The 257,809-nt window shown below is 36.3% G+C and overlaps 10 protein-coding genes and 1 pseudogene across 14 annotated transcripts; 7 read left to right on the forward strand and 4 right to left on the reverse strand.

Moving 5' to 3' along the window:
- Positions 1-10,997: 10,997 nt before the first annotated feature.
- LOC139974550 (microfibril-associated glycoprotein 4-like) lies at positions 10,998-17,532 on the reverse strand. The gene is made up of 6 exons (XM_071981766.1): positions 17,237-17,532; positions 15,678-15,743; positions 14,271-14,485; positions 13,835-14,146; positions 13,207-13,471; positions 10,998-11,885 (listed from the first exon to the last, which is right to left on the reverse strand). The coding sequence occupies exons 1-6, from the start codon at positions 17,304-17,306 to the stop codon at positions 11,578-11,580; spliced, it is 1,236 nt and encodes a 411-aa protein (XP_071837867.1). The 5' UTR covers positions 17,307-17,532; the 3' UTR covers positions 10,998-11,577.
- Positions 17,533-34,341: 16,809 nt separating this feature from the next.
- Positions 34,342-41,594, forward strand: LOC139974553 (fibrinogen-like protein A). Its single transcript, XM_071981769.1, has 5 exons — positions 34,342-34,655; positions 37,709-37,757; positions 38,132-38,307; positions 38,866-39,136; positions 40,103-41,594. Exons 1-5 carry the CDS (start codon positions 34,653-34,655, stop codon positions 40,360-40,362), a joined length of 759 nt encoding a protein of 252 aa, XP_071837870.1. The 5' UTR covers positions 34,342-34,652; the 3' UTR covers positions 40,363-41,594.
- Positions 41,595-51,183: 9,589 nt separating this feature from the next.
- On the forward strand, positions 51,184-66,839 carry LOC139974543 (uncharacterized). The gene is made up of 6 exons (XM_071981754.1): positions 51,184-51,321; positions 52,051-52,116; positions 59,709-60,502; positions 63,126-63,428; positions 64,850-65,126; positions 65,900-66,839. The coding sequence occupies exons 1-6, from the start codon at positions 51,240-51,242 to the stop codon at positions 66,175-66,177; spliced, it is 1,800 nt and encodes a 599-aa protein (XP_071837855.1). The 5' UTR covers positions 51,184-51,239; the 3' UTR covers positions 66,178-66,839.
- Positions 66,840-79,981: 13,142 nt separating this feature from the next.
- LOC139974153 (fibrinogen-like protein A) lies at positions 79,982-95,886 on the reverse strand. Its single transcript, XM_071981097.1, has 5 exons — positions 95,637-95,886; positions 88,894-88,942; positions 88,293-88,469; positions 85,283-85,553; positions 79,982-84,998 (listed from the first exon to the last, which is right to left on the reverse strand). Exons 3-5 carry the CDS (start codon positions 88,353-88,355, stop codon positions 84,739-84,741), a joined length of 594 nt encoding a protein of 197 aa, XP_071837198.1. The 5' UTR covers positions 88,356-88,469; positions 88,894-88,942; positions 95,637-95,886; the 3' UTR covers positions 79,982-84,738.
- Positions 95,887-99,771: 3,885 nt separating this feature from the next.
- LOC139974086 (uncharacterized) lies at positions 99,772-110,595 on the reverse strand. The gene is made up of 8 exons (XM_071981008.1): positions 110,453-110,595; positions 105,212-105,257; positions 104,479-104,648; positions 103,955-104,219; positions 103,023-103,234; positions 102,398-102,616; positions 101,353-101,617; positions 99,772-100,382 (listed from the first exon to the last, which is right to left on the reverse strand). Exons 1-7 carry the CDS (start codon positions 110,528-110,530, stop codon positions 101,483-101,485), a joined length of 1,125 nt encoding a protein of 374 aa, XP_071837109.1. The 5' UTR covers positions 110,531-110,595; the 3' UTR covers positions 99,772-100,382; positions 101,353-101,482.
- LOC139973871 (fibrinogen-like protein A) lies at positions 100,120-101,464 on the reverse strand. The gene is made up of 2 exons (XM_071980754.1): positions 101,353-101,464; positions 100,120-100,382 (listed from the first exon to the last, which is right to left on the reverse strand). The coding sequence occupies exons 1-2, from the start codon at positions 101,462-101,464 to the stop codon at positions 100,120-100,122; spliced, it is 375 nt and encodes a 124-aa protein (XP_071836855.1).
- A 13,150-nt stretch (positions 110,596-123,745) lies between the features above and the next one.
- On the forward strand, positions 123,746-128,810 carry LOC139973872 (fibrinogen C domain-containing protein 1 pseudogene; annotated as a pseudogene).
- Positions 128,811-135,598: 6,788 nt separating this feature from the next.
- Positions 135,599-144,063, forward strand: LOC139974400 (fibrinogen-like protein A). Its single transcript, XM_071981525.1, has 5 exons — positions 135,599-135,790; positions 140,154-140,202; positions 140,590-140,765; positions 141,324-141,594; positions 141,978-144,063. Exons 1-5 carry the CDS (start codon positions 135,707-135,709, stop codon positions 142,235-142,237), a joined length of 840 nt encoding a protein of 279 aa, XP_071837626.1. The 5' UTR covers positions 135,599-135,706; the 3' UTR covers positions 142,238-144,063.
- A 2,675-nt stretch (positions 144,064-146,738) lies between these two features.
- Positions 146,739-153,250, forward strand: LOC139974551 (microfibril-associated glycoprotein 4-like). Its single transcript, XM_071981767.1, has 6 exons — positions 146,739-147,180; positions 148,001-148,066; positions 148,624-148,894; positions 149,235-149,540; positions 150,631-150,913; positions 151,609-153,250. Exons 3-6 carry the CDS (start codon positions 148,832-148,834, stop codon positions 151,884-151,886), a joined length of 930 nt encoding a protein of 309 aa, XP_071837868.1. The 5' UTR covers positions 146,739-147,180; positions 148,001-148,066; positions 148,624-148,831; the 3' UTR covers positions 151,887-153,250.
- A 6,247-nt stretch (positions 153,251-159,497) lies between these two features.
- LOC139974549 (fibrinogen-like protein 1) lies at positions 159,498-200,025 on the forward strand. Of its 4 annotated transcripts, XM_071981762.1 has the most exons (7): positions 159,498-159,648; positions 161,749-162,029; positions 184,168-184,233; positions 193,279-193,604; positions 196,220-196,522; positions 197,925-198,207; positions 198,933-200,025. In XM_071981762.1, exons 2-7 carry the CDS (start codon positions 161,960-161,962, stop codon positions 199,211-199,213), a joined length of 1,329 nt encoding a protein of 442 aa, XP_071837863.1. In that variant the 5' UTR covers positions 159,498-159,648; positions 161,749-161,959; the 3' UTR covers positions 199,214-200,025. The 4 variants fall into 4 exon arrangements, with proteins under 4 accessions (XP_071837863.1, XP_071837865.1, XP_071837862.1 ...); XM_071981764.1 differs by lacking the exon at positions 184,168-184,233; XM_071981761.1 differs by lacking the exons at positions 159,498-159,648; positions 161,749-162,029 and adding an exon at positions 183,295-183,419.
- A 25,578-nt stretch (positions 200,026-225,603) lies between these two features.
- Positions 225,604-241,199, forward strand: LOC139974544 (uncharacterized). 2 transcript variants are annotated; one of them, XM_071981755.1, is made up of 6 exons: positions 225,604-225,726; positions 226,476-226,541; positions 235,949-236,508; positions 236,834-237,139; positions 238,557-238,839; positions 239,564-241,199. In XM_071981755.1, the coding sequence occupies exons 1-6, from the start codon at positions 225,645-225,647 to the stop codon at positions 239,839-239,841; spliced, it is 1,575 nt and encodes a 524-aa protein (XP_071837856.1). In that variant the 5' UTR covers positions 225,604-225,644; the 3' UTR covers positions 239,842-241,199. The 2 variants fall into 2 exon arrangements, with proteins under 2 accessions (XP_071837856.1, XP_071837857.1); XM_071981756.1 differs by lacking the exon at positions 225,604-225,726 and adding an exon at positions 225,944-226,066.
- The last annotated feature ends 16,610 nt before the right edge of the window (positions 241,200-257,809 follow it).

Below are 257,809 nucleotides of genomic sequence, written 5' to 3' on the forward strand. Positions count from 1 at the left end.
TTTCCAGTAATTTCTATCAGTGGGGAACCCTTGCCAGTAGACCCCCAAAAAGCCCATCCCCTCATTGACCTAGGTCAGCTCATAAGGTAACCAGTTGATACCTACTGGAAAATGATACGTATCACTTCATATGTAAGGGATGGGAATTTCCAGAAATTTCTATTAGTGGGGTACCCCTGCCAGAAGACCCCCAAAATTACAATCCCCTCATTGACCTAAGTGAGCTCATGATGTAACCAGTTGAAACCCACTGAAAAATGATAGGTATCACTCATATGTAAGGTTTGGGCATTTCCAGAAATTTCTATTAGTGGAGCACACGTGCCAGTAGACCCCCAAAAAGCCCATCCCCTCATTGACCTAGGTCAGTTCATGAAGTATCCAGCTCAAAACTACCGGAAAATGATAGGTATCACTCATATGTAAGGTTTGGACGTTTCCAAAATTTTCTATTAGTGGGGTACACGTGCCAGTAGACCCCCAAAAAGCCCATCCCCTCATTGACCTAGGTCAGCTCATGAAGTATCCAGTTAAAAACTGCCGAAAAATAATTGGCAGGACTCTATATGTAAAGGATGGGCATTTCCAGAAATTTCTAATAGTGGGGTACACGTGCCAGTAGACCCCCAAAAAGCCCATCCCCTCATTGACCTAGGTCAGCTCATGAAGTATCCAGTTAAAAACTGCCGGAAAATAATTGGCAGGACTCTATATGTTAGGGATGAGCAATTTCAGTAATTCCTATTGGTGGGGTACCCCTGCCATTAGACCCCCAAAAAGCCCATCCCCTCATTGACCTAGGTCAGCTCATGATGTAACCAGTTGAAACCTACTGGAAAATGATAGGTATCACTCATATGTAAGGTTTGGGCATTTCCAGAAATTTCTTTTAGTGGGGTACACGTGCCAGTAGACCCCAAAAAAGCCCATCCCCTCATTGACCTAGGACAGCTCATGAAGTATCCAGCTAAAGATTACCGGAAAATGATAGGTATTACTTCATATGTAAGGTTTGTGCATTTCCAGAAATTTCTATTAGTGGGATACACTTGCCAGTAGACCGCCAAAAAGCCCATCCCCTCATTGACCTAGGTCAGCTCATGAAGTATCCCCTCACTGGCCTAGGTCAGTTCATGAAGTAACCAGTTGAAAACTACTGGAAAATGATGAGCAGGACTCTATATGTGAGGGATGGGCATTACCAGTAATTTCTATCAGTGGGGAACCCTTGCCAGTGGACCCCCAAAAAGCCCATCCCCTCATTGACCTAGGTCAGCTCATAAGGTAACCAGTTGATACCTACTGGAAAATGATAGGTATCACTTCATATGTAAGGGATGGGAATTTCCAGAAATTTCTATTAGTGGGGTACCCCTGCCAGAAGACCCCCAAAATTACAATCCCCTCATTGACCTAAGTGAGCTCATGATGTAACCAGTTGAAACCCACTGAAAAATGATAGGTATCACTCATATGTAAGGTTTGGGCATTTCCAGAAATTTCTATTAGTGGAGCACACGTGCCAGTAGACCCCCAAAAAGCCCATCCCATTATCGACCTAGGTCAGCTCATGAAGTATCCAGTTAAAAACTGCCGAAAAGTAATTGGCAGGACTCTATATGTTAGGGATAAGCAATTTCAGTAATTTATATTAGTGGGGTACCCCTGCCAGTAGACCTCCAAAGTGTTAATCCCCTCATTGACCTAGGTCAGCTCATGAAGTAACCAGTTGAAAACTACTGGAAAATGATAGGTATCACTTCATATGTAAGGGATGGGCATTTCCAGAAATTTCTATTAGTTGGGTACCCCTGCTAGTAGACCCCCAAAATGCCAATCCTCCTCATTGACCTAGGTGAGCTCATGATGTAACCAGTTAAAACCTACTGGAAAATGATAGGTATCACTCATATGTAAGGTTTGGGCATTTCCAAAAATTTCTATTAGTGGGATACACTTGCCAGTAGACCGCCAAAAAGCCCATCCCCTCATTGACCTAGGTCAGCTCATGAAGTATCCCCTCACTGGCCTAGGTCAGTTCATGAAGAAACCAGTTGAAAACTACTGGAAAATGATGAGCAGGACTCTATATGTGAGGGATGGGCATTACCAGTAATTTCTATCAGTGGGGAACCCTTGCCAGTAGACCCCCAAAAAGCCCATCCCCTCATTGACCTAGGTCAGCTCATAAGGTAACCAGTTGATACCTACTGGAAAATGATAGGTATCACTTCATATGTAAGGGATGGGAATTTCCAGAAATTTCTATTAGTGGGGTACCCCTGCCAGAAGACCCCCAAAATTACAATCCCCTCATTGACCTAAGTGAGCTCATGATGTAACCAGTTGAAACCCACTGAAAAATGATAGGTATCACTCATATGTAAGGTTTGGGCATTTCCAGAAATTTCTATTAGTGGAGCACACGTGCCAGTAGACCCCAAAAAGCCCATCCCATTATCGACCTAGGTCAGCTCATGAAGTATCCAGTTAAAAACTGCCGAAAAGTAATTGGCAGGACTCTATATGTTAGGGATGAGCAATTTCAGTAATTTATATTAGTGGGGTACCCCTGCCAGTAGACCTCCAAAGTGTTAATCCCCTCATTGACCTAGGTCAGCTCATGAAGTAACCAGTTGAAAACTACTGGAAAATGATAGGTATCACTTCATATGTAAGGGATGGGCATTTCCAGAAATTTCTATTAGTTGGGTACCCCTGCTAGTAGACCCCCAAAATGCCCATCCTCCTCATTGACCTAGGTGAGTTCATGATGTAACCAGTTAAAACCTACTGGAAAATGATAGGTATCACTCATATGTAAGGTTTGGGCATTTCCAGAAATTTCTATTAGTGGGCTACACGTGCCAGTAGACCCCTAAAAAGCCCATCCCCTCATTGACCTAGGTCAGCTCATGAAGTATCCAGTTAAAAACTGCCGGAAAATAATTGGCAGGACTCTATATGTTATGGATTTGCAATTTCAGTAATTTCTATTAGTGGGGTACCCCTGCCAGTAGACCCCCAAAATGATAATCCCCTCATTGAACTAGGTCAGCTCATGAAGTAACCAGTTGAAAACTACTGGAAAATGATAGGTATCACTTCATATGTAAGGGATGGGCATTTCCAGAAATTTCTATTAGTTGGGTACCCCTGCTAGTAGACCCCCAAAATGCCAATCCTCCTCATTGACCTAGGTGAGCTCATGATGTAACCAGTTAAAACCTACTGGAAAATGATAGGTATCACTCATATGTAAGGTTTGGGCATTTCCAGAAATTTCTATTAGTGGGATACACTTGCCAGTAGACCGCCAAAAAGCCCATCCCCTCATTGACCTAGGTCAGCTCATGAAGTATCCCCTCACTGGCCTAGGTCAGTTCATGAAGAAACCAGTTGAAAACTACTGGAAAATGATGAGCAGGACTCTATATGTGAGGGATGGGCATTACCAGTAATTTCTATCAGTGGGGAACCCTTGCCAGTAGACCCCCAAAAAGCCCATCCCCTCATTGACCTAGGTCAGCTCATAAGGTAACCAGTTGATACCTACTGGAAAATGATAGGTATCACTTCATATGTAAGGGATGGGAATTTCCAGAAATTTCTATTAGTGGGGTACCCCTGCCAGAAGACCCCCAAAATTACAATCCCCTCATTGACCTAAGTGAGCTCATGATGTAACCAGTTGAAACCCACTGAAAAATGATAGGTATCACTCATATGTAAGGTTTGGGCATTTCCAGAAATTTCTATTAGTGGAGCACACGTGCCAGTAGACCCCCAAAAAGCCCATCCCATTATCGACCTAGGTCAGCTCATGAAGTATCCAGTTAAAAACTGCCGAAAAGTAATTGGCAGGACTCTATATGTTAGGGATAAGCAATTTCAGTAATTTATATTAGTGGGGTACCCCTGCCAGTAGACCTCCAAAGTGTTAATCCCCTCATTGAACTAGGTCAGCTCATGAAGTAACCAGTTGAAAACTACTGGAAAATGATAGGTATCACTTCATATGTAAGGGATGGGCATTTCCAGAAATTTCTATTAGTTGGGTACCCCTGCTAGTAGACCCCCAAAATGCCAATCCTCCTCATTGACCTAGGTGAGCTCATGATGTAACCAGTTAAAACCTACTGGAAAATGATAGGTATCACTCATATGTAAGGTTTGGGCATTTCCAGAAATTTCTATTAGTGGGCTACACGTGCCAGTAGACCGCCAAAAAGCCCATCCCCTCATTGACCTAGGTCAGCTCATGAAGTATCCCCTCACTGGCCTAGGTCAGTTCATGAAGAAACCAGTTGAAAACTACTGGAAAATGATGAGCAGGACTCTATATGTGAGGGATGGGCATTACCAGTAATTTCTATTAGTGGGGAACCCTTGCCAGTAGACCCCCAAAAAGCCCATCCCCTCATTGACCTAGGTCAGCTCATAAGGTAACCAGTTGATACCTACTGGAAAATGATAGGTATCACTTCATATGTAAGGGATGGGAATTTCCAGAAATTTCTATTAGTGGGGTACCCCTGCCAGAAGACCCCCAAAATTACAATCCCCTCATTGACCTAAGTGAGCTCATGATGTAACCAGTTGAAACCCACTGAAAAATGATAGGTATCACTCATATGTAAGGTTTGGGCATTTCCAGAAATTTTTATTAGTGGAGCACACGTGCCAGTAGACCCCAAAAAGCCCATCCCATTATCGACCTAGGTCAGCTCATGAAGTATCCAGTTAAAAACTGCCGAAAAGTAATTGGCAGGACTCTATATGTTAGGGATAAGCAATTTCAGTAATTTATATTAGTGGGGTACCCCTGCCAGTAGACCCCCAAAATGATAATCCCCTCATTGAACTAGGTCAGCTCATGAAGTAACCAGTTCAAACCTACTGGAAAATGATAGGTATCACTCATATGTAAGGTTTGGGCATTTCCAGAAATTTCTATTAGTGGGCTACACGTGCCAGTAGACCCCCAAATAGCCCATCCCCTCATTGACCTAGGTCAGCTCATGAAGTATCCAGTTAAAAACTGCCGGAAAATAATTGGCAGGACTCTATATGTTATGGATTTGCAATTTCAGTAATTTCTATTAGTGGGGTACCCCTGCCAGTAGACCCCCAAAATGATAATCCCCTCATTGAACTAGGTCAGCTCATGAAGTAACCAGTTGAAAACTACTGGAAAATGATAGGTATCACTCATATGTAAGGTTTGGGCATTTCCAGAAATTTCTATTAGTGGAGCACACGTGCCAGTAGACCCCCAAAAAGCCCATCCCATTATCGACCTAGGTCAGCTCATGAAGTATCCAGTTAAAAACTGCCGAAAAGTAATTGGCAGGACTCTATATGTTAGGGATAAGCAATTTCAGTAATTTATATTAGTGGGGTACCCCTGCCAGTAGACCTCCAAAGTGTTAATCCCCTCATTGACCTAGGTCAGCTCATGAAGTAACCAGTTGAAAACTACTGGAAAATGATAGGTATCACTTCATATGTAAGGGATGGGCATTTCCAGAAATTTCTATTAGTTGGGTACCCCTGCTAGTAGACCCCCAAAATGCCAATCCTCCTCATTGACCTAGGTGAGCTCATGATGTAACCAGTTAAAACCTACTGGAAAATGATAGGTATCACTCATATGTAAGGTTTGGGCATTTCCAAAAATTTCTATTAGTGGGATACACTTGCCAGTAGACCGCCAAAAAGCCCATCCCCTCATTGACCTAGGTCAGCTCATGAAGTATCCCCTCACTGGCCTAGGTCAGTTCATGAAGAAACCAGTTGAAAACTACTGGAAAATGATGAGCAGGACTCTATATGTGAGGGATGGGCATTACCAGTAATTTCTATCAGTGGGGAACCCTTGCCAGTAGACCCCCAAAAAGCCCATCCCCTCATTGACCTAGGTCAGCTCATAAGGTAACCAGTTGATACCTACTGGAAAATGATAGGTATCACTTCATATGTAAGGGATGGGAATTTCCAGAAATTTCTATTAGTGGGGTACCCCTGCCAGAAGACCCCCAAAATTACAATCCCCTCATTGACCTAAGTGAGCTCATGATGTAACCAGTTGAAAACTACTGGAAAATGATAGGTATCACTCATATGTAAGGTTTGGGCATTTCCAGAAATTTCTATTAGTGGAGCACACGTGCCAGTAGACCCCCAAAAAGCCCATCCCATTATCGACCTAGGTCAGCTCATGAAGTATCCAGTTAAAAACTGCCGAAAAGTAATTGGCAGGACTCTATATGTTAGGGATAAGCAATTTCAGTAATTTATATTAGTGGGGTACCCCTGCCAGTAGACCTCCAAAGTGTTAATCCCCTCATTGACCTAGGTCAGCTCATGAAGTAACCAGTTGAAAACTACTGGAAAATGATAGGTATCACTTCATATGTAAGGGATGGGCATTTCCAGAAATTTCTATTAGTTGGGTACCCCTGCTAGTAGACCCCCAAAATGCCAATCCTCCTCATTGACCTAGGTGAGCTCATGATGTAACCAGTTAAAACCTACTGGAAAATGATAGGTATCACTCATATGTAAGGTTTGGGCATTTCCAAAAATTTCTATTAGTGGGATACACTTGCCAGTAGACCGCCAAAAAGCCCATCCCCTCATTGACCTAGGTCAGCTCATGAAGTATCCCCTCACTGGCCTAGGTCAGTTCATGAAGAAACCAGTTGAAAACTACTGGAAAATGATGAGCAGGACTCTATATGTGAGGGATGGGCATTACCAGTAATTTCTATCAGTGGGGAACCCTTGCCAGTAGACCCCCAAAAAGCCCATCCCCTCATTGACCTAGGTCAGCTCATAAGGTAACCAGTTGATACCTACTGGAAAATGATAGGTATCACTTCATATGTAAGGGATGGGAATTTCCAGAAATTTCTATTAGTGGGGTACCCCTGCCAGAAGACCCCCAAAATTACAATCCCCTCATTGACCTAAGTGAGCTCATGATGTAACCAGTTGAAACCCACTGAAAAATGATAGGTATCACTCATATGTAAGGTTTGGGCATTTCCAGAAATTTCTATTAGTGGAGCACACGTGCCAGTAGACCCCAAAAAGCCCATCCCATTATCGACCTAGGTCAGCTCATGAAGTATCCAGTTAAAAACTGCCGAAAAGTAATTGGCAGGACTCTATATGTTAGGGATGAGCAATTTCAGTAATTTATATTAGTGGGGTACCCCTGCCAGTAGACCTCCAAAGTGTTAATCCCCTCATTGACCTAGGTCAGCTCATGAAGTAACCAGTTGAAAACTACTGGAAAATGATAGGTATCACTTCATATGTAAGGGATGGGCATTTCCAGAAATTTCTATTAGTTGGGTACCCCTGCTAGTAGACCCCCAAAATGCCCATCCTCCTCATTGACCTAGGTGAGTTCATGATGTAACCAGTTAAAACCTACTGGAAAATGATAGGTATCACTCATATGTAAGGTTTGGGCATTTCCAGAAATTTCTATTAGTGGGCTACACGTGCCAGTAGACCCCTAAAAAGCCCATCCCCTCATTGACCTAGGTCAGCTCATGAAGTATCCAGTTAAAAACTGCCGGAAAATAATTGGCAGGACTCTATATGTTATGGATTTGCAATTTCAGTAATTTCTATTAGTGGGGTACCCCTGCCAGTAAACCCCCAAAATGATAATCCCCTCATTGAACTAGGTCAGCTCATGAAGTAACCAGTTGAAAACTACTGGAAAATGATAGGTATCACTTCATATGTAAGGGATGGGCATTTCCAGAAATTTCTATTAGTTGGGTACCCCTGCTAGTAGACCCCCAAAATGCCAATCCTCCTCATTGACCTAGGTGAGCTCATGATGTAACCAGTTAAAACCTACTGGAAAATGATAGGTATCACTCATATGTAAGGTTTGGGCATTTCCAGAAATTTCTATTAGTGGGATACACTTGCCAGTAGACCGTCAAAAAGCCCATCCCCTCATTGACCTAGGTCAGCTCATGAAGTATCCCCTCACTGGCCTAGGTCAGTTCATGAAGAAACCAGTTGAAAACTACTGGAAAATGATGAGCAGGACTCTATATGTGAGGGATGGGCATTACCAGTAATTTCTATCAGTGGGGAACCCTTGCCAGTAGACCCCCAAAAAGCCCATCCCCTCATTGACCTAGGTCAGCTCATAAGGTAACCAGTTGATACCTACTGGAAAATGATAGGTATCACTTCATATGTAAGGGATGGGAATTTCCAGAAATTTCTATTAGTGGGGTACCCCTGCCAGAAGACCCCCAAAATTACAATCCCCTCATTGACCTAAGTGAGCTCATGATGTAACCAGTTGAAACCCACTGAAAAATGATAGGTATCACTCATATGTAAGGTTTGGGCATTTCCAGAAATTTCTATTAGTGGAGCACACGTGCCAGTAGACCCCCAAAAAGCCCATCCCATTATCGACCTAGGTCAGCTCATGAAGTATCCAGTTAAAAACTGCCGAAAAGTAATTGGCAGGACTCTATATGTTAGGGATAAGCAATTTCAGTAATTTATATTAGTGGGGTACCCCTGCCAGTAGACCTCCAAAGTGTTAATCCCCTCATTGAACTAGGTCAGCTCATGAAGTAACCAGTTGAAAACTACTGGAAAATGATAGGTATCACTTCATATGTAAGGGATGGGCATTTCCAGAAATTTCTATTAGTTGGGTACCCCTGCTAGTAGACCCCCAAAATGCCAATCCTCCTCATTGACCTAGGTGAGCTCATGATGTAACCAGTTAAAACCTACTGGAAAATGATAGGTATCACTCATATGTAAGGTTTGGGCATTTCCAGAAATTTCTATTAGTGGGCTACACGTGCCAGTAGACCGCCAAAAAGCCCATCCCCTCATTGACCTAGGTCAGCTCATGAAGTATCCCCTCACTGGCCTAGGTCAGTTCATGAAGAAACCAGTTGAAAACTACTGGAAAATGATGAGCAGGACTCTATATGTGAGGGATGGGCATTACCAGTAATTTCTATCAGTGGGGAACCCTTGCCAGTAGACCCCCAAAAAGCCCATCCCCTCATTGACCTAGGTCAGCTCATAAGGTAACCAGTTGATACCTACTGGAAAATGATAGGTATCACTTCATATGTAAGGGATGGGAATTTCCAGAAATTTCTATTAGTGGGGTACCCCTGCCAGAAGACCCCCAAAATTACAATCCCCTCATTGACCTAAGTGAGCTCATGATGTAACCAGTTGAAACCCACTGAAAAATGATAGGTATCACTCATATGTAAGGTTTGGGCATTTCCAGAAATTTTTATTAGTGGAGCACACGTGCCAGTAGACCCCAAAAAGCCCATCCCATTATCGACCTAGGTCAGCTCATGAAGTATCCAGTTAAAAACTGCCGAAAAGTAATTGGCAGGACTCTATATGTTATGGATTTGCAATTTCAGTAATTTCTATTAGTGGGGTACCCCTGCCAGTAGACCCCCAAAATGATAATCCCCTCATTGAACTAGGTCAGCTCATGAAGTAACCAGTTCAAACCTACTGGAAAATGATAGGTATCACTCATATGTAAGGTTTGGGCATTTCCAGAAATTTCTATTAGTGGGCTACACGTGCCAGTAGACCCCCAAATAGCCCATCCCCTCATTGACCTAGGTCAGCTCATGAAGTATCCAGTTAAAAACTGCCGGAAAATAATTGGCAGGACTCTATATGTTATGGATTTGCAATTTCAGTAATTTCTATTAGTGGGGTACCCCTGCCAGTAGACCCCCAAAATGATAATCCCCTCATTGAACTAGGTCAGCTCATGAAGTAACCAGTTGAAAACTACTGGAAAATGATAGGTATCACTTCATATGTAAGGGATGGGCATTTCCAGAAATTTCTATTATTGGGGTACCCCTGCCAGTAGACCCCCTAAATGCCAATCCCCCTCATTGACCTAGGTCAGCTCATGATGTAACCAGTTGAAACCTACTGGCAAATGATAGGTATCACTCATATGTAAGGTTTGGGCATTTCCAGAAATTTCTATTAGTTGGGTACACGTGCCAGTAGACCCCCAAAAAGCCCATCCCCTCATTGACCTAGGTCAGCTCATGAAGTATCCAGTTAAAAAACTGCCGGAAAATAATTGGCAGGACTCTATATGTTAGGGATGAGCAATTTCAGTAATTTATATTAGTGGGGTACCCCTGCCAGTAAACCCCCAAAATGATAATCCCCTCATTGACCTAGGTCAGCTCATGAAGTAACCAGTTGAAAACTACTGGAAAATGATAGGTATCACTTCATATGTAAGGGATGGGCATTTCCAGAAATTTCTATTATTGGGGTACCCCTGCCAGTAGACCCCCAAAATGCCAATCCCCCTCATTGACCTAGGTCAGCTCATGATGTAACCAGTTAAAACCTACTGGAAAATGATAGGTATCACTCATATGTAAGGTTTGTGCATTTCCAGAAACTTATATTGGTTGGATACACGTGCCAGTAGACCCCCAAAAAGCCCATCCCCTCATTGACCTAGGTCAGCTCATGAAGTAACCAGTTGAAAACTACTAGAAAATGATTAGCAGGACTCTATATGTGAGGGACAGGCATTTCCAGTTATTTCTATTAGTGGGGAACCCCTGCCAGTAGACCCCCAAAAAGCCCATCCCCTCATTGACCTAGGTCGGCTCATAAGGTAACCAGTTGATACCTACTGGAAAATGATAGGTATCACTTCTTATGTAAGGGATGGGAATTTCCAGAAATTTCTATTAGTGGGGTACCCCTGCCAGAAGAACATTCTCTGCTATTGTTTTCCAGGCGTGCAAACAAGCTTACCTAGGGTCAGTTTAACTCAATATAAGTACATAGGCCTACTACGTGGATCTCGTAAAACAGACATGTGTATTTGATAAACTGTATTTCGAATGATATAGAAAACACATCAGTATACCAATTATGTCAGTTCATACACTTTCGCCTTTATTCTGACGTTGTTAAGCAATGTTTCAAATTTTAACATAAATTGTTATTTCATTTAATCATGTATAGGGGTGGGGGTGTCTGGTGTATCAAATATACGAGAAAAAGGTGAGTTCTGTGACACATTTAGACTACACATTATGTCAATAGTATAAGGTCTACACGCAATGTTATGCTAATAACTATTTATGAATTTCGATGTGGGTGGTGTGTACGACTAGTGTCTTTGGTTCCCTCTTTACATACTTTTACAATTTAATTATAAACGCGAAACGTTTTTTTTTATTTTTTGCTTTATTTATTCTGTTTTTTAAGTATTGTTGATGTCTCGTAATTATTTTTGTAGTGATGAATGACTCACCAGTATAGAGCAATGTATGTTATATTTGTCTTTGCTCCGGTTTTGCAAGTTGTCATTCCATTTCGAACAATAAACTTGTTAGTGAATGTTTCAATTTGAAGGTTTAATGTTTTCTTATGTTCTTATCCATAAAGTATATTCCAACCAGACTCCAGACTTAATTAACTTCTGAATGATTACGTAAAATGTTTCGTAAAATGCTCAGTTTCACAGTCATATTGTTCATCAAATCAAGAGGTTGGTCGAATTTTCATCTCAACAGATTGGACGTTGCAGTAAGTTCCACCATTAGTGTAAATCATTTCCCCGTTGCCTCCATTGTAGACACCGTTGAGGTTTTCAAAAGTACAAAATGACTTGCAGCTGCTTCTGTATTGGAAGTAATAGCACTTGCTATCACTATTACAAGTAGCGCACCGAGAATTCGAGTGCCACCAGCCGCTTCTGTGCTTCTCTGCGCAGTTGAAGTTACCACATGCGTCATTGTCTCGGTCATGCGTGCTGAAATTTTTTCCTCTATTATGATAGATAAAATTACCTGTAAAAGAAAACAGCAAGAACCATCAGTGGTTAATACTTGGTCATTAAACAATAGCGTATAAGTATCCTGTTATATTGAACACTTTTGTTGGGACATCAAATAAATTTACAGTATACTGGAATTAGAAGGGGGGGGGGGAGGTTGATAAACATTGAGAGAGATTCAGAATTCATTTTTAATGTGATAGTTCCGTAATCATTATTTATTTTATGTGCTGATTTATTCTTTATAGTTCTTTATTTTAATTAGGTTTCCTCACTAATGGAGGTGATCTGTTTTAAAATTAACTGATGTATATAACATACAAATTAAGCTTGTCTACAAGACGATATTGTATAATGATATTAAATTTTATGATTAAATTAGTAAATATTGTGTTTGATTCAACATGAGAACTAAATCCTATATTTCCATTAACTAGTTTTTGGTTATTATTCTCACATTTGTAATTTGATCTATGTCTCGGGTTGTCTTTGTCTTCAAGCACGGTGTGTGACGCTTCTTGTGTTTATAGTTCCGCATGCACATGTAGGAAACAATATTTTGTTAGTAGTATGTGTTTACTGGAAACCCTCAATATTTATTCTCTTTTAATGGATCTGTGACGATATATAGTCGTATTTCTCTTCCATGATATTTCCTGTTCTTAAACTAATGTTTGCTCATTCAGCATACATGATCTTTCATCGGCTAGTCAGACTACTTCAATATTTTGTCAATGATACCAATGTTGTCCAACTGATACGGTAAATATCAAACAATATCATGTTTCTTCAAAGTAACGGGTCCAGATAGGACGAGATGTTTTGCAACTGTTCAGATCACTGGCGCAAATCCCTCTCGGGACAAAACCTTCTTTCCTCTTCCAATAGTACAACACCAGAACTGGCGAATGTAAGGATGGTTCTTTACATCATCTGCCACTAATTAATATGGTTGAATATTCGTGATATTATTTCTTCACCTTTTTTTCTGTTTCTATCTGTGTTTTGTGCTAATTAATGCATGACACTTATCATACATATCCCCAGAAATGGATGATAAACTTGATCATTATCTCGTCTATACAGCCGTAGAAAGTGTGTGCGTGAATTGTGAAATGAGGTTTGAGGGGGGGGGGGGGGGGATGTTACACCAAACCCTCGTTGTAAGGATTTCTGATCCAGCGTACTGAGAGCATATTTGGAAGGTATCATAATAACATTAAGATCTGCTGAACCGTGAAGACTATATATCACGAATTTTCTTGTGAAAAGGCTAGTAACTTTAACTTGACATATTATCCAAGGCAAGGCGCAATAACAAACATGCAACAAACCTGTGTTTCCACTTTTACGATCAGCGAGTTTATTCATTCTGTAGTTGTTGCTTTCAGACTCTATTTGAAACTCTGGATATTCAGCATATTTAGCAGATCCACTAGAAGTAGTGATGTCAAAGCGAAGCTTGTAGTTTCTCTGATTTGTCAAGTAATGAAGCTTTTCATTTCCTAGCCATAAGTTTCTGCTGTCACCAAACCCGTCTTTGTACGCAGCCCAGTTTTGATAAAAACTCGTAGAGCCATCGGTACGACGTTGAAACACCTGAAAAAGATAGCAAGTAAATGTATAATGAAAGAGAGATAATGATGAGAGTCGTGAAGCATGCTAACAGACAAACTTAATTTAAGAAACACTGCACGAATATATATTTATGGAATACTATTTCAGTAAGACAAATGTAGGACTTTTCTTTGTTTTCTTTAGGGGGTGGGCAATTTTTCGTGCTGTCACACTTTTCTTCCACTAAAGTATTTTTGATACACTCAATACCTGGTAAGGTATTATAAAAGTGCAACCAAACCGAAAACAGAAACTGAGACTTGCATTACCGTCTACAATAGACTTAATCAACAAAACTCACAGAAACATACTTGAAATATTCATATTGTTTCAATCAAGACTTACGGTCCATCCTCCACCGTTTTCCATTTTGCAAGATACGTTGAATGGTAAACCAGGCCATCCAGAAGGCATGATTGTATAAACGCCATCTTGTCTATGTCCAGCGTCATAAACATCCTGGCAGTCTCTATACGTCAAGGATACACAAGTTTCACCGTCACCTTCGTATCCCTCATTACAATAACACTGTCGTACTTCATTCTCGACATCACACACAGCATTGGTACTACAGCTGTACTCATCTTCACAGATCAGTCGGTTATTGCTACAGGAACACTTCTTGGTGCAGTTATCGTTAACGTATGTTTTTCCATTCTAAAACAGATCAAATGTAAACTTATAAGTTGCAAGAACAAAACTTGTTGTCAGATACAATTCTGTGATCAAATATCCATTAGAAATGTCATCTGACATTTAAATAGATGTCACAAAAACTCACCGATATAACCAAGTTGGCCTCTGTAACGAAACAGCTGCATCTACTCGCACTGATACAGTCACTTCCATTCAGCATTAATCCAGCTTTGCAGATACAACCCGTGCTACCTAAACAGGTACTATAACAAGCAGACTCTCCTTTGGGATCTTCACACGTTGCTTCACAAGTGCAGTTTCCATAGATCATGTTCGGAGGACACGTATATATCGAAGAACCTGCATGGAGATAAGAGCAGTTTAGCTTTGGAATATCATGATTATTATGTTTTGTTTCATATTTCCATGTAGTGACATCCTGATCTGAACTTAACGGTGGAAAGAATATTGCGACTTTAAAGAAAGCATTTAAATTAAATCATTGAGCACATTAATGCATAATTAATGTGATTTCTTCTATTATCACATGATATCAGTAGTGCGCTTGATATGCTACGGGACTTACCTAGAGTCGTACCTTGCGCTTGATATGCTACGGGACTTACCTAGAGTCGTGCCTTGCGGTTCAGTGGTGATTGCAGTAGATGGTTCCTTTGTTTCTTACATTGTCTTACTTTAAAAAGTATAGGAAGGATGTTTATAGACAATTTTGTATTAATAGTAATACTGTAAAGTGGTTTGAATTAAATGGAAATAGAATTATCTTAAATGAAGTCCTCTTTCTGTTTATTTTGCACTACAGTTTAGACTATAGACATATCTTGTTTCGTAAGAAAGTGGCATAAGATGGTGTAATATAAGAATATCATTAACAACACAAATAAAGTAACAATTAAATAGATAACGTATTCCCCTTTAACCAGATAAAAATATGTCCGTGTATCATAATTTACAAATCTAGTGGTCTTCGTTTCGTCATGATGTTATCTTTACAGACCAAAATGAAGATAAGCGGATGTTTAAAATGGCTGTCCTTATAGACAGAATGCTGCTAATAATGCGAAAATTGTAACACCTTACTAGCAAGTTTAATGGGGGCGATATCTCATAGACCTATTATTTATATTTGCAAATCCACCCCCCCCCCTTCCCCAAGAAGAAAATAATACTAATTGAATGAATATTTTCAAATTGAAGTGAGAAGGATGAAATGTATTTAGTGACAGAAATTTGTGATATAAAGTTTAACTAGTGAAGTCATGCACTCAGATCATAAAGAGATAATACTGTCAATTCCTATAACGAACCAATACATACCGATATTAAATGCTGTCTCTCAAACAATGGTATTTTGTATAATTATTTTTGGTTTGAATGAAAAAATTAAACGAGCTAGAGAGACGTCAAGTTTGAAAACACATACACCACAGGTACATGAAAAACATCAATTTTGTGGCATGTTTTAATCTTCTTACAAGACATAAAAATAATAGTTTGACAACATTCTGTGTTCTGTTTACTTGTTTCTTACTTGTACAAGGTGAAGGTAAACAATGGCTTCCTTTACATGGAAATTTCGCAGCAAAATCACACAGTTCTATGAATAAGAAAAAAGAAGAAACAAACATCAGAAACAACTACATGTATACAAGCGTTCAAAAATACTCAGCAACAAAAATAAATTATGATAAAAACAAGATAAGACAAGAGAAAAAGAAATAAAAGAAACGCAAAAAAAGCAGAACAGAACGGAACAAAACAAATGCATAAGATTTATTAAATTGGTTTAGTGGAAAGTAATGGTTATAAATATGGAATTATTTATAAAAGAGGTAAATAAGTACAATTTAAATAAAAACGGATGGTAAATATAACCAATACTGAAATCGTCAAAACATAAATTAAGTTACTGGTAGCAGTTCTCGAACTGCAAATCCCAGTCTATACATGTGTTTGTACATGTTGAATTAACTGTACTGAGCTTGACGAAAATTGTCTCTGTACATATGATGGCCACTTATGTGGTATAACTTTAGACAACCAATCCATTTGGCAGTTTTGTGACATTGATTTCCTGATAAAACTATCTAGAACTAGACATAAGTTCCGACGAAACGTCAGTCGGTCAGTCCAATACTAATTATGTATTTGTGAAACGACTGCGCAAATTAAACCAAGACACAAGTTTAGGAATATATGAAGTCTTCAAACATTTGAAAATAGCAAAAGGTTGATTTTTTTTGGGAATATAGATGAATCGATTTGTTAGATAGCCTGTCTCACTTGTTACGCGATAACAGTTAGCCTAACGTTAGCATTAGCCTTGAGTTTGAACTAAAATTTCGAATAAGTCTACGATTAAAATAAATCAACTTTTAACTTTAACACACCGAATATCGTACGCGGCCTGCGGTAAACTATATATTATGTATTATATTTCTTACAAGTCGAATGGTGATGAAACGCTCAGAAGTCGGCCATTAAGTAAAATAGGATTGTCATATATCAATAGCCCTAGGAACTATAAACAGCATATTCCTAGATACAAACTAAACTGGTGTGACGATAATATCACGAAAATTCCAAGTAGACATGCAGATGTTAGTAAAAAATAGGTCAGCCCGCCAACAGTTGATATTTTCCAATCAATTTTCTGTTATCTAGACGTAGATATATGTAGGTATAATGGAGGGCTAATTATGTTAATTTTCGAACAGCTCGAGTACCCATAAAAGTAAATTAATCTTGAAGAACCCTTACTCGAAATTTACTGAATTTGCTGAAAGTTGCCTTGCTCACGTTGCTCTTAATTCACAAGGTTGCAAAAATAAGCCATTATAAAAAACTTCAAACCTGCAGCAGTATGTCTAAGAATGATGTCATATAGAAAAGTGGAAGTCTGCATAGGGAACCGAACAGAAACAAACTTTTAAACAGAATAGGATGTACTTTATGTATCCCCAAACCCCTCAACCAAGACAGCCTGACAACCCCATTGGGGACATTAAATGACTCAACATATTGTTATTGATAATTATAGAGAGAAAATGGAATCCATAACTCTTATTATCATGTAAAATATATACTTACTTCCGGCATCCGTCATATCGATGAGGATTAGTGCCAAATGGAAAAGCTGAAAAAATTTCTTTCTCTTCATTTTGTTCTAAGTTGACCGCTCTAATTGTCATTGATGTTCTCCGTTAAGTTTTGAAGTTAAGAATGATCCCGTTGGATGATGTGATGTCTTTAATATAGACTAAATAACTAAGTTTTAACAATTAACTTAAAGCTGATTTGACAAATCGAATCAGTATCAATATCAGAGCACGAATTGTACAACGATACTGTGATTACGTCGTTGCCGGAAGATCAGTCTGTGTCACTTATGTTTACACTTAGTTATCTTCATTAGAAGTAGACAATAAATCAATATGCCAGCAATATGTAACGTATACTTATACAGGAAAAAAATTTGACGTATAGCGACTCACGGTCTATTCAGTAGATATATTTTCAACGGTTTGTATTTGTTTCAAGTTTCATTTATTCCCAGCTAAAGCAGACGCGCCTTTGTTACTAGAAAGGCTCTTTATGCATTCGAAAATTATTAAACTAGAGACGCAAAGTTTACAAAATATCACTGAAAACGCATATGCTCGTTATATGAAGTAATGAATGGAGTTGAAGTGTAAGCATTGTCATGACTCTGAATAGAGATACTGGTTAATTACCTATCTTACAGCAGATATATTAATGATAAAATGGATTGAAGCAAATCATTAAAAAGAGAACTGACCTAGAGGTTTAATGATAATTTTTCAATGAGCATCCATTTTTTTCTTTGCACAATCACATTCTTTCATAAACAAATATCAGTATACCAATATAATGTAGATAAAAATTGGTCCAAAAAGTAAGAATAAGCTTTGAAAATGCATATATGTGAAATGACATGTAGTAATAAAGAAGTGCAATGAGTGTTTCACCTAACACAGTAACTGTGGATATATATCTCTATCTATAGTTTTTTCTATAGTTTCAGTCTTCATAAATTTAATTTATAATGCTAAAATTTGTGCTATGTGCATTATATTATGCCTACTGTTTTAGACTGTTGAGTATATTGTGGGGTATCTTGCTATGAGTAACTTTTAGTTAATTGGTTATAATAATCGAGATATGATTAACCTTTCATATAGGAATGATGGTTAGCAAAACTACCTTCTTTGACGTCCAAGTTACGTTTTCAGAAATTTGTTTATTAAAATATCTTTACAGAAATTAACCAAATTTCCAAAGAAAAACAACCATTTATGAAAATAACCTATATATATATATATATATATATATATATATATATATATATATATATATATTCACCCAAGCATGGATGCAACTGCAGAATGCGAGAGACCTGCCCCCTCGGAGGAGAGTGCTTGACCCCCTCCATAGTATACAAAGCTGAAGTGACTGCTGGGGATTCTAAGTCTACTTATATTGGTATGTGCGGAGGGCAGTTCAAAACAAGGTTTAATAACCACAAAAAGTCGTTCAACTTGAAGAAATATCACGGAGAAACTAAGCTAAGTCTCTGAAAGAAAGTAATAGAGCCTTCCAAATCTCCTGGTCCATTGTCAGGAGATCAAACACATTGATCAACAGCTCAGGTTCTTGTAATTTATGCCAGGCCGAGAAACTAGCAATAATAGATCATTCTAGCCCTAATCTCTTGAACAAAAAATCAGAAATCCTCGCAAGCTGCAGACACCAACCAAAACACCCCCAAAATAAAGTCAAAACTAAGATGAAAGAGAGATAGCTTTTTAGTACACCACCTGACGATTGCTAGTAAGTATGAAAGTATGAAACTCTGAGTAGAGGTTTGGTTGCAAAAATTAAAATTTATATATATATATATATATATATATATATATATATATATATATATATAGTAAGTATGAAACTCTGAGTAGAGGTTTGGTTGCAAAAATTAAAATTTATATATATATATATATATATATATATATATATATATATATATATATATATATATATATATATATATATATATATATATATATATATATATAACATAGGGAGGTGCCAAAGTTTGAGAGATCTTATTATGATTAGATCGCCGCATTAGTTAGTAACATTTTGTAGACCTCAGATATACAGCGAGAAAAATACACTTAACTTGGTGCTTTTTAACTAATACAACAATGTAATAATCTCATCCTAATTAATAACCTACTGTCAAAAACAATGTGCTGTACCAGTAACTAGCCTCATTTGGCATATAAGGTACATATATCGACTGAATAACAGAAAGTTACGCCCTACAAGACATGTTGCGAGTTCTGGTGCTAACACTGTCGATTAGGAATATCATTTAGTGTCTGGAAAGAATCACGTTGAAAATGTTCAGCAGATAAAATGATTACCGACATTATACCTGCCCAAAGTACTAAAGACATTCAGAGTGAGCTGGTACACTGATTTGATATTTACTGTGATAGCTGTGGCTATACTGAGACGAAAATGTCTACCCACGGCAAGGCACTTCATTTATTCATCATTCATAAATGCCTAAACCAACTTTCTGTATACTGGACCAGTCTCGAATGCGATTCGAGACTGGTCGAGTGTATAGAGAGGAGAATTGCTTCAGGATTGAAATGTTAGACAAACACTAGTTTGTTGCCGTGGCAATCATGAAGTCATAATTAAAAGAAATGAAGCCATGAGTATAAGCAAATATGTTTATGGGCAAAGAAATGTTCCATATTGCAAAAGAATACTTTACAGTATATGTAGCCTACTTGCAATTAGTTACAGCAGTAGTATATATATGTTTTCACACACACCGAGTCTCAATACACACTGTGCGTACTTCTTAAATCATCCAGTTAAATACATGAATGACTTAGGGATTAATTTTGAGCTTAATTTTGAGCTAGAGTCACTAGGCCCTAGATGAAGATAGTCCTACTTCTAGACAGCACAGAAAAGGTCAATGTCAGCAACCTTATCGAGGTGCTTCAACGAAGAACCGAAGCGTAAAGCGTCCAATGTTGACACTAACAGTAACAGAAATACTCCTACGATGATGGTGTGTTCATTCATACTTAGTAAAGATTCCTAAATCCTATTGGTTCATTCAGGTCAGCTGACCGTGGTTAATCCTGTGAGTAACGCACGGTAAAATTACGGGGCATCACTTTAATAAATCTTTGGTTATATGTAACCAAAAATGTTTTGTTTTATGATTTTTCCCCCACACAAATGGTAGTGTATGAATGAACGGGGTCAATCAACGGTCTAGCGTGCGTTACTCACATGATTAATGCACTCCGGGTGTTAATGCTATCGCTGGATGCACTCGGGCTCCGCCCTCGTGCATCGCTTGCATTATCCCCCGATCGTGCATTAGTCCTGTGAGTAACGCACGCTAGACCGTTGACTAACCCCTTATAAATATATTTATTACATTCTGCAAAATTATTGATGATCGAAATTTTTCAAAATAATGTAATTGTGTTTTCGTTTACTTGTTTATAAGATTCATAGTTTGAATTTACTTCTCAAACTTTTTAACATTAATGCATAAATCAAATAGATTAATACGACAATCGTTTTAGTAAGCTAGTTTAAGCAACTGGCACAAATTTAACTCTGGTTAAAAACAATTCCCGTCCAGCTACAGCTTAGTCAGTTACCAGTGGATCGCAAACATAAGCTGAATATACAGAGTTTCAAATAGAGTCTTTACAAGCACAAACTGCAGAATGAAAACAATACGCAAGAGGAGCAGGTGAAACATAGATATATATCTAAATATAAATAAATATATATATATATATATATATATATATATCTTGATCGATATAGATCGATAAAACATGCCCATAAAATGTTTGCCTATACTGTGTTCCTGCCATACCATTAATGCAAATAATGATTGGCACAATCTTTTGCTGTTGATTAATAACACTGGCAGTTTCAACTTTTAGATCGATAAAAATGCCCGAAAAATGTTTGCCTGTACTGTGTTCCTGCCATACAATTAATGCAAATAATGATTGGCACAATCTTTTGCTGTTGATTAATAACACTGGCAGTTTCAACTCTTTTTCGTTAAATCGACGTGATAAAAGATGTAATGACCCTTTTTGAACGGAAATTTAAATTTACATATTAATACAAGCTGCATATTGAGTATAATAAATATACAAAAAGAACACGAAGACATGGCATATGTTTTCCCTTCGTTTACAGATAAGGCTTAACTTAAAAGGTTGCATGCACGCTGCGTTGACTTTACCACGAGCTGTGATTTGACTAGTTTTGTATTCCATCCACGAATATATATTATATATATATACATATATATATATATATATATATATATATATATATATATATATATATATTGATCGTTATAGATCGATAAAACATGCCAATAAAATGTTTGCATACTGTGTTCCTGCCATACAATTAATGCATATAATGATTGGCACAACCATTTATTTTAAGTTCTTTGAATCTAGTACCGATATATCGTTAGGAAAAATCCATTAACATTGCTCGGTTTTTATAAATCCCTTCCAAAGGCAAAGGGAATATATAAGATGGGGATGGCGTGTGTGTGGTTAGATAGGACGCGTTATCTAGCCCACCAAATTATCTCGTGATGTGCATTTCATACTGGTAAACGTCAAACATGGTCAATATGTGCGTAAATGCGTTTCGCAAACTATTCCTTACCAATTACGTATTAAGTTAAAACGTCAGGCGTCTGAGGTCAAGAGTCATATAACCAAAACAGCACTCATCAAAGTGACAAATATTGCCAGTTACCTCAAAATCGCGTAGATTATCAAATTCTGCAGGTCTCGTACCACAATAAATTGCCTTAGTATAACGTGCACCCTAAATTCGCCACTTTCCAAGACCGCAAAAGCAAAGATAAACGTTTTCAACTCAGGGATGTAGCCAGGGGGGAGCAGTGGGAGCAACTGCTACTTCCCTCCAGTGTCGAAAAATTTTTCAAAACTGTTGCTTTTATGCAAGGTATTTTGTCAGTGCTCTTTTGATCTTGAGTACTCGTCAGCTCCGTTAACTCGATCATAATCGTAGTAATATTCAGGCCCACTGATTCAGCTACTTAGTTTGGCAGATTCAATTAGCTAAATTTAGCCTATAGCATTTTACAAGCCTACAGTTGGCCACTGCGTAATAAAATACAAATAGCCTACTCAACCGCACCCGATGGAGTGTCACGAACCGTATGCTACGTCGACAACGTGCGTTCTCATCCTTTCTATGATTCGCACAAACAGCATGTTATGAAGCTAAAGCAAGCAATCGTACGTGATACGCGCTTCCTATAAATAATTATGTCACTGCTAATACACTGCGATAACGATATTTGTTTTCAGGCCACTGCACATCTGGCTGTCTTACAAAATATGAAAGTTTGTATTGTCCATCAGGTAAGTTCTTGAAATGTATTTGAGTCCAGACATTGGACAATAAACAAGGATCTTCTTACTGGAAAAATTGTAAAAGAGCACTATGTTTGTCTTTCTGATATAATATGTAAACGAACATGTAAAAGAATTCAAACAGGAAACAAAATCTGCTGTTAACATAATATCATATGATAATGATGAAATTTGGAAAACTTTGCACTAGATAGCATCTAAGGACCTTCAACTGTTCAAAACTTTCTCAAAGGAGAGGGGGACACCCATATGAATCGCAGCATGAACTCTCCCCACCCCTTCCCACTCACAAATTCCTGGCTAAGTCGCTGTTTCAACTGACATGCTCTACCCATCATATGATTATAATGTCTTGAGCTGTCTAAGCACAATAAATATTTTGTCGATGTGACCGCTTACATTTTGAGATATTACTTTAGAATAGTGCACCACTAAACTCAGCAATCCTCTCGACGTTTTACCCATCGGTAGTTTATTTCAGTCTGTTCCATATCGAAGCATCGAAAAGAAATATATACGGCTGAAAACATGCCACAAAAGTAACTTCAGTAGGTGGTCCATTTAGAACTGTTTGACGACGGTTAACTTTCCAGGCGGATCGACATATTATTGTAGTATGATAGCTACAGTGCATTAATGATTGTAAAATGTACAAGAGTTACAGGGTAAAAGGAGATCAAATGACAAATTGATCAATATGCTGCGAAAAAGCGTTCAGCAACCAAATGTATTCTGGGTATTAGGGTATTTTTGTAATTATAATACAGTGGGCTATATGTACCTGGGCAAAGGTTGTACCTGCGTGGCCTAAGACGTCATAGGGTCAGAGGTAAATCGTAGAAAAGAAACTTAAACAGCTCTGTAGCGCATATTAAATGACAAACTGACCAAACTCGTATCGATATTTAAGTACTCGAAGAATGCACATTGAATGATATGTTCGTTTGTGGTAATGATGTCCCATAAGCTGTGTGTATAATATCTTACGGGAAAGATTAAAGTGGGGAGGTGGGGGGGGGGGGGTGCGCCACACTTCCATAATCAGTCGGAGGGTTTTCGCAAACTTGAAAGGTATTTCTTTGAACAACATTACTTTAATAACTTATTAAAGACCAAATGTATACATTAAATGTTCCTCAGAATACACTATTTGATCTCTTAACTTTTTTTTAATTTTCTTCTTGGGTAAAATTAGCCAACATGGAAAACAAATCCAGACCACACAAACATCCCCTCATTCGTAAAAATAAGTGGATCCGTCGGTCTACGCCTTGTCCATAACTTACCAGGCCTCTACCTATGTCGGTGAGGGATAATTTGGAATGTGCCTTCTTCCTCCCCCCCCCCCCCCCCAACCACACTGTACACCTCACTGATATTAGATGTGTAAGAACATTGCTCAACTTGTGACCCCTCACTGTCTATTCAGTAGATATACTTTCAACCGTTTCTTATTTGTTTTACGTGATAATATGTTATTAATTCTCAGCTAAAGCAGACGCGCTATTGTTACTATAGACATGCTCTTAATGAATTCGAAAAGTAATAAAAAAGAGGTTGAATGTTTACAAAACATCACTGAAAACGCATATGCTTGTTATTTGAAGCAATGAATGGAGTCGAAGTGTAAGCATTGATATGACTCTGAATAGAGATACTGATTAATAACCTACACTACAGCAGCTATATTAAGATTGAAGCAAATCATTAATAAGAGAACTGATCTTAGAGGTTTAATGAACATTTTTCAAGGAGCATCCATTTTTTCTTCTTTGCACAATGACCTTCGTTCTTCAACGACATATCAATATACCAATATAATGTAGATAAAACAAAATGGTCCAAAAAGTGGTTATAAGCTTTGAAAATGCATATATGTAAAATTACATATAGTAATGGAGATTAAAACTAGTTTTTCCTAAAGTAATCGGTCCTCGGGCAAAGCGTTTTCATTAAAGGAAAATTCATTGGCGAAAATATTAGATTTGTTTTAGATCTGCTAAATTATACTTTTGAGAAAATGTACCAGGTTTTCTTTTTTTGGTTGACTTTGAGAAAGTCTTTGACAGAGTGGAGTAGAACTTGATTCCACTTCACTCTCACTTTTGTCTATTTCGGCAATAGCTTTAAAAAGTGGTTTCATGTTCTCTATAACAACAGTATTGTTTGTATTTGCAACAATGGTTATACTACAGGCTTCTTTTCAATTAATTGAGCTGTTAGGCAAGGCTGCTCCTTATGCCCTTACATTTTTATTCTGTGTGTAGAAATTCTAGCTTTAAAAAGTAATTGTAAAAACATTCTAATGGGAATTTATATTGCTGGAAATGACACAGGGTTGCTTCAATACGCAGATTACACTGTCTTTTACATTGATCATAACAGACATTCTCTTAAGAAAATTCTTCGTGTTCTTAATAACTTCAAGCCCTCGTCTGATCGTGCTGTGAATTTGAGCAAGTCTTATTTGTTTCCGTTGGGTCCTTTTCTTCACCGTAGTCCAGTGTTCATTTATGATGTCGGTATTAAACTTACTCAAGGTCCAGTAAATTTCTTAGGCATTGTCTTTACTAATAACGGCGACGATCTATTTCGATTGAATCTCATTCCTAAAAATGGTTAATGTATTTGGTCTACTAGAAGTTTAACCCCAGTGGGAAGGAATTCAATTGTTCAAAATCTCGCGCTTTCTCAGCTAGTATGCCTATATTTGTTTCTGATTTCCAAATCTGCCATAAAGCTTCATTAAAGAGGGTGGATCACATCATCTTTGATTTTGTTTGGCATGTCAATCCAGACAAAGTAAAACGTTCATCGATAATAAATTGATTAGGAGAGAGGGGTTTAAAGGTACCTCACATTGAGAGTTTTGTTAAAAGTCTGGAGTGCACCGGGTCCGCCGTTATATCGATATGGTTGGACCGTCGAGAGTTTTCTTTGATATCTACTTACTATCTTTTGGTAAAAACACTGTTTTTTTAAGTGCAATTGTAAGAAATCTGATGCAGGCGCGTAGCGAGGAATTTGCCATGGGAGGGGCGAACCTGTAGGCAAATTATCAGAGCCGTAGATTCGGCATTGAAAACTATCAAAGCGTAGCGTCACCATAAGTTGGCGAAAAACGTACAAGAAAATTTTGGCCGAAAATGCCTCCCTGATCGCTGGAAATGGCACAACCCAGGCCTTGCAAGTCTGCATCTAAGCATTTTCTATTTGAAATTACTAACAATATCATAAAAACGTACAAAAAAATATGCTCAAGGGTGTGGGGTGAAGTGGTCGCCCCTTCGCTCACCCCTTGGCTACGCGCCTGATCTGATGTCAAGAACATTTCGAAAGGCTTTATTAAACAAATATGTGAGGCGTGGTGTGACATCACTTATATGCCACCCACATACTCTTTCGGAGATGAATATATGTGAAATAACTCTCACTTACGCATGAATGTTAATGTAGTTTTTAACGATAATTTGTATAAAGAAGGGATTTTATTTGTGGGCGATCTCTTCGACGAGAACGGAGCTCCTCTGTCTTGTAAAGCTTTTGCAAATAAATACCATGCAGCTGCGTGCTTTCCCGATTACAACCTATTGGGGCTTAATTAATGTCATTCCAATTGAATGGAGGACGCCTGGTTGTAGTATTGTTAACTTTTCAATTCCATCTTCTGAATTGTTTGAAAGGTGTATTCGTTCTTATTCAGCCTCTTAATTCTGCTACCCATTCTATTTTAAAATAATCTCTAGGCCGCCTACCGCCATTCACAAGTGGCAATATAGTTTTGTTTGACATTACCGAGCAGGACTGCCGTCGCATTTTTATATTCCTTGGAGCACTCTTTCTGAATCCAAACACTTTTTTTTTTAGTTCAGATTTCTACACAGGATTTTAGGTACCGATATACTCTTGTTTTTAAAGGGGAGGTCAGAATCTCCATTGTGTTCCTTTTGCAAAATTGACGAGGAGTCAACCGAGCAACTTTTTTGGGACTGCTACGTAACTGCAAATTTCTTCCTTGATGTCGATATGCGTTTCTTAAATAAGCAATTCTTTTTCTCTAAACAAGATATCTTTGCCATTGATTGCAAGTATTTTAATACGCGTTTCTAATATGAAGTCGTATCTAGTGGGTTTATGCTATATGTAGGCCTATGAATAAACCCGAACATGGCCTTTCTTCGTTCTCGGCAAAAAGAATTGGCGTAATTTAAATAAAGGTGTATACTGGAATCAAGCGGTACCGTACCTCCTTTACTTCAAACACATAACTAGTACAATAACTATACTGGTGCCACCTGTAACACATGTTACTACTGGTCGTGTCCCACAACCGTACATCAGTAATTACTGTTTTGTGTTCGTAACACGGTAACATGTGTTACATGTGGCACCAGTAGTTACTGTACTAGCTATGAGCATCGGCTGATGGCACATGAACTATTGATGTTCTAATTGTGATTCTGATAGCTATTACTATCGGTTCCAGTAGAGCAGGAACTTTCAGTCTCTATGTAACACTGACTGTCTAAATGGAAACTTACAATGGAGAAGGTCTAGAGAGCATTTTCAGCTTGTCTAGTATGTGGTGTATTTTCAGATTCGATGAGGTGAAGGTTCGTCCATCATTATCTTGAAAAGTGTTAGTGATATACAAGAGGGCCATCAGCCTATTAAATCAGAGAGTTAACGCTTAGACATCAATAGTATATTATTTTATGCACCACTTTTCATCTGATAATTGTGAGAATTAAATTACAAAGCAGATCGATTCCATAATTCATATGATTATTCATCAACTAATGCACAGTGGATAGCCTAACAATGTTTTTGGTAGCTAATGCTCCGAAAAAAAATATATAATAATAATGTTGATCACTTACTGGTCATTAACGAAATTATGTAAACACCACCTGTGCTCTCCTAACGAGAAAAAGTAAGGGCGCTATACAGCCAGATAACCGCTTTTTCTTCAAACCCCAGAACAAAGACTATACAACAACTGTATTTGTATACAAACACTTGTACACAAACTACACTTGTATACAAATTACACAAACTACACAAACATACACTTGTATACAAACACATGGTAGTTCGTGGTGAAGACCAACATTATTTAGTTGTTCATATTCAATGGAAGGGTCTTTGTTGCTGCAACCCCCTTTGAAGTTTTTGGTCCCTTAACGTAGACCAAAGCTAGGCTATACTGTGTTATATTTATAAACAATCCTTTCGCTCTCATGTGTCTGCAATATAGAGTATTAAATGATGACTAAAACTATCAGAACCAATCTCCCAATCACGAGTCACGCCTGTTACGGACGTGTATGGCAAGCCATGTGGGACAAACACTGCATAATATATCAGCGTATTAATTGGAATTTATACGCGTATTAATTGGAATATATATGTGTTGTACATGTGTAAAGTTTCGCTTTATGAAGCGATCTCGCGAGCCCGCCAAAACATTTGTCGTTGGTATATGCACACAGCAAGATCGTAAATGTGTGTTCGTGTATATTCTATTTAATCCGTGCATACATTGGATTTAATCCCCATATGTGGTCTATTTAATACGTGTATATATTCGAATTAATACGTGTATATATATTCGAATAAATACGTGTATATATTCGAATTAATACACGTATATATTCGAATATATACGCGGATATATTTGGGCCATATGATTGGCTAATAATATATATGCGTATATACATTCCAATTAAAACGCGTATAAATTACGATTAATACGCTGATATATTATGCAGTGTTTGTCCCACATGGCTTGCCATAGACGTGACAGAAAATACACAGTCCTGATTGGTCAATTGAACAACATGTTACGGGGAGTCCTGATTGGTCAATTGAACAACATGTTAACGTTACTGTATCCTCGCCTAGTTAGCGAAATTTTACGAACATACAGTGATTTGCACCGAAGGCGTAATGGATGATTAATCTAACAAATACATGTAGGCCTATAGCCTATCATTGCAAATGTTACTCCATCTATAATATTTGCCATACACGGCCATAGTAGATACTCATGCCATGCCACAATAATAACGTTACAAGTGCCTATAGTACACATAACGCCGAGTCGTTGCGGATAAATATGATTAACTTTTCATGCTTGCAACTTTTTTGCAGGATGTTGTTAACTCAAATGCGTTCAAATGTTTCGTGTATTGTTCAATTCGAGAATAACAGCCCAAAGTAGAGAAATGTACGTATTGTTTTGAAGAAGAATGCTACTCAAGGAGATTTATTGTATTTACGGGTGCATAATAAAATGTTCGCCGCCACAATTCTTTGCAAATCTGAGTCTGGATTGTTTTCCTGCGTAGCCAACCATTGCTTTTGAGATTGCTATGAGTGTATGTTCAGCTGGTATTCACCAGACAGCCATGTAGATGATGGAGCGGGCTAATAATTCCAATACTGTAGCGCGCATGCGCACTACAGTAATAAACCGTGTCGAGATTCTGAACCTTTGCCAGCAGTTTAATACAAGTGTTCGTGCTGAAGAAAGTCAAAACACAAGCACATTTGGTTGAATGAGTGAGTTGACGGTAAAAATAAAAGAAAAAGATGAAAAACTATGTCTAAATAACAAAGTGAGATAATATACATGTTATGAAAACAAGCAAAAGGTAACATATTCCACAAGAAGATGACATTCCTGGCAACATATTAACTGTGCTGCAAAAGGCTGTGAAAGCTAACATAGATAAGGTAAATAAGTACTGACTGTCATTCTTGGGTTATCCGAAACTGTCCACATCAATGTCAACGTAGGGAACACATAACATGTAACTGTATAAAATTGAGTAAACAAAGGTCCAACCTAAACCCCATTCAACCAAAATATGACCTATATACACATATACCCTGTACGCGCATCATGCACATATAACAATGTTTACATATCACGCAATTAGAAGCCAAAGGTAAAGAAACATACTGAATGAGTTGTGATGGTAAATAGAATTCCTAAGCATAGATATGAAGTACGCGTTCATTAATAAAGATACCAAGAACTACCACAATAAACAACCTTGTACGATTAAAGCAAAACCCTAACAACCAGGTAACGTGTAAGCCTAGATCTAGATCCACTCTCAGCCTGTACCATTACATCGAGACTAACCGTATGATCAACCAAACAACTAGATCCACTCTCAGCCTGTCCTCTTACATCGAGACTAACCGTATGATCAACAAAACAACTTGATCCACTCTCAACCTATCCTCTTTCATCGAGACTAACCGTATGATCAACCAAACAAGTAGATCCACTCACAGCCTGCCCCCTTATATCGAGAATAACCGTATGATCAACCAAACACCTTGATCCACTCTCAACCTGTCCCCTCACATCGAGACTAACCGTATGATCAACCAAACAACTTGATCCACTCTCAACCTGTCCTCTTACATCGAGAATAATCGTATGATCAGCCAAACAACTTGATCCATTCTCAACCCGTCCCACTTACATTGAGACTAACCGTATGATCAACCAAACAACTTGATCCACTCCCATCCTTTCCCCTTACATCGAGACAAACCGTATGATCAACCAAGCAACTTGATCCACTCTCAACCTGTCCCATTACATCGGGACTAACCGTATGATCAACCAAACAACTTGATCCACTCTCAATATGTCCCCTTACATCGAGACTAACCGTATGATCAACCAAACAACTAGATCCACTCTCAACCTGTCCCCTTACATCGAGACTAACCGTATGATCAACCAACCAATTTGATCCACTCTCAGCCTGTCCCATTTCATCTAGACTAACAGTATGATCAACCAAACAACTTGATCCACTCTCAACCTGTCCCCTTACATCGAGACTAACCGTATGATCAACCAAACAACTAGATCCACTCTCAACCTGTCCCCTTTCATCGAGACTAACCGTGAGCAACCAAACAACTTGATCCACTCTCAGCCTTTCCCCTTACACCGAAACTAACAGTATGATCAACCAAACAACTTGATCCACTCTCAACATGTCCCCTTACATCTAGACTAACCGTATGATCAACCAAACAACTTTATCCACTCTCAACCTGTCCCCTTACGTCGAGACTAACCGTATACGATCAAGTGAGGATGTCACAGATGCCCTTGGAAGGGAACATATAATACAGACATACTGGTATTAATATAATAAGTTCATTTGGTACTCACTGTCGGAAAAGGGTACATGACATGTATGGCTATAATAAAAAGCGCCATCTTAAATCTCGGCTCTGGCAGAAGTTTCACATAAAGTAATTTACCTCTCAGATGGCCTTGAACCCCTCCGCAACCCATCATGACATTATTGGTTCCATACACCCAAACTGGTGGCGCCCTTTGTTTGGAATGTATGTTTACCACGTGACATATACCGTAAACCTAGCTGATAATGCATTTGTGATCATTTAAGAGGAGACCACTATTTTCTATGAATAATCATAAAAAAATACATGCTGCATGTTAACAATACGCCTTATTATTACATTTGTATACCAGCAGTTGAAGTACAGAATATTTAATTGTCGTGGTAAAGTTTGTACGAGATCATTCCGGTGGACTTCGGGCAAGGGTATACAAGCCGGATATTATTATGTTCATATTGAACATTGAGACCTTTACCTCCGTATATTTATGTGGGTCTCACTATAGAAGGTCTGGGGGTCAATTTGGCCAAACAAACAAAAATGAATAAAAAAGTTACACAAAATCTTGAAAAAATCGTGTACAGGGCACTTTACCAGCTTCAGCCTCAATTGCACATTAAAAATGACGTGAGATTTTAATTTTTGTCTTTTCCCACCAACCAACGTTTTGATATCTTTAAAGGCATTGAAGACTCGCCTCAAACCGCGTGCCGCCCTCTGAAAAAAAATGGAACTTTCCGTTGCTTGCAAGTGAAGTTTTCTTCTTGTCACTCCAAAATGCAGACAGTAAAGAAAGTGCTACCTTGTTATATGTCCATCGCTGCTATGTACACTGTGTTGTGGGTATTGACCGTAGCTGCATGTATTGACTGTACACTAGTGTCTAATTACCGACGGTAGCAAGCTTTGGGTGGATTTCCTGGGATCCAGGGTGGTGTCTAACACTTCTGTTACACCTCATTCGAAACTGTAGGTCAGATTACCGGCATCAGACGTTTTGTTTGTGCGCGAGTCTCCACGGACCCTTTAAACTAAGAAACCCCTTGTCTATATATTCAATATCTTTTTCACGAAGTAATGAGTCCCTTTGTAGTGAATGTCATGATAACAAATCATAGTATAGCTGAGCATGTCTAGATTTATCGATAAAATGGTATAAGAATAAAAAGCAGACTGAGAGAATAAACTAGCAACTCAGCTTATTTCAAACAACTCACACGATAATGTTATCAAAAATAGCTGTCAGAACTCTGATAGACGCCCTCTATTTGCCCATAAGACATATTGACACGAAAATTCAGAAATATTTCAGATATGTTCTCTGTTGTTTATATAAGTCGGTCTCTTTTCAATATTTAGAATTTTGATCCATTTCTTTTCGCCCAAGACTTTCACTATTCTCTATCAGTTTTTAATTGCATGAGATATATGTACACGACATTTCACTACTGGCGCCACGCGTGTGACGCATGCATAGAAATTTCTCCATTAGGTAAATGGAACCTATATATGCATGGTGATGTTTACAATTAACTTATAGTGTATACGATATTATCTTTCTGTGGTTATGAAATGCTTGACAAACAAGTTTATACACCGACTTAACAACGTATTTAGTTTGGCATTTGTACAAGCCACCCACATGCATATGAACTAACATATAATAAACGTTTGCCGTAGTGAAAAACATAGTCATTACGTTGACAAAAAAACAAAAACCTATGGAGACGAAAGTCTCTCGTTAAATAGTCGAATCAAACAAGAAATCACTGATCAAGTTATAATTCGTCTGGAAGATTTTTTTATGTGGAAGGGAAATGAAAAGAAAAGTTTGACCAAACAGTGGAGTAAATAAACAATAAACGATGCCCTTGTATTATGGAATTAAACCCCAACATGTATAGTATTTGTACCAAAGAACGAAGGGTATATAGGTTTTTTTTTTTTTTTTATAGAGGGGGTCACTAAGCTTGGCGTTTGAATATATCTAGAGAGTGGCGACTTGTTAACGACATGTGAAGGCAGACAGACTATTCAAAATATAATCATCATAGACCGGACGGTCCAAATTATATCGTGGGGGAGGGGGAGGGGGAGGGGGAGGGGGAGGGTTATATACCTATCTACGCACATACTGTGCTAAGTCAGCAAAAAACTTTTACGATGATTGCGCAGGGAATGTGACTTAACTCGATCAAGCTATGATGTTACTGAAAAAACTGCAGTGCATCGCAGTTGTGTCGCCATGCAGGATTCAACAGGCTATAGCGACCAAAAGGCATGCACAGCCCAATCCTTATCCCTCCCTCTCTCCTCCCACCCCTTGTTTTAGTAATTTAGGTACACTACATATCACTTAACTTACGCACAGCCACCCACCCACACACACGCACCCACACACACAAAAGGCGTATAAATGGTATCTTTTTAAAAACAATGAACGTAAGGAACGTTGCAGAAAATTAACTCACCACCCTCCCCCCCCCCCCCACCAGGAGCATATTGCAATTCCGTATTATACGTCTCGCAAACGGTGCCCCTAGGTCCGGAGCTAGTGGTCGCTGCAAGATGCTGGTTAAATTTCTCCGAAAAACTAATTGCGCCCCTTTTTTCCCCAAACCCCCCGTGGCGTCGGCCTGTTGGATCACTGAACTGTTAGCAAATGTCCACCCTGACCTCCCCCCTTTCCTTTTATATTTTGCCTCCTTCTTTCTCTCTCCAGCGACCTGCCCCCCCCACCCTCTCCTCACTCTACTCTCTATTCACCTCAGAGGTGCAATGTACTTAATATATAATTTACTTAATACCAAAAATTCTTTCATATGGGCCTCTACTGCTATGGCGAGAATGTTAAAGTAGCCCGTGTACTGATAATAAGCTGAAACTCACCTGGTTACACTTTTCATACCGGTAGCATAACCCCAGAAATTATATAGCGGAGCACCCCATAGTTACCACACAATGTAAGTGCCTGGGTCTTCGATAGGTGAGGTTCTCTGATATATCTGCATATATGATGTACATTATCTGGTGTACACTATGAGCTTTATGTTTACCGTTTAATTCAACTTTAACGGCCACTTGTATTTGCTTGATATTTACGATTCTGTCACAAATATTGATAGGAATCGTCGTGCAGGCCGTGCTCATAGTGAGATATTACGACTTTTCATACCTTGGTTTTTACGACTTATTAAACTAAAAATATTTTTTATCACCGAATTATTTACATCTATCGAATGGATATATATGGTAATCCCGTCAGCATATTGTCACGCAAACGTGAAATAAATACACATACATTGTTATGTCTCTTGTGTTCAAACAGTCCTTTAAAATGTTACCTCGGTGTTTTTCTTAGACTAGAACTATATGGAGTCGAAATTAAAAACGTTTGTGATTTTGTTGTGAAGGCTTTATGTGTCTGCCGCGCACAGAAAGTAAAAATCCTTTATATATCTTGTTATGACATGTTAAGCGGATATGACGTCATGAAAGGAGTCTCAAAGGGTAGCTTAGATTGAGAAGTTTACAAGGACCCCACATCAGCCCGGAGATACATTTCGCGGATGAAATCATCATTCTGCTGGCTTGAGGATTAAATTTCGCCGGATAGGTTATGTGACAAGGAACGACAGACAGACGAAAATATACACCGACAAACACGGAAGCTGAAACAATGTTTTGCTTCTTATTTGTTTATATCATATAGCTATCAACATAGATAAATATAAAATGATGTTCGTCTCGGCTTTTATGCATTACGGGGATTTTCTCAGATGTGAAGGAACCAACGACTCTTCCAGAGGAACATGGTGAGTGTTTACTAAGTAACCTTTTATTCTTGTGCCATAAGCAAAATAATTCTGCCGTTTCCAGGTGAAACTTTGCTATCAAAAGTCAAACACGGAAGCTGAAACAATGCTTTGCTTCTTGTTTGTTTATATCATATCGCTATCAACATAGATAAATATAAAATGATTGATTCTCTCTGTAATAAGTATTTTGGAAATGATACACGCTGTGTAACTAGATCAATACATATTGTTTTCAGTATAATGCAATAAAGTCGCTAAATCAATGATCTTTGGTAATTGATAATTGATATTCGATGTATGATAGCTGACATGATAGATTGCCACATGAAAGCTAATATCAACAAGACAAAACTGCAGCAGCACTGCAAATACTGTAACGAACGCCTCGTGTTACAGTATATCAATGGTCTTAGGTACTTGATTATTTATTATCGATGCATGGCGACATTTACTATAGGGATTGTAAAGTGAAAGCTAATATCAACTATAGAAACACTACAACAGCACTGCAGTTACTGCCATTATTGTATCGTGGTATACAGGGGAGTAGCCTCTTATTCAAGGTGGACAAAGTTGGACAATTTCCCCCAAGGAGAACCTAACACAGTTTACTGACTATATCTCTGGACGTAATAAGTTTAAGCAGTGACTTTTGTATCACTAAAAAATAAGATTTCAGCGGGTCATTTGATACGTCTGTCAACGTTTTGTCACCAAGTGAACAGTTTTACAGTAAGATATGGTCCAAAAAGGAAACACGTGACAAGCTTTTGTTACATTTCGAGACAATTTTGTGTGGTTATTGCCTTGTCACGTTTAAGATGATGCTCGATGCTGTAATAGATCATTTACAAGGATGTGATAATTCCCCAAAAAATGAGTTAATGAAGCTTCCTACCAAACCAGGAACCAATAACAAGTATTGCGCACACGGTAGTTCTTCGTAGTGTCAGTTAACTCTTCTACCATTAAGTACACACTTACCACAATCTTCCTGTTTTGCTACTTAATTGCTATATTATTTTACACGCGGTTTTGATATATCGAGGGAAGTTAGGTTTTGTTAGTGAAATGTGTTAAATAAAAGAAGAAGATAATTCTTCCCTCGGGCTGATATTAACACTCAGTCTATAAAAATGTTATTAATATTTTACTTTCTACTTATTCTATAGCTGATATTACCACACAAATGTTGTATGCTCAGCAAATATTTCCTTTAGTCTTTGAAGCATCATATTACAAGTTTCCTGGATAATACCCTCAGCCAAAATAAACCAAATATGATTTTTTTCTGCATGACGTATTAACACCACCTTCTGCATGGTAAAAGCCAGGAATCTTCATCTGAGAAAATATTTTTTACGTCAAGTCACATGCATTTCCTTATTGGGTTTACCAAGCTCAAGGGGTAGCCAAAACTCTCATTCAATGTTGGCAAGGTTTGGACGAGTTTCCAAAATTACAAAAAAAAATACAAATTCAACTATGGCTTTCCCATCTATTTCACGTCAATATTGTTCATTCACCGGGACGTTGCCACCCCATCCCCCCCCCCCACCTATATAAACGTGTATAGGCTAAACTCGTATTTTTCATTATTGTAAATCACTGAAGGAAGTAGATTGTCAGTGCAGCACAGAATCAGCTTTTATTTATAGGAGCATGTTATAGTTCCTGTTCTTTAGCATGAAGCATATCCATAGAAGCCAGGGTTTCGAGTTAGCTTTATCTATCGACGGTAAAAAGGTAGTAGTAGTAAGTAGTAAGTTGAGTCTTGTCTATCCGACATGCTCAGTGATAAACCTCCGCCACGTATCACGATCTTGCGCAAGTTTTATTGCTTCCTCGAAATTGTTAATATTAATGTCCTTTAATTGCGATTTTATTTTTCCAAGCAAGGTAGTCACGGTTTAGCAGTATGTCTCAGTGCTTCTCTTAAAGCCACCTTTGCCGGAGCTTCCTCCTGGAGTCTTGCTACATGACCGAAAAATCTCAATCTTCTATGTGCGACTAGATGACCAAGGTGTTTGGTGGGTTTCGTTATAGAGCTCATCATTTGATAACCAATTGTTATTAGTCCATCTAATGTTGAGAATATTTCGAAGTAGTCTCCTTTGAAAAGTGTCAATTTTGCGATCAAGATCCTTCGTTGTGCCCTACAGTAGATGACATAATTCAGGAACATTTCGGACCGTTAGAAGGTCAAGCCTTGAGTATATGCAAGTGCATTATACATTAGAGGATTTATCAATATGTTCTACCTATATAGAATTTCTGTTCTTTACTTAAGCAAATCATGCGTAGTTCATTCAATTGCGGAACACATGCAGTGTATGGCAGCTTGTTGTTCCTGTCTTTTGCCTCAACTGACCTTTTATCCTAATTTCCTGTCAATATTTAGAGTTGGACCTGGCGAATAAGTCGGACAAACGAGTAATGGCCAAGGGCCACAGCTTTGGGGCACACTAGCCAATATAGCTTTCTACTCATGTTTTTATTGGCTATGCCGCTGGTGCTTGCTGATGAATGGTGTAAGGGGCGTTTTTGTTTGGGACCATGGACAGTGTGGATCCCTCCATTTTGAACTATCAGTCAATTTGCCGCAACAAGACTATTGTAATTCGAGCCAAGACAGACAATGACTTAATTAAGAGACAATTGACTAAGAGTACAAATGGATGGAGGACTTAAATGAGAGGCTACTGTCTTTACAGGCACTAATGCAATTAAGATTAGGTTATATGAAGGTAAAAGACTTTTACAGGACTACGTCCCTGATTCAAACCAGAGGATTGCAGGGAGTGGGAAGGGTAGCATGAAGGAATCTGACAGGTTTATTTCCCTTTTATCAGATCTAATATGAAGACATTGTAATATTTATGTCGATAGTGGATTTGTCCGGCATATTAAGCTCCTTAGTGATTTAAGGGTAGAAAAATTTACATGAAACAAAATTGACATTACGAGTGTTCATCCCGAGCCATTTGTTGTACTTTCTTTCTATTCCAGCGCTTTCATTAATTTATAATCTTCCGTCTTTTCCTTCAAAGATAAACCCAATTCATCATGGCAATTCACGTGTGAGAAGAAGCACTGAGTGTAAGTTCTCTTGCTGGATTTGAAGTTGTGTTCAAGTTTAACCTTTATTTTACTCAATGAAAATCAGTAAGAAATTGAGGTTATTCAATAAAGTTACAATTTATTCAGACCAAGCAGATTTTCAGGAGCAGTTCACTGGTTAGGGATGCATGTACCACCGAGGAGTATACTTTATTAGCGGTTAACTTTGTTGGCAAACTCACAATTGTGGAAGTGAGAATACATCATGTAAAGCGCATTTTGCTGACCAAGGGTTTCATTTCCTCTCTTGATAAAGAAATACATAATTCGGGCTGGAATGACATAACAATGTGATATCTACTAGTAAGACAGCAACATCTTTGATTAAATCGTTCCTGCTATTTTGAACAAAGGTAACGCGTGTTTATACTATCAAGAAGCACAATATCCAAGAGATTGCAAAGATGTTTACAACAATCATTGCGACTTTCAAACTCAAGAATCTGGAGTTTTTATGATTCAGCCTGATGGTGCACCAGAACCTTTCAACGTGTTTTGTAATAATTCAGTTGATGGCGGTAAATGGACGGTAAGTAGGCTGTAAGGTTATAATTGCTGCGGTAGTTCATCTATGCAGTTTATCAAGATTAATTGTGCCGTTGACGTTGATGATAAATCCACCCCTTTTCACCCTCGTTACATCCTATGTTGGTCTTCGTTGGCGGGATACGTCTATCCGCCATCAGAGCTGATAGTTTGGCCTAGCATTGAAATTGCACAGATTGCCATCTGTTTTGTTTTTCGAGAAAAGGAACAGTTTTGATTTTCAACCTACTAGAACAACATAGCCACATCATTTGCTTGACATATTGAAGAAATATGCATTATTGAATGAAACAGACACAAACTTTCACCAGACTGGCTTCTAACTTTTCAACAATGACAATGAATGCTCCTTATGTTGCATTGATTTCCATATTTGTAGGTGTTTATGTTAATGTTTTTGTTTTGTTTTTGGACGACGTCACAGCATTGTGTCACAAATTTTGAGAAAAATTGTAAACACGGATCACCTTACAATATGTCTATCTTGCATGTCATGTCGCACGTGCTTAACGGTTTATTTTTGTTTTCGGATTCTGCAAAGGTATTTCAACGTCGAATGGATGGCGATGTCGACTTCTACCGTACCTGGGATGAATATCGAGAAGGCTTTGGCTTTTTACAACGTGAATTCTGGCTTGGTAACGACAAACTGGCTTACTTGACCAATCAGGGAGAATACGAGCTTCGGATCGACCTCGTTAATAAGATCGGAAACGCCTACCACGCAAAGTACAACCTCTTCCGCATTAGTGACGAATGGTCTAAGTACCGACTGGTGGACCTAGGATCGTTCTTACCTGAGAGTACAACAGGTGTGTTTACCTTTCATTGGTGGTTAAAGTACGATCCTTCATTTTGTTTAGTCGTTATGTGATTGTAAGAAAAATCATTTATCCTTTTATGAAGGGCTCAGATTGTCTTCTGTTGCTACATGCTTCATGCAACGCAGAGCAATTTTCAAACAAACTAGAACAGTTAATTTCTTTTTCAAAGATAGGTGAGCAAGCTCAAACAGGGTCGGTACTTGGTATATTTAGATTCATTCAAAATTAAAAGTATAGGAAACTACCATGGCCAAGATGAAATGATATATACTATGAAATGGATTGTGAGCCAGAACTTCTACAGGTTTTTACCTTGGCAAACGTAACCTAGAATCTTCACAGTTACAAAGTGTTAAATATCTGCAAAACCTATGATAAAAGAACACCTCCTTATTTTATTCGGCGCGTGGGGTGGGGAGGAAAAGTAAAGATGAAGGGCTGAGTGTGTGTGTGTGCACTTGATGAATGTTATCAATGATTTCTACGATAATTCCAAAGATTAACAGAGTGGTATTAGAATTTGAAGGGGAGATCTTTTATTTATCTTGTGACAGAATAATGTAATTGTCCTATAAGCATATTTATATGAACAAGGGAGCACCGGGGCCTAACTGATTGTTTCAAGGCCTATGATCAAACCGATGAAGCGAGGGCACTTAACTAAGCGATGCATTTTGCCGGCCTGGGACAAAACTAGCACCATTCGCGATCAACTTGAAGAGGTTATCAGAGCGTTCGATACCTCAACCTGAAGGTAACTTCGGTCAAGAAGTTATGCCGGTATGTCGGTAATTAGCCCTTAATGCATACGATTAGAATGTAAAAGCAGTAAAACTATAACATACTTGCTCATTCAGATTGTCAACTTGATGTTTTACTTGACTGACAAACTCTTTCTGCACTAGCCTCTTTATCATAGCAACTGTTGAAGTTGAGCACGTTCTTTTTCCACAGTTTATGACGCGCTTTCTTATCATCGAAATATGTCATTCAGCACCTATGACAATGACAATGATATTGCAGGTCATACGTATGGTCCGAACTGTGCTGTTAATTACCACGGTGCCTGGTGGTATAAAAATTGTTACATATGTAACCTCAACGGTGACTACTTTGGCTGCAACGACTGTCTGCAGAGTATTAACTGGCAACAACTTCCTGGAAGCCGACATAACATAATGTATTCGGAAATGAAAATTCGCCCTATAGCCTGAATTTGTTTTGCTAATGTATACGAGGAAAAGCATTGACTATCGCGGAAATTAAAAGCTGGTTCATGCTACCGTGGTGCTTAAGTTAATATTTAATGATTTAAAATACCGTTTTAAGTTATTAATTAGAGTCTAGCGCAGGCAAGATATATTATAGGTATTTGTTTAATTTTATTGCCTATAACATGATGTTACGATCAGCAATGAGCTGTAAGACTGCATCCAGGAACATGCTACACCTCCTGATTCACACCCATGTGAATACGCTTCGTCTTGCGCACCTTTCCTTTGTGAATGAAATTTCTTTACGATTTTCTTTTTCTTTTTATATTTTACCCCATGAGGCTGATCATTGCCACTGCGTCCACACCGCAGACTGCTTATGTGCTCAGGGGCAGCGAAAGAGGGATCAATCTTGTGGGAGGTGAAAGGTGAAGGGGAGTGGCACAAAGGCTGAGATGATCTAGGCACGTGACTTGAGGAGGAGGGATGGCGGGGCTGGGATAAAGTTGCCGTCCCACAAAATGGATCCTATGTGTAATCCGTGGCCAAGAATTCCGATCTTTGATTGCTTTTCTTTTCAGATAAACTTGTTGTTAATTTTCAACACCGGGGAGTACTTTGTAAACATAATTGTATTAATGTATTTAATTTTTAAACAAAATGTCAGTTCATTAATGTTAAAATGACTCCTTTGAGTTGCAAAATTGGAAGAAGGAAATTTGTTTTGCTAAATAAATGTTTATTAATGACAGAGTGGCATTTTTTAGGTATTCCACAAAACTGGGGGACTCTGTCTGGATCTGCGGTCTCTGCTAGCTCTTCGGCTCTACATAGGCTAAAAAAGGCTAGGTCAAAACTGTAGTTCTTTTCCATATTTGTGATTGTTTTTATGCACAATAAAAAAATGAAGAAATATGTTCGGTATGTAAGTCGACATTAGTATTGACTCTTTGTTTTCGCCTATTTTCATGTCATATTATATTTACTGCAACATTGTAAACGTTACGGTCACTATCTTTGTAGTATACGGTAAAGCTGTTTAGCGAACTACCAACCGAATAAGTGGACAACAGCGCATAGGTGTTTAAGTTATCGGTTTGTGTAAGGAATACGTATACGGACAGCAGCTATCTAGTACCAATTAATGCCTTAAGTAATAACTGGGTCATTTAATGTATATATAATGTATATATAATGTATATATATATATATATTATATATGTGTCTTCCGGCAGCAAAATAATATAATATCAGCCGTGCTTGTGAACATGATTTCTTGGCAAGCGATCAAGCAAAGTTATCCACTGTCCGTCTGTATCTGACTGCTGACAATATTACGTCATATACCGGTATTGGCCAAAGCTTTTGATAAAATGTTGAGTAGTCAGTACGAAATTCGATCATAGGAATTCTCAAAGATACCAATTGATTGAAGTCGTGGTTAGTTTAAAGGAGTATTACACTCTCATATATGGTTTGTCACTGATGAGAGCAGAGCCTTTCTACATCTGAAATCACTGTTTAATTTGGGATAAAATCACTTCGGTTAACCAACCACAAAGTAATATCCAGTTACAAAGTATAATTATTTTACCACATATATATCTACTGCCCTCGCTTGGTTACTCTGAATTTTAAATGATAAATTCAGCAAGCTGGATGAAGTATGAACACTCAAAATCTGAAACCGTCATCAAAAATACGCCGGATATATACCGGCAATGAAGAAATAAACTAAACCAATAATCCCTTGATATAATTGACCGTGATTACCATCAAGGCTTAAAAGGGGAGTCGTAAGCATTATACACTTAGGTAGGTAGAGAATTCCAGACATTATATTTATTATGATATAAAAACATAACATTGTAGGTTTCATGATCATAAAATCGTACAACATATATCCTACGTAATTATATTGTAATGTAAAATATGTAAAACACATTTACACTAGAAATATGAGTGAACATTAAATACCCTGCAGTAGACTGACATCTGCGCTATACACATTATCGAACGTACCTCGTGCTATGCAGGAAAATTCAAAGTGAAATGATTGGGGTATTTACCTCAAATTGCCTGAAGAGATGACTTAAGAGATGAGTGAAAAGGGGTTTTGTGCTATAACTCCACGTGAAAACATTGAATTGACAAGGAACGTTTGCATGCATAGTTGAAATGTCTCGTTGTAGTTGCCGTAATGTTAACTGGGTCGCAAATTGCGTCATAGAATTTCGAGTAAACGGCTGGCCCTGTTTTCCCCAAATTTTGTATGCAGCTATATGTAGTTACCGTGTTAACTAAGGTCAAGGTTAATGATCAGTACTCAAATTAGCAGAACAATAGATTATGCTTTAATTCTTACAGGCTGCATTGGATTGACTTGGAATCTTGACAGGTATCAGATGTCAGATAGTAATAAAATATGTGGTTGCTATGGTGGCAAAATTCAGCGGTCAGAGTTAAAATTTCAAAATAAGCAATAATTGAATTTTTGCTTTAATGTTAATGGGAAGCACTGAATCGACTTGCAACTTTTTGAACCATTATCGATTTAGAAAAATACAGAAATGGTATATATCAAAAAAAAAATATGACAAAGTAGAACAAAGTGAGGTGGCTGAAAGCCAACATTGTTTCTACAACTTTGAAACGCCAACAAAGAGATAACATGGCTTGATTCTGGTTTGTAAGGTCAGCACCATCGATATCTTTACGGTACTGTACCTGTACCATCATTACCAATACAAGGGTTTGAAACATGAGTATGTTGGAAGTTGTTGCCATTGTTTGAGAGCCCTGGATCAATCTACAAGGGGTAACATCTCCTTGGCGAGAGCCTGTAGGACAAAACCAACTGTAGCAGCAAAATGTATGATTTGTGCATTTGTTTATTACAGTTAACCTTCCGTCCCTTTTTAACCTCAGTTTAAGTACGTATCCGCTTCTTCGCGTGTACCTCGAAGCTGATTTACTGATACCAAGCATATTGCTCTTCTATATAAGTGTTTGTTCTCATCAAAGTACAGTTCCTCTTGACCAAATTCATAAAGCATAGCTGTGATTAAAACAATTAGTCAGTTCTTACATCCATTTATGAATATACTAACTGGTGTATTGAACACAAAAAAAAGCTTTATTAAAGGCGATATGTTTCCTTCGATTTTTTGGTTACCATGGAGTGGCATGGCTATCGAGAGACTTAGAATGGTCTTGTAAATGTATCTTTGTTGCAGTTGCCAATGAATCAATTTTTAATATGTTCAGATGAGAATCACACCTTATTAAAGACTTCGATTTTCTTCAATTTTATTGATAGTGAATAACCGAAAATATCATTTCATTTAATACGTTGTTGATATATGATTTCATGATATGTATATCATCCTTAACTGCTGTCTCTTCACAAGAGTTTGAGCGATAATTAATCAACGCCAATAATGAATATTCTGAATGGTATATTGAACACAAAAGAAGCTGTATATCAATACAATATGTTCCCTTCGATTTTAGTTATCATGGACAGGCATGGCTTCAGAATAAATAATTAAAGATCAACACACTCCAGAAAAGTTTGTACCACTAAGCGACGGTGGTATATATATATATATATATATATATATATATATATATATATATATATATATATATATATATATATATATATATATATATATATATATATGGTAGAGTGTGGGGCGTCAATATATATATATATATATATATATATATATATATATATATGTATATATTCGTTATACACAATTAACCCTAACGAAGAGGGAATTTGGGCCTGCATAAAAGAGCATTCAAAACGTGGCAAAACACGAAGGAAGAATTGGCTGAATTAATGCAACTAATCTTGACCAGCAATAATCTGGTATTTGGCAACAAACCGACTACCTCCAAATTCATGGCACCGCAATGGATACCAAAATCACACCGTCTTGTGCAAATTTTTTGATGGAAAACCTCGAGAAAGAATTTCTATCTCGACAAAACTTGAAGCCAGACACGTGGTTACGTTTCATTGACGATATCTCCATGATATGGACCCATGGCGAGGCAAATCTAAAACTCTTCATTAATGACATAAACTCGTTTCATCGCACAATCAAATTTACTGCAGATTTTTCTGGACATGACGTTCACTTCCTGGACACCACTGCGACCCTACAAAATGGTTCACTCAATATTATATATCAAAAACATATATATATATATATATATATATATATATATATATATATATAGGCTATAGGTCAATTGTTATATTGACAATTGGACACAGTCTACGAGGAGCAGGGATACGGTAGAGTGTGGGGCGTCACCTTTTGAAAATGTGATCATAAAGACCTATAAATGCAATTATTATAAAGCATACATTTTACTGATTTAACTTTGGATACTCCCTCACCCCTTCTCGCCCTCGTGCACCACCTCACCCCCTTCTCCCCCTCTTACATCACCCTCTTCCTCGAACTCGATAATCTTGTTCATTGACTTATACTTTAATTTTGAAGCCGTGGTTGCTTCTATCAAGATTGATTATTTGTACACAATGATCAGTTTAAGACACACTTGGCGATAAACTACACTGTGTTGTTCATTTTAATTGTCTTTCGTGGTGTTTAGAGATAATCGGTTTCAAACTCACGTGTGCAGCCTTTGTACTCTCAGTAAGATATATCTATTGAGACAGAAATGTTCCTTTGAATTGACCATTCAAGTGATTCAACAAGCAATATATAAACTCAACATAATACGGTATAAACGGGGGAGGTTTTCTGTATCTCTATAGATTATTACATTTTTTTAATATTATTATTATTATAATTATTATTATCACCACAAGCATGGTGAATCTACATTGAGGTAAATATATGTATTCTTATAATTTTCTTATAAAGTTTCCATATTGATATTTTTGTGGTCATATGGCTTTATTACTGCTTTGCATATAATGAGCAAGGTTCAGTCGTGTTAATTAGGGCCTATAAACGGTATAGAAAGGGAATTTTGAAGGTAAATGTAGAGAGATCTTTCAGAGACATATAATCTTTCTTGACGTCTAAATGGTTTGTATCATGAGATTAATTATTTCAGTTTTTAATGTAATATTTCCGCGTAGACGTGTATATTCCAGAAAATGGAAAAAGAAGTAGGTATTAAAATATTATTAAAAGTTATCGTGTCCTCATATACTTGTAACGAATATAATTTATATGTGCAAATAAAGATTTATTTTCAATATTGTATCCCGTCACTGAAAATTTATGTTAATTATATCGTTTTCAATGTTATCTACATAAAAACAACAGCGAATCGAATTTTATGAGATGCAGGTAAACATTTACAGATGTACAGATATAAATCGAAGGTAACAGTGCATGCGCATATAGGGAACCAACCCCCCCCCCGTTCCACCACGGACTCCCATGGGGTTTATGCGAGACCTGGATATGATTATAATAATACAAAATTAAGAAATTATAAAATAAGTAGACAGCATACTGCCGTAACGGAAAACACTTTCTTCACCTTTTCCATAGCTTATTCTTATACGCGGAGTTTTGCTCTATAATCGATGTTAAACCAATAACATTGGTTACGTATACCGTATAGTTTGAATGTTACGATGTACATATGTGAATATTGTCCTTTACTTGCGTATCTGTCTCGACGCTTGAGATTGGTCTCAGGAGGAATCGTCCTATCTTTAATGGAGACACAAACCCACAAACATTATCTTTAGCCTGTGATGCTTTCATATGACAAAAGCATGGTCTCAGGAGGAATCGTCCTATCTTTAATGGAGACACAAACCCACAAACATTATCTTTAGCCTGTGATGCTTTCATATGACAAAAGCATATGCAATGAACCACTTCTGAACCACTGGGTCCGGGCGTACCGATTTACCGCTGCACCATTAGGTCCTGGGCTTTATGTATATATATATATATATATATATATATATATATATATATATATATAGATAGATAGATAGATAGATAGATAGATAGATAGATAGATAGATAGATAGATAGATAGATAGATAGATAGATAGATAGATAGATAGATAGATAGATAGATAGATAGATAGATAGATAGATAGATAGATAGATAGATAGATAGATAGATAGATAGATAGATAGATAGATAGATAGATAGATAGATAGATAGATAGATAGATAGATAGATAGATAGATAGATAGATAGATAGATAGATAGATAGATAGATAGATAGATAGATAGATAGATAGATAGATAGATAGATAGATAGATAGATAGATAGATAGATAGATAGATAGATAGATAGATAGATAGATAGATAGATAGATAGATAGATAGATAGATAGATAGATAGATAGATAGATAGATAGATAGATAGATAGATAGATAGATAGATAGATAGATAGATAGATAGATAGATAGATAGATAGATAGATAGATAGATAGATAGATAGATAGATAGATAGATAGATAGATAGATAGATAGATAGATAGATAGATAGATAGATAGATAGATAGATAGATAGATAGATAGATAGATAGATAGATAGATAGATAGATAGATAGATAGATAGATAGATAGATAGATAGATAGATAGATAGATAGATAGATAGATAGATAGATAGATAGATAGATAGATAGATAGATAGATAGATAGATAGATAGATAGATAGATAGATAGATAGATAGATAGATAGATAGATAGATAGATAGATAGATAGATAGATAGATAGATAGATAGATAGATAGATAGATAGATAGATAGATAGATAGATAGATAGATAGATAGATAGATAGATAGATAGATAGATAGATAGATAGATAGATAGATAGATAGATAGATAGATAGATAGATAGATAGATAGATAGATAGATAGATAGATAGATAGATAGATAGATAGACAGTGATATTTTAATGTTTAGAATGGAACGTCGTACTATTTTAGACAATGTAGATTTAAACTACTCACTTAATACTCTAAAGCAATATGCAGTTTATAGTATATTAACTTAAATAGGCATCAGTCTGTTGAATATTAATTAATATTATGAACAGGTTCTTTTATGTCATTTCTCCTTTATTCACAGTATTGACAAATCCTGGTTTCTCCTAGCAACCTACGATATTTTCCTTTTCATTTATCTTCTATTTTGCGTTTCATAATGGCGTCTTGTTTGAACTTCTCTAGGAACTGTCGATGTTGTGTTTGTTTGTAATATTCATTTCAGTTTTTATCATCTCCTCCTTTTCATGGATTTATTTTATATGCATCATGTACGGCTCATATGCAAACAATGTATTAACAATGAGGGAATCAACTAATAGTTTCAATTAATACGAAACATAGATTTGTTGGCCATAAGGTTTTTTTAAATATGTACCAAAATACGACTGTACACAATCCGGATGAATAGTAGCTATCCCCAACTTTCAATGAATAAAGCAGCGCTGTCTTAAAAAAATGATTGTGATCATATCAAGTTTAATTTATAATTTATAATTTGTTCATATCAAAGTAACACAGGAAGGAACAAAGATTAAAGATATAGATTGTCAGATTAGAGAAAAGATCCATGTCTGCTTTTCTAATAGGTCTAATAGTTTGCAACACATATCTTGATGAAATTTGATGTCCCCGACTGCGTTCCCCTTCGGTCACCCCTCCCCTCTCTCCCTCTCCCTCTCCACGGAAACGAATATTACCTGACTACCTAGGCGGTTGCTCGATCACTTTGGTATATCATGAACAACGGTTTCAAATTCCCTATTAGTGACATTTTTGTCAGGATAAGGTAATGATCTACAGCCAAATATGTATTTATTCAAATCAGTTCAATTATACAATATATTGACCATTCATGGACTTGTTTTTTTCTCGAATGGTGAATTTACGATTCCGAGTCCTTCACAACCTCGTGCAAGTCAGTGAATAATGAACTCGCGATTAAAATTGACATTTAGTAATATGAATAACTAAATAAGAAAAATATCCTATAACCGACGAGAATACGGACGGATTAAACCTGGAAACAACTCAGGTAGCATGCTCCATACAAATACACTAGTTGACTCACTGTACATATTAAATCGCCGATAGCTTTCTAGGTCTCTAAGTCTTGTGATATGTCGTTTCACATGTGACGTATTATCATTGTTTGTTTAAGACACTTAGGTCACTAATTTTCCGTTTGTTGCCACTTGAGTAAATGTAAATATTAATTCTTCCAAGTCAGAGCTTTGAAAGGTAATTCAACTTTTTTGTATTTAACCACCTGATACACACAGAGGATAGAGTTACTACTGTAAATCCATTTCGATGCATTTGTTGGGATTACAGATATCCTTAGTTCTTACTATAAACCTATAGCATCACATCCTACCGATTGAACAGATTCATCGACACGATCCAGCTTTTACTGTGGTACAAAACTTTAAGATGGATAATAGTTACTATATAATCTCTGTGTGAATCCGTTGTTTTAAATTGAATTAAGTTCATGCACGTACGTTCTCAAAGAATACGTCTATACCATAAGAAGCCAGCGTGTATCTGGAGTCACTATCTCGTAGTTATAGGCAGGGACGTAGCCAGGGGAGCAGTGGGAGCAACTGCTCCTCCCTTTCAGTGTCGATAAAATGTTAAAAACTGTTGTTTTTTGCATGGTATTTTGTCAGTGCTCTTTTTATCTTGAATACTCGTTAGCTCCGTTGACTCTATTTTATTGTAATAACACTTAGACTTACTGATTCAGCTACTTAGTTTGGCAGATGCAATTAGCTAAATTTAGCCTATAGCCTTTTACAAACCTACAGTTGGCCACTGCGTAATAAAATACATATAGCCTACCTAACTGCACTCGATGGAGTGTCACGAACCGTATGCACAACGACGACGAAAACGTGCGTTTTCATCCTTTCTATGATTCGTCATAAGCTGTTGCACGAACAGCATGTTATGAAGCTTATTAAGCAATCGTACGTGATACGCGCTTCCTATAAATAATTATTACAGTGTTTCTTCTCTTAGCAAATTATCAACTTCTCTTGAAAGATCTATCTATCTATCTATCTATCTATCTATCTATCTATCTATCTATCTATCTATCTATCTATCTATCTATCTATCTATCTATCTATCTATCTATCTATCTATCTATCTATCTATCTATCTATCTATCTATCTATCTATCTATCTATCTATCTATCTATCTATCTATCTATCTATCTATCTATCTATCTATCTATCTATCTATCTATCTATCTATCTATCTATCTATCTATCTATCTATCTATCTATCTATCTATCTATCTATCTATCTATCTATCTATCTATCTATCTATATGTTTCTTCTCTTAGCAAATTATCAACTTCTCTTGAATCTACTCTAGTGTGGTTGGTACTAAGTACTTTGTAAACTTGGGTTGCCTCAAATTGTTCAGATGTTAACATTCATACATTAGTCTTCCTTAGTCAGGGAATTTCAAAGATTGTATAGCCTATAGCTCTGATCAAAGTTAAGAAATACAATATTTTGATCAATTTAATGATTGTTATACTCTAATTTAAAGGTAGTGTTTTACATCCACTGGGCGGAATATTTGAACGAGAATCATTCATTTGGCCTCGGGTGTCACACACAAGCTAACGTACTTAGCCTAAGCATACATTCTGACTCTGCATTGTTTTAAACATTACCAGATGTATTTGAATTTGCAACAGTCTATGAGTGCCTCTCCCTTTTAATATATGCCTGGTAAACCTACATGAAGGGCACTAGGTCTATGTTATGCAATGCAGGACGCATAATTATGCGTAATGAATTGATGCATTTTTACTTCTCTCTAAACATTAGAAACCGTATAATCTTATCATAATGATGTGAAATTCTGCTACAAAATATGAAAGTTTATATTTTTTCCATCGGTGAAGTTCGTCAACTGTATTAACGTCCAGACATTGGACAATAAACTAGAATCATCCTACTGGAAAATTTGTAAAAGAGCACTTTGTTTGTCTTTCTGATATAATATTGAAAAGAACAAAGAATTCAAACAGGAAACAAAATCTGCTGATAATTTGATATCATATGATAATGGTGAAACTGGCAAAACATTGCACCAGATCGCATATAAGGACCTTCAATTGTTCAAAAATGTATCAATTAGATAAATCCCAAGAAAGGTCAATATATGGTTGTTCATGAAAAACATTTTCCTAAATAGGATATGCCAGAGCTATCGAGAAACCAGCCAGCCAATCAGGTAATAGCCTTTCCGGCGAAAGCAGTCGGGGATATCAAATTTTATTAAGTTATGTGATGCAAACTATTATACCTTGGGATAGCAGACATGGCTCTTCTCAAATTTCACAATCTTTATCTTTAATCGCTCCTCCTTCCTGCGTTTCTTTGTAATTTGAGCAAAATATAAATCCCACTAGATATGGTTTTAATCGTTCCTGTCAATACAGCGCTGTTTTATTTATTGGCAGTTTGAGTAGGTAGTTATTTTACAATTACTACTCATCCTTGAGTAAAGTCGTATTTCATTACATATTTAAATAGCTTTATTGGTAAACAATCTATGTTTCATATTAAAATATCTAGCCAGCCAGCCATGTTATTGTCTCCTCCCATCTAATTAACTGATTAACATATTAGCCTCCTACGATTCGTTAAACTTCCCTACTGCGCAGAGATTAGAAAAAGAGACCCAACCTTTAGTGAATTGATGAATATGCATGAATCTCTTAAAAGCTCGACAACATATGGCAATGTAAAAACCATGATATAGTACATTAGAACATGTACCGAACATTTTGAATCAGACTCTGCTCAAATCTGAGAACAACTGAAAAACATGGCTGTTAAAGAAAATAGCATATGTTTCCAACACCTTCTTATTTTCATGGCATGTTTTGGTACATCTTTAGCAGCAGGCAGTGAGTATTCTTTATTTATATATTTTGTCCGTTCCTTATCATGCATTTGACAACTTAAATAAAGTAAATATGCATACAGTCTGTTGCTTGAACCTAGAATAAGAACCAGCAAGACCCTGATGTACTTGTAGCATAATCCACTTTTATTTTCAAATAATACAGTTTGTTCTGTCAGCAGTGATGTGACGTTCTGTATATGGTGTAATTGGGTGATTGCTATACTCTGTTTTTTTTTACTTGGTGTTTCTATGGTTACTCAAAGTTACGATATAACTTACGATTATGATTGTAATCGGAAATTTGGCACGAATATATCAAGGTATATGACAAGAGTAAGTTTGTAGACGGAAACCTATATATCAATTTATGTAATAAATAATAACGAATTAAAACGCACTTTTATGTTTAATAAAGAAGGAAGAAATCAAAGCAGCTCAGATATTTGACTACATTGGTTATGTGCAAAATAAAAATAAACATACGAAACAGATCTGGAACAACTTTGAATTCAAGAAATGAGTTAGAAACAGATGTAACTACACTTTCTACAATTTGAATTCAACATTCTGAGAAAAAAAATTATGCTGAAAGCAAATCCGATCCTCTTGAAATGGTAATTCACCCTTCCGCTCCCACCCCAATCCTCCTCAAACGCGGACATGCTCCCGTGACAAACTTGTAATCATTAGTAAAGTCCAATGTGCCTTTTGTTTTGTCATTTCGTTTTAGGATTGTGTAAATTTGCGGAGAAGTTTCCTGGTGTAGGAGGAAGTTGTTACAAAGGTTCAACAAATGGTGAGACTTTCATTTCTATAGTTCAACTAGATCTTGTCCTAAGTGATTACAACATAATATACAATTTTCCATTCATTTTCCTGCTATAGTTAAGGTTAAAGTACTAACAAGAAAACTTTATAAAAGTTTATGGAATTTTGCTGAAATGGATGCGATCATCTGTTTTCTCATATTTTTCCTTTGGGGAACATTCATAGAATCAACAGCTTGAAACATCGGTTGAAAAGATATGTTAGAGATGTAGGCTACATACATTGGAGAACCAAGGATAATAAACGCTACATACATACCAATACGAAATAAATAAATATATATATATATATATATGTATATATATATATATATATACATATATATATATATATATATATATATATATATATTTATATATAGAGTTAGTTGGTTGGCGTCTATCTTGGCGCAGAGTGCTCTATGTCCAGTGGACAGAGCGGAATATATGTTGAGACTAGTTGAGACTAGTGGAACACTAGTAGTTGTAACTCGGAGTTTCACGCGTTTTAGCGATCATCAGACAACTAGAATCAACATATATACATATATATGTATATATATATATAGTCGAAGACGTTCTTTATGCTTGCTTACGTTCATTGTTTTTTTTTTACATGATCATTTATCTAAGTGGAGATTGTACACACAAAAAAAGGTAGATTTTTTTTTACTGTTGGCACTTGTGAAATAGGCTACCAAAGCTTGAAAAAACGTTTCTTAAGATACTTAATCATTCGATTCTTTATCCCTCGATGACGTGAAGTTGTACCAAACAGGTACAGAATAGATCCCTGTGTTAAAACTTGACACGATTTATGCTAAACTAGAGACCAAATAATGCACTCTGCTCAATATATTCCATATATGACAATTTAATGTCAGGTTTTCGCTAATGCGTACCCATAATTAGTCAGTTTTTGATGTTTTCTCAACCTCTGATGCATTTATTTTAAAACTTTGTGATCTAGACGACAAGCGGCCTTCATATATTATGTTAATGTTAGCAAAACACAATTCCTTCCAAGTTTTTGGGAATGAGCAATATGTCCTTTCGATGGTTTGTTGAAAACTATATCATTAACATATTGCTGATAATTGAAAGGATGATCGACAAATGAAATCTTGTATATTTTGCATGATAATGCAGTTTCATAAGCATATTTTGTGACTGAGAGATGGTCGTTAGATTTAATTTCGTCCGTGTATAAAGCAAACAGTAGAGCAGACAATGGACCCAACTTTTATAGTCCTTTTCTAATTTAACTTGTCGTTAAACCTGTCGTTATGAAATGAGCTATAACCAATGTAATAGCCATGGATCAGTAATAATTCCAGATTAATCTTTAATTAACTTGATCGTATTGAAGAGAAATCCAGGTAAAGCACCTTTGACATAGTGTTTAGCTTGTTATTCAATTGGGACACAACTTCATGGATACGTAAAATCACATGGTACATATTTTCTGTAAGCAAATTGACGTTTATCCCCATACTGATTTAAACCTAACCATCAACTGTGGCAGAAGAAGCTTTTGCATAATGTTAAATACAATACTCGCTAAATCAATTGGTCTAAAATCATTTACATATTGGAGATTCTTCACTTGAAATTTGGAACAGGGAATGTTAATGCCGTTTTCCACAGGCTAGGGATTTCACTATTTTGCAAGCTTTCATGGAAATATGATGTGTATATTGGGACTCATTCAGAAGAGAAACATGTAAATACGCACCAAGGGATGTTGTCCTATCCACAAGTATTAACTCTTTTATCCTTTTTTAATTGACGAGTTATCAAATTAACATCCTATTTAGGACAATCGCTGTTCATTTCAGGTAAACATAATGGGATATCGTTATTTACAGAGTCACTGAAACGTCAAACTAGAATTTAATAAGCATAATGTGACAATCTTTATGTGGATATTTTATAATATGCCAGGAATTTTATATTTTGTCATGTGGTTAAGCGCCTTCTAATATTACTCAGAATGAACGTATATTTTGGTCAATTTTGGGCGGACGGGACTCTTACGCTCATAAGTTGCCCCCACCCCCCAGCCCCGCCTTCCCGTTTATTTAGTGGAACGGTCCCACAAAAATGAGTTTCCTGGTTGATGCTAATTCTATCCTGGTTAATATAATGAAATATTTCACCTCTCCTGGTCAAATTTACCACACTTTTCCTGGTTGATGCTAATACTATCCTGGTTAATGTCATGAAATATTTCACCTCTTTCCTGGTCAAATTAAACAACATTTCCTGGTTTATGTCACCATTATCCTGGTTAATATTAAACAGATTTTCCATCTCATTCCTTGTTAATACTATTTGGTATGCCACCGTATTCTCCATTTCAGTAGCAATACATTCAAATTGAGAAAAAGCAAAACATAAATTATAAAATAACATCATCAATGCTATTGAAAGCTAACTTTATTTGCATCTCCATTACTTTTAAATTTTGAGTACTAAGTGAACTTTCGCAATTTAGTTTAATTCATTCCTCAAATACTTATACAATGAATTAATAAAAGAAATGCAATACTAAAAACAACATTTTGAGGACATATTTACAGCATAACCATCGTCACATGCTGAAGCTCTGATTGTTCGACATCAACTGTGAAATGTAACAGGGATACCAAGACCTTGATCAGCACTTTTGCACAAGGATACAACTTGAAAATCACTTGAACAGTTTTCAGTGTAGAACAAGAAATCCTCTCTTGAAAAACTTGATCAAAGCCTCTCTCCCAATAACCTTTGTTACGACAAAATTCAGCCCAGTGTCAGTAGCTTCTTTTCTTTAAATGTATGCTGTATTAGCCGCAAACATGCTAGATATTCAAATGTGGTCACCTTTGGTCAGAATTCTTAAACTGTTTTTATTACAACCTTTGAGGAAATTTTCCCATTCAGCCATGCATCTTGTGTGCTCCTTAAATATGTCTGAGACTAATTGGAGAGTAAAGACCTCCAGGAAGGTACTTTTTGAAAACTTCTTGCAATTATAGCGTGCTATAATTTGGGGCCTATACTGATTACCATTAAACTAGATAGGAAGGTCTTAGAAGATCTATGTTCACATTGATGTTGATTAGGATGACCTAATACCAAATTTATTTTTTTTAGTCTAATTATTTACTTATTGGTAATTAATTCATATTTTTAATTGAATTTACAATTATATTTTACCACTTTGCACAGGCAAACCGAACATCTGCAAGACAATAATTAGGCTTCCAACAATACCATTAATGTTTTAGTCATAAGCTCATCCTTGGACCTCACATACTTGTGCAAATCATTTTAACTCCAATAGAAAGTGGTAAGTTAAAGCTTATTATGATAACAAGAAAGATTAATCTAAAAAGATTTTGAGCTAACAGTTAAGTAGTTAAAGAATAGACCAAAGTGTCCTTGAACATGAATTTTCTGAAATTCTGAATGACCATAATTATGATCACGTTTTGCAATCATCCACATGTCCGTCCGTGGACTCAGGAAGAAGCGTTTCAAAACAATTAACTAAACTGACCCCTAAGTGACCTACGACATAAAATTCCTGAGCACTTCCACATGTCTCTTCATCACAGGGCATCTCTATGCAAGTTTAATTGAAGTTGTACCAACATGTATTATCAATTGTGGACAGAGAGATGTTCAAAGAGATGATCAAATTGTTTCTCATAAAATCAGCTACAATCACATTCTTGATGTGCATCATCCAAGCCAAAGACATCCTTCTACTACTGCAAAGCTGTGTTACTTGGTAGCCTCTCTCAATTTCTCATTTTTCACCTCTTCCAGTTTGTACCAATCTAGGAAAGGAATGAAGCAATGAAAGTAATAAATGGTGTGTTAACGAACTGGAATGAAAAAGAAGATTAATCGCTTTCTACAGTCTACTAGTTTGTGCCAAACTTTTTGAAAACATTATTTTTTATCAGTTTCAGTTGTAGAAAAGGAATAAATTGCATTAGCTTATCTTTTATAGCAAGTGCAGTAACAGACTGTGTTGGCAGCCAATTAATGATTAAAGATTCTTCACGGTCATTTCCTCTGATCTTTTTCGACAAACAAGAAAATGGAGGTTTAAGTACACACAGCCTGTGTTCGTGAACTTGACATACCAATTGCATAATAGGCGAAGGTCAAATGTGTAAATGTGCATTACACGTCGCTTGGAGCAAAATGAGTCAATAGTGTTATTTACAGCACTTAGCCTATAGTCAAACCAAAGGTTGTGATACTGGTTCAACATTGTTTCTGTTGTCATTTTATGGTAGATGAAGGTAGGAGCACTGAAAGCTCTCTATCAAGCAATTTTCTCTTCGCTTTAGACAAATTTGTTTCCATGCTTTGCAAAGTCCTGTTGCTTCTTGCTGATACCTCAGTAAATAAATTGTTCAATTTCCTTAATTTCCTTACAGATCTAAACTGGTTCCACTTTACCAATAATCAGTGGGCTATCATCTAGCACAATTCCATGTAGATTAAACATAAATCTAACAAATGAAAATTACTTGTTTTACATGTATATGAATTATTGCAATGATGCACCCTTGCACCCTTCGATGTTGAAATTCCCCAAAACAACAGAGTGACAAGAGAAAATGCCAAGTTCATCTGCAACAAAAAATTTGTGAAATTGTTTAAATTTGATACAGTAAAATAACATTCACTGAAAGTTTACATTTTCTCCCAACCCCCCCCCCCCCCTTTTCCAAGATAGCCAAGATAGCTCACTGCTCTATGGCAACAATTTTAAAAAGGACTGACACTTTACTGAAGGCCATGGTCACACTCTTTGTTTATACCATGGATAAATAAAACTAGAAGTCAGAGACTTGCCATCTGCAATACAGAATGTAGGATATGCTTAGAATAGTGTACAATTAAGTGTTGTACAGTCCTGATTTGGCCTCTCTGTTTTGACATTTCTAAGATAGATGCACTTTAATTTAACTGAATTTCTCTATCACAAGAAATTCATCTAATATAAAATTGATGACTTCGCAGTGGCTTCAAGTTATGCTTCCACAATTTGCGGCGGGTAAGAGATCAATCTTGTGCAAAGATAAATCGATATCTTTTAACACTTTAATAGGAGGAAGTGTATGGAAGTATGAGATAATGGTATATTGCAATGATCGCAGTGACCTCAATTGACCTCTACATGCATAACTTATACATGGTATCAATCACCTTGCAACTCATTTTTGTGTTGGACTTTTGACTTGATGGTATGAGTTGTAATTGCTCAACTACAATATACCACCATAGGGCTAAGTAAACTGCAGCCTACAGATTTTTCATGTACTTTGCAAGTACGGTAATGGAAGGCTCAAGGTTGTGTGTTTCTTGTACTTTGTCATGGCTGTTAGCTCCTCTTGGGACAAATCTTCCATTTCTGCCAAACAAAATAACACATAACAGCAGAAAGAGTTATTTATTTCTGCACCTAACAGAAGCCGGTCACCTTTGTTAGAAATAGTTTCAAAGTAAAACAAAATCAATTACATTTACGGTCTTTATTTGAGTGTTGTACCATGTTTAAATACTTATCAGTTTGTATCCATACAAACATTCTCTCCCATGAAAACTGTATATGTGTTCCTTTTTGAATGTTCAGAAATCAATACCATAAGGAATCCTGTTATGGGCAGTTCGGTTTATTGAGATTTACACCAATTTCATGATCTGCTGTGATATATACGGAAACATAATATGCCTTACTGTAAATGTGTCCCTTTTTAATGTTCAGAAAATCAATGATATAAGGAGTCCCTGCTATGGCAGTTCAGTTTATTGAGATTTACACCAAATTCATGATCTGCTGTGCCTACCATTAAAATATAATCTGCCTCACTGACAGTGCTTCAAAACCTACTTCTGGGGAGTATAATTGTAGAATAAGAACAACATGAGATGTAATAAAACTCATTTCTGTTTTATAGCGTGAGGCTTATAACATTAGGAGTGCAAAGCTGTGACCTAGTTATGTGGTGTTTCATTTTTACATGTCTCACGTGGATAAAACGTATTTGTGACTAGGCCTAGGCTATACCTATATCATTGCATGGGTAGGCTTAGCCTAATTAATTTCAGCCAAACATTTTTTAAGTTTGACAAACAAGTACCCCCCCCCCCCCTAATTTACATTCAAGTATAGTCTAGATTGAGATTATCCATACACAAGTTTCTTGGCTTTTATAAATGAATAGTACAAAATTATCATTTTTTAAATTAAATAGTATAGCTTAACTGGTTATAGCCTAGCATGTGTAAGTTTTGCACTCAGAGGTTAATCTCTTCTTTCACTGTCGGCAATCACTAATAGCCATTTCCCGAACATGTAGACCACTAGTAGTATAACCCAGGCCTATAGTCTTTTAAAAGCGAAGGCAGGCTAGGCCTACAGGGTCTAAGACTAAAGTGTACTGACTCAAGAGCACAAAGGTCTATGCATAATATCACTATAAATGTGTGGCTTTGATTAGGTGTGCCCTCAGAAGTTACCGTACACCACAATTACTCGCATTTGGTAGAAGTAGTCACTAGAGGCGGTCGTTAATTAGGGAAGGTCTTGCTTTGAGTATGACGCACAGTAGGAATATACTTACTTAGGTCTAGACTTAGGACTAGTCCGAAAGTACTTACTATACAAATACTAGCCTATACTATCTCATAGCTAGTACAGCGTATTTACTACATCAGGGAAAGGATCTGGCCTAACCTAGCCTAACAACGTAAGAGCTAAAGTTAGGTTATACTTCAATATCACGCGTACTGACTGTATCGCAGAAATGACAAAATCGACATGATCCCGGTATTTCACCTTTACATTTAAACACTGATTTAAGGTTACTCATACCCCTTTAATCTAGCAAGAATTTGACTTCGTCATCTGCAATAATCAGATGGTTATTTGCACACTTCTTCGTTGTATTTGACTGTTTCTCCTGCTTAACCCCCTATCATATATGAATATTTAGTGCGATGAGGATGGAGCTAGCGCTGTAACCATCCTCTGTCCATCAAGGAGAAAACTACTGATGCCTTTAGGTGATACATCTTTACACCATCAGAAAGAGCACCACCTTTTTCACACCATCACTGTCTGTCAGCTTTTACTGTTTCTCTACAGAGTCACATGACTTTGCTAAGAGGCTGACAAGAATAGAAAAACACTGCTTGTCCTATAAAGACGAAGCTAAACAGTTTGAATATGTGGAATGACCAAAAGCGAAGTCAGCTAAGAAGATATTTTTTTAAATAATAATTGTTAAATATCTGTCAGGTATTTTAGTTTTTACTTTACTTGTAATCGAGCGGAACAGGAATTTATGGATATTTCTACTGTTCCATGTTCGTTTCATACTCCAGACATCCTATTTTTTTTTTTCATTAATAGAGACAAACTTAAGAGGAACTGATTAATTGAAAGGTGTGAAATACCAACAGAATTTACATCTGTTTTCTCAAGATTTTCGCATGTTGCAAACACAGAGAAAGAACGAACCTCTTTATTTACCTATAACAAATTCACCTTTAATTGTGTTCTCTATTTAAGATGATACTACCAAGCAGAGCACCAACTCCTTGCCTGACACTACGGTGTCCCCAGTTGAAACAACCACGCAGAGCAAAACCTCACCGCCGATTAGCACACTCTCCTCTTTGCCGGACACTACGGTGTCCTCGGTTGAAACAACCACGCAGAGCACCACCTTACCGCCGATTAGCACACTCTCCTCTTTGCCTGACACTGCGGTGTCCTCGGTTGAAACAACCACGCAGAGCATCACCTCACCACCGATTAACACACTCTCCTCTTTGCCTGACACTACGGTGTCCTCGGTTGAAACAACCACGCAGAGCACCACCTTACCGCCGATTAGCACACTCTCCTCTTTGCCGGACACTGCGGTGTCCTCGGTTGAAACAACCACGCAGAGCAGCACCTCACCACCGATTAACACACTCTCCTCTTTGCCTGACACTACGGTGTCCCCAGTTGAAACAACCACGCAGAGCACCACCTCACCGCCGATTAACACACTCTCCTCCTTGCCTGACACTACGGTGTCCTCAGTTGAAACAACCACGCAGAGCACCACCTCACCGCCGATTAACACACTCTCCTCCTTGCCTGACACTACGGTGTCCTCGGTTGAAACAACAGCGCAGAGCACCACCTCACCGCCAGTTGAAAGCTCCTCTCAGTCAATCGACACAACTCGTTTATCAACCCCGACTGTCTGCCTACGTGGTCAGCTGCGATGCTACAATGATGACAATGAAATGGTCTGTGCGGCACCTGAGAATTGCACATGTCAAATGACAAGTGTGAATGCAAGCATTTCGGTGAGTTTCCCAATTCTTTACTTCTGCAGCCAGATATCGATAAGTCATTTAATATAAAATAAATGACTTTCAGATGTTTAAATTCAAGTACAAATGACGGTATTCTGCCAGTTTCCCCCCTTGAATCTTCGTTAATTTTGATATACTGCTATCCATTCTTTATGCCGACAGCAAAAAAATTATCATTAAAATCGTGGTCATCGTCATCGTCATTTTAATCGTCATCGTCGTCGTCGTCATCTTCGTCACTACAGTTATCATTATCATTATTATCGTTATAGTTATTCCTATTATTGTTGTCAGTGGCTGAGAAACAGGGGGGTTGGGGGGGGTTTTAACCCCCACCCCCACTTTTTGAAGAGGGGGGTTGGCCCACACAATCAACCCCCCCTAATTTTTGCCAGTAATGTTCTGTTATAGCCTATGTTATGTGCTCCAAATGGCATTATAAATCAAATCATTAAATTTGAAATTGTTAAAGTCATTTCAAACTTTTACCTGGTAGGCTACATGAACAATTAACGACCGAAAACTGAGTTAGAATTGACCCACACATTATTTCTAGCCCCTTTCCCCCACCTTGCGCATTGGAACTTGTAGCTCATAGCGCTAACTTCACCCCACAACAGACATACACAAAATAACGTTTTGTTGCTGTTGAATAGCTTTGGAACTGTATACACTTGCCAACTTCAACGAGGTGTTTCTAAGTACATGTACGTAGGCAATATGAGTGTCGAAATCTGTCGCTAGGCTAGCGCGCTTTGGCACTATGAATGCGAGGTTGATTTCGCCGCACGTGCCTTACGTTTTACACAGCACCGTTTGGTAAAAATGTACTCTTATTGTTTTTAGGCATGAATTGATAATTACAATGGTTGTGTTGTAGGGGACTACCTTAGAAGTTAGGACTATTTTGGCAAAGTTTGGAGTATGTGATGAATGTAGATTGTTTGGAAACTTCACTTGAATCATGTGAAAACTCACCTGAACTCAAATGTAAATTAGGTTTGAGACTTTGTTCTTGTATGTAAACCTGTGATATGGTTAGTGTAGAACTATTATGCTGTAACTGACTGAGAGTATCAAGGACAGCTAATAAAACAACATACGGTACTCCAGAATATTTTGCACCCACGCGAGAAAACTGCACTGAAATGAATTGTACTGTATCCTATATGTTGCACTGGTAGAGCGCATGCGATTCAGAAAAAGTTGTTGGATACGGCCGATAGGCTATATAACCCATGGTGACCGTTTATTTACAAGTTGAGAATACAACATGAAAAAACGAAAAAATTTGCTTTTCATTATAGTAACACATCAGTGTATTGAACTTTGGCGCAGTTTGATCCAGCATTGTGCAAATGACATGCAGCAGTTCTCATTTTATTGTATTTTATCCACAGTTGTTAAATATAGGACTGAAATCGCATTTGCGGCAGTCTATATTTGTTTTCTGGGAGAGGACCCTAGACCCATCGTATATGCAAAAGTCTACTTGGATTATTTGTCCCCTGATTTTCTTTCTGCAGACGCCCATGTATTTCTCCAAACTAAATTTCTAAGCCATGAGATCTAAAACTTAAGGAGGTTTAGGAGCATCATTAGGTCTGGAAAGTGTTATTCTGGCGACCTGGGAGGTATATTTGCCAAAAAAACTTCGTACGCTACGCGCGAACCCATGGTCGCGCTCCGCTTAGATAGTGTCAGAGAACAGACACGCGTCCCCACCATTATCCAAGACTGATCAGCGCCCATGCTCAAAACTGTCGATGTGTGTATTGTTCGGTTTCGCAAATATCTAGTATATATTTATTTCCTTCAGCGAAATTTTTTAGTAGCTGTCTGAATTTTCGAAAATTCCCCGACCAACATTCTTCATCATACTTCATCATACTCGTGCAATTTTGACCCGTCTGTTAGAGTTTGAAGGAGGTTTTTCTATATCGGTTGTCCATAGATGATATTTTGTGCAACATTATGGGTATGTTTTGAAGTGAATTTATTCACGAGAATTGTTAATTTTCAAATTCTGAACAGTGGGGCTGACGGGTATTGTGGGCCGCGATGAAGAATCACCTACAAAAGCAATGATCCACAGGATACGTGATGAAGTCAAATATGATGTGTGACTGGTAACAATCTTCAAAAAGGTTATAGATGAGAAAAAAGTATTTGGAAATACTTGACTCTCAGGCAAAAGTGTACATATGGTTGGTCAGTTTCAAGCCCGAGAAGTGCCATTTCCGGTGATCTGGGGGGTACCAAAACCAGAAATTTGCTTGAACGCTGCGCGATAACCAATGGTGGCCCTCCGCTTAGATAGTACTTTGCGCCCCCTCGGGTTAGAAAATCCTGCATACGCCCCTGGTTAAATGCAGCTTTTCAAGGCCTGGGCAGTGCCATTTACTGCAATCTGGGAGGCAATACTTGCCAAAAAATTCTTGTGCACTTTGCGCCAACTTATGGTGGCGCTCCACTTAGATAGTGAGCCAGCAGTTATGACTTTTTATTTCATCAATGGCCTGCAACCCCCCCCCCCCCACTTCTGACAAGAAACCTCCGCCACTGATTGTTGTAATTTACTATCACTGTTTACAACCACGTTGCTATTGCACAGGCCGGCGGATTTTATGTCAACCCTGATTGTACAAGAAGGGCTCACTGTATCAATGGCAATGTCACGTGGGATGACGTATACAGTTGCAGCCCCAATGCACTGTGTGAGGAACAAAACAATGTTCGTCAATGTTACTGCAAGACTGGTTACCATGGTGATGGAAACGTATGTGTGCTGACTAACTGCCAAGATGTATATACTGCTGGTATTAACGAAAGTGGTATCTACACCATTAAACCAACTGGCTGGCCTGGATCACCATTTCCAGTGTATTGCAACATGGCTGACGGAGGTGGATGGACGGTAAGTCATAATAGAATCTAGATTTCTGTAGGCCTTTGGTATATAATTCACAAATAATGAATCACAGATGACATAAACTATTTACTGATGTTTAATATTAAGTAATTACTTGCGTCATTAGTTTATTTTAATTAGCATTACACAGATACAGACTGAAAGATTGTGACAAATCCGGATTGTCCTCCGTTGCATTCTATTTGTTTGTCTGTGATTGCTACGTTCAAATTTTTAACCTTAAACCATTACTTATTACAAATACAAATACAATGCTGGTTGTAACAACAGTGGTATCTACACCATTAATTAAACCAATTAACTGATCTGGCTTACCGTACTCTTTAATGATACATTGTTAAAAACGACAAACGTTTCAAGCGTTTATTTTAGAATTCTACTTTTCCCTCAAAGAGTACACGCTACCTTACACCGAAGTGAAATGTTACATTACTTAAGAAATATGTTGCCCACGACAGGGAGAAGAAAAAAACGCGATCTCATCCATCAAAAATAAGCTGCGTTGAATGTTCAACCGACTCGTCGTACACACAATCTCTTTTGCCGTGTCACATAATCAACATTCATAAAATTTGTTTTTTGAGAAATGAGTTGATATTTCCTATAGTCCGGTATACGATGACATTATGGACCAATACATATGTTATCAGGGGGAAAACGCACTTCACGTATATAAGTTACATTGATACATTGATTACTTCTTAACTTATTGATTTTGTTGAACATAGATTGTATATGGCAATGGGGGAAGGTGTTAAAAACGTATTTAAATGAATTGCAGACAATAACGTTGAATAAAAAGAAGGTACATGTCGAGTGTGCTATATTGATTACAAGGGAGTCGAAATATCACAAACCAGAGAAGATCGAATTCAAGAAGTATACTAGTATTGCATTACTCAAAACACATGTAATTAGAAAACATATAAAACTGTATGATAATGAATATTATAAAACAACTAACATAAAACATTATAAGCTGAACTTAAAATGTTGACTTATATGTTTGCATGCATGACACAATTATTTTACACATTTACACATCAACACTATTATGGTGCACGTGAATAATAACAAATAAAAATGCCCCAGTGCCCCCTTCCTCCGGCTCCTATCCCCTGAGTGTAACAGAATAGTGACAATATCGGTACTCTCTTGTAATTTTGTTTTCTTTATGTGATTGCCACTAGAAGTCAACTAGCATAAGCTCGTAAAATGCCAATCTTCTTTTTCTGATTATTATGGATTGTCTTATATTCGATTATGCTCTTAAAGTACTCGGTAACTGACTTATTTATGTTCATCCTTTGGTTCTGTCACGTAAGTCTTCATAAATATTCCCATGACTTCTGAGTTTGGTATAACTTTGTAAATCTTAGGAAGTCCTTAATTTATTTTGATTTCAGGTGTTCCAACGTCGAGTTAATGGTTCTGTTGATTTTTACCGTAACTGGACCAGCTACAAAGAAGGCTTTGGTCAGATCGTTCATGAATTTTGGTTGGGTAATGACAAGCTGTATTACATCACCAATCAAGATAACTATCAAATCCGGATTGATCTGGTCGACAGGGAATGGACTCCACACTTCGCTGAATATGACTCTTTCCGTATCAACGATGAAAATGACAAGTACCGTCTGTCCGCGGTGGGAACTTACAGCGGGACAGCTGGAACCAGTACAGGTGAGTTTAATAGATAAAACGGGTAAAGGCGGAACAGCAGAAGTACGAAATACCCTCTGTGAGTTAAATGAATAATGGGGATGTTTCCATCTTTTGCCATCTAGGTTACCAATTTCTATCTCCATTAATGTAAATAACTTCATAAATATTTTTTTATCTGAACAAATTATTAAGCACAATCATAAAATATGCTAATTTTTCCAATTAATCATAACATAATTATAATAAAGCCATTGTCACGGCTTATTCTACATATATTTGGAACTTATTTATTGTCCCTCTATAGTTGTGCCATTTACTTGTTCTAAGTTTATATTCTCCATTTGGATATCAAAACGTTTTGTAGAAAAAACACGAAATATATGGGTTATACGTTATGTATACGTTTTTGACGAATGATTAAGTATTAGCAAAATATTGAACGTATAGTTTTTTCGTAATCATGCTATAAATGCATGGGGCCTTTTTTTTTCATGATCTGTCATAGATATCACTCTACCGTATCAGCAATATAAAGAGGGGAAAGATTTTGAACTTTATTGCTAGTGTGGAGTAATATTACTTTACCGTTCAAAATTTAACAATGAGTGCCCCTCAGTATTACACTCTAATCGTGTGATATATTTTAAATCAATATTTCTAATATGAAAGAGATTGTGATTAAAAGTTTCTTAATGATATGTGATATTTTATATTATACGCACTAGGGTGGAAAAGGGTTATGCGGCTTAAACGCGAGTGTATTATGTATCTTTTCTCTTTTGTCTTAACAGACAACGCAAATGCTTTGAAATATCAGTTCAACAGTTTCTTTAGTACTTACGATCAAGATAATGATATGGATACTCGTCACTGTGCGGTAATCAGACAAGGCGCGTGGTGGCACAACAGGTGCTGTAATTCCAATCTCAATGGCAACTACTTCGCTAGTGTCATTCCTTCCACTACGGGTTGTTGTGCGGGCCATTCCTCTATCTGTTGGAACAACCTACCAGGACCTGACCATAACATCAAATACAGCGAGATGAAGATTCGACCTGTACGTGATTAAATGTAGCAAATATCTTCAATTTTCTGTATCCTTAGACAGAGTAAGCAGACGCTTCACCATAGATTAAATGAATAAGACTTATAGTGTATTCTAAGAGATATTTACGAGCCGGAAACCCCACATCGAGCCTGAAATAATATCATTCATACTTGTTAATATTTCGTCATATGAAGGTAAAATTTATTGCAATTTCAGCAGATTCATATTGCCTCAGATGTTGTCATGTTCAGATTTAATACAGTACAGTAACGTAATCTTGTATCATTCTTTTAGTCCATTATTTACATTACAACAACAAAATATTTCCCATTGATATTAAATTAATTGAGAATTTTATTTTATTTAAATTAAAAAACAATTTACACTTCGTAAATGAAAATGTTCCCTCCAAACTAAGGAAACATCAAGAATCTTTTTAGATTCCAAAATCTCGTTACTAGGTATTGCAGTATCACTGTTCAAATCAACAGTTTTCCGACAGTTTGTCCCATATTCGACATTTGAGAAGACATCATATCAACATAAGCCAATTGTAAGATAGGCTCCTGCATGGAATTTGTTAAATCTATTGTTGAATTGACATGGAGTGTGTGTTTGTTGTGGTCCTAATGTAGCATTTGTGTTTGCTCATTCATTGTGATACCATATATTATTATTAATCATGCGAGTTAACACTGTAATTAACTGGACGTGTTTCAATTGAAATAGTTTCGAAGTAGTTATTATTTTTTTTAAATAATTTGTGGAAATCATCAACTTTATTATTGTTAACAAATACTCATATAACCTTTTCCTTGTCATTGAGTGTATGGATGGATGGATGGATGGATGGATGGATGGATGGATGGATGGATGGATGGATGGATGGATGGATGGATGGATGGATGGATGGATGGATGGATGGATGGATGGATGGATGGATGGATGGATGGATGGATGGATGGATGGATGGATGGATGGATGGATGGATGGATGGATGGATGGATGGATGGATGGATGGATGGATGGATGGATGGATGGATGGATGGATGGATGGATGGATGGATGGATGGATGGATGGATGGATGGATGGATGGATGGATGGATGGATGGATGGATGGATGGATGGATGGATGGATGGATGGATGGATGGATGGATGGATGGATGGATGGATGGATGGATGGATGGATGGATGGATGGATGGATGGATGGATGGATGGATGGATCGATCTTGCAAGGACGACTATTTCCTTTGTGGGTGGTTAGGTGGTTTCTTTGAACGATTGCCATGACGACATTTGGATACAAATTCGCTACGCTTGTTGATTGAGTTGTAGCTTTTGTCGGCTCTGCTTCTTAATATGAAGAACTTTATTCCATAGAGAGATTACACTTTTAGGGTTTCCCAAGAAATGAAGTGATCGATTACACAATATATATAACAAGAACAACATCAAAATAGGCTATACCTGTATGAGGAATATGCAACATATTATAAAAGCCCGCAATAACAAGATTATATCGAAAGCAAACCAGGAGACCAGTGAAATAACTTTCATTGCAGAAAAAAATAGCGACTGCCCCCTGTCCGGGGAATGTCTCGTCAGCGATATAATGTACAAAGCAAAGGTCACTACTGGTCAAGAGACAGCCGTATACATCGGTCTGGTTAGTCGAAGCCTCAAGGCAAGCTACAACAACCATATCAAATATTTCCGCAACTTACGTTATCAAAAGAAACTGAGCTCTCAAAACATATCTGGGACTTAAAAAGAAAGAAAATCGATCACTCCGTTGTCTCCTAAGAACTTAACAGTTTTAAAAAAAAATACAATGTTTTGCTTTTGTAGGAATATTATCTACCAGTGGGAGAAACCAACCTGTTGTATTCCTATCAAGAACAAAACCACTTAAAGAGGTGAACTGATGTCGCTGCTGCTGTATTAGTCAGACACACGTACGATACTTAAGTATTTCAGAATCCGCAACTTCATGATGGCACAAGCTAAAAAGAGGCCCCTCCTATTACTTACTTTTACACAACAATATTTATCGCCGAAATGCTTCTTTGAGTTATTTATGTATATCATATTGATGTAAAATTTACTTTGTGATAAACGTTTGTGTCAATACATGTTGTTAAAAAGTCTATTGGTGTTTGATATTTTTAAAATTGATTTTGTCGTGCGGTGTGATGTTAAAAGACGCCAGTTTGTTGGCAGCTATGCATCAACTGTTACAAAGCTTATTAACTATTGACATTCTTCACGTAATCATCTACGTCCTTTTCATGTACCTGTACTGCTTTCTCTTTTACAAACTTTCTCTTTTACAAACTCAACTAACTGTTATCAAAAACACCATGTGGAATAATTGCTTGCCATGGAAATATTCTTTTACAAACTCAACTAACGGTTATCAAAAAAACATGTGGAATAATTTCCTGCCATGGAAATATTCCTATGAAGCCTAAAAAACCCGTCTGTGAGCACCTTCAGTTAGGACTGCCAGGTAGGACTATCACATATTCCAGTGAAATTGAGCAATTTCCACGCTCAACAGCCCACGCGTCTTTTACGCAACTACATTTCTTATTTGTTCGCATACACTTAAGAATGATGCTAGCTTGTGTCCGCGGGTGCAGAGGTTGATTTGACTGATCTATTGGCCGAGTTTGCAAGATAATTTCTTCAAGTTGGGTAGGAAGTGCAATCTGCTAAGGACTTATGACTTTAAAATTATGAAAGGTGAAAGGTCAATTGAAGGCTTGATAACAAGAAAGTTTCTGTAATCTAATAAGAAAAGATGGAAGATATGTCAGTCAGAAAATCAAAGTCATAAGTTAATGTTGTAAAGTTAATTAAGTAAATGTCTAAAGATAGCCCCGCCCAACCCCACTCCTTACACCCGCCCAATCCCGGCCCCCACCCCACCCTTTCAACATTAGCATCCCGACAGTTTGTAAGTCTTAAACGTTTAAGCATATGCAATGGGGGAATAGCATGCTTAAGTTCACAATTCATATTTTTTTCTGTATTACGTATATAAATGCCATCATTTATCATTGCGCTGGGACGGTTTTCAAGTGAAATAAACCTCGTATATCATATGAAAAGGAACAACAATCACGGTTGATTCAATTAACTTTAAAATTTATCAATTAACTTTTGGATTTGAAATGGAAATACATCCTAACCTTAAAATATATTACAGATATATTGCAAACCTAACTAAGTAAGTATTGTAACGTAACTCACTCTGTATTGCCTACTTATGCCGCCGGTGGCTTTTCATGCAAGCAACTCGGGAGCATGTGTAAATGTTTTGTAACTTCTCCCAGGTACGGCGGACGTTCAGAATAGATTTCCTGGCAGTATGGTTCAGCTCTGTCTGTTAAAGCTCATCACAAGAACTGTTGTTTTTATATTAGCTAAGGGCTCGCGTTATGCGCAATGTGCAACCAATCAAATTATTTGCTGTTGCAACAGAATAATAATAATATATAATAAATACCATATATTAAAGTGCTGTTATCATGAAATAAAACATGCTCAAGAGCACTGTACAAAAGAACCAATACCTTGAATATAAAATTACCAAACTTCATCATTCCTGTTACCCACACATATGTATAACGTAGGCTATGTATAACTGAAAAAGCAACTGAAGAACGCACGGTAGCTGAGGGTCTCTGGATAGTGTCTCCCAGTAAGATCAGCATCAGCATATTTTAGGTAAGTCCTTTCAAAATGTAAAATCATTGATAAACGTATTTAACGTGAATATCGTAATGTTTATCTAATATTACGAGTACTAATAAGACATTAGGTCATTCGGGGTAAAGCTCACGTGGCGTAACTGACACAACTAGGCCAGTAGTTATTAATGTTGAGACAGCAGTTTGACGGGGCTCCATTTCCTTTTAACATTAATTTATGATATAATATATTATTAAAGGAATCATCTGGCATTAATTGATCATTGTGATGAATTTACTGGAATTGTAGTTTTGACATAAAAGATGCAGTTATTCGAGAACTGTGCTAACGTAACTGTATCCACAGTCTAAGTACAGTATTGTTTTCATTGTATAACATTTCCCAGAAACAAGTTTGAATATTTTGGTAATATGCGGTCTGCATTCTGCGTAGGATAGATCAAAATAAAGTATTCTGAGTGATTGTGTACCAAACTACACTAGGTAGATTGTGCTATTAACGCAGTGCGTTCGTTTTGCGTTAGTGACGCAATACGCTCGTTTTGCCTTATTGACGTAGTGCATTCGTTGTGCGTTATTGACGCAGTGTGTTCGGTTTGCGTTATTGACGCAGTGCCTTCGTTTTGTGTTATTGACGTAGTGCATTAGTTTTGCGTTATTGACTCTGTTCTTGTATATTGCGTCTTTTATTCAGTGCCTCCAAATTGCTGGCGTCAATTATTGTACTGAACTAGGTACGTTAAGTTAAGGTTGAATATGTACACTCAGCTAACTTTCAGTGTACTAGTCTGTTGCTATAACTTAGCCATCATTACGTTTGTACGTTGATTCTGTATTGTGATTGCATTGAATTGTTGAGGCCAATCACATTGAAAATCAGATTGATAACCACACCTCATAAAAACTTCAAGACCTGTAAATCCACTGTCTTCATCTTTATCTGTGCTTCCTTGGGAAAGAGAGGAGAAAGGTTTTTACACAAGTGTAAATGACAACTATACAAAAAAATTATACAGGCGTTTGTGTTTGAGGGGGGAGTAGAGAAAAACATCATGACTATACTACCGTTTAGAAAACAACACAACTTTCAAGGGACACTGTTTGTGTCTCTAATCCACATACAACAATATGGGAACTGTCACTACTTTTGGGCGATACTTCAACCTTCCACACCACACTGTATTACACGGAATCGCCTTGCTATAGTTCGCCCTAAGAAGTACGTGAATGTAATATCGCCCCATTCCCACCTCACTTTCTCAACATTAAGAAATGAATTATGACTTAATCTGCCATACAGCCTATACATTCATCAACAAATGGTGCGTCGGTGGAATAAATTGAGTTTTCTTTTCGGGAGTCCGAAACAGTTACGTCATGACCTCAAGTGTCACTAACACTACATGCATTGAAACACATTCATTAGATGAAGTTTTCATCAAGCCGTCACATTTCCTTTCTTTAAAATGACATAAATTGATTCCACTTACAAAGGCAAAGTGGTGGGGATGTCCAGGCGCAGATCCAGGGTATGTGGGGTGAACAAGCTACACCTTTTTCTTCTAACCAAAGCCAAAATAAAAATAGTTATGTGGCCTTCCAGCTTCTCTGTTAAATATTTAAGGGAGAGCAAGAAATTAAAGATGTTGTCGTTACGCGATAATGATAAGTTTCATGTGTGTCTGGTACTTTTTCTTCAAACAAATTCATCTTATCTCTCATTTGGTCATTCAATATCAAATCACTAAATGTTGTAGAATGTTGCGGTTCGACCTCTTTTAAAAATTACCAATTTAGTGTATGCTTGGAACATCATAAATAAGCATAAATCTCTTTTGAAAAGTTCAGTTGCATTGCTTTTAAAATGGCTGATTTATCACACTTTGAAAATTCCGCAATTTGTCGCAACCATGACATTTTGGCATTTTCTTGAATTTTGAGGTCTGATTTCTCAGCAATTAAACATTTTACTACCTTTCCATTACAGACGCCAATAGACTCTATCCCATATAAAATGGAAAATAGAGATAAAAGGCTATACAAGCATGCACTGTCTTGTAGAGATAGGTCAACTTAAAAAATGCCAAAATATTCAATTTTGGAATATTTTTCACTAAATAATGTGCTATGTTTAGTGATAAATTGATCCTAAACTATTGCTTCAGGATTCTTTCGGAGGTTATTATGCCTAGTCTAAACAATACAAATGATTACAATGATTTCCTGTAATATGTTTGCAAGATCTAAAGTTGCTATGTCATGCTGCGATTCAGCATGAGGAAGGGGTTTTTATGCCATTTTATTTTTACCAACGTAACCATGTGAGAGCTATGAAGATATTTTGTTTTAATTACTTGTATAAAGTTCTTACAACTTACCAACTTTCAGGGTTCTAGCTTTTCCCAATATTAATTTGTGAGGTTGTAAAGTTGCTCTGAAGTACAAAAAGAGGTGTTTGAAAGCTAATAACTCAAAACGCGTCACATTGAAAGATCTGTTGATTTTTTTCTGGAAGAGGTATAGTACCGCCCTGTTTGTACAACAAAAAAACAGAAGAGCAGTTTGCCTTATTTTTATGAAAATTCCTCATAGTTTGAGATTTTTGCAAAGTAACGTTTTCGCCTTCTGTGCTATTCCACATGTTTCTGAGCCCGGGTAATATACTTCAACGTCATTTAATTCAATTGTGTTCATATTTCAATGTCATATAAACAAATACTATTTGCAATATAAAATTTACTATAAAATGAATGTCAATGAAGAGGGTCTATCAACATCCATCCGTGATTTGACACGAAATGTCCCTTAAATGTTACATACAGAAATTGAAGTGACGTGACCAGCTAACAAGTCTCCCGAAACCAATTGTGTACTAATCAATACCCTTGATATCTACTCAAGCACTCAACAGTACACACTAAAACTAGATTATTCATCTTAGCAAGAAAATATGATACAAATGCATACTAGTGGTTGTAGGGGTGTACAAGATCCAAAAAACAACCTCCTTAACACCTTAGTTACTCCAATAAACGTATCGATGACAAAACAGTGTTGATTTTAAAGTAATATCATGAATGTTACTAAAACTGTATTCACAGCAACTCATAAAAATAATCATAAATACCAGTTACTGTAAGTGATTCACTAATCATAACATCTACAATAATTTTATTAAAGATCAAATTGTCTGATATATCTCAGTAGATTCACAATATGTTATGTGATACACAAACGATCACTGTAAGAACCCGCCCTTTTATGATATAAACGTATAAATCGTATATAATGTTGACACGCCTGGTACTTTAAACATTTCAGCTTAAGCTATTCTGCTCTAGCGTCCTCATTTGGACGACAGGAAATTCCTACCTTGATTTACATGTAGTTTCAATGTCTTGTTAGTGTACTACTGTATAGTATGAACTTCTGATTCTAGGATTAAATACTACTGACCTAGATATGCTCAATCAACTAAGAATCATTCTTAACAACATACATATCAAGGTTACGGCTATGACTTGTTCATGTACTAAAGATAACTTGAGTTAATAATAATAATAATCCGCAGTTATTTTTACGGGGCTTAAACGACCACAAATGTGGTAAAAACCCACAAAGGCTTATAGATGACAACTTACACGTTGGATGGTTTCCAATTTAATATTTTTACTCAAATTTGGGATCTTTTCAATTTAGAAAGTCACTTCAGATGGAAAAACCGTAGATTGCTCTTGGATGAAAAAAACCCTCCTTACTTTGACCCGGCCGGGTATCGAACCCGGAACCTCCCGATTTTTAAGCCTCATTGCTTCAAATGCCAACGCCTCTATCCAATCGGCCACAGCACAGGTAAAACTCTCTTGCAAATGACATCTGTAGCGTCAAATGAAACCACGTAGCACATGCTCCACAACGCAAGTTAAACGCTGTAAGCCTATCATACCGTCCCCACGAGTAATTCGGTGTACACGTGCAGACAAACATGGCCTAGCTATGTGTCAATACCATGAGACCGATCGTATAAATGTATCGACTAATCAAAAATACGATTCCAGTCTTAGGCTGAAATTGCATCTTTTACAGGCAAGATCTATCATTAATTACACTTGGATATATAACATTAGTGAATATCAACAAACCTGTCGAATATATAAGGAGAGAAAGACATTAATTACATTTCTTGCCAAGAAACGATAATTATGAAATTCATGTTTGCCCCATAATATCTGTCAATGAACTCTCCAAATAATTATCTTCCAGATATAGCGTAAGGAAACTGCTACACCTCACTCTTGATCTAAAGTACGTTATCACAAAACTGACAATTGCCTCGGGATTCTTATTTATCATCTATAATGTCTCATGGTTGAAAGCAGGGGGTGAGAAGCTTCCAAAAAGTGGGGGAGGGGGACATAACACCAGAGGGGCACTTTCTCATCCCACAACCACCACTCGTTATGCTAAAAACCGGTACACCCCGGCCATATCACTTAAATATATGTGACGTGTTAGTATGCTATCAATACTATTTATTGAGATTGTTTATTGTTAACCGTGGTACAAAAAGATATGGGATGCCATTTTAAAAAATAGCATGTACAGACTAAAAATAAATTATTAAAATAAAATATTAAAATTAACAAAGGCTTAAGATATACAAAAGACAGCTCTTCATCAAAGGGGCACATTTTCTTTGCCAGTAAGGCACATTTGCTATTTTGGAAAAAAAGAGTGGGGGCACGTTCCCCCCGGTGCCCCCCCCGCTCCTACCCCCCCCCCCCGGTTGAATGTGAGTGACTATATTTCAAAATTATTCCTTTCAACTTGAAGTCGTTTAGTAACATTGTACCAGTCTGCATAAAAAAAGATGTTACACATTTGTAAGTTCCTTTTCGTGTCATTCTTAATGTTGCAGCTCCAAAATGTAGGAACAGACTAAATAATGGCAAAGTTTAGCACGCTTTAAATTGTTTACTGAAAACAAATCTGATTTCTAACGAACTTAAGCCTTTCACCGTCCGGTGCTTATTCGTATTAATCGCTGGATTTTCTGATGTGTGCCTACAGCCTATAGCAATAACTTATATCAACAGGAGACACAAAACCAAAGTAATTGTATCAAATTTAGTTTGTTTTTTACCGTATGACAGGGTCTTAGTAATAAACAACTCTCCCTAAATAGCTAAGAATAATCTCTCTGCGTTTGAGAAATATCCTAGTATAGTTCTGCTGGTCAGAGTCGTCTGGAGGTGCCGATCACCAAGACAAACAGCTATGGGAACAGAGCCTCTGGAATGAGCTGTCAGCTGAACTCAGAACTGTTTCTAGTCTTACGACATTAAAGTCAAAGCTGAAAACCTTCCTTTTTAGACAGCATTACTGCAATATTTAAACTGTGTATTAAATTATTTTCATGTGCAATTACTCCAACAAACTCAAACGTGCATGCTTTTTATTTTTCATACTCATTTATATTGTATTTAATTCTGCATTTTTACTACATATTTTATGTCATATATTATTTTTTTTGCTGTTACATAGCGTTTTAGAGCACTTTTGTGGATTTTACGCTTTACAAAATAAATTGTTATTATTATTATTATTATTATTATTATTATTATTATTATTATTATTATTATTATTATTATTATTATTATTATTATTATTATTATTATTATTATTATTATTATTATTATTATTATTATTATTATTATTATTATTATTATTATTATTATTATTATTATTATTATTATTATTATTATTATTATTATTATTATTACTCTGCTTGTTCAATAGTCGTCTCTCAATATCTAAAATAAAATAGGAGACCAGGCTACATTCCGAAAAAAAGGTGTTCAATAAAGCAATTTCTTAGTAGGGATAATTCTATGCAAAAATTTGAACTGAACATATTGCAAACGTGCTTCAGTAATACTCTTGTATGGCATCCTAAACAACATCGCCCACTGCTCAGATTCAAAAGAATAAACAGTGTTCCACTTTTTAAGTGAGGTGGGCAAAGAGGTTACCCCTTTTAGAAAAACCGGATAAAGTATGTGGGAAACGGAATAATTACCCATAATTTTCTCAAGTAAGAGTTCACTGACAGTAGGGTTATTATCGGTATCCTGTATGCCGATTTTCCAATGACGAGCAGTAGTGAATAAACGCAAAATTACCAATATTGTAGGTCCTAACAAAAGTAAGGAAATCAAGAGGTCTATTATTAACATCAAAAAAGTCGGCAATTTTCATAATCCCCTTTTTGAACAGAATATCATAAAAAATGGTCTTACTGTTAATTTTTACACTGGAATTATTCCAGATATACTCATTTCCAAAATTATTATTAAGTGGGGCATAAGATACTTCACACCAAGCATCCAAAACTTGGCGGAGAAATATATTCTTAATAAAACTAATATCCGTTTTTGAACAATTACACTGGAAGAAGAATTTATTTCCATATGGCTTTAAAACGGCAAGTGAAAAATATTTTCCAAGGGCTCTCATTAACAGAAAAATAACGGCGAACCCAAGTACATTTTAAGGATTTCATAAAACTATCAATGTGTGTAACCCTTAGTCCTCCTTCATCAATATTATTAATCATAGTACTCCTCTTAACCTTGTCAGGGCGCCCACACCAAATAAAATCAAAGATGATTCTTTTCCACATCTTTAACAAAACTAGAGGGAGGGTTAGGTAAGACAAGGAATAGAAACACAAGAAACAAGTTGCGAAAGGGCAAGAGACTTTACTATGGTATTCCGGCCAATTGGGGTCATATCCCTGACAGACCACGAACGTAGGCATGATTTTAGCCGGGATAACTTTGGAGTATAGTTAAGCTCAAACAAATCATTTCTATTGTTCGTAAAGAAAATGCCCAAATAGCTAGCTGGTCCACTGCTAACAGCAATACCACTGAATGAAGTAAAAGGCCAATCACGAGCAAAAGAGCCAAGAGGAAAAGAACAGACTTATTATAATTGATAACCAACCCAGAGGCTTCCTTCAAGTCACTTAAAATTTGCAAAGTTTTCTGTAATGAACCTCTAGAGGTATCTAAAACGAAACAGTATCATCAGCATACTGTAAAAGTTTGAAATGATAGTTTCCTACACAAAGGCCCCTTATTTCCTTATTATGCAAAACACTAAGTGATAAGAGTTCTGCACATAAAATAAACAAATAAGGGCTCAAGGGGCAACCGTGCCTAACTCCTCTACCAATACGGAAGTAACCTGTTAAGTAGCCGTTTTTGATTACGCAAGCCATACAATTATTGTAAAGTACAGAAACCCATTTCCTAAAAAATAAAATAATAATAATAATCGCTCATCAATTTTACACATCTGGACTGTACTTCCTCTGAAACTGATTGGCTGTATCATTTAATGCAATAGTAGAATCTTCAGATTAACATATGATATTAGGTTTTGATTAAGATTATCGCTGGTATATTTGTTTCTATTTGTATTTTGCCGCTTAAAATTTGCCACATGTGTAACTCAAGCAATGGAAAGTTAACCGTATCGGTGCATATGTCCGATTATGGCAAATTATGCAAAGATAATCGCTTTATTCATATTTGTATGTTGTAGCATTATCTCACTGCTTAATATTAACTACTGGCGTAACATTACGGAATGTGCAGTTCATCATCAACTAAAATTGCTCCATGTCATCAAAGTAACGTGTATGGCATTATAACTCTTACTTGTGTGAGAGTAAGAGTTTCACTATATATTAGTGTCCAGTGAATTCATATGATTGAAATGCGGAATTATGTTGCAAATATTACTTCCAAATATGTAAAAATCACTCCTTAAAACTGTCCAGGCTGAGCACCTTTTAGAGTATAATAAAGGTCAATCCTATCGAAGAGTGACGTCATTGATCTCTTCAAAATGCAAGCTGCTTTCACTCTTTAAGTTTGACCTAACTTGTGCAAGAATTTATTCTGATAGGAACTCTTAAATCACGCATCGGTAACGTGATCACCGTAGACACACCCAAATAGTACAAATACCCGATCTTTCAATATAAAGAGTACGTTATTTCCAGTATAACAGATGAAAATGGTTGATCAAAAGGTTAATTGAATTGAAACTAAAAGAGAAACCAACTTTTCATCCAGGTATACTTGATATAGAAGTTGACTGCCCTGCAAGAAATATCGATATATTTATCTTTTCTTCTATTTCCTTTGTGGCAGAAACCGTTTAACCTACTCACACTGTTCCACAGCTTGTCCCGACAATGACACGTACGTGTTTTGGTATTCTTCATAACTTTCGCTTTCTCTCTAATGAAATGATGGACCTGTTATAAACGACAAACAAATCATTTCTTAATATCGATTGCCCTGATGACATCCCCCGCTCATCTGTTGCACAAATGCATTTAACATAAGATCCTCAAAATTTCACCCCACCCCCCCCCAAAAAAAAAAAGATGTATAAGTGCTACGAGGATGTGGCTTAAATGTAAACGTAAAATATGCTGACACTTTCTAGCAATTTTGCTAAGCAATCAACTTTAATTTTTTCCCTATTTAATTCCAAATATCGAATGCTTTTTCTTTTTACTTATTTATTCCTAGACTGTAAAAACGGCTGGATTAGTTACAGTTTCAGTGACAGTTATTATTGTTTCATGGAAATAGTGAGGAAATGGACAGTTGCCAGCAGGGTGTGGGAAAGGATTGATGGACATCTACTTCAAGTTGATAGTAGCTATGAGAATGAATTTATTTGGACGACCATGGAAAGTATTGACGCGAAATATGTTTGGCTTGGAATCACGGATCAATTTGATGAAGGTAACCAGATCATAGACCTATAATTTTCTTTTTTTTTTCTAAATCAAGATCATGCATCATTGCAAAGCCAGCTTTATTCAACATAAACGGGTAACGTGAAACATGTGGAGATATGCTTTCCACTTCTCCTCCAATATACTAGTTTGACGCAATAAGCCTCAACTTCAAAATGTTATGATCAACATTCTATAACGGTATGTATCTATTATATGATGCCGTTGCTGAATGGATCTTGTGCCATTGCAAAAGTTAACAGGTAACCGGTTTCTGCTGAATTACGTTTATAGGCTACTTGACAAAGTCTAATGGGAAATTGCATTGAAAAGGGAATCGTTATTTCATTGGCATAACAACATTAAGCTACCTATATTTGTTGTACGCAAGGCATAAGACTTAGACACTGCAACCGTTAAACTTTTCTCCTCTGAAGGAGTCTGGGTTACCGATGACACGCAAACACCATCAGAGTATACGAACTGGGAGTCTTCGGAACCCAACAATCTCTACAACGAAGACTGCGCGGCTAATTATATGAGCTGTTATTTACTTTTTCCCCAAATTTCTAAACATACTTTTGTTAAATACCCCCCGTAAGCACTACCCACCCCCCACCCCACCTGCCTCCTAAATTTATGAATTTATTTTAATTAGTACTCACATTTTCTTCTTTTGAATATTTTAATTAATGATCCCAAACATTTTATTGTTATGCTATTTTACATTATTTTTTTATTTATTTGAAATGACTGAAACCTGACTATTCAATCTTATAAGCATATATTCAGATAATTACATGAGATATTATTATATTATATTATATTATTTATTATTATATTATTTTTATCCGATTCGATTAAATACACTCAAAAGCTGTACATAATTAAACAGTTTCATATAAAACCTCGTTTTTATAAACTAATTTTAGTCAATTTTCCTAATCAACAAATCAAAGTTGATCATGAAGAGCTTTTTCAAACTATTTTTTTTTGGGGGGGGGGGGGGAGTCCGTCGGCTCACTTCTGTCCTCTGATCCACATTGTGTTTTCATTAGAGATATTGTCCGGTGCGCAATATTCGTTTCTGAGCTTGGAATGAACAGGATCATATTGGATTTAATACTCACAGCCTCTGTTTAACAATCATGCCGCTGCCGCTAAAGATGAAACGAAAGAAAAAAACATTTTACAAGTATGGGAATTCCGAGTCCATCGAAGCTGAAATATGATGCATATTATATTACGTTTGTAACTTTATTTGTTTAAAAAAAATGCACACTAATAAATCCATCTACCGAATCATCTATAAAGTCAGAGAGTTCACTTTCTGGTGGTAGCTTTCTCTGCCACCCCTCTCTTTCCTCAAACGGGGCAGTGGTTGGTTAACGATTCCCACGCTTGTGGCTAAGCCACACCTTAGTTACATAGTCTGTTATCAGCATACTTTATAACATACAGAAAAGTAACCTAAAATAACACAGAATATGTCATATTTTAAAAGTCTAATATCAATTTTATATCCATGTTTTACAAATATTTGACACGTGATGTGACACTCACTCTATAGAGTGATGCACTTTGGCAATCCATTAGAATAAAGGATGGCCGCAGTAAATGCTCTCTGATAACAATTGTCTTTTAGTTGTATTTTCAGAATATTCGCTGTATTTTGGACACTATGGACTATTGTAGGAATAATTCGATCCCTAGATTTTACTTTTTATTGATTTTGAAAAGGCTTTTGATAGGTTGAATTGGGACTTTATTTTTCACTGCTTACATTTATTCAAGTTTCATGATAACTTTTGTCAGTGGGTTCGTACCCTCTACGCATGTTCTTGCAATAATGGTTTTGCATCTCATTATTTTGATATTACTAGAGGTGTTAGACAAGGCTGTCCCTTAAGTCCCTATATTTTTATAGTTTGTGTAGAACTGCTGGCTATGAAAATTAATGCTAATAAGAGTATTAAAGGTATTTCTGTTCTTAATGAGGAGCTTAAAATCCTTCAGTATGCAGCCGACACAGTTTTGTTTTTAGATGGTTCTTATAATTCATTAAAGGAAACTGTTTTAGTTTTGAAGCATTTTGAATTGGCCTCAGGACTTAAAATTAACTTTGACAAGTCCAATATTTTCCGCCTTGGTCCTTTCATTGGTCGTAAACCAAATTTTATTGATTTGTATTCGTTCAAGTGGACTGAAAGCCAAGTTACTGCTTTAGGAATCGTTGTGAGTAATGACCGTGACAGCCTTTTCAGGCTGAATTTTATGCCAAAATTATCTCGGCTAAAGAGTATTTTGAATTTGTGGTTATGTCGTGGTTTAACCCCAATTGGTAAAATTATTCTGGTTAAAAGCTTTGGTATTTCCCAGTTTGTGTACTTATTTCAATGCTTTCCAAATCCTCCGGATTGTTTTATCAAGCAACTGGAAACTATTTATTCAAATTCATCTGGCATGGGAAACCAGACAAGATTAAACGTAATACGTTGATTAGCCCTATCTCAGAAGGTGGGTTGAATGCAACTCATATTAAAAGTTTCATACACGGTTTAAAATGTTCATGGGTTAAGCGTTATACTAGTAATAACACTGCTTTTTGGAAGTTGTTCTTTAATTATTACCTTAAGGATTATGGGGCCCATTTGGTTTTTGATTGTAATTATAAGGCAGTTGATATACACACAAATAATGTATTTATCAATGGTATTTTACACGGTTGGACTCTCTTCACCTTAAAAGATGTCACTGAAAATTATGTTAGTCAAATGATATGGAATAATCACAACATATAGGTGAATAATCGTATTATTTTTTATAAAGCATGGTATAACAATGGAATCAAATTTGTAAGCGATCTTACTAATGAGGGTGGTAATCTTTTATCTTTTTCTGACTTTAGAGAAAAGTATCATATTAATTGTCCTCTCACTATTTACTATGGTGTAATTAGTGCTATTCCAGGTCATTGGAGAAGGTCATTGAATCACAGTAATACTAATCCTGAAACATTGAACACTCAGGCTATTTAATATCAGTCACGGTTCATTTATAAGCAGCTTATTCAAAGAGTAATCACTCGCCCTAAGTCTATTGTTAAATGGAAAGATAAGTTTGATTTTAATGAGAGTCAATGGAATGTTATCTTTCAAATTCCGTTTAAGTCTTTAAGGGAAACAAGTATACAGTATTTCCAGTATCGCTTTCTTCACCGTATTTTGGGAACAAATTATTTATTATTTCAAATGAAAATGACAGATAACCCTCGTTGTAATTTCTGCGGAGTTAATGATGAAACAATAGAACATCTTTTTTTGGGAATGTAATATTAGTGCTAGCTTTATTTTAGACGTTGAGCAAAACATTTTCAATAAACAGTTTGTTTTTTCAAAGAAAGACGTTTTCTTTGGATATCAACTGTTATCAAAACATCCATTGAACTTTCTAATTTTATATCAAATATTACATTTTTCAGAAGAAAGTTAACAATGGTTCGTTAATTGTAAACGAATTTTTGTATAAGTTCAAATTTCAACTACAAGTGAAACATCAATTACATAAGAACAAATTACGTGGGCCGTTTCCGTTCCAGACCTTAAAGGCCACTTTTAGTACGTACCCATTTTTATTTGAAGAATAGTGGTTGATGTTATGCCATTACTGTTTTGTTTATACGTATAAAGGTTTTAATCCAGAATGTTTGCGTTTATGTACTTTAAGGAAAATATGTAATGAATGTTGTTGTTGCAAAAGATGAACAATAAATGATGGCTTAAAAAAAAAAAAGTCTTTTCAGAATACAAAAAAAAATCAGAAGTTGTTTCAATGAGAACAATAAAAAACTTTTTCTGTCAATGTTATCAATTTACAATCAAATGTTGAGGTTTTGTTTGCTAAAAACAAGTTGTGCAAGTATATGAAGTCTGCCTGAGTATGGTATTAGTTCGCCAACTTTGTCATCATCATGGCAATTCAAAACATTTACATTTTCATAAAATTTTCATAATGCAACCCTAACGCAAGAAACAGTAATAAGTGCCCCACCAACGGTCACTTTTAAGTGAAAAATTAAAAATAATAATTGAACGAAATATGTTGTAGCGACTTCCAACGTCATTGTTGTCGACACGATAACAGGACTTTTGGAGAATACTGCAAGCCTTGTAAACCAATAGCACAAGAAGTACAATATACCCGTCAAAATCGAAGGAAAATACAACAAGAAAGATGCTGGTAGATAAAGGGATATAGTATCGATATATAAACATAACAATGTGGACAATATTAACATAAATCCAAATAAATGGTGACGCAATAAGTGATGGGTAGTTTGGTGTATGCATTTATAATTCTGAAGTGTAAATTGTAGCCCGATAGATAACGAGCTTGAAAGTACCAAAATTATGCCACAACGACAAACATTTGAATTATCAAGGAAAGCTTCATTTTGCCTGTCGAATATGAATGACGGTTGACTAACGTAAACGACAACAGCAAGATGAGAGATACAAATGAAAACAAATGTACAGAATTGAGACAATCGCTGTTGTAGTACTGTATTCAAAATGGCGACGGATGCTGGGAAGGTGAAATAGAGAGCTACTGCATCTCCTGGTTGTGTTGATATTATGACAGACGTAGAAAATGTTAGGGTTCCAGTAGCACCAAATAGTCCACATAGTTATATCAATGGTGCCTCTGTCAGCTCCATTTTGAATTGAACACGATTCATTAATAACAAGAAACTATAAAGAGAACAGGCTACCACGCGAAATTAAAAAAACAAACCACTAACTCGAAATTCTCCGTTTCTCTGGATTTCCAAGCAAAGTAATGTTCTGATTGTAGTCGCAACAAGGGACGTACAGGAAAGAGAACATTATCCCGTCAAATTCTGGAGAAAAATGTTGGCCATTTATTTATTTCTACTCTAATTATCTAATAGCATACTGTTTAATGTACGACACAGGCCTATAACAACTTTGATAAAGTCGTTTTTACTTAAGCTTTTACACACGGTACTCTTACCAGTTCGGACATAACCACCTCAGTTTGAGCTCATATGTCAATTTTCGTAGCATAAAGGAGTCAGATATTATGTTGTTGTTGCATATTCATGGCATAAAACAATTGGGAAACTACTACAATCTGAAGTCAAAGTTTGAAATGAAAGGCTTAACTATACAAACAGAAATGTATGCATGCCAAGTTTCAGATATTAGGTCTGCTAAAAATGCTAAATATTTTTAAATTCTCAGCTTTTTTGCCTGTTTTTTTTCTTCGAAAAGGCATTAATATGCATTTAAGCATTCTTTGACAAGTATGTGTTAGTATATATCGGGTCCAATTTTGATATCGAGGCAATGGAATGTTCATAGTACCACAAACAATGAGAAATATATTACATAAATCCTCCAAATCAGGCTCACCTACACAATTTGCTCTCTATGTATGCTTTACTGTAAAGGAGGAATTTCGAGAGTAACACCAGTTATGTATTCTTGATTGACAGAAAGCAAGAAAAGCGAGACTTTATTAAGCTAATATGTGAATTGCCCATCAAGGTGAATGTTTTAGATTGTTTTTTTTTTTATAAAATACACTTGCAGCTTGAAAAATGAATGTCACCCGTAAAAATGAAAAGGGAGATTAAGTAGCTAGCATTTGATGTACACGGGTATGTCCAACCTTGTCGTCAGGTATCTTCAATTTAAAATCTCGTTGAGTCTCGTATAGCTCGCCATCATGAACCACTCCCCTCCCATGCATGAGTGTATGCTTTAGAAAGTTTGACGATTGAAGTTATTCACACTTATTTCATAACAAAAAACAGTTATGGTTGTTACAACTGGGTTGCCGACTACATTATCTAATTAAATGAAGCAAATTATATGCGTACAAATCACATAGTTATGTAATTAGTTGAATAAAAAATCACTGTTAAAATATTTTAATAACCGACAGTGGGGATTTGCGAGGAAGTATGTTACACCTGTATCCCTCCTGTCAGGTAAGCAATGCTAAAATGGTTACTCAAGGGGAGATTGGGCGAAGCTTCATTTCGGTAAACTTGATATTGCAGCAACCTCCGGGAAGGCTTCTCCATTCGATACTCTGGTAGCATCCATCACAGCCGAAGTACAACCCATTGAGATTAGTATATTCGCAGTTGTTATACCACCAGCCACCAAAGTGAAGGTTTGCACACCCACCAACATCATTGGTACGGTCGAAGGTCGTAAAAGATAAGTTTCTGTGGTAAGCAAAATGTTCACTGCCACCAGGATTGGTACCTGAGATTTCATAAAAACAATGGTAAACAATTGCGGGAATTTTTCATCGCCTGCAGATGAATTACTAGTATTAAACGTTTCACATAGTATTAGCAAAGTTCTAACAAAAAGAAGTAATTTTTGGCCTTTAAAAGAGCAATTTAATGAAAATATATTGATGACACTTCAATTACAGTCTTGTGTTTATCTGATTGAAGTTATTACATTTTTACCAAAATGAAATGTGAAACAAGCAGGTTTGATATCATAGAGCACATAGACAAAAACAAATCTATATAACTTACTAGCTGTACTTTCAGGTTGGTACTCTCCGAGATTAACCATTCGATAATTAGTTCCCTCATCTGAAATCCTGAAAAGGTCATATTTTGCAAAGTAATCGTTTCCGTTCGTGTTAACTAAATCAATCCGGAGCTCATAATCTCCTTGGTTTGTTATGTAAGCAATGTTGTCGTTTCCGAGCCAGAATTCTCTTTGTAGGAAACCGAACCCATGCTTATACTCATTCCAATTACGATAAAAGTTCACAGCGCCATCAACCCGACGCTGAAATACCTGTGGGGAAATTATGTGCATGTAAGGGACGTAATGGAAAAGGAAATCGAAGACTTAAAGAAAACCCCATAAATCAAAGTATGTAAAAATAAAGTCCGTTTAAAGAAGCATTTCCACTTTGATGAACATCTTGCGCAATAATGGCATGCAGGAGTGACAGCACTTCAATTTTGTTTCTTCAATATTTTACTACTGATGCGATTGTATTATATATGCTTTTCAATGAAATGGGGGTGTAGGCGGTTTTACACTATCTAACGCAACGTAGTGGCCAAGAAACTGATGTATTTTTAAGGGAGGGCCCGAAGAACATGAACTTATAGCATGCTCCTCATGGTGAAAATAATTGCACCTATTAGGTGAATTGAGTGTACTTTTAATAGTAAGAAAGACTAGCGTAGGTTCTTATGACCAACTAGACCGGTTTCTGCTCTCAACTTTTGTAGGAGGAGCTTCATTAGTAGTAAGCCTTTGAATATTTTATATTCGGCATGAGCGTCTCGTTCTCAAAATGCATCTATTTTCTGTGCACGAGTTTTTATGGACTCATAGTGCATCTATAAGAGCATCTAAAAGAGCTTCGTGTGAACCTTGAGAGTCAGCTGAATCTTCGTTAGTACGAAACCTTGAGTTAACAAGTAAATCTTTGAGATTTGGGGCCCTTTTATAGGCAAGAATCGGTTCTTTTGGAAACAGTTTGGATAATTCCGCGTGTTGCGAAATTAAGTGCCAATGCTTCAAAAGTGCTTTTTTTCAAATGCGTGGTTCTGATGTGGGGTGTATAGGTAAGCTTGAACACCAGTGGTGGTTCCTTTTGTTTAGGATTGGTTGTGAGGTATTGCCTACGGGTTTCAAATTTTATGCCTTTAGCGGCTGTGGCAATTTCCTCTTTCTTATAGTTACGGAGTAACAGTTTCTCTGTGAACGCATTCTTTTTCTCTAGAAGTCAGTCTCGTTGTTACAGAGACGTGCGTATCGTAATATTTCCCCTTTAATGAAGCCTTTAAAAGTGGCAAGTGGGTGTGCAGAGTTTCTGTCGAGGTATTGAAAGGTTTCCGTGGGTTTGGTGTGGACTTTAGTGTCTAATAACCCATTGGTTTCGAGCCTTGTACCTTTGAAGATTTTCAAATCTAGGTATGTTACCTCGGTGTTTGATATTTCTACCGTAAACTTTAAGAAGCGGTGAATTTCATTCAACTTTTTTACTAGGTGTTCAAGTTCCTGATGTGTACCGTCGTAGAGCAATAGAATGTCATCTCTATAGCGGAGCCATTTTAAGAGTTTATTATCTGTCGGTAAAATCTGGTTTTCAAGTCTATGCATGACGATATCGCAGATTTCCGGAGAGGCTTGGCTACCCATGGCGCAACCGATCTTTTGTAGATAGAATTGGTTATAGAACTCGAAACAGTTTCTTGTTAAGATGAGTTCAATTAGTTTGCGCATGGATATGGAAGATATTTTATTTATTCCATATTCGCTTTGTTCCGTCTTTTCATAGACTTCTTGACATATATCTAATGCCTCCTCTTGGGGAGTATTGGTATACATGGCGACGACATCGAGTGTAGCGAGTACTACCGTTTTTGGTAACGGGGTGGCTTCCAAAATTTGCAGAATGTGATTTGTGTCTTTCACATAAGTGCTTTGTTTTATTACAATAGGAAGCAAGAAATAGTTCACAAATTCCGATATTTTTTCGGTCGGTGATCCGTTTCCACTTATTATCGGTCTACCGGCAAATTTTGAGTTAGCCGGGGGTGCTTTATGAATTTTTGGTAGAACATATATGACCGGTGTGCGGATCTTGTGGCTATATGGTGACAAGTACTCGAAGGTGCTTTTATCGATCTCTTTTGCAGAGAACATATCAATTAGTGTTTCCTGGACTAAACTTTTAGTTTGAAACGTCATATCACTTGTTAACTTTTCGTAGTGGTGACTAGCTAATTGCCTTTCAATTTCGGCTTGATAGTCTGAGTGATTCAATATAGCAATGCCTCTACCTTTATCTAACGAAGAATCTTGGCCACTACGTTGCGTTAGATAGTGTAAAACCGCCTACACCCCCATTTCATTTCATAAAAATAAAGTCCGTTTAAAGCAGCATTTCCACTTTGATGAACATCTTGCGCAATAATGGCATGCAGGAGTGACAGCACTTCAAGTTTGTTTCTTCAATATTTTACTACTGATGCGATTGTATTATATATGTTTTTCAATATCAAACTCCTGTATCCTTTTATAACTATTTTACTAAATTTGATATATATATATATATATATATATATATATATATATATATATATATATATATATATATATATATATATATGTTGAGACTAGTTGAGACAAGTGGAACACTAGTAGTTGTAAATCAGAGTTTCACGCGTTGAGCGATCATCAGACAACTCTGTTGTCTGAGTCTGATGATCGCTCAACGCGTGAAACTCTGAGTTACAACTATTAGTGTTCCACTAGTCTCAACATATATTCCGCTCTGTCCCCCGGACATAGAGCACTCTGCGCCAAGATAGACGCCAACCAACCTACTCTATATATATATATATATATATATATATATATATATATATATATATATACACACACACGCACGCACATACATACATACATACAGAAGACGTTGGGTAACAGATTAAGAGTCAATGGAACAATTAATCTTCAAGTTGATAGTCTGCAGAGATGAATTGAGTCATTATAACCTTACAGCCTACTCACCGTCCATTTACCGCCATCAACTGAATTATTACAAAACACGTTGAAAGGTTCTGGTGCCACCATCAGGCTGGATCATATAAACTCCAGATTCTTGAGTTTGAAATTCGCAACGATTGTTGTAAACATCTTTGCAATCTCTTGGATATTGTGGTTCTTGATAGTAGAAATACGCGTTACCTAAAACATTATTAAAAATAGCAGAAACGATTAGATCAAAGATGTTGCTGATTGCCCTCTTAAAATGTGTTGTCAGTAGGTATCATATTGTTAAATTATCTAAGCCCGATTTATGTATTTCTTTATCAAGAGAGGAAATGGAAACCTTGGTCAGCAAAATGCGCTTTACATAGTGTATTCTCACTTCAACAATTCTGAGTTTGCCAACAAATTCGACCGCTAATAAAGTATACTTCTCGGTGGTACATGTATCTATAACCAGTGAACTGCTCCTGCTTAGTTTCCTTCTACAAATTTTCAATGGTGTGAATAATAATGTAACTTCATTGAAATATACTGAATATCCTTAATGTCTTACTGTTTTTCAATGAGTAAAATAATTGTCACACTTCAACAAAACTTTAATTCCAGCAAGAGAACTTACCATCAGTGCTTCTTTTCACACGTGAATTGTCATCATGAATTGGGTTTACCTTTGAAGGAAAACACGGAAGCTTATAAATTAATGAAAGCCGTGGAATAAAACGAAAGAAAAACAAGTGGCACGGGATGAACACTTTTAGTGTCAATTTAGTTTCATGTCAATTTTACTTAAACCACTAAAGTGCTTGATATGCCGGACACCTCCACTATGGACATAAATATTGTCTTCATATTAGATATGATAAAAGGGACATAAACCAGTGTGATTACTCCATGCTACCCATCCCACTCTCTGCAATCCACTGGCTTGAATCCGGGACATAGTCCTGTAAACTCATTTACGTGCATATGATCTAATGTTGATTGTTTTAGTGGTTGGTAAAAGAGTAATATGTTTTTTTTAGTAGGAAAGGCGAGTGAAGACTTGTCAATCGCATTTAATTTACTAAAAACATACAATTATTTTCAGGAAGTGTCTCTCATTTTAATCCTCCATCCATTTGTACTCTTAGTCAAATCTCTCTCAATTAAGCCATTGCCTGTCTTGGTTCGAATTCCAATCGTCAAATCGAATCGTACTTCAAACTGGAGGGATCAACACTACCCATGGTCTAACGAATGCCTATGTAACTAGGTATGCACAAAAGGTTGCCACTAACGCCCCGAAAATCGTAAGGTCAATGGACATCCAAACATAAAATTTGAGAGTGCGTCCGGGTATGTATGTTATGCATGGCATCAGTCATTTATGACGTCATGCATCAATGTTAAAGCTCAAATGTTCAAACGTTTACCGTTTCGTCCTACCAAAATGACAAAATGACCGATACCTTTGTCGAATGTAATAAATAAATGCCATATATTAAAGTGCTGTTATTATGAAATAAAACATGCTCACGAGCACTGTACAAAAGAACCAATACCTGGAATATAAAGTTACCAAACTTAAGAAAATCTAATAGTAATAACAACAGCAGTAAAAGTAAAAAAATGATATAAGACAGGGTTATAAAACACAATTAAGCACATTAAAATATAAATATACATAAAACTGGGCACAGTAATGTGAATAAAACAATGTAATGTAAATAAGATTAATGCCCATACTAAAGCCTAAAAAGATTAGTTTTCAAATGCTTCTTTAAAGTGTCAATAGATGTGACATTTCTCAAGTGATGAGGAAGAGAATTCCAGAGTTTAGGACCTGCTGCACTAAAAGAACAATCTCCATATGTGACTTTGTTAGTACGAGGAATGACTAGAGAACGATGACTTTGGGACCGTAATGCTCTAGCTGGCGTGTAGCGTTTCACCAAATCAGTCATATAACTCGGAGACTGATCATGAAGAATACGAGAAACGTGCAGAATGAGCTTTTGATTTATCCTGCGATGAATTGGCAACCAACGCAGGTCTCGGAGTACAGGAGTGATGTGTTCGTAACAAGGGCTGCTGGTGATAATGCTGGCAGCCGTATTTTGGACCCTCTGTAGTTTTTTGATAGAGGAGCATGACGTTCCAATCAGGAGAGTATTACAGTAATCGTGACGAGATGTAACCAGCGAATAGACGAGAGAATTAGTTACCTCCTCGTTAAGGGATGGACGAATTCTCCCGATGATGCGTAATTGGTTGTAACAAGAGCGACTAATTAAATTTATATGGTTTTCCATAGAAAAATAGAGTCGAACAACACAACGAGATTCCGTACTGATGTCGAGGGTGGAATAACATCATTTCCCATTCTCAATGAAGGAAGGTGGATCGTTCGTTTGCTATGCTTTGAATGGAAAAATATCAAGTCTGTCTTGTCATCGTTAAGCTTAAGTATGTTATCAGCCATCCATTTTCTGACATCGCCAAGACATGTCTCCAATATATGTAAAGGATTAATTGCATCAGGAAAATCAAGTGGCTTAAACGAAAGGTAAATTTGGATGTCGTCAGCATACATATGGTAATCAAGGCCATGCTGCCAAGGCTCGCCCAGTGGTTTAGTATACATGGTGTATAACTTTGGTCCTAGTACTGATTCCCGAGGAACACCATATTCAAGTAACAAAGGTGCAGATTTTATGTTATCAATGACGACGGACTGGCGTCTATTTTGAAGATAAGAAGTCATCCATTTTAAGGCGTTTCCGGTTATCCCATACATATTACGAACCCGATTTAGCAAAATTGAGTGATCGATGGTGTCAAATGCAGCAGATAAGTCCAGTAAAACTAATGCTACTGCCTTTCCGTCGTCTATGTTATGCATGATGTCGGACTGTACCTTGATTAGGGCTGTTTCGGTCGAATGTAACTTGGTATAGGCACTTTGATATTTTCCTTGAAGTTCGTTGTCGTCCATGTACTGATCAGGGCGCCGAGCGACAACTCTCTTACCTTTGACGAGGGCGGTAGTTTTGAAGGATATTCTGATCTAGGCTTGCCTTCTTCAAAAGAGGTCGAATGTGCGCAGACTTGAAGTTATCAGTTACTTCACCATTCCGAAGAAATATGTTTATCAGTGATGTAATAATCGGTAGTAGAGGCTCCAGGCAATCTTTGAGTAACCAGGTAGGTATAGGGTCCATTTCGCAAGATGTGTTACCGGATCTGTTTTTAGTGTTTCCAATCTGTAATATATCAACTCAAATTTTGCAGCACACAAACATAAAACGCCAAAGCTGAAGTGGTCAATTGAAGTCAACGAAGGTCAAACTTGGCCAAATATTTATGAAATTGTCTGTTATTAGCAGGGGTGGACTAATCGTGATCTGGATCCAGAGCAAAAAAACACCCATTACACCATTCATCAGCGAGCACCAGCGGCATACCCAGCAATAAAAACATGATTAGAAGGCTATATTGGCTAGTGTGCCCCAAAGCTGTGGCCCTTGGCCATTACTCGTTTGTCCGACTTATTAGCCAGGTCATGCTCTAAATATTGACAGCAAGTAGGATAAAACGTCAGTTGAGGCAGAAATTCAAGGGGACACAGAAACAACAAGTTGCCAGTCACTCCACGTATTCAACAATCGAATGTACTACGCATGATATGCTTTAGTAAAGGATAGAAATTCTATATAGATAAATATATTCTTAAATCCTCGTATGCATTATTCACGTGTATATACTCTTCCCTGTTCTTCTTCAAACCTGACATCCCGTAATTCGTTTACAATGAATTAAGGCTTGACCTTACGGTCCTAAATCTTCCTGAATTATGGCATATATGTTTTTACCGTCTATAAATGTCTATATAAAGGTGACTCGACACCCTGGCTTTTATTGATATACTTCATGATACAGAACAGAAACAATAACATACTATTATAAATGTATGTTGATACTGTGCTGCACTGTCAATCTATTTCCTTCCGTGAAGTACAATACTGAAAAATACGTAGTATGTTTGTTACACTGTAAAAGAAAACAGATCTCGTCGGTTGGCTATAATAATGCTGGTACAAATGATCGCTTCTGCAATAGTCTAATGGAAAAGAAATTTAAAAAAAGTTGTTTAAATACTATGATGAATTACCAATGGCAGCGCATAAGCGGATGTGGCAGTGATTATAAAACTAAAAAAATAGTTATTTTACGTCCCAAAACTTTTCAAAAAGCAAGGTTGTAATAACGAGTGCAGTTTGTGTTCTTTTGTTTTTTTTACATAATCAAAGTATATAAGATGATAGAACTAAAATATATGGTTCAATAAACCGTTCTAAAAGGGAGATTTTATACACTAACTCAAATGAGGGTTAGAGTGTTTTATACCTCATATCTCGATATAAGTTAACTTTCAGAGTAACCCCTCTTTCTTAAATGTATTTAGTCCCTAAAAATCAATATGAGAGAACATTTTTGCATCTTCCGGGACTTTCTTGTATCCTCCTCAGCGCTCTTAATAAGTGTAGTATCTTCTAAATGCATTGATATGCATACTGATAATTAATTGAAGCCCTGTGACAACCGACATCAATTAAATCGGGTAACCAAGAGCAACAGTTCGTGATAGATAAGTGATAGAAAATCGTAAAGATATATGTCGGCTTAAAGATGCAAGACTCTTCTTAGTTAAGCAGAACCTGTCGTTCAGGGTCACAATGATTTCGTCGATAGTGATCGGGAATTACATACTTCCAATTCCTGCTTTGGAAAATCGTCACAAGATGGTAACTTTCTTGAAATCAAAACTGTTGGTCTAGTACGACGTTTTCTTTGCAAAACATCTAGCAACAGCTCCAAAGAATGTAACCTATTTAAGTATTCAAATTCAGAATGAATTCATCAATTCCATAACAGAGGTACTAAAAATCGTTTAGTTGATAAGGTAAAGAAGGCACATTAGTTTGGTGTAATTATAATTCAACAGTTGATATATCACACGTGGTCCAACTCTTTTACTGTATCAGATATGTTGAAGAAAATTTCATAGTTCAAGAACGGTTTCTATTTTTTTCAGACATAAAACAATCAAATGCCAATTCCGTATTTGACCAATTAAAGATTTAGGGCTAGAAGAATTCAATCATATAGCTAAATGTTTGGCCTAAAGACACATGTAACAGAAGAAAACAATTTTGCACTCTGTGAACACTGTTGCGCTCATAACTTAAATCTGGTGTTGTGAGACGCATGTACTGAATGCACAGACCCGGTAACTTGTTTGGGATTTTGTAGAAATCAAAGAATATACAACTTTTTTCACAAACAGCCAACCAATGCTCTCGAAAATGCACCAAAAGAGATGTGACTCCCTGCCAAAAGGCTGCAAAAAAAATAAAGGGATACTAGGTGGTATTGTGCGCAAGAAGCAGTTAGGTCAATCCAAGAAACATATTCTGCTTTGTGGTTAGCACTTGAGAAACATGGTAAAACAGAACGAAATGCAGACAGTGCAGTTGAAAATGAAGGGTTGCTTGGGATCATTAGCAGAGATTGAATTCCTTCTTATTATGGAAATATGGATGGATATATTAATTGATATCAAAACGTTATCAAAATACCTCCAGAAGGAATCAATTGATCTTTTCATTGCAAGTAACACTGTCAAATCCACCCTTAAAACATTGAGTGAAATCAAACTGACATGCACTTCCATCAGTTGCTTAGAAAGGTCAATACTAATGCTGAAAAGGAAAACATTGCAGGGTAATTTGCAGCACCCACAATTCGTAGACCGAAAGTCATTACAGGTAAACATGTACGCGATAACCCGGCCATCGATCCAGTAGTTCGATTTAGAATCAATATTTTTTTATCGTATGTATAACACCCTAAGCATTAAATTGGAATCCAGATTTGAGGACCACCACTCTAGATTGAAAACAATTTCATGTTTGATGCCACCATTCATTGGAGATATGGAAGGCATTCAGTAGCTTGCATCAATTTATGAAAGGGATGTGGATCAGAACTGGGTTGTGTCTGAATATTAGCAGTTTACTCAATTCTTTAAAGAAAGCCGAGTATTTCCTCATTCGACCTAAGTCAGTGACAGACATGCTCACGGCTATCAAGGAATATAATGTTAATCCGAATTTGACGATTTTGTAGGTGATTATTGACACAGTTATAAAATCATCTGGCACTTCAGAAGGGTCCTTCAGGTGATTGACACTGATTAAATCATACTTAAGATCAAAAATGTCTGAAGAAAGACTTAGCTCCTTGGCATTAATAAGCGTTGAATTTAATATTGCTGACACAATTGACTTTGATTCAGTTTTAGATACGTTTAGTATATTGAACCGTATTGCAAGGCGTATTAATCTTTGCTGATAAACAAAAAAATCAAGACTGAGAGATATGATCTTATTTAAAGTATTATTGAGAGATTCCATGAGAGTGTCAAATATGAATTATCACTTCTTTTGACTGAACGAATACTCAGAAACCCTTTCAAGCAGTAACTTAACAGAATTTATAAAGATGAAAATGAAAGTAATTGTGTGAACGGTTACTATAATTGACATTGTATTACGAATAAAGGGTTGGATTCAACGTGTTAGAAACACACATTTCTTCCTGCAGAGGATTGAATTGCTTTAGGCTAAAGCATTTCAGGCCGCGTTTAGTATGTGAATATCTTAACAAGCATTACATATGAGAAAAAAAGGAAAAATCCCCCGTTTCATAGACTGAGTGTTAATATCAGCCTGAAGGAAAAGTTATTTTGATTGTATGTTTGACACAATGCACGGCCGAAAGCTAACTTTAACATGCATCGTGTCACCATATAGAACTGTTTATGGAAACTTGGATACCTGGAAACACGTATCTGTTCATTTTGCTTACCAAATTTGAATTTGGACCACGGTTAAACCATCAATATATTGCAAATGAAAATTAAGCAGTTCATTCATTTTGAAAGTCACAACATTCTCTCGTGGTGACCACATAGAGCGGGGTGTCAGGATGCGGGAGGGGGTTAAAGGGAGTCTATGTTTGTGTCCTGCAAGACATGTTTGCTGATTATTATGGTCAGCTCGTGGACACTGTTTACATGAGAACAAAATCACAGTTCCACCAATCCCCAGATTATTAGTTAACACGTTAACACGTATGGTATGACACGTTAAACAGATAGACATTTCTTTACACGTTATGTCAAGCGTCGCTTTTACATATTGAATTTTGAATATTGGCTTTTAAGTTATCATGTTCATATCAAAGGTCGGAGAGGCATTGAATTCAGTGTTTATAGTCAAGATAAATACTTGGTGATGAATCGTTAGATAAAGTACTTACCATATGTCCATCGCAAATCATTAGGAAGTCATCAGCCAGTATCGAAAAAATAATGACGGTAATAGCTATCACGTGATACATCATTTTTGACGTTCTGTTCTGCCACACGAGTAATGCGTCCACAACCAAATAACGTCTGATTAAATATGAACACGTTCACTACTCTTTCTTCGGAATTGAAACTACAAGGCACTGGAAAATTTATTATGTATCATATCTGCATCAATGTGGTATTAACTGAGATTGAACGCGGAAGGAAATGTAGGAAAAATAAGGAAGGTTGTTGGTGTCGCGTAATCGAATCCATTGCAATATCTGGTATGAATGACTACATGTACAAAGGATCAAAGAAACACGCGAACGAAGGTACGGAGAACTTAATGAAACATAAACATTACATTTTACATAGAAAAGCGAGACCGCGCGAGGTTTTTTGTTGTTCCTGTATTCGACGTTTCTTTAATTCAACCATCGGAACGATTACTCCATCGACTGTTTTGGTATCAATTGCTCCTGCTGAAACCGTGATCGTTAAAGTTAGCATATTATGGAATATGAAGCATAAATATACCACCAGCGGGCCTCAAAAAAGCACAATTAAGACAGGCAGTTGAAAGCATCGCTCACATCGTCTTAAGACTGTATTGAAGGACTTTATTTTTGTGACGTCAACGCTATAAACTAATCAACGCTATAAACTAATCAACGCTATGAACTAAAGTACAATCTACTCGAGATTATTTACGTGTTAACGTCTCTACAATTACTGTGGCTACAAATCTCCTATTTCCTTCACGTGTAAAATCTATAAGTTACACATCTCAGAATCGTAATACTTCACTAGTCAAACTACCAAGTACACATATACCTGTCAAACTCTACCAGTCTGGCTGTAGTACCGAAGAGAATATGAAGGTGAAAACAACACAACTTTCAAGACAGTTTCTTGTGCCACAGATCCACAGACAACAATATGGGAACTGTCACTGCATTTGGGGGATACTTCAACCTTCCACACTTCATAACACGGATTCATCTTGACACAGTTCGCCCTATACGTGGTAATTTCGCCCCATTCAACCTCATTTTCTCAACACAAAGATATGAATTATTCAACCAACCTCCAGCCCAAGCTTCCCTTTCCACCACCCTTTCCACTTCCTTCAGCCCTCCTCATGTGCACCTTGAGACACATCGTGTCCATAATCCACATTCACATGTTTCTTCTACCTAAACCTCATTTATTTTCAATACGTTTCACCTTGAGATTAGTACATTCGCAGTTGTCATACCACCAGCCACAAAAGTGAAGGTTTGCACATCCACCAATATCATTGGTACGGTGGAAGGTCATAAAAGATATGTTTCTGTTTGTAGACAAAATGTTCATTGCCACCAGGTTTGGTACATGAAATTTCACACAAACAATAGTAAACTTATTAGGCCCTTACTTCAGAGAATGTATAGGCTACATTTTCATCTCACCTATGAAATTGTCAAATTTGTCAGGATCATATCATGACATAAAGATTGTATTTGACTTGCATCAATATTTAACTTTTTTTTTCTACACAAGTAAGAGTATATCCGAGTAATTGCAGGAATGTTTGATCTACTGCCGAGGAGTGATTATTATTGAACGTTTATGCGCTCTATGATTAATTTGCGTTGAGTTCCTAAATGCATTCAAAAGTTACGTGAAATGATTCGAATATCAATCAATTATAAGAAAAGTTCTAACAACGAGAAATCATTTTTTAGTTCTTAAAGAGGAATTTAATGTTAAGAAATTGATGACACTTCCAAACAATTTTTACTAACCGTTTTGCAAATAGCTGATTGAAGTTGTCACATGTTTACCAAACTGAAACGTGAAACAAGCAAGTGTGATATCATAGAGCACGTTGAACAAAAAAAGTTCCGTTTTTTTCGTCTTTATTTGTCACTCTATTGAGTTAACCCTTGATTGCGTACATCACTTGACTGCGAGAGAAGGCACAGTGGCTATGGCAGAAGGTAATTCTCTATATGATATTAATTTGATATAAACCTAACAATCTTTGTTATTTTATTCAATTCTATATTAACTTGCTAGCTGTACTTTCAGGTTGGTACTCTCCGAGATTGACCAATCGATAATTACTTTCCTCATCTGAAATCCTGAAATGTCATACTTTGCAAAGTAATCGTTTTCGTTCCTGTTTACTAAATCAATCCGGAGCTCATAATCTCCTTGGTTTGTTATGTAAGCAGAGTTGTCGTTTCCGAGCCAGAATTCTCTTTGTAAGAAACCGAACCCATGCTTATACTCATTCCAATTGCGGTAAAAGTTCACAGCGCCATCAACCCGACTCTGAAATACCTGTGTGGATATTATGTGCAAGAGACATAATGGAAAAGGAAATCGAAGACTTAAAGAAAACCCCATAAAACAAAGTATGTAAAAATTAATTTATTGTCCTCATGTTGGGAGCCTGTTCCGTTGCTTAAGTATTCAAACAACCCAAGTCCGATTAAGGGAATAATATGTAATGAAACTATACCAGATGGGTTTAGATAAAACGTCTTGCCAAGGATTCTTCATGTTTTCTCTGGTTCACCAATTCTCATGTGCATGGACGCTGTCTCGTCTATTTCTTTCGCTGTTATTGGTCACCATCAATGAACCCTTTGATGAGCAATACGTTTGTTACCTTGCCTGCCTTCATTGACGTAAACGTCATAACATTGGAATGTATCCTGACAACATCTGTAACCGATGGTAACGTAACTGTTAGGAAAGCCCTTGCCCAAATCCTTGCTGACGTCATTATAACCTTCCCTTGGGAGACTTACACATTGAATGACAAAATCATCTTTTTCAAAGAGTCGATGTTGAATTGCAACACGAAGCTTACTGGGATACATAATTAAATGTCATTGAGAAAAAGTGATGTCTATCATTTTCGCAAGTTACAAGCTCTAAACTGAGTTATTATTCTTGTTGATGCCCCGTTATCATTGCCTTGGGTGGTTCAACCCTCCCATCCCTCTTCGTTTCTGTCTCTCCCCCTACCTCATCCCCTACTTTCCTTCTTCTCATTCCTTCGTTTTTAAAGAGGAGAGATTTAAACAATTAAGTTTAAAACATGTTTGTCCTTAATTAGGCATAAACGGTACTCGGAAACGAATTTTCTTGGATTTCCTTCATAGGCCAGTAAGTAATCACATCTTTATTTGGGTCGCAAAATGAGTACACCACGGCCGGACGCATATCTAGGGCACGTGTCACAATGGTCAATGTTAACGTTACCAGCAGGTCTAATGGAATGTTCAGAGAGAATCGATTCATTCTCGTTTTAGCTGTGTGAGATTCGGACGGTAATTTGATGTAAATATATTGAAAGAAGTAGACGTTGTGTATTGTAACGCACATACAGTTTCCTTATGGGGAAAACAGCTTATTTTTCTGTTTAAGATTGGCATAATATTGGGAAAATAAATAAGATTGGGAAAATAAACAAAATTTGAATTGTTTACCATCTGATGCAAACTTAATAAATTATTACGTTGCAAAAGTTTCAATTGACTAGGCTCATGAAATTAAATTAATCAATGATTTTCCTGCAGATTGCTGAAATGGTTACTAAATTGATACCATTTGATAAATAATTAATTTGCACCACAATGTTGATTTTTTTCATTGAAAACTGTTAATACAATTAACCATAGTGTTGAAATTGCAATGCAACAGAATATTAACAAAGAGTTCTTAATATTAAAACGACACTTCTACGGTTCCGTATTTTCTGAAACCAACGATTTAAACGTTCCAAGATGACACAAGGAGAGTAACAATTTCTACTGTCAGTATTTAGTCCATTGTCACGTAACAAATTGTGTTATTACAAATGCTACACAAAATGTTATGAAATAAAATTGCCACACGATGTTTCGAAGAACACAATATTTAAATCAAGTTGTTGAGTGGCAGTGTCGGTGTGTGAGGGGGTGGGTTGGGTGGTTTGGGTGGGTGCTAAAACCATACGGATACTCTGCTCGTTTCTGTCATTTTCAGGTCACACCGGGCTTTATCCATCATCCAGTGTAATTAGGAATTGAAATAAATAAATTGGTAAATATGAGAAAAGAAGTGTTTATTTTTCTGAAGGTTGTAATTTCAATTTATTGTTTAGAATATTCAACGTTATATTTCTTTTAAATGAGCAAACATTGATAATAGAACAAGAAACATGTCCATTACTACGGTGTATTGCGTTGATATATCTTGATATACATTAACGTCATCACTGGAGTATATTCATTGTTTTCCTGTACTTTATTGTGACGTCGATGTACTTTTCTTCAATATCAGTCACGTGACTTTTCTATCCATATTTCAAGTAAGATGATTTCTATATACTTATTGAAGAAAAGGAAACAACTTCGATCTGCTCAAATATTTGTATACGCATTTTTGTCTAGAAATCCCTCGTGCTCTCTGCTAAAAGGGACGAATCTTCATTTCTGTATATTTGATGTTGTAATAGCTGCCGGGTAAGTAATACCAATAAGGACTGGTATAACTACCTTGGCTTGCATGGTAGTTTCCATTGAGGTTGGAATAATCACAATTCTTGTACCACCAGGCACCGTGATAAAGAACAGCACAGTTGGAACCATAGACATCGCTGTCACTGTCCTTGGTAGTGAACTGGTAGTTGAGGTGATATCGAAGAGCATAACCATCAGGGTTGCTGCGAGAGTCTGCAAAGAAGAACAAAGTTCAGATATATTAACATTCCATGTAATGGTCACTAAAAATCAGACATATTGATGTTGCTTGACATGAGAGATTTACTTATTAAGAGTTTCATTAATGAATTAACTTCCTTTTATCAGTCATTATGCCACTAATGCAAATTAAATATTATCGTATATTATTCTTAGTTTCTTTCTATTAGTTTTTTATTTTTATTTATACCAAAACTATATTTCGGTACTGTGAAATTCCATATTATGCTGTAATATCTAATGACTAAGAAAAAGAAAATGAAATAAAATACATAAAAAAGCAAGATGAAGTAATTAATCCCATTTATAGAATTGACGTATAATAAGGTGTATCATAAAGTTCATACTGTTTTCAATGGACTAAACCGTAGTGAAGTAGTGTTAACTGGTACGGCATCTTTGGTGTTAGCAAAGTACACAAAATCAAACATTTTGTCCTGAATCTTCGGTTTGCCCTTCTGATATATTTTGTATTTTGTATATTCGAAGTAAGTATTGTATATATGGTGCATGATTGCTGCTTGGACGTGTGTGCATAGGTCAGTGCATAGCAGAGGTGTCTATGTGTAGGTCTGAAATTGGACAAGAACATGTTATGATAATGATTTACTTTGATGTTGATATTTAATGGGGTTGGTAATCTTATTGTGTCTTTGTTTTAGTGATTTATGAAAGGAAAGATACAAATCTCAAGAAGAGAAATATGGATAAATCAATCCATCCACTCGTCATCATGTTAATATATGACTGCATTATCACTGCAAATCATTTACCTATTAAAGTCTTCGGTCAAATATATGTAGGAAACCTTATAATATGATATTCCAAAGATAAAAAATGATAAAGAACAATTAACTACGTACAGACCGTAGAAGCATTTATAGTTGTAGAAGTGTGCAGATATCTAAAGGATGTGTATGTTACCAAATAAATTGTAACAAACCCGCTGTTCCACTGTAGGTTCCAAGTTGAGATAACCGATATTTATCGCTTTCGTCATTAATCCGGAAGTTGTCAAACTTGGCATAATATGGAGTACCATCTCTGTTCACCATATCAATCCTAATTTCATATCATTTTTGATTGGTCAAGATAGAAAGCTTATCATTTCCAAGCCAAAACTCGTGGTCTAAATCTCCAAAACCTTCTTTGTAGCTACTCCATCCGAGGTAGAAATCCACGGTTCCATCCACACGACGTTGAAAAACCTTTGTTTAAAAGTGTGAATAAAAGGAATACTTTTGTCATGATCAAATATAGCAAACTATTAACTAAATTGTCACATTTTAAGAAACATAAGAGTTGAAAATCGTTGACTTAAACGAATTTCAAGGAACTGATAAAGAAAAACCTCTTTAAAACATTTTTCATTAAAGCAATTTCCATTACGTAGATCGTTCATTCTACTGCAGATATTAGCCTGTAATGAGAGTATGACAAAATCACAAAACGTTTGAAAGGGATCTTTAAATCGTGAGAAAGCAGATACATAGTAATGGCTTCAGTGTGGATCTGAAGGAAAATACAGTTCAGTATTTGTTCACTATAAGAATATATTATATTTGCATATTTTACTGATCGTTTAATATTCTATATAGAATGGAACAGGGTAATTTTGATATATGGTAACTGTGGTTTAAAGTGAATCCATTAAGAACGAATATCCATTTTTATTTATAGCCTTGTATCAATAACGGTCACTACACTGGTATGTGATTTACACTTGTTTGTCAAGATACCTATTCTACTACAATCGACCAGAAGGTATATTCTATCACTGTTGTACTTTTGTGTACAATAGTGCTTTGTAGTGCAATGTAATGCATTGTATTTTCTTACGTGCAGCTAGGGTATTGATAATGTTTGTTACAGTACAATGTAGTGTAGTCTTGTGTGTTCATTGTGGTACAATATCTAAAGTGTAGTTTAATACAGTGTATTACCTAATAAGTGTGATCAATGCGGTTATGATCAATGGAATGACTTACCGTCCATCCTCCTCCGTCAGTCATGTTGCAGTAAACCTCAAAGGCCTCGCCGGTCCACCCGGTTGGTTTGATTCTGTATATATCGTTATCCTCGGATCCATCCTCGTAAATTACCTGACAATCTTTAGGATGGCATGCATATTCTTCATCCCATGTGATCTGCCCGTTGGTACAAACACCTTTTCTTGTACATGCAGGGTTCACGTAAGAGCCACCTTCCTGAAACACAAAATTATTCTCCACTTTAGTGTTTACAGATTATATTTAACCCTGATGTTGTTTTTCTTATCATCCATGGTAAATACTGTTCTGTATCGTAATGTCCCTTTGTAAGCACTAAAATTCCCTACGCGGAGTAAACTATAATTTGACAGGTATTCCTATAACCGTATAGTTAAATGGACTCAAAAATTAATTTATTTATTGGAGTTTGATTGAACTTATATTGCATTCATTATAAAAGATAGTATTTTCAGTGACTGACTGGTTATATGGAGAAATCTTCAACAATGCTGTTGTTTGTAGAATAGTTGTTGAAAACTGTCATAGTGAATATTCTTTGACATATAGCTCCAGATTTGACTGCCTAAAAGTTTACAAATCAAATGAAAAACAAACAACTTACTGGAATAACTGTTTGTCCCTCTGATTCGTAACATCCACACTGTTCTTGAGGTACACAGTCTGATCCCTTCATGAAGTATCCATCGGAACAAACACAGGCTTCGGCTTCATTACAGACCCCATCCTGACACACTTCTGGAGCACCACAAGTCCGCTGACAGGAGTTACTGCAGTTTCTATAGACCATGTTGTAGGGACATAGTGTTATAACGTCTGCGGGAATAAATATGTCGGTAAAATTGAAACATATTGATGGTGTAAACTTCGTTGTGTATTTTAACTGCAATGAACACGCTGTGAAACTTGTATCAAATGCCTATATTACAACATACTCCATCAGAAAAACAAACACATGGCCAGGTGTAAATGATCTCTAGCGATATCATCATATATTGTTATTGTTCTCAGATAAGCTCTTAACATACGTGGCAACTGTTTACCTGACAAAACTGAACCCATTAGTTGTCAGCCTAAAAATGAAGCAGTAATTTCCTTAAGTTACTGTTTCACATAATAGTAATACAAATAGCAAATGGAAGGTACAAGTTACACTGGTGATTGGGTAAACATTGGCAGATCCACGAAGTAAACAGTAAGGCAGTGTGGCACATGGGTCGTTAAAGCTGATTACCATGTAAGGGAATCTGCGGTTGCTCTCCCAGAAAAAAAGTTTCGACTTTAGATTGCAGATTTAGGCTATAAAATATGTCTAATATAAGGCTTTTACTTAAGAATGTGCCAATAACTACATTTGTTTGTGTTGCGTTGAAGGGGAGGGGGTGGGGGTCATCACAGGTTTCTGGATCCGCGCCTGATACGGCTATATGAAGTCCAAGCTGCCAATTGTGGTGAACTAAAGGTCATCTGACCTGATAACTGGGCTAAGGGGAACAAATATTAAGGATATTAAGCAGAAATGTTGATATAACTTACCTGTTCTTCCAGAAAAATTTCCGAGACTGAACAACTTGAAGTTGTTGAATTCATCACTAATGCGGAAGTTATCGTAAGAAGCACGGATTAAGGAACCATGTGATGACGTCATCTCAATCACCAATTGATACTTCTTTTGATTGGTCAAGTGAGAAATCTTCTCATTACCGAGCCAGAATTCCTGAGATAAAAAGCCGAAGCCAGACTTGTAGCTGTTCCAGTCACGACTGAAGTCGATGGAACCGTCAATGCGACGTTGTATTACCTAACAGGGTAAATGATTTAGGAAATGATATCAAAGTCATTAATGTGTGTATTGTGAAAAAAACGTCATTAGAAACCATTATTTTGCCAAAGATAGTCTATAATGCTTTATATCAGGATATGCATACTGTGCATTATGTATGCGCATCTACCTATTGTGGTATCACCCGGAAAAATTGGTAAATAAAAAGGGGGAGGGAAAGAAAAACAGAATAAGAGAGAAAGAAACATGTAAAAGTAAACAGACTGTAGAGACCTACCGTCCATCCACCAGAACTGTCTGCGTTATCACAGTAAACCTCAAACGGTTCTAGATAACCATCTGGTTTGATCATGAAGACACCAGTAGAGTTATGAGATGAACATTGCTCCTGGACTTCTCTGCAATCTCTCGGGTAATTCGATTGTTGGTAGAAGAAAAACGACGAACCTAGTACGTCCAAGAAAGTAAATTGGTTTGCTTTTGAGAGTTGGTTAACAGTGAAGTTTAAATAAAATGTTATTGTCATGTCTAACTAGCATGCGATGAATCTAAATATTAACGTATTTTAATATTAATGTATTTAGCACGCTGTATTGTCTGTTCTAGCTGATATCCAACTTATCATTTGAAGGACACAAATCTTTCGAAATCGAAAGAAAACGAAAAGTATATTTGTATAAAACATTCACAAGAAATGATCACTGAATGTTAATAACGATTGCTAAGGAAGTAACATCACAAATATAACATAAACCTATGTATTCAAGAAATTCTAATGATATTTAATCATGACGTCTTACCTGAAGACTTCATTTACATAACATTAAAGGACTGCAAAGTTAACTTACTTAAACTATTATCACTGACCGTTTAATAACCACTGATTAGGAAATAGCATCATAATTATAACGTTAATCCACATATTCGTATAATTTTTATGTTACTTAATCATGACGTCATATTTTGATGACTCATTTACATAAGATTAGAGGCCTGCCCAGTTCACTTACCCACACTAGTATCACCAGTGTTGTCATTGATTGTCTGTAGAGCATCCTGTCAAATGGAAATTAATACAAAATATAACAGCGCAGTTATTTGGCAAATTTACGTATTCAGGTGTAACTAAGGTGATGTATACTTTACTCAGTATTTTAAATGACTGATATGCTGCAATGCAGGGTGTGGTAAATGTGTGTGTGTATTGGGAGGGGTGCATGGGGCTGGCTTGGTGACAATACCGTCCTGCCTAACTCGCCACTTATTGCTACATGCGAAAAAATCTGGGAGGTGAGTAGGTTGATGGAACGAGTTGGAACTTTCTAGTTCGCAGTGCAACAATGCAATTAATCAGGCTATGTTTCGAATTGTAAATTCGTTTAACAAATGCTTATCCATTTAACCTCCAATTATGAAGCTTGTTTGTTGATATCAAATACACAAACTTAACGGAGAGTATATCATTTGGAACGAGTGACTATATAACGACACTACTATCACCCTAATATACCTAGATATAAGTTACGTTTTGTAAAATAAACAAATGAATTCACAACTTCGCATATTTATGTTGAAAGCGTTACAGAGCCATTAGACGTACAAGTTTAGGAAAAGGCAATTTCTCTAACCTAGATATTCTATCTAGTACTTTGATATATATCTATGCCTCTTAAACATAAACGAAGTATCATTTAGCAATAATTTCCTGGTTGGCACAAATATATCAAACATATTGCGCTTCGAAAATCACTCTGGGGAAGTTGTGACAACAAAATCACAATACTTGTATTGGCAGAAATGATAAAGTCACGAAAAACAATATTTTTAATTTAAAGGAAGAATAGTCAATGACAAGATTTCCCTGTTTTTTTAAGAGACAAAGATTTCTCAAAAATCGTGTTTTTTGAAGTAGCAGTCACAATTAGATAAAGAAATCCACAAAAGCTATAAAGCTGTGAGCAACTAAATATTACTGTGTCTTGGAGCATTTGTAATTAGAGCTCTTTGAAGTAACATTCTTCACCAGAAGCGAACCAGGCGGCTGCGTAGAGTACGTTTAAGATAACATCAATATTACAACGAGAACCCTAAATTAGCAAACAGGTCGCGAAAGGGGTAGACAATTTTGTATATAATATTCGATGCATGAGGCACCTGCCTCCGTGCTCTCATCACTTTACTTACAAAACTACAACTACTTAGAAAAATATTTTAGCTTCAAATCACCAAGGCCTACAGACACAAGTTAGTTACCTAACCACCACTGCCTAGAGACAGACTTTAGTTACAAAACCTCCATGGCCTAGAGACACAATTTAGTCACAAAACCATCATGGTCTAGAAACACAATCTCATTTGTATCCCAATAAATATTCAGCTGTATTTATTTAAAATAAAATTTTGTTAACAATTTGAAGATACACAGTCATCATCATTTCCGCGGTAGAAATGTTTTTCAAGAATGATTAAAAGAAGTATTATTTTCTGGGCGACGGGGAGATACCTACGTCCTGTCATTAACTGTTTTTTATTTGTATCTGAGAATTACACTAACAAGGATGTCACCATGACAAAGAAGTTTAGAATTTGTTCCCTTTTTGTTGATGATTCAAACGCTGTTAACTAACCAAACGGGAAAATCTAATTCTTGAACAAATAATTATTATACCTTCCTGGTAAACACTGATTGGATGGGAATATCCTGATTTTGCTCCAAACTAGTGAGTTTTGTCATTCTATAAGATCTTAGTTTGCAAAAATTTACAGTGAGGAAATATTGAAATAAATTGGAACAGATGCTTTTAAGATATTTTCCACACGTTTCAAGCAGACTTTATCAGCAATGGTGTAAATTTAACATTAACCAAACATATACGCTATGCCCGAAAGTAAAGAAGACTTTATTTTATGAAAACAAAATTTATTTATTGTTTTTAAAATAAGTACCATGGAATTAATACCAAAGTACGGTACTACAATTTTATTTAAAAAATAACAAAACATACACAGCTATCAGCTGGATTTCCCGATGCAGATTTTTGTAACAGAGACTTTTCAAAAATTGGGTGATAATTTTCTGTGTTACGAGGTGTAAAATACATTGCAAACAAAATCTCTGCTTTCATGGTGGGTGGGGGGTGGGACTTTAATATTGAGTTATAATTTACTATTATAATATCCCGATTCTGTTCCAGACTTGTGAATGATTTCACTCTGTAAAAGATCGATTAAAAGAAATACTCGCACCTCGGAAAATGACTGTTCGAAATTCTACCAGATATTTATACGGTTCCAGCAGACATTTCCAACAATAGCATAAAGGAAAAAAATGATGTGTTCTAATATGTGTTCCATGAAATGAGCATCGAACGATTTCCTGCAGTGCGAAAACTGAATGATTTGAATTTATGTCATGATTAAAAAAAAAAGCATACACAAATATGGAAAAGGGTTATTACTAATATAGTGTCAAATATTTTCGTCCTTGAAGCTAGCTTCACAATTTCTAGCATCGGAATGCTCCTTGTAGTTATATTTCAGCAAATTCCTTACGACCGTACAGCAAAATCTCAATAAATTTGAATTTAAATGAAACTTATGGATACTGGTACAACAGCAACTACAGGGTCAGCTCCTAGGCAAGAAAACAGGAGATGGTAAACAAAATTTGCTTGTGTAGTATTTCGACCGATTGAAAGGTTTAAATAAACTTATATTTTATAACACGTTACCATGCCCTTCTAACGATACAGAGCAAATACAGTTCTGAATGCGTTTATTTCCTGATTTTAATCGATAAATCCTGTTGTTAGCACAAGAATATATTTTGGTCGGAAAGAAATGCGTCATTTGAAGTTCTAATTTAATAATGATTAAAATAATAAAAGTTTAAGACAAATTAAAAGTTATATACTGGAGACGGTGTATGTCATATGACTAAAGGCAAACCGCATTTGTCTATTTTTTTTTTACTACTGAAAAAACGCTTACGTCTTATAAAATAGCAATGAAGAGAACATGCTGATGGTTTTCTCAATGTATCATTTAACGTTACATGTGTCCATAACATTGTTATCATTTACGAATCATATCTTTACAGAGCGATACTGTTCATTATTCATGATTGTGAAACATCAGTGAGTAGACGTCGAATAAGCAAACGAACAAAAAAAATGAATTCAAATTAACGAAACACGTCTTTTTTATAGATGTGTATTAAAAATTATGACTTGCAATTTGTCAACATTTACGACAGATAACAGCTGAAAATGATCAGACAAAACCCCATTAGAATATTTGTCACTACTTTGGCAATGCACGAATATGATAGATGCTGTTTATTTTCAAAATACTTTTCTAGTCCTTACAAAATGTTGTTTGCGACTTGATTGTTTCTTCCTTTAACCATTAAAAAATACTTTTACCTAAACTATTGATCCCAGCAAATAGAGATTATATTCACATTTTTATAACAAAATGAAACATGTTCTGTATGAATCATATCCTCCCAAATCCCAAATCCAGGTTTCCAGAATGGATATCAAAATTGGATTGCTTAACTTTTTTTTTTAAAACAAGAAACTGCTTTCAATTAAATTTAGATTAAAGAAACAGAGATCAAATAAACTTTTTATTCTGATATAGAAATTTCAGAGCCTGACACAGGTATATCTTACGTAAACTTGCAGGTCTATGTATAACGTCACTAATTTGATTTGGCTCTAAAGGTTCCATTGTTTCGTAAATTTTGAAAGTGAAGAAATAGGTAAGAAAGACAATATTTAGGTCATGATATGTGATAGCTTTTGATTATTGGCATATTATTTAGAACTTGAAGTTGTTACTAAAATTAAAAGGCTTAAAGCGTATACGAATTAAATTTATGTAGAAAAGAGATTACAGTTTGAGCCAGTGATATAATTAACATATGATTATTTTGCTAAGTTCCACGATCGTAAATGATATTAAATTAAACATTTAAACAAGTTTGTGTAAATACCACTAATATATCGGGAGATGCAATAGCTTGATTTGTTAGAAGATTTCCTATAAACCTTTTATTCTCTTTTAAATATGCTTGAAATGAATTTTCAGTTAGCGCTAAACATGAAGGCAAAATTACTTTCGAATAGTATGTTTTAGAGTTTGAAGATAAAACACGATTTATTGAAAGTCAGTTGTGTAAACTTGAAAACAACTTGAATAAAAACGCCACACATATTATATTTGGTAACAAGGAAAATATATGCTTTGGTAAATTCTAACAAAAAATACTTGAAAATGCAAAAATACGTTGATCTCGTTTGAATTTTCCGACTTTTTTTTCTAATGTTAGCTTAAAAGGCAGAATATACCATAAAAGAAAGTTTTGTCTTATCAGCGTATCTCAAATTTAAATGAATCGATTAATATTTTCATTAATACTACTTCATGGGAGCTTATCCTTTTATTCGTAATTTTGAGGCATTTAAACTGGCACAATTAGGATCAATTGTCACTTTAAATAGATTTTTACTTTCATTTTCATAAATTTTGAAAACTACTATATATCAATTGTAAAATCAAGTTCTTGTTTGACTAGCTGTCAATGAAACACTTGTTTGGAGTTGTTAAAATATACTACTTAATTCAAGGCAAGGCTTTAATGATATTTTGGAATTTTCACTCGGAAGGAAAATTAGTTTTGCTGTGTTCAGTTATGCGAAAAAACCAACATTAATGTTCCAATTTTTGAAACTCACTATCTTTAACATTTGATATTGATTCTTAGACAAGGTTGTGGAGAATATTCACAATTTATTTCTATAAAATAAAAGTGTTTGACTTTGGTATAAAGGAGTCAATGAAATATAAATCTAATATGAATGACATATTTGCCTTAAAATGATGATAAACTGTTGACAAATTTAATTAATTACTTGTATTTTTTTCTAGTTTACATGCTTTTCCAAGAACTTAAGGTAATATTGCATTTAAAATAAAAAGTATGGGCCAGAATAAGTTTGCTCAAATTATTTTCCAGTGAAAAGATTAATAATGATAACTTTTAATACCTAAGAAGTTTTAATTAGAAACACAACAACTTTTTTTTTACTGCTGGGAAGGGAAACGTTACCTACATAAATTGGTATACTCTATCATGGTGACTGAACCTTAATATTACCTGCAGCTAAATAACACGTCAAGCTAATTGAATTAATTAATGGGAGCGTTAATAACAAAGTATCAAGATATCAAAATCTAACACTCACCACTCGTTGTGAAAAGAGACAGCCTGTTGTCCAAAAGAAAAGAAAAACTCCAAAAACTTTGCACAATTTGCTGATCATCTTGATAATGGAGAGAATTGTAGTGTTCGGTGACCTGCTCTCTTCTGATGTAAGCGGTGATAATGATTTCCTCTAAGGTGAAGCTACAAAATACTAAGCCACATAAATTAACCTGTAGCCTACAGTAGAGGAGACTGGCCATGCAGCTGGACATAAGCAGTGTTGCCCATCGTGTTAATTGTCATATTAAACTGATAAAATAACCTTCAACACTATGACTTTGGTGAAAAACGTCACTTATCCACATCGGTAGATTTTTCAACACGGATATACGTATGATTATATTATGCGGTGTGTATTAATAGGCTTTTATTGGCAAAGGTTCATGGGGTTACATAAACGTCGGTCGTAGGGGAAATATTCATAGTATAAATATTAAATTAATAAAGCAGGTGGAAACAGTCAATTTGTAATAATTGTCTTCTAAAATATATTTTAATCTATTTTGTGCAAGTAGAGTAATTAATGTGAAAATAATAACACATGGACATATAATAGCTATATTGCTTCATTTGCTTCTGGTGAATTGAACACGATAAATGTACAAATCAGAGAGTTTTCTGTTTGGCTGTATTTTACAAACTATTGAAGAAGGAAACGTGTTAAATCAATGTATTCTTTATCGTTGTAGTTACCATGACAGTTCTGGGCAAATAAATTCAATATCTTGAACATTTTCGATTTATTATATTTGTCATCTGAATTTCTATTGTATATATGTCGAATTTTTAGTTGTATTTGCCTTCTTAGGGCCAATTAAAATTTAAACTATATGTTTTACAAAGAACCAGTTCAACCAATTAAGTGAATTTAGATCACAAGAAGAACTTAAAACCTTCCGTATATAATACTTATTTCTTCTTCAAGTGTGAACGATGCGTACACTCTTAACCGACTCTGAACCGGTAGGGCAATATATACAGGTACTTTCTTTGAAACCTTACCTTTTGTGTGTATAAATAATAATACATTCCCCTGAGGTGTAAAAAGAAGTATGGAGCGGGATATATGTTCTCTCTCACTTTGAACATGATCAAACCAAGTACTGGAGATGATCGTCTGCTAAACTCTATGACTCACACCGTTGCAGATTATGATGGCATACACAGGTTGGACCGATTAACTAGTCACACGACCACATGATGCATATGCAGTGTAACTTTTGAATACTCTAGTTCTTTGGTGAAATGAAGTGGTTTAGAATAATTGACCCAATCTTCGGGCTTCCTTGACTAAGAATCTGCAAGTTTTATAATCATTTATAATAATAGTGCTATGAATGGCGAACGTGTACGTAATCCTCTAAGTCAGGGCAACCTATGGCCTGCGGGCCACATGCGGCCCGCCAATGATTACTTTGCGGCCCGTGAGATGTCTCAAGAAAAAGAAAAAAAAAGTCAATATATTTTGCATCATCACAAAAAACGAGCTAGTTGCTTAAGTTTATCGGCACTAATGAATGCCTATTATCCCCATTCATTATCAACTGTACTGTATTGATATCATATTTTTTTTTGGAATACAGATTTAGTACACACACCTATGGCTTGAAAGTCCTCGGAATGAAATATTTGAAATCAACAGCAGGTCGTTGGTTAGGTGCGGCCCAGTTAATTTTTTACTTCTTATATCTGGCCCATTTATTCAAAAAGGTTCCCCACCCCTGCTCTAAGTGATCAAGTGTACCCCCCCCCCAAAAAAAAAAAAACCTACAACGCGACAAAATCCGCATTCAATAAACGAAGTGTTGTTGAAATTAGGACATTGTGAGGAAATGCTTCCTGGATGGCTTCCAAGTCCGATATGACAATATATAATCAAAGCAAAAAGAATATATCTCTTGTAAAGTTTAATAACCTTGTGAAGTTCGTTTAGATCATCTTCGAATTTGAGAAGGTATACTGGACCTTACAAAATGGTTGCTCTTTTTAATATTTAAAAACACTACGCTATCGGTCGTGGTTTTACTTGGGTATATATGTTCAAAGTTACTTAATGCGTGTGTGATAGAATCAGCTGTCGCTTTTACAAATATCTACTTTTTTAAAAGATTGTCATATGACATATTTTTAAAGAGAGACAAAAGCTGTGGTGATATAAAGATGGTAGAAAACAAATGAATATCTCGTTCGCAGCTTTATCAGTGGTATTTTGTTACTCTCTTCTGCAGGAGTGTCTTGGCAATACCTCTTATTAACCAAGTTTACCTTTGCACTGAAAAGTGAAATCAAACGTGAACATCACATGTTCACGTTTTAAGCACATAGCATTGTAAGCACATATCACATTGGATGATGATATACTTCAGTAGCAGAATAACACTTATCCACGTCGGTAGAAATACACACAGATCTGTCTTTTCGTACTTCCATCAAGTGAATTTTGAAGATTAGATGTTTGATAGCCTTGCAGGATAAGAATTTTGTCTGTATCAATTAATTGAATGACTGAGATATAACTTATAACATAGATCGATGTTATTACATCCAGTGGTAATAATAATTAATCTAATTATAAAAGGTATTCAGTAATAAGCGCCACAGTTTTAGGTTGTTGGCAATCTTATCTTATACGGATCCGCCAGTGTTGATGTGAAATGCACACCACGAGAACAAACAGAAAGTCTTCATACGAGTTAAATTACAGTATCCTATTTCAATGTCAAAATCTTATATATATGTTGATTGGTAATTCAGGACAGATGGAACGCACACTTGGTTTTTCGTGTTGGTGGGTCTGGGTTGCGCTTAGATTTAAATATAAATGGAAAATATCTCTTAAACCTGAAGAGCAACAACAATCGAGGGTATGGGGGTGAAAATGAGGGTAAAACAAAAACATAAAAAATTATATAAAAAATAAGTAAAAAAAAACAATCGAGGGTATGGCCCATAGAAGACACATTAGACAAGTAATATGAATTGATGATGGTAAACGATAAGCGCTAGGGTTAGGGGTATGTTTAGGGTAAGAGAATAGGGTGTTTAATGTTACAGGGCTATGGGTTGGGTTTAGTAATGAGGTAAATGGTTGAAGAGAGAGGGGTAGATTGTCGTAGGTAGAGGTACGTGATGATTATGTTACACCCAAATCATGTTCACAATACTGGTCTCCCTATCCATTAGGTCAAAATTCATATAACGTAGCATGTATCAGTTACCAGTAACATACAAACCTGCCACACATATCACAGTCGGCATCGAATATAGAGGTAGGTATAAAATGTACAGGGGAACTGTTACAGAATAGTAGGGCTAGTAGATCATTGCAAGAAGGGAGTTATATCGTATTGCGTGAAAAGCCAAACAGCGGAATATGAAATGGGAACTGTCATACCGACACAACATGGATTATTTTAAGAAATAAGGCAGATATGAGGTAGTAAGGATCCTTTATGCCATTCCCCGGCCACTTACCCAGACTATTTTATTAAAATATAAGTTTAATCAGGGTGCATAGCGGTTAAATCCATATTAACTGGAAAACTGGAGATGAGTATTGATTTCTTGCGGCATTGTAAAAAAAAATTACCAGAGTATGTCCATAATTCCCCTTTCTGATATGGAGTTTTGAGAACGAAACACATATGAAATTGGTGCACTGCCCCTTGACCAAGCACTTCCCCTCATTCGGCACCTTGCCTCTAGCGATGAGGCATAGACACTTTGGCAATCATTCAAATATTCATGAGGAAATAATAGTACCAGTTGTGATTCGTTGATTCAACATGGAAGAGCAAACCCTTAACGTTGAGATTAAATTGTCAATGGCAGCTAATAATATCTTCTGTTTTAGAACCCATTCAGCAAATTCAGAAACAACCTGCTTACAAGTGCATTCCAATTATCCTTGCGTTAAACACCTAATTTTGCCTCATTTTCAAACAAGAGAATGAAAACTTCACTGGGATGTCTTTAAAACCGATATACTTGTACTATAAAAGCTCAGCCTTTTATACCACGTAAAGTGTACAAATGGTAGTTATATAGGCTAAACAGGAAACAATTCGCCATTTGTGAGTGAGATGTCATTGTCAGAAAAAAAGTTACGAAGAGACAAGAACAAGTAAACAAATTTCAGAGACATAAATATTGATAACTGTAAGGCTTGAATAACATGTAGTTTCCGGTAATATCCTGTTTGGTGTTATAGGTGTATCAAATGGTAACTTTAATAACTTAAAGACGGAAGACTGAAAATCACTTCAGACCTTCATATTTCAACATAACATAACTGTGGAGGTTTGAGTGTGTGGAATAGGTAAGAAGTAAATGTAGACGTGTGTGTGTGTGAGTTCGCGCGAGAGAGTGTATGGAGTATGCGAGTGGTAAGTGGGTGTGTGTGTGTTGGGGGGGGGGGGGGTAGTTGGAGACAAATGTAAACGATATAGATAGAATAAACCCAAAATGTTACGTTAAATGTTCAACTTGTTCAATGTTCAAATGCACAAACTTGTTATAGTTCCTTACAGAGCATATGTCACTGGAAACAAATTCTGCTATTTAAGTTCAGACCAAAAACAGAACTTTAGTTTTTATTTCGTTATTGATGTGATTTCATATTTAAGCAATTCGGCGTTCTGGTTTCGATCAGACATACGCAACAAAGAAGAGACAACGTAAAATGCAAAGACTTGAAGTAGATAAAAATTGTAGAGGTAAGTTTAGAGTAAATCTTGAAGCCTTGAAATCACGCTGATATGAATAGAAAATACCAAACAAATATGAGAAACAAAACAAAGTAAAACCGAAAGTTCATTAGTACTGTTTACTCTACAAAACTGACCGGTTACACCTCGCACCTCACACAAGAAAAATTGAGAAGAACAGGCAAAAAACTTACCTAAAATACTTTCTCAGATGTAAAGGTGTTTAACAATTCGACCAATAAAGCCGAACCCAGGTATATATTATTACCTTAATAAATTTTGAAATAGCATTTCGACTCGTCAGTCACGTCATACTTTCATAACGTTCAAATCGGTTACGCATTTAGCAAGACTTGCTCATTAATGTTCCAACGTTTAAAAAAATCTCCATTAGTATACACATCCCCGCTGGCAACTATCTTTCTAAAGCATACATCAATTAATGTATGCCTAACTGTGATAATAAGATGCAAATCACTCATTACATATACATTTGGTAAGCTTTTATCATACTGACCATGCGCATAAGCTGTAGCTTCAAGTACACATTTCCTGCCGCAGTTTGGCAAGTCTAGTCATCGTTGTCGTAAGTGGGAAGAGGGTAAGCTGAAGACAAATACTGTTTACTGATAAATCGCTCAACATGGAAAGAAGCAATCGCGACTCATTTGCCTCTTCCTGCTGTTCGATGTATCGTTTGAATCTCTGAGCTAGTAGTCAGTTTAAAAACCCTACAACTACTTAAATTGATAGTTAAGTTTATGGTACAGCAAAACCTGGCCTAAATGTAAGGCAATGGTAATTTAAAATGCAAAAAACTCTTTATCTGTATCACTTACAGAGTAATAATTTCCATACTATGCAACAAATAACCTTGCCAGGTAGTTTCTTTCAAAGTATTCAAAGTCATCCGTATCGGGCCCCAAAGTTTAGCATGCTACAAAGCTTTCAAAAGGACTCTGTTAGGGTTACTCTGATCCTCCAAATAAGTCCATGTCATTGTGGATTATAAAATAGACAATTTAATATCTCAGTGTGAATATGAACTTTTAGAGTGACAAAAAAATGATTATTGAAATTTTACTAATGAAGGACCACTTGCTTACATTCTTGCATATTTGTTAGTATTTCCGATAACCTTCAAGTGGAAATTTACAGTGGGTTTTCACAGACATACCAGGTAATATCCAAAGTGAAACGGCCCCCTAAATGATCAAAGCACACGCGGGATGTCTACTACGAATATTGTAACAATTTCCCTACTTCCCTACCAGAATCATTACTGAGATGGGTTTTTTCATGAGGTGGTGTTGTAGCGGGGTGAGGATGGTTGTGGAGGAGGAATACAGCTATGATATAGTTGAGTGAGTGAGTATGACTTCATGTATTTTTTTTCAATTTATCTTACAATTAGACTAACAATTCCATCTGACTTCTCCACCTCTCCCTCATCTTCAACCCGAATATCGATTCGAAAACATGTTCAGGTGCAACCGTTAACTTCAAACTCATTTGATGAAGGAGACAGTTGCCATTCAGCACAGCACAGCTTACTGACATGTATTTTTTTTCCCTCGCCGAAAGGGCAAGAACTATCTGAAATGCTGCAGCTCCCAGGGATTCGTCCCACCCCTGTCTCACAGCCGATGACAATGTACACAGTCGGATATACCTGCTGTGAGTCTGCATTAAACGATATAACAGAAATTGACGCTTTTGTTGGCGTCCTTTTCGAAACATTGCTAGAATAGTCAACGAGTGTCTCAATAAACCTAGTTGGTTTTGAAATCAATCAACACCTTCAGAAAGTGTTGTATGTACGTACAATCATAATCTGTCCTGCGAGATTATCGGGGCTAAGTAGGATTGCTACCATCATGGCTTCATCATAATTTGGATAGCAATCGCAGCAAAATGTTCAAAAAGGACTCAAGAAACCCTTATATGCCCAACACCCAACATCGTCTATACTATAGGATGTCTTATTTAATTTAACGTCCATCCTCCTCCGTCAGTCATATTATACTTATGTAAGTTATCGTCTATACTATAAAGTTGTCTTGCTAGATTTATCGTCCGTTCTCCTTCTTCGTCGGCCATACTTCATAAATATACAATACATTGTCTATACTATAGGATGCAATACTAGACTTACCGTCCATCATCCTCCGTCAGTCATATTATACATATACAATGTATCGTATATGTAACAGGATGTCATACTAGACTTACCGTCCATCATCCTCCGTCAGTCATATTGTCCATATACAATATATCGTAATGTAATAGGATGTCATACTAGACTCATTCATTTACATCTTCATTTACTTCCTCCTTTAAAATTACATCAGCCGCTTGCAGATTTGCGCATTAGAACGCTGTCACACCCAACTATGTCACTCCGAGACATTTCGTAGCTTCTATTTACATACATCCTAACGGAAGACTAGAAGGGACTTGTCAAGATGGGATGGTTTACTAGTTGCAAACGTCATGTAATACGATAACAACCTTTCAAAGTTTCAACAAGCGTCTTCGGTACTTATTTTTCGAGAATTTACGCAGTTGAGGTGAAACGGCGAAGATAATTCCTGAAGATAATCTCAGTTATCATTCGCAAAGCACAGGGCTCGCAAGATGGAGTACCAAAGAAGGGAACTTTTCTGCGTCAACTTTTTCACATTGTTGATGGGATGGAATGTCCTTGCATTAATAACGGTAAGTTTCTCAAAAAGGTTTTGATGTGGTTGGGTGAGATATCTTTAGGCTGTGGACTGCAGACAAAGATTAAACAACTCCGTTATTTTTTCACATCAAATATCATTTTTGGTGTTCTTTCAAAATTGAAGATGAAACATTTATGATCACTGCAATGTTTGTAACACCAAGTTGTATTTACCATAACTGGTACCGAAATACAGTTTACAATTTTCGGGAAGGTATTCTATTCGATTTTCGAATATTTCACATCTCAGCTGTTCAATTATCAAGAGATAAAAATTAGAAATAGTAAAGTTGTCTTAATAGGTGATGTAGGTTAACTATCAGTTAAGTGAAATAGTTATCTTACGAAACACTTAGATGGAGGCTTCACTTCTATTTTCTTTCACCGAGTTAATAAAATCAACTGTTCTTTTAAATCTATTATACATGTAATTTTAATACGTCAACACAACCACAATTTTTATATATATATATATATATATATATATATATATATATATATATATATATATATATATATATATATATATATATATATATATATCTATGGACTATAGCTGAATGTAATGTTTCGTGCTCTAAATTCTTTACTAGACCTGTCCTAAAAAAAATTTAAATTTAAAAAAATAACGGGAAATCAACTTTAAACGACAAATGTATTTTATAGGACTTACTTCTTATTTACAAGTGTTATATCTTTACAAGTCCGACTTAGTTTGATATATTTCTTGTCTAACAAGATATCACAGATATTACTTTGTATAACATTCATTTTTCAATATTTTTCATTATAAGAAATGTAGCGTGCTTAGCAGACGTGATCTTAAAAGTTTGAACCTAAACTTGATCTATACAGTGCACTAAATAATGATATTCATCATCAAAAGTTTGCCCACACTGTCGAATGATGATTTCCTTTGGCGGGGAAGAATTTTTCAGCTAGGATAATCCCCGCTTGTCGGTGTGAAATATACTTAAATGATTAAGACTCAAATTATTCAGTTTAAAAATGTCGTTATGAGGAACTAAATTGAAGCCTTTTTTTGTATCCATATAGTTGATTTTTTTGGGGTCATTCCTATCGGTAAGACTATAGGTGTTAAGGCCATGTATTTGAATCCCTGGTTAAGGATTATCTTGGATAATTTTTCTGTTCATGCAGTTAATCTTTGCAAACAATCTCTGATAACGATGAAGATATAGTACTTTATTATATTTCTGCGTTACTTCGAATTTGCCCCTCATTAAATAAACTAAATCTCAGCTCTGCTTAGTTTTTTTCGTCTTAAGCAATGACGAACGGATTAATTTTTATTTCGTCATAAACATTTACGTACGAAACAAAAAGTCAATGTTTCCTCATCGGTTAGAACTTACACAAAGTGTCAAAGAATGTAATAGAAAATTAAAAGCCCACAATTTAGAACATTTTATTTTGTTTCACTGACAGAATGTGTTGTAAAGATGCATATTTATAGTATTATATTTAACCAGAACTTTTAATCCAAAGCAGCTCTTTTTCTGAATCACTTTACTATTTCTGGATATCTAAACTTAACAACCAAAAAATAAGGATTCACAAGACGTTCAAAGTGTCAAATAATACATCAGTTTGAAGTTTTTCAAGTTGGTAGGCTATCTCTTGAATATTCTGTAGACTAAACATATTTTATGTAATGAAAAATACGAAATGCTAAAGAATCCTTGAGAAAATTGTACTCTTTATCAATACATACCAAAGAAACTTTTTCCATCTATATAAGACGCCATATTAAAAAACATATAGATATCTTATTTTCAGTTCTAATACACTATATTGACAAAAACAAAATATCATCCTACTTACTTGAGCAATTTACGTTGCGAGACGTACAACATGAAACGGTTTTGAATCACAAAGTGTTACTTGAACATTCGACCACTTTGTATAGGAAACTAAAGCTAAAACTATATAACAGCGTTCCTATTTAATATCATGTGAATTGTCTACTTATTTGTGTACTTTAAAATTTAATTCTTAAAGCTGATTTTGACAGCGTTAACTGTTTTGAATTTTTCTTCCTCCGATAAACGAAAGTATTGTCTAAATGAAGAAACAGGCTAATTATATATATATATTTTTTTTTGAAATATTGGCAAGCTTGGACGGAAGCATTATTGCTCCGAAAGTGATTGGTTTTTGACCTGAAAATGTGCAATGTTTATTTCATATTTACGGTGAGAAAGATCAAACTTGACACGATGATAACGTCCCTGTTTTTGTGAGGGCCTATTTCTACGACATTTATTCAATTGTCTTCTCCAGTGTATGCGGCATGTATGCGGCATCTACATTTGAAAGAGATGCCGCATTACGAAGTTCAATATTTATAAAAAAAACGTTTTCACAAATGATAGTCCGTTTTTATCATTTGCACCCAAAGTATCATTCCTACGTACTCATTTCATATTCTTCTGGGTTTTATCCATGATATCTTCATGGTTTTTAATCACTGTAGGTTGTCTATTGGCAGCCTCGAACTTTTTCGTAGGGTATGAATGAACTTACACTTAAAGACTTTCTTAAGGAGTCTAAGTATAGTTTTTAACTTGGATAGATCTCAAGAAAATATAGGTTAGAAGTGAAGCACAAGAACCGCTTTTGATTTCATTTAACAGTAACTGTATTAGTTGGTTTCACAAATTTAGTTACTAGAGGATGTACTCTAGTTCTGCTTCTGGTTTCGCCTTACTAAGTAGAAGTGAATATTTAGGGTTAATATGCTCTTTATGAACGGATTTCTATTTTTAACACGTTTTTTGAACAATAAAATATGTGTTAAATAACAAAAATTGAACATGAGTTTATATCAGTGAAGGAAAGTATTAGGCAGCATTATAGTTTTGGTTTCAGTGTGTTTTTGAAGCAGCATGATATGAAAGAAACCTTAGTCGCAAAACTATAGACGGGATCTAAAATAAGAAAAGGCAACAGCCCATATTAAAGTTATAGGCTTACTGCTTTGATTAAACCGATTCCATATTTTTAGATTCAAAACCAAAATGTGTAGAATTGTATGAATAACGGTAAGATCAACATTTTTACAAATATATTGATAAATTAAGCCATCATTTTATCAAAATTAACAACGATAATTCCTTTGGGTATCCAAGCGAGTTATCTTCAGTGTAACATTGTTTGAACATTTTGCGTTATAAGAAAGATATGATAATACCATATCCTAACACTATAAACTTCGTGTAGGTTATGAGTCAAGAAACTCATTCTTTAAAATATTACTGATAACGCTGATGACGCTTTAAACTATTTTATGATAAAGCTAGAAATCCAATGCAGATGAAGGAAACTGTCGAATTAATGCATTAAACACCTAGTTCATCCGTTTTATAATTTTAGTATTAATCAGACACAAGACCAAACTAATTATAATTTAAGAACGAATCGTTTTTCTGGTTAATCAAAATAATACATCTGACAATATGCAAAGATTCGCAGGCTTTCAGTTATGCTACGACAAAATCTGTGGTTAAAATACCAAATATCAGCGTTATCCTTTACCTCCGCCTTGTTTTGGTTACCAATTCACTTACACATCCTTGTGTTAAACCCAAATGGATCTCCGTAATCGCTCTTACAGAAATGGCTCGTATGGTCACAGAACAATTGCCTAACAGTTTTGGTAGGCGTATGTATGTAGGTTACCGTGCACATCAAATGAATGTTGAAAAAAAATATCATAACATTGTGTTCTAAGAACATGTGAAACGTTAACTAGTTGTACACGTGATGGTAAAATTTAGGGTCTTATCTTCCAGTTTATGTTTATTGTTGATTTATACAGCTTTCTTTTTTTTTTATTAATATAGCAGATTTTTAACTTTAAGTAAAGCTACACATCAGGGGTCACTGAGTCGAGTTGTGTTCTAAGAACTTTACAAATACACGGTAAACGCATAAGTTGATGATAATGTGATGATTACATTTTGGGGTTAACTCGCTTGCAATTTATGTATATTTTAATAATTAACCGCTCTGTTCTGGACATACCAATCAGATTTGTAATGTTATATAAAGCTACACATCAGTAGCTAATGAGTTAACATTATCGGTATAACTTCATTTCATGCTCGCAGAAAATATCGCAATTTGGTGAATAATGAAAAGATTGAGACATTAGATTTAACAAATAAATAACCAATGTGCACTTATACTTGCCAGAGCGATATTTCTCTCTGCAAAGGACTTGTCCAAGCGGCTAAGCGTTGATTCCGTTCATACGAAACAGTATTTCCATGTTATATCCAGATACCAGACAAAGGTACTGAGTTAAATTCATGCGATCTAATGAAATTCATCATTATTTTTTCCAGAACATAGGGATTGAGCATTTGTTTTTAATTCCTACAATGTCTTTGTTCACTGCGATAGGATCTCGTGCCAAGAATGTCTATTTAAATTTATTACGTTTTCCTGTCGAACGTTATTGACACTTTGCCTTATTTTGTTGGGAGACTGTAGTGAGAAACTGATCTGGCAACTTCCAAACAGAATGAAAATGTTGCTTGCGAAAACGATGAAATGATAACAAAAATAAGTGAGAGGAAACATAAACTATATAGCGGTAATAGTCATCTCGCATCATATATTTCGTGTAAGCTCTGCTTTCGTACATCATCAAATTGAAACGAAAAGAAAAACATTTGCATAATCAACCTTTTTTTGAGAGAGAAAGAAAAGCAATCGTTGAATGTGTTGCTCAAAAATATCAAATATCAAATGTTTCCTAAAAAAGGAAAAATCATATACCGAGAAGGGATTAGACAAAGAAAATATGTGTTTGACAGCTGTTGTTATTCTGAAGATATCTGAATCTGATAACGTGAATATGATTTTTAAGACGACCGAACACTTTGTCTAAGATGCTTCTTTAAAGAAAAAAAAACGGTCCTTTGTCCAGAAAATACTTTTGATCCCGAACTGCTATACTTTAGTTGTTGCCGTAAATACTATTGTTTTGTTTAGACTATGTATTTAGAATTTGCGATCATTTCAATAGTAATGACAATTTTACGCACTTCATCACTTCGTCACAGAATTAATGCTTTAATATTTAATAAAGTAAAAGGAAACATAAACACATGATTATGGTAAAATGGAACGTATCTTACTCGAACAATTCATTGATATTTACGGGCATTGAGATATAAAGATCAGTATATACGTTCATTGTCTTATATGCAGGCTTCTCCTGACGTCACAGATCAATCATCGAGTAAGTTACCATTTGATATTGACTATAAGTATAGTTCCTTACGATTTAGCTTAAAAAGATTCAAAAGACCCTTTACGATTCCAGGTGATAGTATTCGTATTTGAAATCATCTGCACGTTTGTTCATTAATGTAGATCTTTCCGTCAGGATAAATTTACTATAAGAAATTAGAATCAAAATTGTTATAACATTTTATACAAATTGTTGAGGGAGGTAGAATTGTAATTCATTAACAGACACTAGCTTTCTCGATTGTTTTAAATGTTGTTAAGATGATTTGATTGGCTCTGAGTAATCGGCGTGTCAACTAACTGTGTAATTGTATTGATGAAGAGAAAGACCTACATGAAAAAAAGGACCCTATACAAAATTAAATAAAACAATTAGACGACTCTTCCTTAGCAGCAATGCTGGTAGACATTATTGCAATTAAACATCTACATGTTTATAATCGAATAGCTAACCTATACGTCCATATATACTGATGGCTGCAGTTCTCGGAAGAAAAAGATAAAGTTAATGTTGCTTTCATCCATTTGTTCTGTTATAGGTTTATCTTACTTTATATATCAATCAACCGAGAACCTTAAAGATTGCCAAGAAATCCTCAATACATGTTCCAATACCCAAAATGCATCTGGTGTCTACAAAATCAAACCTGCTGGTTTCCCAGAGGTGTTCGAAGTGTACTGTGATAACGACTTAGGCAATGATGGATGGACGGTAAGTTGAAAACGTTAGCTAAGCTTATAAATAGTTTCAAAACTTTAAAATAATGCAGCACTAGTCAATAAAATAGACCAACGGATACCTAAAACAACCAGGAACTTTATTACTGACATTTTTTGCGTTGCTCTTCGAACAACAGGAGACCCAATTTTGATTTTACTTCATTAAGCAGCATTAAAATTTCATACCAACGTAGTAAACGAAGTTGATGCCATTCAAAAGCTTTAATTATGTTATTAAAATTCTCTTGTTGATTTATTCTTGAAACCTGATAAATTTAGAATGTTAACTTAGTTAAGAAATGTTCTCCGTACTAAGAATTTTCATCAAAATATATCTTTGTTGTAGAAATATTATTTTGTTCTGTGGATAATTATTTCTGCTGTTGCCAGATGGATTTGCAAATATCATGGAAACTGAAATTATCAAGTCTTTGCGTTGGAAACATCCTATGAGGATATGGTTTTTGGCAAAAATACTCAGAAAATTTTAAGCAATTTTGCCAAACAATCAGTTCCAACCGTCAAAAGAAAACAAAATTCTCTCCATTGTGGAAAATATAAACATAGACCTACGTTCATTTTTATAACGACAGGTAATACAGCGACGGACGAATGGATTCATCAACTTTAATCGGAATTGGGAAGATTACAAGCACGGTTTTGGATTTTTGGGAAGTGAATTTTGGTTAGGAAATGAAAAAATCGCTCACCTAACAAATCAAAAGAAGTATCAACTTAGGCTGGACTTTACGAATGCTGCAGGGCACTTGTATCACGTGACCTATGACGAATTTCGTATCGTTGGTGAATGGAGCCAATATTCTATTCAAAGTCTTGGAGACGAAGGTGGCAATGCAGGTAAATGTCCTGTATTTACATGTAGGTTTTATCTCAACGAAGATCGATTTTCAATCTTATTTCATGTTTTTGTAAGAACTATGTTAAAAGAAGACAATGTGGGTACGTGCCACGTTTCTCTTGAATTGTTCAAGGTCTCCTTTAGAGTTTCTAGTAGAATTATTGAAAGATATATTTATCACCCAAGAAGAGAAAAACTCAGAGCACCAAAATTTGAATAGAACTATTAACCTTAATGTAATAATAGAATACAACAATGTCCTTGTTGTTGTCAAGAAGTGTTGCTTACCATAACTATAATACGGGTTAATCTTTTCACCCCCCCCCACTGTCTGTACTGTAGGTGACAAAGGGTTTATCGGCAGCGATTACGACATTATTTCTGGACCATTTAATAATTTCAATGCGTCAAACCTTCAAGTCAATTTTAAGATTATTTTTTCTTTAACCTTCACCCAGGTCCATTTATTGAGTGGTGTCCATCGAATACGAGGTTTTCTAATAATACATGCGAGAGACGTTGTACCGAACCCAATACGTGTATCACTTCAGCATCTATGGAATCAGGAAGATGCATCTGTCCAGACGGTTATATGATACAAGGAGAATACTGCATACCTGAAAGTCAGTGTGGATGTTTTGTACAAGAAATGGGAAGTGTGCTTAATGTAAGTCAATTGATCAGTGAGAAGTTTGTTTTTTCTCATTGAAGCTGTTCCAAAAATATATGCTGATTTTGTATACTTCTTCCATAAGCTAATAATGGTATGGAAGATTTTGCAGCACTAGTCAATTCCTCATTTCCACATGCTTTATTACTTATATTTACGATGTTCCTTCTTTGCTAAATCTCTCCGGTTACTGTTTACATAGATTATTCTATGAAATAATAATGAGCATTGCTTGAAAACAACACTGGTTATGGCAATTTGACTTAAATTATTTAGCAGCAAATGGGTTTTTGATAAACTGAAATTGTTAAAGTCTATTTTCCACGACAGGACGGTGAATCATTTGTCAATTCTGACTGTACTTCCCGTGTAAACTGCAGCGATAATCGGCTGATTTATGAAGACAACTACCGGTGTAGTAATGATGCAACGTGCTAGGAGAGAGACGGTATGCGAAGATGTATTTGCAACGATAGATTTGAAGGAGATGGGATAACATGTATTCGGAAAGAACCCCTGAAGGATTGCTACGAGATATACAATACAGGGATCCATACCGACGGGGTTTATACCATCTATCCTACTGGCTGGGAGGACTCTGGCTTCCAGGTCTACTGTGAGATGTCAACAGACGGAGGAGGATGGACGGTAAGTCTTCACATTTCACAAGAGAGTGATAACTTCTAACCGTCTTGATCGAGTCATGGAGCTATAAACAGATCGAGTTGAACGCAGGCCCACGGGCAGTATAGGTCTAAATATTAAAAAAAGGCACTACGAAGCTTCTTCTCGATTAAGCAGGACAATTTTGTCGATATATCAATTCGAATGTGCATCACCATGTCTGACGTTGAATATCTATTGAACTTCACACTCACCGGAAAGATGATTTCACATAACAAACTGAGTGTTTTGTTTTGCTGAGTGTGTTTATTGAGCGAGATAAGTCCAATGCACTTACGATGTTTTATCGCTACTAGCTCTCAGTAGCGTAAGCCTTGTGTCGTCTTACAGGAAACAGCTTCTAGACACAAATATCAGTATCTAAACATAACGGTACTGGCTGGCCTAGCTTTCTTCGCGAGAGAAACATTATCAATGGTCTGAGACAATTTTAAGAGCAACACTCTGTGGCAGAAATTGTTTGCTGGCGATAAACTTATGCATAAATTTACCTTTTTATTTTCTTTTGTACAGTATTATACGATTTCCTTATCGTTACTACGTATTTACAACACATGTGTTACGTTTAAAACGGGTTGCGAACCAAATTCCTTGAAATGTGTGAGTGCGTTGCCATCCATCGGGTTTTGAAAAAAAAATCTGCTGGGCACTAGGAAGATATAATAAATGATATATCAGATAAAAATGTACGAGGAACAATGACGAAAACAGCATTGGAACGATATTTAACTTTATATCATGTTTATACCTTTACATATTTCTAGGTTCTCCAGCGAAGGAGGTCTGGTTCAGTTAACTTCTATCGTGTTTGGAATACGTACAGGAACGGGTTTGGAAGTCTAAGCGGTGATCACTGGCTTGGTAACGACAAGATTTACGACCTTACAACTCAGAAGACATACCAACTTAAGGTGGATCTGACAGATTCAGCTGGTTCACAGTACTATGCCCTCTACTCCAGATTCAGCATTGGAGATGAGGATGACAAATATACGCTCACTTTAGGCACGTTCTCTGGAAATGCAGGTTGGTGTATTTTGCAACATTTACTTTATAAAGCTTTGGTTTGATAACTTTCGTTCTTGGTTTGGTTTACATTGCACAACACACTCCACGGGATTCACAGAAAAATGCTCGAAAAAAAGAAAGTTGCTAAGTGAAACAAAAAATATAAACATATAATATATAACCCCTTACACTTCTTGTTACTCGTAATCTACTACATCAGTATTGTCTTAAATAGTGATTTTAATAAACCTCCAAGACATCGTGGCTAAACTTTGTGAAGGGAATGGGAAACAAAATGCAATCAAGTTTAATATAATTTGACCAGCCACACGTTTGGCATTACTCACTCATTGGAAGATGCAGTTATTAAATATATCATAATTAAAACAAAAACTGAGCCTAATGCTATTCAATCCACTTGCTGATCGAAAAGATACGAACAATGATGACCTTAACTGTTCGAATCTAAAAACGGGAATTTCAGAACACTTTAAACGTTTTAAACTTGACACAACAACTGAATCTGCTGTAATAGATGTGGGCAATATCACTATTAACCAAAAATCGCTTGTAGTGTTACTGTGATACGCGATAGAGTTGCGTGGTTTGGCGGGATCACGACCACTACACCAGTCTATATTGGTTTTCAATTCATCTTTTTTGTTATATTGAGAAGATTTCAATGTCCACGGTATTCATATCATGTCCTCATTAATCACTTTACTATGATATCATTAATCTGAACAAATACAATGATGTACATAATTTAATCGAATGTGACTCATGCACACCACACATATGTCAGTGATGATATTGACACCATATATGATGTGATGTTAAATTGGTGAATGTGTCTCTCAAAGGCGAAAACAAGTTTTGAACTAATACACAATTGGGTAGTTATAATCTCGTTGACCAAAATACTTCCTGAATGATGCATTTTATTCCTTTAGATTTGCCCTGAAACAAATTCATCTAATCGCACATTTCGTTCACTTCCGATGAATTGAGTATATTGGAAAACCTTAATGTACGAACCTGGCTAACAGAAAGAATGAAAGCGTATAGTTTTCAAACCGAAGTGGCGATAAATTATATCCATTTATCCCCACCCACCACCCCCCCCCCCCCTCCTCTCACTATAAATAACCATACTTCCTTTTGCCCTTAAACAAAATCATAATAATATTCACATACAAGCATGTATTGTATACTTGCAAGCATGTTTACATAAAAATTAAAGGTTAAATACGGTAATTAAATAAATTCTAGAAGCTGTTTAACTGACAAGAAAATTCCTACCATGTTATGGTTTGAGTTTTTCAGTTACCTTTGTATGCGATGCTGATTAAATACCTCCTCATTTCCATCCTTTCAGGTTATAACTCTATGGGCTTGAACTCCGGAGATCCGTTCAGCACGCGTGATAGGGACAACGATGGCACGGATGATTGCAACTGTGCACAGTGGCATCAAGGTGCCTGGTGGTACCCTCATCGTTATTATAATGATAACAATAATTGCTTTAAATGGTATGGATGGTGGTATTACAGCCATTGCACTTATGCTAACCTCAACGGAGACTACCAGTACAGCGACTACCGCGGAATCTTCTGGTATAAACTTTCTGGGAACGATTGCGGTATCGCGGGCACAAAAATGAGGATACGACCAGTTGGATAAAAAAAAAGCAATATCTCTCATATACATATAGATTGTGAAGTTTCGTAAAATATGGATCCTGAAATATCGTTAGCAATTATGCAAATACAGTTTCATCTGCTTTTCAGAATTTACTCGTCAGCCTTGCATACAAACAAATCATCTGACTATATCATTTGTTCTCTCTGTTTCAGAGAACTATTGAGTATTACAACAACAATAAGGAGGACACATTCAAAAGCATAGGACTCTCAGTCCACTGAGACAGTTATGTGTAGAAAAATTGAAGTGGAAGAAAGATCTAGGAAAGTTCACATAGGAAATATACATCTGTTGCATCCATTTTGTTTATCATTTTAAAGTAAAACACGAACTTCTGTGTACGCTAACCAAAACGCAAAATAAAAATATAAACAAATAAAAGAGTCTCGATCTGTCTTCATTTGAGAGTACCAACACGACATGATGTATTCAAGTCTTCAGTTGTGTCTGCCTTGTATATGGATGACATTTGGCAGAAATTGTTTGCTGACGATACAGATCTCTATACCTTTCTCAGAGGAAAGATATATGGGCTTTACTTGTATCTTAGGCTATATTATATAAATACATTTCCATTCCCAAATTACATTTGCACCATTTCAGATCTTTGGCTTACCTTTTGTTTTCTTCCGTACAGTATTGTAAGAATTCCTTAGCGTTACTAAGTATTAAAAACACACACGTGTTTACCGGTAAAACGAGTTGTGAACCAACTTACATGAAATGTGTCTCTTTCCCATCAACGACAGTAACAAGTGCCGTCGAATTCAATGCAAAACTGGAAATAATTATCGGTTTCTTGCGGCATTGTAAATGAATGTAGCAGGGTGGGTCCATAATTCCCATTTCTGATATGGATGTTTGTGCTTTAAAAGCTCTACGAGAGAACGAAAAACCTATGAAATTTCTGCACTGCCCCTCAATCCAGCTGTTCCCTTTATTCGGCACATTGTCTCTAGCTATCAGGCATAGACACTTTGGTAATCATTCAAATATTCATAAAGGAACATGAATACCAGTTGTGATTCGTTAATTTTATATGGAAGAGCAAACCTTGGGGAGCCTCTGGACTGTTGGGCCTTGGTTCAATTAATGAATCGCTTGAACCGCATATTTCTACGCCTCTTCATTTCACAACTGATGACTGGTGACGCAATCAATATTATTTGAAGAGTTGTTCGGTAAAATTTGAAATATTGAAATAGAACAAAGGACGTTAAGATTGAATTGTCAATGACAGCTAATAGTATCTTCTGTTTAGGCACCCATTCAGCAAATTCAGAAACAACCTGCTAACAAGTGCATTCCTACTATCCTTGCGTTTATTTATAACACAGCAAAATTTGCCTCATTCTCAAACAAGAGAATGAAAACTTCACTGGGATATTTTTAAAACCAATATACTTGTACTATAAAAGCTCAACCTTTTGTGCCACGTTAAGACTACAGATCGTCGTTATATAGGTTAAACAGAAACAATTCGCCGTTTGTGAGTGAGATGTCATTGACATAAAAAATGGTACGAAGAGACAAAAACAATTAAACAGATTTCAGAGACATAAATATTGATGACTCTAAGCCTTGAATAACATGTAGTTTCCCGTAATATCCTGTTCAATGTAATAGGAGTATCAAATGGTAAATTTTTATAACCTAAACACGGAAGACTGAGGTCACATCAGACCTTCAAACAAAACTATGGTTAAATATCTTCAGTTGTAGTTTTGTACTTTGTATATGGTTTGTTAAGCGCATTGAACCCTGGGATTTTCGCTGTATAAGCACTGGTGTAATAATAATAATAATATATATATTTATATATATCGTTTATATACTACCATTGTTCGATACATGTGACAGGTGCCTACACTGGCATTACGACATTAACGGTTTCGAACCTCTGGACATACAATCAGCGTCCATAGCCTAGTGGTTAGGGTGTCCGCATATAAAGCGGGAGGCCCGGGTTCGAATCCCAGTGGAGGCTGGAAGTTTTTTTCACTGTTCTGTATTTTCAACTCACTACAATCTCAATTATATATATTCATTTACCTTTGTTGTTATTACCATTTCATTTAACAGTCTGTTCAAAGTATCTCTTTCGAGTTCGGCTTTAGGAATCACAAATGATTTCGAGTTGGTTGGCATCATGTTTGATCTCTTGAGTAAGGCAAAGCATGTCACCAAAACAGCACTAGCAATGTTTGATACAGGTGACAAAATGCCTGCAGTGAAATTATGACCTTCCTTCTCACGATAGGTACGTTTACGCCAATTTAGATCATATACGCTGAGTTTATTTTTTTAACGAATAGGTAATAGGGGGTGGAGGGGTACTCAATAACACATACTGACATTGACTTTCGGGCAAATCTCACAAACAGGAGTTATTTAATGGAGTCGTATTATTTAAATGTTATTTACGATACTTCTAAGTTTTCTGTAGAACTGCACCAAATTTACATATTGGGAACTTGACAAAGAAGCTATATGGTTTGTATTCAATAAAGTTGACACAAATTTTAATATGGACTTTGAAGGAAAGAAACATCATTGTAATGATGTTTTAAAATTTTCTTAAAAAAAAATATGAGCTCATAAAGGTTGCAAAAGGAAAATCGTTGTGTTTGAAAAGACGGAAATTTTACAAAATCGTTAAGTCGTAAGAAAAGGATTCCAACCGAACACGTTCAATACTTCCCATTCATGCTTTGGGAAATCGTCACCAGATGGTAACTTCTTGAACTTATTAAACTGTTGGCCAAGTACGACGCTTCCTTCGCAAAACATCTTGCAACAGCTCCTAGGAATGTAAGCTATTTAAGTCCTCAAATTTAGAATCAATTCATCAATTCCATGGCAGAGGTAATAAAAAATCGCATAATTGATGAGGTTAAGAAGGCACATTAGTTTGGTGTAGTTCTGAATTCAACAGTTCATATATCACACGTGTTTCAACTCTTTTACTGTATCAGATATAGTTTGATGAAAATTTCATAGTTCAAGACAGTTTCTCCTTTTTACAGACAAAAATAATCAGATGCCTATACCTTATTTGTCCAATTTAAGGAACGTTGACAGATTTAGGGCTAGAATCAACCTCATAAGAATCCAATCATATGATGGTGCTGCAACATGAGCTGGAAAATTTCAGGCCTGAAGACACGTGTAAAAGAAGAAAACAATATTGCTCTGTGTGTACTGTTGTGCCCATAACTTAAACCTGGTGTTGTGTGACGCCTGTAGTGCATGCACAGATTCGGTATAATATGTTTTGAAATTTCCTTGGAATTCAAAACTTATACAACCACAGCAAAATACTTTCGAAGATGCCCAAAAAGAGCTGGGACTACCTACCAAAAGGCTGCAAAATCAGAGCGATATTAGGTTGTATTTTGCCCAAGAAGCAGTGAATTCCATAAAAGAAACATGTCCTGCTTTGTCGAGAAACTTGATGAAATGGAACGAAATGCGTCACAGTAGAATTTAAGTTGAAGGGGTTGCTTGGGATAACAGGCAACACTGAATTCATTCTTATGATGGACATATGGATGGATATATTGACATATATCAAAAAGTACGGAGAGCCAAACGTTCCATAAATGTCGAAAAAGAAAGTGAAGTGTCCAAGTTAATATATATATGTCCAAATCGATATCAACATGTTACAATTCGATATCAGCATGTTACAATTCCATATGAACATGTCGAAACAAAATACAATATGCCATTGCGTCTATCAACATGTCAAATTCAACATCAGCATGTCGAAAACTTGTAACAGCATGCCATTACTACATTGGTCATGTCAACATGCTATATTTACGTCGTGCTATAATTTTGGCACTTCGGCGCGCGCCAACGTTTCGTATATGTCGAGATTTATTTCAGTATGTCCAAAACTTGTGTCAGCATGGTGAGCGAAGAGTAGTGAAGTATTGCCATGACAACGTTGCACATGGTTCGTGTCGTTCACACGGTACTATGGTTGAATATACTGTAGCGGAAAGCTACGACTTTTCCTTAGTGAGATACGTTTCGTTCCCTCAGGGGTTACATCTGTTGCGCTCCGCGGAGGTAACGAGAGATGTTTATCCGAAACAGGAACAGGAACTGATTACGTAATTTTGCTATATCGATGTATTCCCGTGACTGGCATAGGCAGGCACGGCGGTGGGTGTGTGAGTCGATCCCATTGTTCGCAACTCATCTAAAAAACTGTGACCTTCACCTGCAACAGACATACAGTTTAAGTACTGTAAAAATATTAAAGCATTCTGAGTACTCTTAACTTTCATGTAACGTTTTTTAAGGGCAAATGGCACATAACCTGCTAATTATCTTAGAATTTGTTCCTCATGTTTTTCAACAATTAATGTATCTTCCAAATTTATGTCGTCTGGAACATCCATCCTCTCAAACTCTTCAATCATCAGCTTCACCATAAATTCAACTATATCCTGTAGCATGAACATTTCTAATGTCCTCGGCGGATGCAAAGTTTTTTGGCAGCCATGTTTCGTGTTAAATTAATTTTGTTAATTTTATAACACTAGGTTCCCAATGCAATAACAAACAGCACTAACGTTATTTGCCTAACGAACGAAGAAAAGTTTTATTTCATTTATTTTATTTTTCCATTTCCTCACAATGTTTATATAATAATAGGACTGTGAAGACAATACCATGCAAAGAAAATAATAAGTAATAAATCATATAAAAGAAAAATAATGGAAATTTCGGAGAGAAAATGGTGGAAGGGCTTGGAAGCCGTAGCTTGTACAAGAAGCCCACCAAAAATAAAGATAACAAGTATAAGGTATATGGGCAAGATAGTAAAGCCCCTTACACTTGACTAAAAGTACCTATTTCGCCATTACTTGTTCATATATTGCGATGAAATATATGCTGAGATAAACAATTAATTATTAAATACGAATCTTCGCATGATTCGGTGAGAAATGAAAGATATATTCCGATCGAAATTCTCACAGGTATGCGTAACGTAACATATATGAGTACTGTGTATACTATTTCAATTACATATACGTTAGGATCGGAGTGTCTGTTGTTATGTTGTGAGGGACGCTATATACGAAATGACCTTTGTACCAGGATTACGTAATAGCTGATGATGGCTTTACCCGTGTTTGTGCCCTGAGGCATGTTTACTTATGGCGATCAAATTTTGTCGGTTACAATGATACTTCAAAGTGGGTTTTCTCCTTCTGTTTATAGCTCCATGATTCAACCATAGTACCGTGTGAACGACACGAACCATGTGCAACGTTGTCATGGCAATACTTCACTACTCTTCGCTCACCATGCTGACACAAGTTTTGGACATACTGAAATAAATCTCGACATATACGAAACGTTGGCGCGCGCCGAAGTGCCAAAATTATAGCACGACGTAAATATAGCATGTTGACATGACCAATGTAGTAATGGCATGCTGTTACAAGTTTTCGACATGCTGATGTTGAATTTGACATGTTGATAGACGCAATGGCATATTGTATTTTGTTTCGACATGTTCATATGGAATTGTAACATGCTGATATCGAATTGTAACATGTTGATATCGATTTGGACATATATATATTAACTTGGACACTTCACTTTCTTTTTCGACATTTATTGAACGTTTGGCTCTCCGTAAAAAAGTTATCAGAGTACCTCAAGTAGGAATCAATGGATCTTGCCAGTGCAAGTGACACTGTCAAATCACACTGTAAACTTGAATGAAATCAAACTGACATGCACTTCCACCAGTTGCTTAGAAAGGTCAATACTAAAGCTGAAACAGACAACTTTGCAGGGTAATTTGCAGCACCCAGAATTTGTGGACGGAAGGTCATGTCAGGTAAACATGTACGCGATCACCCAGTCATCGATCTAGTAGACTGATTTGAATCAATGTATTTTATCGTATTTATAACACCCTCACCAGTGAATTAGAATCCAGATTTGAGGGCTTCCACTCTAGATTGAAAACAGTTTCATGTTTGATGCCACCACTCATTGGAGATATGGAAGGGATTCGGGCGCTTGCATCAATTTTTGAAAGGGATGTGGATCAGGATTGAGTTGTTTCTGAATATAAGCAGTTTATTCAATTGTATAAAGATGATTCGAAACCCTGGCTCTTTATTGATATGCTTCATGCTAAAGATCAGGAACAATAACATGCTCCTGTAAATGAAAGTTGATTCTGTGCTGCACTGCCAATCCATTTCCTTCCGTGATTTCATTACTGAAATATGAGTGTAGCCTATACACGTATATATGCCGAAGGCAATAAATGTTAGCCCTGTTCGACCATTAGGAGGGGGAGCAGAGGAGGGGATCGTCCGGGTGAATGAACAATATTTACATGAAAGAGACGGGAAAGCCATAGTTGAAATTTGTAAACAATGTTTTAATTCTATGACGGCTGAAAATGCACCCAAAATTCGTAGACGGATGATCTTGTCAGGTGAACGTGTACGCTATAACCTAGTCATCGATCTAGTAGATCAATGTATTCATCGTACTTATAACACCCTGACCAGTGAATTGGAATCCAGATTTTAGGACTAAAAATGTTAATTAAGTCCTTTGTTCTTTCATTCTCGTGATCATTCGTTCCTTCGTTCATTTACTCATTCATCCATTGAGTGCATTATATTCGATTACGCGACACCAACAACCTTCCTTAGTTTCCCAACGTTTCCTTCCGCGTTCAGTCTCAGTGAATACCACATTGATGCAGCCACGATAGTTATTTAAGTTTTCCATTGCCAGTTTCCATTCCGAAGAAAGAGTGCTCATATTCAATCATACCTTCGCCGTCTATATTTGCATCACTCTTGTGGCACAACAGAAATTCAACAATGCTGAATCACCTAATTACTTGTACCGTCTTTATTTTTTCTATACTGGCTGCTGGCTTCCTAATGATTTGCGATGGACAGGTGGTAAGTAGTTCATCTAGCAATTCATCACCAAGAGAGCATAATTAGTTCTTTTTTTTTTATTTTGACACTATATACACAGCGCTTAATTACTCTCCGACCATTGCAAAGAACATGATAACTTTAATGTCAATATTGAAATTCAATATTTTAAAGCGACGCTTGACATAACGTTTAATGAAATTTCTATTTGTTTAACGTGTCATACCACACTCCTCCTGACACCACGCTCTCTCTCTCTCTTTCTCTCTTATATTTGAAGGCATATTCTAAACAAAACATGTTTGATAGCCACACATAATTGGAAACCAGGTTTTCTATGTGGTTACCACGAGAGAATGTTGTGACTTCAAAATTAATGAACTGTTTAATTTCCATTTACAATATATTGATGGTTTAACCGTGGTCATCGTTCCTTATTCAAATTTGGTAAGCAAAATGAACAGATATGTGTTTCCAGGTATCACAGTTCCCATAACTGTTATATATGGTGACTTCATACATGGCACAATTTGAAGCAACAAACAGCTTCAAAACAATGTTTTGACTGTGTCCTTTACTATGTGGGTAAACAATAGTTAACTCATCATTATTTTGAGTTAGTATGTTTATATGGTAAAATCAACATATTATCGTTAATTTTTAATCGATTCAGGCGCGGATTGAACCTTAAACACAAAAACACAACCAGGCGTGGTAATAAGTACAATCTTAATAAACTTAGTTATCAGAACTAATTTATAGTCTAAATTTGATACAGAATGCGTCATATGTAGTCTAAATTTAATTTTTTTTCTGGGAAATTGCCACTATATGAGAGGCCTCTTCAAGAAAACAACGGCCACATCCTTGCCTTTCTGAAATCCTGATCGGTGATCATCTCTGATCGGTGATAATTAAAATAAAATACTATATAATGGATATCTCCGAATTACAGGTGATTCAAAGTTTGCGGCAATGAAAATAATCTGTAAAGTAATATAATATGTTAATGAAATTATTTTACAGGATGCTTCCCTTCTTCGAATATAAATTTGCATTAATATAAGCCCCTTGGGTTAAATAATTTGTATTCATTCTTGGTCGGTGCTTATTTAAATGAAATACTATATTATGGATATCTCCGAGGTACGAGTGATTCAAAATTTGCTGCACTGAAAACTATCTGTAAAGATAATATCATAATTATGTTAATGAAAATATTTAACAGAATTGCTTCCCTACTGCAAACATAAATTTGTATTAATATAAACCCCATGGGATAAATAATTTGTATTGATCTTTGATCGGTGCTAATTAAAATGAAATATTATATTATGAATATCGCTAAGGTACAGGTGATTCAAACTTTGCGGCACTGAAAACTATATGTAAAGATAATATGATATGTTAATGAAAATACTTAACAAGATGCTTCCCTATTCCCACAAACTTTTAAAAAATACAATAAAAACGGTTGATTCTCTCTGTAATAAGTATTTTGGAAATGATACACGCTGTGTAACTAGATCAATACATATTGTTTTCAATATAATGCAATAAAGTCGCTAAATCAATGATCTTTGGTAATTGATAATTAATATTCGATGTATGATAGCTGGCATGATAGATTGCCACATGAAAGCTAATATCAACAAGACAAAACTGCAGCAGCACTGCAAATACTGTAACGAACGCCTCGTGTTACATATCAATGGTCTTAGGTACTTGATTATTTATTATCGATGCATGGCGACATTCACTATAGGGATTGTAAAGTGAAAGTTAATATCAAATATAGAAACAGTACAACAGCACTGCAGTTACTGTCATCATAGTATCGTGGTATACAGGGGAGAAGCCTCTTATTCAGGGTGGACAAAGTTGGACAATTTCCCCCAAGGAAAACCTAACACTGTTTACTGACTATATCTCTGGACGTAATAAGTTTAAGCAGTGACTTTTGTATCACTAAAAAATATGATGAAAACACTCTTTTTCACTCAAAATAAGATTTCAGCGGGTCATTCGATACGTTTGTCAACGTTTTGTCACCAAATGAACATTTTTACAGTAAGATATGATCCAAAAAGGAAACACGTGACAAGCTTTTGTTACATTTCGAGACAATTTTGTGTGGTTATTGCCATGTCACGTTTAAGATGATGCTCGATGCCGCAATAGATCAACTACAAGGATATGATAATTCCCCAAAAAGTGAGTTAATGAAGCTTCCTACCAAACCAGGAACCAATAACAAGTATTGCGCACACAGTAGTTCTTCGTAGTGTCAGTTAACTCTTCTACCATTAAGTACATACTTACCACAATCTTCCTGTTTTGCTACTTAATTGCTATATTATTTTTCACGCGGTTTTGATATATCGAGGGAAGTTAGGTTTTGTTAGTAAAATGTGTTAAATAAAAGAAGAAGATAATTCTTCCCTCGGGCTGATATTAACACTCAGTCTATAAAAATGTTATTAATATTTTACTTTCTACTTATTCTATAGCTGATATTGCCACACAAATGTTGTATGCTCAGCAAATATTTCCTTTAGTCTTTGAAGCATCATATTACAAGTTTCCGGGATAATACCCTCAGCCAAAATAAACCAAATATGATTTTTTCTGCATGACGTATTAACACCACCTTCTGGATGGTAAAAGCCAGGAATCTTCATCTGAGAAAATATTTTTTACGTCAAGTCACATGCATTTCCTTATTGGGTTTACCTAGCTCAAGGGGTAGCCAATTCTCTCATTCAATGTTGGCAAGGTTTGGACGAGTTTCCAAAATTACAAAAAAATACAAATTCAACTATGGCTTTCCCATCTATTTCACGTCAATATTGTTCATTCACCGGGACGTTGCCACCCCCCCCCCCCTCCCACCTATATAAACGTGTAAAGGCTAAACTCGTATTTTTCATTATTGTAAATCACTGAAGGAAGTAGATTGTCAGTGCAGCACAGAATCAGCTTTCATTTATAGGAGCATGTTATAGTTCCTGTTCTTTAGCATGAAGCATATCCATAGAAGCCAGGGTTTCGAGTTAGCTTTATCTATCGACGGTAAAAAGGTAGTAGTAGTAAGTAGTAAGTTGAGTCTTGTCTATCCGACATGCTCAGTGACAAACCTCCGTCACGTATCACGATCTTGCGCAAGTTTTATTGCTTCCTCGAAATTGTTAATATTAATGTCCTTTAATTGCGATTTTATTTTTCCAAGCAAGGTAGTCACGGTTTAGCAGTATGTCTCAGTGCTTCTCTTAAGGCCACCTTTGCTGGAGCTTCCTCCTGGAGTCTTGCTACATGACCGAAAAATCTCAATCTTCTATGTGCGACTAGATGACCAAGGTGTTTGGTGGGTTTCGTTGTAGAGCTCATCATTTGATAACCAATTGTTATTAGTCCATCAAATGTTGAGAATATTTCGAAGTAGTCTCCTTTGAAAAGTGTCAATTTTGCGATCAAGATCCTTCGTTGTGCCCTACAGTAGATGACATAATTCAGGAACATTTCGGACCGTTAGAAGGTCAAGCCTTGAGTATATGCAAGTGCATTATACATTAGAGGATTTATCAATATGTTCTACCTATATAGAATTTCTGTTCTTTACTTAAGCAAATCATGCGTAGTTCATTCAATTGCGGAACACATGCAGTGTATGGCAGCTTGTTGTTCCTGTCTTCTGCCTCAACTGACCTTTTATCCTACTTTCCTGTCAACATTTAGAGTTGGACCTGGCGAATAAGTCGGACAAACGAGTAATGGCCAAGGGCCACAGCTTTGGGGCACACTAGCCAATATAGCTTTCTACTCATGTTTTTATTGGCTATGCCGCTGGTGCTTGCTGATGAATGGTGTAATGGGCGTTTTTGTTTGGGACCATGGACAGTGTGGATCCCTCCATTTTGAACTATCAGTCAATTTGCCGCAACAAGACTATTGTAATTCGAGCCAAGACAGACAATGACTTAATTAAGAGACAATTGACTAAGAGTACAAATGGATGGAAGACTAAAATGAGAGGCTACTGTCTTTACAGGCACTAATGCAATTAAGATTAGATTATATGAAGGTAAAAAACTTTTACAGGACTACGTCCCTGATTCAAACCAGAGGATTGCAGGGAGTGGGAAGGGTAGCATGAAGGAATCTGACAGGTTTATTTCCCTTTTATCAGATCTAATATGAAGACATTGTAATATTTATGTCGATAGTGGATTTGTCCGGCATATCAAGCTCCTTAGTGGTTCAAGGGTAGAAAAATTTACATGAAACAAAACTGACATTACGAGTGTTCATCCCGAGCCATTTGTTGTACTTTCTTTCTATTCCACCGCTTTCATTAATTTATAAGCTTCCGTCTTTTCCTTCAAAGATAAACCCAATTCATCATGGCAATTCACGTGTGAGAAGAAGCACTGAGTGTAAGTTCTCTTGCTGGATTTGAAGTTGTGTTCAAGTGTAACTATTATTTTACTCAATGAAAATCAGTAAGAAATTGAGGTTATTCAATAAAGTTACAATAATATTCAGACCAAGCAGATTTTCAGGAGCAGTTCACTGGTTAGGGATGCATGTACCACCGAGGAGTATACTTTATTAGCGGTTAACTTTGTTGGCAAACTCACAATTGTGGAAGTGAGAATACATCATGTAAAGCGCATTTTGCTGACCAAGGGTTTCATTTCCTCTCTTGATAAAGAAATACATAATTCGGGCTGGAATGACATAACAATGTGATATGTACTGGTAAGATTATAGGGCAAACAGCAACATCTTTGATTAAATCGTTCCTGCTATTTTGAACAAAGGTAACGCGTGTTTATACTATCAAGAAGCACAATATCCAAGAGATTGCGAAGATGTTTACAACAATCATTGCGACTTTCAAACTCAAGAATCTGGAGTTTTTATGATTCAGCCTGATGATGCACCAGAACCTTTCAACGTGTTTTGTAATAATTCAGTTGATGGCGGTAAATGGACGGTGAGTTGGCTGTAAGGTTATAATGGCTGCGGTAGTTCATCTATGCAGTTTATCAAGATTAATTGTGCCGTTGACGTTGATGATAAATCCACCCCTTTTCACCCTCGTAACATCCTATGTTGGTCTTCGTTGGCGGGATACGTCTATCCGCCATCAGAGCTGATAGTTTGGCCTAGCATTGAAATTGCACAGATTGCCATCTGTTTTGTTTTTCGAGAAAAGGAACAGTTTTGATTTTCAACCTACTAGAACAACATAGCCACATCATTTGCTTGACATATTGAAGAAATATGCATTATTGAATGAAACAGACACAAACTTTCACCAGACTGGCTTCTAACTTTTCAGCAATGACAATGAATGCTCCTTATGTTGCATTGGTTTCCATATTTGTAGGTGTTTATGTTAATGTTTTTGTTTTGTTTTTGGACGACGTCACAGCATTGTGTCACAAATTTCGAGAAAAATTGTAAACACGGATCACCTTACAATATGTCTATCTTGCATGTCATGTCGCACGTGCTTAACGGTTTATTTTTGTTTTCGGATTCTGCAAAGGTATTTCAACGTCGAATGGATGGCGATGTCGACTTCTACCGTACCTGGGATGAATATCGAGAAGGCTTTGGCTTTTTACAACGTGAATTCTGGCTTGGTAACGACAAACTGGCTTACTTGACCAATCAGGGAGAATACGAGCTTCGGATCGACCTCGTTAATAAGATCGGAAACGCCTACCACGCAAAGTACAACCTCTTCCGCATTAGTGACGAATGGTCTAAGTACCGACTGGTGGACCTAGGATCGTTCTTACCTGAGAGTACAACAGGTGTGTTTACCTTTCATTGGTGGTTAAAGTACGATCCTTCATTTTGTCTAGTCGTAATGTGATTGTAAGAAAAATCATTTATCCTTTTATGAAGCGCTCAGATTGTCTTCTGTTGCTACATGCTTCATGCAACGCAGAGCAATTTTCAAACAAACTAGAACAGTTAATTTCTTTTTCAAAGATAGGTGAGCAAGCTCAAACAGGGTCGGTACTTGGTATATTTAGATTCATTCAAAATTAAAAGTATAGGAAACTACCATGGCCAAGATGAAAATTATATATTCAGATTGTCAACTTGATGTTTTAATTGACTGACAAACTCTTTCTACACTAGCCTCTTTATCATAGCAACTGTTGAAGTTGAGCACGTTCTTTTTCCACAGTTTATGACGCGCTTTCTTATCATCGAAATATGTCATTCAGCACCTATGACAATGACAATGATATTGCAGGTCATACGTATGGTCCGAACTGTGCTGTTAATTACCACGGTGCCTGGTGGTATAAAAATTGTTACATATGTAACCTCAACGGTGACTACTTTGGCTGCAACGACTGTCTGCAGAGTATTAATTGGCAACAACTTCCTGGAAGCCGACATAACATAATGTATTCGGAAATGAAAATTCGCCCTATAGCCTGAACTTGTTTTGCTAATGTATACGAGGAAAAGCATTGACTATCGCGGAAATTAAAAGCTGGTTCATGCTACCGTGGTGCTTAAGTTAATATTTAATGATTTAAAATACCGTTTTAAGTTATTAATTAGAGTCTAGCGCAGGCAAGATATATTATAGGTATTTGTTTAATTTTATTGCCTATAACATGATGTTACGATCAGCAATGAGCTGTAAGACTGCATCCAGGAACATCCTACACCTCCTGATTCTCACCCATGTGAATACGCTTCGTCTTGCGCACCTTTCCTTTGTGAATGAAATTTCTTTACGATTTTCTTTTTCTTTTTATATTTTACCCCATGAGGCTGATCATTGCCACTGCGTCCACACGCAGACTGCTTATGTGCTCAGGGGCAGCGAAAGAGGGATCAATCTTGTGGGAGGTGAAAGGTGAAGGGGAGTGGCACAAAGGCTGAGATGATCTAGGCACGTGACTTGAGGAGGAGGGATGGCGGGGCTGGGATAAAGTTGCCGTCCCACAAAATGGATCCTATGTGTAATCCGTGGCCAAGAATTCCGATCTTTGATTGCTTTTCTTTTCAGATAAACTTGTTCTTAATTTTCAACACCGGGGAGTACTTTGTAAACATAATTGTATTAATGTATTTAATTTTTAAACAAAATGTCAGTTCATTAATGTTAAAATGACTCCTTTGAGTTGCAAAGTTGGAAGAAGGAAATTTGTTTTGCTATATAAATGTTTATTAATGACAGAGTGGCATTTTTTAGGTATTCCACAAAACTGGGGGACTCTGTCCGGATCTGCGGTCTCTGCTAGCTCTTCGGCTCTACATAGGCTAAAAAAGGCTAGGTCAAAACTGTAGTTCTTTTCCATATTTGTGATTGTATTTATGCACAATAAAAAAATGAAGAAATATGTTCGGCATGTAAGTCGACATTAGTATTGACTCTTTGTTTTCGCCTATTTTCATGTCATATTATATTTACTGCAACATTGTAAACGTTACGGTCACTATCTTTGTAGTATACGGTAAAGCTGTTTAGCGAACTACCAACCGAATAAGTGGACAACAGCGCATAGGTGTTTAAGTTATCGGTTTGTGTAAGGAATACGTATACGGACAGCAGCTATCTAGTACCAATTAATGCCCTAAGTAATAACTGGGTCATTAAATGTAAATATAATGTATATATAATGTATATATAATGTATATATATATATATATATATTATATATGTGTCTTCCGGCAGCAAAATAATATAATATCAGTCGTGCTTGTGAACATGATTTCTTGGCAAGCGATCAAGCAAAGTTATCCACTGTCCGTCTGTATCTGATTGCTGACAATATTACGTCATATACCGGTATTGACCAAAGCTTTTGATAAAATGTTGAGTAGTCAGAACGAAATTCGATCATAGGAATTCTCGAAGATACCAAATGATTGAAGTCGTAGTTAGTTTAAAGGAGTATAACACTCTCATATATGGTTTGTCACTGATGAGAGCAGAGCCTTTCTACATCTGAAATCACTGTTTAATTTGGGATAAAATCACTTCGGTTAACCAACCACAAAGTAATATCCAGTTAAAAAGTATAATTATTTTACCACATATATATGTACTGCCCTCGCTTGGTTACTCTGAATTTTAAATGATAAATTCAGCAAGCTTGATGAAGTATGAACACTCAAAATCTGAACCCGTCATCAAGAATACGCCGGATATATACCGGCAATGAAGAAATAAAATAAACCAATAATCCCTTGATATAATTGACCGTGATTACCATTAAGGCTTAAAAGGGGAGTCGTAAGCATTGTACACTTAGGTAGGTAGAGAATTCCAGACGTTATATTTATTATGATATAAAAACATAACATTGTAGGTTTCATGATCATAAAATCGTACAACATATATCCTACGTAATTATATTGTAATGTAAAATATGTAAAACACATTTACACTAGAAATATGAGTGAACATTAAATACCCTGCAGTAGACTGACATCTGCGCTATACATATTATCGAACGTACCTCGTGCTACGCAGGAAAATTCAAAGTGAAATGATTGGGGTATTTACCTCAAATTGTCTGAAGAGATGACTTAAGAGATGAGTGAAAAGGGGGTTTGTGCTATAACTCCAAGTGAAAACATTGAATTGACAAGGAACGTTTGCATGCATAATTGAAATGTCTCGTTGTAGTTGCCGTAATGTTAACTGGGTCGCAAATTGCGTCATAGAATTTCGAGTAAACGGCTGGCCCTGTTTTCCCCAAATTTTGTATGCAGCTATATGTAGTTACCATGTTAACTAAGGTCAAGGTTAATGATCAGTACTCAAATTAGCAGAACAATAGATTATGCTTTAAATCTTACAGGCTGCATTGGATTGACTTGGAATCTTGACAGGTATCAGATGTCAGATAGTAATAAAATATGTGGTTGCTATGGTGGCAAAATTCAGCGGTCAGAGTTAAAATATCAAAATAAGCAATAATTGAATTTTTGTTTTAATTTCAACGGGAAGCACTGAATCGACTTGCAACTTTTTGAACCATTATCGATTTAGAAAAATACAGAAATGGTATATAGAAAAAAACCATGACAAAGTAGAACAAAGTGAGGTGGCTGAAAGCCAACATTGTTTCTATAACTTTGAAACGCCAACATAGAGATAACATGGCTTGATTCTGGTTTGTAAGGTCAGCACCATCGATATCATTACGGTACTGTACCTGTACCATCATTACCAATACAAAGGTTTGAAACATGAGTATGTTGGAATTTCTGGCCATTGTTTGGGAGCCCTAGATCAATCTACAAGGGGTAACATCTCCTTGGCGAGAGCCTGTATATGACAAAACCAACTGTAGCAGCAAAACGTATGATTTGTGCATTTGTTTATTACAGTTAACCTTCCGTCCTTTTTTAACCTCAGTTTAAGTACGTATCCGCTTCTTCGCGTGTACCTCGAAGCTGATTTACTGATACCAAGCATATTGCTCTTATATATAAGTGTTTGTTCTCATCAAAGTACAGTTCCTCTTGACAAAATTCATAAAGCCTAGCTGTGATTAAAACAATTAGTCAGTTCTCACATCTATTAATGAATATACTAACTGGTGTATTGAACACAAAAAAAAGCTTTATTCAAGACGATATGTTTCCTTCGATTTTTTGGTTACCATGGAGTGGCATGGCTATCGAGAGACTTAGAATGGTTTTGTAAATTTATCTTTGTTGCAGTTGCCATTGAATCAATTTTTAATATGTTCAGATGAGAATCACACCTTATTAAAGACTTCGATTTTCTTCAATTTTATTGATAGTGAATAACCGAAAATATCATTTTATTTATTACGTTGTTGATATATGATTGCATGATATGTATATCAACCTTAACTGCTGTCTCTTCACAAGAGTTTGAGCGATAATTAATCAGCGCCAATATTGAATATTCTGAATGGTATATTGAACACAAAAGAAGCTGTATATCAATACAATATGTTCCCTTCGATTTTAGTTATCATGGACAGGCATGGCTTCAGAATAAATTATTAAAGATCAACACACTCCAGAAAAGTTTGTACCACTAAGCTACGGTGGTATATATATAGGCCTATATATATATATATATATATATATATAAATGAAAATATATAAATGAATATATATATAAATGAAAATCGTAATGAGTTGGAAAATCAACTGGGATTCGAACCACGGGCCTTCCGCTCTGTACGCGGACACCCTAACCAACTAGGCCATGGACGCTGATTGTATGTCCAGAGGTTCGAAACCGGTAAGAAAGGTCGTAATTCCACTGTAGGCGTTTGTCACCTGTATCGAACAATACTACTTCTGTTTTCGGTGACATATTTTGCCTTACTCTAGAGATCAAACATGATGCTGACCAACTCGAAATCATTTGTGATTCCTAAAGCCGGATCTCGAAAGAGATACTTTAAACAGACTTTATGTTAATGCAATGGAGGTAAATGACAAAGGCAAATGAATATATAAATGAAAAACGTAATGAGTTGGAAAATCAAGATCAGTGAAAAGACTTCCAGCCTCCACCGGGATTCGAACCACGGGCCTTCCGCTCTGTACGCGGACACCCTAACCACTAGGCTTTGGACGCTGATTGTATGTCCAGAGGTTCGAAACCGGTAAGGAAGGTCGTAATTCCACTGTAGGCGTTTGTCACCTGTATCGAACAATACTACTTCTGTTTTCGGTGACATATTTTGCCTTACTCTAGAGATCAAACATGATGCTGACCAACTCGAAATCATTTGTGATTCCTAAAGCCGGATCTCGAAAGAGATACTTTGAACAGACTTTATGTTAATGCAATGGAGGTAAACGAGAAAGGCAAATGAATATATATAAATGAAAATCGTAATGAGTTGGAAATATATATATATATATATATATATATATGTATCCAATATATATATATATATATTTAATTGAAATTGTAGATGTACGAATCATCTTTTATTGCCAACATGTGTTGACAAAGATATCTTTTTTTCATTAGCTTACGTAAAAAAACACACTGAAGAGCTTCTTAAATATGAGTCTGGTAGCTGAGATGAGTATTTGTTTATCTTCAGTTCCCAGTGTCTCTTCTCGTTTTGTTTGTCAAACAGAAATCTCCAGGACGACAGATGAAGTTTACTCCCAACCTTCTTGGAAATCAATAAATGTATCACGTAAATGAATCATGTGAATATATTAAACCTTCCTCCTTGAAAAAATAATAATTTCTCATATACGTTTTAGTTAGCGTCACTGAACGTTAGATTCGCTGTCTACCTAAAAGAACATACTAGGGCTCCGAGGAACTATAGCAATAAGAACAATGAATGAAACGAAATATTTTAAACTTTTGCTGACCATGCTGATCTTCTGTGATGTTGGCCAAGCAGGAAGTAAGTGAACCTTTCTTGAGTTTTATTTAAGAACTTATAATACGTTAGTTCATTCAAATAAATATATATATAGCACTGGTTTGGGGAATATGTTGACACCCATTCAAATATATATATATATATATATATATATATATATATATATATATATATTATTGAAAACGTCATGAGAAGAAAATTCCAGAGCAGTGAAAAAACTTCCAGCCTCCACCGGGATTCGAACCCGGACCTCCCGTTTTTCTACGCGGACACCCTTTCCACTAGGCTGTGGACGCCGATTGTATGTCCAGAGGTTCGAAACCGGTAAGGAAGGTCGTATTTTCACTGTTGACGCTTGACACATGTATCGAACAATGCGAGTTATGTTTTTGGTGACATATTTTGCCTTATTCTTGAGATCAAACAAGATGCTAACCAACTCAAAATCATTTGTGATTCCTTAAGCCGGATCTTGAAAGATATAACTATATAGGATATATGGCCACTGGTTGGATATCCAGAGGTTCGAAACCGGTAAAGAATGCTATTCCAATATAAATGTCATACTCTCCACACGTTATCGGTCGTCTTTACGTACTATTATTCTAGTGAAATATTTAACTCAAGTGATCTTGTAAACTCTATTCCAGCTTTCCATTAAAACCATGTTCAACTACAAAAGAAAACATTAAATATTTTCTGCACCTCTAACCTTCCTCTAGATATAACATTTGTACTTTCATTATGGTAAAAAAGACCTCGTCCACTAAATTATTTGTTCTTACTCTACCGTTGCAGTGTTAAGATAATATAAACTATTATTTTGTTTCCGTTTCTGCAGACTTATGTGACTTTGAAGCAATGTTTCCATGTGAAGGAAAACACTGCTTGTCGTACCAAGAGGAAGGTAAATTTCTTGACAGTTTACAATGACTTAGACAAAAGAAACAGCTAGGAAGGTGCTTTACTCTTTAAAGTTGAAAGAAATATCATTATTACATTTATTAAATATATTTGATTTGATCGGTTAACAATATGTAAGAACATGCCTGCCATTTCACGAGTTCTCCAAGCACTCTAATTTTCGAAGATTGCAAATTCGGTGAAAAAGTTTTAGCTACTTAGTTTTGGTGTTTCATCAAGGTGATATCATTAGAAAGAGCACAACCTTATCCACACCCTATCTGTCTGTCAGCTTTTACTGTTTTGCTAAGAAGCTTACACGAAAAGGAATAAAGGAATGTATGGTTATTTCTACTGTTCATGGTTGTATCATACTCCAGACATCCTACTATTTTATAAAAATGACAAACTTAAGAGGAATTGATTAATGAAATATGTGAAATACCAACGGAATAGTACATCTGCTTTCTCAAGATTTGAGAAGGTTGTTAGTACAGAGATAGTACAGAACTCTTAATTTACCTTTTAAAAATTAACCTTTCATTGTTTTCTACCTTTAAGATGCTACAACCAAGCAGAGCACCACCTCACCGCCGATTAGCACACTCTCCTCTTGCCTGACACTACGGTGTCCTCATTTGAAACAACCACGCAGAGCACCACCTCACCGCCAGTTGAAAGCTCCTCTCAGTCAATCGACACGACTCGTTTATCAACCCCGACTGTCTGCCTACGTGGTCAGCTGCGATGCTACAATGATGACAATGAAATGGTCTGTGCGGCACCTGCGAATTGCACATGTCAAATAACCAGTGTGAATGCAAGCATTTCGGTGAGTTTCCCAAGTCTTTACTTCTGCAGCCAGATATCGAGAAGTCACTTTATATAACATAAATGACTTTCAGATGTTTAAATTCAATTACAAATGACGGTGTTCTGCCAGTTTCCCCCCTTGACTCTACGTTAATTTTGATATACTGCTATCCATTCTTTATGCCGACAGCAAAAAAATATCATCCTCATCGTCGTCATCGTGATCGTCATTTTAATCGTCATCGTCGTCGTCGTCAACCTCGTCACAAAAGTTATCATTATCATTATTATCGTTATAGTTATTCATATTATTGTTATAATTTACTTTCACTGTTTACAACCACGTTGCTCTTTCACAGGCCGGTGGATTTTATGTCAACCCTAATTGTACAAGAATGGCTCACTGTATAAACGGCAGTGTCACCTGGGATGACAAATACAGTTGCAGTCTCAATGCACAGTGTGAGGAACAAAACAATGTTCGTCAATGTTACTGCAAGGCTGGTTACCATGGTGATGGAAAAACATGTTTGCAGCTCACTGACTGCGAAGATGTATATACTGCTGGTTTTAACGAAAGTGGTATCTACACCATTAAACCAACCGTGGGGCCTGGATCACCATTTCTAGTTTATTGCAACATGGCTGACGGAGGTGGATGGACGGTCAGTCATAATAGAATCTAGATTTCTGTAGGCCTTTGGTATATAATTCACAAATAATGAATCACAGATGACATCAACTACAGTCATTTTTGCCGTGTCACATAATCAAAATTCATAAAATTTGGTTTTGAGAAATTAGCTGATACTTCCTTTAGTCAGGTATACGATGACATTATGGACCAATACATATGTAATGTATATATGAAAATAAAAACTTAAGGATTTTAGTTCATATCTTAAACTGAATTTTAATACTAAAACGGATAAGTTGTTGCCCTATTGCTTTATCTTAACTTATTGATTTTGTTAAGCATAGATTGCATATGACAATGGGAAAGATGTTAAAAACGTATTTAAATGGACTGCAGACAGTAATGTTGAATAGCAAGAAGGTGCAGGTCGAGTGTGCTATACTGCTTTCAAGGGAGTAGAAATATCACAAACCAGAGAAGACCGAATTCAAGAAGAAATATACTAGTATTGCATTACTCAAAACACGTGTATTAAGAAAACATTTAAAATTTATGATAACAAATATTATGGAACATCTAACAGAAAATTTTTTTTAGCTTCATTTAAAATGTTAAATAATATGTTTGCATGCATAGCACAATTATTTTACACATGTGTTGTTATTCCAAGGGTTCAACATTACAGCTAAGTAATTTTGTATGTATATAGCTGACTAAAACAAAACAATTTTAGACAATTTCTGGTGGTATAGTCTGGATGTACTTACTGGTTCCCATTTATTTTTCAAATTCTTATTTTCACTTTGGCAATTAGATTCATTACAGTTAGCATTACAAAGATACAGTGTAACAGAATAGTGACGAAAGAAAGAACTCTCTGTTAATTTTGTTTTTCTGTGGTTGCTCCTTCAAGTAAAATAGCATAAGCTCATAAAATGTCAGTCTTCTTTTTCTGTTTATTATGGAATGTCTCATATTCGATTATATTCTTAAAGTATTCGGTAAACTGACTCATTCTGGTTCATCTCTGTATATTAATTTACATGAGAAACATCCCCATGACTTCTTAGTTTTAAAATGATAAATCTTAGGAAGTCCTTAATTTATTTTGATTTCAGGTGTTCCAACGCCGAGTTAATGGTTCTGTTGATTTTTACCGTAACTGGACCAGCTACAAGGAAGGCTTTGGTCAGATCGTTCATGAATTTTGGATGTGTAATGACAAGCTGTATTACATTACCAATCAAGATAACTATCAAATCCGGATTGATCTGGTCGACAGGGAAGGGACTCCATACTTCGCTGAATATGACTCGTTCCGTATCAACGATGAAATTGACAAGTATCGTCTGTCCGCGGTAGGAACTTACAACGGGACAGCAGGAGTAGAACAACCCTTGTGTGAGTTAAATAAGTAATGGAGATGGCTCCATCTTTTGCCATCTTGATTACCAATTTCTATCTCCATTAATGTAAATAACTTCATAAATAGTTTTTTATCTGAACAAATTATTAAGCACAATCATAAAATATACTATTTTTTTCAATCATAACATAATTATAATAACGACATTGTCACGGCGGCTTTTTCTACATATATTTGGAACTTGTTTATTGTCCCTCTATAATTGAGCTATTTACTTGTTCCAGGTTTATATTCTTTATTTGGATATCAAAACTTTTTGTAGAAAAAACACGAAACATATATATATATGTATATGTATAAGTTTTTGACGAATGTTTAAGTATGAGCAAAATATTGAACGTATAGTTTGTTCGTAAAAATGCTATTAATGCATGGGGCGTTTTTCTTCATGATCTGTCATAGATATCACTCTACCGTACCATCAATATAAAGAGAGTAAAGATTAGGAACTTTATAGCTTGTGTGGAGTAATATGACTTTACCGTGACCCCTCAGTATTACACTCTTATCGTGTGATTTATTTTAAATCAATATTTCTAATATGAAAGAGATTGAGATTAAGAGTTTCTTACTGATATGTGATATTTGATATTATACGCACTAGGGTGGAAAAGGGTTATGCGGCTGAAACGTCAGTGTATTATGTATCTTTTCTCTTTTGTCTTAACAGACGGCGAAGATGCTTTGAAATTTCAGTTCAACAGTTTCTTTAGTACCTACGATAAAGATAATGATATGGATACTCGACACTGTGCGGTAGACAACCAAGGCGCATGGTGGCACAGCGAGTGCTGTAGATCTAATCTCAATGGCAAATACTTCGCTAGTGACGTTCCTTACATTAAGTATTGTTGTGGGTCTTATTCCACTATCTGTTGGAACAACCTACCAGAACCTGACCATAACATCAAATACAGCGAGATGAAGATTCGACCTGTACGTGATTAAATATAGCAAATATCTTCAAATTTTCTGTATCTGTAGACGGAGTAAGCAGACGCTTCACCACAGATTAAATGAATAAGACTTAAAGTGTATTCCTAGAGATATTTACGAGCCGGAAACCCCACATCGAGCCTGAAATAATATCCTTCGTTCTCGTTTATATTTCGTCATATGAAGGTAAAATTGAGTGCAATTTCAGCAGATTCATATTGCCTCAGATTTTGTCATGTTCAGTTTTAATACAGTAGAGTAACGTATTCTTGTATCATTGTTTTAGTCAATTATTTACATTACAACAACAAAATATTCCCATTGATATTAAATTAACTGAGAATTGTATTTTATTTAAATTAAAAAACAATTTACACTTCGTAAATGAAAATGTACCCTCCCAAACTAAGGAAACTACAAGAATCTGTTTAGATTCCAAAATTTCGTTACTATGTATTGCCATATCACTGTTCAAATCAACAGATTTCCGACAGTTTGTCCCATTTTCGACATTTGGGAAGACATCATATCAACATAAGCCAATTGTAAGATAGGCTTCTGCATGGAATTTGTTAAATCTATTGTTGAATTGACATAGAATGTGTGTTTGTTGTGGTCCTAATGTAGCATTTGTGTTTGCTCTTTCATTGTGATACCATATATTATTATTAATCATGCGAGTTTACACTGAGATTTAATTAGACGTGTTTCAATTGTGATGGTTTCGAAATAGTTATTACTTTTTTAATAATTTGTGGAAATCATCAACTTTGCAAATGTTAACAAATACTGAGAGAACCTGTTTCCAAATATATTAATATTTCCCATTGATATTAAATTAACTGAGAATTTTATTTTATTTAAATTAAAAAACAATTTACACTTCGTAAATGAAAATGTACCCTCCAAACTAAGGAAACTACAAGGATCTGTTTAGATGCCAAAATCTCGTTACTAGGTATTGCCGTATCACTGTTCAAATCAACAGTTTTCCGAAAGTTTTTCCCATTTTCGACATTTGAGAAGACATCATATCAACATAAGCAAATTGTAAGATAGGCTCCTGCATAGAATTTGTTAAATCTATTGTTGAATTGACATGTAATGTGTGTTTGTTGTGGTCCTAATGTAGCATTTGTGTTTGCTCTTTCATTGTGATACCATATATTATTATTAATCATGCGAGTTTACACTGTAATTAATTGGACGTGTTTCAATTGTGATGGTTTCGAAGTAATTATAACTTTTTAAAAATTAGTGGAAATCATCAACTTTGCAAATGTTAACAAATACTCAGATAATCTTTTCCTTGTCATTTAGTGTATTAAATCGATTCTCCCAAATCATGCGAACTCTTTAATTAACAAACATTTATATATATATAAGGGATGGATGGAGGGAGGGAGGGAGGGAGGGAGGGAGGGATAAACACGCTATTGGTGGCTAGTCAGAGTTTCAAGCACATTGACTTCTTATCACTGCGGCGATTATCAGTCAACTGAATCTTGCAATTACGACTATTTCCTTTGTGGACGGTCAGGTGGTTTCTTTGAACGATTGCTATGACGACATTTGGATACAAATTCGCTACGCTTGTTTATTGAGTTGGAGCTTTTGTCGGCTCTGCTTCTTTATATGAAGAACTTTATTCCATAGAAAGATTACACTGGTCGGAGCTGCGCTTATATGTATTAGACTGCTTTTAGGGTTTCCCAAGAGTTGGAGTGATCGATTACTCAATATATATAAGAAGAGCAACATCAAAATAGGTTATAGATGTATAAGGAATATGCGGCATATTATAAAAGCCCGCAATAACAAGATTATATCGAAAGCAAACCAGGAGACCAGTGAAATAACTTGCAATTGCAGAAAATAGAGCGACTGCCCCTTGTCCGGGGAATGTCTCTCCAGCGATATAATGTGCAAAGCAAAGGTCACAACTGGTCAAGAGACAGCCGTATAAATCGGTCTGGTTAGTAGAAGCTTCAAGGCAAGCTACAACAACAACATCAAATATTTCTGCAACTTACGTTATCAAAAGCAACTGAGCTCTCAAAACACATCTGGGACTTAAAAAGAAAGAAAATCGATCACTCCGTTGTCTCAAAGAACTTATCATTTTGAAAAAAATTACAATGTTTTGATTTTGTAGGAATATTATCTACCAGTGGGAGAAACCAACCTGTTGTATTCCTATCAAGCACAAAACCACTTAAAGAGGTGAACTGATGTCGCTGCTGCTGCATTAGTCAGACACACGTACGAAACTTAAGTATTTCAGAATCCGAAACTTCATGATGGCACAATCTAAAAAGATGCACTTTCTATTACTTACTTTTACACGACAATATTTATCGCCGAAATACTTCTTTGAGTTATTTATGTGTATCAGATTGATGTAAAATGTACTTTATGATAAACGTTTGTGTAAATACATGGTGTTAAAAAGTCTCATTGGTGTTTGATATTTTAAAATTGATTTTGTCGTGCATTGTGATGTCAAAACCGCTATTTTGTTGGCAGCTGTGCACCGACTGTTACAAAGCTTATTAATTATTACGTATATTATAACGTATATTATGGGGGATTATAACATGAACTTGTCCAATTTTAGTAAGTCTAGAGATTTTTTAAACATTATGCACTCGTACGGTTTTACCCTACGATAACAAAACCTACTCGTTTTAGTAGTAATGTAGCTACTGTTATTGATAACATTATAACGAATGCTAATTCCTCTCTTACTACAGGCATACTCATTACTGGTTTCAGTGATCATTTGCCTATATTCCTAAAGGTTCTTGACAGGACAAAGAAGACAAAAGAACCCTTTCATTTACGAAATTTTAACAGACACAACATATCAGAATTTATCGACGACATTGAGAAGGAAACATGGGATGAGGTGTTAACTAAAGTTGATGCTAATTCAGCTTACAACTCATTTTTTAACACTTTTTATTTAACTTATAATAAGTGTTTTCCTCATCTATTAATTACTAAAGGAAATAGGCGAAAGAGAAAATGTCCATGGATTACTAAGGGTATACTAAAATCTATTAAAAGAAAAAGCCATCTCTACAGACTTTACTCAAAAGCTCCTACAAATAGCAATAAAGAAATTTATGTTTCTTACCGAAACAAGTTAAACCACACAATAAGATTTTCTAAAAGGTTATATTTTTATAACAAATTCAAAGATAGTAACAATAATGTAAATGATACCTGGGGCCCAATCAATGAGGTTCTTAAGAGAGACCGTAAGAAATCATCGTACCCATCTGTTTTCAAAGACGGCGATCACGAAACCAGCGACGATCAAGAAATTGCAAACGGCTTTAACGATTTATTTATTAACCTTGGACCCCCACTTGCCAGCAAAATCAATCATACTGCAAAATCAAACAACCCCATATATAGTAATATTAGTACGCGAAACTCCATTTTCACCTACCCTGTCAGGGAGGAGGAACTTTTACGTGTAGCAAAGAAGGCAGCTGGGTATGATGATTTCAAGCCAGATATTGTTAAGCAGGTATTACCTTTCATTGTCACCCCTCTTACTCATATCTGTAACATATCGTTCACCACTGGGGATTTCCCGGACAAGCTGAAGATTGCTAAGGTCTTACCCATTTAAAAAAAAAGGAGAATCCAATATCTACGAGAACTACCGACCAATCTCTATTCTATCAGTTTTTCTAAAATTCAACAGAATTATAAATTTTCTCGATGCTAATGATATACTTTGCAAGAAACAATATGGATTCCGCCCTGGTCACTCAACTGAGCTTGCCCTGGCAGATGCCATTGATAAATTATACGATAGCCTTGATAAGAAGAAAACATGTATTGGAATATTCTTAGACCTGTCAAAAGCATTTGATACCATTGACCATCGTATTCTCCTAAACAAGTTATCATTCTACGGTATTACAGGACCAACCCTTAACTGGATGGACAGCTACTTATCGAAACGTTTACATTATACTTCGTATAAGAACACCATGTCTGACTATGCTGAAATCCGATGTGGTGTTCCTCAAGGTTCAATATTAGGAGACTTCTTTTCATTATATATATATATATCAATGACATCTATCATATCTCTAATATTGCAAAACTTTTTTATTCGCAGATGACACTAGTATATTTTTCGAATCCAATAATTTGAATACTTTACACGACTGGTTTGCAACTAATAAGCTTCACTTAATCTTGATAAAACTAGCTACATTGTTTTCAATATAAGTAAATCTTTTTCTTGGAAAAAAGACATTTTGATGGATGGTAAGCCTATCAAGCATGTACATAGTATTAAGTTTCTCGGATTATATATTGAAAGTAAACTTACTTGGTTTGAACATATATCAAATTTTGCAAACACTGTGGCGAAAAATGTTGGTATCACTTCTAAGTTGAAACACTAATTTCCTCAGAATATTCTTAGAATGCTTTACCAAACATTAGTTTTCCCCCATTTTTCATATTGCTCTATAATTTGGTCTGGCACCCATAATGTTTATCTTCACCCTCTTGAAACTCTACAAAAGAAAGTCATTCGTCATATAACTCATTCTGAATATCGTGAACACACCAGCTCACTTGTCAAATTGCTCAACTTATTAAAATTTAGCGACATTGTTAGGCTGAATGTAGCCACTTTCTTTTACAAGGCTTGGAATGACTTACTTCCTGCAGCCTTTCATGACTCTTTTACTATTAACATCGCCATACATAGTCACCGCACTAGAAGTGCCGGTCAAGCACACCACAACTTATAAACCGGGAGCCCAGAGGGTTTGGTTAGCTGGGAAGGTAACCAATTGCCTTGTACATCACAATGTTCACAGTGCATTTCTGTATATGAAACCAGACGAATGGCAAACCGACTGTGGTGGGTGTGGCTGGGAGAGCAATTTAAAGTCACCTAAAAGCTAACCTAGATCAGCTTTCATGGTAACCACAACAAAGTAAGTACAATGTGTCAGGTATGGCCCCGAGAGCTTTATTATGTAATACAACATTCGGTACGTTAAGTTTAAAGAATCGTGCTATGGGGACATGGAATGATTTAACTGCTACTATAAAATCTAAACCATCTAAAGAAAAATTTAGAAAAACGCTAAAAAAGAAGTAATTTCTCAGTATTGATACATCGTTTATATTGTATGTTATTAATTATTCCTTATTAAGACATTAATTATATTTTTATTTATGTTTGGGAGTTCTTTACCTTGTTAATCCTGAATTGGCTTCTTAGAGGACTTCCCTCCACATGTATATATTTATTATCTGTGGAAAATCAAATAAATCAAATCAAATCAAATTATTGACATTCTTCACGTAATCATCTACGTCCTTTTCAATTACCTGTACTGCTTACCATCTTTTTCTCTTTTACAAACTCAACTAACGGTTATCAAAAACACCATGTGGAATAATTGCCTGCCACGGAAATATTCCTATGAAGCCTAAATAACCGTCTGTGAGCACCTTCAGTTAGGACTGCCTGGTAGGACTATCACATATTCCAGTGAAATTGAGCAATTTCCATACGTTAGTTACACACGTTGTGATGATCATTGGAACGAGGTGTACTTACATGTACTTGGTGGAAAATGAGTTCGATTAGCCTAAACTAGAGGGTTGCTATATATCTTATGTATCCGTGCTTTTGATGCCGAACAGTAATGGTAACATACTGATGTTGTTGATCAGTCAATTTTATGCTCATCGCTCCCATATGAAGGATAAGATATTGTATTTCTTTGGTAAATTGAACCTATTGCGGCTCTCTGTTTCCATAGCACCGGTTGCCATAGTAATATTTAATGTCTCGTGGGTCATCTATGGCAGGGTGACCACCGTTCTGGGGGGAGGGGGTAAAATCTGTCCATATGTGTGTTTGCGTATCTGTTACATCAGCAGTTCTGTGTCAATGACTCCACCTAAACGGCTGGGTCGGTTTCTTGAAACTTGGTAGGAAGGTGCCCCATGATGAGAGTTCGTTTCTCTAAGAACGAAAGGTCAGATGTCAAAGGTATAATTAAGTGAAAAGGGTTTTGTGCTTTAACTCAAAGTGAAAACGTTGAATTGACAAGCAACGTTCGCAGGCATAGCTGAAATGTCAAGTTGTATCAAAATTTGTGGTTGCCGTAATGTTAACTGGGGCATGTGTCAAGGATATAGTTTGAATGAAAATTGCGTTTCCAAGTAAACGGCTGGCCCCGTTTTCTCCAAATTGTGTATGCAGCTATATGTAGTTTCCATGTTTATTGAGGTCAAGGTCAATGGTCAGTACACAAATTAGCAATTAATAGCTTTTTGCTTTAACTCTAACAGGCTGCATTGGATTAACCTGGAACCTTGACAGGTATAAGATGTCAGATGTCAGATAGTAATAAATTATATGGTTGCTATGGTGGCAAAATTCAAACTTCAATTGTTGCTATCATTCCAACGGGAACCATTGAATCGACTTGCAACATTCACATATATGAGGAGTAAGTATGGCAAGTACTACCATATTATATGGTTGCCATGGTAACTGAGATAAACGTCAAACTGAAGTCAGAAGTGAAGTAACGATAAGAAAGGTTTTAGCGTCGAATGTGCTAGATTGCTGAATTATGTACATCTTAAACACAAGAAGGTAAAGCCACTTCACGCGCGCAGCAGCCCACGCGTGTTTTACACAACTATAGATTTCTTATTTGTTCGCTTACACTTAAGAATGATGCTAGCTTGTGTCCGCGGGTGCATTCGTTTGATTTGATTGATCGATTGGCAGTATTTGCAAGATGATTTCTTTAAGTTGGGTAGGAAGCTGCAACGTACTAGGGACTTATGAGTTTAAGACCTTTACAATGAACGTGAAAGGTCCATTGGAGGCTTGATTTCAAGAAAGTTTCTGTAATCTAATAAGAAAAGATGGAAGATATATCAGTCAGAAAATCATAGTCATAAGTTAATGTTGTAAAGTTAATTAAGTAACTGTCTTAAGATAGCTACCCCGCCCCACCCCCATCTCATCCCATCCCTTCAACATGACATCCCATCAGTTTGGAAGTCTTAAACGTTTAAAAAGACAATTTCATCATTTATAATGCACAACCCTGAAGTCTCCATTTTTCTCCAAAAATATACAGAATAAAGAATGGGAAAATAGCATGCTTAACTTTACACTTTATAGTACTGTCTGCAATACGTATATAAATTGCCAACATTTATCATTGCGCTGGGACAGATCCCATGTGAAATAAACCTGTTATATCAAATGAAAGGAAATAATCAACAATCATGGTTGTTTACTTTTGGATTTGAAATGGAAATACATCCCAACCTTGACATATATCACAGATATATTGCAAAGTTAACTTAGTAAGTTTTGTAACGTAAATCACTTTGGATTGTCTACTTATGCCGCCGGTGGCTTTTCATGCAAGCAACTCGGGCGCATTTGTAAATGTTTTGTAACTTCTCCCAGGTACGGCGGATGTCCAAGAATACATTTCCTGACAGTATAGTGCAGCTCTGTCTGTTAAATAGCTCATCACAAGAACTGTTGTTTTCTAACAGATGAGGGCTCGTGTTATGCGCAAGGTACAACCAATCAAATTATTGCTGTTACGACAGAATCATTTTCGTTACTTATACCTATGTATAACGTACTAGGCTATGTATAACTGAAGAAGCAACTGAAGAACGCATGGTAGTTGAGGGTCTCTGGATAGTGTCTCCCAGTAAGATCAGCATCAGCATAGTTTAGGTAAGTCCTTTGAAAATGTAAAATCATTGATAAACGTATTTGACGTGACTATCGTAATGTTTATCTAATATTACGAGTACTAATTAGACATATTCGGCGTAAAGCTCACGTGGCGTAATTGACACAACTTGGCCAGTAGTTATTAATGTTGAGACAGCAGTTTGACGTGCTCCCTTTCCTTTTAACATTAATTTATGATATAATATATAATTTAAGAAATGATCTGGCATTAATTGATCATTGTAATGAATTTACTGGAATTGTAGTTTTGACATAAAAGATGCAGATATTCGAGAACTGTGCTAGCGTAACTGTATCCAGAGTCTCAGTACAGTGTTGTTTTCATTGTATAACATTTCCCAGAAACAAGTCTGAATATTTTGGTAATATGCGTTCTCATTAGCACAGGATAGATCAAAATAAAGTATTCTGAGTGATTGTGTACCAAACTATAGGCCTAATCGGTAGATTGTGTAATTAACGCAGTGCGCTCGTTTTGCGTTATTGAAGCAGTGCGTTCTTTTTGCGTTATTGACGCAATGCGTTCCTTTTGCGTTATTAAAGCAGTGCGTTCTTTTTGCGTTAGTGACGCAATGCGCTCGTTTTGCGTTATTGGCGCAGTGTTTTCGTTTTGCGTTATTGACGCAGTGCATTAGTTTTGCGTTATTGACTCAGTTCTTGTATATTGCGTCTTTTATTCAGTGCTTCCAAATTGCTGGCGTCAATTATTGTACTGAACTAGTTACTTTAAGTTAAGGATGAATATGAACACCCAACTAACTTTCAGTGTACTAGTCTGTTGCTATAACTTAGACATCATTACGTTTGTACGTTGATTCTGTATTGTGATTGCATTGAATTGTTGAGGCCAATCACATTGAAAATCAGATTGATAATCCCACCTCATGAAAAATTCAAGACCTATAAATCCACTGTCTTCATCTTTTTCTGTGCTTTCTTGGGAAAGAGAGGACAAAGGAAACAGAGAATTTTTAAAGAAGTATAAATGACAATTATACCAAAAATATACAGGTGTGTGTGTTGAGGGGGGGGGAGTGGAGAAAAACACCACCTCTGGCTGTACTACCGTAAAGAAAACAACACAACTTTCAAGACACTGTTTGTGTCCGAATCTACATACAACAATATAGGAACTGTCACTACGTTTGGGCGATACTTCAACCTTCCACACCACACTGTATTACACGGAATCGCATTGCAACAGTTCGCCCTAAGAAGTACGTGAATGTATAACATCGCTCCATTCCACTTCATTTTCTCAAGGTTAAGAATTGAATTATTAAACCAACCTTCACCTCCAAGCTTCCTTTTCACGACCTGTTCCCCTTCCTCCAGCCCTCTTCTCTTCGAGACACATCGTGCCCATCCATATTCACATGTTTCTTCTTCCTAACCCTTTTGTTCTTAATAAGTTTCAACACCATTTCATTGTTTCACTCTTCTGCACAATTAATATCGTAAGTCCTTTCACCTCTTGTCATTTTTTGGGTGTAAGTTTACATTATGCATTGTCAAATTGTCCAGCTATATAAATATATAAATATATATATATATATATATATATATATATATATATATATATATATATATATACATACATATAAATATATATCTATATAGGAATAACGGTAAAACTGTTAAACAACTATGCTGCTTTTAGAGAAAGGCTGGATCTCGAGTGAGATTCAATAATAAAATTGGTGAAGAGTTAGAAGTAAAACAGCCAATGTATATATATATATATATATATATATATATATATATATATATATATATATATATATATATATATATATATATATATATATATATATATATATATATATATATAATCATAAATATAGACACACAACACATATCTATATATATCATATATATATATACACACAATAGCAGCTTAACTTCTCATTCATCACCAGTCGCTTTGACTTTTATTGCAATTTGACAAAGATATTTTTTTTTATATCAGCTTACGTACAAGCACACTGAAGAGCTCCTCAAGTATGAGTCTGGTAGGCTGGAATGAGTACTTGTTTATCTTTAGTTCCTGGTGTCTCTTCTCGTTTTGTTGTTAAACAGAAACTCTAGGACGACGGATGAAGTGGACTCCCTACCTTCTTGGAAATTAATAAATATATCACGTAAATGAATCTGGTGAATATATTAAACCTTCCTTCTTGAAAACATAATAATTTCTCATATACGGGACAAACAACGTCACTGAACGTTAGATTCGCTGTCTACCTGGAAGAGCATACTCGGACTCCGAGGAACTATAGCCATAAGAACAATGAATGAAACGAAATATATTAAACTTTTACTGATTATGATGATCCTCTGTGATGTTGGCCAAGCAGGAAGTAAGTGAACCTTTCATGAGTTTTATTTAAGAACTTTTATATATATATATATATATATATATATATATATATATATATATATATATATATATATATATATATATATATATATATATATATATATATATATATATATATATATATATATATATATATATATATATATCTATATATATATATATATATATATATATATCTATATATATATATATATATATATATATATATAGTGGAATTACGAACTTCCTCACCGGTTTCGAATCTCTAGACATACAATCAGCGTCCATAGCCAAGTGGTGAGGGTGTCCGCGTACAAAGCGGGAGGCCCGGGTTCGAATCCCGGTGGAGGCTGGAAGCTTATTTACTGTTCTGGATTTTCCCTTCTCATTATGTTTTCAATTATATATATATACATATATATATATATATATATATATATATGTATATGTATATATATATATATATATATATATATATATAGTGGAATTACGAACTTCCTCACCGGTTTCGAATCTCTATACATACAATCAGCGTCCATAGCCAAGTGGTGAGGGTGTCCGCGTACAAAGCGGGAGGCCCGGGTTCGAATCCCGGTGGAGGCTGGAAGCTTATTTACTGTTCTGGATTTTCCCTTCTCATTATGTTTTCAATTATATATATATACATATATATATATATATATATATATATATATATATATATATATATATATATATTATATTATCATTACTCCCACTTTGTGCGGACACCCTAACCAACTATATAGGATATATGGCCACTGGTTGGATATCCAGAGGTTCGAAACCGGTAAAGAATGCTAGTCCTATATAAGTTGCATACTCTCCACACGTTATCGGTCGTCAGTACGTAGTACCATTGTAGTAAAATATTCAACTCAAGTGAACTTGTAAACTCTATTCCAGCTTTTCATTAAAACCATGTTCAAATACAAAAGAAAACAGTAAATGTTTTCTGCACCTCTAACCTTCCTCTAGATATAACATTTGTACTTTCATTTTGGTGAAAAAGACCTCGTTCACTAAATTATCTCTTTTTACTCTACCTTTTTAGTGTTAAGATACCATAAACTATTTATTTTTTATTTTATTTTATTCGTGTATGCAGAATTATGTGATTTTGCTGCAAAGTTTCCATGTAAAGTAAAACACTGCTTGTCGTATCAAGAGGAAGGTAAATTTCTTGCAGTTTACAATGACTAAAACAAAAGAAACAGCTAGAAAGGTGTTATAATCATTTCTAACTTATAAGAGATATTTTTTATCTCAGTATATTAAATATATTTGGTTTGATCGGTAAACAATATGCAAGCATATTCCTGATACTCTAGAAATTCTCCAGCCACCCTAATATTAGAAGATTGCAAATGCAGTGAAAAAGTTTCAGCTACTTAGTTTTGTTGTTTCCTCAAGGTGGTGTCATTAGAAAGAGCGCCACCTTCTCCACACCCTCACTGTCTGTCAGTTTTAGGTGGCATACTCCTATTAGAGTCTATATCAATCCGCTCGATTGTTCTCCTTCAGGAAAAGAGCCGAAAAGCAGCGGGAGAACATCTTTTGTGACCTGTTATTAATCATAATCTAGTTTTTTGTGGCTTGCATGTTGAAGAGCATGAATGGAAGTACATGTGGTGAGAAAATTGGGTCAATTGAGGCAATTTTAGACCCCTTTAGGCCTCCCGGGAGCAGCGTAGGAAATTTTTTTACCACTGAGTGAAGAGGTTTGTTTACAAGTGACGAAAACTTCCGGCTCGGATAGCAAAAAATCTACATGGTCATGGTACGGAAAATTGATGGTGCCATGAAAGGCCAACTTGTCAGCTATCCGGTGATGGGTAGCGTTTAGCTAGTGAAATCTTCTATCTAGACTTAGAGACAACATTACTTTTGTGATTTAGTGTGTAAGTCAATGGGGCTTTTAATGGGCGTATGCTACCTTTAACTGTTTCTCTACAGAGTCACGTGACTTTGCTAAGAGGCTGACAAGAATAGAAAAACACTGCTTGTCCTATAAAGACGAGGGTAAACAGTTCGAATATGTGGAATGACCAAAAGCGAAGTCAGCTAAGAAGATATTTTTGTAAATAATAATTGTTAAAAGCTGTCAGGTATTTAACTTATTACTTTACTTTTTAATCGAGCGAAAAAGGAATTTATGGATATTTCTTCTGTTTCATGATCGTTTCAGACATCCTATTTCTTTTTCATTAAAAGAGACAAACTTAAGAGGAACTGATTAATTGAAATGCTTGAAATACCAACATCTTTGCTCCGATTTTTCAAGTTGCAATATCACTTTCACACAAGAAATTCTTTTGTGAATGTTGCAATTTTCACGTTAATGTTTCCTAAGTTGTTAAAGTATATTCCAACCACGCTCCGTTTGGTCAGACTCATTTAACTTCTGAATTATTACCCCAAAAAATGTTTAGTAAATCACTCAGTTTCACAGTCATCTTGTTCATTAACTCAATGGTCGAATATTTACCTCAACGAATTGGACGTTGCAGTAATTACTATAATAAGAGCATATCATTTCACCGTTGCCCCGATTGTACACACCGTTGAGGTATTCATAAGTACAAAGTGACTTGAAGCAGCTGTTGTATTGAAAATAACAGCAATAGCTATAACTATAGTAATCACACCAAATTAGCATAGTGCCATCAGCCGCTTCTGTGGTTCTCTGCGCAGTTGAATCTACCACATGCGTCATTGTCTCTGTCATGCGTGCTGAATTGTTTTTCACTGTTAAAATATAAATGAAAACATGTGAAGCAAAGCAACAAGAACCATTAGTGGTTAATACTTGGCCATTAAATAATAGTTTAAGTATCTTGATATATTGCACAATGTTGTTGGGACATTATCCATGTCTCGGGTTGTCCTTGTCTATAACACGATGTATGGCTCTGCTTGGTATAATTATTTCACAGATGTTATATAAGAAACATTATGACGCTTATAGTATAGGTGTTCACTACTAACTAGCCCAACATATTTAATTCTCTTTAACTGGTTCATTGGAGATATATGATCGTAATTCTCTTTCATAATATGTCCTGTTCTTAGGGTGATGCTTCTTCATTTTTCAGCATACTTTATTTTTCATTTGCTAGTTGGACCGACTATCTTCATGTTGTGTCTTTGATGCCAACGGTATCCATTGATAGGGTGATAGTATAAATATCTCACACTATACGGTCTCTTTAAAGTAACGGGCCCTGATGGGACGAGATAGTTGCAATTGATTTTTAAAGAAATCTCGAGATCAGTGACTTTAATCACGTTCGAAACAAAACCTTATTTGTTCTTTCAAGATTATAAAACCAGAACTGGTGAAATTAAAAAGGTTAAAAATTAAAAATGTGTATGATTTAAGAGAGGGACAAATAAACAGCACATTGTATTTCAATTCAATTTTACATTTATTTCTCATATGTTTGTACAAGATTAATACAAACATTATTATATAGAGCATAGTTGCGAAATGAGGGGGGGGGGGGGGGGGGTTGTTACACCGAACCTTCTTTGTCAGGGTTTCTGATCCAGTCTATAGGTAATATTTTACATCAAGGTGTGAAGAAACCGTAACGACCATTTTTTTCAAGAAGTTTATTGTGAGCAAAATAGTAACTTTAACTGTAACTATTATCGATGGCAAGCCGCAAATATCGAAAATGCAACAAACCTGTATTCCCACTGAGACTGCCCAGTTGATTCATTTTGTAGTTGTTGCTTTCAGATTCTATTCGAAACTGGATATTTAGCATATTCAGCCGATTTATTAGAAGTAGTGATGTCAAAGCGAAGCTTGTAGTTTCTCTGGTTCGTCAAGTAATGAAGCTTTTCATTCCTAACCATAAGTTCTCGCTGTCACCAAACACTTCTTTGTACGCAGTCCAGTTTTGATAAAAACTAATAGAGTTATCGGTACGACGTTGAAACACCTGAAAAGATAGGGGATACAAAATCATGAAAGAAAGATAAATATGGGAGTATAGTTGAAACATGCTAACAGACGTGGAGATAAGAGCAGTTTAGCATTGAAATATCATGATTTTTCGTTGTTGATATTTTTATGTAGCAACCTCCGTCTTCGGAATGCGGTATGCTAAGTGCGACGTCAAAGAAAGGGTGTAATTTAAATCAAAGTGCCCATTAAGCATAATTAAAGTGAGTTCTTCTATTATCACATGATATCAGTACTGCGTGTGTTATGCTACGGGACGTACATAGAATCGTGCCTGTTGGTTCAGTATAGTGACTGCAGCAGTTGGTTCCTGGGATTCTTGCACTGTCTTAATTAATTATAGTAAACAGTAAAGGATTGCATAATTTTAAATGCTGTAAAGTGAGTTAAATTAAATGGAAATAGAATTGTGTTGAATTAAGCCCTCTTTCTGGTTATTTTGCACTACAGTTTGGACTATAGACATACATATCTTGTTTCGCAAGAAAGTGAATATCATTAACAACACAAATAAATGAGTTAACAACTTAATTTTTAACGTTTACCCCTGTAACCAGATAATAATATGTCCGTGTATCATAATTTACAAATCGAGTGGTCTTCGTCATGATGTTATCTTAACAGACCACACTGTAGATAAGCGGATGTTTAAAAAGGCTATCCTTATAGAAATAATGTTGCTAATAATGCGAAAATTGTAACCAATAACAAATAAAACAACATAGACGAGACGAAACGAAACGTCAAAACATAACTTTAGTCATTGGTATCAGTTCTCGTACTGGAAACCCGAGTCAATATATGCTCTACATGTTACAATATGAGGAACGTTGTCTCGCTATGATGGCCAGTTTTGTGGTATAACTTTAGATAACTAATCCACTTGCCAGTTTTGTGACGTTCTTTTCCTGGTAAAAATATCTAGAACTAGACTTCAGCTCTGACAAGAACTATAACGTAACCAGTCAGTCAATAACAAATAATGTGCTGTGTAACGACTGCGCAAATTAAACCAAGATATGGGTATGGCGTTAGGGAATATTTGAAGTCTATAATTAAATTTAAAAAAAGCAAACGGTTGTTTTTTCAACGACATTTGATGATATTATATTTGGATGACTGGTGTATACATTCTCCCGTACATTGCGACACCCCCATTTGATCGCTAACAGCAGATGAATCGATTTTTTGGATAGTCTGCCTAACTTATCACGCGATAACAGTTAGCCTAACATCAGACTTAGCATTGAGTCTGCACTAAAGTTTCGGATCAGTCTACGATTAAAAGAGGTCAACTTTACACGTTAACAAACCCAAATATTGTACGCAAACTACAGTATACGCTGTATTATATATCTTATAGATCAAAGGGTGATGAAACACTCAAACTCGGCTATTAAGTAACATAGGATTGTCATTAATCAATAGCCTTAGGAAATGTAAACACAGCATATATCTATATACCACTTGGTGACTATAATATCACAACAACTCCAAATAGACATATGTTAGTAAAAAATATAGATAGGCCCATTGATAGTTTATATTTTCCAATCAACTAACAGTTATCTAGACCGCGACATAATGTAGGGATGGGAAATTATTTAATTATTCAAGCAGCTCAAAGCACCATAAAAGTGAATTAATCTCGAAGAATCCTTGCTCGAAATTTGCAAGATTTGGTGAAAGCTGCCTTTCTCACGCTGCTCTGATTTCACAAGGTTGAGAATATAAGCCATTAGCAAATCTTCAAAACTGCTGCCATTTGTCTACGAATGATTTGATATAGAAAAGTGGAATTCTACATAGTTAACCGAACAGAAACAAACTTAGAACAGAACAGAATGTACCCTATGTATGTAGGCCCAAACCTATCGACCAAGACAGCCTGACAACTCTACGGGAGACTTAAAAAAGTCTAAACATATTGTTATTTTGTTTAATAATAAAATAGAAAGAAAACGGCATAAATAATTCTTATAATCATGACAAAATAGATACTTCCGGCTTCCGTCGTATCGATGATGATTGGTGCCAAATTAAAAAAAAAACCAAACAATTTAATTCTCTGTTCTAAGTTGACCGCTCTACTTGTCATTGATGTTCTCCGTTAGGCTTTGATTGACCTAGTTGAATGCTGTGATGTCTTTAATATAGACTACGTAACTTTGTCTCAACAATATATATATATATATATATGTATTTAATTTAAAGCTGCTTAGACGAATCGAATAAGACCAACATCAGAGCACGAGATGAACAATATCATGATTACGTCATTGCCGGAAGATCAGCTTTTGTCACTTAGGTTTACATTTAGTTATCTTCATTAGAATTAGACAATAAATCAATCTTCCAGCAATATGAAACGTATACTTATACAGGGGATAAAACTTGGCGTATAGCGTCTCCCTCTCTATTCAGTAAATACATATTCAATGCAGTTTATTTGATACTTGATAACATTTTATTTATTTCCAGGTAAAGCAGACGCGCAATTGTTACCAGAAAGACTCTTTATGAATTCGAAAAGTAATAAAAAAAGATACTGAATGTTCATAAAATATCACTGAAACGCATATGCTCCTTATTTGGAGCAATGAATGGAGTTGAAGTGTAAGCATTGTTATTACTATGAAGAGAGAGACTGGTTATTTACCTACCTTACTGTAGATATATTAATGATAAAATTGGTTGAAGCAAATCATTAAAAAGAAAATTGACTGGGAAGTTTAATGACCATTTTTCAATGAGCACTATATTTTTCTTTGCACTTTCAAGTTCATTCTTATTAAAAAAATATCAGTTTACCAATATAATGTACATAAAAAATTGGTTCAAAATGTTGGTTACAAGCCTTGGAAATCAAGATTTATCAATTTCAATTAAATGTTTGAATATGACAATATGTCAAATGGCATGTATTAATGAAGTAGTGCAATTGGTATTCTACCTAACACAGTAACTGTGGATATTGATCTCTTACTTTAGTTTTTTCTATAGTTTCAGTCTTCATAAATGTCATTCAATTATGCTGACGATTGTGCTATTTGCATAAATGATGCCTTATTTTTTGACGGCGGGGTATATTGTGGGGTAGGTTGCTATAAGTAACTTCCAGTTAATTGGTTAAAATAATCACTGCATTAAGTTAGTAATATTTTGTAGACCTCTTTGAAGATACAACGAGAAAAAATAAACTAAATTTGATACTTTTTCACTAACACAACAATGTAGTATTTTTGTCATAATCAATAACCTACTGTCGCGAACGAGTGTTGTACCTAGTAACTAGTCTCAATTAGCATATAAGGTACATATTTCGACTGAATAACAGAACTTTTCGCCTGACAAGACATGTTGCGAGTTCTGGTGGTAACACTGTCGAATATCAATATAATTTTATGTATGGAAAGAATTACATTGAAAGGTTCAACATAAAATATTATGTTGTGAAAGTTACGTCATTCTATGTTCAACAAGAAACAAATGGAAGTAAGAGCCAGTAAAAGCTTCAGATGTCGGTACACCCTGTGGTTATCTTGCAATGGTAGTCCCCGTAACTACAGTTTGGTAACAGCCGTGCTTTTTTTTCCCGTTCTCTCCTGTCGTGTGCTTTCATTACCTTTGTCTGAAGTACTCTGGTCTTCAGTCTGTTTAGCAACAACAACAAGTCACCAAGCGGATTTGTACTATACATTTAAAGTGTAGAAATAAATATATGCTAGTTATATTGCTATTGTTCTGTCACAGTACTACTAATACAATATGTGATATTTTTAATTCACTAATTCACGTATCACCTCTGTAAATTGAGTAGCATACCTATAAGGTATGATGGGTCGATAATCGTGTGACACCAGTCATGGTTACATTTTCCAGAAATGACAATCAAACCCAGGAGGTTCAATACTTTATCCACTGCCTGAACCGCTATAACACGGTTAATGCACAAATACTCATCATAACACCATTAGTGGGGGGGGGGGGGCCGTGCATGTGTAATTATCTCTTTTCATTTCAAATTGATGCAAAAGTTTCGTTTTAAGTACCAATTTGTAGGTAAGGCTCTGTAGAACAATATTTTGTCGAGTGTCAAGCACTCACATCAACATTTGGGGCTTTTTGGGGGGTGGGGGTTCCCGACCCCCACCGCGGCCTATGTGAAATATGAAAACTATTTTAACTTTTGATTGGAATATCCGATCTCAGCATTTGAGGTATTCATGGATACAGGATCAAGAGAAGCAGATTGTCCTTTAGTCATATTGCTCATAGAAGCAATAATTTTGCCAGTATAGGCGCATAACCAAAAAAATAGACCAAGGGTCACAGGTCCAATAAGCTGAAACATATAATTGTTTTGTAATAACCTGACAGTTATACTTGTACCCAATGATACAGTGATGTTTTCATCCATCTTTTAACAGTTCTATAATATGATGGTGAGTAACTGCTGGATAATTTCTTGAATAACTTCTTGAACAATAGTTTTATTAAAAAAGTTTCAAACAAATTGACCAGATAGGCCTATACATGCCAGTATTGGAAATTGTTCTGGTACAGCTACTTCTCGCATTTGCACTTGCACAGACAAGTGCACCTCAACCTTGTCCTCATGCATGTGCACCGGAGTTGAGAGACCCTTCGGATGACAACGCAGGTGGGTATGGGAAAGATTCAATGCGAAAAAAACAAACCGAATTTGCAGCCTGTTTTAATTTTCAGCATACTCAAAACATCAATATTTCAACTCCAGTTTATTCCTCACACATAAATAGCTTAAACCCTTTATATTTACCCTGTGACGTATTTAGAGAGGGGCTAGGACACCATAGCCCCTACCCCCAATCTCCCAGTAACAAATTCTAAAACATCAAAATTATATACTATTTTTCTCGTGGACCCCACAGGATCTTTGCCTCAGTACCTCACCAGGGACCCTTGACCACACACCAATAGGCAGTGGTGTTACTAGGATCGGGGTCCCAAATGGGTCTTTTGCGTGACAGGGGGCATGTTGGGTGACAGGGAGCCCGGCGGTGTGTATTAATAAAAGAATACGACCCCCACTATTTTCAAACAAAACATTACGCAAAGCAAAATGAAAATAAAAGGTCTCCAGAATTCCAGAATATAAATTAGAATTAATTCGATGGAAAATGCAAAATACTTTCGGACAAAAGTTTGACACTTTCATAAGGGGACCGGTGACACTGACTGCACCAGAGCCCTTATGCTTCTTGATACGCCACTGACAATAGGAACAAAGCTATAATAGTTACGGCGTCATAAAGTTTTCGGAATATCTGACGTCAGACACTTGCATGCACCCCCCCTCCCCTCTCATAAAAAAGTTCTGGCTACGCCATTGCAAATATATCTGCTTGAAACTGTTGAAGCCCACTTCAAACAAAGTGGTCGTGTTTATTCCTATGGGACGTATTTCCCATAATTCCGCTACTGCGGAAGTATCGCCCTCAATAGGGCCTTTGCAGACTTGACTGACTGTGGTGAGGGGGGGGGGGGGGAACAAGCACGTACAATTTCCGAAGAGCTAAAGAAAAGGTCACCATGTCAAATTTTCATACTTTTTCGGAAACTAATTTTCTGAAGAGCTAAAAAAATGTCCACCGCATTTAATTGGGGGATCTTCATATTTTTTGGAAGCAGAAAAAAAGCAAAAAGAAAAAAAGGATCACCGAATCAAACAGTTCCCTGTGGCGACGGCCTTGGCCCCCAGGATATCAAAGGGTCCTTCCAGGACTTTCTGGGCGGTTTTCTGTTCCCGTAATTCTGTTACCGCTGGAGAAGCGCCCTATGGAGTCTACACACTTAAACAATTAGCTTAGGCCAGTCCCTTAATTAGGCTATTAAATCCGGAAGTGAAATTTAAACTTTCAAAGTAATTCTACACTAACCCAAACCAACTCTCACTGATTCAGCTAAAGGCCTCTGATATTATTGTAACGTTGACCAGTGTCTCCCGAAGTCCAGCTGCTTGAACTAATAAAAATAGAAAATAGGCGGTTCTCTCAGTTCTCTCTCTGTCAGGGGCCAATCTCGGAATACCTCGTGAGCGTGGTGAGCTAAAACTAATAAAATAATCTGCGCTACCACTAACAAGGGGAAATATCTCAAAATTCGGGTGCTGATTCAGCAAGATTTATAAACAAACAGGGGTACGATTTTCATTGGCTGTCCCCACCTGCAACTCGTAAAAGCTCTACACATATTTTTAGAGAGGGGCCATCGACGGGTAGAACTGAGGGAACGATCATTCCTAAAACGATAATATTACACTAACAATTTACTTAAAGGGATACATTTCCGTTACACTACCCCCCTCTTAAAAAGACAAATGCTACCACGCATTTACGAATTAAGCTTGCATCTTTAAGAACTATACAACTTAACAGAAATACAAAATAATGTAAGTAAAAGTACAATTCTAAGAGCTAATATTCTCCACCACGTTTACTTCAGTTGGCCGGTCCCTCTACAGTCTCCTTGGTTGCTCGGAACACCGTCCCATCTGGGTGGATTGCCGTCTCCGTCAGTGTTGTTAATCTAACCCCGGTTTCAAACCTCCTCACCTTCCATTCCACCTGCGTTGCGCTGCATGGGAGCACCTTACTTTTCTCCCTCCACTCACTGACTCGCATCCCAGGGTCCGACGTCTCCCCACGGAACAGTCGAGGGTCTGGGCCAGGTCTTTCCGGTGTTAAAGTGGGAATCACGCTGGTCTTGCTTGGAGATTTGTTGCGGTGTACTGGGCTCTCTGGGGTCGGAATTCCTTTTGCAGCCTGCGGTGTTGGGGGTCTTGATAAGGAGGACAGTGGTGACCCCAGCAGGTCCTCCAGGGCTGGCGCATACACAGATGTCACCCTTTGTACCTTGGGTGGCTCTTTGTCGTAGTCTTTGTTCCCATCGTTGCGATGGTCCTTTTTCCCTTTAGCCTTCGGCTCTAACTTTCGATGCTTGGCATCAGAGTGTCTTTGTACATCTGTCTTTCGGTCACTCTGGTACGAGCAGGTTTCGCAATAGAATCTCTTCCTACCGTGCTCCTTCTGGAAATGTGATTTCAAATCTGCCGCACTGGACTGCCTTTGTCTACAGATTCTGCAGCGGTATTCGATGCACCTCTCTAGTTCTACATCGCTCCACTCTGTCTCGTCCTTGCGCTCCATGCTGTAACTTCTTGTATAACTTCTTCTTGTAGACTTCTGGGGACTATGAACTGCCACGTGATGCAATCCCCTGCGTGGTTCTCCCATCTTCTACATAGAAGACCTTGTCGAACTTCCAATCTGTCCCATTGAGCCCAATATGCTTTCAGTTCTTTCCCTTCAGCTGACACTTCTTCCCACGAAGGACGATCAACTTTGTTTTCTTTCCAAGTTAGCATCTTTCGTAGTTCTACATCTTTAAGTTGTTCAGCTTTCAGGTCTTGATTGGTGCATTTCTGTAACCAAGGCCGGGGTGGTTCTGTACTTGAAGAAACTGCAGCGACTTGTTTTGTTTCCTTAGTTTCCCCGTCCACGGTCCCGTTACTTCTGTCGCAGCCATCACCTTGATCTGTCTTTTCTTCCCGTTTCCACTTGTTGGTCTTGAACTCCATAGGTCCGTCTCGATCAATATCACCGGTTTCTGTTCTCGAACAATGTTGGCAATCATCCGAACATGGTCGTCGGGAGAGACCGTCTGCATTACCATGGAAGCGTCCAGGACGATGGGAGATCTCAAAGGTGTAAGTGCCAAGTATCTCCAACCATCTTGCTGTTTGTCCTTCTGGGTGCTTGAAACTCATCAGCCATTTGAGTGCTGCATGGTCTGTTCTGATCAGGAACCTGGTGCCGTAGAGATAATGGTGACAGTGTTTAACTGACTGTACGACGGCCAGTAGTTCTTTTCTTGTGATACAATAACGTCTCTCTTGCTTACTCATGGTCTTGCTGAAATATGCTATTGGCTTTTCATTTCCGTCTTGGATCTGTCATAAAACGGAACCGGTTGCAAAGTCACTTGCATCTGTGTCTAATATGAAATCTTGCCCGCTGCTCATTGGGTAGGAAAGTACTGGAGCTGTTGTCAACGCTGTCTTCAGTCCGGAAAAAGCTGTCTCGCAGTCCTGGTTCCAATCAAACTTCTGTTTCTTTTCAGTCAGCTTGAACAACGGTAGTGCAATTTGAGCAAAGCGTCGTATAAATCTACGGTAGTAGCCACACAGGCCTACAAAGCTCCTAACCTCTGATAGGTTCTGTGGTCTCGGCCATTCTTTGACAGCCTTCACCTTTTCTGGATCTGTACCTACACCATCCTTAGAGACAATGTGCCCTAAGTACGTGACACTCTGCTTGAACAGCTGACACTTGCCTGGACTTAGTTTTAGTCCTGCGTCTCTAAATCGGTTGAAAACGGTCTTTAGTCGGTCCATAGCCTCGGAAAATGTGGCACCATATACGATGACATCGTCAAGGTAAACTAAGCATGCTTCCCAATGGAGTCCAGATAGCACACGGTCCATTAGTCTTTCGAATGTGGCGGGCGCGTTGCACAGTCCAAATGGCATAACACGGAATTGATACAAACCATTTCCGGTTATGAACGCCGTCTTTTGTCTGTCTTCTGCTGCCACACCAACTTGCCAATAGCCACTGGCTAGATCTAATGTGCTAAACCAACGGGAACCTGCCATCGCATCCAGTGAATCTGCAATTCTGGGAATGGGGTAGCTGTCCTTGACTGCCAATGTGTTTAATCTTCTATCATCTACACCTAATCTTGTCGAACCATTTTTCTTCTTCACCAGAACTATAGGTGACGCCCACGGACTTGATGATCGTTCAACCACTCCTGCATCTAGCATTTGTTGCAAGAGTTCTCTCTCCACTTCCCTCTGTTGTACTGGGACTCGTCTTGCTGGTTGCTTGACTGGCCTTGCGTTGTCTGTGTCGATCTTGTGCTGGGCGACTGTGGTATATCCCAAGTCAGCAGATGATCTCGCAAACATATCAGCATAGTCTGTAACTAGTTCTTTCAGTAAAGCTCGTTGTTCATCATTCATATGTCCGTCTTCCGCCTCCAATAGTTATGTAACATGTTAAGCGACTTCACCCTGCTCACAACGTTTTGTCGACACCGCCAATACCTTCTGTTTCTGACGCGCTGTTTCAGGGAACGTAACATCTAGATTCCCCGTCTCTTCTAATGAAGCTATACATGTACCGTCATACACTCTCTTCACATCAGACGTTGGGTTGAACACTCTCAATGGAATCTTGCTTTCCCTTGGATCAACCAGACCTTTAGCCACCAACAAACAATGTTTTTCAACAAACTTTTCTGTTGGCTCTACCAGAGCAGCTTCCCACTTCCGAGGTCCCTCAGAGATTCTTCCTAGCACCATTGCCTCAGATCCAGGGGCAACTACTACGGTTTCATCTACCAAAACATGGCAAACATGAGTCTCCGTCACCTTCACCTCACTGCTCTTTCTTGGTCCTCCCCAAGACAAAATACCGTTAATCACATCCAAGTGATAGTTGTGGCTTCTCATGAACTCCAAACCCAGGAGTGCATCCGCTCCAATCACAGCCACCCAAACTGTGTGTTCTACTCTATGTCCTGCAAGCTCTATCTCGACAGTGGCACATCCTTCGAACGGCAAATAACACAGTCCATCTGCTAACACCATCTCACTGCCAACAGGTCTTAAGTGGGGACGACAGAATTCAGGGATAGATCTGTTTACGCTTAGCTTTATTATTGTTATGTTGGCACCTGTATCAACCAAAAAGGTTACTGAAGTACCCTGCATAATGCCATCAACAAATATCCCAGAATCTCTATCTTGCACCCATCCTGTCCTAACGCTCACTCCTGCGGGCCTAGAGTTTACTGCCGGCCTTCGACCCTCAAGTCCGGTTCCTTCTCGTTTCCCTGATATGACTTTCCTGTGGTGTCTTCTTGGTATGGTTCCCGACAATTTCTCTTTATGTGGCCAAACTTTCCACAACCCCAACATTTGAGTGGTGGTCTGTCTCGGTTTCGCCAGGACATGTTGCGATCTTGCCCACTCGCAAATGTCTGTTTCCTGTAATTTCCGCTTGCCAGTTCTTCGTGTATCTTCGACATGTAGTGCTCCATTGTCTTTGCGAGATTCTCCCCAAGTAGTTGCATCTGTCTCTCTACTTTGTCTTCTTGCTTTTCTGTTTGTAAAACGGCTCTTGCTGTAGGTCTCTTGAGGTTACCCTTCTTTACTTCTGCCAGGTGGAATGCCTCTAGTTCAACTGCAACGGTTACTGCATCGGATAAGTTCACGGGTCTGGACTGGTATACTCTCCATCGGGTCTCTGTGTCTCCCAGTGAGTCTACGAAGTATTCCTTTGCAAGAGTCTCCACCATCTCGTACGGTGCATCCGGGTAGGCTTTTAACGCAAGGCGCTTAATATCCTGGGCGAGCTCTGTAAGACTTTTAGCTGGTTGCCTCTGTCTGTTCTTCAACATAGCTCTAAACAACTGTGTTTGATTCGCCGGACTAAATCGTCTGCCTAAAGCTTCTGTGAGTGCTCTGTAACTTCTTCTCCGACTACTTTCCAGGTCACTCAGGATCGCCCTTGCTTGTCCCTTCAGACTTGCTGCCAAATACAATGTCTTTGCTGCCTCTTGCCAGTTATTCAATTCTGCTATCAACTCGAACTGTACTGCGTAGTCGTCCCAGCTTGTACTTCCATCATACTGTGGTGGTGTGACATTCGCCTTCCCTGGAAGCTGGGCTGTATTCCTTCTGTCTTCTTCGGTCTTGTAAGGTACACCGGTATCAATCTGTTGTCTGTAACCCAGTGGGATATGCGGATCTGTCTGCATCTCTGTTGAGTAGTTGGGATGGTGCTGACCACTGTGTATCTATGCATTGTCTTGTCTGTTTTCAGCGTGCCAGGGTCGGTATGCATACGGAGAGATGGCATCCGGGCCTGTGCGCTCGTCTTCCTGTAGGGACAAAATGAAAGGGTTAGTTTGCCTACCTGCAGGTCTTTCATACTCATTCCCAGTCCCACTCGGCATAGCTTGTTGCCCTTCTGTTCTGTGTTGATGTTGTCGACCATTTGAAACACCTTCCAGACTTCCAGTTGTTTCTGAACCCACCGAGCTCAGAACCTCGTATTCTGACGGCAACTCTGTTGATGCACCTCGTGAAACACGAGAGTTCTGTTCTGTCATCAAGGGTCTCCATTCCTAGTTGGGCAATCCCTCTACGTTGTTTTGATTGTCAATCCTCTGGTCTGTAAACGGGTTGGTTCTCGAAAAATCCATCTGTAGCCTTCTATAACTGTTTCTGTTCTGTATCTGTATCTGTTCTGTGCTGTTTCTGTGGCTCTGTGATTTCACTGGCTATCACTGGATCTTCCTCTGTCTCGGTATGTGTTATCTGTAAGGACCAGGACTGATCTTTTATCCCACCGCTGCCACCAAGTGTAACGTTGACCAGTGTCTCCCGAAGTCCAGCTGCTTGAACTAATAAAAATAGAAAATAGGCGGTTCTCTCAGTTCTCTCTCTGTCAGGGGCCAATCTCGGAATACCTCGTGAGCGTGGTGAGCTAAAACTAATAAAATAATCTGCGCTACCACTAACAAGGGGAAATATCTCAAAATTCGGGTCCTGATTCAGCAAGATTTATAAACAAACAGGGGTACGATTTTCATTGGCTGTCCCCACCTGCAACTCGTAAAAGCTCTACACATATTTTTAGAGAGGGGCCATCGACGGGTAGAACTGAGGGAACGCTCATTCCTAAAACGATAATATTACACTAACAATTTACTTAAAGGGATACATTTCCGTTACATTATTAATTCTATACAATATCCGAGGCCTACACCAAATTTAATTGTTAAGTACTTACTTTTTCACCGGTCTTCTGTGTCAGGTCTTCAATGTGTAATTAGTGTGTAAATCAATAGCAGCTTGATATTGTCGCCACTGACTTTTCGCGCCACTGACTTTACGCGCACTTCAGTCAGTTAAATTCGCAATCGAAAGGCGCGATGAATACTATTCTGCCGTAGAAATCGTTTTTCAATTATTAAGTATAACAGTTGATCTCGGATGGAGTTCGGTGTGCTGTAAGCCTGCAGGTGAATTACCAATTCCTCCCCATACAGCCCTAACCCAGTTTTTTTTAACCAAATTTGGGGGAGGGGGTGGGAAGGGGTTTCTTTTAAGGATTTTAACCTCCCCCCCCTCCTATGGAGCCAATTTAATTTGATTATAGGTCCATAGGCATACCTAAAAGGTATATGGAATATTATGGTCCACAATTTTTTTTTTTGGAATTATGAGCTTTTTCCAGGAAAAATCGTAATTCACGATTTTCGATGGCGGCCATTTTGGATAATGGGCCATGTTTTATAGACCCTGACTTTCAAACTAGTAGTGAAAACGAAACTTTTGCATCAAGTTGAAATAACTGAGTGTCGGGGCCCCCCACTACATGTCTCCTTAGTCACTTTTCTAGGTCTTCTGGGTTTTTTCGCATGGACCTTGACCAATGGAAAACGAGAAACGTGCACACCGCCGTGTTGAATGCGATCGACGTAAACAAATTACCAGTCATTCCACCATCTCTATAGTTACCTTACCAATGGTCATTTGCAGCTTATACGCTAAATACTGGAGAGATAGCAGCTTCCTTCATCATGTCTCACGCAATATCTCAGTTTTATTGAGCCTAACGCATTCGTCATTACCACAATTGTCGAAAACAATTCAGACTGAGCTGTTACACTGGTTTGATATTTACTGTGATAGCTATGTCTATATTTTGCTCTTTGTCTGTCCAAGAGAAAGAACTTCATTGATTCATCATTGAAGAACTTTATGACACGATAAATCTGACAACGATATGTTTACTTAATCTCAATTGTGTACAATAGACTTTACCCGTGAAGCGTCTGTTTTACATTTTTTTACAGTATTCTTTGAAAAATATTATGAGCTTACATTATGGAAAAAGGGAACAATTCTAAAGTTGATATACTGGCGCTTCGTTCAGAGCAAGCACGGGTTTGTTTTTCACTTTCAAAAAACGCCGTTAAATTAACCCAAACGGAGTAGTAAATTTGATATACATCTCATAGCCAATTTTATTAAAGGGAATATAGAATACTTATTACTCTTACACGTACATACATTTTTAACTAAATGTTGGAAAGGAAATGTTGCGTTGGTTGGCTTCTCTTCATTATTGGAAGACAGTGAACATCCTAAAGCCTTTAGTCATTATGTATAATAAAGAGAGATAGAACGATAGATCGATAGATCGATAGATCAGCAGATCGATTGATCCACAGATCGACGGATCAACGGATCGACGGATCGATGGATCGACGGATCGACGGATCGATAGATAGAAAGACAGACATACAGACAGACAGGCAGACAGCCAGGCAGGCAGGCAGGCAGGCAGGCAGGCAGACAGACACAAATACAGACACACATACAGACAGACAGACAGATAGACAGATAGACCGATAGACAGATAGACTGATAGACAGATAGACAGATAGACTGATAGACAGATAGACAGATAGACAGATAGACCGATAGACAGATAGACAGATAGACAGATAGAAAGACAGACAGATAGAAAGACATACATACAGACATACAGGCAGACCGATAGACAGACAGGCAGACAGATAGACAGATAGACAGAAAGACAGATAGACAGCTAGACAGATAGACAGATAGACAGTGATATATCAATGTTTAGAATGGAACGTCGTACTATTTTAGACAATGTCGAATTAAACTACTCACTCAGTACTCTAAAGCCATACGCAGTTTTTAGTATATCAACTGAAATATGCATCAGTCTGTTTAATATTAGTTAATATTATGAACAGGTTTCTTTTATGTCATTTCTCCTTTATTCACAGTGTTGACAAATCCTGGTTTCTCCTAGCAACCTACGATTTATTTCCTTTTCATTAATCTTCTATTTTGCTCTTCATAATGACGTCTTGTTTGAACTTTTCTAGGAACTGTCGATGTTGTGTTTGTTTGTAATATTCATTTCAGTTTTTATCATCTCCTCCTTTTCATGGGTTTATTTTTTATGCATTATGTACGACTCATATGCAAACAATGCTTTAACAATAAGGGAATCAACTAATAGTTTCAATCCGGATGAATAGTAGCCATCTCCAACTTTCAATGAATAAAGCAGCGCTGTTTTAAAAAATTATTGTGATCATATCAAGTTTAATTTATAATTTATATAATTTGTTCATATCAAAGTAAAATAGGAAGGAACAAAGATTAAAGAAATAGATTGTCAGATTGGAGAAAAGGTCCATGTCTGCATAATGTCTAATAGTTTGCAACACATATCTTGATGAAATTTGATGTCCCCGACTGCGTTCCCCTTCGGTCACCCCTCCCACTCTCCCCTCTCCTCACGGAAAGGACTGTTACCTGACTGCCTATGCGGTTGCTCGATCACTTTGGTATATCATGAACAACGGTTTCAAATTCCCTTTTAGTGACATTCTTGTCAGGATAAGGTAATGATCTACAGCCAAATATGTATTTATTCAAATCAGGTTAATTCAATTATACAATATATTGACCATTCTTGGACTTGTGTTTTTCTCGAATGGTGAATGTACGATTCCGAGACCTTCACAACCTCGTGCAAGTCAGTGAATAATGAACTCGTGATTAAAATTGACATTTAGTAATATGAATAACTAAATAAGAAAAATATCCTATAACCGACGAGAATACGGATTGATTAAACCTGGAAACAACTCTGAGGTAGCATGCTCCATGCAAATACACTAGTTGACTTACTGTACATACTAAATCGCCAATAACTTTATAGGTCTCTAAGTCTTGTGATATGTCGTTTCATATGTGACGTATCAGCATTCTTTAAGACACTTAGGTCACTAATTTTCCGTTTGTTGCCACTTTAGTAAATGTAAGACAGAATTAAATATTAATTCTTCCAAGTCAGAGCTTTGAAAGGTAATTCAACTTTTTTTGTATTTAACCACCTGATACACACAGAGGATAGAGTTACTACTGTAAATCCAACTCGATGCATTTGTTGGGATTACAGATATCCTTAGTTCTTACTATAAACCTATAGTATCACATCCTACCGATTGAACAGATTCATCGACACGATCCAGCTTTTACTGTGGTACAAAACTTTAAGATGGATAATAGTTACTATAATCTCTGTGTGAATCCGTTGTTTTAAATTGAATTAAGTTCATGCACGTACGTTCTCAAAGAATACGTCTATACCATTAGAAGCCACATTGTATCTGGAGTCACTATCTCGTAGTTGTAGGCAGGGACGTAGCCAGGGGGAGCAGTGGGAGCAACTGCTCCTCCCTTTCAGTGTCGAAAAATTTTAAAAACTGTTGTTTTTTGCATGGTATTTTGTCAGTGCTCTTTTGATCTTGAATACTCGTCAGCTCCGTTGACTCGATTATAATCGTAATAACACTTCGGCTTACTGATTCAGCTACTTAGTTTGGCAGATGCAATTAGCTAAATTTAGCCTATAGCCTTTTACAAACCCACAGTTGGCCACTGCGTAATAAAATACATATAGCCTATCTAACTGCACTCGATGGAGTGTCACGAACCGTATGCACAACGACGACGAAAACGTGAGTTTTAATCCTTTCTATGATTCGTCATAAGTTGTTGCACGAACAGCATGTTATGAAGCTTATTAAGCAATCGTACGTGATACGCGCTTCATATAAATAATTATTACAGTGTTTCTTCTCTTAGCAAATTATCAACTTCTCTTAAATCTACTCTATTGTAGTTGGTACTAAGTACTTTGTAAACTTGGGTTGCCTCAAATTGTTCAGATGTTAACATTCATACATTAGTCTTCCTTAGTCAGGGAATTTCAAAGATAGTATAGCCTATAGCTCTGATCAAAGTTAAAAAATACAATATTTTGATCAATTTAATGATTGTTATACTCTAATTTAAAGGTAGTGTTTTACATCCACTGGGCGGAATATTTGAACGAGAATCATTCATTTGGCCTCGGGTGTCACACACAAGCTAACGTACTTAGCCTGAGCATACACTCTGACTCTGCATTGTTTTAAACATTACCAGACGTATTTGAATTTGCAACAGTCTATGAGTGCCTCTCCCTTTTAATATATGCCCGGTAAACCTACATGAAGGGCACTAGGTCTATGTTATGTAATGCAGGACGCATAATTATGCGTAATGAATTGATGCATATTTACTTCTCTCTAAACATTAGAAACCGTATAATCTTATCATAATGATGTGAAATTCTGCTACAAAATATGAAAGTTTATATTGTCCATCAGTGAAGTTCGTCAACTGTATTAAAGTCCAGACATTGGACAATAAACGAGAATCATCCTACTGTAAAATTTGTAAAAGAGCACTTTGTTTGTCTTTCTGATATAATATTGAAAAGAACAAAGAATTCAAACAGGAAACAAAATCTGCTGATAATTTGATATCATATGATAATGATGAAACTGGCAAAACATTGCACCAGATCGCATATAAGGACCTTCAATTGTTCAAAAATGTATCAATTAGATAGATCCCAAGAAAGGTCAATATATGGTTGTTCATGAAAAACATTTTCCTAAGTAGGATATGCCAGAGTTATCGAGAAACCAGCCAGCCAATCAGGTAATAGCCTTTTCCTGGGAAAGCAGTCGGGGATATCAAATTTCATTAAGTTATGTGATGCAAACTATTATACCTTGGGGTAGCAGACATGGCGCTTTTCTCAAATTTCACAATCTTTATCTTTAATCTCTCCTCCTTCCTGCATGTTTTTTGTAATTTGAGCAAAATATAAATCCCACTAGATATGGTCTTAATCGTTCCTGTCAATACAGCGCTGTTTTATTTATTGGCAGTTTAAGAAGGTATTTTTTTAAATTACTACTCATCCTTGAGTAAAGTCGAATTTCATGACATATTTAAGTAACCTTATTGGCAAACAATCTATGTTTCATATTAAAATATCTAGCCAGCCAGCCATGTTATTGTCTCCTCCCATCTTATTAAATGATTAACATTTTAGCCTCCCACGATTCGTTAAACTTCCCTACTGCGCAGAGATTAGAAAAAGAGACCCAACCTTTAGTGAATTGATGAATATGCATGAATCACTTAAAAGCTCGACAACATATGGCAATTTAAAACCATGACATAGTACATCAGAACATGTAACGAACAATTTTGAATCAGACTGAGCTCAAATCTGAGAACAACTGAAAACATGGCTGTTAAAGAAAATAGCATATGTTTCCAACACCTTCTTATTTTCATGGCATGTTTTGGTACATCTTTAGCAGCAGGCAGTGAGTATTCTTTATTTATATATTTTTTTTTCCGTTCCTTATCATGCATTTTGACAACTGAAATAAAGTAAATATGCATACAGTCAGTAGCTTGAAACCTAATTCATTTACGATATATAGAATAAGAACTAGCGAGATCCTGATGTAATTGTAGCATAATCCACTTCTATTTTCAAATAAAACAGTTTGTTCTGTCAGCAGTGATGTGACGTTGTGTATATGGTGTAATTGGGTGATTGCTATACTCTGTTTTTATTTTACTTGGTGTTTCTATGGATACTCAAAGTTACGATATAACTTACGATTATGATTGTAATCGGAAATTTGGCACGAATATATCAAGGTATGTGACAAGAGTAAGTTTGTAGACGGAAACCTATATATCAATTTATGTAATCAATAATAACGAATTAAAACGCACTTTTATGTTTAATAAAGAAGGAAGAAATCAAAGCAGCTCAGATATTTGACTGCATTGGTTATGTGCACAATAAAAATAAACATACGAAACAGATCTGGAAAAACTTTGAATTCAAGAAATGAGTTAGAAACAGATGTAACTACACTTTCTACAATTTGAATTCAACATTCTGAGAAAAAAAATATGCTGAAAGCAAATCCGATCCTCTTGAAATGGTAATTCACCCTTCCGCTCCCACCCCAATCCTCCCGAAACGCGGACAAGCTCCCGTGACAAACTTGTAATCATTAGTCCACTGTGCCTTTTCTTTTGTCATTTCGCTTTTAGGATTGTGTAAATTTGCGGAGAAGTTTCCTGGTGTAGGAGGAAGTTGTTACAAAGGCTCAACAAATGGTGAGACTTTCACTTCTATAGTTCAACTAGATCTTGTCCTAAGTGATTACAACATAATATACAATTTTCCGTTCATTTTCCCGCTATAGTTAAGGTTAAAGTACTAACAAGAAAACTTTATCAAAGCTTATGGAATTTTGCTGAAATGGATGCGATCATCTGTTTTCTCATATTTTTACTTTGGGGAACATTCATAGAATCAACAGCTTGAAACATCGGTTGCAAAGATGTATTAGAGATGTAGGCTACATACATTGGATAATAAGCGTTACTTACATACCAATACGATATATATATATATATATATATATATATATATATATATATATATATATATATATATATATATATGGAGATTGTATCTAAGTGGAGATTGTACACAAAAAGAGGCAGTTTTTGTTTACTGTTAGCACCTGTGAAATAGGCACCCACACCTTGAAAAACGTTTCTTAAGATACTTTATCATTCGATTCTTTATCTCTCGATGACGTGAAGTTGTACCAAACAGGTACAGCATAGATACCTCTGTTAAAACATGACACGATTTATGCTAAAACTAGAGACCAAATAATGCATTCTGCTCAATATATTCCATATATGACAATTTAACGTCAGGTTTTCGCTAATGCGTACCCATAAGAAGTCAGTTTTCGATGTTTTCTCAACCTCTGATGCATTAATTTTAACATTTTATGATCTAGACGACAAGCGGCCTTCATGTTTTATGTTAATGTTAGCAAAACACATTTCCTTCCATATTTTGGGGAATGAGCAATAAATCTTTTCGATGGTTTGTTGAAACTATATCATTAACATATTGCTGAAAATTGAAATGATGATCGACAAATGAAATCTTGTATATGTTGCATGATAATGCAGTGTCATAAGCATATTTTGTGACTGAGAGATGATCGTTAGATTTAATTTCGTCCGTGTATAAAGCAAACAGTAGAGCAGACAATGGACCCGACTTTTATAGTCCTTTTCTAATTTAACTTGTCGTTAATCCTGTCGTTAAGAAATGAGCTATAGCCAATTTAATAGCCATGGATCAGTAATAATTCCAGATTAATCTTTAATTAACTTGACCGTATTGAAGTGAAACCAGGTAAAGCACCTTTGATATAGTGTTTAGCTTGTTATTCAATTGGGACACAACTTCATGGATACGTAAAATCACATGGTACATCTTTTCTGTAAGCAAATTGACGTTTGTCCCCACACTGATTAAAACCTAACCATCAACTGTGGCAGCAGAAGCTTTTGCATAATGTTAACTACAATACTCGCTAAATCAGTTGGTCTAAAATCATTGACATGTTTGAGATTCTTCACTTGAAATTTGGAACAGGGAATGTTAATGCCGTTTTCCACAGGCTAGGGATTTCACTATTTTGCAAGCTTTCCTGGAAATTTGATATGAATATTGGGACTCATTCAGAAGAGAAACATGTAAATACGCACCAAGGGATGTTGTCCGATCCACAAGTAGTAACTCTTTTATCCTTTTTTAATTGACGAGTTACCAAATTAACATCCTATTTAGGACAATCGATGTTTATTTCAGGTAAACATAATGGGATATCATTATTTACAGAGTAATTGAAACGTTAAACTAGAATTCAATAAGCATAATGTGACCATCTTTATGTGGATATTTTAAAATATGCCAGGAATTTTATATTTTGTCACGTGTTTAAGCGCCTTCTAATATCACTCAGAATGAACGTATATTTTGGTCAGTTTTGGGCGGACGGGACTCTTACGCTCATAAGTTCCCCCACCCCCCAGTCCCGCCTTCCCGTTTATTTAGTAGAACGGTCCCACAAAAATGAATTTCTGCTAATACTGTCCTGGTTAATATCATAAAATGTTCCACCTCTTTCCTGGTCAAATTAACCTACATTTCCTGGTTGGTGCTAATACTATTCTGGTTAATATCATAACATTTTCCACCTCTTTCCTGGTCAAATTAATCAACAATTCCTAGTTGATGCTAATACTATCCTGGTTAATGTCATGAAATATTTCTCCTCTTTCCTGGTTAAATTAACCAACATTTCCTGGTTGATGTCACCATTATCCTGGTTAATATTTAAACTGATTTTTCACCTCATTCCTGGTTAAATCACCCCTTTCCTTGTTAATACTATTGGGTATGCCACCTTATTCTCCATTTAAGTTGCAGTGCATTCAAATTGAGAAAAAGCAAAACATAAATTATAAAAAACATAATCAATGCTACTGATAGCTAACTTTATCGGCATCTCCATTACTTTCGAATTTTGAGTACTAAGTGAACTTTCGCAATTTAGTTTAATTCATTCCTCAAATACTTATACAATGAATTAATATAAGAAATGCAATACTGAAATCAACATTTTGAGGACATATTTACAGCATAACCATCGTCACATGCTGAAGCTCTGATTGCTCGACATCAATTGTGAAATGTAACAGGGATACCAAGACCTTGATCAGCACTTTTGCACAAGGCTACAACTTGAAAATCACTTGAACAGTTTTCAGTACAAAACAAGAAATCCTCTCTTGAAAAACTTGATCAAAGCCTCTCTCCCAATAACCTTTGTTACGACAAAATTCAGCCCTGTGTCAGTAGCTTATTTTCTTTAAAGGTACGCTGTATTAGCCGCAAATATGCTACATACTCAAATGTGGTCACCTTTGGTCAGTATTCTTAAACTGTTTTTATTACAACCTTTGAGGAAATTATCCCATTCAGTCATCTTGTGTTCCTTAAAAAAATGTCTGAGAACAATTGGAGAGTAAAGACCTCAAGGAAGGTACTTTTTGAAAACTTCTTGCCATTATAGCGTGCTATAATTTGGGGCCTATACTGACTACCATTAAACTAGATAGGAAGGTCTTAGAAGATCTATGTTCACATTGGTGTTGATTACGATGACCTAATACCAAATTTATTGTTTTAATCTAATTATTTACTTACTGGTAACTAATTCATATTTTTAATTGAATTACAATTATATTTTACCACTTTGCACAGGCAAACCGAACATCTGCAAGACAATAATTAGGCTTCCAACAATACCATTAATGTTTTAGTCATAAGCTCATCCTTGGACCTCAGATACTTGTGCAAATCATTTTAACTCCAATAGAAAGTGGTAAGTCAAAGCTTATTATCATAACAAGAAAGATTGTCCTTGAACATGAATTTTCTGAAATTCTGAATGACCATAATTATGATCACGTTTTGCATTCATCCATATGTCCGTCCGTGGACTCAGGAAGAAGCGTTTCAAAACAATTAACTAAAGTGACCCCTAAATGACCTAGGACATAAAATTCCTGAGCACTTCCACATGTCTCTTCATCACAAGCCATCTCTATGCAAGTTTAATTAAAGTTGTACCAACATGTATTATCAATTGTGGACAGAGAGATGAATTGAAATGCAAAACATCAATTTTTTCTCATAAAAACAGCTACAATCACCTTCTTGATGTGCATCATCCAAGCCAAAGACATCCTTCTACTACTGCAAAGCTGTGTTACTTGGTAGCCTCTCTCAATTTCTCATTTTTCGCCTCTTCCAGTTTGTACCAATCTAGGAAAGGAATGAAGCAATTTAAGTATTAAATGGTGTGTTAACGAACTAGAATGAAAAAGAAGATTAATCGCTTTCTTCAGTCTACTAGTTTGTGCCAAACTTTTTGAAAACATTATTTTTTATCAGTTTCAGTTGTAGAAAAGGAATAAATAGCCTATCTTTTATAGCAAGTGCAGTAACAGACTGTGTTGGCAGCCAATTAAAGATTAAAGATTCTTCACGCTCGTTCCCTCTGATCTTTTTCGACAAACAAGAAAATGGAGGTTTAAGTACACACAGCCTGTGTTCGTGAACTTGACATACCAATTGCATAATAGGCGATGGTCAAATGTGTTAATGTGCATAACACGTCGCTTGGAGCAAAATGAGTCAATAGTGTTATTTACAGCACTTAGCCTATAGTCAAACCAAAGGGTGTGATACTGGTTCAACATTGGTTCTGTTGTCATTTTATGGTAGATGAAGGTGGCACTGAAAGCTCTCTATCAAGCAATTTGCTCTTCGCTTTAGACAAATTTGTTGCCATGCTTTGCAAAGTCCAATTGCTTCTGGCTGATACCTCAGTAAATAAATTGTTCAATTTCCTTAATTTCCTTACAGATGTAAACTGGTTCCACTTTACCAATAATCAGTGGGCTTTCAGCTGGCACAATTCCATGTAGATTAAACATAAATCTAAAAAATAACAATTACTTGTTTTACATGTATATGAATAATTGCAAGGATGCACCCTTGCACCCGTCGATGTTGAAATTCCCCCCCCCCCAAAAAAAAAAACAGAGTGACAAGAGAAAAAGCCAAGTTCATCTGCAACAAAAGATTTGTGAAATTGTTTGAAGTTGATACTTCTCCCAACCTCCCCGCCCCCTTTCCAAGATAGCCAAGGTATCTCACTGCTCTATAACAACAATTTTTAAAAGGACTGACACTTTACTGAAGGCCATGGTCCCACTCTTTGTTTATACCATGGAGAAATAAAACTAGAAGTCAGAGACTTGCCATCTGCAATACAGAATGTAGGATATGCTTAGAATAGTGTACAATTATGTGTTGTACAGTCCTGATTTTGGCCTCTCTGTTTTGACATTTCTAAGATAGATGCACTTTAATTTAACTGAATTTCTCTATTACAAGAAATTCATCTAATATAAAATTGATGACTTCGCAGTGGCTTCAAGTTATGCTATCACAATTTGCGGAGAGTAAGAGATCAATCTTGTGCAAAGATAAATCGATATATTTTAACACTTTAATAGGAGGAAGTGTATGGAAGTATGAGATAATGGTATATTGCAATGATCGCAGTGACCTCAATTGACCTCTACATGCATAACTTATACATGGTATCAATCACCTTGCAACCGAATTTTGTGTTGGACTTTTGACTTGATGGTATGAGTTGTAGTTGCTCAACTACAATATACCACCATAGGGCTAAGTAAACTGCAGCCTACAGATTTTTCATGTACTTTGCAAGTACGGTAATGGAAGGCTCAAGGTTGTGTGTTTCTTGTACTTTGTCATGATGGCTGTTAGCTCCTCTTGGGACAAATCTTCCATTTCTGCCAAACAAAATAACACATAACAGCAGAAAGAGTTATTTATTTCTGCACCTAACAGAAGCCGGTCACCCTTGTTAGAAATAGTTTCAAAGTAAAACAAAATCAATTACATTTACGGTCTTTATTTGAGTGTTGTACCATGTTTAAATACTTATCAGTTTGTATCCATACAAACATTCTCTCCCATGAAAACTGTATATGTGTTCCTTTTTGAATGTTCAGAAATCAATACCACAAGGAATCCTGTTGTGGGCAGTTCGGTTTATTGAGATTTACACCAATTTCATGATCTTCTGTGATATATACGGAAACATAATATGCCTTACTGTTAATGTGTCCCTTTTTAATGTTCAGAAAATCAATGCTATAAGGAGTCCCTGCTATGGGCAGTTCAGTTATTGAGATTTACACCAGATTCATGATCTGCGGTGCCTAATATGGAAATATAATCTGCCTCACTGACAGTGCTTCCAAACCTACCTCTGGAGAGTACAATTGTAGAATAAGAACAACATGAGATGTAATAAAACTCATTTCTGTTTTATAGTGTGAGGCTTATAACATTAGGAGTGCAAAGCTGTGACCATGTGGTGTTTCATTTTTACATGTCTCACGTGGATAAAACGTATTTGTGACTAAGCCTAGGTTATACCTATATCATTGCATGGGTAGGCTTAGCCTAATTAATTTCAGCCAAACATTTTTTAAGTTTGACAAACAAGTACCCCCCCCCCTAATTTACTTTGAAGTATAGTCTAGATTGAGATTATCCATACACAAGTTTCTTGGTTTTTATAAATGAATAGTTCTGTACAAAATTATCATTTTTTAAATTATATTTCAATGCATATAACCTAATTTTACTAATATAGCTTAACTGGTTATAGCCTAGCATGGGCCCGGTAAGTTTTACACTCAGAGGTTAATCTCTTCTTTCACTGTCGGCAATCACTAATAGCCATTTCCCGAACATGTAGACCACTAGTAGAATAGCCCAAGCCTATAGTCTTTTAAAAGCGAAGGCAGGCTAGGCCTACAGGGTCTAAGACTAAAGTGTACTGACCCAAGAGCACAAATGTCTATGCATAATATCACCCTAAATGTGTGGCTTTGATTAGGTGTGCCCTTAGAAGCTACCGTAAACCACAATTACTCGCATTTGGTAGAAGTAGTCACTAGAGGCGGTCGTTAATTATGGAAGGTCTTGCTTTGAGTATGACCATAGGCGTACGGGATCGTTTCAGTTTGGGGGGGCAGAACTTTTCGTGCCCGAAAGTTCCCGTGACACTATCTAAGCGGAGCGCCACCATCGGTTGGCGCGTAGCGTACAAGAAAATTTTTGGCACACAATGCCTCTCAGATTGCCGGAAACGGCACTTCTGAGGCCTTGCAAGTTGCATGTATAAACATTCTTTATTTTATAATCTCACGTTTTAGAAATTTACACTTCCCCAAAAATTTGGTAAATTAGAAGAAGAAAAAATGGTAACATCACTTTGAGGGGGGAAAAATGGGACAGTATATCTTTTAAGCTCCTATTTAGTTTCCTTATTTATTATTTTCACACAGTACTCAGCTACCTCCAGAAAAACATACATTGTTCAACGACACGTAGGCGGGATAATGTCGCTGTGTCGGGTGAGACTGCAATTTGTCTCACAAAAAAGTATAAAATATTACAAAGAATATTATAAACCTGTACTTCTAGGCTTGTAGGCACTCCCCCCCCCCACACACACACACACAAGAAAATGTTTCTTATATACACTCATGTTGGGGATGTCCAGGTCAAGGGCGGCGGAAGCACTTTTAATCTGGGGGGGGGGGGCACCGACATCAAAGGGCACTTTGAAAAAATTCGATTGGACTGATGCAGCCTTATATTTAGTACCCTTTATAGCTCTTATTGTATTATCTTTTTTTTGTGTATACACATCACTCCATCAACGCCCCCAAAGGAAAATATGCATATACTAGCACTACAATATCCAATGCGCAAATTGGGAAACAAGGAACAAGTTTTCTTTTGAGACAAAATAAGGTGATATCATGCTAGTTGCTAATGTAGGAATCTTCCGATTTTTTTTTATTGTTAATATCTTAACAAATTTTTCCCATTCGAAATAGCTTTGAATTTGACCCACAGAAATTCATGAAAAGTCACGGGCTTAGCCAGGATTTGCAAAGTTGTATGCACAACTATCTGAGCGGAGCGCCACCATCGGTTGGCGCGGAGCGCACTATAAAATTTTTGGTCTTACAAACCCCTCAGATGGCCGGAAACGGCCCTTCCCGAGTGTTCATTCTGGTTCCCTGGCCTCTTGCTAACTTGAGGCACCTCAATTTTTATGTAGAAAATGGCAAATTTTTAACCTGAGGAAAAGTGGGGGCGGAACGTGCCCGCTGTGCCCCCGGTTCCGCTGCCCTTGGTCCAGGTATACAATTGACTAGTTAGAAAAAAATTGATCGTGCAAAAAACGTGGTAGCCCAGATGAACTGCGCTTACAGTGGTGTTACATGGAAATATTTGGGCATCATGATGCTAAATAAAGAAAATCATGGATTTGTCGGGAAAAAATTGAAAAAGATTCGGGCAAGCTACTGCATATATTTCCAGAGGACAAGAAATTCGGGCAAAAGTCCTGAAAAATTCCTGAAAAATTCCTGCAGCCTAAAAAAAAAATATTTATATATATATATATATATATATATATATATATATATATATATATATATAGATATATATATATAAATATATATATATATATATATATATATATATATATATATATTCTCCTCTTTAGGCTGCCCGAATTTTTCAGGACTTTTGCCCGAATTTCTTGTCCTCTGGAAATTTGGGGGGGGGGGCAATCTGCCCCACCCCTGCCCCCCCCCCCCGCCTCGTACGCCTATGAGTATGACGCACAGTAGGAATATACTTACTTGGGTCTAGACTTAGGACTAGTCCGAAAGTACTTACTATACAAATACTAGCCTATACTATCTCATAGCTAGTACAGCGTATTTACTACATCATGGAAAGGATCTGGCCTAACTTAGCCTAACAACGTAAGAGCTAACGTTAGGTTATACTTCAATATCGCGCGTACTGACTGTATCGCAGAAATGGCAAAAACGACGTGATCCCGTTATTTCACCTTTCCATTTAAACACTGATTTAAGGTTACTCATACCCCTTTAATCTAGCAAGAATTTGACTTCGTCATCTGCAATAATTAGATGGTTATTTGCACATTTCTTCGTTGTATTTGACTGTTTCTCCTGCTTAACCCCCTATCATATATGAATATTTAGTGCGATGAGGATGGAGCTAGCGCTGTAACCATCCTCTGTCCATCAAGGAGAAAACTACTGATGCCTTTATGTGATACATCTTTACACCATCAGAAAGAGCACCACCTTCTTCACACCCTCACTGTCTGTCAGCTTTTACTGTTTCTCTACAGAGTCACATGACTTTGCTAAGAGGCTGACAAGAATAGAAAAACACTGCTTGTCCTATAAAGACGAAGCTAAACAGTTTGAATATGTGGAATGACCAAAATCGAAGTCAGTTAAGAAGATATTTTTGTAAATAATAATTGTTAAATAGCTGTCAGGTATTTAAGTTATTACTTTACTTGTAATCGAGCGGAACAGGAATTTATGGATATTTCTACTGTTCCATGTTCGTTTCATACTCCAGACATCCTATTTTTTTTCATTAATAGAGACAAACTTAAGAGGAACTGATTAATTGAAAGGTGTGAAATACCAACAGAATTTACATCTGTTTTCTCAAGATTTTCGCAGGTTGCAAACACAGAGAAAGAAGGAACCTCTTTATTAACCTATAACAAATTCACCTTTTAATTGTGTTCTCTATTTAAGATGATACTACCAAGCAGAGCACCAACTCCTTGTCCGGGACTACGGTCTCCCCAGTTGAAACAACCACGCAGAGCACAACCTCACCGCCGATTAGCACACTCTCCTCTTTGCCTGACACTACGGTGTCCTCGGTTGAAACAACAGCGCAGAGCACCACCTCACCGCCAGTTGAAAGCTCCTCTCAGTCAATCGACACGACTCGTTTATCAACCCCGACTGTCTGCCTACGTGGTCAGCTGCGATGCTACAATGATGACAATGAAATGGTTTGTGCGGCACCTGAGAATTGCACATGTCAAATGACAAGTGTGAATGCAAGCATTTCGGTGAGTTTCCCAATTTTTTACTTCTGCAGCCAGATATCGAGAAGTCACTTTAATATAAAATAAATGACTTTCAGATGTTTAACTTCAAGCAAAATTGACGGTATTCTGCCAGTTTCCCCCTTGACTCTACGTTAATTTTGATATACTGCTATCCATTCTTTATGCCGACAGCAAAAAAATTATCATCAAAATCGTGGTCATCGTCATCGTCATTTTAATCGTCATCGTCGTCGTCGTCATCTTCGTCACTACATTTATCATTATCATTATTATCGTTATAGTTATTCCTAGTATTGTTGTCAGTGGCGGAGAAACAGGGGGGTTGGGGGTTAAACCCCCCCACTTTTTGAAGAGGGGAGGTTGGCCCACACAATCAACCCCCCTAATTTTTGCCAGTTGTGTTCTGTTATAGCCTATGTTATGTGTCCCAAATGGCATAATAAATCAAATCATTAAATTTGAAATTGTTAAAGTCATTTCAACCTTTTACCTGGTAGGCTACATGAACAATTAACGACCGAAAACTGAGTTAGAATTGACCCACACATTATTTCTAGCCCCTTCCCCCCCCCCCCCCCACCTTGCGCATTGGAACTTGTAGCTCATAGCGCTAACTTCACCCCACAACAGACATACACAAAATAACGTTTTGTTGCTGTTGAATAGCTTTGGAACTATATACACTTGCCAACTTCAACGAGGTGTTTCTAAGTACATGTACGTGAGCAATATGAGTGTCGAAATCTGTCGCTAGGCTAGCGCGCTTTGGCATTATGAACGCGAGGTTAATTTCGCCGCACGTGCCTTACGTTTTACACAGCACCGTTTGGTAAAAATGTACTCTTATTGTTTTTAGGCATGAATTGATAATTACAATGGTTGTGTTGTAGGGGACTTCCTTAGGAGTTAGGACTATTTTGGCAAAGTTTGGAGTATGTGATGACTGTAGATTTTTTGGAAACTTCACTTGAATCATGTGAAAACTCACCTGAACTCAAATGTAAATTAGGTTTGAGACTTTGTTCCTGTATGTAAACCTGTGATATGGTTAGTGTAGAACTATTATGCTGTAACTGACTGAGAGTATCAAGGACAGCTAATAAAACAACATACGGTACTCCAGAATATTTTGCACCCACGCGAGAAAACTGCACTGAAATGAATTTTACTGTATCCTATATGTTGCACTGGTAGAGCGCATGCGATTCAGAAAAAGTTGTTGGATACGGCCGATAGGCTATATAATCCATGGTGACCGTTTATTTACAAGTTGAGAATACAACATGAAAAACGAAAAAATTTGCTTTTCATTATAGTAACACATCAGTGTATTGAACTTTGGCGCAGTTTGATCCAGCATTGTGCAAATGACATGCAGCAGTTCTCATTTTATTGTATTTTATCCACAGTTGTTAAATATAGGACTGAAATCGCATTTGCGGCAGTCTATATTTGTTTTCTGGGAGAGGACCCTAGACCCATCGTATTTGCAAAAGTCTACTTAGATTGTTTGTCCCCTGATTTTCTTTCTGCAACGCCCATGTATTTCTCCAAACTAAATTTCTAAGCCATGAGATCTAAAACTTAAGGAGGTTTAGGAGCATCATTAGGTCTGGAAAGTGTTATTCTGGCGACCTGGTAGGTATATTTGCCAAAAAAATTTCGTACGCTACGCGCGAACCCATGGTCGCGCTCCGCTTAGATAGTGTCAGAGAACAGACACGCGTCCCCACCATTATCCAAGACTGATCAGCGCCCATGCTCAAAACTGTCGATGTGTGTAGTATTCGGTTTCGCAAATATCTGGTATATATTTATTTCCTTCAGCGAAATATTTTAGTAGCCGTCTGAATTTTCGAAAATTCCCCGACCAACATTCTTCATCATACTTCATCATACTCGTGCAATTTTGACCCGTCTGTTAGGGTTTGAAGGAGGTTTTTCTATATCGGTTGTCCATAGATGATATTTTGTGCAACATTATGGGTATGTTTTGAAGTGAATTTATTCACGAGAATTGTGAATTTTCAAATTCTGAACAGTGGGGCTGACGGGTATTGTGGGCCGCGATGAAGAATCACCTACAAAAGCAATGATCCACAGGATACGTGATGAAGTCAAACATGATGTGTGACTGGTAACAATCTTCAAAAAGGTTATAGATGAGAAAAAAGTATTTGGAAATACTTGATTCTCAGGCAAAAGTGTATATATGGTTGGTCAGTTTCAAGCCCGAGAAGTGCCATTTCCGGTGATCTGGGGGGTACCAAAACCAGAAATTTGCTTGAACGCTGCGCGCCAACTAATGGTGGCGCTCCGCTTAGATAGTAATTCGCGCCCCCTCGGGTTAGAAAATCCTGCATACGCCCTGGTTAAATGCAGCTTTTCAAGGCCTGGGCAGTGCCATTTACTGCAATCTGGGAGGCAATACTTGCCAAAAAATTCTTGTGCACTTTGCGCCAACTTATGGTGGCGCTCCACTTAGATAGTGAGCCAGCAGTTATGACTTTTTATTTCATCAATGGCCTGCAACCCCCCCACTTCTGACAAGAAATCTCCGCCACTGATTGTTGTAATTTACTATCACTGTTTACAACCACGTTGCTATTGCACAGGCCGGTGGATTTTATGTCAACCCTGATTGTACAAGAAGGGCTCACTGTATCAATGGCAATGTCACGTGGGATGACGTATACAGTTGCAGCCCCAATGCACTGTGTGAGGAACAAAACAATGTTCGTCAATGTTACTGCAAGACTGGTTACCATGGTGATGGAAACGTATGTGTGCTGACTAACTGCCAAGATGTATATACTGCTGGTATTAACGAAAGTGGTATCTACACCATTAAGCCAACTGGCTGGCCTGGATCACCATTTCCAGTGTATTGCAACATGGCTGACGGAGGTGGATGGACGGTAAGTCATAATATAATCTAGATTTCTGTAGGCCTTTGGTATAATTCACAAATAATGAATCACAGATGACATAAACTATTTATTGGATGTTTAATATTAAGTAATTACTTGCGTCATTAGTTTATTTTAATTAGCATTACACAGATACAGACTGAAAGATTGTGACAAATCCGGATTGTCCTCCGTTGAATTCTATTTGTTTTTCTGTGATTGCTATACGTTCAAATTTTTAACCTTAAAGCATTATTTATTACAAATACAAATACAATGCTGGTTGTAACAACAGTGGTATCTACACCATTAATTAAACCAACTAACTGATCTGGCTTACCGTACTCTTTAATGATACATTGTTAAAAACGACAAACTTTTCAAGCGTTTATTTTAGAATTCTACTTTCCCTCAGTGAGTACACGCTACCTTACACCGAAGTGAAATGTTACATTACTTAAGAAATATGTTGCCCACAACAGGGAGAAGGAAAAAAATCAAAAATAAGCTGCGTTGAATGTTCAACCGACTCGTCGTACACACAATCTCTTTTGCCGTGTCACATAATCAACATTCATAAAATTTGTTTTTTGAGAAATGAGTTGATATTTCCCATAGTCCGGTATACGATGACATTATGGACCAATACATATGTTATCAGGGGGAAAACGCACTTCACGTATATAAGTTACATTGATACATTGATTACTTCTTAACTTATTGATTTTGTTGAACATAGATTGTATATGGCAATGGGGGAAGGTGTTAAAAACGTATTTAAATGAATTGCAGGCAATAACGTTGAATAACAAGAAGGTACATGTCGAGTGTGCTATATTGATTTCAAGGGAGTAGAAATATCACAACCCAGAGAAGATCGAATTCAAGAAGAAGTATACTAGTATTGCATTACTCAAAACACATGTAATTAGAAAACAAATAAAACCGTATGATAATGAATATTATAAAACAACTAACATAAAACATTATAAGCTGAACTAAGCTGTTGACTTATATGTTTGCATGCATGACACAATTATTTTACACATTTACATATCAACACTATTATGGTGCACGTGAATAATAACAAATAAAAATGCCCCGGTGCCCCCCCCCCTCCTCCGGCTCCTACCCCCTGAGTGTAACAGAATAGTGACAATATCGGTACTCTCTTGTAATTTTGTTTTCTTTATGTGATTGCTAGAAGTCAAATAGCAAAAGCTCGTAAAATGTCAATCTTCTATTTCTGGATTGTCTTATATTCGATTATGTTCTTAAAGTACTCAGTAACTGACTTATTTATGTTCATCCTTTGGTTCTGTCACGTAAGTCTTCATAAATATTCCCATGACTTCTGAGTTTTGTATAACTTTGTAAATCTTAGGAAGTCCTTAATTTATTTTGATTTCAGGTGTTCCAACGTCGAGTTAATGGTTCTGTTGATTTTTACCGTAACTGGACCAGCTACAAAGAAGGCTTTGGTCAGATCGTTCATGAATTTTGGTTGGGTAATGACAAGCTGTATTACATCACCAATCAAGATAACTATCAAATCCGGATTGATCTGGTCGACAGGGAAGGGACTCCACACTTCGCTGAATATGACTCTTTCCGTATCAACGATGAAATTGACAAGTATCGTCTGTCCGCGGTGGGAAATTACAGCGGGACAGCAGAAGTACTAAATACCCACTGTGAGTTAAATAAATAATGGGGATGTTTCCATCTTTTGCCATCTTAGATTACCAAATTCTATCTCCATTAATGTATATAACTTCATAAATAGTTGTTTATCTGAACAAATTATTAAGCACAATCATAAAATATGCTAATTTTTTCAATTAATCATAACATAATTATAATAAAGCCATTGTCACGGCTTCTTCTACATATATTTGGAACTTATTTATTGTCCCTCTATAGTTGTGCCATTTACTTGTTCTAAGTTTATATTCTCCATTTGGATATCAAAACGTTTCGTAGAAAAAAAAACACGACATATATGGGTTATACGTATATATATGTATAAGTTTTTGACGAATGATTAAGTATTAGCAAAATATTGAGCGTATAGTTTTTTCCGTAATAATGCTATAAGTGCATGGGGCCTTTTTATCATGATCTGTCATAGATATCACTCTACCGTACCAGCAATATAAAGAGGGGAAAGATTTTGAACTTTATTGCTAGTGTGGAGTAATATGACTTTACCGTTCAAAATTTAACAATGAGTGACCCCTCAGTATTACACTCTAATCGTGTGATTTATTTTAAATCAATATTTCTAATATGAAAGAGATTGTGATTAAAAGTTTCTTAATGCTATGTGATATTTTATATTATACGCACTAGGGTGGAAAAGGGTTATGCTGCTTAAACGCGAGTGTATTATGTATTTTTTTCTCTTTTGTCTTAACAGACAACGAAAATGCTTTGAAATTTCAGTTCAACAGTTTGTTTAGTACTTACGATCAAGATAATGATGATATGGATACTCGTCACTGTGCGGTAGTCTTACAAGGCGCATGGTGGCACAACGTGTGCTGTAGATCCAATCTCAATAGCAACTACTTCGCTAGTGTCATTCCTTCCACTACGAATTGTTGTGGGGGCCATTCCTCTATCTGTTGGAACAACCTACCAGGACCTGACCATAACATCAAATACACCGAGATGAAGATTCGACCTGTACGTGATTAAATATAGCAAATATCTTCAATTTTCTGTATCCTTAGACGGAGTAAGCAGACGCTTCACCACAGATTAAATGAATACGACTTATAGTGTATTCCTAGAGATATTTACGAGCCTGAAATCCCACATCGAGCCTGAAATAATATCCTTCGTTCTCGATAATATTTCGTCATATGAAGGTAATGTTGATTGCAATTTCAGCAGATTCATATTGGCTCATATTTTATGCAGTAGAGTAACGTCATCTTGTATCATTGTTTTAGTCCATTATTTACATTACAACAACAACATATTTCCCAATTAAATTAAATTAACTGAGAATTTTATTTTATTTAAATTAAAAAACAATTACACTTCGTAAATTAAAATGTACTCTCCAAACTGAGGAAACTACAAGAATCTGTTTAGATTCCAAAATCTCGTTACTAGGTATTGCCGTATCACTGTTCAAATCAACAGTTTTCCGACAGTTTGTCCCATATTCGACATTTGGGAAGACATCATATCAACATTAGCCAATTGTAAGATAGGCTCCTGCATGGAATTTGTTAAATCTATTGTTGAATTGACATGGAGTGTGTGTTTGTTGTGGTCCTAATGTAGCATTTGTGTTTGCTCTTTCATTGTGATACCATATATTATTATTAATCATGCGAGTTTACACTGTAATTTAATTGAACGTGTTTCAATTGAAATGGTTTCGAAGTAGTTATTACTTTTTTAAATAATTTGTGGAAATCATCAACTTTGATATTGTTAACAAATACTCATATAACCTTTTCCTTGTCATTAAGTGTATGGATGGATGGATGCATGGATGGATGGATGGGTGGGTGGGTGGGTGGGTGGATGGGCGGATGGATGGATGGATGGATGGATGGATGGATGGATGGATGGATGGATGGATGGATGGATGGATGGATGGATGGATGGATGGATGGATGGATGGATGGATGGATGGATGGATGGATGGATGGATGGATGGATGGATGGATGGATGGATGGATGGATGGATGGATGGATGGATGGATGGATGGATGGATGGATGGATGGATGGATGGATGGATGGATGGATGGATGGATGGATGGATGGATGGATGGATGGATGGATGGATGATTGTTCTTCTTATATCGATCTATTGATCGATCGATCTTGCAAGGACGACTATTTCCTTTGTGGGTGGTCAGGTGGTTTCTTTGAACGATTGCCATGACGACATTTGGATACAAATTCGCTACGCTTGTTGATTGAGTTGGAGCTTTTGTCGGCTCTCTTAATATGAAGAACTTTATTTCCATACAGAGTTGGAGCTGCACTTATATGTATTAGACTGCTTTTAGGGTTTCCCAAGAGATGGAGTGATCGATTACACAATATATATAAGAAGAACAACATCAAAATAGGCTATAGCTGTATGAGGAATATGCAACATATTATAAAAGCCCGCAATAACAAGATTATATCGAAAGCAAACCAGGAGACCAGTGAAATAACTTGCAATTGCAGGAAAAAGAGCGACTGCCCCCTATCTGGGGAATATCTCGTCAGCGATATAATGTACAAACAACGGTCACTACTGGTCAAGAGACAGCCGTATAAATCGGTCTGGTCAGTGGAAGCTTCAAGGCAAGCTACAACAACCACATTAAATATTTCTGCAACTTACGTTATCAAAAGAACCTGAGCTCTCAAAACATATCTGGGACTTAAAAGAAAGAAAATCGATCACTCCGTTGTCTCTAAGAACTTATCAGTTTGAAAAAAAAATACAAATTTTGCTTTTGTAGGAATATTATCTTCCAGTGGGAAAAACCAACCTTTTGTATTCCTATCAAGCACAAAACCACTTAAAGAGGTTAATTTATGTCACTGTTGCTGTATTAGTCAGACACACGTTCGAAACTTAAGTATTCCAGAATCCGCAACTTCATGATGGCACAAGCTAAAAAGATGCACTTTCTATTACTTACTTTTACACAACAATATTTATTGCCGAAATACTTCTTTGAGTTATTTATGTATATTATATTGATTTAAAATTTACTTTATGATAAACGTTTGTGTCAATACATGGTGTTAAACAGTTTCATTGGTGTTTGATATTTTTGAAATTTACTCTGTGGTGCGTTGTGATGTTAAAAGACGCTAGATTGTTTGCAGCTATACATCAACTGTAACAAAGCTTATTAACTATTGACATTCTTCACGTAATCATCTACGTCCTTTTATTGTACCTGTATTGCTTACCATTTTTATCTCTTTTAAAAACTCAACTAACTGTTATCAAAAACACCATGTGGAATAATTGCTTGCCATGGAAATATTCTTTTACAAACTCAACTAACGGTTATCAATAAAACATGTGGAATAATTTCCTGCCATGGAAATATTCCTATGAAGCCTAAAAAACCCGTCTGTGAGCACCTTCAGTTAGGACTGCTAGGTAGGACTATCACATATTCCAGTGAAATTGAGCAATTTCCACGCTCAACAGCCCACGCGTCCTTTACGCAACTACATTTCTTATTTGTTCGCATACACTTAAGAATGATGCTAGCTTGTGTCCGCGGGTGCAGAGGTTGATTTGACTGATCTATTGGCCGAGTTTGCAAGATAATTTCTTCAAGTTGGGTAGGAAGTGCAATCTCAGCCCACGCGTCCTTTACGCAACTACATTTCTTATTTGTTCGCATACACTTAAGAATGATGCTAGCTTGTGTCCGCGGGTGCAGAGGTTGATTTGACTGATCTATTGGCCGAGTTTGCAAGATAATTTCTTCAAGTTGGGTAGGAAGTGCAATCTGCTAAGAACTTATGACTTTAAAATTATGAAAGGTGAAAGGTCAATTGAAGGCTTGATAACAAGAAAGTTTCTGTAATCTAATAAGAAAAGATGGAAGATATGTCAGTCAGAAAATCAAAATCATAAGTTAATGTTGTAAAGTTAATTAAGTAAATGTCTAAAGATAGCCCCGCCCAACCCCACTCCTTACACCCGCCCAATCCCGGCCCCACCCCACCCTTTCAACATTAGCATCCCGACAGTTTGTAAGTCTTAAACGTTTAAGCATATGCAATGGGGGAATAGCATGCTTAACTTCACAATTCATATTTTTTTTTCTGTAATACGTATATAAATGCCATCATTTATCATTGCGCTGGGACGGTTTTCAAGTGAAATAAACCTCGTATATCATATGAAAAGGAACAACAACCACGGTTGATTTAATTAACTTTAAAATTAATCAATTAACTTTTGGATTTGAAATGGAAATACATCCTAACTTTAAAATATATTACAGATATATTGCAAAACTAACTAAGTAAGTATTGTAACGTAACTCACTCTGTATTGCCTACTTATGCCGCCGGTGGCTTTTCATGCAAGCAACTCGGGAGCATGTGTAAATGTTTTGTAACTTCTCCCAGGTACGGCGGACGTCCAAAATAGATTTCCTGACAGTATGGTTCAGCTCTGTCTGTTAAATAGCTCATCACAAGAACTGTTGTTTTTCTATTAGCTAAGGGCTCGCGTTATGCGCAATGTACAACCAGTCAAATTATTTGGTGTTGCAACAGAATCATTCCTGTTACCCACACATATGTATAACGTAGGCTATGTATAACTTAAGAAGCAACTGAAGAACGCATGGTAGCTGAGGGTCTTCCGGTAAGTCTTCCAGTTAGAGCAGCATCAACGTATTTTATGAAGGTCCTTTGAAAATGTAAAATCATTGATAAACGTATTTAACGTGATTATCGTAATGTTTATCTAATATTACGAGTACTAATTAGACATTAGTTCATTCGGCGTAAAGCTCACGTGGCGTAACTGACACAGCTACAGGCCAGTAGTTGTTAATTTTGAGACAGCAGTTTGACGGGGTTCCATTTCCTTTTAACATTAATTTATAATATAATATATAATTGAAGGAATGATCTGGCATTAATTTATCATTGTGATGAATTTACTGGAATTGTAGTTTTGACATAAAAGATGCAGTTATCAGAGGACTTAACTGTACAGAGTCTATGTACAGTATTGTTTTCATTGTATAACATTTCCCAGAAACAAGTCTGAATATTTTGGTAAATATGCGTTCTCTTTATCACAGGATAGATCAAAATAAAGTATCCTGAGTGATTGTGTACCAAACTATACTCGGTAGTTGTGCTATTAACGCAGTGCGTTCGTTTAACGTTATTGACGCAATGCGTTCGTTTTGCGTTATTGACGCAATACGCTCGTTTTGCGTCATTGACGCAATACGCTCGTTTTGCGTCATTGACGCAATACGCTCGTTTTGCGTCATTGACGCAGTGCCTTCGTTTTGTGTTATTGACGTAGTGCATTAGTTTTGCGTTATTGACTATATATTAAATATATTCCGGCCATTTGATTGGTCAATTGCTCGTCGATTGCGTGCAAAATCCGCTCTATTGCACGCTATGATGATAGAACCATGCATTATACTTTTTTGGTAGCACATTTTTTCAATGGTAAGAGAGCAGAGAAACCTGTCTGTTCAAAACAATCTGTTGCGTGAGTTCATTTTACATCCAATTATATCCAAATGTGAAGGTGTTGTATAAAACAAATAATGAATGGTTTCCATTCGTGCAATAGTGCAAATATTTCATGAGTTGAAAGATGTTATTTGTTCCATTCAACGAGGCGCAGCCGAGTTAATGTATAATATTGCGTCTTTTATTCAGTGCCTCCAAATTGCTGGCGTCAATTATTGTACTGAACTAGTCACGTTAAGCCAAGGTTGAATATGTACACTCAGCTAACTTCCAGTGTACTAGTCTGTTGCTATAACTTAGCCATCATTACGTTTGTACGTTGATTCTTTATCGTAATTGCATTAAATTGTTGAGGCCAATCACATTGAAAATCAGATTGATAATCACACCGAATATAAACTTCATCACCTATAAATCCACTGTACTCATCTTTATCTGTGCTTCCTTGTAAAAGAGAGGAGAAAGGAATCAAGGAATATTTGGAAGCTGAATTTTTACATACGTATAATTTACAATTATACAAAAAGAGTTGTAAAGGTGTGTGTTTGAGGAGGGGGGGGGGGATAGAGAAAACACCACCTCTGGTTGTAGTACCATATAAAATATGAAGGTGAAAACAACACAACTTTCAAGGGACACTGTTTTTGTCACTAATCCACATACAACACTATGGGAACTGTTACTGCATTTGGGCGATACTTTAACCGTCCACACCACACTTTATTACACAGAATCGCCTTGCAACAGTTCGCCCTAAGAAGTACGTTAATGTAATATCGCCCCATTCCACCTCATTTTCTCGACATTGAGAAATGAATTATTAAACCAAACTTCACCACCAAGCATCCTTTCACGACCTGTTCCCCTTCCTCCAGCCCTCTTCTCTTCGAGACACATCGTGCCTATCCATATTCACATGTTTCTTCTTCCTAAACCTTTTGTTCTCAAAAGGTTTCACGTCCATTTCATTGTTCCACCATTCTGCATCATTAATATCGTTAGTCCTTTCACCTCTTGTCATTTGTTTGGTCTAAATTTACACTATTCATTGTCAAATTGTCCAGCTAAGTATATATATACACACACACACACACACATACATATATATATATATATATATATATATATATATATATATATATATATATATATATATATATATATATATATATAGGAATAACGGAAAAACTGTTAAACAACTATGCTACATTTAGAGAAAGGCTGGATCTCGAGTGAGATACAATAATTGAATTAGGTAAGTGATTGGAAGTAAAACAGCCAATGTTTGGTTTATATATATATATATGTATATATGTATATATGTATATATATATATATATATATATATATATATATATATATATATATATATATATATATACATATATACGTACCGTACCGTACCGTATATATATATGTACCGTCGTTGTCATTGTCAATGTTATTCTTATACATAACGTCATTGGTCAAAGATCAGAGGTTAAAAAAAAATAAATAAACACATCATTTCTGTAACACGGCGTCAGCAGTAGCAATTGATACAAGTGAAGTCGATGAAGTAATCTTTCTGTTTTTGAATTTAAGAACGTCGAATAAAAAACTTTACTCGCTCTAGCTTTCCAACTAGTTACAACACTGAGAGAGGGGGGGGGGGTATAAGTTAATATTTCATATCAAAGATCACTCTGCTGCGGGGAGCCACATCGTTCCATAAATACCAAAAATTAAAATGTTATATATCGAAAATATTATCATATAATTCATTTATTTATTTGTTTTGCCACAAAAGTACAAAGTGGAGGGAAGTCTTCCATAAAGCTTAAAAGCTTAACAAAGACTCCCCGAAAAAAGAAAAGAAAAGAACAAATATATATGTATAAAAACATATACAGAAATATAAATACAAATTAAATGTTCAATATATATATAGTAATTACCTACAGGTATAATTTGGTAATAGTCAGTAACTAGCTATTATTTCCTTACAAAACCAGTTCTTAAAGGATGTGACTGACTTTTTACTCTTTAAATCGTTCGTTAGAAGATTCTATGTTTTTGTTGCACGGTTTTGTAGGCCAAACGTTCCAATGGTGGTATTGTAGAGATTATAGTGGGCACGATTAGCATGTCTCGTGTTATGATGATGTACATCTATGTTACTGGTCAAAGGCAGCTGGTAGTCATCCATTCCATTTCTTGTAGGCAAATAATCCAAGCTTTAATTTACTGAATATCGTGCAATTTTAGTAAGTTGAGTTTCTTAAATAGGGGACTGGTGTGCTCACGTGGGGCTGAGTGTGTTATGTGGCGAATGGCTGACTTCTGGGGTATTATAAAATTGTTAAGGTCGGTGTTGTATGTACCAGACCAAATAATGGAACAATAAGTGAGATGCGGGAAACACATTCGAGAATATCTTTCTTTCCAATGTCGTTGACTAAAGACTTCAATATGTCCGTAGAATTAAAATAAGCAACGACAAGCTTCACACTCTTGGTTTTCAAAACGAAACTATTTGGCTGCATTTTTCGCGGATCCGGTACTCATAATGTTATATATACCCTGGCGCCAAGTGGCGCCTTGGCAATTGTATCGTTTGAAAAACTTGTACAAATTACATCTATGTGATATGCCAAATTCGTAATAAAATCCTCCGGTTTCACAGGATGATGTTCAATGCCTCAGAGTGAGGCCAAACAAATGCACGAAAGACAGAATTTTTAGTAACGAGAGCCGTTGAAGAGACGTTCCCGCTGTGATGTTTACGCAATGCAATCTACTAAACTCTCTCGACAATAAATTCGACAATTCGACAATCTTTGTAGCAAGCTGCATTAACATTTAATTGAATAAGTCAAGATTACTGTTCACTTCTTTATTTGGCCACAACATGCCCCCCCCCCTCACCCTCTTACTTTGACGACCTTGTCTTACCAACTGAGTTTCCTTCTCTATTATCACAGTGGCGAACAATTCAGCACGTGTGACCGAGAAAATGGTGCATGTTGTCGCTTTCACTGCGCAGAGAAGCCCAGAAGCGTCAGGTGGCATGTCAACTATAATAAGTATTGTAACGGCTGCTATTATAGTTCTAGCTATAGCTATCGCTTCCAATACAACGGGAACTGCCACTCATATTATGAGAACCTTAATGGCGACTAACATGGAGGCAATGGAGAAAACATCTTCTCTGAATGGTATAATAACTGCAACGCCAGATATGTTGAGATGAAAATTCGACCATCCTCTTGAATGATTTAGCCAGTCAGCAGATTCCTCTCGAAACAACAATGTGAAGACTGTTATCAAAAATCATTGAAACGGCTGGTGTTAAAAATGCAAGAAAGAAACATAGTTATTATCTAAATAAAGCACGTGATTATTATTTTCGAACCAACCCGTAACTTAGTAACCTGAAGAGGTTTTAGTACTTAAACATTGGCCTCTCCAACTTCTTCATGACTATGGTGCAAATGACTTATCCAGGGCATCAATTTTGTTCTACGTGAGCAATAAATCATTCGATTTGTAAACTATCGGTATCAAATATATCTATTGAACGAGATATCTATATACGATGCACATCCTTATTTCCTTCAGCTCAGATCACACCGCGTATTTAATGTTGATTCCACCCCCTCCAAACAGACAATAGCTGAGAAGATGGGTATAATTACTAAAGTGCCATACCACAACTACAGTCCATATCACTTCTGCGTAACAGTGACTATAAACTTACTGAGCTTAGTGAACACTTAATTATGGTTTCTAGCTACATACTAAGCTGACACAACAGTAAACTAAAAGAACAAAAGACATCCATTTTCCACTTATATGGATTTTGATCGGTCAAATCCCTTTAAATGTTGAACGGTTAAAATCTTTGATGTTACTTTGACGGCCGATAAATAATTTCGTCGCATATTTCACCGGTTAAACATTTGCAATAAATTAACGCAACTACCATGCCGTAAGGTACACAAACAACAACGCAACTAGTAAAAGTTGTATAACTGGAGAAAAAGTTCCTCTGCCAGCGAATTTAGGTCCAGAAAGCCAGCTACAAAATTCAAAAACCTTAGTCCACCTTGGTTCGGAAGTTATGAACAACTTTCTTAACTTCTGCCTCAACATATGTAAAATTAATTTACCATACACTTGGTAGCAGGTGATATTTTCAACATAATAGTTAATAAATATAATGAAATGTGTAAAACTGGATCTCTGTTCGCTTGATCACATTCAAAAACATGAATATATTTGTTTATAGGACTACTGATAATTTTTTTTTTTTTATTTGTAATAGACCGAATTTTTTGTAGTGCCCATAACTATCAATATGGTTCTCAATTGGGGAACGGAAACTCCCTGAAAGCGAACCCCAACTAATGAATACCTTGTTCAAACATAATGTACCCTTCATCTACCATGTGCCTAACAGCTGGTAATATATTCATCAGTAGCACCTCCCCCCCCCTCCCTCCCCCAGCGTGATATTCTAATAATTGTTCTTTGTGAATTGTAAAAGATCACACAATTTCACATGTTAGCAGCCTTACTTGTCATAGAAGTGAATCAAAAGAGGAGGAGGAGACATCACTTCCCTTGAAACCCTGATCAAGGCAGCGCATAGAAACCTCATACAAAGTTAAAAACCATCATACGACTAAGAAATGTTTTAATACGTGCTCTGGTAATGATGATGGAATCGAAACGTCACTTGGGACCTGGTTTACAGAAAGTAATATGAAATAGTAAGTAATTTCAAGAGATTGCAGAGACCAATACCATTAACTCATGCAATGTAATTATTGCAGCACAGCGGTTTAGTAGGGTGAGGTAACAAGTTATTTATACAGATTGACCGTGATTCCCGCAATTACTGGTAGGCCTATTACTTGATTCTTTGCAGACACCAAAACTTACGTTTTATGGCAAAAGTTTGTAATGAAATACATACAAATATAACAGAAGAATGGAACGAGTAGTAACTAGGACGTCGATGTTCTTAACTGAAATTAATGTGAAGCCTGTCACAGTTATGAATGGGTTACGATTATGAAATGGTAAGATTCAAATTGACTTGTGCATAACCTGAGTCTGAAACCGACAATTAGCCGAGCCGTATTTGTATTCTTTTGGACAATAACGATTGCCTCTTTTTCGTCGGATGAGCTAAACAATGTTTTGTTTTTATTATATTCGTTCTTGTTCCCTTCAAATCATTGATTCCATGTTAATTATCTGCTTGTTAAACCTAAATTAGTGTTCTACTTGATTCCTAGTAGCGTATTTCAAACTCACTGCTTTGTGCTTAATTAAAATTCTTCCAGTAAGTGTGAATGAATCGTTCTTTAAATAAATACATATTTTATTAATAATCTTAGTTTTCATGCAGTTCGACCATGAAGACTAATCATGTAAATGAGCTTTACGATTTGTTCTATTAATATAAATTCATATTGTTTTATATTTATATATATATTCCTATAGCACCACTGTACATGTGTGGGAAACTGCTTCAAGGACCTCAGGATACCTACCCCCTCACCGTGAATTTATATATATGAACTACAATTGTTCCTCTTCATCGCCGGTGTTCATCTCTTTTAAAAGATTAGAGGATTGTTTTAATTGTTACGGATCTTTTTTAGTTGACAATCAAAAAGAAACTGATATATATTTTCTTTGTCTAGTCACTTTGCAGATTTTTTATCAATTAAATATAAATATCCTTCGCAAAGAATAACTCTTCATTTCGTTGCACGAATACGATACAAATTTTATACTTCATTTCAAAAATGCGATGTTAACTGCTTGGTTACACAGTGGCTGCAATGTCCACATAATTTTACCTTACGTGTGCTTTATTCACTCATAGGTACAACTTTTCATCAATAAAAATCAGGCAAATGACTGATTGAAACCATTGTCATCATTTTTTTACAAACATATTGTTTTCACAAATATATTCCTTAAATAGGTATAATTTATTTGTCTTCCAAATCGTTATTAATTGATCATCGTTCACCGAGCTGCACCGATAAATATATTTTGTTCTTCACATGATCATATTTGTGTATACCTTTTCCAAAGAAGCCAATCTCTATTGTTTGGTAAGAGGTACATAAAAAATTATTTAACAGAGAAGCGACCAAAATAACAAGAATAATTATTGAAAGATGTAATATTGTTCACCATAAACTGGTGTATCGACTGAAGAAAACAGCAAAACACAGTGAAGCTTAACACAACCCCGCTAACACCCCCTAACACCCCCCCCTAAAAAAAATAGCATATAAAGTAAAATTTAAGGCATAGTAATCAATTACCGTAAATTAGCAAAATGTGAAATATCATTAATAAGTTAACAATTCCCTTGATCTAATCACTTTTTTTCGAGTTGTTTGGCATACAATTTGGCATATAATGTACTCAATTATAGTCAAGCTAAGCGCGGACTGGTATTAAATGTAAATATCCATGCCCTGAATGATATTAATAAAATTCGTCATGATAAATTTAAGATCAGAAAGCTATAAACCGGCAAAACAAATATACATTTAGAGAGCTTCAGAGAAAAGGGACAGAACATATTAAATTATTGCAGTGATAAATCGTTTAAGTTAAGCAAGATTTGCATTGCATTAGCGTAAAAAATACATTCCTTGGATACACATTCACGCGCGACACAAATATAATTGTCTTTACAAATAAAAGTTGTTACTAGGGAAGCTGGATTCTTAACATAACATGCTTTGACATATTGCATGTTTGCGTACATGCGAGGTGTTTGTCGACCAAACCATTTTAAAAAAGTCAACGTACAAGTTACTGCAAATAAGCCAACTGTAGTTGAAATCAGGATTTCACATTTCGATTACCAACTGACAATAATATTTTTGGCACACTCCTTGCATATTACCTGTTGTTATGTTGCTCTGAAAGGATTGATTATAAACCAGAAGAAACCGGAAATAAAATATGTAGCTCAACAGTCGATTTATGCCATTAATGTTGAATGTAAATTTCCGAATGTCAATGTCTACCTGTTACAGATCATGCCGGTATTCATTATGTAGTCACAGTCTGTGTAAGGTTGTACAGCCTTGTATCATCTAAACCAAGTTAGATCATCTGGTGTTTTCTATTCACATAGTTAATACATCTGCATCGATCTAGATATTAAGAGAAGTATGGAGTTAGATTTTAATGTTATATATTCATTTTAGAATACGGTGCAGGAAGTTAAAAACTAAAGATGATCCAAATTGTTGATTTATGTTCAATATAATTTGTTTTCCACCTCCATTCGAAACATGGTTTAAGAGTAAATCCACAATTTCCGATTGAAATCTTGGACAATACTCAAAGAACATATTCTAAGTACTTTCTCTTCCCATTACAAACTAAACCCTTCCTCTCTAACTAAATTACAGCTTATAAAGTGAAATACATGTTCCAGTGTTTTGGTGATCCCAAAGCAAGCGTTTGAAAGTTTGGTATACTATCTTACCATTTTTTTTCAAGTAGCACCCAGGACTTGACTTACAAATGACATAACAGTTTTGTACTTTTTGCTACAACATACGTCACTTCTGCTGGTATGCAGGGGCGTCGTGCGAAAATAAATTTTGAGGGGGCCCGTGAGCAGGTGATGACTATCTAAGCGGAGCGCCACCACAGGTTGGCGCGCAGCGTACAAAATTTTTCTTCTGGCAGACCCCTCAGATTGCAGGAAACGGCATTTCCCGTGCCTTATGGCAGTAAGCAACACCCCTAAAATTGATAGACAATTTCCGGCAATTTTTTATTTTGGGAAATGTTCTCGAAGGAAGTGATCGCCATTTTTTCCTCAGTTTACCAATTCCTCGTCTCACAGAAGCGCCCAAAATTTAGGAAATCGAAACATTTTGGTGTTGGCTGATCCATGATCGCCGCCCATGCCCGTGAGAAGTGGTGACTGGGCGAAGAAAAAGCTATGCCGTTTGAACACATGGGCAGAAAAAGCGAAAGTAGCGAAACCTAAGGTAAAACGTGCGATAACGAAGTGATTATTTTCAGGTTAATTGTGACTGTATTTGTAATGATTATTATTCATTTTTTTTTCGAAACTACCTATCAGATCATGAGGAAAATTTATCCCCGTGGACCTTTTAGTAAACTGATTGCATTACTTAAGAAGAAGTTCACATGGAGTCCCATAATCTCTGTTCACTACATTTATCTTAACTTTCCGAACTTTGTTACAGGCTTAGAAAACAATTAAAAAATTGCCATTTTTTCATGGAAATTGCCTGACTTTGGCAAAGGTAACGGGTTGCACTTACTCTGGGATAATATTGTTCAACGATGGCAGCGTTGATGGCACATTTGGTTCATTAGTTATCAACCAGTAATTATTTAACTGTTTCGATTGACTGAATTTCAACAATTAACAACCATTGGCCAAGCAGTCAACAGAAGCCCCATTTCTCGTTTAGGCCCTACAAGAAATTCACTTCCTGACACTGTTCTCATTCAACGTCGCTGACTTAGGTTCCAAAGTGAGTCAATGGCAGTCTGCTTGCACGCTTCCGCGCGCTCGTGGTGCGTGGCCAGCACCATCAGGTCACTCAGGCTCGTCCGCAACGAATTCTTCACAAACTTTTACGCAGAAAAGTAATGGCATTACTAATCCCGATATGTCGTCTTTGAGGTGTGTGGAAAATCCGCAACGACCATCAAAAAGCAATTGACTATTTAGTCTACTTTTCGATTTCGAAAACACTTTTTTTTTAAATTATGACAAAACTTTATGACACCTTTGACAAAATTTGGGGGCCTGTGCCCCCCCCCGGGGCCCAATGGGCACGACGCCACTGCTGGTATGCTAGTATTCAACAATTCTGAAATGGGACACAATATTTGTGTCATATAACTTGTAAAGTTATATCTGATACAGCAGCACATCGTTATACTTGCGGTAAACTAATTGTAAACAGTGCCACCATTTGACAAGCAAGAAACTAATGAATTGTAAAGGTATCATACGCACCCAGGACTTGACTGACAAATGACATAATAGTTTATACTTTTTGCTACAACATACGTCACTTCTGCTGTTATGCTAGTATTCAACAATTCTGAAATGGGGACACAATATTTGTGTCATATAACTTGTAAAGTTATATCTGATACAGCAACACATCGTTATACTTGCGGTAAACTAATTGTAAACAGTGCCACCATTTGAAAAGCAAGAAACTAATGAATTGTAAAGGTATCATATACGCCTATTAAAAACCCATCGAATTACACACTAAATCACAAACGCTGGGGAGAGTTTTACCTAATTCTTCAGCCGACGATTATTCCATTCGCCCTCCTTCAGTCTCGTCATTAATGGAAGAGAAGACAAATTAAATGACGAATATCAACATCCTCTGATATTGTTTCCCAGGCGTGGCAGCAAGCAAACGTTGGGTCAGTGTAAGGTCAGTAAGTACATCCTACGTGTATATAGTACAGCAGATATGTATACTTGGTAAACTGCATCTCGAATAAATTTGTCATACAAAGCACAACACTACTGATCATGTAAGTTCAGACATTTTCGCCTTAAGTCAATTTAATTATTTGTTGAGTAATGTACACAAAACCTTATTCCATTTAGTCATGTATGGGAGGGGGTCTGGTGTACCAATTAAACGAAAAAGGGTGAGTTCTTTGGCACATTTAGACTACAACTGAAAGGTCTACTCGCAATGTTATGTTAAAAACTATTTTTAAATTTTGATGTGTATGGTGTGTGCGACTGTTGTCTCTGGTTCTCTTTTTACAAACTTTTACAATTTAAATAAAAACTCGAGACACTTTTCACCTGTTATAATTTTATTAATTGAAATTTAAGTATTGTTGATATCTCGTAATTATTTGCAGTGATGAACGACTCGCCAGCAGAGCAATGAATGTTATATTTGTCTTTGCTCCGATTTTTCAAGTTGCCATTCACTTTCACACAAGAAATTCTTTTTTGAATGTTTCAATTTTCACCTTAATGTTTTCTTATGTTGTTAAAGTATATTCCAACCACGTTCCTGACCTCCGTTTGGTCAGACTCATTTAACTTCTGAATTATTACAAAAAATGTTTAGTGAAATATTCAGTTTTACAGTCATCTTGTTCATCAACTCAATGATCGAATGTTTACCTCAACGAATTGGACGTTGCAGTAATTACTATAGTAAGAGCATATCATTTCCCCGTTGCCTCCATTGTAGACACCGTTGAGGTATTCATAAGTACAAAGTTACTTGAAGCAGCTGTTGTATTGAAAATAACAGCAATAGCTATAACTATAGTAATCACACCAAATTAGCATAGTGCCACCAGCCGCTTCACATGTGGTTCTCTGCGCAGTTAAATCTACCACATTCGTCATGGTCTCGGGCATGCGTACTGAATTGTTTTCCTCTGTTAAAATAGAAATGAAAACATGTGAAGCAAAGCAGCAAGAACCATTAGTGGTTAATACTTGGCCATTAAATAATAGTTTAAGTATCTTGATATATTGCACAATGTTGTTGGGACATTATCCATGTCTCGGGTTGTCTTTGTCTATAACACGATGTATGGCTCTGCTTGGTATAATTGTTTCACAGATGTTATATAAGAAACATTATTACGCTTATAGTATAGGTGTTCACTGCAAGCCCAGAATATTTAATTTTCTTTTACTGGTTCATTGGAGATATATGATCGTATTTCTCTTTCATAATATGTCCTGTTCTTAGAGTGATGCTTCTTCATTTTTCAGCATACTTTATTTTTCATTTGCTAGTTGGACCGACTATATTCATATTGTGTGTTTGATGCCAATTGGTATCCAATTGATAGGGTGATAATATAAATATCTCACACTATACGGTCTCTTTAAAGTAACGGGCCGAGATATGGGACGAGATGGGACGATGATGGGACGAGATAATTCCAATTGATTTTTAAAGAAATCTCGAGATCACTGACTTTAATCACGTTCGAAACAAAACCTTATTTGTTCTTTCAAGATTATAAAACCAGAACTGGCGAAATTAAAAAGGTTTCTACATATCTAATTGCAACTAATTAGTATGATTAAAGAGAGGGAAAAATAAACAGCACATGGTATTTCAATTCAATTTTACATTTATTTCTCATATGTTTGTACAAGATTAATACAAAAATTATTATATAGAGCATAGTTGCGAAATGAAGGGGGGGGGGGGGGTTGTTGTTACACCGAACCTTCTTTGTCAGGGTTTCTGATCCAGTCTATAGGTAATATTTTACATCAAGGTGTGAAGAAACCGTGACGACCATTTTTTCAGGAAGTTTATTGTGAGCAAACTAGTAACTTTAACTGTAACTATTATCGATGGCAAGCCGCAAATATCGAAAATGCAACAAACCTGTATTCCCACTGAGACTGCCCAGTTGATTCATGTTGTAGTTGTTGCATTCATATTCTATTCGAAACTGGATATTTAGCATATTCAGCCGATTTATTAGAAGTAGTGATGTCAAAGCAAACTTGTAGTTTCTCTGGTTCGTCAAGTAATGAAGCTTTTCAATTCCTAACCATAAGTTCTTGCTGTCACCAAACACTTCTATGTACGAAGTCCAGTTTTGATAAAAACTAATAGAGTTATCGGTACGACGTTGAAACACCTGAAAAGATAGTAATTTAAATCAAAGTGCACATTAAGCATAATTAAAGTGATTTCTTCTATTATCACATGATATCAGTACTGCGTGTGTTATGCTACGGGACGTACATAGAATCGTGCCTGTTGGTTCAGTAGTGACTGCAATAGTTGGTTCCTTTGATTCTTGCATTGTCTTAACTATAGTAAACAGTATAGAAAGGATGTTTATGGACAATTTTGCATAATTTTAAATGCTGTAAAGTGCGTTAAATTAAATGGAAATAGAATTGTGTTGAATTAAGCCCTCTTTCTGGTTATTTTGCACTACAGTTTGAACTATAGACATACATATCTTGTTTCGCAAGAAAGTGAATATCATTAACAACACAAATAAATTAACAACTTAATTGTTAACGTTTACCCCTCTAACCAGATTATAATATGTCCGTGTATCATAATTTACAAATCGATTGGTCTTCGTCATGATGTTATCTTAACAGACCAAACTGTAGATAAGCGGATGTTTAAAAAGGCTCTCCTTATAGAAATCATGTTGCTAATAAAGCGAAAATTGTAACCAATAACAAATAAAACAACATAGACGAGACGAAACGAAACGTCAAAACATAAAAGTAGTCATTGGTATCAGTTCTCGTACTAGAAACCCGAATCAATATTTGTTTCTTTACATGTTACAATATGAGGAAATCGTCTCGGAATGATGGCCAGTTTTGTGGTATAACTTTAGATAACTAATCCATCTGTCAGTTTTGTGACGTTGTTTTCCTGGTAAAAATATCTAGAACTAGACTACAGCTCTGACAAGAACTATAACGTAATCAGTCAGTCAATTACAAATAATGTGCTGTGTAACGACTGCGCAAATTAAACCAAGATATGGGTATGGCGTTAGGGAATATTTGAAATCTTAAACAATTTGGAAAAAAAAAGCAAACGGTTGTTTTTTCAACAACATTTGATGATATTATATTTGGATGACTGGTGTATACATTCTCCCGTACATTGAGACACCCCCATTTGATCGCTAACAGCAGATGAATCGATTTGTTGGATAGTCTGCCTAACTTATTACGCGATAACAGTTAGCCTAACCTAAGACTTAGCATTGAGTCTGCACTAAAGTTTCGTATCAGTCTACGATTAAAAGAGGTCAACTTTACACGTTAACAAACCCAAATATTGTACACAAACTACAGTATACTCTGTATTATATATCTTATAGATCAAAGGGTGATGAAACACTCAAACTCGGCTATTAAGTAACATAGGATTGTCATTAATCAATAGCCTTAGGAAATGTAAACACAGCATATATCTATATACCACTTGGTGACTATAATATCACAACAACTCCAAATAGACATACATATGTTAGTAAAAAATATAGATAGGCCCATTGATAGTTTATATTTTCAAATCAACTAACTGTTATCTAGACCGTGATATAATGTAGGGATGGGAAATTATTTAATTATTCAAGCAGCTCAAAGCACCATAAAAGTGAATTAATCTCGAAGAATCCTTGCTCGAAATTTGCAAGATTTGGTGAAAGCTGCCTTTCTCACGCTGCTCTGATTTCACAAGGTTGACAATATAAGTCATTAGCAAAACTTCAAAATTGCTGCCATTTGTCTAAGAATGATGTGATATAGAAAAGTGGAATTCTACATAGTTAACCGAACAGAAACAAACTTAGAACAGAACAGAATGTACACCCAGGCCGAAAAGGTGTGAGCTTATATTTGTTCTTAACGTATATTCAAGTCGAAAACGCTATTATAAGCAACTGTACAATTCGGTTCGGCTGGAATGTACTCTACGTATGTCCAAACCCATCGACCAATACAGCTTGACAACTCCACGGGAGACTTAAAATGTCTAAACACGTTGTTATTTTGTTAATGATAAAATAGAAAGAAAATGGCATACATAATTCTTATTATCCTGACAAAGATACTCCCGGCTTCCGTCGTATCGATGATGATAAGTGCCAGATTAAAAATAAATGAAACAATTTATTTTCTTCATTGTGTTCTAAGTTGACCGTTCTACTTTGTCATTGATGTTCTCCGTTAGGCTTTGATTGACCGGGTTAAATGCTGTGATGTCTTTAATATAGACTACGTAACTTTGTCTCAACAAATATATATATATATATATATATATATATATATATATATATATATATATATATATATATATATATATATATATATATATATATATGTATTTAATTTAAAGCTGCTTAGACGAATCGAATAAGTATCAACATCAGAGCACGAATTGTACAACGATACTGTGATTACGTCATCGACGGTATTAATATCAGTGACGGAAGATCAGCTTTTGTCACTTAGGTTTACATTTAGTTATCTTGATTAGAACTAGACAATTACTCAATCTTCCAGCAATATGTAACGTATACTTATACAGGAGATAAAGCTTGGCGTATAGCGTCTCCCTTTGTATTCAGTAAATACATTTTCAATGCAGTTTATTTGCTTTACTTGATAACATATTATTTATTCCCAGGTAAAGCATACGCGCTATTGTTACTAGAAAGACTCTTTATGAATTCGAAAAGTAATTAAAAAAAATATTGAATGTTCACAAAATATCACTAAAACGCAGATGCTCGTTATTCGGAGCAATGAATGGAGTTGAAATGTAAGCATTGTTATGACTCTGAAGAGAGAGACTGGTTAATTACCTACCTTACTGTAGATACATTATTGTTAAAATTGATTGAAGCAAATCATTTAAAAAAAATTGACTGGCAAGTTTAATGACAATTATTCAATGAGCACCATTTTTTTCTTTGCACTTTCAAGTTCATTCTTATTAAACACATATCAGTATACCAATATAATGTAGATAAAAAATTGGTTCAAAATGTTGGTTATAAGCCTTGGAAATCAAGATATATCAATTTCAATTCAATGTTTGAATATGCCAATATGTCAAATGATATGTATTAATGAAGTAGTGCAATGGGTATTTTACCTAACACAGTAACTGTGGATATATATCTCTTCCTTTAGTTTTCTCTATAGTTTCAGTCTTCATAAATGTCATTTAATTATGCTGACGTTTATGCTATTTGCATAAATTATGCCTTATTTTTTGACGGCGGGGTATATTGTGGGGTAGGTTGCTATAAGTAACTTCCAGTTAATTGGTTAAAATAATCACTGCATTAAGTAAGTAATATTTTGTAGACCTCTATGAAGATACAACGAGAAAAATAAACTAAATTTGATACTTTTTCACTAACACAACAATGTAATATTGTTGTCATAATCAATAACCTACTGTCGAGAACGAGTGCTGTACCTAGTAACTAGTCTCAATTAGCATATAAGGTACATATTTCGACTGAATAACAGAAAGTTACGCCCTACAAGACATGTTGCGAGTTCTGGTGGTAACACTGTCGATTATCAATATAATTGTATGTATGGAAAGAATTACATTGGAAGGTTCAACATAAAATGTGATGTTGTGAAAGTTACGTCATTCTATGTTCAACAAGAACTAAATGGAAGTAAGAACCAGTAAAAGCTTCAGATGTCGGTACTCCCTGTGGTTATCTTGGTAGTCCCCATAACTACAGTTTGGTAACAGCCGTGTTACCCCCCCCCCCCCGTTCTCTCCTGTCGTGTGCTTTCATTACCTTTGTCTGAAGTACTCTGGTCTTCAGTCTGTTTAGCAACAACAACAAGTCACCAAGCGGATATGTACTATACATTTAAAGTATAGAATTAAATATATGCTAGTTATATTGCTATTGTTCTGTCACAGTACTACAAACACTACATGTATTATTTTAAATTCACGTATCACCTCTGTAAAATGAGTAGCATACCTATAAGATATGATGGGTCGATAATCGTGTGACACCAGTCATGGTTACATTTTCCAGAAATGACAATCAAACCCAGGAGGTTCAATACTTTATCCACTGCCCGAACCGCTATAACACGGTTAATGCACAAATACTTATCATAACACCATGTCTCCTTAGTCACTTTTCTAGGTCTTCTGGTTTTTTCGCATGGACCTTGACCAGTGGAGAACGAGAAACGTGCACACCGCGGTTTTGAATACGATAGACGTAAACAAATTACCAGTCGTCCCACCATCTCTATAGTTACCTTACCAATGGTCATTTGCAGATTATACGCTAAATACTGGAGAGATAGTAGCTTCCTTCATCATGTCTCACGCAATATCTCAGTTTTATTGAGCCTTACGCATTCGTCATTATACAATTGCCGAAAACAATTCAGACTGAGCTGTTACACTGATTTGATATTTACTGTGATAGCTATGTCTATATTTTGCTCTTTGTCTGTCCAAGAGAAAGAACTTCATTTATTCATCATTGAAGAACTTTATGACACGATAAATCTGACAACGATGTGTTTACTTTATCTCAATTGTGTACAATAGACTTTACCGGTGAAGCGTCTGTTTTACATTTTTTTTTTACAGTATTTTCTTTGAAAATATTATGAGCTTACATTATGGAAAAAAGGAACAATTCTAAAGTTGATATAATGGCGCTTCGTTCAGAGCAATCGCAGGTTTGTTTTTCACTTTCAATAAACGCCGTTCAATTAACCCAAACGGAGTAGTAAATTTGATATACCTCTTATAGACAATGTATGGACAATTTTTCTTGTATTAAAGGGAATATAGAATACTTACCACTCTTACACGTACATACATTTTTAACTAAATGTTGGAAAGGAAATGTTGCGTTGGATGGCTTCTCTTCATTATTGGAAGACAGTGAACTTCATAAAGCCTTAAGTCATTATGTATAATAAATATAGATAGATAGATAGATAGATAGATAGATAGATAGATAGATAGATAGATAGATAGACAGACAGACAGACAGACAGACAGACAGACAGACAGACAGACAGACAGACAGACAGACAGACAGACAGACAGACAGACAGACAGACAGACAGACAGACAGACAGACAGACAGACAGACAGACAGACAGACAGACAGACAGACAGACAGACAGACAGATAGACAGATAGACAGATAGACAGATAGACAGATAGATAGATAGATAGATAGATAGATAGATAGATAGATAGATAGATAGATAGATGGAAAGACAGATAGACGGAGAGACGGATAGACGGAGAGACGGATAGACAGACAGATAGACGGATAGACAGTGATATTTTAATGTTTAGAATGGAACGTCGTACTATTTTAGACAATGTAGATTTAAACTACTCACTTAATACTCTAAAGCCATATGCAGTTTATAGTTTATTAACTTAAATAGGCATCAGTCTGTTGAATATGAATTAATATTATGAACAGGTTTCTTTTATGTCATTTCTCCTTTATTCACAGTATTGACAAATCCTGGTTCTCCTAGCAACCTACGATATTTTTCCTTTTCATTTATCTTCTATTTTGCGTTTCATAATGGCGTCTTGTTTGAACTTCTCTAGGAACCTTCGATGTTGTGTTTGTTTGTAATATTCATTTCAGTTTTTATCATCTCCTCCTTTTCATGGATTTATTTTATATGCATCATGTACGGCTTATATGCAAACAATGAATTAACAATGAGGGAATCAACTAATAGTTTCAATTAATACGAAACATAGATTTGTTGGCCATAGGGTGTTTTAAATATGTACGAAAATACGACTGTACACAATTCGGATGAATAGTAGCCATCCCCAACTTTCAATGAATAAAGCAGCGCTGTATTAAAAAAAATGATTGTGATCATATCAAGTTTAATTTATAATTTATAATTTGTTCATATCAAAGTAACACAGGAAGGAACAAAGATTAAAGATATAGATTGTCAGATTAGAGAAAAGATCCATGTCTGCTTTTCTAATAGGTCTAATAGTTTGCAACACATATCTTGATGACATTTGATGTCCCCGACTGCGTTCCCCTTCTGTAACCCCTCCCCTCCCTCCCTCTCCCTCTCCACGGAAACGAATATTACCTGACTACCTAGGCGGTTGCTCGATCACTTTGGTATATCATGAACAACGGTTTCAAATTCTCTATTAGTGACATTCTTGTCAGGAAAAAGGTAATGATCTACAGCCAAATATGTATTTATTCAAATCAGGTAAATTATACACCATATTGACCATTCATGGACTTGTTTTTTCTCGAATGATGAATTTACGATTCCGAGTCCTTCACAACCTCGTGCAAGTCAGTGAATAATGAACTCGCGATTAAAATTGACATTTAGTAATATGAATAACTAAATAAGAAAAATATCCTATAACCAACGAGAATACGGACGGATTAAACCTGGAAACAACTTAGGTAGCATGCTCCATACAAATACACTAGTTGACTCACTGTACATACTAAATCGCCGATAGCTTTCTAGGTCTCTAAGTCCTGTGATATGTCGTTTCACATGTGACGTATTATCATTGTTTGTTTAAGACACTAAGGTCACTAATTTTCCGTTTGTTGCCACTTTAGTAAATGTAAGACAGAATTAAATATTAATTCTTCCAAGTCAGAGCTTTGAAAGGTAATTCAACTTTTTTGTATTTAACCACCTGATACACACAGAGGATAGAGTTACTACTGTAAATCCATTTCGATGCATTTGTTGGGATTACAGATATCCTTAGTTCTTACTATAAACCTATAGTATCACATCCTACCGATTGAACAGATTCATCGACACGATCCAGCTTTTACTGTGGTACAAAACTTAGATAATAAGCAAATAATAAGCAAATATTTATATAGCGCTTTATGCAAAGGCCTCAAAGCGCTTAAAACAAGTACACAAATATGCAAGACAAATCACTGTAAATTTTGGAATAAATGTGTTTTTAAGAGACGCTTAAAACAGTCAACCGATGGTGCATTGCGAATTGAAGATGGTAGATTGTTCCAGAGATGAGGTGCAGCAGAGATGAAGGCTCTTTCTCCATAAAACTTTGTGTTTGGGGTATGGCTGGTGGCAAGAAGACACTTTGTAGACGAGCGAAGTTGGCGTTGAGGATGATACTGAGGAATTAAATTTGTAATGTAACCAGGAGCAAGGGAGTGTTGTGATTTGTACGTTAAGAGGAGGAGCTTATAAATTGACCGATGTTTTACTGGAAGCCAATGGAGTGATTGAAGCACTGGAGACATGTGATCATGACGCGATGAACATGATATTAACCGGGCAGCAGAATTCTGAACAGTTTGAAGTTTTTTCAGTGTAGAGTCAGGAAGGCCAAATAAAAGGGAGTTACAGTAGTCAAGCCTGGGCATTATCAAGGAACATACAAGTTTTGTAGTGATATCTTTGGTTAAAAACTTCCGTATCCGGCTGATCTTCCGTACGGCATTGTATGATGATTTGCAAACAGCATTGACCTGTTGTTTCATGCTTAGATGGGGATCCAGTACAACTCCTAGACTTTTGACGTGCGTGGACGGAGTGATGGTAGTCTGATCAATTTTGACTGAAATAGATTTGATTGTTGTGGATTTAAATTGCGAGGTAGCATGGAGGATTTCAGTCTTTGAGTCATTGATAAAAAGATTGTTTGATATAGCCCATGATTTTACATCTTCAATACAGTTTTGGATTTTCTGAATAGCATCGGAACAATGATCAGGATGGAAAGATGTGAATAACTGAATGTCATCAGCATAAATAACAGTTTGCATATTAGCTGAAATGATTAAATCATGCAATGGAGCTACATACAAGGTGTAAAGTAACGGCCCCAGAACTGAGCCTTGTGGGACTCCAGTTGCAAGCGTAACATCCTTTGACAGATTTTGATCCACAATAACACATTGGGTACGGTTTGCTAAGTATGATTTCATCCAATACAATGGGACTCCATCAACACCATATCTTTCATGCAAACGTGTTAAAAGTGTTTGGTGATTAATTGTGTCGAAGGCGGATGAGAAATCCAACAGGACTAGTAAAGCATCTTTACGCTCATCAAGGGCACAGAGAAGGCTATTCTGCACATAAAGTTGAGCAGTTTCTGTGCTGTAATTTGCTCGATATGCAGATTGCATTCTCGCATAGAGATCATTGTTTGAAAGATAATCTTGAAACTGTTTGCAAACAATACGTTCGATTAGCTTGGATAGATGGATAATAGTTACTGTAATCTCTGTGTGAATCCGTTGTTTTAAATTGAATTAAGTTCATGCACGTACGTTCTCAAAGAATACGTCTATACCATTAGAAGCCAGATTGTATCTGGAGTCACTATCTCGTAGTTATAGGCAGGGACGTAGCCAGGGGAGCAGTGGGAGCAACTGCTCCTCCCTTTCAGTGTCGAAAAAATGTTAAAAACTGTTGTTTTTTGCATGGTATTTTGTCAGTGCTCTTTTGATCTTGAATACTCGTCAGCTCCGTTGACTCGATTATAATCGTAATAGCACTTCGGCTTACTGATTCAGCTACTTAGTTTGGCAGATGCAGTTAGCTTAATTTAGCCTATAGCCTTTTACAAACCTACAGTTGGCTACTGCGTAATAAAATACATATAGCCTACCTAACTGCACTCGATGGAGTGTCACGAACCGTATGCACAACGACGACGAAAACGTGCGTTTTCATCCTTTCTATGATTCGTCATAAGTTGTTGCACGAACAGCATGTTATGAAGCTTATTAAGCAATCGTACGTGATACGCGCTTCCTATAAATAATTATTACAGTGTTTCTTCTCTTAGCAAATTATCAACTTCTCTTAAATCTACTCAATTGTGGTTGGTACTAAGTACTTTGTAAACTTGGGTTGCCTCAAATTGTCCAGATGTTAACATTCATACATTAGTCTTCCTTAGTCAGGGAATTTCAAAGATAGTATAGCCTATAGCTCTGATCAAAGTTAAAAAATACAATATTTTGATCAATTTAATGATTGTTATACTTTAATTTAAAGGTAGTGTTTTACATCCACTGGGCGGAATATTTGAACGAGAATCATTCATTTGGCCTCGGCTGTCACACACAAGCTAACGTACTTAGCCTAAGCATACATTCTGACTCTGCATTGTTTTAAACATTACCAGATGTATTTGAATTTGCAACAGTCTATGAGTGCCTCTCCCTTTTAATATATGCCCGGTAAACCTACATGAAGGGCACTAGGTCTATGTTATGTAATGCAGGACGCATAATTATGCGTAATGAATTGATGCATTTTTACTTCTCTCTAAACATTAGAAACCGTATAATCTTATCATAATGATGTGAAATTCTGCTACAATATATGAAAGTTTATATTGTCCATCAGTGAAGTTCGTCAACTCTATTAAAGTCCAGACATTGGACAATAAACGAGAATCATCCTACTGGAAAATTTGTAAAAGAGCACTTTGTTTGTCTTTCTGATATAATATTGAAAAGAACAAAGAATTCAAACAGGAAACAAAATCTGCTGATAATTTGATATCATATGATAATGGTGAAACTGGCAAAACATTGCACCAGATTGCATATAAGGACCTTCAATTGTTCAAAAATGTATCAATTAGATAGATCCCAAGAAAGGTCAATATATGTTTGTTCATGAAAAACATTTTCCTGAATAGGATATGCCAGAGTTATCGAGAAACCAGCCAGCCAATCAGGTAATAGCCTTTTCCGGGGAAAGCAGTCGGGGATATCAAATTTCATTAAGTTATGTGATGCAAACTATTATACCTTGGGATAGCTGACATGGCTCTTTTCTCAAATTTCACAATCTTTATCTTTAATCGCTCCTCCTTCCTGCGTTTTTTTTTTGTAATTTGAGCAAAATATAAATCCCACTAGATATGGTCTTAATCGTTCCTGTCAATACAGCGCTGTTTTATTTATTGGCAGTTTAAGAAGGTATTTTTTAAATTACTACTCATCCTTGAGTAAAGACGAATTTCATGACATATTTAAGTAACCTTATTGGCGAACAATCTATGTTTCATATTAAAATATCGAGCCAGTCAGCCATTTAATTGTCTCCTCCCATCTTATTAACTGATTAACATATTAGCCTCCCACGATTCGTTAAACTTCCCTACTGCGCAGAGATTAGAAAAAGAGACCCAACCTTTAGTGAATTGATGAATATGCATGAATCTCTTAAAAGCTCGACAACATATGGCAATTTAAAAACCATGACATAGTACATGTACCGAACATTTTTAATCAGACTCTGCTCAGATCTGAGAACAACTGAAAAACATGGCTGTTAAAGAAAATAGCATATGTTTCCAACACCTTCTTATTTTCATGGCATGTTTTGGTACATCTTTAGCAGCAGGCAGTGAGTATTCTTAATTTATATATTTTTTTCCGTTCCTTATCATGCATTTGACAACTGAAATAAAGTAAATATGCATACAGTCAGTAGCTTGAAACCTTATTCATTTACGATATATAGAATAAGAACTAGCGAGACCTTGATGTACTTGTAGCATAATCCACTTCTATTTTCAAATAAAACAGTTTGTTCTGTCAGCAGTGATGTGACGTTGTGTATATGGTGTAATTGGGGGATTGCTATACTCTGTTTTTTTTTTACTTGGTGTTTCTATGGTTACTCAAAGTTACGATATAACTTACGATAATGATTGTAATCGGAAATTTGGCACGAATATATCAAGGTATGTGACAAGAGTAAGTTTGTAGACGGAAACCTATATATCAATTTATGTAATCAATAATAACGAATTAAAACGCACTTTTATGTTTAATAAAGAAGGAAGAAATCAAAGCAGCTCAGATATTTGACTACATGGTTTTGTGCACAATAAAAATAAACATACGAAACAGATCTGGAACAACTTTGAATTCAAGAAATGAGTTAGAAACAGATGTAACTACACTTTCTACAATTTGAATTCAACATTCTGAGAAAAAAATTATGCTGAAAGCAAATCCGATCCTCTTGAAATGGTAATTCACCCTTCCGCTCCCACCCCAATCCTCCCGAAACGCGGACATGCTCCCGTGACAAACTTGTAATCATTAGTAAAGTCCAATGTGCCTTTTGTTTTGTCATTTCGCTTTTAGGATTGTGTAAATTTGCGGAGAAGTTTCCTGGTGTTGGAGGAAGTTGTTACAAAGGTCCAACAAATGGTAAGACTTTCATTTCTATAGTTCAACTAGATCTTGTGATTACAACATAATATACAATTTTCCATTCATTTTCCTGCTATAGTTAAGGTTAAAGTACTAACAAGAAAACTTTATAAAGTTTATGGAATTTTGTTGAAATGGATGCGATCATCTGTTTTCTCATATTTTTACTTTGGGGAACATTCATACAACCAACAGCTTGAATCATCGGTTGAAAAGATATATTAGAGATGTTTAGAGATGTAGGCTACATACATTGGAGAACCAAGGATAATAAACGTTACATACATACCAATACGATTATATATATATATATATATATATATATATATATATATATATATATAATATATATATATATATATATATATTTGGGTTTTTTGGGGGAATGAGCAATAAGTTCTTTCGATGGTTTGTTGAAACTATATCATTAACATATTGCTGATAATTGAAAGGATGATCGACAAATGAAATCTTGTATATTTTGCATGATAATGCAGTTTCATAAGCATATTTTGTGACTGAGAGATGATCGTTAGATTTAATTTCGTCCGTGTATACAGTAGAGCAGACAATGGACCCAACTTTTATAGTCCTTTTCTAATTTAACTTGTCGTTAAAACTGTCGTTATGAAATGAGCTAAAACCAATTTAATAGCCATGGATCAGTATAATTCCACATTAATCTTTTGTTAACTTGATCGTATTGAAGAGAAATCCAGGTAAAGCACCTTTGACATAGTGTTTAGCTTGTTATTCAATTGGGACGCAACTTCATGGATACGTAAAATCACATGGTACATCTTTTCTGTAAGCAAATTGACGTTTACCCCCACACTGATTAACACCTAACCATCAACTGTGGCAGCAGAAGCTTTTGCATTATGTCAAATACAATACTCGCTAAATCAGTTGGTCTAAAATCATTTACATGTTGGAGATTCTTCACTTGAAATTTGGAACAGGGAATGTTAATGCCGTTTTCCACAGGCTAGGGATTTCACTATTTTGCAAGCTTTCATGGATATTTGATGTGTATATTGGGACTCATTCAGTAGAGAAACATGTAAATACGGACCAAGGGATGTTGTCCGATCCACAAGTAGTAATTTTTTATCCTTTTTTAATTGACGAGTTACTAAATTAACATCCTATTTAGGACAAACGCTGTTCATTTCAGGTAAACATAATGGGATATCGTTATTAACAGAGTCATTGAAACGTCAAACTAGAATTCAATAAGCATAAAGTGAGCATCTTTATGTGGATATTTTATAATATGCCAGGAATTTTATATTTTGTCACTTGGTTAAGCGCCTTCTAATATCACTCAGAATGAAGGTATATTTTGGTCAATTTTGGGCGGACGGGACTCTTACGCTCATAAGTTGCCCCCACCCCCCAGCCCCGCCTTCCCGTTTATTTAGTGGAACGGTCCCACAAAAATGAATTTCCTGGTTGATGCTAATACTATCCTGGTTAATATCATGAAATATTTCACCTCTCCTGGTCAAATTTACCACACTTTTCCTGGTTAATGCTAATACTATCCTGGTAAATGTCATGAAATATTTCACCTCTTTCCTGGTCAAATGAACAAACATTTCCTGGTTTGTGCTAATACTGTTGTGGTTAATATCATAAAATGTTCCACCTCTTTCCTGGTCAAATTAATCAACATTTCCTGGTTAATGCTAATACTATCCTGGTTAATATCATGAAATATTTCACCTCTCCGGGTCAAATTTACCACACTTTTCCTGGTTGGTGCTAATACTATCCTGGTTAATATCACAGAATATTGCACTCCTTTCTGGTTAAATTAAACAACATTTCCTGGTTGATGTCACCATTATCCTGGTTAATATTAAACTGATTTTCCACCTCATTCCTGGTTAAATCACCCCTTTCCTTGTTAATACTATTTGGTATGCCACCTTATTCTCCATTTAAGTAGCAATGCATTCAAATTGAGAAAAAGCAAAACATAAATTATAAAATAACATCATCAATGTTACTGATAGCTAACTTTATTTGCATCTCCATTACTTTTGAATTTTGAGTACTAAGTGAACTTTCGCAATTTAGTTTAATTCATTCCTCAAATACTTATACAATGAATTAATATAAGAAATGCAATACTAAAAACAAAATTTTGAGGACATATTTACAGCATAACCATCGTCACATGCTGAAGCTCTGATTGCTCGACATCAACTGTGAAATGTAACAGGGATACCAAGACCTTGATCAGCACTTTTGCACAAGGATAACTTGAAAATCACTCGAACAGTTTTCAGTGTAGAACAAGAAATTCTCTTGAAAAACTTGATCAACGCCTCTCTCCCAATAACATTTGTTACGACAAAATTCAGCCCTGTGTCAGTAGCTTCTTTTCTTTAAAGGTATGCTGTATTAGCCGCAAATATGCTAGATATTCAAATGTGGTCACCTTTAGTCAGAATTTTTAAACTGTTTTTATTACAACCTTTGAGGAAATTTTCCCATTCAGCCATCTTGTGTGTTCCTTAAATATGTCTGAGACTAATTGGAGAGTAAAGACCTCCAGGAGGGTACTTTTTGAAAACTTCTTGCCATTATAGCGTGCTATAATTTGGGGCCTATACTGACTACCATTAAACTAGATAGGAAGGTCTTAGAAGATCTATGTCCACATTGTTGTTGATTAGGATGACCTAATACCAAATTTATTGTTTTAATCTAATTATTTTCTTATTGGTAATTTATTCATATTTTTATTTGAATTACAATTATATTTTACCACTTTGCACAGCCAAACCGAACATCTGCAAGACAATAATTAGGCTTCCAAAAATACCATTAACGTTTTGGTCATAAGCTCATCCTTGGACCTCACATACTTGTGCAAATCATTTTAACTCCATTAGAAAGTGGTAAGTTAAAGCTTATTATCATAACAAGAAAGATTAATTTGAAAAGATTTTGAGCAAACAGTTAAGTAGTTAAAGAATAGACCAAAGTGTCCTTGAACATGAACTTTCTGAAATTCTGAATGACCATAATTATGATCACGTTTTGCATTCATCAACATGTCCGTCCCAGGACTCAGAAGAAGCGTTTCAAAACAATTAACTAAACTGAACCCTAAATGACCTATGACATATAATTCCTGTGCACTTCCACATGTCTCTTCATCACAGGCCATCTCTATGCAAGTTTAATTAAAGTTCAGAGAGATGAATTGAAATGCAAAACATAATTTTTTTCTCATAAAAACAGCTACAATCACATTCTTGATGTGCATCATCCAAGCCAAAGACATCATTCTACTACTGCAAAGCTGTGTTACTTGGTAGCCTCTCTCAATTTCTCATTTTTCACCTCTTCCAGTTTGTACCAATCTAGGAAAGGAATGAAGCAATTAAATTAATAAATGGTGTGCTAACGAACTAGAATGAAAAAGAAGATTAATCGCTTTCTACAGTCTACTAGTTTGTGCCAAACTTTTTGAAAACATTATTATTTTATCAGTTTCAGTTTTAGAAAAGGAATAAATTGCATTAGCCTTTTTTTTATAGCAAGTGCAGTAACACACTGTGTTGGCAGCCAATTAAAGATTAAAGATTTTTCACGGTCGTTTCCTCTGATCTTTTTGCGACAAACAAGAAAATGGAGGTTTAAGTACAAACAGCCTGTGTTCGTGAACTTGACATACCAATTGCATAATAGGCGAAGGTCAAATGTGTAAATGTGCATTACACGTCGCTTAGAGCAAAATGAGTCAATAGTGTTATTTACAGCACTTAGCCGATAGTCAAACCAAAGGTTGTGATACTGGTTCAACAGTGTTTCTGTTGTCATTTTATGGTAGATGAAGGTAGGAGCACTGAAAGCTCTCTATCAAGCAATTTTCTCTTCGCTTCAGACAAATTTGTTGCCATGCTTTGCAAAGTCCTGTTGCTTCTTGCTGATACCTCAGTAAATAAATTGTTCAATTTCCTTAATTTCCTTACAGATCTAAACTGGTTCCACTTTACCAATAATCAGTGGGCTATCAGCTAACACAATTTCATGTAGATTAAACATAAATCTAAAAAATAACAATTACTTGTTTTACATGTATATGAATAATTGCAAGGATGCACCATTGCACCCTTCGATGTTGAAATTCCCCAGAACAACAGAGTGACAAGAGAAAATGCCAAGTTCATCTGCAACAAAAGATTTGTGAAATTGTTTAAATTTGATACAGTAAAATAACATTCACTGAAAGTTTACATCTTCTCCCCCCCTCCCCCCCCCCCTTTTTCCAAGATAGCCAAGATACCTATTACGAAGTAACCTTACCCAAAATAAATCAAATTGAACTGGTGGAATAGAAAAAGTAATATTATTCTGACTGAATATTAGTAAAACTAAGGTTGGGCGAAATGACCAACACGGTTGGGCGAAATGACCAACACGGTTGGGCGAAATGACCAACACGGTTGGGCGAAATGACCAACACGGTTGGGCGAAATGACCAACACGGTTGGGCGAACTGACCATGCTGGTTGGGCGAAATGACCAACGCGGTTGGGCGAAATGACCAGGCTGGTTGGGTGAAATGGCAGTTGGGCGAAATGGTTGTTGGGCGAAGTGACTCGCAAGCATCTCACTGCTCTATGGCAAGAATTTTAAAGAGGACTGACACTTTACTGAAGGCTATGGTCACACTCTTTGTTTATACCATGGAGAAATAAAACTAGAAGTCAGAGACTTGCCATCTGCAATACAGAATGTAGGATATGCTTAGCATAGTGTACAATTATGTGTTGTACAGTCCTGATTTGGCCTCTCTGTTTTGAAATTTCTAAGATAGATGCACTTTAATTTAACTGGATTTCTCTATCACAAGAAATTCATCTAATGTAAAATTGATGACTTCGCAGTGGCTTCAAGTTATGCTATCACAATTTGCGGAGAGTAAGAGATCAATCTTGTGCAAAGATAAATCGATATATTTTAACACTTTAATAGGAAGAAGTGTATGGAAGTATGAGATAATGGTATATTGCAATGATCGCAGTGACCTCAATTGACCTCTACATGCATAACTTATACATGGTATCAATCACCTTGCAACTCATTTTTGTGTTGGACTTTTGACTTGATGGTATGAGTTGTAGTTGCTCAACTACAATATACCATCATAGGGCTAAGTAAACTGCAGCCTACAGATTTTTCATGTAGTTTGCAAGTACGGTAATGGAAGGCTGAAGGTTGTGTGCTTCTTGTACTCTGTCGTGGCTGTTAGCTCCTCTCGGTACAAATCTTCCATTTCTGCCAAAAAAATAACACATAACAGCAGAAAGAGTTATTTATTTCTGCACCTAACAGAAGCCGGTCACCTTTGTTAGAAATAGTTTCAAAGTAAAACAAAATCAATTACATTAACGGTCTTTATTTGAGTTTTGTACCATGTTTAAATACTTATCAGTTTGTATCCATACAAACATTCTCTCCCATGAAAACTGTATATGTGTCCCTTTAGATTGTTCAGAAATCATACTATAAGGAATCCTGTTATGGGCAGTTCGGTTTATTGAGATTTACACCGATTTCATGATCTGCTGTGATATATACGGAAACATAATATGCCTTACTGTAAATGTGTCCCTTTTTAATGTTCAGAAAATCAATGATATAAGGAGTCCCTGCTTTGGCAGTTCAGTTTATTGAGATTTACACCAAATTCATGATCTGCTGTGATATATACGGAAACATAATATGCCTTACTGTAAATGTGTCCCTTTTTAATGTTCAGAAAATCAATGATATAAGGAGTCCCTGCTATGGGCAGTTCAGTTTATTGAGATTTACACCAAATTCATGATCTGCTGTGCCTAATATGGAAATATAATCTGCCTCACTGACAGTGCTTCAAAACCTACTTCTGGGGAGTATAATTGTAGAATAAGAACAGCATGAGATGTAATAAAACTCATTTCTGTTTTATAGTGTGAGGCTTATAACATTAGGAGTGCAAAGCTGTGACCTAGTTATGTGGTGTTTCATTTTTACATGTCTCACGTGGATAAAACTTATTTGTGGCTAGGCCTAGGCTATACCTATATCATTGCATTAGTAGGCTTAGCCTAATTAATTTCACCAAACATTTTTAAGTTTGACAAACAAGTACCCCCCCCCCCCCATAATTTACATTGAACTATAGTCTAGATTGAGATGATCCATTCACAAGTTTCTTGGTTTTTATAAATGAATAGTACAAAATTATCATTTTTTAAATTAAATTTCAAATGCATATAACCTAAGTTTACTAATATAGCTTAACTGGTTATAGCCTAGCCTGGGTAAGTTTTACACTCAGAGGTTAATGTAGGCCTCTACAATAAATGCATCACTTGCAATTTTAAGCAATCTCTTCCTTCACTGTCGGCAATCACTAATAGCCATTTCCCGAACATGTAAGACCACTAGTAGTATAGCCTAAGCCTACAGTCTTTTAAAAGCGAAGGCAGGCTAGGCCTACATGGTCTAAGACTAAAGTGTACTGACCCCAAAGCACAAAGGTCTATGCATAATATCACTATAATGTGTGGCTTTGATTAGGTGTGCCCTCAGGAGTTAGCGTACACCACAATTACTCGCATTTGGTAGAAGTAGTACTAGAGGCGGTCGTTAATTAGGGAAGGTCTTGCTTTGAGTATGACACACAGTAGGAATATACTTACTTAGGTCTAGACTTAGGCCTAGTCCGAAAGTACTTACTATACAAATACTAGCCTATACTATCTCATAGCTAGTACAGCGTATTTACTACATCAGGGAAAGGATCTGGCCTAACGTAGCCTAACAACGTAAGAGCTAACGTTAGGTTATACTTCAATATCGCGCGTACTGACTGTACCGCAGAAATGACAAAATCGACATGATCCCGTTATTTCACCTTTCCATTTAAACACTGATTTAAGGTTATTCAAGGGCGGCGGAAGCACTTTCAATCTGGTGGGGGGGCACCGACATCAAAGGGCACTTTGCAGAAATTCGATTGGACTGATGCAGCCTTATATTTAGTACCCTTTATAACCCTTATTGCATTATCTTATTTGCATAAACACATCTCTCCATCAACGCCCCCCACCCCCCTCAAGGAAAATATGCATATAGCACTGCAACATCCAATGTGCACATTGGGACACAAGGAACAAGTTTTCTTTTGAGACAAAATGAGGTGAAAACATGCTAGTTGCTAATGTAGGAATCATCTTAATTAGAGTTTATTTCTTGATAATATCTTAACAATTTTTTTTCCATTCGAAATAGCTATTGAGTTTGACCCACTTAAATTCATTAAAAGTCAGGGGCGTAGCCAGGATTTGCAAAGTTGTGTGCACGACTATCTGAGCGAAGCGCCACCTTCGGTTGGCGCGGAGCGTCCAAGAAAATTTTTGGTTTTACAAACCCCTCAGATGGCCGGAAACGGCCCTTCCCGAGTGTTCATTCTGGTTCCCTGGCCTCTAATTGCTAACTTGAGACACCCCAATTTTTATGTAGAAAAGGGGCACATTTTTAACCTGAGGAAAAGTGGGGGGGCACGTGCCCCACGTGCCCCCCCCCCCGGTTCCCCGCCGCCCTTGAGGTTATTCATACCCCTTTGATCTAGCAAGAATTTGACTTTGTCATATGCAATAATTAGATGGTTATTTGCACATTTCCTCGTCTTATTTGACTGTTTCTCCTGCTTGCTTAACCCCCTATCATATATGAATATTTAGTGCGCTGAGGATGGAGCTAGCGCTGTAACCATCCTCTGCCCACCAAGGAGAAATCTACTGATGCCTTTAGATGATACATCTTTACACCATCAGAAAGAGCACCACCTTCTTCACACCCTCACTGTCTGTCAGCTTTTACTGTTTCTCTACAAAGTCACGTGACTTTGCTAAGAGGCTGACAAGAATAGAAAAACACTGCTTGTCCTATAAAGACGAAGGTAAACAGTTTGAATATGTGGAATGACCAAAAGCGAAGTCAGTTCAGAAGATATTTTTTTAAATAATAATTGTTAAATAGCTAACAGGTATTTAAGTTGGTGGGGCTTGTTCGCAGGGCAGCCCTGCGAATAGCCAGACACACACACACACCTTATTCACAGGGCAGCCCTGTGAATAGCCAGACACAAGTATCTTATTCACAGGGCAGCCCTGTGAATAGCCAGACACGAGCATCTTATTTGCAGGGCTGCCCTGTGAATAGCCAGACACATACACCTTATTCACAGGGCAGCCTTTGACTGGGTTAACGGGCTCAGTAATTTTTGGGCTATTCGAGTTTGCTTTGGGGCTATTCGAGTTTGCTTTTGGGCACCAGCTATCTTTTTGAGAGTCTTAATTGGGAGCCTCTATATTTTGAGGAATTTATTGGCCTTTGGGATTCCTATCTTCCCGGCAAACACAAAAACGTTTTTGAAACGTTATTAAAATGTTTCGTCTTTTGTTTTGATAACGTTATTTGTGGTGTAATAAATATGTCACGAAAACGTTTTCAGGTTATCATTTCGAAACATTTTTTCGTAATAACATTAATATAACATTAATATCTCATAAAAACGTTATGCCGACGCTTTTATAACACCACATTTAACGTTATAAAAATATATTTTAGAGGCTCTATTAAAAATGTTATGATAACGTTTTGTGTTTGCTGGGTTAATGCTGTTAAGATTGGTTTTGGGAGCCTAGGGCCTTAAGATTGAGCCAGTCTAGCATTAGTACCGCCAACATAAAAATGTCATCCCTCGATCACGTTCACCTTTTTTTTGCAGAGTGACTGCTCATTTGCATGTAAAGGTGTGGGAGGGGGGTGTCACACCTTTGACCATATTGGCTTTCAGGCAATATCGGCTTTTGGGGAATCCCAAGATAAGCTCCCTTAAAATAAGCTTTTAAACTTGAACTGCTGGGACTCCAAAAATTAGCTTATGAAGTGGCTAAGACTATTTGGGAACAAAAGGTTGGCTTTTTCAAGGCCCCTAAACTGACTGGTATCAATAGCAAAACCTAATAATAAACCTATTTTCAAAATCGTCACAGCCCTGCGAATAAGGTTCCGTGTACGTTATTTGCCGGTCTGCCCTGCGAATAATCACTTCGATTTAAGTTATTACTTTACTTGTAATCGAGCGGAACAGGAATTTATGGATATTTCTACTGTTCCATGTTCGTTTCATACTCCAGACAACCTATTGTTTTTTCATTAATAGAGACAGACTTAAGTGGAACTGATTAATTGAAAGGTGTGAAATACCAACAGAATTTACATCTGTTTTCTCAAGATTTTCGCAAGTTGCAAACACAGAGAAAGAAAGAACCTCTTTATTTACCTTTAACAAATTCACCTTTTAATTGTGTTCTCTATTTAAGATGATACTACCAAGCAGAGCACCAACTCTTTGTCTGGGACTACGGTCTCCCCAGTTGAAACAACCACGCAGAGCGCAACCTCACCGCCGATTAGCACACTCTCCTCTTTGCCTGACACTACGGTGTCCTCGGTTGAAACAACCACGCAGAGCACAACCTCACCACCGATTAACACACTCTCCTCTTTGCCTGACACTACGGTGTCCTCGGTTGAAACAACCGTGCTGAGCACCACCTCACCGCCGATTAGCACACTTTCCTCTTTGCCTGACACTACGGTGTCCTCGGTTGAAACAACCGTGCTGAGCACCACCTCACCGCCGATTAGCACACTCTCCTCCTTGCCTGACACTACGGTGTCCTCGGTTGAAACAACCAAGCAGAGCACCACCTCACCGCCAGTTGAAAGCTCCTCTCAGTCAATCGACACAACTCTTTTATCAACCCCGACTGCCTGCCTACTTGGTCAGCTGCGATGCTACAATGATGACAATGAAATGGTCTGTGCGGCACCTGAGAATTGCACATGTCAAATGACAAGTGTGAATGCAAGCATTTCGGTGAGTTTCCCAATTCTTTACTTCTGCAGCCAGATATCGAGAAGTCACTTAATATAAAATAAATGACTTTCAGATGTTTAAATTCAAGTACAAATGACAGTATTCTGCCAGTTTCCTCTTGACTCTACGTTAATTTTGATATACTGCTATCCATTCTTTATGCCGACAGCAAAAAAAAATATCATCATCATCATCGTCGTCTTCACTTTAATCGTCATCGTCGTCGTCATCTTCGTCACTACAGTTATCATTACTATCGTTATAGTTATTCCTATTATTGTTATAATTTACTATCACTGTTTACAACCACGTTACTATTGCACAGGCCGGTGGATTTTATGTCAACCCTGATTGTACAAGAATGGCTCACTGTATCAATGGCAGTGTCACGTGGGATGACGTATACAGTTGCAGCCCCAATGCACAGTGTGAGAAACAAGGCAACGTACACCAATGTTACTGCACGGCTGGTTACTATGGTGATGGAAAAACATGTTTGCAGGTTACTAACTGCCAAGATGTATATACTGCTGGTATTAACGAAAGTGGTATCTACACCATTAAACCAACTGGCTGGCCTGGATCACCATTTCCAGTGTATTGCAACATGGCTGACGGAGGTGGATGGACGGTAAGTCATAATAGAATCTAGATTTCTGTAGGCTTTTGGTATATAATTCACAAATAATGAATCACAGATGACATAAACTATTTACTGATGTTTAATATTAAGTAATTACTTGCGTCATTAGTTTATTTAATTAGCATTACACAGATACAGACTGAAAGATTGTGACAAATCCGGATTGTCCTCCGTTGAATTCTATTTGTTTGTCTGTGATTGCTACGTTCAAATTGTTAACCTTAAAGCATTACTTATTACAAATACAAATACAATGCTAGTTGTAACAACAGTGGTATCTACGCCATTAATTAAACCAATTAACTGATCTGGCTTACCGTACTCTTTAATGATACATTGTTAAAAACGACAAACGTTTCAAGCGTTTATTTTAGAATTCCCTCAGTGAGTACACGCTACCTTACACCGAAGTGAAATGTTACATTACTTAAGAAATATGTTGCCCACAACAGGGAGAAGAAAAAAACGCGATCTCGTCCATCAAAAATAAGCTGCGTTGAATGTTCAACCGACTCGTCGTGCACACAATCTCCTTTGCCGTGTCACATAATCAACATTCATAAAATTTGTTTTTTGAGAAATGAGTTGATATTTCCTATAGTCCGGTATACGATGACATTATGGACCAATACATATGTTATCAGGGGGAAAACGCACTTCACGTATATAAGTTACATTGATACATTGATTACTTCTTAACTTATTGATTTTGTTTAACATAGATTGTATATGGCAATGGGGGAAGGTGTTAAAAAACGTATTTAAATGAATTGCAGGCAATAACGTTCAATAACAAGAAGGTACATGTCGAGTGTGCTATATTGATTTCAAGGGAGTAGAAATATCACAAACCAGAGAAGATCGAATTCAAGAAGAAGTATACTAGTATTGCATTACTCAAAACACATGTATTTAGAAAACATATAAAACCGTATGATAATGAATATTATAAAACAACTAACATAAAACATTATAAGCTGAACTTAAAATGTTGACTTATATGTTTGCATGCATGACACAATTATTTTACACATTTACACATCAACACTATTATGGTGCACGTGAATAATAACAAATAAAAATGCCCCAGTGCCCCCCTTCCTCCGGCTCCTACCCCCTGAGTGTAACAGAATAGTGACAATATCGGTACTCTCTTGTAATTTTGTTTTCTTTATGTGATTGCTACTAGAAGTCAAATAGCATAAGCTCGTAAAATGCCAATCTTCTTTTTCTGTTTACTATGGATTGTCTTATATTCGATTATGTTCTTTAAGTACTCGGTAACTGACTTATTTATGTTCATCCTTTGGTTCTGTTCCGTAAGTCTTCATAAATATTCCCATGACTTCTGAGTTTTGTATAACTTTGTAAATCTTAGGAAGTCCTTAATTTATTTTGATTTCAGGTGTTCCAACGTCGAGTTAATGGTTCTGTTGATTTTTACCGTAACTGGACCAGCTACAAAGAAGGCTTTGGTCAGATCGTTCATGAATTTTGGTTGGGTAATGACAAGCTGTATTACATCACCAATCAAGAGAACTATCAAATCCGGATTGATCTGGTCGACAGGGAAGGGACTCCACACTTCGCTGAATATGACTCGTTCCGTATCAACGATGAAAATGACAAGTATCGTCTGTCCGCGGTGGGAACTTACAGCGGAACAGCAGAAGTACGAAATACCCGATGTGAGTTAAATAAATAATGGGGGTGTTTCCATCTTTTGCCATCTTAGATTACCAAATTCTATCTCGGCCATTAATGTAAATAACTACATAAATAGTTGTTTATCTGAACAAATTATTAAGCACAATCATAAAATATGCTAATTTTTTTTCAATTAATCATAACATAATTATAATAAAGCCATTGTCACGGCTTATTCTACATATAGTTGGAACTTATTTATTGTCCCTCTATAGTTGTGCCATTTACTTGTTCTAAGTTTATATTCTCCATTTGGATATCAAAACGTTTTGTAGAAAAAACACGAAATTTATGGGTTATACGTATATGTATAAGTTTTTGACGGATGATTAAGTACTAGCAAAATATTGAACGTATAGTTTGTGCGTAATAATGCTATAAATGCATGGGGCGTTTTTGTTTCATGTTCTGTCATAGATATCACTCTACCATACCAGCAATATAAAGAGGGGAAAGATTTTGAACTTTATTGCTAGTGTGGAGTAATATGACTTTACCGTTCAAAATTTAACAATGAGTGACCCTTCAGTATTACACTCTAATCGTATGATATATTTTAAATCAATATTTCTAATATGAAAGAGATTTTGATTAAAAGTTTCTTAATGGTATGTGATATTTTATATTATACGCACTAGGGTGGAAAAGGGTTATGCGGCTTAAACGTCAGTGCATTATGTATCTTTTTCTCTTTTGTCTTAACAGACAACGAAAATGCTTTGAAATATCAGTTCAACAGTTTCTTTAGTACTTACGATCAAGATAATGATAAGAATACTCGTCACTGTACGGTAGTCTTACAAGGCGCATGGTGGCACAACGAGTGCTGTAGATCCAATCTCAATGGCAACTACTTCGCTAGTGTCATTCCTTCCACTACGGGTTGTTGTGGGGGCCATTCCTCTATCTGTTGGAACAAACTACCAGGACCTGACCATAACATCAAATACACCGAGATGAAGATTCGACCTGTACGTGATTAAATATAGCAAATATCTTCAATTTTCTGTATCCTTAGACGGAGTAAGCAGACGCTTCACCACAGATTAAATGAATATGACTTATAGTGTATTCCTAGAGATATTTACGAGCCTGAAACCCCACATCGAGCCTGAAATAATATCCTTCGTTCTCGTTAATATTTCGTCATTATGAAGGTAAAATTTATTGCAATTTCAGTAGATTCATATTGCCTCAGATGTTGTCGTGTTCAGTTTTAATACAGTAGAGTAACGTAATCTTGTATCATTGTTTTAGTCCATTATTTACATTACAACAAAAAAATATTTCCCATTGATATTAAATTAACTGAGAATTTTATTTTATTTAAATTAAAAAACATTTACACTTCGTAAATGAAAATGTACCCTCCAAACTGAGGAAAATACAAGAATCTGTTTAGATGCCAAAATCCCTAGTTACTGTGTATTGCCGTATCACTGTTCAAATCAACAGTTTTCCGACAGTTTGTTCCATTTTCGACATTTGAGAAAACATCATATCAACATTAGCCAATTGTAAGATAGGCTCCTGCATGGAATTTGTTAAATCTATTGTTGAATTGACATAGAATGTGTGTTTGTTGTGGTCCTAATGTAACATTTTTGTTTGCTCTTTAATTGTGATACCATATATTATTATTAATCATGCGAGTTTACACTGAGATTTAATTAGACGTGTTTCAATTGTGATGGTTTCGAAATAGTTATTACTTTTTTAATAATTTGTGGAAATCATCAACTTTGCAAATGTTAACAAATACTGAGAGAACCTGTTTCCAAATATATTAATATTTCCCATTGATATTAAATTAACTGAGAATTTTATTTTATTTAAATTAAAAAACAATTTACACTTCGTAAATGAAAATGTACCCTCCAAACTAAGGAAACTACAAGAATCTGTTTAGATGCCAAAATCTCGTTACTAGGTATTGCCGTATCACTGTTCAAATCAACAGTTTTCCGAAAGTTTTTCCCATTTTCGACATTTGAGAAGACATCATATCAACATTAGCCAATGGAATTTGTTAACTCTATTGTTGAATTGAGATGGAGTGTGTGTTTGTTGTGGTCCTAATGTAGCATTTGTGTTTGCTCTTTCATTGTGATACCATATATTATTATTAATCATGCGAGTTTACACTGAGATTTAATTGGATGTGTTTCAATTGTGATGGTTTCGAAGTAATTATTACTTTTTAAAAATTTGTGGAAATCATCAACTTTGCAAATGTTAACAAATACTCAGATAACCTTTTCCTTGTCATTTAGTGTATTAAATCGATTCTCCCAAATCATGCGAACTCTTTAATTAACAAACATTTATCTATATATAAGGGATGGATGGAGGGAGGGAGGGAGGGAGGGAGGGAGGGAGGGAGGGAGGGAGGGAGGGAGGGAGGGAGGGAGGGAGGGAGGGAGGGAGGGAGGGAGGGAGGGAGGGAGGGAGGGAGGGAGGGAGGGAGGGAGGGAGGGAGGGAGGGAGGGAGGGAGGGAGGGAGGGAGGGAGGGAGGGAGGGAGGGAGGGAGGGAGGGAGGGAGGGAGGGAGGGAGGGAGGGAGGGAGGGAGGGAGGGAGGGAGGGAGGGAGGGAGGGAGGGAGGGAGGGAGGGAGGGAGGGAGGGAGGGAGGGAGGGAGGGAGGGAGGGAGGGAGGGAGGGAGGGAGGGAGGGAGGGAGGGAGGGAGGGAGGGAGGGAGGGAGGGAGGGAGGGAGGGAGGGAGGGAGGGAGGGAGGGAGGGAGGGAGGGAGGGAGGGAGGGAGGGAGGGAGGGAGGGAGGGAGGGAGGGAGGGAGGGAGGGAGGGAGGGAGGGAGGGAGGGAGGGAGGGAGGGAGGGAGGGAGGGAGGGAGGGAGGGAGGGAGGGATAAACACGTTATTGGTGGCTAGTCAGAGTTTCAAGCACATTGACTTCTTATCACTGCGGCGATTATCAGTCAACTGAATCTTGCAATTACGACTATTTCCTTTGTGGACGGTCAGGTGGTTTCTTTGAACGATTGCCATGACGACATTTGGATACAAATTCGCTACGCTTGTTTATTGAGTTGGAGCTTTTGTCGGCTCTGCTTCTTTATATGAAGAACTTTATTCCATAGAAAGATTACACTGGTCGGAGCTGCGCTTATATGTATTAGACTGCTTTTAGGGTTTCCCAAGAGTTGGAGTGATCGATTACTCAATATATATAAGAAGAGCAACATCAAAATAGGTTATAGATGTATAAGGAATATGCAACATATTATAAAAGCCCGCAATAACAAGATTATATCGAAAGCAAACCAGGAGACCAGTGAAATAACTTGCAATTGCAGAAAATAGAGCGACTGCCCCTTGTCCGGGGAATGTCTCTCCAGCGATATAATGTGCAAAGCAAAGGTCACAACTGGTCAAGAGACAGCCGTATACATCGGTCTGGTTAGTAGAAGCTTCAAGGCAAGCTACAACAACAACATCAAATATTTCTGCAACTTACGTTATCAAAAGCAACTGAGCTCTCAAAACATATCTGGGACTTAAAAAGAAAGAAAATCGATCACTCCGTTGTCTCAAAGAACTTATCAGTTTGAAAAAAATTACAATATTTTGCTTTTGTAGGAATATTATCTACCAGTGGGAGAAACCAACCTGTTGTATTCCTATCAAGAATAAAACCACTTAAAGAGGTGAACTGATGTCGCTGCTGCTGTATTAGTCAGACACACGTACGATACTTAAGTATTTCAGAATCCGCAACTTCATGATGGCACAAGCTAAAAAGAGGCCCCTCCTATTACTTACTTTTACACAACAATATTTATCGCAGAAATGCTTCTTTGAGTTATTTATGTATATCATATTGATGTAAAATTTACTTTGTGATAAACGTTTGTGTCAATACATGGTGTTAAAAAGTCTATTGGTGTTTGATATTTTTAAAATTGATTTTGTCGTGCGTTGTGATGTTAAAAGACGCTAGTTTGTTGGCAGCTATGCATCAACTGTTACAAAGCTTATTAACTATTGACATTCTTCACGTAATCATCTACGTCCTTTTCATGTACCTGTACTGCTTACCATTTTTTCTCTTTTACAAACTCAACTAACTGTTATCAAAAACACCATGTGGAATAATTGCTTGCCATGGAAATATTCTTTTACAAACTCAACTAACGGTTATCAAAAAAACATGTGGAATAATTTCCTGCCATGGAAATATTCCTATGAAGCCTAAAAAACCCGTCTGTGAGCACCTTCAGTTAGGACTGCCAGGTAGGACTATCACATATTCCAGTGAAATTGAGTAATTTCCACGCTCAACAGCCCACGCGTCTTTTACGCAACTACATTTCTTATTTGTTCGCATACACTTAAGAATGATGCTAGCTTGTGTCCGCGGGTGCAGAGGTTGATTTGACTGATCTATTGGCCGAGTTTGCAAGATAATTTCTTCAAGTTGGGTAGGAAGTGCAATCTGCTAAGGACTTATGACTTTAAAATTATGAAAGGTGAAAGGTCGATTGAAGGCTTGATAACAAGAAAGTTTCTGTAATCTAATAAGAAAAGATGGAAGATATGTCAGTCAGAAAATCAAAGTCATAAGTTAATGTTGTAAAGTTAATTAAGTAAATGTCTAAATATAGCCCCGCCCAACCCCACTCCTTACACCCGCCCAATCCCGGCCCCCACCCCACCCTTTCAACATTAGCATCCCGACAGTTTGTAAGTCTTAAACGTTTAAGCATATGCAATGGGGGAATAGCATGCTTAACTTCACAATTCATATTTTTTTCTGTAATACGTATATAAGTGCCATCATTTATCATTGCGCTGGGACGGTTTTCAAGTGAAATAAACCTCGTATATCATATGAAAAGGAACAACAATCACGGTTGATTTAATTAACTTTAAAATTAATCAATTAACTTTTGGATTTGAAATGGAAATACATCCTAACCTTAAAATATATTACAGATATATTGCAAACTATCTAAGTAAGTATTGTAACGTAACTCACTCTGTATTGCCTACTTATGCCGCCGGTGGCTTTTCATGCAAGCAACTCGGGAGCATGTGTAAATGTTTTGTAACTTCTCCCAGGTACGGCGGACGTCCAAAATAGATTTCCTGACAGTATGGTTCAGCTCTGTCTGTTAAATAGCTCATCACAAGAACTGTTGTTTTTCTATTAGCTAAGGGCTCGCGTTATGCGCAATGTACAACCAATCAAATTATTTGCTGTTACAACAGAATCATTCCTGTTACCTACACCTATGTATAACGTAGGCTATATATAACTGAAGAAGCAACTGAAGAACGAACGGTAGCTGAGGGTCTCTGGATAGTGTCTTCCAGTAAGATCAGCATCAACGTATTTTATGTAAGTCCTTTGAAAATGTAAAATCATTGATAAACGTATTTGACGTGATTATCGTAATGTTTATCTAATATTACCAGTACTAATTAGACATTAGTTCATTCGGCGTAAAGCTCACGCGGCGTAACTGACACAACTACAGGCCAGTAGTTGTTAATGTTGGGACAGCAGTTTGACGGGGCTCCATTTCCCTTTAACATTAATTTATGATATAATATATTATTAAACGAATGATCTGGCATTAATTTATCATTGTGATGAATTAACTGGAATTGTAGTTTTGACATAAAAGATGCAGTTATCCGAGGACTTAAGTGTACAGAGTCTATGTACAGTATTGTTTTCATTGTATAACATTTCCTAGAAACAAGTCTGAATATTTTGGTAAATATGCGTTCTCTTTATCACAGGATAGATCAAAATAAAGTATCCTGAGTGATTGTGTACCAAACTATAATCGATAGTTGTGCTATTAACGCAGTGCGTTCGTTTAACGTTATTGACCCAATGCTTTCGTTTTGCGTTATTGACGCAATGCGCTCGTTTTGCGTTATTGACGTAGTGCATTCGTTGTGCGTTATTGACGCAGTGCGTTCGGTTTGCGTCATTGACGCAGTGCCTTCGTTTTGTGTTATTGACGTAGTGCATTAGTTTTGCGTTATTGACGCTGTTCTTGTTTATGCAACACCTAAATATATTCCGGCCATTTGATTGGTCAATTGCTCGTCGATTGCGTGCAAAATCCGCTCTATTGCACGCTATTATGATAGAACCATGCATTATACTATTTTGGTAGCACTTTTTTCAATGGTAAGAGAGCAGAGAAACCTGTCTGTTCAAAACAATCTGATAGGTGAGTTCATTTTCAATTATTTTCAATTATATCCAAATGTGAAGGTGTTGTATAAAACAAATAATGAATGGTTTCCATTCGTGCAATAGTGCAAATATTTCATTCGTTGAAAGATGTTATTTGTTCCATTCAACTCGGCTGCGCCTCGTTGAATGGAACATTCCATCTTTCAACTCATGAAATATTTGCACTATTGCACTCATAACCATTCATTATTTGTATAATATTGCGTGTTTTATTCAGTGCCTCCAAATTGCTGGCGTCAATTATTGTACTGAACTAGTTACGTTAAGCCAAGGTTGAATATGTACACCCAGCTAACTTTCAGTGTACTAGTCTGTTGCTATAACTTAGCCATCATTACGTTTGTACGTTGATTCTTTATTGTAATTGCATTAAATTGTTGAGGCCAATCACATTGAAACTCAGATTAATAATCACACCGAATATAACCTTCATCACCTATAAATCCACTGTACTCATCTTTATCTGTGCTTCCTTGTGAAAGAGAGGAGAAAGGAATCAAGGAATATTTGGAAGCTGAATTTTTACATACGTATAAATGACAATTATACAAAAAGAGTTAAAAAGGTGTGTGTTTGAGGAGGGGGGGGTGGGTAGAGAAAACACCACGGTTGTAGTATTATATAAAATATGCAGGTGAAAACAACACAACTTTCAAGGGACCCTGTTTTTGTCACTAATCCACATACAACAATATGGGAACTGTTACTGCATTTGGGCGATACTTTAACAGTCCACACCACACTTTATTACACAGAATTGCCTTGCAACAGTTCGCTCTAAGAAGTACGTTAATTTAATATAGCCCCATTCAACCTCATTTTCTCGACATTGAGAAATGAATTATTAAACCAAACTTCACCACCAAGCATCCTTTCACGACCCGTTCCCCTTCCTCCAGCCCTCTTCTCTTCGAGACACATCGTGCCCATCCATATTCACATGTTTCTTCTGCCTAAACCTTTTGTTCCTAATAAGTTTCACCTCCATTTCATTGTTCCAACATTCTGCATTATTAATATCGTTAGTCCTTTCACCTCTTGTCATTTGTTTGGTCTAAATTTACACTATTCATTGTCAAATATTTTTGATATATATATAATTATATATATACTGTCGTTGTCATTATCAATGTTAATCTTATTCTTAGTCTTATACATAACGTCATTGGTCAAAGATCAGAGGTAAACAATTTAAAAATAAACACATAATTTGAGCAACACGACGTCAGCGGTAGCAATTGATACAAGTGAAGTCGATGAAGTAGTCTTTCTGTTTTTGAATTTAAGAACGTCGAATAAAAAACTTCGCTCTCTCTAGCTTTCCAACTAGTTACAACACTGAGAGAGAGGGGGGGGGGTATAAGTTAATATATCATATCAAAGATCACTCTGCTGCGGGGAGCCACATCGTTCCATAAATACCAAAAATTAAAATGTCATATATCGAAAATATTATCATATAATTCATTTATTTTTTTGTTTTGCCACAAAAGTTCAAAGTGGAGGGAATTCTTCCATAAAGCTTAAAAGCTAAACAAAGACTCCCTGAAGAAAGAAAAGAAAAGAAAAAATATATATGTATAAATACATATACAGAAATATAAATACAAATTAAATGTTCAATATATATATAGTAATTACCTACAGGTATAATTTGGTAATAGTCAGTAACTAGCTATTATTTCTTTACAAAACCAGTTCTTAAAGGATGTGATTGACTTTTTACTCTTTAAATCGTTCGTTAGAAGATTCTATATTCTTGTTGCACGGTTTTGTAGGCCTAAAGTTCCAATGGTGGTATTGTAGAGATTATAGTGGGCATGATTAGCATGCCTCGTGTTATGATGATGATGTACATCTCTGTTACTGGTCAAAGGCAGCTGGTAGTCATCCATTCCACCACTTGTAGGCAAATAATGCAAGCTTTAATTTACTGAATATCGTGCAATTTTAGTAAGTTGAGTTTCTTAAATAGGGGACTGGTGTGCTCACGTGGGGCTGAGTGTGTTATGTGGCGAATGGCTGACTTCTGGGGTATTATAAAGTTGTTAAGGTTGGTGTTGTATGTACCAGACCAAATAATGGAACAATAAGTGAGATGCGGGAAACACATTCGAGAATATCTTTCTTTCCAATGTCGTTGGCCAAAGACTTGTCCGTAGAATTAAAATAAGCAACGAAAAGCTTCACACTCTTGGCTTTCAAAACGAAACTATTTGGCTGCATTTTCGCGGATCCGGTACTCATAATGTTATATATACCCTGGCGCCAAGTGGCGCCTTGGCACTTGTATCGTTTGAAAAACTTGTACAAATTCCATCTATGTGATATGCCAAATTCGTAATAAAATCCTCCGGTTTCACAGGATGATGTACAATGCCTCAGAGTGAGGCCAAACAAATGCACGAAAGACAGAATTTTTAGTAACGAGAGCCGTTGAAGAGATGTTCCCGCTGTGATGTTTACGCAATTCAATCTTCTAAACTCTCTCGACGATTAATTCGACAATTCGACAATCTTTGTAGCAAGCTGCATTAACATTTAATTGAATAAGTCAAGATTACTGTTCACTTCTTTATTTGGCCACAACATGCCACTCATATTGCACTTATGAGAACCTTAATGGCGACTAACATGGGGGCAATGGAGAAAACATCTTCTCTGAATGGTATAATAACTGCAACGCCAGATATGTTGAGATGAAAATTCGACCATCCTCTTGAATGATTTAGCCAGTCAGCAGATTCTTCTCGAAACAACAGTGTGAAGACTGTTATCCAAAAATCATTGAAACGGCTGGTGTTAAAACTGCAAGAAAGAAACATAGTTATTATCTAAATAAAGCACGTGACTATTCTTTTAGAACCAAACCGTAACTTAGTAACCTGAAGAGGTTTTAGTACTTAAACATTGGTCTCACCAACTTCTTCATGACTATGGTGCAAGTGACTTATCCAGGGCATCAATTTTGTTCTACGTGAGTAATAAATCATTCGATTTGTAAAATATCGGTATCAAATATATCTATTGAACGAGATATCTATATACGATGCACATCCTTATTTCCTTCAGCTCAGATCACACCGCGTATTTAAAGTTGATTCCATCCCCTCCAAACAGACAATAGCTGAGAAGATTGGCATAATTACTAAAGTGCCATACCACAACTACAGTCCAGATCACTTCTGCGTATCAGTAACTATCAACTTACTGAGCTTAGTGAACACTTAATTATGGTTTCTAGCTACATACTAAGCTGACACAACAGTAAACTAAAAGAACAAAAGACATCCATTTTCCACATATATGGATTTTGATCGGTCAAATCCCTTTAAATGTTCTTCGGTTAAAATCTTTGATGTTACTTTGACGGCCGATAAATAATTTCGTCCCATATTTCACCGGTTAAACATTTGCAATAAATTAACCCAACTACTATGCCGTAAGGTACACAAACAACAACGCAACTAGTAAAAGTTGTATAACTGGAGAAATAGTTCCTCTGCCAGCGAATTTAGGACCAGAAAGCCAGCTACAAAATTCAAAAACCTTAGTCCACCTTGGTTCGGAAGTTATGAACAACTTTCTTAACTTCTGCCTCAACATATGTAAAATTAATTTACCATACACTTGGCAGCAGGTGATATTTTCAACATAATAGTAATAATATAATAAAATGTGTAAAACTGGATCTCTGTTCGCTTGATCACATTCAAAAACATGAATATACTTGTTTATAGGACTACTGATAATACTTTTTTTTTTATTTGTAATACACCGAATTTTTCGCAGTGCCCACAACTATCAATATGGTTCTCAATTGGGGAACGGAAACTCCCTGAAAGCGAACCCCAACTAATGAATACCTTGTTCAAACATAATGTACCCTTCATCTACCATGTGCCTAACAGCTGGTAATATATTCATCAGTAGCCCCCCCCCCCCCCTCCCCCAGCGTGATTTTCTAATAATTGTTCTTTGTGAATTGCAAAAGATCACACAATTTCACATGTTAGCAGCCTTACTTTTCATAGAAGTGAATCAAAAGAGGAGGAGACATCACTTCCCATGAAACCCTGATCAAGGTAGCGCATAGAAACCTCATACAAAGTTAAAAACCATCATACGACTAAGAAATGTTTTAATACGTGCTCTGGTAATGATGATGGAATCGAAACGTCACTTGGGACCTGGTTTACGGAAAGTGATATGAAATAATAAGTAATTTCAAGAGATTGCAGAGACCAATACCATTGACTAATGCAATGTTATTATTGCACCACAGCGGTTTAGTAGGGTGAGGTAACAAGTTATTTATACAGATTGACCGTGATTCCCGCAATTACTGGTAGGCCTATTACTTGATTCTTTGCAGAAACCAAAACTTACGTTTTATGGCAAAAGTTTGTAATGAAATAGATACACATATAACAGAAGAATGGAACGAGTAGTAACTAGGACGTCGATGTTCTTAACTGAAATAAATGTGAAGCCTGTCACAGTTATGAATGGGTTACGATTATGAAATGGTAAGATTCAAATTGACTTGTGCATAACCTGAGTCTGAAACCGACAAATACAGAATGAAAGAACTCGATGATCGTAGCAGTGGAAATGTTTAATTTCTTACCATCTTTCCAAGCTAATGAATATCATTCAAGAACTTGACATAACTAAACATTCTTCCAGTGATCTCAATAACTTCATAACACAAAGGGAAAAATAATAACCACCTGTGAAGCAGATGTGATCAGATCACTTAACACCGGCTTTGGAACCAACCCATTCATTATCTAAAATACACCACAACCAATTCCTCCTACATCTGCCTATCTATAATATCTAAACAATATCATGAATGTCATGCAAGGTACTGACGCACACGTAATTATAGTCCTATATAAGAATTAATACTGAATTCATTGTTAATATACTCTTGAATATTTGAGTTCTCGTTTATATATCTTGAATATTTGATGCATTGATATTATTCTCATGACTATTTAAGAACTCGTCAAATAGTCGAATCGTTTGTCAAGTTATCACACACATGTTTCTATTCCTGTGACGTGCCGTAAAAAATATGCTGTTATAATTGCACGTGTGGGAGTGTCCATGTTAGAGTTTGTTAATTTGATTTATATAGGATAAATTTCTTACCTCTAGTGATACCCTTCATTCGAGTTGTCATTGGCATTTTACCAAGAAAATTATAAGTATGAAAACCTTCCGTGGCTTTTCGAGCCGTATTTGTATTCTTTTGGACAATAACGATTGCCTCTTTTTCGTCGGATGAGCTAAACAATGTTTTGTTTTTATTATATTCGTTCTTGTTCCCTTCAAATCATTGATTCCATGTTAATTATCTGCTTGTTAAACCTAAATTAGTGTTCTACTTGATTCCTAGTAGCGTATTTCACACTCACTGCTTTGTGCTTAATTCAATAACCTTATTTAAAATTCTTCCAGTAAGTGTGAATGAATCGTTCTTTAAATAAATACATATTTTATTAATAATCTTAGTTTTCATGCAGTTCGACCATGAAGACTAATCATGTAAATGAGCTTTACGATTTGTTCTATTAATATAAATTCATATTGTTTAACATTTATAATTTATATATATATATTCTTATAGCACCACTGTACATGTGTGGGAGTCTGCTTCAATGAACTCAGGATACCTACCCCCTCACCGTGAATATATATGAACTACAATTGTTCCTCTTCATCGCTTCGGTTTTCATTTCTTTTAAAAGATTAGAGGATTGTTTTAATTGTTACAGATCCTTTTAAGTTGACAATCGGCCTCTATTTGAAAAGAAACTGATATATATATTATTAATATAATACTTCATTTCAAAAATGCGATGCTAACTGCTTGGTTACACAGTGGCTGCAATGTCCACATAATTTTACCTTACGTGTGCTTTATTCACTCATAGCTACAACTTTTCATCAATAAAAATCAGGCAAATGACTGATTGAAACCACTGTCATCATTTTTTTACAAACATATTGTTTTCACAAATATATTCCTTAAATAGGTATAATTTATTTGTCTTCCGAATCGTCATTAATTGATCATCGTTCACCGAGCTGCACCGATAAATATATTTTGTTCTTCACATGATCATATTTGTGTATACCTTTTCCAAAGAAGCCAATCTCTGTTGTTTGGTAAGTGGTACATAAAAAAAATTATTTAACAGAGAAGCGACCAAAATAACAAGAATAATTATTGAAAGATGTAATATTGTTCACCATAAATTGGTGTATCGACTGAAGAAAACAGCAAAACACAGTGAAGCTTAACACAACCCCGCTAACCCACCCTAACCCCCCCCCCCCCCTTAAAAAAATAGCATATAAAGTAAAATTTAAGGCATAGTAATCAACTACCGTAAATTAGCAAAATATGAAATATCATTAATAAGTTAACAATTTCCTTGATCTAATCACTTTTTTTCGAGTTGTTTGGCATAAAATTTGGCATATAATGTACTCAATTATTGTCAAGCTAAGCGCGGACTGGTATTAAATGTAAATGTCAATGCCCCGACTGAGATTAATAAAATTCTTCATGATAAATTTAAGATCAGAAAGCTATAAACCGACAAATAAATATACATATAGAAAGCTTCAGAGAAAAGGGACAGAACATATTAAATTATTGCAGTGATAAATCGTTTAAGTTAAGCAAGATTTGTATTGCATTAGCGTAAAAAATACATTCATTGGATACACATTCACGCGAGACACAAATATAATTGTCTTTACAAATAAAAGTTATTACTAGGGAAGCTGGATTCTTAACATAACATGCTTTGACATATTGCATGTTTGCGTACATGCGAGGTATTTGTCGACCAAAACATTTAAAAAAAGTCAACGTACAAGTTACTGCAAATAAGCCAACTGTAGTTGAAATCAGGATTTCACATCTCGATTACCAACTGACAATTATATTTTCTGTCACACTCCTTGCATATTACCTGTTGTTATGTTGCTCTGAAAGGATTGATTATAAACCAGAAGAAACCGGAAATAAAATATGTAGCTCAACAGTCGATTCATGCCATTAATGTTAAATGTAAATTTCCGAATGTCAATGTCTACCTGTTACAGATCATGCCGGTATTCATTATGTAGTCACAGTCTGTGTAAGGTTGTACAGCCTTGTATCATCTAAACCAAGTTAGATCATCTGGTGTTTTCTATTCACATAGTTAATACATCTGCATCGATCTAGATATTAAGAGAAGTATGGAGTTAGATTTTAATGTTATATATTCATTTTAGAATACGGTGCAGGAAGTTAAAAACTAAAGATGATCCAAATTGTTGATTTATGTTCAATATAATTTGTTTTCCACCTCCATTCGAAACATGGTTTAAGAGTAAATCCACAATTTCCGATTGAAATCTTGGACTATACTCAGAGAACATATTCTAAGTACTTTCTCTTCCCATTACAAACTAAACCCTTCCTCTCTAACTAAATTACAGCTTTTAAAGTGATATACATGTTCCAGTGCTTTGGTGATCCCAAATCAAGCGTTTGAAAGTTTGGTATACTATCTTACCATGTTTTTTCAAGTAGCACCCAGGACTTGACTTACAAATGACATAACAGTTTGTACTTTTTGCTACAACATACGTCACTTCTGCTGGTATGCAGGGGCGTCGTGCGAAAATAAATTTTGAGGGGGCCCGTGAGCCGGTGATGACTATCTAAGCGGAGCGCCACCACAGGTTGGCGCGCAGCGTACAAAATTTTTCTTCTGGCAGACCCCTCAGATTGCAGGAAACGGCATTTCCCGTGCCTTATGGCAGTAAGCAACACCCCTAAAATTGATAACAATTTCCGGCAATTTTTTATTTTGGGAAATGTTCTCGAAAGAAGTGATCGCCATTTTTTCCTCAGTTTACCAATTCCTCGTCTCACAGAAGCGCCCAAAATTTAGGAAATCGAAACATTTTGGTGTTGGTTGATCCATTATCGCCGCCCATGCCCGTGAGAAGTGGTGACTGGGTGTAGAAAAAGCTATACCGTTTGAACACATGGGCAGAAATAGCGAAAGTAGCGAAACCTAAGGTAAAACGTGCGATAACGAAGTGATTATTTTCCAGGTTAATTGTGACTGTATTTGAAATAATTATTATTATTATTAATTTTTTTCGAAACTACCTATCAGATCATGAGGAAAATTTATCCTGGTGGACCTTTTAGCAAACTGATTGCATTACTTAAGAAGAAGTTCACATGGAATCCCATAATCTCTGTTCACTACATTTATCTTAACTTTCCGAACTTTGTTACAGGCTTAGAAAACAATTTAAAAAATTGCCATTTTTTCATGGAAAAATGCCTGACTTTGGCAAAGGTAACGGGTTGCAGTTACTCTGGGACTGCTTATATATAAAATTGTTCAACGATGGCATCGTTGATGGCACATTTGGTTCATTAGTTATCAACCAGTAATTATTTAACTGTTTCGATTGACTGAATATCAACAATTAACAACCATTGACCAAGCAGTCAACAGAAGCCCCATTTCTCGTAGGCCCTACAAGAAATTCAGTTGCTGACACTGTTCTCATTCAACGTCGCTAGGTTCCAAAGTGAGTCAATGGCAGTCTGCTTGCACGCTTCCGCGTGTTCGGGGTGCGTGGCCAGCACTATCAGGTCACTCAGGCTCGTTCGCAACGAATTCTTCACAAACTTTAACGCAGAAAAGTAGTGGCATTACTAATCCCGATATGTCGTCTTTGAGGTGTGTGGAAAATCCGCAACGACCATCAAAAAGCAATTGACTATTTAGTCTACTTTTCGATTTCGAAAACACTTTTTTTTTTAAATTATGACAAAACTTTATGACACCTTTGACAAAATTTGGGGGCCTGTGCCCCCCCCCCCCGGGCCCCAATGGGCACGACGCCACTGCTGGTATGCTAGTATTCAACAATTCTGAAATGGGGACACAATATTTGTGTCATATAACTTCAACACATCGTAATACGTGCGGTAAACTAATTGTAAACAGTGCCACCATTTGACAAGCAAGAAACTAATGAATTGTCTGTGATGCCAACGGTATCCAATTGATAGGGTGATAGTATAAATATCTCACACTATACGGTCTCTTTAAAGTAACGGGTCGAGATATGGGACGAGATGGGACGATGATGGGACGAGATAATTTCAATTGATTTTAAAAGAAATCTCGAGATCACTGACTTTAATCACGTTCGAAACAAAACCTTATTTGTTCTTTCAAGGTTATAAAACCAGAACTGGCGAAATTAAAAAGGTTTCTACATATCTAATTGCAACTAATTAGTATGATTAAAGAGAGGGAAAAATTAGCAGCACATGGTATTTCAATTCAAATTTACATTTATTTCTCATATGTTTGTACAAGATTAATACAAAAATTATTATATACAGCATAGTTGCGAAATGAGGGGGGGGGGGTGTTGTTACACCGAACCTTCTTTGTCAGGGTTTCTGATCCAGTCTATAGGTAATATTTTACATCAAGGTGTGAAGAAACCGTGACGACCATTTTTTTCAAGAAGTTTATTGTGAGCAAACTAGTAACTTTAACTGTAACTATTATCGATGGCAAGCCGCAAATATCGAAAATGCAACAAACCTGTATTCCCACTGAGAATGCCCAGTTGATTCATTTTGTAGTTGTTGCTTTCAGATTCTATTCGAAACTGGATATTTAGCATATTCAGCCGATTTATTAGAAGTAGTGATGTCAAAGCAAACTTGTAGTTTCTCTGGTTCGTCAAGTAATGAAGCTTTTCAATTCCTAACCATAAGTTCTTGCTGTCACCAAACACTTCTATGTACGAAGTCCAGTTTTGATAAAAACTAATAGAGTTATCGGTACGACGTTGAAACACCTGAAAAGATGGTAATTTAAATCAAAGTGCACATTAAGCATAATTAAAGTGATTTCTTCTATTATCACATGATATCAGTACTGCGTGTGTTATGCTACGGGACGTACATAGAATCGTGCCTGCTGGTTCAGTAGTGACTGCAGTAGTTGGTTTCTTTTGATTCTTGCATTGTCTTAACTATAGTAAACAGTATAGAAAGGATGTTTATGGACAATTTTGCATAATTTTAAATGCTGTAAAGTGCGTTAAATTAAATGGAAATAGAATTGTGTTGCATTAAGCCCTCTTTCTGGTTATTTTGCACTACAGTTTGAACTATAGACATACATATCTTGTTTCGCAAGAAAGTGAATATCATTAACAACACAAATAAATTAACAACTTAATTGTTAACGTTTACCCCTCTAACCAGATTATAATATGTCCGTGTATCATAATTTACAAATCGATTGGTCTTCGTCATGATGTTATCTTAACAGACCAAACTGTAGATAAGCGGATGTTTAAAAAGGCTGTCCTTATAGAAATAATGTTGCTAATAATGCGAAAATTGTAACCAATAACAAATAAAACAACATAGACGAGACGAAACGAAACGTCAAAACATAAATTTAGTCATTGGTATCAGTTCTCGTACTGGAAACCCGAGTCAATATATGTTTCTTTACATGTTACAATATGAGGAAATCGTCTCGGAATGATGTCCAGTTTTGTGGAATAACTTTAGATAACTAATCCATTTGTCAGTTTTGTGACGTTGTTTTCCTGGTCAAAATATCTAGAACTAGACTACAGCTCTGACAAGAACTATAACGTAATCAGTCAGTCAATTACAAATAATTGGCTGTGTAACGACTGCGCAAATTAAACCAAGATATGGGTATGGCGTTAGGGAAAATTTGAAGTCTTAAAAAATTTGGAAAAAAAAACAAACGGTTGTTTTTTCAACGACATTTGATGATATTATATTTGGATGACTGGTGTATACATTCTCCCGTACATTGAGACACCCCCATTTGATCGCTAACAGCAGATGAATCGATTTGTTGGATAGTCTGCCTCACTTATTACGCGATAACAGTTAGCCTAACCTAAGACTTAGCATTGAGTCTGCACTAAAGTTTCGGATCAGTCTACGATTAAAAGAGGTCAACTTTACACGTTAACAAACCCAAATATCGTACGCAAACTACAGTATACTCTGTATTGTATATCTTATAGATCAAAGGGTGATGAAACACTCAAACTCGGCTATTAAGTAACATAGGATTGTCATTAATCAATAGCCCTAGGAAATGTAAACACAGCATATATCTATATACCACTTGGTGACTATAATATCACAACAACTCCAAATGGACATACATATGTTAGTAAAAAATATAGATAGGCCCATAGATAGTTTATATTTTCCAATCAACTAACTGTTATCTAGACCGCGATATAATGTAGGGATGGGAAATTATTTAATTATTCAAGCAGCTCAAAGCACCATAAAAGTGAATTAATCTCGAAGAATCCTTGCTCGAAATTTGCAAGATTTGGTGAAAGCTGCCTTTCTCACGCTGCTCTGATTTCACAAGGTTGACAATATAAGCCATTAGCAAAACTTCAAAACTGCTGCCATTTGTCTAAGAATGATGTGATATAGAAAAGTGGAATTCTACATAGTTAACCGAACAGAAACAAACTTAGAACAGAACAGAATGTACACCCAGGCCGAAAAGGTGTGAGCTTATATTTGTTCTTAACGTATATTCAAGTCGAAAACGCTATTATAAGCAACTGTACAATTCGGTTCGGCTGGAATGTACTCTATGTATGTCCAAACCCATCGACCAATACAGCCTGACAACTCCACGGGAGACTTAAAAAGTCTAAACACGTTGTTATTTTGTTAATGATAAAATAGAAAGAAAATGGCATCCATAATTCTTATTATCCTGACAAAGATACTTCCGGCTTCCGTCGTATCGATGATAATAAGTGCCAGATTAAAAATAAATGAAACAATTTATTTTTCTTCATTGTGTTCTAAGTTGACCGTTCTACTTTTTCATTGATGTTCTCCGTTAGGCTTTGATTGACCGGGTTAAATGCTGTGATGTCTTTAATATAGACTACGTAACTTTGTCTCAACAAATATATATATATATATATATGTATTTAATTTAAAGCTGCTTAGACGAATCGAATAAGTATCAACATCAGAGCACGAATTATACAACGATACTGTGATTACGTCATCGACGGTATTAATATCAGTGACGGAAGATCAGCTTTTGTCACTTAGGTTTACATTTAGTTATCTTGATTAGAATTAGACAATTACTCAATCTTCCAGCAATATGTAACGTATACTTATACAGGAGATAAAACTTGGCATATAGCGTCTCCCTTTCTATTCAGTAAATACATTTTCAATGCAGTTTATTTACTTTACTTGATAACATTTTATTTATTCCCAGGTAAAGCAGACACACTATTGTTACTAGAAAGACTCTTTATGAATTCGAAAAGTAATAAAAAAAATATATTGAATGTTCACAAAATATCACTGAAACGCAGATGCTCGTTATTCGGAGCAATGAATGGAGTTGAAGTGTAAGCATTGTTATGACTCTGAAGAGAGAGACTGGTTAATTACCTACCTAACTGTAGATACATTATTGTTAAAATTGATTGAAGCAAATCATTAAAAAAAAAATTGACTGGCAAGTTTAATGACAATTATTCAATGAGCACCATTTTTTCTTTGCACTTTCAAGTTCATTCTTATTAAACAAATATCAGTATACC

Source organism: Apostichopus japonicus, chromosome 9 (assembly GCF_037975245.1).
Source record: "Apostichopus japonicus isolate 1M-3 chromosome 9, ASM3797524v1, whole genome shotgun sequence".
NCBI lineage: Eukaryota > Metazoa > Echinodermata > Holothuroidea > Aspidochirotida > Stichopodidae > Apostichopus > Apostichopus japonicus.

Excerpts from the sequence above, each read along its gene's own strand:
- LOC139974550 (XM_071981766.1), bottom strand. The coding sequence starts at position 17,306 with ATGAAGAGAAAGAAATTTTTTCAGCTTTTCCATTTGGCACTAATCCTC. Across the intron at positions 13,472-13,834 it reads AAAACGGTGGAGGATGGACC|GTGTTTCAACGTCGTACCGA; the intron begins GTAAGTCTTGAT and ends TATCTTTTTCAG. Across the intron at positions 11,886-13,206 it reads TCGTAAAAGTGGAAACACAG|GTAATTTTATCTATCATAAT; the intron begins GTTTGTTGCATG and ends TTTCTTTTACAG.
- LOC139974553 (XM_071981769.1), top strand. Across the intron at positions 37,758-38,131 it reads TGTGAGAAGAAGCACTGAGT|GTAACGCGTGTTTATACTAT; the intron begins GTAAGTTCTCTT and ends TTTTGAACAAAG. Across the intron at positions 38,308-38,865 it reads TTGATGGCGGTAAATGGACG|GTATTTCAACGTCGAATGGA; the intron begins GTAAGTAGGCTG and ends GATTCTGCAAAG.
- LOC139974543 (XM_071981754.1), top strand. The coding sequence starts at position 51,240 with ATGGCTGTTAAAGAAAATAGCATATGTTTCCAACACCTTCTTATTTTC. Across the intron at positions 52,117-59,708 it reads TTACAAAGGTTCAACAAATG|ATGATACTACCAAGCAGAGC; the intron begins GTGAGACTTTCA and ends TCTCTATTTAAG. Across the intron at positions 63,429-64,849 it reads CTGACGGAGGTGGATGGACG|GTGTTCCAACGTCGAGTTAA; the intron begins GTAAGTCATAAT and ends TTTTGATTTCAG.
- LOC139974153 (XM_071981097.1), bottom strand. The coding sequence starts at position 88,355 with ATGGTGGCACCAGAACCTTTCAACGTGTTTTGTAATAATTCAGTTGAT. Across the intron at positions 85,554-88,292 it reads TTGATGGCGGTAAATGGACG|GTATTTCAGCGTCGGGTTGA; the intron begins GTGAGTAGGCTG and ends ATTTCCCCACAG. Across the intron at positions 84,999-85,282 it reads CCAACCTGAAAGTACAGCTA|GTACCAATCCTGGTGGCAGT; the intron begins GTAAGTTATATA and ends ATGAAATCTCAG.
- LOC139973871 (XM_071980754.1), bottom strand. The coding sequence starts at position 101,464 with ATGGTGAACAGAGATGGTACTCCATATTATGCCAAGTTTGACAACTTC. Across the intron at positions 100,383-101,352 it reads AACCTACAGTGGAACAGCGG|ACTCTCGCAGCAACCCTGAT; the intron begins GTTTGTTACAAT and ends TCTTCTTTGCAG.
- LOC139974086 (XM_071981008.1), bottom strand. The coding sequence starts at position 110,530 with ATGATCAGCAAATTGTGCAAAGTTTTTGGAGTTTTTCTTTTCTTTTGG. Across the intron at positions 104,220-104,478 it reads ACAGTTCTGGTGGATGGACG|GTAATACAACGTCGCATTGA; the intron begins GTAGGTCTCTAC and ends TTACCCTGTTAG. Across the intron at positions 102,617-103,022 it reads AGGGACAAACAGTTATTCCA|GAAGGTGGCTCTTACGTGAA; the intron begins GTAAGTTGTTTG and ends TTTGTGTTTCAG.
- LOC139974400 (XM_071981525.1), top strand. The coding sequence starts at position 135,707 with ATGCTGAATCACCTAATTACTTGTACCGTCTTTATTTTTTCTATACTG. Across the intron at positions 135,791-140,153 it reads TGATTTGCGATGGACAGGTG|ATAAACCCAATTCATCATGG; the intron begins GTAAGTAGTTCA and ends TTTCCTTCAAAG. Across the intron at positions 140,203-140,589 it reads TGTGAGAAGAAGCACTGAGT|GTAACGCGTGTTTATACTAT; the intron begins GTAAGTTCTCTT and ends TTTTGAACAAAG.
- LOC139974551 (XM_071981767.1), top strand. The coding sequence starts at position 148,832 with ATGGTCTGTGCGGCACCTGCGAATTGCACATGTCAAATAACCAGTGTG. Across the intron at positions 148,895-149,234 it reads GTGTGAATGCAAGCATTTCG|GCCGGTGGATTTTATGTCAA; the intron begins GTGAGTTTCCCA and ends GCTCTTTCACAG. Across the intron at positions 149,541-150,630 it reads CTGACGGAGGTGGATGGACG|GTGTTCCAACGCCGAGTTAA; the intron begins GTCAGTCATAAT and ends TTTTGATTTCAG.
- LOC139974549 (XM_071981761.1), top strand. The coding sequence starts at position 183,338 with ATGGCTGTTAAAGAAAATAGCATATGTTTCCAACACCTTCTTATTTTC. Across the intron at positions 184,234-193,278 it reads TTACAAAGGCTCAACAAATG|ATGATACTACCAAGCAGAGC; the intron begins GTGAGACTTTCA and ends TCTCTATTTAAG. Across the intron at positions 198,208-198,932 it reads AGAAGTACTAAATACCCACT|ACAACGAAAATGCTTTGAAA; the intron begins GTGAGTTAAATA and ends TTGTCTTAACAG.
- LOC139974544 (XM_071981755.1), top strand. The coding sequence starts at position 225,645 with ATGGCTGTTAAAGAAAATAGCATATGTTTCCAACACCTTCTTATTTTC. Across the intron at positions 237,140-238,556 it reads CTGACGGAGGTGGATGGACG|GTGTTCCAACGTCGAGTTAA; the intron begins GTAAGTCATAAT and ends TTTTGATTTCAG. Across the intron at positions 238,840-239,563 it reads AGAAGTACGAAATACCCGAT|ACAACGAAAATGCTTTGAAA; the intron begins GTGAGTTAAATA and ends TTGTCTTAACAG.